At 56.4% G+C, this 271,516-nt stretch overlaps 6 protein-coding genes across 9 annotated transcripts; 3 read left to right on the top strand and 3 right to left on the bottom strand.

Annotated features, from left to right (window-relative positions):
• Positions 1-27,596: 27,596 nt before the first annotated feature.
• On the top strand, positions 27,597-29,754 carry HES4 (hes family bHLH transcription factor 4). Of its 2 annotated transcripts, none has more exons than XM_066563953.1 (4): positions 27,597-27,866; positions 28,055-28,150; positions 28,237-28,324; positions 28,743-29,754. In XM_066563953.1, exons 1-4 carry the CDS (start codon positions 27,756-27,758, stop codon positions 29,333-29,335), a joined length of 888 nt encoding a protein of 295 aa, XP_066420050.1. In that variant the 5' UTR covers positions 27,597-27,755; the 3' UTR covers positions 29,336-29,754. The 2 variants fall into 2 exon arrangements, with proteins under 2 accessions (XP_066420050.1, XP_066420049.1); XM_066563952.1 differs by having other exon boundaries at positions 27,597-27,965.
• A 59,709-nt stretch (positions 29,755-89,463) lies between these two features.
• Positions 89,464-95,653, top strand: PERM1 (PPARGC1 and ESRR induced regulator, muscle 1). Its single transcript, XM_066564239.1, has 5 exons — positions 89,464-89,685; positions 89,755-90,578; positions 91,347-91,924; positions 93,146-93,262; positions 95,562-95,653. Exons 1-5 carry the CDS (start codon positions 89,464-89,466, stop codon positions 95,639-95,641), a joined length of 1,821 nt encoding a protein of 606 aa, XP_066420336.1. The 3' UTR covers positions 95,642-95,653.
• A 6,345-nt stretch (positions 95,654-101,998) lies between these two features.
• On the bottom strand, positions 101,999-124,353 carry PLEKHN1 (pleckstrin homology domain containing N1). Its single transcript, XM_066564238.1, has 15 exons — positions 124,274-124,353; positions 122,663-122,762; positions 120,326-120,472; positions 119,839-119,919; positions 117,494-117,581; positions 115,162-115,286; positions 114,493-114,627; positions 114,018-114,098; positions 110,390-110,459; positions 109,512-109,669; positions 108,126-108,320; positions 106,648-106,878; positions 104,955-105,152; positions 104,091-104,139; positions 101,999-102,159 (listed from the first exon to the last, which is right to left on the bottom strand). Exons 1-15 carry the CDS (start codon positions 124,351-124,353, stop codon positions 101,999-102,001), a joined length of 1,899 nt encoding a protein of 632 aa, XP_066420335.1.
• Positions 124,354-127,703: 3,350 nt separating this feature from the next.
• KLHL17 (kelch like family member 17) lies at positions 127,704-151,706 on the bottom strand. Of its 2 annotated transcripts, XM_066563935.1 has the most exons (12): positions 151,611-151,706; positions 143,110-143,363; positions 142,303-142,424; positions 141,672-141,893; positions 140,096-140,212; positions 139,354-139,567; positions 136,623-136,767; positions 135,235-135,402; positions 134,365-134,453; positions 132,829-132,902; positions 131,948-132,129; positions 127,704-130,843 (listed from the first exon to the last, which is right to left on the bottom strand). In XM_066563935.1, exons 2-12 carry the CDS (start codon positions 143,318-143,320, stop codon positions 130,615-130,617), a joined length of 1,773 nt encoding a protein of 590 aa, XP_066420032.1. In that variant the 5' UTR covers positions 143,321-143,363; positions 151,611-151,706; the 3' UTR covers positions 127,704-130,614. The 2 variants fall into 2 exon arrangements, with proteins under 2 accessions (XP_066420032.1, XP_066420033.1); XM_066563936.1 differs by lacking the exon at positions 151,611-151,706 and having other exon boundaries at positions 143,156-143,259.
• Positions 151,707-152,912: 1,206 nt separating this feature from the next.
• On the top strand, positions 152,913-177,903 carry NOC2L (NOC2 like nucleolar associated transcriptional repressor). The gene is made up of 19 exons (XM_066564237.1): positions 152,913-152,932; positions 153,082-153,264; positions 153,637-153,805; positions 154,206-154,325; positions 155,054-155,171; positions 155,510-155,600; positions 155,834-155,912; positions 157,406-157,516; positions 158,434-158,547; positions 160,075-160,263; positions 162,753-162,892; positions 164,740-164,851; positions 167,038-167,151; positions 167,306-167,407; positions 170,648-170,791; positions 171,247-171,360; positions 174,238-174,373; positions 175,309-175,443; positions 176,278-177,903. Exons 1-19 carry the CDS (start codon positions 152,913-152,915, stop codon positions 176,412-176,414), a joined length of 2,328 nt encoding a protein of 775 aa, XP_066420334.1. The 3' UTR covers positions 176,415-177,903.
• SAMD11 (sterile alpha motif domain containing 11) lies at positions 177,203-258,562 on the bottom strand. 2 transcript variants are annotated; one of them, XM_066563877.1, is made up of 14 exons: positions 257,745-258,562; positions 255,843-255,934; positions 236,995-237,173; positions 233,282-233,332; positions 221,693-221,817; positions 208,108-208,200; positions 201,496-201,663; positions 196,912-197,062; positions 189,169-189,284; positions 188,783-188,861; positions 187,821-188,512; positions 181,238-181,362; positions 180,276-180,386; positions 177,203-178,697 (listed from the first exon to the last, which is right to left on the bottom strand). In XM_066563877.1, the coding sequence occupies exons 1-14, from the start codon at positions 258,523-258,525 to the stop codon at positions 178,461-178,463; spliced, it is 3,000 nt and encodes a 999-aa protein (XP_066419974.1). In that variant the 5' UTR covers positions 258,526-258,562; the 3' UTR covers positions 177,203-178,460. The 2 variants fall into 2 exon arrangements, with proteins under 2 accessions (XP_066419974.1, XP_066419975.1); XM_066563878.1 differs by lacking the exon at positions 257,745-258,562 and adding an exon at positions 256,735-256,842.
• Between the last annotated feature and the right edge of the window lie 12,954 nt (positions 258,563-271,516).

Below are 271,516 nucleotides of genomic sequence, written 5' to 3'. Positions count from 1 at the left end.
GCAGCTGAAAAGCAATGCACAAAAAAATTAAATAAATAGAGAAAATCATAAAATCATGGGGAAATTCAGGTTGGAATGGATCCTAAAGATCTCCCAGCCACCCCAGACACACCTCAGGGGTGTCAGGCAGCAGCTGCTGCTCCTGCCCTTCACTTCCCTGGCCCTCTCCAGGGATTTCTCCAGGAAATTTTCTCCCCGGAGCCCTTGGGAAAAGCTCTTTCCTTCTTTCCTTTCCACTTCACGCTCCAGCTGCCAAGGCCGGTGCTGAGCTCGTGGAATGGTGCCCCTGTAGAATACAGGGAAGGTTCTCAGAGCAAGCAAGAAATGAGAGCAAAAAATCAAATGGGACTCCCTTTCCTCGCTCTGCTTTGCCCCGACCCTGATTTGTGCTGGAATGCCTGAATTTCCTGGGATTCCTGAGCTCTGGGAACAGCTGAAACTCCGAATTTCATGCAGGGCACACGCCCTGCACCCCTCCCTCAGCCCGTGAGGGGCAGGGGCTCGTCTGGGCACAGTCTGGGCGAAACCCAGGGTTATTCTCATCCTGGAAGACAAACCCAGGGGTTGTAACCCTGGTTTGCAACCTCTGACTGGGCTGGATGGGAACAACTCCATGATTCCCTCCTAGGATGGGAATAACCCCTGGATTCCCCTCCAGCATGGGAATAACCCCTGGATTTACTCCAGGATGGGAATAACCCCTGGATTCCAGCCCTAGGATGGGAATAACCCCTGGATTCCAGCCCTAGGATGGGAATAACTCCTTGATTTCAGCCCTAGGATGGGAATAACTCCATGATTTCCCTCCTAGGATGGGAATAACCCCTGGATTTCACTCCAGGATGGGAATAACCCCCGGATTCCCCTCCTAGGATGGGAATAACCCCTGGATTCCAGCCCTAGGATGGGAATAACTCCTTGATTTCAGCCCTAGGATGGGAATAACTCCTTGATTTCCCTCCTAGGATGGGAATAACCCCCGGATTCCCCTCCTAGGATGGGAATAACCCCTGAGCATCCTCGGCTCCCTCCTCCACGCCTCCTGTCCGCACCTGGAGCACCGGGACAGGGGAGCAGCTCCTCCCCGGCTCCCCCGTCCCGCTTTTCAGCCGCCTTCAATGAGATTAAACCCGAATAAATTATGCAGAGCCCACCCCCGCCAGCCCGCGCGGCACGGCCGCTAATTAGCATGGTTAATGAGGCCGTGACAATCGGAGCTGTCAGCCGGGCGCTCGGGGATGCTGAAGGGTCCCGGGGGCTTTTTGTCCCCGAACGGAGTCCCCTTTGTGGCGGGCGGGGGCGGAAGGGGAGGCTCTGCTTTCCCTGGGGCCACCAAAGCGCCACCCAAATGCCACCAAAATGCCACCAAGAGCCTTCCCCGAGCCCGGGGTTCACCCTGGGGCGGCGCAGAGCTCCTCTCGCTCCCGAAAATCCGATTTTTCCATGGAATTCCCGGCCGGGTGCGATAATCCCGAGGCGGTGGCCGCTGCCGTGCCCTGGTGGCCGCGGGGGTGGCACCGCTGTCCCCAAGGCGGCCCCTAATGAGCCGCACGTCGGGAGCGGATGTGTTAAAGGTTTCTGGTTCAGCGGAGGGAAAAATCCCCACAAAGGAAGGTGTACAAATATTGTGGGAAATCCATCGGCCCCTTAATATTTGCTAGGGCCGGGGCCATTGAGGCGCGGAGAATTCCCCAGCAAGGTCTCATTCAGGCGGCATCAATGGGAAACTTTTAATTGAGAGGCTCCGCATTCAGGGCCCGCGGGTCATTCAGAGCCGGGGGCTTTCCGAGCTGGAATTAAAAAAAAAAGAAAATTAAAATAAAACCCCCTCTGTTTCCTGCTCTGAATGGTGAGGGGTTTAATCCCACCAGAAGGGAGAAGGGATTCCGGGTTTTAAAATTCATTTCTCGAATAACTACAAAAAAAAAAAAAAAAGGAAAAAATAAAGAGGGGGGGAAAGGATAAAAAGGGAGCAGGGAAAGGATGGGGCTGGGTTGAGCTCCAGGGGTGGCTCCATTACTGGGAAAATCCTGGAGGCGCTTCCTTGACAGCAATTCCCACTTCTTGGAAGGGGTGGGTGGGGTATTTGGTTTTTTGTTTGTTTTTGGGTTTGTTTTGTTTGTTTTTTTGGGGGGGGGGTGGGTGGGTTTTTTTGGTTTTTTTTTTTTGTGGTTTTGTTTTTTGGGTTTTTTTTGTTTTTCTTTTTGGTTGGTTGGTTTCTTTGGAAGAAGCAAGGAGGAGCAAACGGGCTGCAAGGCCTTTTCCCCACTCTGCTTTTGCCGAGGTTCCCCTTGGGGACCCGCATCGCCCTTTCCATGACCTCCGTCCCTCCCTCCCCCTCGGCTCCCCCACAGCTCCAGCAGCAGCAGCCGAGTTAAACCCGAGCTTTGCTGAGCCCTGAACCCGCGCAGGGCCGCGCTCCGGGGCCGGAGGCTCCTGGCCCCGAGCAAAGGGAGGTGAGGCAGGGATTCCAGAGCAGCCGGAGGGAGGGACAGGGACAGGACAGGGAGAGGGACAGGACAGGGAGAGAGACAGGAACAGGGAGAGGGATTCCAGAGCAGCTGGAGGGAGGGACAGGGACAGGAACAGGAACAGGACAGGACAGGGAGAGGGACAGGACAGGGAGAGAGACAGGGATTCCAGAGCAGCCGAAGGGAAGGAGGCAGGGACAGGAGAGGGAGAGGAACAGGGAGAGGGACAGGAACAGGACAGGGAGAGGGAGAGGAACAGGGAGAGGGATGAGGGACAGGGATTCCAGAGCAGCCGGAGACAGGGACAGGGATGAGGGAGGAATTCCAGAGCAGCCGAAGGGAAGGAGGCAGGGACAGGAGAGGGAGAGGAACAGGGAGAGGGACAGGAACAGGACAGGGAGAGGGAGAGGAACAGGGAGAGGGATGAGGGACAGGGATTCCAGAGCAGCCGGAGACAGGGACAGGGATGAGGGAGGAATTCCAGAGCAGCCGAAGGGAAGGAGGCAGGGACAGGATGGGACAGAGATGAGGGAGGAATTCCAGAGCAGCCAGAGGGAGGGACAGGGACGGGACAGGAACAGGTACAGGACAGGGACGGGACAGGAACAGGGATGAGGGAGAGGAACAGGGATTCCAGAGCAGCCGGGGCAGGGACAGGGACGGGGCAGGGACAGGTACAGGACAGGGACAGGACAGGGATTGCAGAGCAGCCGGGACAGGGGCAGGGACAGAGGCAGGGACAGGGACAGGGATTCCAGAGCAGCCGGGACAGGGGCAGGGACAGGGACAGGGGCAGGGACAGGGATTGCAGAGCAGCCGGGACAGGGGCAGGGGCAGGGACAGGGATTCCAGAGCAGCCGGGACAGGGACAGGGGCAGGGACAGGGATTGCAGAGCAGCCGGGACAGGGACAGGGGCAGGGGCAGGGACAGGGATTGCAGAGCAGCCGGGACAGGGACAGGGGCAGGGACAGGGACAGGGATTGCAGAGCAGCCGGGACAGGGACAGGGGCAGGGGCAGGGACAGGGATTGCAGAGCAGCCGGGACAGGGACAGGGGCAGGGACAGGGACAGGGGCAGGACAGGGATTGCAGAGCAGCCGGGACAGGGGCAGGGACAGGGATTGCAGAGCAGCCGGGACAGGGACAGGGGCAGGGCCGCGCTCTCCGCGGCTCCCACGCCGCCGTTTCCAGGGAGACGCTGCCGGGCCCGCATCCCTGTCCCGCCCCGCTGCGCCCGTGGCAGCCCCGGGGGCTGCTCCCCCTCTGCTCCCCGCCGGGGATCGGCCCGAGGCGCGCTTGGCACCGTATGGAAAAGGGGAAAAAAATAATAAATAAAAGCGGCGGTCGTGAGCTGTTTGGAGAGAGAGGATGGAGGGGTGCAATTCCGGCCTCCCACAGGAGTATTTTATCAATTCTATCAGGGATTGATTGATAAATTTTATACGAATTTTATTTGTAAATTATTTTATAAATTTTACAAGAATTTTATTTAGAAATTATGTTATAAATTCTATTTTTAAAAATTAATTTATATTTTTAAAATAAATTTTATAAAAATTTTATTTATAAACCATGTTATAAATTCTATCAGATTTTTATATATAAATTCTTTTATAAATTTTATTTTAAGAATTTTATTTATAAATTATGTTATAAATTTTATACGAATTTTTGTTTATCAATTAATTTATAAATTATATACGAGGTTTATTTATAAATTATAAATTTCATTTTAATAATTTTATTTATAAATTATTTTATAAATTTATAAGGATTTTAAATAAATTATTTTATAAATTATATCATAATTTTATTCATAAATTGTTTGCGGGACAGCCGCCACCATCCCGGGATTCCCAGCCCGTGGCAAAGCTGGAAAAGGGCCCCAACCCCCTGGAAGACACAGACGTGTTCCCAATTTCCACCTCCACAATTTCGGGTGCCTCTCCTGCAGGCAGATCCAGGGCGCTGCATGGAAACACAGGAAGCCATCAAATGCATTAATTAAACGTTAATTAAGTGTAATTTACTGAGCTTTTCCCTCCCAAGTGCCACTGAGTTGGTTTGAAGGCCTGGGTGGGTTTTTCTCAGATCCCTGAAAACAGGGGAGGCTCCAGAGGCTGTGGGTGCATCCTGAAATGAGAATTATGGATTGATTAATGAAGATTCCCACATTTCCAGCTGAGCCCTGACCTCTCCATCACAGACAGCTCAGGAATGCACCTGGAGAAGGGAATTCTTGGGAATTCCTGCTGCCAAAACCCCAAAAATGGAATTTGTGGGGAGCATCCTCAGGGGGATCCCAAACCTATCCTGGGAGGGAACCACAGCTCCCAGCAGCTCCAACTGGGCCATTCCCAGTGGGATTCGGGCCCTTCCCATCCCCACACCCCCCTGTACCCCAAAGCTCCACCCCCCGATAATTTATGCACGAGGGCCCAATTAGCACAGGCACGGCACCTGATGAGCCCCAGCAATTAATTCATGTTTGATTGCTTAATTAGGCCACACTCGAGCGCTCCTTAGGACCACCTTGGCATCGCACCTGGGTGCCCAATTAATTTATGCATGGCCGCCCAATTAATTTATGCATGGCCGCCCAATGACGTCATGCACGCGCGCCCAATTAATTTATGCATGGATGCCCAATTACATCACAACTATTCCGTGCATGGGCGCCCAATTAATTTATGCATGGGCGCAAAATTAATTTATTCATGTCAGCCAATTAATTTGTGCGTGAGAGCCCAATCAATTAATTGATTAATTAATGTATGGGCCCCCAGTTGCTTCACACATCCCCTTTTGAGACTTGGGAGTTTTGCTGAGCCCGTGGTGGCCGCCAAAGGGGTCGCTGGAAGGAGCACAGGAGGTGACAGGAAAGGAGAAAAAGGCACAGGGAAAATGGAAGTGAAGAGCACGAGGCGGGAAAATGAGGTGGAAAAATCCTAAATTAAAAACCCTAAATTAAAAATTAACATGAGAGGGTGGAGGAGGGAAATCCCAGGGAGCAGAGGATGAAATAAAGAGCAGAGAATTCCCAATATTCTCCTTTAAGGGAGGGATTTTCAGGGTGGGCACAAAGACCAAAGGGAGGAGAGAAGGGAGAAGGGGCAGGGGATGGGGATTGGGGATGGGAACAGGAATGGGGACAGGGAATAGGGGAATGGGGATTGGGAATGGGGACAGGGAATGGGGATTGGGAATGGGGACAGGGAATGGGGACAGGGGATGGGGATTGGGAATGGGGACAGGGAATGGGGACAGGGAATGGGGATTGGGAATGGGAACTGGGAATAGGGATGGGGACAGGAACGGGGACAGGGCCCGTGAAACCCCACAGAGGGGGGAAGGGGTGGGGGGCAAGCGCTGGGAATTGGCCACAAAGAGGCAGAGCCTTTTTATTCCCCTTATTTGTCAGGAATTCTGTTATTCCCGCACTTCCCAACCCCATCAGGGCTTTTCTCAGGGTCTTGGCCGTGCTCAAGCTGCCCATTTAGCAGCGGGAATGTCCAATTAAAGGAAAGACAAAGGAGGAGCCCGGCCTGGCTTAATTGAAATGGGTTTCGGGCTAATGAGGATCAGGTTCAATCCAGTCCCGGGGGTGGAGGCACGGCAGCCCCTTCACGCCGGCCCCAGCCTGCAGGATTCCCTCTGTCCCTGCTGGTCCTGGGTGGAATCCTGGCTTTGCCCGGCAGGGAAGGGGCCATGGGGCACCTCCAGCTCCCCCTGCCCTGCAGGAGCTTCTGGGATCCCCACCAGGAAGGGTTGGCTGTCACTGCAGGGGCTGGGAACAGCCTGGAGGAAGGAAGGTTGGAAAACACCTCCAAAATCATCAAATCCAAGCATTCCTCGTGCTGCGGTGGTCACCACCGAGCCACGTCCCCAAGTGCCACGTTCAGGAGGTTTTTAGCACTTCCAGGGGTGGTGATCCCACTGCTGTCCTGAGCAGTTCCGAGGCCTGGCCACCCTTGCAGTGAAAAGCTTTTTTCCCAAATATCCAAACTAAACTTCCCTTGAGGCCTCGCTCTTCCAGCTCCACATCACCTCCCAGAGCGTTTCTCCTCTTGGTCTTGTTCCCAACACTGCAGTACCAAACCTGGCTGCATCCCCATTGCATCCCCATCTCCATCCCCATCCCCATTCCTGCTCCATCCCCATCCCCAGCTCCATCCTGATCCCCAGCTCCATCCCTGGTTCCATCCATCCTCAGTTCCATCCCTAACTCCCCACTCCATCCTTCCCCAGCTGCATTCCCAGCTCCATCCCTAATTCCCGACTCCGTCCTTCCCCAGTTCCATCCCTAATCCCATCTCCACCCTTTTCCCGGCTCCATACTGAGCCCCAGTGTCATCCCTATCCCCATCTCCATCCATCCATCCATCCATCCATCCATCCATCCATCCATCCATCCATCCATCCATCCATCCATCCATCCATCATCCATCCCAGCTCCATCCCTAATCCCACCTCCACCCTTTGCCAGCTCCATCCCCTTCTCCAGCTCCATTTTTCCCCATCCCAGCTCCATCCCTCCCATCTCCGCCCCTTTCCCGGCTCCATCCCAGCCCCGGCACCGCGCGGGGGCACTCGCAGCCCGGCCGTGCCGCCGGGACGGCTCCGGGACGGCTCCGGGCCCGCTCCGGGCCATCCCCGCTCCCCTGAGCCGGCCCGGTTGGGAGCCTCCGAAGCCGCCGATGTCGCTGTGTTCCAAACGCAGCCGCGCTGGGGAGGGGGCGGCTGCAGATCCCGCCGGGAATGAGCCCATGGAGCCCCGAGGGCTGATCCCAGCGAGGCTGATCCCACCCAGGGCTGATCCCAGCGAGGCTGATCCCACCCAGGGCTGATCCCAGCGAGGCTGATCCCCCCGAGGCTGATCCCAGCGAGGGATGATCCCCCCGAGGCTGATCCCCCCGAGGCTCCCGGCTGGCCACACTGAGGAGGGCAGAAGCATTAATTGCTAATGAGAAACTTAATGCGGCTGCCGGGTCCTGCCAGGCCCAGCAAGAGCATCCCCAGAGCGCCCAGAGCTGCTCTCTGCCCATCCCTCTCCTGCCCCCCACCCTCATCCTGGGGGCTGGAAGGGGAATTCTCCAGGATCCAGCTCTCCAGAGCCTCTGGAAGCGAGGCCTTAGGGATCAGCTGGATCCAGGATGAGGTTTTAGGGATCAACTGGATCCAGGGTGAGGTTTTAAGGATCAACTGGATCCTGGCGTGCTTTGGGGGCTGGGAGGCAGCTGCGACAGGAGAGGCAGCGCAGGAGATTTTCCATTTTCTCCTGCGAATTACGATCCCCCGGAAAATCTCGGCGTGGGAGTGCAGGTACCCCATGGTTTGAGTCAGCAGAGGTGGGAGCAGGTGGCAAACCCGATTTATCATCATCATCTCCCGAGGGGGGGAATTCTGGCCCTGGCTGCCAGGCAGGGCCGCGCTGTCGCTGTCGCTGTCGCTGCCATCCCTCCCTCCCTCCCTCCCTCCCTCCCGGCTGGGGCTCTCTGCGCCTGCCCCCGCATTCATCATCCCCGGGATGTGCCCACGCCTCTGCTGGCTCCGGGTCGTGCCAGTCCCATCCCACCCGCCCTCCGCAGTCACGTCCCAGCCCCCGGCCGAGCCGGGTGGGGCTGCAGGAGCCCCGCAGCTCCTCAATCTCCGCAGCTCCTCAGTCCCCTCTGCCCCTCAATCCCCTCTGCCCCTCAATTCCCTCTGCCCCTCAATCCCCTCTGCCCCTCAATCCCCGCCGCTCCTCAGTCCCCTCTGCCCCTCAATCCCCTCTGCCCCTCAATTCCCTCTGCCCCTCAATCCCCTCTGCCCCTCAATCCCCTCTGCCCCTCAATCCCCTCTGCCCCTCAATCCCTTCTGCTCCTCAATCCCCGCCGCTCCTCAGTCCCCTCTGCCCCTCAATCCCCGCAGCTCCTCAATTCCCTCTGCCCCTCAATCCCCGCCGCTCCTCAGTCCCCTCTGCCCCTCAATCCCCTCTGCCCCTCAATCCCCTCTGCCCCTCAATCCCCGCCGCTCCTCAGTCCCCGCTGCCCCTCAATCCCCGCCGCTCCTCAATCCCCGCAGCTCCTCAATCCCCGCCGCTCCTCAATCCCCTCTGCCCCTCAATCCCCGCAGCTCCTCAATCCCCTCTGCCCCTCAATCCCCTCTGCCCCTCAATCCCCGCCGCTCCTCAGTCCCCGCCGCTCCTCAATCCCCGCCGCTCCTCAGTCCCCGCCGCTCCTCAATCCCCTCTGCCCCTCAATCCCCGCCGCTCCTCAATCCCCGCCGCTCCTCAATCCCCTCTGCCCCTCAATCCCCGCCGCTCCTCAATCCCCTCTGCCCCTCAATCCCCTCTGCCCCTCAATCCCCGCCGCTCCTCAATCCCCTCTGCCCCTCAATCCCCGCCGCTCCTCAATCCCCGCCGCTCCTCAATCCCCTCTGCCCCTCAATCCCCGCCGCTCCTCAATCCCCTCTGCCCCTCAATCCCCGCCGCTCCTCAGTCCCCTCTGCCCTTCAATCCCCTCTGCCCCTCAATCCCCGCCGCTCCTCAATCCCCTCTGCCCCTCAATCCCCTCTGCTCCTCAATCCCCGCGGCCCCCGAGCCCCGCCGGGGGTGGGTGACGGCGGTGCCGCCGCTGTGCCCGGGGCCAGCCCGGCTGGTGGCACTCACCGCCGTTATCGGCTCCGCGTGCGGCCGCAGGGCGCGCCTGGAGCTGCTGCTGCAAATCGCGGCTGCGGGAGGGGCTGCGGGGGGAGCAGAGGCGTCCCGGGCCTGGGGAGGGAGCGAGGGGGCGACTCTGGGGTCACCGGGGACAAGGACACGGGAGGGCAGAGCTGGGCAAAGGGCAGCTCCCCTTTTATCTCCCCCCCCGTCTTTCTCTTCTCCCCTTTTATCTCCCCCCCGTCTTTCTCTTCTCCCCGTTTTTCTCTTCTCCCTGTTCTGGCAATTTTGGGGATCCTGGCCCTGCAGGGATCGAGGTCAGGGGAGGGGTGGGGGATGCAGGAGCCTCTGTCGGTGCTGAAATTCAGGTTTAGCACGCACAGGTGAGAGAAAATCCACTTCACATTCCAAATCGTGGAGCCATGCAATGGTTTGGGGTGGAAAGGCCTTAAATCCCATCCATTCCATTCCCATCCCACCCATTCCCATCCCACCCATTCCCATCCCACCCATTCCCATCCCACCCATTCCCATCCCATCCCATCCCATCCCATCCCATCCCATCCCATCCATTCCATTCCCATTCCATCCCATCCCATCCCATCCCATCCATTCCATTCCCATCCCACCCATTCCCATCCCATCCCATCCCATCCATGGGCAGGGACCCCTTCCACCATCCCAGAGGAGCCCCCTGGGGCTGCTCCCCCCTTCCCTGCCCTGAGGTCACCCCGTGTCCCCAGCGTTGTCACCGTCCCCTGCCCGGCCCAACCCCACCTGTGGGATCAGCCAGGGGACACCCGAGCCCCCTCCTCACCTGGGGCTGCTCCTCCCCTCTGGGGCAGGAGCTGGAAAATGGGGTTAAAAGCAGCGATTTGCTTTGCCATGCTGAGAAGAAAACAAGGACAAGGGATTATCCCCAGCCGTGTCACACCACACCTGCTGCCCCCCAGGGCTGGGGACAGGGTCATCCCCTCGTCCCAGCCCTTCCAGCCTCGGGGATGAGCCAGCCCTGCACTCCATGGAGCTTCTGCCCCTGTGCTGGGCGCTGGATCCCAGCGTGGCCCCACCGGGAAGGGGATGTGGGGACCAGGAGTCCCAGCACAACCCCCCCAGCTCAGGATGAAGGCTGTGAGGATAAAAATGTCCTGGAAGTGGGAGAAAATCCTGATTTCCAGAGCCAGGCTCCAGTGCTTCCTCAGGGCTGGGCAGTGCCAAGGTGCAATTCCAGAAAATCTGGGTTTGCATCACAAAGGCTTTGCCGGGGACAACCTGAGGGAAGCTCTGATGGGGAAAACTCTTCAATCCCATCCCTGCTCCCAAATCCTTCTCCTGGCCTGTTCATCTGGCCGGGGGACAGGGCCAGCAGCGTTCCCAAGCCCTCAGGAAGGCCTGGAAAATGTCTCTGTGCAAAGGGAGTATCGGGCCCTGCACTAAAAGGACAATAAAAGAAGATGAACGACGTGCAGGTGCTGGCTGGGATCCCCTGGAATGAGCTGCTCCGAGTCCCCAGCCCCTCTCACCATCCTGTGTGCTGCTGCTTTTCCCACTGCTTTTTATAGCAGGGAATTTGAAATTTCTTTCTTTTTTCTTTTTTCTTTTTTTTTCTTGTGCTGGGAAATTTCCACCCTCTCTGCTCCCCCACAGCTCCAGCTGCAGAGACACTGGGAATGTTCTGTTCCAGGGGCTTTCCTGCCTGGATCTGTCTCACATCCCATTGTTAAACCCCGGGAATTGTGATGGATTGGAAAGGGAGACTCGCAGCAAAGCTCGCTGGGGAAGGGGAACCTGTGGAGGTTTGAAAGATGAGCAGGCAGGAAACGGAGCTGAGTTTGTGCTCTGCAAAAAAAAAAAAACCAAAAAAAACCCAAAAAAACCCTCTGCCTTTTCCAGAGCTGCTGCAGCTCCAAAGCACCGCGGGTTTAAATGAGAAGTGGAGCTGAAATTTGGGAACTGCAGGCCCTGGGAAAGCGGCATCCTGATCCCATCCAGCAGTGCCAGGTGGAGACAGTAAATATTGCAGGGAAATCAGTAAATATTGCAGTAAATACTGCAGGGAAATCAGACACCCCGAGCCCTTCCAGAGCATCCCCAGCCTCGCTGAGCTCCTCCAGCTCCCTCTCCCGGGTCATTCCCAGCAAAGGGAAAGCAATGGGAATAATGGGGTTCAACCGGACCGGCTCCCACTGCTCCCGGGGGAATGGGAGGGCGGCAGAAAAGAGAAATTCCCTGGGAATCGGGGGGTTCCCGGGGAACTGGGGGGTTCCAGGGGGTTCCGGGTGAATCAGGGGGTTCATGGGGAATGGGAGGATTCCCAGGGAATCGGGGGGTTCCGGGTGAACCGGGGGGTTCCTGGGGGTTCCCGGTGAACCGGGGGGTTCCCGCGGTCTGGATCAGCGGGAAGGGGCTCGGATCGCGCTCAGCAGCCCCAGCCGGGCTGGGGGCGATGCTGGCGCTGCCTCAGCAGCTGCCGCCGGAGCTGATAAGCGCCGTTATCGCTGCCCGGCTCCCCCGCAGCCCCGGCCCCGCTCCTGCCCCGCTGGAATTGGGTTTGTCCCGGGGCCGTTCCCGAACGGACGCTGACAGACCCCGGCCCGCACCGCCCAGCGCAGGGGCCGCTCCCCGCTGTCCCCCGCGCGTGTCCCCGGGTGACATTTGTGACATTTGTGACATTTGTGACATTTGCCGCCGAGGGAAGGCGCGGCAGCGCCGCGACACCTCCGGAGCTTCCCGCTGCTCCTGCACATCCCCGCTCCTCCCTGCTGCAAGCGGGGCCGTGTGTCCAGAGCTGGCTGCGCTCCAGGAAGGGCTGGCACCTTCGGCAGGGAGAGGGAAACGCGGAAACTCTGGGTATTTGAGGGCACAGAGCCACAGAAATTCTGGATATTTGAGGGCACGGAGCCACAGAAATTCTGGATATTTGCTGGGGGTACATCCTGGACTGCCAGGGAATGGGGATGGGGATGGAAATGGTGATGGGAATGGGAAAGGGAATGGGAATGGGAAAGGGAATGGGAAAGGGAATGGGGATGGGAATGGGAAAGGGAATGGGAAAGGGAAAGGGAATGGGGAAGGGAATGGGAATGGGGAAGGGAGAGGGAATGGGAATGGGAAAGGGAATGGGGATGGGAATGGGAAAGGGAATGGGAATGGGAAGGCTTTGTGGCCAAACTGGGGGACTCTGGTGCTGGTGGCTCGGCCACGCAGCGCTGCAGAATTCCCACGAGAAGGAATTTCGGTGCCGAAGCTTCTCCACCTCCCCTCCCTCGGTGCTGGAACCTCTGCTCCTCCCCTCCCCGTGTTTTGGCTCCGTGCTTGGCTCCGAGCTCTGTCCGGGCTCCCGGAGCCCCCCCGTTTGCCAGGGCAGCCGCTCCATTGTCCCCCCCGAGCACCTGGAGACCTCCTCGGAAAAACTTCATTTGCCGGGGCCCGCTTTGATGAAAGCGGCCTGGCGGGGAGGCCCGGGTCAATATTGGTTTTGGAACAGATGGGGGTGAGGACAGGAGCCGGGGGGAGCCGGGCGGCGGTGCCAGCCCCGGGCAGGGGAGGCTGTGCCTCGATGGCAGCGCCCGGGGAGGGGCAGGAGGCGCTCGGAGATCAAAGTGGGGCAGCCCCGGAGAGGTGGAGCTGCTCCCCCGTGCGCGCTGCAACAAAAGCATCAAAGGGAATCCAATGAAACTAATTGAAGGGCTGGAGCGCTAAATAGCGAGCGCCGGGGCTTTCATGGAACGCCAGCTCCTTCCCGTCAGGAACCGCGGGGATGAGCATCCAAAAAAACCCCAGGGACAGCCCCCACCATCCCAAAAACAACAACGACAGCAAAACCCCAGGGACAGACACCCCACCCCAAAAACAACAACAGCAAAACCCCAGGGACAGACACCCCATCCCAAAAACAAAACCCCAGGGACAGACACCCCCTCCCCGACAAGAACAACAGCAAAACCCCAGGGCCAGCTCCCGCTCCCCAAAACCAGCAACAACAACAACAAAACCCCAACCCCAAACTCCTCGCACAGAGGGGCAGCGGATCCCGCCTGGCGCAGCCGCTCCCGGGACACCGGGAGGGATTTGGGGGATTATTTGAGGGATTATTTGAGGGATTGTTTAAGGTCCCTTCCACCCCAAACCAGGCTGGGACTCCGGGGTTCCATGGCTTGAGCTGGATCGGTTGTGGCAAACAAGGTCCCAGTGCCCTCCTTTTTTTGGGGTGCTCAAAAAAGGCCCTCCTGATCTTTGGGGTGCCCAAACAAGACCCCAGTGCACCCCCTCGGTGCCAGCCCCGATGCCCGGGGAGGGCAGGGCAGGGCAGGGGAGGGGAGGCAGCCCGGCCCCAGGCTCGGTGTCTGCCCTGCCCCGCATCCATCACCGATCAAGGGAAGCCCCTGCAGGTTGTTTTAAACCGGGGCCAGCGGGAGCTCAGGCTAATGAGTCAAATCTGAGCATTCCTCACATTTCCCGTCCATCCCCAGCGCGGGGGATGGGGACAACATCTCCCTCTGGAGGGGGAGCTGAGCCCTGTCCTGATCCATGGGGCGGCCAAGTTCTCCTGGAGGTGAGGGCACAAACCCTTCCCTGTCCCTTCCCTCCTTCCCTATGGAATCCAGACTCCCCCGGGCACTGAAATGCAGCTGGAGGTGTCTGGGACACACCAATGCTCCGTGCCAGGTCCTTTATCCCCCTTGGAATTCCCACCCCAGCTCCAGGAGAGCAGCACCAGGGCCGGGAGAGCAGCACCAGGGACAGGAGAGCAGCACCAGAGACAGAAGAGCAGCACCAGGATCAGGAGAGCAGCACCAGGGCCAGGAGAGCAGCACCAGGGCCAGGAGAGCAGCACCAGGGCCAGGAGAGCAGCACCAAGATCAGGAGAGCAGCACCAGGGCCAGGAGAGCAGCACCAGGGACAGGAGAGCAGCACCAGGGCCAGGAGAGCAGCACCAGGGCCAGGAGAGCAGAACCAGGGCTGGGAGAGCAGAACCAGGGCTGGGAGAGCAGAACCAGGGCTGGGAGAGCAGCACCAGGGCCAGGAGAGCAGAACCAGGGCCAGGAGAGCAGCACCAGGATCAGGAGAGCAGAACCAGGATCAGGAGAGCAGAACCAGGATCAGGAGAGCAGCACCAGGGACAGGAGAGCAGCACCAGGGCCAGGAGAGCAGAACCAGGGCCAGGAGAGCAGAACAAGGGCCAGGAGAGCAGCACCAGGATCAGGAGAGCAGCACCAGGGCCAGGAGAGCAGAACCAGGGCCGGGAGAGCAGAACCAGGGCCAGGAGAGCAGAACCAGGGCCAGGAGAGCAGCACCAGGGACAGGAGAGCAGCACCAGGATCGGGAGAGCAGCACCAGGGCCAGGAGAGCAGCACCAGGATTGGGAGAGCAGCACCAGGATCGGGAGAGCAGCACCAGGGACAGGAGAGCAGCACCAGGGCCGGGAGAGCAGAACCAGGGCCGGGAGAGCAGCACCAGGGCTGGGAGAGCAGCACCAGGGCTGGGAGAGCAGAACCAGGGCTGGGAGAGCAGCACCAGGGCCAGGAGAGCAGAACCAGGGCTGGGAGAGCAGCACCAGGGCCAGGAGAGCAGAACCAGGATCCAGGAGAGCAGCACCAGGGCCAGGAGAGCAGCACCAGGATCGGGAGAGCAGCACCAGGGACAGGAGAGCAGCACCAGGATCAGGAGAGCAGCACCAGGATCGGGAGAGCAGCACCAAGATCAGGAGAGCAGCACCAGGATCGGGAGAGCATCACCATTCCCAAGTATTCCATGATTTCCCCTGGATATGCCTTCCTCCAGGAGAAACCTGTTCAGCACCAGCAAAGCCAAGAAAGACAGGAAAATATAAGAATTTATCAACAATAAGTTCCTATTTATCAAAGAATTTATCAACAATAAGTTCCTTTTTTTCCCCATTAATTAAACCAGCCCAGGTTCCTCTCCCCACACCTCCCTCGGTTCCTCTCTGCTCTCCTCCCTTCCTCCCCATCTCCCCGGCTCTCTCCCCCTGGGATTTTAATTACATTCATCAATTTCCACTCAGTGCCTCTGTCACCGGGCTGTAATTATTGCCGGAGCCGAGCGGATTAAGGCTCCTCCAGCGCCTCTTTCCCAGCCCCCGGTGCCAGCTCGGTGCCCGGGGCTGACAGATGGGCAGGGGCCGCTGATTGCCCCTAATGAGCCGCCACAAAGGGGCGGCGCCCCAAACTCCACGGGCAGGGTTGGGGTCGCTCCAAACGGCCCCGGGTTCCCAGGGAGGGAAGGTGGGGATGGGGGATCCTGGGGGGTCAGAGGAGCTGGGGATGGGGGTTTGGTCGGCTCCAGGGCTCCCCAGGCTCAGCTCAGGAGCTCTCCAGATTTAAACCCTCATGGGATGAGCTCCAGGGCTCCCCAGGCTCAGCTCAGGAGCTCTCCAGCTTTAAACCCTCATGGGATGAGCTCCAGAGTTCCCCAAGATCAGTCTGGGAACTCTCCAGCTTTAAATCCTTATGGGATGAGCTCCAGGGCTCCCCAAGATCAGTTTGGGAGCTCTCCAGCTCTAAACCCTCATGGGATGAGCTCCAGAGTTCCCCAAGCCCAGCTCAGGACCTTTCCAGCTCTAAACCCTCATGGGATGAGCTCCAGGGCTCCCCAGGCTCAGCTCAGGACCTTTCCAGCTTTAAACCCTCATGGGATGAGCTCCAGGGCTCCCCAGGCTCAGCTCAGGAGCTCTCCAGCTCTAAACCCTCATGGGATGAGCTCCAGAGTTCCCCAAGATCAGTTTGGGAGCTCTCCAGCTCTAAACCCTCATGGGATGAGCTCCAGAGTTCCCCAAGCCCAGCTCAGGACCTTTCCAGCTTTAAATCCTTATGGGATGAGCTCCAGAGTTCCCCAAGCCCAGCTCAGGACCTTTCCAGCTCTAAACCCTCATGGGATGAGCTCCAGGGCTCCCCAGGCTCAGCTCAGGACCTTTCCAGCTTTAAACCCTCATGGGATGAGCTCCAGGGCTCCCCAGGCTCAGCTCAGGAGCTCTCCAGCTTTAAACCCAGCAGATAAAACCTGGATGAGCTCCAGGTCACTTTCCCTTCCCCAGGCACGAGGCTGACCCCACAAACACCAACCCAGCCACCCCACTCAGCCCCGGGCGAGCCCTGGAGGGCACCAGGGGATGGAGGAGAGGCACAAATGCCCAACGATGCCAGGCACGGGCACACGAGGAGAGATCAGGGCATGAAAAGGGAGCGTGGGGGCTCTGGGGGATTTGTGCCAGCTCAGAGCTGAGCTCCAAAGTGGATTTGCTTTAACCCTGTGCAGAGGAGCTGGGCACTGCTCCCTCCCCCTTCGCTTGCTCCAGATGATTAAAATGTGGATTTTCCTCCAGAGCTGCGGATGGAGGGTGCCCAAACCCACCCTGTGCCCACCCTGTGCCCCCTCCCACCCCCCAGCCCAGTTCCCTCCTCCTCTGGCCTCAGCTGAAAGCCCCAAATTCTCCTTCTTTTTGCAACTCCAAGGAAAAGGCAGCTGGGTCATCCCCTGTGCTGGAGGATTTGGGTGGGGTTTTCCCCATGGGGAGGGAGGGAAACCCTTCCCGAATTCCCTTCCCCTCTGCCCCTCCCAGGGGTGGGCACAGCTTCCTCTGGGGCAGAATGAGAAAATCCTGGGGTTGAAATGGTTAAAGCCACCCATGGAAAAGCCCCCAGGCTCTCCAGGGAAGGAGCCAGTGGGGCCAGGGGGTCCCTCTGCTCCCCAGGCATTCCCTGCTTTGGGATCTGGGAATGGTCCTGATGGAATTCCAGGCTCCAGCTGCTCAGGTTTGGGAGGCTGAGCCGCGTTTTGTTCTGGCATGAGAATTCCCTGGGATCCATGGTGCCCGGGGATGCTGGGAGCTGCACTGGAGCTCCCGGGGCAGCCGGAAGGGCAGTGCCGGGACATTTGCCAGGACAATTTCCAGGACATTTCCTCCTGATTGTCACCTCCGGGGCTCGGCACAACCTGAGCCCTGCTGGGGGGATAATCCCATTTACCAAGCCCATTTTCCAATCCCATGCATTTTCCAGAGGGATCACCTGGGAAAGAGGCACGATCCAGAGCTCTGGGCTCCTCTGCCCCGGGGAACCCGAGGGCTTTGGGGATTCCACGGGAATTAAATTCCAGGAGGGGAGCCCCCAGCAGGGCCTGGCCCAAATCCACCCTGGGGGAATTTGGAATTTTATTTTCCCTCTGGAGCCCTCGGGGTCCGTGGCATCCCCGCCAGGACCTGGGCACTGCCGGGGCAGCAGGGAAAAGGTGAATTCGGGGGGATTCGGGCACAGCTCGTTAAAAGCCCACATTTGCAGGTCCCCCTGGAAGTGTTTATCCATTATTGAAAATCCCATATGTTCCACGTCCAGGAGGATCAGCTCTCAGCCGCGAGATAAGCGGCGTCCATTTATTGTTCTCTGCTCTCTCCCTCCTCCCTTTCTGCCTCCCCCGGGGCTTTTAATTACATCCATCACCTCCCGCCCGTCCGGACCAGCCGGCTCCGGGTCCCCCCAGCCCAGCACGGCCCATTTTCACCCCCTTGGAAGGAGAGCAATTGTTTCTCTCCCCTCTCCCAAGTCCTGGAGCGAGAGACAGAGACATTTAGCAGCCGCTGTGAAATTTCAGCCGGGATTGGAATTTATTTTAAGACGCCGGCCTTTAAATTTTTCATTAAAGCCTTTCTCCCCCTGCCAGGCAGCGGGGACCCGGGGAGGGGGGCCTGGGAGAGGATGGAGGGTTTCGCACAGCCTGCAGCCTCCCCCGGCTCTGTCTGCAGCTCCAAATTCCTGCCTGGAATTCCCAAACCCCGGAGCCTTCCCCATCCCTGAGCGGCCTTTCCAGGCGGTGCTGGAGCGGAATCTTGGATCGCTGCCGGCTCCGGGGAGCGCTGGGAGCATCCCGGGGAGCACCTGGGGCCTTGTGGCTGGAGCTCGGCCAGAGCTCGGCTGCCTGAGCCGGGATTTGGTTCCGTGCTGGGCGGCTCCAGGGCAGGAGGTGCCTGCGGGGAGCTCGGAGGGGATGGGAGTGCCTGGAGGAGACGTTCCGTGCTCGTTCCACATTTCCCTTCCAGTTCCTGCTGCACTTCCCGTCCATCTGCCGTATTTCCCATTGCCTGCTGCATTTCCAGTCCAGTTCCTGCTGCATTTCCAGTCCAGTTCCTGCTGCATTTCCCGTCCATCTCCTGCTGCATTTCTCCTCCATCTCCTGCTGCATTTCCCTCCCATTTCCTCCTGCATTTCCCTCCCATTTCCTCCTGCATTTCCCATCCATCTGCTGCATTTCCCGTCCATCTCCTGCTTCATTTCTCCTCCATCTCCTGCTGCATTTCCCTCCCAGCTCCCTTCCCTCTCCATGGCCATGGTTTCCATATGTCCCCATCCCACGTATCCATCCTGACCCCACTTCTGGGGTTTAATCCCAAAGCGTTCCCCAAAACTCCCGTCCCATTCCAGCTCCCATTTTTTGCCCAGCTCCCGGTTTCATTCCAGCTCCCCCATGTGCAGCACAGAGGTGTCTCATTAATTGATTAATTATTCATGGGGCGCCAGACGGGCAGGCAGAGCTGGGCCGGGAGGAGCCCAGAGCCTCCCCAGCCTCTCCTGATGTCACCGCTCCCTCCCCGTCACGACCACGTTGTCACCAGTTGTCACCGGCCACCTGCTCGGCACTGGGCAATCCTCGTTAAAATCCCAATTAGCATATAATGAGGGACAGATCCCGGCTTTCCCAAGCCCCAATTTCCTTTCTTTCCCTGTTTTTTTTAAATTTAATTTTTTTTTTTAACAAAAGGTTTCCGGTTGTTCAAACCTGGGAGCAAGAACCAGGCTGTGGATCCAGGGTCGCATCCCAGCCCAGGATTGACCAGGCAGCTGCTGGGACACCTGGGAAGAGCCTGGAAAATTGAGAAAATGAGAAAATTGAGAAAATTGAGAATTCCGTGTCCCCTGGAGCTGGCTGAATGGTCCTGGAGCTCTCCAGAGGGGCTGGTTGAGTTTTCCATGCTGGAAAAGCCCCTCCAGAGTGGGAGTAATTCCCTTTTCAGGGGGTGGGAATCACCATCCCGGCTGAGGACACGGTTTGGGGGTGCTGGGTTGATGCCACCACTCCATGGGCAGCTTTTTGGGACCTCACGGGTTAACCTGAGCCGGGATTTTGGCCGCTTCTCCCAGGATGTGCCCATTTTCCTTCCTCCCGCACTCCACACCGTCCCTTGGAGCCACCAGGCACGTTAAGCTCAGCTTAAGAGCAAACCAAAATCCAAATCCAAACCCTCCACTCGCTCATTCCCGTTTTATTTTCCAACAGCTTTCACTCATCATTTCTTCAGGAACAGAAACGGGAACAAGAATGAACATTTTCCCCTCTCAAAGGGCATTTGGGGCATTCAGGTTCCAACCCCGGAGAGCAAAAACCTCCAGGAGGAGCCGAGTGCCGCTGTCCCCAGCCAAGCCCCCGAGCCAGGGAGGGACGGCGCTGTCACCGCACGGGGAGGTGGCCCGGGCTGGGTGTCCTGTCCGTCCCTCCCAGCCCAGACAACTCTTTTTGCCATCCCATTGAATTTTTAATATAAAGCTGATACCATGAAAAATGAGCATCTTTTTGCCGGCAAGACAATGGGGGATTTTTCAGGGAGTTGTTGCGCTCTTTGTGCGCTTTGTGGGGTTTTCTTTGCCGGGTTCTGACTGGGGCAGGTTTTATCAAAGGCGCGGGGTGGCTGGGAGCCGCGGGGACAATGGCAGGGCGATGAAGTCACAACGTTAATCTGCTCTGTGCGGCTCTAAAGAGGTGGAAACTGCCCTGAATGCCATGAAATCCTCCCCACAATGAGCCCGCCCCGAGGTGCCAATCACAAAGTCACGGCGGCCGCGGAAGGGGAAATCTTGGGGGGAAAAGCCTGGAATGATGCAAAGAAGGAACTTTATTAATTTTGATTTTTTTTTTTTTTTTTTACAAGGAGGAATGGCTGTGGAGGAATGGGGAACCGAGGAAGGGAATGATTTGGGTTGGAAGGGACCTTAAAGCTCTTCCCATTCCATGTCCCATGGGCTGGGACACTTCCCACTATCCCAGGTTGTTCCAGGATCCAGCTCCAAACACTTCCCAGCAAGGAGTGGGATCCTGTCATTCCAGTGACAGGATGAGAGGAATTCCTCCGGGAAAGGCCCTGAGAGTTTGGAATGAGCCATCCAAGGAAGTCTGGAGTCCCCATCCCTGGAGGCACCCAAGGAACACCTGCCTGGGCGTGGGGACAAGGTGGGGACAAACTGGGCCCAGCTTGGACTCGGTGGCCTTGGGAGGCTTTTCCAGCCTTGGTGATTCCGGGATTCTGGATTGGATCAGGAATTCTGGATGTGGATCAGGAATTCTGGATGTGGATCAGGAATTCTGCTCTGTGAAGGTCCCAGTTGGGATTCTGGATGTGGATCAGGAATTCTTCTTTGTGAAGGTCCCAGACCGATTTTTTTCCTGGTGCCTGCCAGAAGAATAACGTCATGAAGACCCAAAATTCCCAAATCCAGGAGCTGTCGCTTTGTTTTCCTTGCTTCTCCCGAGGGTTGTTCGATGGGAAGGGGCAAAGGACAGACCCCAAAGCATGGCCCGGCCCCCAGGGACGCACCCAGGTGTGCAAACAAGCCGGGCTTTCCCCAAGATTTTCCCCAAAAATTCGATTTCGGGCCTGGAATGGAACGTCCCGGCTCCTCGGGAACTGCAGTCCCTCTTCCCGCGGGTGCTCCCGATGCCTCAGTGCGCGGCTTTAAAGGAATTTCGCCCCTCTTCTGGATTAGTGACCCATTCTAACAGCTCCTCATTGCCGGGCTCTCAAAGGCCCCATTGGATCGAGTTTACAAAGGAGCTGAGCCGGAGATGAAGAGTTTACAAAAAGTTTGTAGGAAGCCGCGGAGTCCTTTTAAAAGAGAATAAACTGCCACTGCTGTGTCTGGGTTGAGTTAATCTGATTAGGCCAAGCTCATCAACAGCCCCAGTGAAAGGAATGAGGCGGGGGAAAGCCCTGGACAGGGCCTGGAAAAAAAAAAAAACCCAAAAAAACCAACCCAGGGACCCTTTTAGCAGGGAAGTCAAACAAACCCCATTGAGGGGGAGCACGCTCGCCTGCAGATGGCAAAATGACAAATCTGCTCCAAGAAAAGCAAACAGAGGTGACGGCTTTCCCCCTCCCTCCTGTCCCCAGGTATGGGATCAGAGATGGAGGGAACTCCGAGGGAAGGGGCTGGGGGATGTGGGGATGGCAGGGCAGGGTGGGGTTACCTGCTCTGCCGGAAAACCCGAGGGGTAAAGGGATTTCTGTGAGCTTTCCATGCTGCTGTGCCCCTTAGGAGCCATCCCTGCCCTGCTCCCAGCTACACTGGGGTTTTCCAAGCTCTGGAAGCAGCAGCATCCGTCCAAGGAGGAACGAGCCGTCATGAATGAATCCCTTGGGAAGCTGTGCCAGGCGCAGAAAGGGACGGTGCCACCACCACCCCATCTCACGGGGACATTTTTATTGAGTGCCAACCAAAAATCCTCACTTGAAACCCCACCAGAACGTCCCATCCCCACCTCCTGGGAGAGATTTTCAGCTTTGCCTTGGGAGCAGCTGGAATTGTGCTGGGCCTGAGCCCCTCAGATCATTAAGAACAATATCAGTGCCAGGCGTGGCAGGAGATTTTCTGCCCCGGGCCGCCTCCCAGCGCTGTAATTGACTCTATTTTCTGCCTCCTGCACACGCAGGGCTGAGGCTCAGCCCCTTTTCTCTGTCCCCAGAGGAACAGGACCCCCTGAAAGGGACCCCGGGCTGTGGAAAATCCGGGCAGGACGCGGCTCCAATCCCTCCTTTCATCCCTGCCGCCTTTTCAAGATGTTTTCCAGGGAAGGGAAAGTCAGCAGATCCGTGCTTGGGCAGAGTTTCTGGCACTTGCAGAAGAAGGGAACATCTGTCTCAATCAGCTGGGCTATTCTGTGTGCCGGCTCCTCCTCAGCTCTCAGCACCGAGAGAGACAAAACCGGGGCAAAACCTCCCAAAAAGGGGTTTTGTCTACGCCGCCGCAATTTCCTTTTAGGAGAATTTCCAAGGGCGGGGAAGGAGGAAAGGAGGGGAGAAAAGAAATTAAAGCCCATTTGCTTCCTCGTGAAAAAGAGGGAAAAAAAAACCCCAAAAACCCAAAATCTCCATTTCTAATGGGGCGAGATTCCTTCCCCGCCCTCAACAGGAGCGGCTGGGATGAAGAGGAGTTAATTGGTGCAGACAGGAATTTTCTTGGAAATATTTCCCCTCTCAGCTGGAGGAGCCCCCAGAGCTCCTGGGCTTGCTGGGATTTGGAGCTGGGGCTGGGAGCTCCTGGAATCCAGGGAGAAACTCAGGAATGAGGGAGGCCCTTGGCACACCTTGGGGCACGGGTAAGGATCCCTGGAATCAGGGAATCCTGGAATTATAAAGGTTGGAAAAGGCCTCGAGGCCCAACCATCACCACCCTGTGATGTCCTTGAACTGCACCCACGGATTCCCGAACAATTCCAGGGATTTGGGGCTCCCCCAGTGCCCATTCCCCATGTTTACAACCCTTTCCACGACTTTTTTTACTGATATCAGATCTAAATAAAAGATGGAAGAGCCTCTGGCCCTTGAGACCCGGCCTCGACTGCGGAGCTTTGGAAATACCCAGGCTTTGGATGAGATTTTGGGAGCTGGCCGAGCTGGAGCCATCCCTGGGGATTTTCCCTGCTCTGCTGCTGTTGGGAATTATTTCAGCTGGCACTGGAGGAGCAGAGCTCAGCAGGGATGGGACAGGAGTGGGACAGAGATCAGGACACAAAAACTTCCCGGCATAATTTCCCCAAACCCCTTTCCTGGCCCTGGCCTTGTTTGGAGGGGGGATTTTGGCGGCCACATGACCCCTGCTAATTAATTTCAGCTGATTAGAGCTGGAAACTCCGCGGGGACAAAAGAGGCCACGGGAGGATGCTCGGGGCTGGAGGCTGCGCTGTAATTTGTTCCCCATTATGGGCGGCCAAAAAAAAAAAAAGGAAAAAAAAAAAAGAAAAAGCTGCTCGGGAGCTGCCAGCCCTTAATGTCTTCATTTCTGCCGCAGCATTCCCTGTGCCACATCCCGGGGTGATGGATGGGATCAAGGCCGGGAAATCCCGGAGGGATTAGAGCCCAATCCCTGCGCAAACAGCGCTGGAGAGGCTGAGCAGCCCCAGCTGTCCCCAACAATGGGCGAGCAAACAGCGCCGGGGAGGGGCTCGGGGACAGCGACACAAACCCCGCTCAGCCCCCCGGGACCTTTTATGAGCCTCTTCCCCCCGTGGGCTGCAAAGCTTTTCAGCGGCGTTTCCAGATTTCGAGCGGGCTGGATGCAATAAAATGGGGTTTAGGATCAAAGGGACGAGCGGGGACGGCCACCAGCGTTTGTCCCCTGGCCTGTCCCCTGCCTCGTGTCCTCGGCCCCAATATGGGCATGAATAACCCCTCTCACACCGTCACAACTCAAAGCTTTTAAGCTGTTTTTATTTAAAAACATGTATGAACGCCAGTGTTTTATCTTTTTTTTTCCAAGGGATCAAGATTAAAAATATAGGCCATGCCCGGAGAGGGACTTTGCACACAAAGCCCTAAGGAGGAAAATCCCATCCAGAGGTTTCCATCCAGAGGTTGTTTCAAGGCTTTCGCATCCCCGCACAAGCTGGAAAACCCGAATTGTCCCGAGCTGGGGCAGCTACCAGGGAGGAACTGCAGGAGGGGAGGGTGAAATCATCGCAATTCAGCCGCAAGGGCACAAACGCTGCGGGATCGGAGCTGCCATCCCAGGATCCGCCACTCCTGGCGTGCGTTTCCTTGGCATCTCCCGCGGACCTTGCGCGGGGGGATAAAATAGATGGAGAAGAGATGCAGGATGTGGGCTGGGCTGCAGCAAAGCGGCTCAGAGGGAGAAAAGCCTCGGGGAGGGGAGGCCGCGCTCAGCAGCGCTCCCCACCCTGCCGTCCCTGATACCCCCAAACTCCCGATTCTGGATTCGGGATCTTTTCCCCGAGTGCAAACGGGGAATTTCCCGGCCCCCTCTGGGAGTTTTCCAGGTGCAGGGGTGGGCAGGCGCAGCGGGCAGAGCTGGGAGGGTGGCAGGGGGTGCTCGTGTCCCCATCCCGTCCCCTTTGTGTGGCTTCAGTCGCCGCTAAAAGGTGAAAAACCCTGCGGGATGGGAAAAGGCCCCAGGCACATCCAAATGCGGGGTTAGGTGGGGATAAAACAACAACAAAAAACCCCAAAACCAAAACAACAAACGCAATCCCAAACGCCAGTCCTGGCGGAGGGCAGAATTGCGGCTTCATCCGGACTGGGGGAAATGAGGATTGGATCTTCCCCGGGCTCTGGGCGCTGGAGCGGGGCTGGGGGCGATGCTGGGGATGCTCCCGAGTTTCCCCTGGAATTCCCTCCGGAGAGCAGCGCAGCCAGCGAGGGCCGCTCCCAGCCTGGCAATTGCATCACTCGGTGTGGATTCTGCTGAAATCCTCCAGTCGTGACTCTGTTTTATTTTTTTTTTTTCAGTGTAATTATGTAATTAATGCGCTCAGAGCGAGCTGCCGAAGGAGGGACATAATTTTTGGGGTTTTTTTATTATTATTGTTATTATTATCATGACTTATTTCCTCCCAGGATTTTTACAGCCTCCCTTATTTTCAGGGAGATTGCACAAGGGGCTGTTGTTCTGCAGTTTATTGCTCTCAGAAGGAAACTGAGCCCTGAACCTTTGCAGTGACACTCAAAAAGCCTTTTAATAACATTTATTCCTCCCCAGGGACACAACCTGCACCCTTCCTCCAGAGGAATGGGCTCCACTTTGCTGCCACTTGGACTCCTCCAGAAAAAACAACACCTCCCACGCAGCAAAAATCATAATTCAGCCCGGAATTGCTGTTCCTGTGGTCACGTGTGCCTCGGGGAGAGAGAGGAAAAGGCTCCTGAAAGGAATGAATCCTCCTGGAGCCTTTGATGTCTGCGGGAGGACGGAGCCGCTTCCCCAGCGCTGCCGTGGGTGCTCCTGGCATGCGGCAGAGCACCTGGAACTGCTCCGACATGAAAGGGCCGGGATGTGATCAGCGCCAGAACGGGAACCCTTCCAAGCGCTCTTCTCTCCCTTTTCCCATCTTGTTTTCCCTTCTATTCTCTTCTTTTTGTTTTCTTCCTTTTCCATCTTTTCCTTCCTTCCTTCCTTCCTTCCTTCCTTCCTTCCTTCCTTCCTTCCTTCCTTCCTTCCTTCCTTCCTTCCTTCCTTCCTTCCTTCCTTCCTTCCTTCCTTCCTTCCTTCCTTCCTTCCTTCCTTCCTTCCTTCCTTCCTTCCTTCCTTCCTTCCTTCCTTCCTTCCTTCCTTCCTTCCTCCCTTCCTCCCTTCCTCCCTTCCCTTCCCTTCCCTTCCCTTCCCTTCCCTTTCCCCTTTTTCCTTTTTGTCCCTTTTCCCTTCTTTTCCCTTTTGGAATCGTTCACTGCAGTGAATTCAGAGCACACCAGGAGCTGGGCCAACGGTGAGGATTAAATTCCACGTGTGGTTCCCTTCTCCTCCCGAAGAATTCCCACAGACTCAGCCGGGTCGCCCTCAGGTTTTCAGCTGCAAAAACCGAATGTGTTTTCCTGAGAGTTTCCACACAAAAAAATCTCATTTTTACCCTTCAGAATAGGTGAGGAAAGGGGGGAAAAGGAGCAGAGCTTTTCCAGCCCAGGAACCCCACTCTGAGACATCAGCCTGTGTGGAGCTAATTCCCAATTTCTAATTTAAGGATTATTATTATTATTATTATTAAAAGATTAAAGCCTGCAGCAGCGAGATTTCACACCAGGGCTGCATTCCCAGAAAGGCCTCAAACAGGCAGGGCTTGAAATGAGCCAGAGCTTGGGGCTGTTCTGTGGTGGGGGTCCCACCTTAAAGGGATTTCTTGGGTCGTGGGAACAGGACTGAGCCCAGTGGGCACCATGACCCCTCCTCAGCCATGGCACAAACCCACAGCTTTTGGGGTTGCCAAATTCCCGCAGATTTGGGGGTTTCCTAAAGCCCCTCACCTTTTGGGGATTCCCAGATTCCCGCAGCTTTTGGGACACGCTGTTCCCATCCCAAAGAGAGCCCCAGGTTTTTTCTGGGGGGTGGCACAGAAAAAGGGGGTGAGGGGGGTTGGCACCTCCCTTGGCACGCTGTGCTGGAGGGCACAGAGCCCTGTTTGAACCAGCCTTGGTGACAAAAACCACCAGAATCGGGACAAGAGGCCAAGTGCCCCGGTAGGGGCACAGAAGGGACTCTTGGGGGGTCACTCCTGCCAAATTCACAGAGGAGGGGGGGACAAATTCCCAGGCCCCCCATTAAACCAGGGGGGTCCCGGGGCACAGCCGGGGTGGGAGGAGGCGCTGGGGGCTTCTTCCCCCGAACCCCGCACCGGGATTTGCTCCGGGAGGGGGAAAACAGGGGGTAAATAAGGGCGGGGAGGGCAGAATGGGGGTCCCTCAAGAGTTCAGGGGGGTCCTGACCCTTCCTGACCGGTGAAACCGGGGGGTCCAGGGGCACCGGGGCACCACCGGGCGTGCGGGAAGGCGCTGGGGTTGCTCACTCAGCTTCCTCCCGCTCCGCCACCGCCGGGATCGGCTTGCCGGGGCCGGGGGGAGCGGGGGGGAAGCGGGAAGCGGGCAGGGAGGCAGCGCAGGAAGGCGGCAGCCCCGCGGGCGGTGCGGCGGGGCGGCTGCCGCCGGCGGGCGGCGGCGGGGCGGGGTTTTCCCATGGAGCCGGGAGCGCTCCGGCACGTGCTCCGACGGGAGAACGGGGGGGTGGTGGTGGAGAGGAGCAATGGGAATGGGGATGGGAATGGGAACGAACGGGGGGGAGCGCGCTGGGAACGGGGGGAACCGGGGGGGGAACCGTGAGGGAGAGCGCGAGCCGCGGCCGTGATTGACAGCGGCGCCCCCGCCAGCCAATGGGAGCGCAGAGCGCCCGCGCGGCCGCCCGCACCCCCCGCCCATTGGCCGCCCGCCGGCCGCGGCCTCGCGTGCCGCGCCAGCCGCCGCCACCGCCGCCGCCCCCGGGCCGGGTGTCACAGGGCGGGCGGGCAGGGCAGGCGGCGAGCGGGGCCAGCGCGGCGGCGGCGGCGGCGGTGCCGGGGCCAGCCCCGCCCGCGCTCTGCCCTCACACTCCACCCCCCCCTCCCCTCACACACACGCAGCGCTCCCCCCGCCTTCCTCACCCCACGTGGCCGCGCTGAGGGGAGGGGGCGTTCCCCGCGCGCGTGACGGGGCGGGGCGGGGCTTCCCGCCCCGCTCGGGGCAGGGAGGGGGGCCTGGAAAACGGAGGGGGGTGAGGAGCGGACCAATAGGAGCGCGGGACGCGCGGGCGCCGGGCGCGGGCCGGGCGCTGATTGGCTGCGCGCGAGTGTGGGAACGGCGGCGGCGGCGGGTTCACACGAATGGGCGCCGCCGCCGCCGCCGCCGGGCTATAAAAGGGCGCGGGCGAGGGGCGGGGGGCGCCGCCGCCTCACGCCCCGCGCCCGCCGCACGCGCCCCGCGCCCGCCGCCGCACGCGCTCGCTTCGCCCCCTCCGGTTCCTTTTTTTCTGCCCGCCTACCGCTCCCCCGGTTCGTGCCGCTCTCCCCGCCGTTCACTTCCTTCCCGTTCGCTGCACCGTACCTCAGCCATGCCCGCCGACACGGGCATGGAGAAACCGACCGCCTCGCCCATCGCCGGCGCGCCCGCCAGCGCCAGCCACACGCCGGACAAGCCGCGGAGCGCCAGCGAGCACCGGAAGGTAAATGGAGGAGGAGGAGGAGGAGGAGGAGGGTGCCGGTCGGGGCGCAGCAACGGTGGCGGCGGAGCTGGATGGCGGCAAGCCCGCGGCCGTGCTGAGGTCGGTGATGGTCGGGGATGTCGGTCGGGGGCGGCGCGGGGGTCCCGGGGCTGTGCGGGGGGCGCTGACCGGCTCCGCTCTGCCCGCAGTCCTCCAAGCCCATCATGGAGAAGCGGCGCCGGGCGCGGATCAATGAGAGCCTGGGGCAGCTCAAGACGCTCATCCTGGACGCGCTCAAGAAGGACGTAAGTGGGGCTGCGGGGACACCGGGGGGGACAGCGGGCGGTGTCCGGGCGCGGGCAGCCCTGAGCGAGCCGCTGTTGTCCCGCAGAGCTCGCGGCACTCCAAGCTGGAGAAGGCGGACATCCTGGAGATGACCGTCAAGCACCTGCGGAACCTGCAGCGGGCGCAGATGACCGGTGAGTGCCGGCACCGGGGGCACCGGGATCCGGACCGGGCATCGGGATCGGGGTCTGCACCGGCAGCTGAGGACAAGGGATCGGGGATGGGGATCGGGAACCGGGGACACAGAATGGGGACGGGGATCCGGTCCGAAGGCAGGGCACCGGGAACGGGGTTCTGCACCAGTGCCTGGGGATTTGAGAATGAGAGAACGGGAGCTAGCGACCGGGAAGGGGCTCCTTACCGGGAACCGGGCTCCAGAACCGGGGCTGGGGACAGGGAACCGGGCTCCAGACCAGGGGTTAAGGACAGAGCGCCGAGAACCGGGCTGCACACCGGGATTAGGGACAGAGAACCGGGCGCTGGGGACAGGGTACCGGGGCCGGTTCTCTGGACCTGCCACTCACCTGCCGCCCCCTCTTCCCTCCCTGCCAGCCGCGCTCAGCGCCGACCCCACCGTCCTGGGCAAGTACCGGGCCGGCTTCAACGAGTGCATGAACGAGGTGACCCGGTTCCTGTCCACCTGCGAAGGGGTCAACGCGGACGTGCGCACGCGGCTCCTGAGCCACCTCTCGGCGTGCCTGGGCCAGATCGTGGCCATGAACTACCCCCCTCCTCCTCCTCCGCCTCCTCCGCCCGCCCAGCCCGCACATCTGGCGCAGCAGCCGCTGCACGTCCAGCTGCCCCCGGGCGCCGCCGGAGCCGTGCCCGTGCCCTGCAAGCTGAACCCCGCCGAGGCGCTGTCCCCCAAGGTCTACGGCGGTTTCCAGCTCGTTCCGGCCACCGACGGCCAGTTCGCCTTCCTCATCCCCAACCCGGCCTTCCCGCCCAGCTCCGGACCGGTTATTCCTCTCTATGCCAACGCCAACGTGCCGGTGGCGGCGGGCGGCGGCTCGGGGAACGCGGCCGCCACCCCCTCGGCGTCGCCGGTGCAAGGTTTGACATCATTTGGGGGCAGCATCGGGCCAGCGTCGCAGGCCGGGAGTCCCGTTGGAGAGCGCAGTGAATCCGTGTGGAGACCCTGGTGACTTCCTCCGAGTCATTCCCGTCTCCAGAAACAACGAAAAAATAACAACGAACTCTCGTTGGCTCCGTTGTATGGAGCCCTTGTTATGTCTTGGGGTTTTTTAAAGCAGATTTAAAGCAGAAAGGAAGAAAAGGACCTCGCTATGAACGTGCTATTTATTATTTTTAGAGGTTGGGATCTCGACTTGTATTTTTAAACTCCTTTAAAATGCCTTTATTTGAGATACTTTTTTTAAAGAAACGAACAAAAGAAAAAAATAAATGAGAAATAGTTTTGTAACGAATATTCAAAAAGTTATAATGCCAAAGTTGTTTGTATCCCGTTGGTCTGTGGGTGTGTGCGTGCCTGTGTCGAAGACTTCCAAAAACGAAAAGAGAAAAAAAATGCAGGTGTTTCAATAAAGGAACTCTTTGAAATAGATTTTTTTCCCCACCATTTCATTTTGTTTGAGAGTGGGCAAGGACAAGCTCAAAAAATTTGAATAGGACTGGACTTCATGGCTTTATTTAAGGATATTTGGAAGGGATTTGGGTAAGAAATTGGGGGGGAAAGCGATGGGGCTGAGGTGGGAATGTTAAATATCCCCTGAGTTTTGCAGCCACAAGAAGGATTCCCAAAGAAACTGCTGCTGGAAGCTGAGCAACCACCTCGAGCCCGCAACCTGCTCCCAAAATCCCCAAATCTCCGCGGCTTTTCCGCCTCTGGGGTGGGGATGGGCTGCACAGAAGTTGCTCCGGGCCCACAAAAGCGGCGAGAGAGCCCGTCCCTATTGTCAGGAGGGTAATTAGGAGGTATAAAGGGTCTCATCGAGTATGCAGCGGGCTCTTTGGCAGCTCGGGAGCCCTATTGAAGCGCCTGGGAACTCGGAGCTGAGGGTTAATGTGTGTCTTTTTTTTTCCCCGGCGCTCTCATTGACAGGGCCAGATAGACTCTGATACTCAATGCTGTTGTAAATTCAATTGCCTGGCCTCACAATGCCCACCTCATAAAAGAGAATAACTCGGGGTTGTGGCTTTTTCTTTGCCGCTGAGCAGGGGGACTGAGGAAAAGACAGTTTTGCCACCCATTCTGACTCACCCCCGGCACTTGAATCGTGGCCAAGTGGAAGCAATTGCAGCCTCTCGCACACGGAGAATGAGCCACTTCCAATTGTCACCAATTAAAAAGGGCCGCGCCGCGCAGAAAAGGCCATTAGGGGAACGCTCGGGGTGCCAGGCCGAGCTTTGTGCGCTCTGCCCCGACTTTGGGAGCGGGGGCTGTCCTGGAATCCGCGGCACAAACGCCGGGAGCTGCGGTGGGAGCGCCAGAGGCGGCATCTCCCACCTTGCCCGGGGCTCTGTGGGGTCCTCATTTCCCTGACCCCCCTTTCCCGGGGCTCTGTGGGGTCCTGATTTCCCTGATCCCCCTTTCCCGGGGCTCTATGGGATCCTCATTTCCCCGATTCCCCTTTCCCGGGGCTCTGTGGGGTCCTGATTTTGCCAATCCCCCTTTCCTGGGGGCCTGTGGGATCCTCATTTCCCCGATTCCCCTTTCCCGGGGCTCTGTGGGGGTCCTGATTTCCCCCATCCCTCTTTCCCGGGGCTCTATGGGATCCTCATTTCCCCGATTCCCCTTTCCCGGGGCTCTATGGGATCCTGATTTCCCCGATCCCCCTTTCCCGGGGCTCTATGGGATCCTCATTTCCCCGATTCCCCTTTCCCGGGGCTCTGTGGGGTCCTGATTTCCCCCCTTCCAGGACCCTGGGGATTGTCCTGGTGGGTGGGCAGCACCAGCAGCGTTTCCCGGCTCAGAGAATGAGCTGAGATTTGCAGAGCATCCAACGGCACAAACCCAGGCATTTTTTTTATTTTTTATCTTTTTTTTTTTTTTTTTAAAGAGCAGAAATGCAATTCCATCCTTCAAGGTCTGCTCCCATTAACAACCAGGGCTGCGGCTTCTGTGAGCACAGGGCCTGTGGCTGTGTGCGCCGGGGGTATAAAAAAGCAGATTATCGGCTCCTGAAGGCTTTTTACAGCTTCCTGATGGCTCAGGCGCGGCTCGATAAAGGAGCAGGGGCTGCTCGGAGCCTGGTACCGATCCAGGCCGGCAATTCCTGCGCACCAATCGATCAGTCTGAGAGCCCTCCATCAGCGGGCACAAGCAGGGATCCGTCTGAATCAGGAGGTTCCCAGGAGGTTTCGTTATGCAATCACAGACATAAAATCGTGTTACGGCAATTCTGCTCCATCCCCCACAGCCCTGCCCCTCCTCTCCCGTCTGAGGGAGGCTCGCAGGAGCAGATGAAAGCCCGGCTGTCGCCTGCCTGCAACCAAATCCCTCCCCGGGGCATCCCCGGCCCGGCTCCCGCCGCCATCCGCCAAATTCCCTTCATTGCCGGGAGGGCTGAGGAGCGCGGGCAGAGCGAATCCCGCGAATCCCGAGCGGGTTCAGAGCGAATCCCGCGAATCCCGAGTGGGTTCGGGGCAAATCCCGCGAATCCCGAGCGGGTTCGGGGCAAATCCCGCGAATCCCGAGCGGGTTCGGGGCAAATCCCGCTCATCCCGAGTGGGTTCAGGGCGAATCCCGCTCATCCCGAGTGGGTCTGGAGCAAATCCCGCTCCTCCAGAGTGGGTTCAGAGCGAACCCCGCTCCTCCCGAGTGGGTTCAGGGCGAACCCCGCTCCTCCCGAGTGGGTTCAGGGCGAACCCCGCTCATCCCGAGTGGGTTCGGAGCGGTGGCAGCAGCACAAACACGACCCGGAGCGCGGCGCTCCCCGGGGACGCGGCTCTGCCGCTGCAGTGACAGCCTGGAATTGTCACCACGGTGTCACCTCAGCCCCCAGAGAGCCACCTCTGCCACCTGCTCCGTGTGGGCGGCAGCAGCCGGGCTGTGCAGCCCCAGAAATTCCAAACCCTTCTGAGGAAAGGATTCCAAATCCACCTCGGCGTGGGTTCCCCGGTGGCTCCGGGAGATGCTCGGCTCTGCTCCATCCCTCACTGCTGCCTCTGCCTCTGGGCTGGGCTTTTTGTGGCCTCACTCTTTCCCATTGCTTTTCTTCCTTCCTTCCTTCCTTCCTTTCCACTGATTTTCTTCCTTTTTCCCCATTGCTTTTCTTCCTTCTTTACCGTTGTTTTCCTTCCCTCCTTCCCCATTGCTTTTCCTCTTTCTTCCCCATTGCTTTTCTTCCTTCTTTCCCATTGCTTTTCTTCTTCCTTTCCCATTGCTTTTCCTCAAGACAACTCTTCTGTTATCTTCCACCCTGAATATTTCCACGGCGAAGTTTTTTTGTATTTTTGATGCAGAAACTTCTGGTGCTGAGTTTTGAACTCCTGTGCCCTCACTGCCACCAGCTTCTTCCATTTCTTTACCACCTCATCCCTTCCAGATTGTTCCCCTCCAGCAGCAGCGCTGCCCAGCCCCTCCAAAGGCTCCCGAGGGCTTTTCCAGAGGCTTCTAAATTTGCTTTTACCCCTTTAAAGGTGCAGGGAAAGAGCAAAGTGCGCGGCTGCCCAGAGGTGAAAGTCCAAAGGGATGCGATAAAGGCAGCCCGGAATTCCCGGGAATCGTGGAACGATCGGGGCGTGGTGGGGGAAGGAGAGCGGGGAGGTGGAAAAATCGGGGATTCCCCCTCACCCGACCCGAGCCGGAGCAGCTGCGCCTCGTTCCATGGGAAAGGATGTGGGGAGAGGTGTTAACGAGCCCTGTCCAGCCGAACGGAGCCGGGGATGGAGCTCCAGGTGCAAAAGCCTCTGGAATGTTCGGCGGGGGCTCAGCTGCGGCTCCGCAGCGCCCGGACCCCGCGGGCATCCCGAGAAACCCTGGCCAGAGCAGGGAAATGTTCCCCCAAACTCAGGGCAGGGAAACAAAGCCCTGCCCAGCTCCTGGGCCTGCCCTGGCCACGGGGAAAAGAAAAAAACTCCTGGAAAATCGAGGTTCTGGATGAGCCTTTCCCCCTTCCCAGCTCCTGGGCCTGCCCAGGTCATCAGTAGGAAAGGAAAAACTCCTGGAAAATCGAGGTTCTGGATGAGCCTTTCCCCCTTCCCAGCTCCTGGGCCTGCCCTGGCCACGGGGAAAAGGGAAAACACCTGGAAAAGCCCTGGAAGTTCTGCATGAGACTTTCCTCCTTCCCAGCTCCCAGGCCTGCCCAGGTCACAGGGAAAAGAAAAAAACCCTGGAAAATCGAGGTTCTGGATGAGCCTTTCCCCCTTCCCAGCTCCTCTCCTGCTGCCTTTGGATTCTGCTTCCCAGTTTCCCACCGAGCAGGGGGCTGGGAGAGCTGCAAGGCTCCTTTCAGCCCGACCCCTTCCACAGTGATCCTGTGACACTTTCTGGGATTATCCTCCTGCCTCCCACCTCGGCATTTCCTCAGCCTCTGCCTCCAGCGGCCGCATCTCCATCCCTTCCCTGCCCCGAGGGAGCGGGCAGCAAGGAGGGGCTGGAAAAGGGGGCACAGCCATCCCTCCCTTCCCGCATTTCTCGTATTTCCCACATTTCCCATATTTCCTGCATTTCCCACATTTCCCTCATTTCCTTCCCGCATTTCCCATATTTCCCAATTTCCCATATTTCCCAATTTCCCACATTTCCCTTGGGAGGTGGAGAAGGCTCACAGAGGGATGGGGGGCTCTGGGGCTCTATCCCTGATATTCCAAAGGCTCCCGATGAGGGGATGAGGGCATCCCCGAGCCCCAGGGCGGTGACTCGGGCAATCCCACGAGGAGGAGGAGGAGGAGGAGCGGGAGCCCGGCTCAATGGACGCGGGCAGCTTTGCTCGGGCTGTTAAGCTGATTAATTGAAATGAAGTTCCTCCCGAGCCTCGGCGCGTTCTTTGAGGTCAGGGTCAGCGCACTGAGACGCTTAATCAGATCTTCCCATTTAGCCCCTCTTAGCCCGGCGGGGCTGGAATGCGGCCCTTTCAAAGCCGCGCTCTCGGCGCCGAATTCCTGCTCTATCTCCCTCTCCCATTCCCTGGGAGCAGCACATCCACCATCAGGAAATCAAATCCCACCCGGCTCAGGTGAGGCTTCCACTGCCAGAGCCGGCAGGGATGGAAATAAAACATCGAATCAGCAGCTTGGTGCTGGGGGTGCGGATTCTGCCATTCCAGGGCTCTTCTCCATCTGCTTTTTCCTGTGGAAAAGCAGAAACAGGGAGCAGCAGAGCTCCTCCCAGGCAAAGATTTGTAAACAGCCTGGTTTCCAGAGGAGGGGAAGATTTTTAATTTTATTTCCTTCCCTGCCAGCTCTGGCAGTGGAAACCTCACCTGAGCCGGGCGGGTGGTGCTGGATTTGATTTCTGGTGGTGGATGTGCTGCTCCATGGATTCTGCCATTCCAGGGCTCTTTTCCATCTGCTTTTTTCTGTGGAAAAGCAGAAACAGGGAGCAGCAGAGCTCCTCCCGGGCAAATATTTGTAAACAGCCTGGTTTCCAGAGGAGGGGCAGGTTCCGAGGCCGAGCACAAAAATAGAGCGGAGCAGATGGGAAAGAGCCCCAGAACCCACGGAGGCTCAGCAGAGCAGCCCGAGTGGGGTTTGGGTGCTAAAGCAGCAGCAAATCCCCAGCTCAGGGGCCCTGCTGGCATTTCCCAGATCCTCCAGGAGCACCAGGGGCAGGGGAGGGGATGCTGAGCTTGGGGGGTGAAGGCAAAACCTCCCCCAGACCCCAGAATCAACCAGCAGCAGCAGGAGCTGAACTGAGCTCTGGTTCTGGAGGCAGCCCCTGGTTTGCAGGCTGCTCATTAAAGCCCTTTCCATGTCCAGGGAGCCCGGGATAAATGAAGATAAATCCAGGCTGCTCACCCAGGGCAGCTCCCAGGCTTTCTCTGGGAAGACAAAACAGGATCAGCTGGCAGAGGGAGGCTCGGCCTGCGGCCTTGGGTTGGTGTAACTCTGTTTAAAACAGCAGGAGGCCAAAAATTGATATCAACCCCCATTTCCTCTTTGGGAATCCTAAAGCAAAGCCCTGGCCCAGTGGGATGTGCAGTGTGATCCCAGGATTTTTCATAGAGCAATGGAATAAAGGCACAGGGACGCTGATTTAATCAGAATTATTGGCATTTTTCACCCTTCCTGCTCCTGTTCCACCTCCCCTCACTGCTCCTGGTGCTCCCACGTGTGGGATGTGGGCAAACCTGAGCTCCTGGGGTCTGTAGGATCCCCCTTTTATCCTCCAGCATCCCAGGACTGGGGGGGAAAAGGAGGGAGAAGGGGGAACGAACCCAAGAAGTGCTGAGCAAAGCCAGTGCTGGGTGCTCCTGGTGGCACCCAGAGAAATCAGCACGGATTTTTTAGCATAAATTGCTTTCTTAGCAGCTCTCCCCACGACAATGCAGCTGAGAATCCTTTTCCCATCAGCGCTGAGCGTGGAAAGCTCTGTGCTTTTTTGGGGAGAGCTGCACCCAGCGCGGGGAGAGGCCCCAGGGTGCTTTATTTAACTCCAAACTCGCCCCGGCACCGCCAGTGCTGGGTATTTTTAGTGGGCACCAAAGGGCAGCGACCCGGAGGGGAGGAGGGGGAGCTGGCGCTGCTCCACGGGATGGGCAAGGGTGGAATGTGCCCCTGAGAGCCTGGCCGGGCTGGTGGCACTGCCAAGGTGACCTGGGGACAGCCCTGCAGAGCCGGGCTGCGCACGGGCCTTGAAGGGCCCTGGGGGAGCAGAGCAGAGGCTGCAGGGCCAAGGTCAGTGCAGGAACGAGGCACAGACGCCTTCCATGGCAGCCTCTTCCTTCCTTCCTTCCTTCCCACGGATTTTCTTCCTCATTTTCCATTGATTGTCTTCCCTCTTCCCCATGGATTTTCTTCCTTCTTTACCGTTGTTTTTCCTTCCTCCTTCCCATTGCTTTTCTTCCTTATTTCCCATTGCTTTTCTTCCTTCTTTCCCATTGTTTTCTTCTTTATTTCCCATTGTTTTTTCTCTTTCCCATTGCTTTTCTTCCTTATTTCCCATTGCTTTTCTTCCTTATTTCCCATTGCTTTTTCTCCTTATTTCCCATTGTTTTCTTCTTTCTTTCTCATTGCTTTTTCTCTTTCCCATTGCTTTTCTTCCTTATTTCCCATTGCTTTTCTTCCTTCTTTCCCATTGCTTTCCCCCCTTTTTTCCCAGTTATTGCTTCCCTCCTTCCCATTGCTTTTCTTCCTTCTTTACTATTGCTTTTCCTCTTTCTTTCCCATTGCTTTTCCTTTTTCTTTCCCATTCCTTTTCCTCTTTCTTTCCCATTGCTTTTCCTCTTTCTTTCCCATTGCTTTTCCTCTTTCTTTCCCATTGTTTTTCTCCCTTTTTTACCATTGTTTTCTTCTTTTTTCCCCATGTATTTTCTTCCTTCTTTACCATTGTTTTCTTCCCATTGCTTTTTGCTTCCCATTCCCTCTTTCTTTCCCATTGTTTTTCTTCCTTATTTCTCATTGTCTTTCTTCTCTCCCACCCCTGCTGAAACCCCTGTTGAAGCTCTGCTCTCAGAGCCACGGAACCCTGGAATATCCTGAGCAGCACCATCAGGATTTTCCTCCCATTCTCTTCATCCTGCCTCAGACTCCAGGGGATGGAAATTCCCAGTTTCCAGGCGCTGCCCCTGCGGGATCCCTCAGAGCCAAGCCCGCCCTGTGCCCTGTCAGATCCCATCTCCCAGGATGGGCAGGGAGGGCCGGGATGGGGCTGGTAATGAATGGATGGATGCTGGAATTCTCCAGCGCTGCCCTGTCAGGCCGGGCGGGGATGACACGTTCAGAGATAACATCAGCGATAACAACCCGGGCTGTCAGTCATGGCCAGCCTGACGTGACAGCTCTGCCTGACAACAGCCCTGACTGGCAGCTGCAGGGATTGCAGCCTCTGCCGGGGGAGCAGGGCTCCTCTCCAGCTGGACACGGCCTTTGGAGGGCTCTGAAACCCCTGGGAAAGCCAGGGCAGGTTTTTTGGACTGGTAATTCCTGCTGGGAATGTTCAGGGCTGGGCTGTGGGAGCCGTTGGGGCTTCCTGGTGGAAATCCCAAATCCTGGAGGTTCTGGTGTTGCATTTCCCTCCCAGTTCCCAGGGCAGCACCATCAGGATTTTCCTCCCATTCTCTTCATCCTGCCTCAAACTCCAGGGGATGGAAATTCCCAGTTTCCATGTGCTGCTCCTCCGGGATCCCTCAGAGCCAAACCCAGCCTGTGCCCGGCCAGATCCCATCTCCCAGGATGTGCAGGGAGGGCTGGGATGGGGCTGATAATGGATGGATGGATGGATGGATGGATGGATGGATGGATGGATGGATGGATGGATGGATGGATGGATGGATGCTGGAATTCTCCAGCGCTGCCCTGCCAGGGATCTGCAGGAAGGAGCTGCGGGGCTGGGAGCACAGGAAGAGCATCCAAGGTTCCCAAATTCCCTTTTAGGTTCCCAAATTCCAAATCAGGTTCCCAAATTCCCTTCTAGGCTGGTCCCACCTCCGTCCCCGCTCCCTCCTTTCAACCCTTCAATATCTCCTTTTTCTCTCCTTTTTCTCTCCTTTTTCTCTCCTTTTTCTCCTTTTTTTTTTTTTTTTCCTTTTTTCCCCTTTTTTTGATTTTTTTTTTTTTTGGCTTTTCCCCGCAGCCTCTTAAATCCAACCTAACCCCGGCTCCTCCAGCGGCTCCTCCAGCGAGAGCTGCCGAGGGAAATCCGGAGCTGCTCGGGGCAAAAGAGTTAAAACGTGTTAAGCACCGAGATCCAGGCCAGATGTGGAACTGGCCGGGGCCACCACGGGGCTTTGAGCCGCTTGTTTGACACCTCTGCTTTCCACATTAAAGGTCCCAGCGGGGAGGAAATCCTCCCGGCCTGAGTCATGTGCCATTTACCGAGGGGGGCAGCCCTTGAAAGGAGTCCCAGTAAAGCCTGGAATAAGAGGAAATTATTAGCATGGGCTGGGAAAAGAGGTTCATGTTTTAAGGCAGCTGGGTTTATGAATTTTTATTTTTATAATGTTTATATTATATTTTATTATATTTTATATAATATAGTTATATTATTTAATATTATATTTTTATTATATATATTATATTTATATTATTTTATATTATATTTTTATATTATATGCATTATTTTTATAATTTTTTTGGGGGGGAAGGGCCTTTTTTCTGCAGTGCTGGATAAAGATAAAACCCCTCCTGCCTCAGAGGGATAAGGGAATGCTGGAAGTGTGAGATGCAGGTTTGGAAAAGCACTCAGCAGGCAATAAACCCCTGCTCCCCCTGCTCCACTGCTGCCCTGGCACAGCAGAGGCTGCTCCCCGCCCCCAGTCAGATGTGGGGAGGGACAATCAGGAATTCCTGCCTGGATGCTCCTCATCCCCACTCGGAATCTCCCCCTCTCTCTGCTCCCCTCCGTTCCCGGGGTTTTCTGTGCTTCAGGGAAGTGCTGGAATCCCTGGGAATGTCCAAAAAATGTGTGAATGCAGCACGTGGGGACCTGGCTTCATGGTGAGCACGGTTAAAGCTCTGACTCCGTGGATTTTGGGGTTTTTCCAGCTTTATCCCAGTGCTGTGGGACAGATCCCAGCACCCCGGGATCTGTGGGGTCTGGGATCTGTGGGATCTGGGATTAAGGACCTGCTCCTGCCTTTCCCAGCTTTCCCTACAATGGATTCCATTCTTTCTGGCCCTCCTAAAATAAAAAGGAACGGCCCTTGAGTTGCAGGGAAAGGATTTCCCTGAGCCCAGAGGGCTCAGGAATTTTTCCAGGGCTCTTCACCCTCACCTGGGAATCCCACCTGGCTCAGAGAGCACCGGGCACGGACAGAGGGTGCTGGCAGGGCTGGATATTGAACCAGAACCCCCAGAACAGGTGAGCAAAGCCCTCTGTCCCCTGGCACAGAGCCTCCCCCTGTCCCTGGGGCTGGGATCCTGATGTGGTTCATGGCCCCTGTCCCTGGGGCTGGGATCCCAAACCCTGATGTGTTCATGGCCCCTCCTGGGATCCCAAACCCTGATGTGTTCATGGCCCCTGTCCCGGGGCTGGGATCCCAAACCCCGACGTGCTCATGGCTCCTGTTCCTGGGGCTGGGATCCCAAACCCCGATGTGTTCACGGCCCCTGTCCCCCAGGCTGGGGTCCTGATGTGCTCACGGCCCCTGTGCCCCAGGGTTGCCCCCCCAGAGCTGTCAGAACCCCCGAACTGAGCTGAGCCTCCCTGGGATGCTCAATCCGTGCCTGCAGAGTTTTCCTGTGCCCTGACATGCCTGCAAGTGGCAGGGCTGCTCCTGCCCATCACTGCCTGCCCTTGACTTCTCTTCCACACACGTTGCTTTTTTTATTTTTTTTTTTTCCCTCCCAGGGTTTGATTTCCTTGCTTGTTTGTTTTCCTCCCTGCTCGGTGCCAGAGCAGCTCCAGGGCTCGTTCTGAGGCTGACAGGACTTGAGGGACGGGGTTTTTCTGGTGGGGAGATGCTGCTGCAGAGAAATCCTTCTCCTTTTATCCAAGAGGACACAGCCAGGGCTGGCTGGGGATCCGGAGGAGCCAAAGGCTTGCAGGGGACAGGAGGGGCAGCTCCTCCATCCCCTGTTCTGCCTGGAGATCCCTCCCGAGGCTGCCCAGGCTACTGGGGAGGGCTCCATGGTCTGGGGGGAGCAGAGAACTCCTGAAAATACCGGGGAGGCAGATTTTATAGGGAGCTCTGCTCACAAATAAGCACAAATAAAGGGGTCCCAGGGCTGTCCTGGGGTGTCCCAGAGATTTTCCAGGGGAATTCCAGTGCTGTCCCAGGATCCTCCCAGATCTGTCCCAGGATTCTCCCAGTGCTGTCCCAGTGCTGTTCCAAGATTCTCCCGGTGCTCTACCAATGATGTCCCAGGATTCTCCCAGTTCTGTCCCAGTTCTGTCCCATGGCTGTCCCAGGATTCTCCCACTGATGTCCCAGTGCTCTCCCAGGATTCTTCCATGTCTGTCCCAGTGCTCTCCCAGGATTCTCCCAGTCATGTCCTGGGTCTGTCCTGCTCCTGAGTCACCCCATCCCTGGGCACGCTCCCATCCCATCCCATCCCATCCCATCCCATGGATCCCATCCCATCCCATCCATTCCCATTCCCATTCCCATCCCATCCCATCCCATCCCATCCCATCCCATCCCATCCCATCCCATCCCATCCATTCCCATTCCCATTCCCACCCCATCCCATCCCATCCATTCCCATTCCCATTCCCATTCCCATTCCCATTCCCATTCCCATTCCCATTCCCATTCCCATCCCATTCCCATTCCATCCCATCCCATCCCATCCCATCCCATCCCATCCATTCCCATCCCATCCCATCCATTCCCATTCCCACCCCATCCCATCCCATCCCATGGATCCCATCCCATCCCATCCATTCCCATTCCCATTCCCATTCCCATCCCATCCCATCCCATCCCATCCCATCCCATCCATTCCCATCCCATCCCATCCATTCCCATTCCCATCCCATCCCATCCCATCCCATTCCCATTCCCATTCCCATTCCCATTCCCATTCCCATTCCCATCCCATTCCCATTCCCAGCCCCTCCCAGCCCGAGGTTCCCATGGCCAGCAGCCTCCCCGTGCCCCTCCTGCCTCAGCCCGGACCTGCCGGGCCGGCCGGGCCGGTCCCTCCCGGGTGTGGCCGCGTTATTTGCTCGCTGATTACCGGAATCCAGCCATCATTACCGGCTGCTGCTGCTGCCGCCGCCCCGCCGGGCGTGCGCCTCCCGTCTGCAGCCAGCCCCGCTGCCCTCTGGGGTCACAGGGGCTCACTGGGCACCTCCCGCCCCACACTTCGCAGGTTTGTGCCCTGTCCCATTCCCGGGATGGGGAGGGAAAGCAGAGGGGGAAGGATGGGGCTTGGGGAGAGCCCAGAACTCAGCACCGGCTCCATCTCTTTGCTAGAAAAGGGGGAAAATGACACTTCAAATTACACTTCAAATTACACTTCAAATGACATTTTAAATTATATTTTAAATTATATTTCAAACCGATGTATCCCTCACAAACACAGGCTGAGCCCCCAGAGCACAGCTGGGTGTCTCAGGGCAGGCATTTGCTGGGTTTGTCCTGCACAAATGCCCCATGCCAGAGCTCAGGGCTGCCCCCAAATCCCCAGAGCCACCAGCAGTGGCACATTGTGGCACGTGCGTCCCAGCCCTCGGGGAGTCCGGCATCCTGAAAAACCCCTGGAAGCAGCTCTGGGCTGAAAGAGCTCCTTGTGCGGCTGGGACAGCAGTGCCTGACGTGTCCCCAGGGCTGGCACTGTCCCTGCTCCTCCAGCTGTGCCACACTGACCCCTGAGCTGTCCCCAAAGTTCCCTGCCCTTGACCCTGCCTGGGCTCACACCTGGCCAGGTGTGGGGGTGGCACACAGGGACCCTGCAGTGACAGGGACAGAGGTGGCAGAGGTGACAATTCCCTCACACACTGCCAGAGCCCAGGGCTATTCAGCAGGAGCCCTTCCCTCCGCCTTTGAGGGTTTAATGCATTCCAGGGCATAGAAAAACACAGAACTCCCAGAAATTACCTTGCAGCCACTCTTTAGATTTAAAAAAAAAAAAAAAAAAATCAGATTTCCCCCATTTTAAGCAGCAATTTCTTGTCATTTTTTTCCCTGTGGCACCAAAGCATCCCCTGTGACATTGCAGAGCTCTGCTGCCAGCTCCTGCTGGTGTCAGACACGTGGAGCCCCAGCTGTGGGACAGGATTGTCCAAAACCACTGAAATTCCCCAGCAGGACAGGCTGGGAATGTCCTGGAACAGCCCAGCCCTGCAGAGAGCAGCTGGCATTTCCACCTGGCTGGAGATGGGTGAAAGCAAGGAGGATTTCTGGAGGAAATTTGGTAAATTTGGGTCAGCATTGCTGTGTGCTGGGAGCAGGGCAGGAAGTGGCTGTGTTTACAGGGCTGGAGCTGTTTTTTCCTGTGGCACACACAGGGAACTCTCTGGGAGCCTGGAAACGTTTTTGTGGCAGACAGTGATTATCCTGCAGGGTGAACAAAAAATATTTTGTGTGGGAAATGAATTTGTAGAATAAAAAATATTCGGCTTCTGATTGTAACAGCGTGAATTACATCTGTATTGTCTCACCCTTCACGTAACACTGAGAATAGAATTCAAGTTTTTAAAACACCTCTCATTACCCCACCTCTAAGTCCAAAAAAATGCTTCATCCAACGATTTGGAGCAGAAAGCTTTGGGATATGGGGAGAGCAGCAGGCAGCAGCTTTGGGAAAGGATTTTCCAAGGGGTCAGGTGGCGTGGGAGGCTGGAGCAGCCACCTGGGGAGGGAAGGAGGGCAGAGAGGAGGAAAAGGCCCTTTATGGCCGGCCCAAATGTTAAAGGCTGCGAGAAACGCGGGAATGATCCCATTAAGGACCAAATGGATGCCATAAACCAGGATTTTCTCCTTTCTTTGGGGTTATTTCTATTGCTTTCATCCCAATCAAAAACATTCTCAGCCTCCTGCTTTGGCTTTGTGGACGAGGCTTCGCTAGGGAAGGAGTTCCTTATGGTAGCCTTTTCCTCCTGGTGCAAATTCCCAGATTTCCAATGGAAAACTCCCCTCTCACAGCAATCCCAAGGAAAAGCTGGGCTGTGTTTCCTCCCTCCACAGCCCCAGCCTGCCCTGCTGCCGAGGAGCAGGAGGGATGTCGGGACAATCAACAAAGAACGGGAGGCCAGGGCTCCTTCCCAAACTTGGGGGGAATGTGGGGATTGGGGCGGGATTGGCGTCACTTCCTCCCCTCCATCCTCACCCTCAGCGCCTTCCTTTCCTCCTCCCTGCTGATGAAACCATCCTGCTCAGGGCTGGGCATGTCCTGCAAGGCCCAGATCCTGTTTAGAAAAGCAAACCCGCCGGAATTCCGGGCTGGGATGGGAAAATCCGGGACAACGCCGCGGGCTCCTCCTGCAGCTGGAGGCCTCTGGCCAGGTTTTCACCTCCCCTTTTGCTTTGTGTTTTTTCTTCCCCTGCTCTCACCAGCTCAAGAAGAGCAATTTTCCTTTCAAATGCAAGGCCTGGCCATAAACTTGGCAGGAAAATCCCTCCCAAGCAAATGGCGAGGGAAGGAGAGGGAATTTTGGTGTCCTGGGGGGAGTTTTGTCTCCTGCCTGCCCTGCATGGATCCAGGTGAAGACTCCTTCAAAAACTGATTTAAAAAACCCCAAGCCACATCAAAACGGGCTGATAAATACCCCAAATAAAGAATTTCAGTGGGTGCAATATCCCAAATAAAGAATTTCAGAATTCCAAAGAGAAGAGCTGGTTTTTCCTGGGAGAAACTGGGAGATTTCAAATTCAGGTGTTAAATCTCCAGCTGAGAACAACTCTTGGATGTATTAATGAAAATATTAATGAAAATATTAATGGAAATATTGATAAAATATTAATAAAGCTTTTTTTCCCCAGACAAAGGGGATTTCACTGGTTTAATTGCCATCATTTTTAAGACCCTGCTGCAAAGGCATTTACCTGCACCTCAGGCACCTGCAGGAATCATGGCAGAGAAAAAAGATGGAATTCCTGTGTCCCAAGGAGATGTTGGAAGAGACCTCCTGGAGAGCAGCCTCTGGGATGGCTCTGTCACACTCCTGGCTGCAGGAATTCCCTCTCTGAATCCTACAACACTTGGACACAAGACAGACCCTGGAACTTTTACTCTCCCAGCACTCATTAACAAAAATTCCCTCTCCAAGTGCTGTGACACTCCTGAGGCAAGAAGGACTCCTGGATTTCACGTTTTCCCAGTTCTGGCTGCAGGAATTCCCTCTCCAAGTGCCACAAGACAAGAGGAAATCCTGGATTTTGAGACAAGAGGAATCCTGAAATTTGAGACAAGAGGGACCCTGGATTTTGAGACAAGAGGGCCCCTGGAATTTTTGCTCTCCCAGTCCTGGCTGCAGGAATTCCCTGTCCAAGTGCCACAACACCTTGGGACAGGGAGGAAACCCTGGAATTTGTGCCTGTGACCACCAAACTGCCAGGAAATAAGGGGATAACGGGCCCTGGTGGTGCAGCTGGACACCAAGTCACACCCTGAGATGAAAGGGGGAATGCAGCTGATCCCAGGCCCTTCACACCAGCTCCAGGGCTGGGGAGGGCAGCGAGGAGGGGCTGACAGCACCCCCAGCATCCTGGCTCAGCCACCCTTGGGAGAAATTCTCCTCTCCAAGCACAAAATCCGCATTTTTGCGAGCATTGCAAAGTTTGGTACATCAATTATTGAGGGGATTTTTCATTTTCCCTGCTTAAAGAAGGTTTTTTTTTTTGAAATTCCTGATTTTCTTGCCCAGTTTGTTCTCCCCGCACAACACTGGTGTGGCAGCTTCCTTCTGGTGACTTTTATGAGTCTGACTCCCAGATTAATTCACCAGAGATCCCAGCCCAGGGCTCTCCCTCAGACTTGGAGGAAGAACAGCCCAGGATTAGGTGTCCACATGCAAATCCTGTTGGCTTGTGGGGTCACTGAGCAGAGCTGGCAGGTGGGGCCTTTACCAGAAATCAGCTTTTACAGTCACGAGGTCCCTGCTGTGGTCAGGGAGGGACAAAGCCAGCTGCTCTGACACCTGAGTCACCTGGAAAAAATGGGATTTGGGCTGGGCTGGGTATCTTGCAGTCCCTTGTCCTTGTGGGATGTGTTCAGTGCTGGCTGTGGTACCGGGGGGGATCCAGGGGGGATCCAGGGGAGATCCAGGGGGGATCCAGGGGGTTCCACAGGGATCCAGGCAGGATCCAGGAAGATCCAGAGCCAGGGGGACCCTCAGCCTGATCCCCCTTCAAAAGCTGGGAATGTTCACCTGGAGAAGAAAAGGAGAGCTCAGAGCCCCTTCCAGTGCCCAAAGGGGCTCCAGGAGAGTGGAAGAGGGACAAGGAATGGAGGGAACAGAAAAGAGAGGGTGAAAATGCCAATATTCTGATTAAATCAGCATCCCTGTGGCTTTATTCTTCCCTGTGAGGGTGATGAGGGGCTGGCATGGAATTCCCAGAGCAGCCATGGCTGCCCTATCCCTGGAAGTGTCCAAGGGCGGGTTGGAGCACCCTGGGATGGTGGAAGGTGTCCCTGTCCATGGCACTGGTTGGGATTTCAGGTCCCTTGGACCCCAAACTGCTCTGGCACTCCAACACCAGGAGCTCTCCCTGCTGCGACCCACGCCCATTCAGCTTCCAATCAAGAGGAAAGCAAACATCTCTGGGACATGGAGAGCCCTTTCTTCCTGCCTTTATCTCCTTCCTCCCCTCTCCCATTCTCCCTTTAGTGCTGAGATTTCAGCGGGAGCAAAGCCCCCAAACACGCGGGGGGAGCGGCCTAGGCCCAGCCGCCTTGGCCTAGCCATGAATAGGCCCGGCCTAGGCAGGCCAAGGACCAAAAAGGAGCTGAGGGCTGCTCATTGTGGGGCTGCCTGGGGTCAGCATGGACCATATGTCACCATTCCAGTGCCAGGGTCTCCATGGAGCCCCCTCGGCCCGGCCCTTTGTCGCCGTGTCCCCCCAGATATATTCATGGCCTGGCCGGGCCGTGCCCGGGGACAGAAACAAATTGCTACAAGGCAGGCCCACCCCGTCGGGCTGCCAGCAGCAGACAATCATAAAAGGCCAGTGCAGACTGTTTAAAAGCTGGAGAAAGGGCCGGTTGCCATGGCGATGGGATGGGAGGCCTGTTGCGGCCCATTAAACTCCAATCACATGTAAATTTATCCCCAGGCCTCCAGCGAGGGGGGACCCCCAGAGCTGCAGAATAGCCCCCGACAATAAGCAGTTTGTTTATCAATTCAGGTGCCGTTTAATTGGCTCCATTCAAGCCCCTCTTTGTTTAAAGTAATAACCTTTACAAAGCCCCACTGATTTATCATTTCCAGCACTCCATTAGATGGGCTTCTTGAAATCCTTGCAACCACCTCATCTGCGGGGAGAATAAATCAAGAGGGGATGCTCCGAGGTGGGTGGAGGGCTCTGGAATCCCTGAGGAGTTTCCTGGGATCCCTTCCATGGCCTGGGCTGTGTCTGGAGCAGCTGGAATGACCTTGCTGTAAACTTTGGCTCCTCTGCAGCCTGCAGGAGTGTGAAGGTCACCCTGGAGGTTTGCAAAGAGAAAAAACATCCCCGAGCTGATGGGCAGCAAGGAGAAATTGATTTTTAGTGAGGATCTCCATGGAGGAGGAGGGTTTGCTCCTCTGGATGGTTTTTAGGGGAAGAAGTGGTGGAGAGGCTCAGGGTGATGCCACAACCAGGGACGGAGGGGCTGCCACAACCAGAGGCACAAAGAAGTTGTGGATTCCCCATCCCTGGAATTGTCCAAGCCAAGGTTGAATGGAGGAGCCTGGGCCGGTGGGACCCATGGGATGGGTGGCACTGGATGACCCTCAAGTCCCTTTCCAATCCAAAAGGGCTCAGTGGGTTCTTTTTCACTGCTCCTAAACACCAAGAAAGGCAGAGTTAGTGACAGCCAGGGATTGATGGATATCCAAGGACTGATGGACGTCCAGGGATTGATGGATATCCAAGGATTGATGGATATCCAGGGATTGATGGATATCCAGGGATTGATGGATGTCCAACAGCATAGCCAAGAGTGGCAGATGAGCCCCTGGAAAAGTCTGTGCATCCTTCACCTCCCATTCCACAAATCCCTCTGGAATTCCCTTTATTCCTCCTGTGCAGAATGGGGCAGGACCCTCTCCCAGTCTGGAGTTCCTGGGCTGCTCAATAATTTCAGCTTTGCCCACAGAAATTGCTGGGAAAAATGGAATCTCCAAGGGGACAGGAATGAGGAAAGCAAAAGGGACATCAAATGTCTGGGTTTGGTGGCAGCTTGGTTGGGCTGGCTCTTTAATCCATCAGCACCTGATTGAGGGGCTTGAACACAGAATCACAGAGTCGTTAAGTCTGGGAGAAAGTCCCAAATCTTTTGGAAAAGTTTGGCAAAAACTCCAAGATCCTGAAATCCAACCTTGGAACCAGCACCCCCAGCATTGCCACCAAACCATTTCTCCCAGTGCCACCAAAATCTTCAATTTTTGAGCTTTCCCAGAGATGGTGATTCCAGCACTTCCCAGGGGTGGGGGTGATGATATCTGCCTCATTAACAAAGCTCCATGTGGGGTTTTAGCTGCAGAGGGGACAGCAAGGAAAGCAGCCTGAGAGGGGCTGGGATCCCAGAGGATCCCCTTTGGAGAGGGATGGGAGGCAGCACGGGAGGTCAGGGGTTAAACGGCAGCACTGGAAGTTTTTTGCAAGTGAAAAGTGGGGTTTGCAAACCCGGGAATAATCCCGAGGCTTTCCAAAGCTTCCCAAGGCGCCCCCCAGCCCAGGGAAAGCTGCCCCGGGGCAGAGGGAGCAAATCCATGAATTCATTATTCCCGCACAATGAGCTCCCTCCCAAGCTCCACTTTCCAAACCAGAGTTTTAAAAACCCCCAAATCTGACACAAACCCGAAAACCCCCTCGGTTTTCCCCTCTCTTTTCCAGGCTCCAGAGGCAGAGAAGCTGCTGGGAATCACCTCCTCCCCGATAGGGAGCCACGCTCTAATTAAGAAGAAACCTCCACAAGCCCCTTACAAAGTCTGAGTGGCAGCTGATTATTGTAGCAAAGTGCAACCTCTGCCATTTTGTCAAGCAAGCCCATCAAATTAGGGCGAAATAAGATGTCCATCTGTTTCCTGAATGGCAGCGCTGCCAAAAAATCAGATTCCCACCAGTTCCTTAAGTCCCAATTATTCCCAGATTATCTTTTGAGATGGGGAGAATAAACCTCGTGGCCTCGTTACTGACAGCCCGGTGCATCCCTAAGGAGGGCAGGGGGGCTCGGGTGACAATCCCCGGGGTGACCCCGGGGCTGGGACAGCGGATAAACATTCCCGGGATAAACATTCCCGGCTCCTGCCCCGGGGCTCCGCAGGGAAACGGGGCCTTGGGAAGTTAAAGAATAACGAGGCAGCAGCAGGAGGGGTGGGAGTGGCAGAAAATCGGGGCTCCAGCCTGGTTTTGGGGGTGGCAAACTAAAGGTGAAGGGAATAATTTCTGGAGGGGGAAGGGAAAAGTCATCCCGTGGTCCTGAGTGGGGAGAAAAGCTCAGAAAGGCCTTTCAGGTCGCACAAGAATTGTAATTTAATTGTAATAATTGTAATTGTAATTTCATTGTAATTGTAATTTTAAGGCATTTCCAGCGTTTTCCTGAATGCCTCAGGTTCTGTTTCCTCCCCTGTTCCTGCTGGCCCAAAACCTGCTGGGAAAGGATTTCCTTGGGGAGCAAAACTCTTGTCCTGCTCTTCCCACCCATCCCCAGATGGATTTTCCCACTCCACATCTCCCCTCCCATTTCCCCCACAAGGCCACGGTTTTCTCCCCCCTCTCTTTCAGGACTTTTGAAAAATGAAATTCTCTTTATAGAACCGCAGAGTTTGGGGTTGGAGTCCCAGGTTTGGGGTTGGAAGGGTCCTTAAAGATCATCTCATTCCAAAGCCCTGATTCACTCACAGACTTTTGCTGTGGAATTTTTCACCCCTCAACTTCCTCAAAACCCATTCAGTTAAAAAAGAGGAATGAGATTGGGAATACAAGATAAAAGTTCCAATTTGTTCTCTTCCCTCTGCTTCACCCACCGAGTTTAATCCTGATTTTTCCACACCAAAGTTGAAACGTTTCTCTTGGAAGCCAAGCAAGGGCAACGCTGCCCAGAAAGGCAAATTTGTGTCTCACAGGTTTAAATTCCATCATCCTCTTCCCACCAAAAAGGGAGATAAGAGATTTTGGGAGACATCCCCGTTCCCATAGCCTGTAAATGAAGCAAGAAAACCCCACAGTTCTTTCCCAGACAGCCCAGAACATGGAAAAACTTTTTGATGCTTTTTTCCTTCCTTTTTCCCCCCCCTGTTCCGAGGCTTTGATTGCAAATCCTTTTGTCTCCCAGCTCCAGGGAACTCCCCCTCTTGCAGGTGGTGCTTGGCAGGCGAGGGGGAACTTCAGCGATTCCAGACTGTGCCCGGAGAGAGGCCGGGGATGAGCTGGGGATGAGCTGGGCTGGGAGGGAGGAACTTTTATTACACGGATCTAACAAGCAAAGCTTCCCAGAACGTTGCTGGGAGCATCCAGGCTCCAAATCTGCATGAATTTCCACTTCAAACGCTGCACAGAAGCATCTTTATCACTCAAACCCGACGGGCCCAGCTCCCCTGAATGAAAGATTCTCCCATCCCTCCCCAAAAGCTCTGCTGAAGTTAAAAAAAAAACAAACAAACAAACAAAACAACAAAAAACCCGAACAACACAAAACAGAGGCCAAAAAAAAAAAAAAAAAAAAAGGCCTCAGAGGTTGTTGGTGGTTTCTGTCTGGATTTGTCCCAGCTCAGGTTGGTGTGGAGATCTTAAAGCACTGCAGATCTTAAATTGGAAATGAGGAGCTCTGATCACAGCAAATCTCCACATTTCACCCACAAGATTCCCTGGAGTTTTCCAATGAATTCCCACCAGCTTTCTGCCCCAGAATAAATCCCCTTCACCTGGTGCTGCTGTGTTGGGACCCAGCAGCGACAGGACCAAGCTCCCAGGGCTTTTGGTGCCAGGGAATGAAGCTCCCAGAGGCTGTGGGTGAGCTCTGACCCCTGGGAAAGGTGCCCAGCACCCCAAAATTGAGGCAGAATGAGGGGAAAACAGGAATGGTTTGGGAGCTGCTAAGGGGAATGCAAATCCCTCCGGGAAAAGCAGCTGGAGAGAGGCAGGAGGCTGAAGGAATGCATCAATATTCCAGGGAAAACGTCCCTGGCTGCACCCTGGGGCAGGGCAGAGCTGTGGGGCTGTCCCAGATTCCCCATGGGGAAGAGTCCAGGGGTGCCTTTCTCCTCTCCAAAGGCGTTGAGAGCCCAAAAAAACCCAAAAAACCGAGGGGGAAAAGCCAACAGCTTTTCCTGTGTGACCCAAATTGTTTTTGAATGTTCCTGGGGAGGGCAAAAATAAACAAGGATCTGCTCTGTTGGAGTGGGGACAGCTCGCAGGTCAACCCCAGCATTAAATTGTGGGATGGCACCATTTCCATACAAATGCTGCAAGGGGAGAGTTGGGAAAGAGAAAAGGCAAAAAAAAAAAGGAGGGAAAAAAAAATAATAAAAGCCCTCCACAAGCCCCAGCCAGAAAACTGCAACTCTTGATTTCATTGTGCGCCGGTGACAAGAGCAAACCCAAAATCAAAGAGTTTCATGGTCATTTTTCTATCAGCAAGTGATGCCGGGTGAATAACTTATTTACATGCCAATGTGGAGGCCTGAAATGGCCCAGGATGGGAAAAAGCAGCTCCTCTGTTATCAACAATGATAGCAGCAGCTCCTGGGAGCCACCCCGGGAGGAGGGCCCTAACGAGGCCGGGCTGCAGCAGCAGAATGGCAATGGGTTTTTAATTGGTGACACATTATATTTATCAAGCTGACAGCAGAGGGGCAGAGCAGCAACCTCCTCGTTGTGTGTTTGCCTTTCTCGACTTCCTTTGAACCCATTCACGTGTGAAAAGAATTTAAAGGTTATGGGAAGGGAGGGGGGGGAAGGAGGAGGAGGAGGAGGAAGAGGAGGAGGGGGAGGACAGGAGGGAGGAAGCCTTGTAATAATCCAGCATCATCCTGAGTGATAACACTGAATTATTCAGGAGGGTCCTTAAAAGGGGGGGTAAATCAAGGCTGAAACAAAAGAGGAGTTGAGGCCATTGTGCCTGGCTCCTTCCCCTCTGGAGCTCCTGGAATCGGGGCAGGGAAAAAGGGGGGAAAAGGGGGAAAAAAGGGAAAAGTGCTGTCAGAGTCATTTAGTGGAGCAGAATGGACTCCGTGGCAGGGCAGAGTTATTGAAAGTGTTTCATGTTTGTAATGTTTGTGAGCTCAGGGGTGGAGGGAGAGCCTGGGGAGCAAAGGGAGCCCTCCCAGCCTGGGAAAGGTCATTGGGAGGTTTGGGATGGGATGGGGTCAGTGGGATGGGGTCAGTGGGATGGGATGGGATGGGATGGGATGGGATCAGTGGGATGGGATCAGTGGGATGGGATGGAACTTCTGCCTTTTCCTTCTCCACCTCCTCTTCCTGCAGCCTTCACATCTTTGGCTTCCGAGGAGGTTTGGATGGGGAATTAGGGATAAATCCTCCCCTGGGAGGGTGGTGGGGCCCTGGCACAGGTGATTCCACATCCCTGGCAGTGCCCAAGGCCAGCCTGGGGTGCTGGAGTGTCCCTGCCCATGGCAGGGCTGGAATGAGCTGAGTTTGAAGCTCTTTCCAACCCAACCATTCCATGGTTCCAGGACCTCCCTCGGGATCTCCCACCATCCAAGAGCTGGAATGCACCCACCAGGTACCCAAGAGCCTTTTCCAGACCTCCCCAGCCCCTCTGGCTGTGGCCTCTCAGTGCTGGTCTGCCTAAATAAACAAAAAAACTACTCCAAAACTTATTTAAAGTTCAGTTTAGTTTCATTTAAAACCTATTTCACCTGGCAGAGTTTCTTTTACCCTTTGTAATTCCACCCAGGACAGCAGCACGAGGAGCTTCCCCCATCCCTTCCCCTCCTTTAAACCTCTCCTTTAATCATTTGTTCACCCAGAGTTTTCATGTCCACTTTGGCTTTTTTTTTTAATTTTTTTTAAAACCCAGAGCAGGTAAAAAAAAAAAAATTAAAAAAAGGAGAAAGAAAGGCGCGAGAAGAACCTAATGAAATATTTAAGAATTTTTTTTTCCCCTCGGAGGGAAAGCCTTGGAAGTGCTGACAAAGGTTTTGTTTGTTCCCGGCTTTTGTGCGAGCGCTCGGGGATGAGCCCGGAGCAGGCTGCAGAAAGCACCGGGGTCACTCCATATTGAGGGGAGCTGTGTTGGATTGGTCACAGCTGTGCCCGCCCGGCTCCCGGCTGCGCCACCAGCCCCCCGGCCTTTGTGGGCAGGCAGAGGTGATCGCGGGGCGCCTTTGTTCCCACCCGCAGCCACACTCACCGCCCGACCCACAGAAACCAGCCCTGCTCTGACAATGGCACGGATTCCTGCACTGCTGCGCCGCATAATGAACTCAAACGCTGCTGCCCGGCCTCGGAGGAGGGGGGAAGAAACCCCAAAAAACAAAACCCAACCCCGTATCCCACTGCTTCGCTCCTTGGAACCTGATTTTTTCCCACTAACTGCTGCCTGATTTATGGAGCCTCTCCTGCGCCCGGCGTTTGTGGCTCGGGGCGTTTGGCATTCGCTGACATTTTCGCTGAAGCAACTGTGAAAGGGCAAATTCTCCTGGAGCCGGAGCTGCAGCGGGGCGAGCACCCGGAGCTGCTGGCCCTCCCTTCTCCCTGGGGCCGGGCAGGGACCTGGAGCATCCCTGGTGGAGAGGGTGGAGCGAGGAGGGCCCATCCCAGCTCCTTCTCCATCATCCCAGCTCCTTTCCCATCATCCCAGCTCCTTTCCCATCAGGAGGGCCCATCCCAGCTCCTTCTCCATCATCCCAGCTCCTTTTCCATCATCCCAGCTCCTTTCCCACCAGGACGGCCCATCCCGGCTCCTTTCCCATCATCCCAGCTCCTCTCCCATCATCCCAGCTCCTTTCCCATCAGGAGGGCCCATCCCAGCTCCTTCTCCATCATCCCAGCCCCTCTCCCATCATCCCAGCTCCTTCTCCATCATCCCAGCTCCTTTTCCATCATCCCAGCTTCTTTTCCACCAGGATGGCCCATCCCGGCTCCTTTTCCATCATCCCAGCTCCTCTCCCATTATCTCAGCTCCTTTCCCATCAGGAGGGCCCATCCCAGGTCCTCTCCCATCATCCCGGCTCCTTCTCCATCATCCCAGCTCCTCTCCCATCATCCCAGCTCCTTTTCCACCAGGAGGGCCCATCCCAGTTCCTTTTCCATAATCCCAGCTCCTCTCCCATCATCCCAGCTCCTTTCCCACCAGGAGGGCCCATCCCAGCTCTTTTTCCATCCCTGCCAGTTCTCTGAGTCCTGTCCCTGCTCTGGAGCTGTTTGGGACGGGGAGATCTGGAAGTTCTTTCTAAATGCGGGTTTCTCATCCTTCACCCCCTTCTGACAAGGAGCTCAAACGGTGCTGCAGCAATTCCTGATTTATTGGGAATTTGGAGAAGCATTCCGAGCTGGGAACAGACAGCTCTGTGTCACACTGTGCCTCCAAAGGAGAGATAATAAATGCATGAGCAGCCTATTTATAAAAATGGCATCAGCCAGGCAGGAAAATCACTGGGGAATATTTAGCAACCCCAAAAAGGGGGGAGGAGGAAGAGCCTGAGCTGATCCCAAAGCTCTGCCCACGGCTGGGGATGGGTCTGGGGGACAGGGGAGCACCCCCAGCTGCCATTCCAGTAGGAAATAATAAATAAATATTAATAAATAATAATAAACCCTGGGATAATGGCTCTGGAATTCTGGGACTCTGATCCCTGTTACTGCCACTCGTGCCTGCTCAACCTGACAGGACTCACAGGGGAAACGAACCTGCCCTGAGAATATTCTCAGGGGAAAAAATAATAAAAATATCACATTCTGCTGCTTGCTCCTCAGTGAATGCTGTGGCATTCCTGCTTCTGCTGGGCCAGATTTTCTGGGAATATTCCTGGGAATGTCTGAGCATGGAGGGGTCAAATCAGGGAAAGGTTTGTTAAAGAAAAAGGAGTTTTGTGGCAATTGCAGCATTCCCTGAGCATGGCCCCCAATCCAAGGCCTGACCAGAGGCTCTGCTCTGCTCGAGCTGAGACCTTTGGGCTAAAATATTCATGGAAAAGCCAAATTAAATGTGCTTGGAGTCCTCTGGAGCTGCTGGAACAGGGACGGGGGTGATGGAAAAGGGGGAAATATCCAGTGGAACACCCCAAAACTCGGGAAATATCCAGGAGAATACCCCAAAACTCAGGAAATACCCAGTGGAACACCCCAAAACTCAGGAGGAGGGAATATCCAGTGGAACACCCCAAAATTCGGGAAATATCCAGTGAAATACCCCAAAACTCAGGAAATATCCAGTGGAACACCCCAAAACTCGGGAAGTATCCAGTGGAATACCCCAAAACTCAGGAAATATCCAGTGGAACACCCCAAAACTCAGGAAATATCCAGTGGAACACCCCAAAACTCGGGAAGTATCCAGTGGAACACCCCAAAACTGAGGGAGAGGCGGCTGTGAGGGGGAAATCCCTCGAGCCACAGGCCAGCACCAAGCCTGAGCTCCAGGAATTCTCCAGAGTGAATTCCACCTGGGAAATGAGGAGCAAACCCAGCCCCTCACTCATAAAAGCCCAGCCAGAAATGATCTGGCTCTGACCCAGCTGATTTGTGAATTGGGAGAGAGGGAGGCTCTGATTGATTTTTTTTTCTTTTTTTTTTTTAATCTAATTTCCTTCTGGATATTTTTCCAGAAGATCTTTCCAGGGAAGCTGGCATGCAAGGCCTGGTAATAAGAATAAATGAGATGACTTTGGTGAGCTCCTTCAGAGCTGCTGGCTCCTTCCCTGGCCCTGATCTGGGGAAGATTGAGTTGAATTTCAGGGCGAGCCTGCTGCTGCTGCTGCTGAGCCTCATTTCTGCAGAGCTTTTCCCATCCTGGAGTGGTTTTCATCCAGGTCTCAGCTCCTGGAGTCAGCAGAAAAATCGGCTTGGGGTTGGAATTTATATTTTATATATATTATTTTAAAAATTATATATATTTTTTAAATTATATATATTTTTATATATAGAGAGAGTTTATATATATGTATATATATATATATATATATATATATATATATATATATATATATAGTTTATATATTTTTTTTTTATATATTTTTATTATAAAGAAAAAGCTTTTTAAGCTTTTAAGCTTTCTTCAGGTAAATGAAAAATAACCTGGTGTCCAGAGAGGATCTTCAGGGATTCCAGAGGGGGATTTTGGTAGGTCTGGCTGCTCAATCTGCAAGTGGCACCAGAGGGAAATTCCGCTGTGGAAGGAAAACCTGGATTTTCCTACTTAATTGACGCTTAAGTGCATTGATTTAGCTGTAATTAAATGATCTTTGAGGTCCCTTCCAGCCCAAGGCATTTCAGGATTCCAGGATTCCCAGTCTGCTGTGCAGGAAAACCACTTGGCACTGGATATAGGGAGGGGAGGGGAGGGGAAGGGGGAAGGGGGAAGGGAAAAAGGGAAAAGGGAAATGGGGAAGGGAAAGGGGAAAGGGAAATGGGAAGGGGAAAGGGGAAAGGGAAATGGGAAGGGGAAAGGGGAAAGGGAAATGGGAAGGGGAAAGGGGAAAGGGAAATGGGAAGGGGAAAGGGGAAAGGGAAATGGGAAGGGGAAAGCTCCTCTTGGCTGGAGGGATAGGAGGGAGGGAGGGATGGGATGGGAGCATCCTGACTTATCCATGGCTGTGAGGAGGGAGGGAGGGAAGGAATGGGATCGGGATCTGCAGGGATGGGGATGGAAGGGGATGGATGGATCCAGGCCCTGCAGGGATGGGGATGGATGGATCCAGGCCCTGCAGGGATGGAAATGGATGGATCCAGGCCCTGCAGGGATGGGGCTGGATGGATCCAGGCCCTGCAGGGATGGGAATGGATGGATCCAGGCCCTGCAGGGATGGAAATGGATGGATCCAGGCCCTGCAGGGATGGAAATGGATGGATCCAGGCCCTGCAAGGATGGAAATGGATGGATCCAGGCCCTGCAGGGACACCAGCAGAGGAGCCATCCCAGCTCGGCTCAGTGCTGCCACTGGAAAAGCAGCAGCAGGCAGAGCCAGACGTGCAGGAAGCTCCACCTGACCCTGAGGAAGGAGCTCATTGTGATCTCCGGGCCAGGCAGCCCCGGCAGGGCGTGGAGCATCCCCGGGCTGGAGCCGTTCCAGAACCTTCCGGCCACGTGCTGGGCCCGGCAGCCGGGAGCAGCGCGGCCGCCCTGGGCCCTTCCCGTGACCCCCGGGCCCCGTCCCCGCTCCAGAGCTCCCTGTTCCAGCCTTCCCCAGCCGCGGGGAGGACCCTGGCCCGCTGCCACCGCCGAGCGCCGGCCTGAAGCGCGCTGGGGCCAGCGGGGCCATGGGGCGACCTCGGCGCTGGCGGCGGCCCAGCCTTGGCAGGGAGAGCGTGAGAAAGCAGGGGGCGACACCCAAGTGTCATCACAGCTGCAAAAACTGCTGAGCAGAAAGAGCCTAATTACAAAAATATGCGCCCGGAGGCTTTTCCGTGATGAAAACAGAGCCGCGCTTCAGCCCGGCCTGGCAGGGCTTTGCAGAGCCGGGCCTTGCTGGCCAAGGGGGGTTGAACGAGCCCGGGGGGCTCGGGTGGCCGAGGCCTGTCATCACCCAGTGTGGCATATCTGCCAGATGAAGGAGGAACATAACACACCCCATTAAAATTAACAAAGCCCTTTTTCTTCCTGCTTGCCTTTTCCTCCCTCCTCTCCCCCTCCTCCTCCTCCTCCTCCTGCCCCTCACCCCGGCTCCTTGGCTGCCGCTGTTTGCAGAGTGACTTCAGGAACTGATAAAGCTCTTTAAGGGCAGCCAAACACCGTGCTGGCCTCACATGGCAACGCTGGGAGGAATGTCCCACCACCGCACAGCACGGGCGTGACATTAAAATGGAATCTGCTCGCTTGACGCAGGCAAAAAAAAAAAAAAAAAAAATTAAAATAAAAAAAAACCAACCCAGGCATGTGCCACCACGTCCCCAAGGGCTGCTTCTCTGTGCCCTTGACACGTGGCTTGCAGGCGGGCAGTGCCACCAGGGCTGCACTGCTTTAACCTCGCTGGCAGCAGGGCACAGCCAAAAGGAAAAAAAGGGAATTTCTGCGGTGCTGGTGTCCCCCGGGGAAGGGATGGAGGGTCTGTCCCCTCTGCCAAGCCCTGGGACATCAGGCTGTGGGTCTGGCTGTGGTGATCAGGCTGTGGGGACACTGCTAATTAATTAATTCATTCATTGCATGTCAGCTGGTGGGGAGGCGGAGGCTGCTGTGACCTCCCTGCGCTGGGATGTGGGTCCCAGGGAAGTGCCCTTGGCTCTGCCTGCCCCAGCTCCAGGCATGTGACATCCCACCCTTGCCCCAGCAGGCTCTGGGTGTCCTGTCCCTCTCCTGAGCCCCCGAGGAGCAGGGACAGCAGATCCCTGCAAGCCCAATGTCCCCAAATCTCTGCAATCCCAATGTCCCCAGGTCTCTGCTGTCCCAATGTCCCCAGGTCTCTGCTGTCCCAATCCCCAAATCTCTGCAATCCCAATGTCCCCAGGTCTCTGCTGTCCCAATGTCCCCAGGTCTCTGCTGTCCCAATCCCCAAATCTCTGCAATCCCAATGTCCCCAGGTCTCTGTTGTTCCTATCCCCAGATCTCTGCTGTCCCAATGTCCCCAGATGTCCCAGCTGGAGCACCCCACTCCCCTCTGCTCTCTGAGCCATCCCCACCCCAAAGACCCCCAAAGACCCCAAACAGCCCCATGAACCCTCACACAGGCAGCATCATCTGCCAGGGTTTGCTGCCCCTGCTGCAAGTGTCCCCACCTGAGCTGTCCCTGCTGCAGGACACCGTCCCCACAGCCCCGTGTGGAGGGGACATCCCACCCCAAAACCAGCTCCCAGCCCCTTCCCCTCCTGCAGAGGGACCCCAAACCCCAGGGCTGTGTCCCCAAACCCTGGGGCTGTGTCCCCACACCCTGGGGCTGTGTCCCCAAACCCGGGGCTGTGTCCCCACACCCTGGGGCTGTGTCCCCACACCCCAGAGCTGTGTCCCCACACCCTGGGGCTGTGTCCCCACATCCCAGAGCTGTGTCCCCACACCCTGGGGCTGTGTCCCCAAACCCCAGAGCTGTGTCCCCAAACCTTGGGGCTGTGTCCCCAAAGCCGGGGCTGTGTCCCCAAACCTTGGGGCTGTGTCCCCAAAGCCAGAGCTGTGTCCCCTTACCCCGGGGCTGTGTCCCCACACTCTGGGGCTGTGTCCCCAAACCCGGGGCTGTGTCCCCTTACCCTGGGGCTGTGTCCCCACACCCCATTCAGCATCAGGAGGTGTCTGGGCCTCCAGGAAATCTCTGCTGTTGCACTTGAGTGGCCTCCAGCAAGTGAGGCAAACAAAGGTTATGGTCCAGGTGTAAATAGGAGTATCTGCAGCCTTTATCTAATCAAAGTTACATTTTTATCTTTACTGCCACTGCTGTTTAAATGTTTGCACTATTTTTTAAACTGGTAAAATGTAAGGGGGGCCATAAATCTGAGGCACATTTCCACTGCAGCGGTTTCAGTGCTGCATTTGCTCTCCCAATTAATGCCAGCCTCGGTTCCTGGAGCGAACAAACAGCCCCACAACAGCCAGGGCCATCAGCAGGCTGCTGCTGAGGGGGACATGCCTCAGAAATGGTTATTTACCCATCCCAGGCACATTTAGCCCCACTGTCTCCAGTCAAATCCCATTAGCCAGCAGCAGGAGCAGAGCTCCCTGCAGGCCCCCGGCTGCTTGCCAGGCTGCAGGTCCAAAATGAGATATTTTAATCCCAGAAATGCCCTGAAGGCTGCGAGGAGAAGCAGAAAAAGCCCTGTGGGAAGGCTGGCTGAGGGCTGGGGAGCGTGTGGGGCTGCAGCAGCCACAGCCGGCACGGGAGGAGATTTCCAGCTGGGAAAGGAGGAGTCCTGGAGGAGAGGGGGATCCCAGGCTCCCAGTGCCCCTCTGCTGGGATTGTCCCTCTCAGTTACCAGCCCTAAAATGGCTTTTCTCTCTCAGGGGATGGAGCTCAGGTGTTTGCCCACGCAGCCAGACGTGGGCCAGCAGCACTCTGGGGTGAAAGTCCAGCCCAGGAGGGTGAGATTCCCAGATTCCCAGATTCCCAGATTCCCAGATTCCCAGATTCCCAGATTCCCAGTTCCCTCTGACAGGCCTCAGGTGGGTGGACCCTCCCCCTGCCCTGCTGCCCTCCTTCCCCACGTTCTGAGCACGCAGGGAAGGGCTGGCTCCCCATAAAACCCCAGGGCACGGCTGGTGTTTGTCCGTGTCAGGGTCAATGCCGCGGGGACAAATTCCAGCCATAAAAAGAAAAAAAAAAAAAAGAAAAAAAAAGAAAAAAAATTAAATTTAAAATATTTTAAATAATTTAAAAAATCTAAAAACCCATTAAAAATTAAAAAACACAAAACAAAACAAAACAAACCAACGAAAAACAACCCAAACCAACAAATAAAAAAAAAAAGAAAACCAGAGGGAGAAGAGAGAAGAGAGAGAGTGAGAGCATCGGTGCCAGCAGCGCCAAAAGGAGCCAAGGTACAGGGCATGAGTCAGCCCGGAGCTCCCCAGAGGGAGGGAACGGCTCCAGCTCCGCATTCCAACACCCAGAGCGCCGCAGACAGAGCGGGGGAAGCTCCATCGGCCCCTCCCGGAGCCGTTCTGGGGGAGGATTGAGGATTTCCACATCCCCCGAGCCGGGCAGGGGCTTGGGGGCACTGGGTGACAGAGCCCAGCTGGATTCCAGCTGTGCCCCCCTGGGAACCCCGAGCTGCTCCAGCTGTGCCCTCCTGGGAACCCCGAGCTGGATTCCAGCTGTGCCCCCCTGGGAACCCCGAGCTGCTCCAGCTGTGCCCTCCTGGGAACCCCGAGCTGGATTCCAGCTGTGCCCCCCTGGGAACCCTGAGCTGGATTCCAGCTGTGCCCCTCTGGGAACCCCTGGGGGACACACTGGAAAAGGGACAGATCCTGCAACTGTCCCCAGAAAAGTTGATTTTTTTTAAGTCCCTTTGTGTCTGCCCAAGGAGGATGTGATGTAACACATCCTAAATCTGGGTTCCCGGTGTTTTGGTCTCCAGATTCCCAGATCTGATCCTGCAGAGCACACACAGGTGGCGTTTCCAGCCTCCAGCAGCACAAAGAGGAGAATTTTTTAAAAATACCTTATTTTAAGAATCCAACTCTCTTCGTGCTGTAACTGGGATTCATATCAGGGCTCTCTAAACATTCCCTGCCCATCCAGAGCTGTGGCACCAAGAAACCCCAAGTGTTTTCCTGCTCCAGCTCCTTCCCGTTTCACCAACAGGAGCAGAGCAGGAGATAAAGGGAAATAAAAAAATATCTAGGGCAAAGCCAAGCTCCAACTCCCCCTCAGCTCAGCTTTTGTCACGCTGATTAAAGCTTCACCGAGCAGGGCTGGGGTGATTGATCCTCTGCAGAACGGCTGAGGCTGACCTAAATTGGCTGATCAATAATTGCACCAGGCTCTCTCGAGGCTGCACAGGCACCCAGAGCTCCCCAGGCCTGGACATTCCTGATTTCCATGAGGGAAAGCAGGACCTGGGGATGAAGGGGAGAAAAACATCACCCAAAGTGAGCCCACAGCTGGCAGGGCCAGGTCAGCTGAGGTTTATTTAAATCCCACACTCTGGAACAGCCAGAGAGGCTCCAACCTCCCCAAAATTCAGTGTCCTGTGTGATCCTGGCCTGGATGTCTTTTTAAAGGTTTAAAGGTTTGTCTTTCCCAGGTTTTAGGAAAGTCTTTTAATTGGGAATTAACGATGTGCCCCTTGTCCGGCTGCCTGGGCACCATGCCACCCTGTCCCAGCCATCCCAGGGGTGAACCAGGAGCTTCCAGTGCTTTGGAAAGGGATTCAGGGAGGAACTGGGGCTGGGGCAGAGGTGGGAGCAGCAGGGACAGGGCTGGGAGCAGGGACAGAGGTGGGAGCAGCAGCAGGGACAGGGCTGGGAGCAGGGACAGAGGTGGGAGCAGCAGGGACAGAGGTGGGAGCAGCAGCAGGGACAGGGTTGGGAGCAGCAGCAGCAGCAGGGACCGGGCTGGGAGCAGCAGCAGGAACAGAGGTGGGAGCAGCAGGGACAGGGCTGGGAGCAGGGACAGAGGTGGGAGCAGCAGGGACAGGGCTGGGAGCAGCAGCAGGGACCGGGCTGGGAGCAGGGACAGGGATGGGAGCAGCAGGGACAGGGCTGAGAGCAGCAGCAGGGACAGAGGTGGGAGCAGGGACAGGGACAGGGCTGGGAGCAGCAGCAGGGACAGAGGTGGGAGCAGCAGCAGGGACCGGGCTGGGAGCAGCAGCAGCAGCAGGGCCAGGGCCGGGAGCACAGCAGGCACATCCTAATGACCATTTATTTCTCCGTGCGGGGGGAGCTGCTTCGTGCCTGGGAAAGGCGAGCCAGGCACGCAGCCTGCGCTGCCACCCACGCAGCCGCCACTGGAGCTGCTGGCGTGTGTCACAGGAGCTCCTCGTCATCCTCCCCCTCCTCCTCCTCCTCTCGCTCCCCGCCGCTGTCACTCGTGCAGCCGCCTCGCCGCTGCTCATCCCCCTTCCCAAAACTGTCCGTGCTGCGTTTGCAGCGTTGGCTGAGCCGGAGCCGCTTCTCCATCCTGCCCCGCTCACCCCCGGAGCGCGGCGTGTGTTTATTTCTGTGTTTGCACACATCCCCTCCCCTTCCTTCCTCCTCTCCAGGGCTATTTTTTTCTCCTGGCCCGCGTTTCTCTCGCTGTCAGCCTCCCCTCCTGCCTGGTGAGAACAAACATTGCCCAGCCGCTAATTCCTATCTGCTCCAGCCAAAACACCGGCAGCTGCACAAGACGGATGGGCTGCTCCTGCGGGCTCTGACAGGGAGCAGCACCGACCCTGCCGAGGATGGAGAGCCCCCGAAACGCCCTTAGGGAGCAGCAGCTCCTCGGGATAACCGGGATAACCGGGATAACCTCCTGCCCTCCGCAGGCAGCGCTGGGTACATTCCCCGAGCACGGAGGGGCTGCAGCGTGACCCGGGCTGTGGCTGGGCGTTCCCTTGTTGTGCAGGCAGAGTCCTGATCCCTGCCAGATCTGATCCCTGCTCCATCTGATCCCTGCTCCATCTGATCCCTGCCAGATCTCATCCCAGCTCCTCTGATCCTAGTTCCATTTGAACCCAGCTCCATCTAATCCCAGTTCCACCTGATCCCAGCTGCTCTGATCCTAGCTCCCCTGATCCCAGCTTCAATTGAACCCAGCTCCTCTAATGCCAGCTCCTCTGAACCCAGCTCCATTTGAACCCAGCTCCATTTGAACCCAGCTCCATCTAATCCCAGCTCCCCTGAACCCAGCTCTATCTAATCCCAGCTCCCCTGATCCCAGCTCCTCTGATCCCAGCTGCTCCTGCCTGCCCCGTGCTGATGGATCCCTCACAGAGTGTTTGGGGTGGGATCTCTGAGATCAGTCAGAAATTGAGGGAAATCCTCCTGTTTCTGGGTGTCCCTGGGTTTCCAGACATTTTAGGGAGCTGGAGGCACCACACAGCCACGGAGAGCCTGGGGTTTGACACCTCCTGGAGGATCCAGGGATGCAGGATGGGGATGGGGATGGTTCAGCCAGTGATGCCATCACCAGCTCTGGGATTTTACACATCTCCCACACCCCAGGCCAGCCCAGCTGCAAAGGCTGAGAGCAGAACTGGGGGCCAAGTGCACGGATCTCAGGGGAAGGCTGGTTCTTCAGAGAGCTGGCTGCAAATTGTGCCAAAAGGAGGGAGATGCAGATCCCTGTGTGCCTCAAGGTGCTCCAGGAACCGGGAACTGAAATTCCACAGGGCTGGGCTGGCCCAGCACAAGGCTCAGCTCCGGAACGTGGCCTCAGCCCCCGGTGATTGATGGTCCCCCCGATCTCCCCCGCAGCCAGGACACTGCCCAGGGTCCCTTCTGACTGCAATCAGAGTGACAGCCAATTAACCAAAGTGCCTTCAGCCCAGCCTGGGGCAGAGGCTGCTGGAGGAAGTTAAACCCAAGGAATCCGGAGTCAGGGAGCCTTGGCAAGCCGCGCTCTCCAGGCTTTGCTTCAGTGCTGTCCCACGGGAAAAGGGAAGCCTTGGGGTTTATTTTTATCCTTTTCTATCCCTTCTTTTCTTTTCCAGGCTAAGCCCTCGGAGCGGATGCGCTATCCCAGAAATCCGATTCATTTTCCAGTGACGAATTTGCTCTTTAAACACAGCCACAAGACAGATCTCTTTTATTTTTATTTTTTCTCTCCCTCCCTCCCAAGGACAAGTGGAACATCCTTTCCTTCACTTGTACCTGGTTGTTATTGTTGGCTGGCAAAGCCTTCCCTGCCAGCAGCTCCTGGGGTTTTCCAGAGGATTCCTGGAAGTGTCCAAGGCCAGGCTGGATGCTGGGACGGTGGAACGTGTCCCTGCCCATGGAAGGGGTTGGAAAAGCAGGGTCTTCAACCAAAACCCAAACATCCCATGATTTCCCACTCCTCCTAAGGTCTTCAACCAAAACCCAAACCATCCCAAGATTTCCCACTCCTCCAAAGGTCCAACCAAAACCCAAAGCATCCCACGATTTCCTACTCCTCCTAAGGCCTTCAACCATTCCAACCCAAACCATTCCAAGATTTCCTACTCCTCCAAAGGCCTTCAACCATTCCAACCCAAACCATTCCAAGATTTCCTACTCCTCCAAAGGCCTTCAACCATTCCAACCCAAACCATTCCAAGATTTCCCACTCCTCCTCAGGACAGGGAGCCGTTCCTGTGTCCCTGGGGCCGCGCCAGGAACGCACCGGGGACAGACCTCAGAGAGGGGGAGAGGAAGAGGAAGAGGCAGCCAGGGTCTGTTCAGGTTTTTATTGTTGTGAGCTGCTCCTGTCCCGGCCACATCCGAGCTCGGGTGCCAAATTTGTCATTCCTGACATCAGCCGAGGTGCTAAAAATAAACACGGAGGGAAGAACTCACACGGCGGCTGCCGGGGGAGCCAAAATCCTCTGCTCACGTGGCACCATCCCCTGCCTGCTGAGAAACAAACCTGGGGCTGCTGCCCTGCCCCACCCGGGCCAGAACCGCGATAAATCAACCCTGAACCGGGAGAAATCAACCCTGAACCGGGATAAAGCAGCCCATACTGGGATAAAGCACCTCAAACTGGGATAAATCATCCCTGAACTGGGATAAATCACCCCAATCGGGATAAGGCACCCTGAACTGGGATAAATAAACAGCCCAAACCGGGATAAATCACCCCAAACAGGGATGAATCACCCCAAAGCGGGATAAATCATCCCAAACAGGGATAAAGCACCCTGAATCGGGATAAATCATCCCGAACTGGGATAAATCACCCCAAAACAGGATATATCACCTCAAACTGGGATAAATCACTCCAAACTGGGATAAAGCACCCCAAACAGGGATAAAGCACCCCAAACCGGGATAAATCATCTCAAACTTGGATAAATCACCCCAAAAAGGGATAAATCACCGCAGATCGGGATAAATCACCCTGAACTGGGATAAATCACCCCAAACCGGGATAAATCACCGCTCCCCTCCCCGCAGCCACCTCGGAGTGTGTGCAGCAACCTCGGCCTCCCCGGGGTGCCGTGAGCTTTAATTGCTTGCAGGCGGCCCCGAGCTCCTCCAGGATTTGCAGAGCAGCAGAGGAACACGAGCGGCCGGGCCCGGCACGCACATTTCCCATCTTTATCCATCCTTATCCATCCTTATCCATCCTGCCCGCCTGGAGCCCTTCCCAGTATTTTCCTCCGACTTTTTTTTTTTTTTTTTTTTTTTTGCCTGCTTTAATCCATTTTAATTACCTAGCACTGATTGCTTTTTGCCCTTTGTTTAAAACGTTTCGGGTTGTTAATTGCAGCCCCGGCTTCCTCCCATCAGTTGCTGTCGGGGCTGGTTCTTATCAGGCGGGCTGGGTTTGTTTTGCAGGGCTCTCCGGGAGAGGGGAGCCAGGCACTGCTGGGGTGGGAGGGAGGCACTGAAACCCCACTCGGGGTCATGTTTATTTGTTTGCTTTCCCGGTGCAGGAACCGGGCAGGTTTTTCACAGCTTCTCCAGGAAAGGGGCCACCCATTCTGTGGTCTGCGCTTTTGCTAACAGATCATTTAGGGCTTGAAAGTAAACAGGAGATTTTTGGCCGCCTCCCGTGGTAAATGAGAGGTTCCTGGGGCTTTTTTTGGGGGCGGCTGCAGCAGTGGAGCAGCCTGAGACCTCGCCTGAACCTTGCAGGGTTCAGCCTGGGGTGGGTTTTGGGAGGTTCTGAAACCCAGGGTGGTTTTTAGGATGTTCCAAAGCCCAGGGTGGGTTCAGGGATGCTCCAAAGCCCAGGGTGGGTTCAGGGATGTTGGGAAGGCCCAGGGTGGGTTCAGGGATGTTGGAAAGTCCAGAATGGTTTTTGGGATGTTCCAAGGCCCAGGTTCAGAAGGAAAGAACCCAAACTCCATCAGGAGCCCAAATTCTCCTCATCATCAGCTCCTGAAAGCTGAAGAAGGAGGTATGAACCCAGTGAGACAGGTGGACAGAACCCAAACTGGGCACACTCAGAGCCCAAACTGGGCACACCCACAACCCAAACTGGGCACACCCAGCCCAAACTGGGCACACTCAGAGCCCAAACTGGGCACACACAGAACCCAAACTGGGCACACACAGAACCCAAACTGGGCACAAACAGAACCCAAACTGGGCACACACAGAGCCCAAACTGGGCACACTCAGAGCCCAAACTGGGCACACACAGAGAACCCAAACTGGGCACAAACAGAACCCAAACTGGGCACACACAGAGCCCAAACTGTCCCGTGCCTGAGGAGCGTGGGGAACTCTGTCCCTTGTGCCATGCCATCCTCAGCCTTCCCACCTGGCTGTGCTCCAGCTCCTGCCCTTCCTCTGCTCCCTCTCCCTCCTCATCCCCTGTGCCCCAGCCCCAGCCCTGGCTGTCCCCACGTGGTGTTGTTTGTGTCACCTTTCGGGTGCCATTCCAGGCGGGGCTGGCACCTGGCACACGCCAAGGCGCTGCTTGCCATAAATCCCTGCCTTTCCCTCCCTGCCTTTCCCTCCCTGCCTTTCCCTCCCCAGCTCCCTCCCCGCGCTGCTGGCCCTGTCCCCTCCCAGGCAGGCGTGTCCCTGTCACCTCCCGGGGACCCATCGCAGTGTCATTGTCACTTGTTTGCTCCAGCAGGGTTTTCTCTCCCTGCCTGGGGATGCGTGGGGAGCACAGCGGCTCCGCCTCGCCTTTAACGATGCGCTGACAGCCAAGATCGAGTGGGCAGAAATCTCAGTCCTGGATTCTCTCCAGGCTTTTTGCTTTTTTCTATATTTTTTTTTTTTAATCCACGGGAGCCCAAAGCCTTTCAGCATTTGGGAAAGCAGCAACAGGAAATGAGGCAGGGGGAGTTTTAGGAGCTGTTGAGATGGCTGCGGTGTTTGACATTCCCAGAACGCAGCGGGCAGGCGGTGCGCGACCCATCCATGCCCCCAGCTCCCCTCCTGCCCCACAAACGCATCCCAGCCACGGCCAGGCACGATCCCACCCCGGGCTCGTGGAAAACCGGGAATCAGCGGCAGCTGGGGCCCCTCCCGGACCTGCTGTGCCCCCTGCCACCGGCTCGGCTTCAGCCCGAGCAGCCCCTGTCCTTCAGGACGGGATCCTGAAACTCCCCTTGAGAAGATCCTGAAATTCTCCTGAACAGGATCCTTGAATTCCCCCTGCAGAGGATCCCAAAATTCCCCCTTGGGATGCTCGCAGCTGCATTCCCGTGGCAGCGGCCTGGGGGGAAATCTGGGAGGAGCTGCGCGGTTCTTCCCCCAGGAAGGCTCGGGAACCCTCCCCGGATTTATCCTGCAGGAACTCGGGAACCCTCCCCGGATTTATCCCAGGAAGGCTTGGAAGTCACCCTGGTTTTTATCCCCAGGAGGGCTCTGAATCCTCCCCGGTTCATCCCCAGAAGGGCTCAGGAACCCTCCCCGGTTCATCCCCAGGAGGGCTCAGGAACCCTCCCCGGTTCATCCCCAGGGGGGCTCTGAATCCTCCCCGGTTCATCCCCAGGAGGCTCTGAACCCTCCCCGGTTCATCCCCAGAAGGGCTCAGGAACCCTCCCCGGTTCATCCCCAGGAGGCTCTGAACCCTCCCCGGTTCATCCCCAGAAGGGCTCAGGAACCCTCCCCGGTTCATCCCCAGGAGGCTCTGAGCCCTCCTCGGTTCATCCCCAGGAGGGCTCAGAATCCTCCTCGGTTCATCCCCAGGAGGCTCTGAACCCTCCCCGGTTCATCCCCAGAAGGGCTCAGGAACCCTCCCCGGTTCATCCCCAGAAGGGCTCAGGAACCCTCCCCGGTTCATCCCCAGGAGGCTCTGAGCCCTTCCCGGTTCATCCCCAGGGGGGCTCTGAATCCTCCCCGGTTCATCCCCAGAAGGGCTCAGGAACCCTCCCCGGTTCATCCCCAGGAGGCTCTGAGCCCTCCCCGGTTCATCCCCAGGGGGGCTCTGAACCCTCCCCGGTTCATCCCCAGGAGGCTCTGAGCCCTCCCGGTCGGGGCTGTGCTCAGCTGATGCTGCTCTGTCACATCTGTGTTTTTCTTCCTCCTTGGCCCAGCTGCCGGATCCGCTCTCCAGGCCCCCCCAGCAGCTCGGGGCTCTCTCCCTGCCCCTTGCTGAGCTCATCCCACGCCTCCAGGAAAGTCCTGGAGCCCGTCCCGAGGCCGTGCGGATGCGGCTCCATCCCGGTGCCCTGGGGAGCTCCTTTGGGGTCAGGGTCAGGCCCCACCAGCGGGGCTGTGTGAAGGAAGCCGCGGCATTAATTAGAGGAGCTGTGTGGCTGCCAGGAGTCACAGCCAGCCCCTGGAGCAGGAGAAAACCTTGGCATCCAGAGCTGAGCACTGGCAGCCTGGCACGGGCTCAGCAGAAACCCCCCGTACCTGCTGAAGGAAATCTGGCCGGGAGAAAAACCAAAAATAAAAACCTCCTCCCTTTTCCCATGGCGGCCCCCGGAGCGAGGCAGGGGCCGGGACTGCCAGGATTCCTCCCCCCAAAGGCAGCTGGAGCGCAGCCGAGCCCTGCACACAAAGGAAGGGGAGGATGGAGGCGGCAGGCACGCACGGGGCACGGACACACACACACACACACGGGCTGGGGGATGGAGAGGGGGGAACCGCTGGGAGGGTGCCTGGGTGGTGAGGAAAAATTTCATGCTGGCCTCTTTTAAAGGTGTGTTATTTGTTCAAGGCTGTCCAAACATTTGCGGAGCGCTGGCAGCCCCGGAATGCGAGCGGGAGCTGCGGCGGCGTGGCTGAGGCGTGGGAAAGCGCTGCTCTCCTCAACCTTTCCAGGCTCGTTCCCCCTCAGGCAGGGATTCAATAAAACCCCAGCCAGAGATTTATTGAGCTGATAATGACAGCTCCAGTCAGCAGGCAGACACCAGCAGGGCCCTCCGGAGGGGGAGAGGGACTCCCAAGTCGCTGAGGAGGGAGCGGAGAGTGCAGAGCAGGGCTGGGCTGGGAGCTGGGACAGGATGGGGTGTGGGAGGCTGCTCCTCAGGTACCCCAAATGGGTCAGGAGGGATCAGAGATCCCACAGCAGGGCTGGGCTGGGATGTGGGACAGGATGGGGTGTGGGGGGCTGCACCTTCGTTATCCCAAATGGGTGAGCAGGGATCAGAGACCCCAGATCCTTCCCAGAATAGGGCTGGGGGCTGCACCTTGATTATCCCAAATGGGTCAGGAGGGATCAGAGAGCCCAGAGCCTTCCTGGTGTGGGATATGGGACAGAACAGGGTGTGGGCTGGGCTGGGGCTGCATTTTAGCCATCCCAAAGAGCAAAGGGGGATCAGAGATCCCAGCACCTTTCTGGGGTGGGATATGGGGTGGGCTGGGGGCTGCACCTCGAGTACACCAAAAGGCATAGGAGGGATCAGAGGTCCTGGTGCTTTGCCAGGACGGGGCTGGGGGCTCCACCTCAGTTCCCAGCAAGGTCAGAGCCCGATTTCAGCCCCTGTCACCCTGCCAGGTGAGCTCCTGGCAGGTGTGCAGCACTCCCTGCTCTGGGAATCACTGCTGGCCTTGCCCTGGGGTCACAGTGTCCTGGCTGTGCCATGGGGTGAGTTTGGCACCTGTCCTGGGGTCACAGTGTCCTGGCTGTGCCATGGGACAATTTTGGCACCTGTCCTGGGGTCACAGTGTCCTGGCTGTGCCATGGGACAATTTTGGCACCTGTCCTGGGGTCACAGTGTCCTGGCTGTGCCATGGGAGAGTTTGGCACCTGTCCTGGGGTCACAGTGTCCTGGCTGTGCCATGGGACAATTTTGGCACCTCTCCTGGGGTCTCAGCTGGCTCTGGGGCTGTGCCATGGGGTGAGTTTAGCACCTCTCGTGGGGTCACAGTGTCCTGGCTGTGCCATGGGACAATTTTGGCACCTCTCCTGGGGTCTCATCTGGCTCTGGGGCTGTGCCACGCTGGCCCCAGGCCACCTGCCCGAGTTGCTTCACCTCCCGCTCTGGCACTGCCCAGCTGAGGGGGCAGGGAGGGCTCCCAGCCTGGGGTGGGGATTTTGGCTGTTTTAACGTGGAAGTTCAAGGGAAATCCTTCCCTCGGCCCTGCCAGGGACCCAGAGGCAGCTCTGAGCCTTGGCACCTCTGGCTGGTGCAGGAGGAAAGGGACCTGGCCTGGCCTCTCCCAGTTAATTATTATTGTTATTATAATTATTGCCATCTGTGCCGTGCCTTGGCCGGTTTCTCTGCAGGGAGCGCTCTGCAGCCCCACAGCCTGAGCTGCCAGGCTTTCCCAAAGCCGAGCTCAAACCCCAGCAGGAGCTGCTGGTCCTGGGGGCAGGGAGGGCGTGTGGGGCTGCAGCAGCCGGGGCAGCATTTCTACAATAAACACCCCTTTGGGATGGCTCCTCAAAAGAGCTGCTGCTGCTCCTGGGGCTGTGGCTGGCAACGGAGCGGATCCGAGTGCGGCAGCGCTGCTTCCCCTCCTGGCACTTGGCTCCAGCATTTGGGACGGGGCAGGAGCTGCTCCTGCAGCCCTGGCTGGGTGTGGGGTTCTGCCTGCTGGGAATTTCAGCAGATATAAAATACAGATTAATATTTTTTAAAAATTAATTTCATATATATTTATATATAATATATTAAAATTATATTGTTATATATCATTTATATATGTTTTATATATAATATGCAAATATATAAAAATATATGTTATATAAATAATATATAAATAAAATATATATAAGTATAATAATAAATTAAAAATATATAAATAAAATAAATAACATATATATAAATATATATGTTATATAACATATATATTTTTATATTATATATAGTATATATTTATATATTTATATATTTATATATTTATATATTTGTATATAACATGTATAAACATACATGTTATATATTTATGAATAATAGATATTTATATATTATAAATAATATCAATATATTATAAATATATCAGAATATTACCAACATAGATATTTATATGTTATTAGTATATAGCTATTTATAATATCTATATAATATTTTATAGCTTTGTATTTATAACATTTATATCTAGTTATAATAAATATAAATTTTCTAAGTATAATATTTATAATTTTATAATGCTAATATTGTATATTAATATTATAATGTTACTATTACATATTATTTTAATATTTATTTTAATATTTATTTTAATATTTATTTTACTATTTATTGTACCTGTATGCACATTCCCCCTGGCAGCAGCAGCAGCCTCCTGGCGGTTTAACCCCAGGGATTTGTCCAGGCAGGCAGGCAGGCTGGGGACAGGGCCAGCCCCGCGTGCCACAGCTGAGCGGGTGGCCCTGGCCCCGCTGGGGACAAAGCTGCCCTTGTGCCTGCCAGGGCAGGGACACACAGGGGACGCTGTGACAGGAGCCACGGAGCCTCTGGAGCACCCGGGCTTTATCCACAGGGGAAAAGTGCTGGGAAAACTCAGCTGAGAGCTCTGATTGCCCAAAAAATGCTGCAGAAAAAAATATAAATACACCTGGGATTTATCCACGGGGAAATCTGCTGGGAATCTCAGCTGAGAGCTCTGATTGCCCAAAAATGTCCCAGGTTCCCTGCTCGCCACCCCCGGCAGCTCCAGGCTGGGCAGGGCTAAAGAATAAAGCAGGGATTTATTAAAAGGATCTCCTCAACCTCGGGCAGCACCCGAGCCAGGGCTGCACCCAGGATGAACCAAAATGGTCCCAAAATGGTCCCAAAATGGTCCCAAAATGCACAACCACTCACGGGATCTCTCACTTTGATCAGTTCTGCTCCGTTTGCATCTTGGAGTGAATTGTCCCATTCCAGCTTTAGCCCCTGCAGTCCCATCCGTGTTTTTCTCTCTCCAGCCCACGCTGTTTGTGCTCCTGGGCTGAGATTTGGATCATTTGTCCTTGGTGCCCAGCTGGAGCAGGAATTGTTTTGTCTCCCTGCTCTGTGCACAGAGCTCACCATCCCCTGATATAAAGCCCAGACCCACCCACTAAAGCAGAATATGAAAAGTATAAAAGTTAAAACCTGAGGCATCAGTACAGAACCTGAAAAATAGAAACCCCAGAACTGAAAGGCAGCAGGGGCCGTTTTCATGTCAGGGAGTTCGTGATGGAGAAGGGGAAGGCCTGCAGAAGCAGATCTCCTTTCCAACACAGACCATGCAATTCCATGAAAATCCAGAGATCTCACAATTCTGAGTCCAGCTGTCCCTGCAGCCAGACCCTCTAATTTTGGCCACAATGACAATTTCAGGGTGATGAGTGGGAGGGCACAAAGAAGGTGGAGGCAGCAGTGGGGCTGCACGGGCTCCCTATGAGCCCTTCAGGTGTATTTATATTTTTTTCTGCAGCATTTTTAGGGGCAATCAGAGCTCTCAACTGAGACTCCCAGCAGATTTCCCCGTGGGTAAATCCCAGGTGTATTTATACTTTTATACATCCAGACTGGCGACTGGAGGCATCAGTCCAGAACCTGAAAACAGAACAGTAAAAACTTGAAGTATCAGTCCAGAGCCTGAAAAGGAGAAAAGCCGGAACTGAAGGGCAGCAGGGGCCGTTTCCGTGTCAGGGAGTTCACGGTGGAGACGGGGAAGCCCTGCCCTGCCCCAGCTGTGGCTCCGTGCCTGGGTGGCGCTGCCTTGGCTCCCAGGAGGGTGTTTGCCCTGTTCCATACAGGGTAACGCCGCTGGAGAGGAATCTGGCTTGGGGAAAAAAGGAAAAAAAATTAAGAAAAGAAAAAAAAAAGGAGAGGGACAGAGCAAACCCCAAACTGCAGCTGCGAAAACAGCGCGAGTTCCAGGGTGGCCAAGATCAACAGCCAGGACAGGCTGCTGCCCTGGGAGGGGACAGGGACGGGGGCTGCTGTCCCGATTCTGATTCGGGACGAGAGCAGGGCCGTGCCTGGCCCTCCCAGCCTTTCACGGCTCATTTGTGGCTCCGGGAGGGACTCCAGGGCCACCGGTGCTGCAAGAGAATTCATTTTTTTGGGCTGTCAGATCTCCTTAAGCCCCCGGGCGGTGTCATCCTGACGGAGGGAGGAATCACCGGTCCCTGCCCCTGCCCTGTCTCTGTCAATTGTCTCCAGGACTCCCCTGTCTCGCCCACCTTTCCAGTCCAGCTCTTTTTTCACTCTCAATTGCCTTATTGGCATGACACGGCCGGCGAGCATTGCCAAAGTTCATTTATCACGCGGCCCTCCCCGAGCCGCTTTTCTCGGCACAATCGCTCCCCAAAGACTCCGGGCGGGCGCTCCGGCCTCGGCCGAGCGCTGGGGTTTAATTGTGCTCGTTAAAGAGCCACGAATGACCGCCGCAGCCCGGTCCGTGTGCTGGCACAGCCCGCAGCCTCTCCCGCAGCCCCGGGCACAGCCGGGCGCTCACCCCAAGCTTCATTCGCAGCGCAGGCACCCAGCAAACCCCGCGGGACAAAGCTCGGAAGGTGCCCCGACAATTCCACCCCTCCCCTTCCCCTTCTACCTCCCAGAAAAATCCCATTTTAATCCCATTTTCCCCGTTGATTTTGGGGCTGGGCACAGCAGGTTTGTGCACACGCGGAGCCCTGCGCGTGCAGGCTGCATCCAGGTCTCCTTTCCTTGGCTGAGAGAGGATCCCAGCTGAGAGAGGGGATCCCAGCTGGGATTGCATCCCCCAGGTCTCCTTTCCATGGCTGAGAGAGGATCCCAGCTGGAATCTCATCCCCCAAATCTCCTTTCCATTGCCAAGGGAGGATCCCATCTGGGAGAGAGGATTCCAGCTGGAATCTCATCCCCCAAATCTCTTTTCCATGCCTGAGAGAGGATCCCATCTGGGGTTGCATCCCCAAATCTCCTTTCCATGGCCAAGGGAGGATCCCATCTGGGGTTGCATCCCCAAATCTCCTTTCCATGGCCAAGGGAGGATCCCAGCTGGGGTTGCATCCCCAAATCTCCTTTCCATGGCTTAAGGAGGATCCCAGCTGGAATCTCATCCCCCAGGTCTCCTTTCCATGGCCGAGGGAGGATCCCAGCTGGGATCTCATCCCCCCTGCCCCTTCCAGCCCTCGGAAGGCTTCAGATGCTCCAGCACAACAAAGCTGTGGCCTCGTGAAGCAAAACCCCCCCATGGAGGCACTTGAGGGAGGATTTCCCCATCCCTGCCCTGGGGTGGGACAATGGTGGGAAGGAAGTGGGACCCATCCTCCTCATCCTCCTCATCCTCCTCATCCTCCTCACCCTCCTCACTGTCCCCAGGTTCCCCTGGCTCCCGGGGGTCCCCACCCGGGCCAGGGGCTGGGCAGGGGCTCTGTGCCCCCTCTGGGGCTGGGCTTTGTTCTGCTGCCCTCCCAAGGGGCTCTGCTCTCCCCGGCAGCCCAAGCACACATCGTCACCGAAGGGCACACATCGTCACCGAAGGGCAATCATTGTCACCGAAGGGCAGTTATTGTCACCGAGCCCATTTCCCCTCCCTCTCAGGGAGATTTGGAGTTCAGAGCTCTCCTGTTCCTCCTGACAGTGCCCGGGAGCTGTGCCTGGCTCGCTCCCGTTGGCACTTGCTGTGAAAAAGCAGAATAAACAGGTGCTGAGCCCTGGGGCACGGGGCATTTAGGATTTCTCAGTTTTTCCAGCCCGTGGATCTCTGCTGGAAGGGACGGCTCCGGGCAGCCCGGAAAGGCTTTTGGGGGAGCTCCAGGGTTATTGGGGCAGCTCCAGGGTTTTTGGGGCAGCTCCAGGGTTTTGGGGGTGCTCCAGGGTTTTAGGGGTGCTCCAGGGTTTTTGGGGGTGCTCCAGGGTTTTTGGGGGTGCTCCAGGGTTTTGGGGGCCGCTCCAGGGCTTGGGGAGCAGCGATGCAGAGCTGCAGCCCTGCCCGTGTCAGAAGGAGCCGGCAGGAGGGTGTTTTCCCCCCGAACCTGTTTTCCAGATCCCCTGGCATCCATCCACGGCTGCCTCATCCTTTTACGAGGCTGCTGCTTCCCCGGGAGCCCCTTCCCCTCCCCTTCCCCTCCCTCCCTGTGCTGAGATTTTATTTATTTGTTTATGACACTTCTCCTGTCCCCAGGACGCCTTTCATCCTGGAAACATCGGTGACGGGAGGAGGGCCCAGCCTGGGGACCGGGGATTGCTGTCACTCCGTGCTGTCCCTCCCCCGGGGCTGCTGCAGAGGCTGATCCGGGTGGGACCGAGCTGGGCAGGGGCAGGGACAGGTCCCAAAGCCACCCTCACACCGGGGGTGCTGCCTCCAGACACCACCTGCGCCTTTGGCTCCTCTGTCAAGGGATTCTTGGTCACAAATGGAGCAATAATGGGGGGCCGTGGGCAGGGTGTGCCAGCCTTTATCCAGGCCGGTCCAAACCCTGCCCAGCGCGGCCTGGAGCAGTTGCAGGGATGGGTCAGCCCCAGGGAAGGCAGAGCACAGCCCAGGCGGGGCTCCGGGGAGCGCAGGTGTGGCTGTCACCGCCAGGGGCCAGCGCTGGCTGTCACCCTGCGCTCCGGGGCACCGGCCCTGCCAGCCCGGAGGGTGTCAGCGGCAATTAGCGCCTCACAGCCGGCCGGGATGGGCGATGAACACGGCCAGGGCCGGCCGGGGGTGCCAGACAGGAGGAGGGGACCCCGCGGGGCAGGGCCTGCGCTGCCACCGCCAATTCCCCTTTTTTTGGGTTCTTTTTGTCCGTCAGGGGAGTTCGCGGCGGGGTGGGACGGATGCTGCCCCATCCCGGACGTTTTCCTGTCTGCCCCCAGAGCGCTGCTTTGGGAGTTGGTGTTTGGTGCCCTGCAGGGATCTGGAGGGGAGGGAGCGTGGCTAAACTGAAGGACAGGGGTTGGGAAATCACAGCATTGATAAGGAAAGGACCTCTCTGATCGCCAGCCGTTCGCCAGCGCTGAAGCCCATCGGGTGGGGCGGCGCTGGGACGGTGCCCTGTGCAGAAAACACCTTCATTTCCACGCTGTGCCCACGTGGAACAACAGGCGGAGAGGAGCTGGGTGCCCACAGGGCACCAGCAGGGCACAAAGAGCCTTTGTGGGCGTGAGGAGAAGGCAGGGGAGCTCTTCAGGAGCCTGGCAGCGCTGCCTGCCCTGCTCCCCGTCCCTGCCTTGGCTCCCCAGACCTCTCCTGCCTCCCCAGCCCTGCCTGCCCTCCTCCCCTGGATCCCTACCCCTTCCTGCCTTCCTGCCCTGCTCCGCTGCTCCCCGTCCTTCCTGCCCTGCTCCTCAAACCTCCTGCCCTGCTCCTCAAACCTCCTGCCCTGCTCCCCTGCTCCCCTGCTCCCCGTCCTTCCTGCCCTGCTCCCCTGCTCCCCAAACCTCCTGCTCTGCCTCTGGGGATGGCACCGCCCGGGGATGGCACCGCCCGGGGATGGAACTGCCGGGGATGGCACTGCCGGGGCTGGCAGTGCCGGGGATGGAACTGCCGGGGATGGCACCGCCGGGGCTGGCACTGCCCGGGGATGGCACTGCCCGGGGATGGTACTGCCGGGGATGGCACCGCCCGGGGATGGCACTGCCGGGGATGGCACCGCCCGGGGATGGCACCGCCCGGGGCTGGCAGTGCCCAGGCCTCCCCGGCAGTGCCATCCCCAGGCAGGCTCCCCGGCTGATGCGTTCCCGGCAGCTCCGGGCCGTTCCCCGCAGTCACATGGATCCCATTAGCGCTGCTGCGCTTAACGCGAACCAGAAGCGGCCCCAGGCAGCAGCGCCGCCCCGGCACAGACACAAATCTCGGGATGAAATGAGGCCAGAGCTCTGCTGAGCCTGGCTCCAGGGCCCTCGCAGCCGGCAGGGCACGCAGGGGCCGCCTGGAAGACTTTTCTTGGGGAAGGGGGAACCCGCCCGGGGCAGCTCGCTGGTGTCGAGCGGCAGTGATTTAATTGAGGGATGGGAACTCCCTGTGCTCTGTAATTCCACGGGTTTCGCGTTCCGGATGGGAACTCCCTGTGCTCCACACGTCCTGGTTATTTACCCTGCGGACGGGAACAACTCCCTGATCCTTGTTTCCCACTTTATGGACAGAAGCTCCGTCCGTCCATCCCCATCCCCGTGCGAGCCCCCGGGGGTCCCGCGCAGGCACCGCTCGCTGATGGCTTTGCAAACATCCCAGGGCGTTCAAAGCGAGCCACCAAGCGCGTTCTCCCCTCCCTCTCCACCCCCTCTATTCGTGCAAATCCACACGAGCGCAAAACCCTCCGAGCTGGGGATTGCAACACCCGCGAGGTTGGGCAAGAGTCCGGCGGGCAGAGGCAGCCGGGGACACCCTCCTGCAGGGCCACCTGGGGCTGGTGACAGCTGTGACACAACCCGGCCCTCGGGGGTGGCCCTGGCACAGCCCGGGCGTGATTAACAGCACTGTCACACAATTAACTCTTCACACTTGCAGCCCCTAAACTCGCCCATAACTCACAGGCGACAGACTCGGTGTTGATTGTCCGCCTGAGGAGGAGCGGGGAGCGGCTTCCAGAGGAAAACGAGAGCAGGAACTCCCCGGATTTACAGCGGGGCAGAGCAGGGCGAGGGTGGGCACGGGTCCCGGCCTGCAGAAAGCGGCCATGGGAGGCGATTCCATCAGCACAGAGCCAGGCTGGGGTGAGTCACTGCTCCCTGAGTCACCGTGCCCGCAGAGCAGCAGGAGCCGGTGGCGCCGATGGTGGCAGCGATGGTGGCACCAAACTGTGCCAGGCTCAGGGCACGGGGGAAGCCAGGCTGGCTCTGGCTGTGCCCTGGAGCCCTGAGGAGCCCCCGGTGCTCGCCTGGCTGTGATTTTATTTCATTTGGAAGCGTTTGGGGCAGGGATCTGACCATGTCCAGTGGGAATCTGCATCCCTGCATCCCTGCCATCCCTGCCATCCCTGCCAGTGCCATCCCTGCCAGTGCCATCCCTGCATCCCTGCCATCCCTGCCATCCCTGCCATCCCTGCCATCCCTGCCAGTGCCATCCCTGCATCCCTGCCATCCCTGCCATCCCTGCATCCCTGCCATCCCTGCATCCCTGCCAGTGCCATCCCTGCATCCCTGCCATCCCTGCATCCCTGCATCCCTGCCATCCCTGCCATCCCTGCCATCCCTGCATCCCTGCCATCCCTGCCAGTGCCATCCCTGCCATCCCTGCATCCCTGCCAGTGCCATCCCTGCCATCCCTGCCATCCCTGGCAGTGCCATCCCTGCCATCCCTGCCATCCCTGCATCCCTGCCATCCCTGCCATCCCTGCATCCCTGCCATCCCTGCATCCCTGCCATCCCTGCCATCCCTGCCATCCCTGGCAGTGCCATCCCTGCCATCCCTGCATCCCTGCCATCCCTGCCATCCCTGCCATCCCTGCCAGTGCCAGCCCCTGCATCCCCGCTCGGGGTTTGGGATTTTGGCAGAGATGGGAGGTGGGGACGCTGCTGCCTGTCCCGGCTCACTGCCCCTGCCCCTGCTGCGCATGCACAGTTCTGCACAGCTGCCCCAGGCTCTGCACAGCTGGAACATTCCATCTTCCCACTGGAATATTCCCAGCAGGAAGCTCTGCCTGGCTGTGGTGGGTCTGGGTGAGGAGGAGGAGGAGGAGGAGGAGGAGGAGGAGGGCTGGGGCTGCTTTGCAGCAGGTGCTGCTCAGCTTTGCCACCCTCTGTTTATTTCTCTCTCCAAGCTGGAGATGTCTGAGTGCAGCAGGCTGCACAAAACCCGAGCTTGGGGACAGCCTGGACGTGCAGGCACCAGAAATCTGGGACCAGAACTGGGCCTGGCTCGTGACTGAGGGTCCTGAGGCTGCCACACGAGCCAAGGAATTTGCTCAGAACATCCAGATTTTGCTTGGAAGCAGCAGCAGCACCTTCCCAGCCTGCTGAAAGCACTCCAGTTGCTACACAGGGATTGTTTTTTATAGCAACATCTCCAAGGCCTCAGCCTCGTTATCCCCATTTTTAGAAATGGAGAAGCGAGCAAAGGGAGGTGCTGCTGCTCTCAGAGGGTCTCCTGAGGCACATCCCAGCCTCCCTGGAAGCCCAGGCAGGGCTGGGATCATCCTGGAGCAGCTCCCAGAGCGCCCCCAGCCCTGCCCTGCCCCGCAGCTGCTGCTCTGAAGGTTAAAAACGCTGCCCGTGGGGAGAGCAAAGCCTGCCCGGTGCCTGCAGCGAGCTCCTCGCCTGCCTGATTGCCTGGGGATTAGCAAAGGTCAGCCTTTAGTGCTCCAGCCCTTCCCAGCCTCTTCCTTTGCTGCAGGTTGGGAGATTTGTGTTGATTTAGCCTCATCCGAGAGCGCGTGGAAAAAAATCCCAGCCAGCCTGGGGGAGCAGAATCAAAATCCCAGCAGAATCAAAATCTCAGCAGAATCAAAATCTCAGCAGAGTCCCAATCCCAGCACAATGCCAATCCCAGCACAATCCCAATCCCAGCAGAGTCCCAATCCCAGCACAATGCCAATCCCAGCAGAGTCCCAATCCCAGCAGAGTCCCAATCCCAGCACAATCCCAATCCCAGCACAATCCCAATCCCAGCCAGGCTGGGGGAGCAGAGCTCCTGCAGCTGCTGTTACGGGGCTGGCACAGGGACAGCAGCGCCCACCCTTGGCTGGGAACTGGGGGCTCCTGGTGGGCACAAAGCTCCTTCCCAGCCCAGGCCGTGCCCTGCAAAGCTGGGTGCTGCTTCCCCCTCTGCTCCTGCCTTTCCAGGCTTTTCATCTCCTCCCTGCCTTGGCTTTGCCCTGACAACTCCTCCTCTGCCGTGCGGGGTGTGGGAGGGTGGGAGCTGCAGATAAAGAGCAGCCCCGGTTCTGCTCAGCCCTGAGCTTGAGATTGCTGCTGCTGCTGCAGCTCTGCCTCCCCTGCCTGTGCTCCCAGCCCACCCAGCTGTGCAGCTCTCCATCATGCCCAGGGCTGTCCCATGGTCTGGGTGCCACTGGCAGCTGCAGCTGAGGCTGTGGTGCTGATCCAGCTGCAGCCCACCCAGCTGTGCAGCCCACCCAGCTGTGCAGCTCTCCATCACTCCCAGGGCTGCTCTGAGCTGTGCTGCAGGGCTCTGCTGTCCCCCAGGTGAATGTTCCAAGCACACAAAGGAGCCTCTGGGCTCCCTGCAGGCTGGGGGATGCTGGGGCAGGGTCCCCTTTGCTTGGGAATCCCAGAGCTGGAAAAGGAGCAGCCCCTCAGCCAGGCTGGGCCCTGTGCAGGGTCTGGCTCGGGGCTGGGCTCTGGGGCTGCTGCCTTTGGCACATCCCACCTCCCCAGCTGCTTCTCCCAGCTTACTCAGCCTTTCCTCCCAGCTCCACCCCAGATGTTCTCACTGCTCCATTCTGGGTGCTTCCCTGTCCCCTTTCCTCCCCCCATTCCAAGAACTTCACCCTGTGCCTTTTTCCCCGTCTGTGGCCTGACTTTAACCCCTGGCCCTGCTCCTCCTGCATGGTGCAGGAATTGAGCATTCCAACACCTTTTCTATCTGCCCCCCAAACCAACATTGGCCCAAGACCCCTTGGAGGTGAGGAGGAGGAGGAGGAGAGGCTGTGGCTGCTCCTCAGGGGGACCATCCAGGGCCATCCCAGTGGGATTTTGTGTCCCCCAGCCCCAGGACACTCCTCCTCCTGCCCTGGGGGATGCTGAGAGAAGATCCAGTGGTTCCTGCTCCCCACCCAGCGCTGTGCCCCGGAGATCCCTGCTGGGGGAGCACAGGGAATCCTGCACCCCTGCTCGGGTGGATCCTTCCAGAGCAGGAGCAGATTCCCACCTCCCAATTAGGCTCAATTAAGGAGCGCTAATGGGGCTGGGCTCGGCCGCAGCGGGGTCAGTGCCCCACAATATCCTGTTGACATCACTGCTGAGGGGCAGCTCCAGAGGGGAAGGGGCCTTGCTGAGCTGCTCCTCGGCACAAAAACCCCAGAGAGGGCTGTGGCCTCTCCTCCTGCCTCCCTGGATCCTTTATCCGTGTCCTGAGGGAAAAGGAGCAGAGGGAAGAGTTCCCCTTTTCCCTGTGCTGCTCCCAGAGATCCTGGCAGGAGGGGCTGGGGGGTTTGGATAACCTGCCTCATTAGTGGCTGGATGACATCATTATCTCACATTAGCCACACTCTGGCAGAGGTAATTGGGAAGCCTCTGGAATGGCCCGGTGACCTTTAATTAATGCAGAGGGGCCTTTTCCCCGTGCTGCTCCTCGCTCTGCCTCCAGCAGCTGCTCCTTGTTAAGATGCCAGAGCAGGGCAGCCCCGGTGCCACGCCGGGCGTTTCTGAGCCTCTGTGCCCCGGGGGAGGAATAAAAGAGGTGCAGGAGCAGCCTCAGCTCCGGCAGCAGCCCCGCCTGGCTGCAGGCACTGCCTGGCCAATTAGCCAGCGGTGATCAGCCCGGCCAGGGCTGCTGGAGCAAGGAAAAGTGGCCATGGGGAACCGACTTGGGCTTGGAAAAGGAAGAGTTTAGGGAGAAATTTTGTTCCTGGCACGGCGCTGCCCCATCCCTGGCAGTGCCCGAGGCCAGGCTGGAGGGGCCTGGCACGGTGGAAGGTGCCCATGGGGTGGCACTGAGCTTTTTGCCAGCCCAAACCGTTCCAGGGTTTGTCCCAGCTCTGGGTTTTTGCCTTTGCTGCTCTGCCCCGGCTGCTGGGAGCGCCCTGAGGCTCTGGAACGGCCAAGCCAGAGTCGTTCCACCAGCTCTGATCTAACCCTGCCTCAAAACCCCTGCAAAAACCTCCAGGGCTGCCTGCGATGCCCTGTGGGGTTTGGATTCAAAACCCTGGCAACAAATAAAGGAGGCTCTGCTCAGGTGGGGCTTTTCACTGCCAGGTGAGTGAGGGCAGAGGATTTCGGGACCAGGGGAAAGCGTCCCCAGGTCCTTGGGAGCTGGCAGAGCTTGAGCTGCTCTGACATTGGGGCTCCTCGGGGCTCAGGGCTGAGCCTGGTGCTGCTCCTGGCACGGCTCCCTCCTGCACAGCTGGCACGGTGTCACTCACAGCTGGCACGGTGTCACTCACAGCTGGCACGGTGTCACCCGCTGCTGGCTCGGTGTCACTGTCACCCGCTGCTGGCACGTCCACGGGGGGCTTGGAAACCCTGCCCAGGCATTTGGGAAATTCCCACTTTGGAGCCTGGGGATTGAGTGGGTTCGTGAATGTCCTCTGGGAGAAATGGATTTATAAAGAACCCTTGAAGTTGTAAAGGATTCTTAAAGATGGGAAGTTTGTATGGCCCCACATTAGAACTGTGAAAGGTAGCAGGGCCACTTGGGGTAGAAATACAGGTGATTAGAAATAATAGTATTGTGTGGCAAAAACTAATGGGCTAAAAAGCATTTATAAAGTATTGAAATTAAAAGATTGAAATTTAGTATTGAAATATTTCCCTCAAGAATGTAGGGAGAAATTTTGGGTGGGCATGGCTTCTAATCAGAACAGCGTCGAGTTTTACATCTCTTCTGCCTCTCTCTCCATCGAGACTACAACAGAGTAAAATCCTTTAAAACGCCTCTGAGTTCGCCCATCTCTACAACAGCTGATGAAGGCAGCAGCGCTGGGCTGAGCTTTGACCCAGGCCGGGCTGGGGCAGCCCCAGAGCCGGGGCTGGGGCTGGGCCGGGGTGAGCAGCACGCGTGGAGCTCTGGGCTCTGCTGTGTTTGCGACCCGAGCTGGCCCCGGCTCTTTGCGGCTGCTGGCAGTGGGTGGGCCGGGATCAGGGCCGGGATCAGGGCCGGGATCAGCTCGGGATCAGGGCCGGGATCAGGGCCAGGATCGGGCCGGGATCAGGGCCGGGATCAGGGCCAGGATCGGGCCGGGATCAGGGCCGGGATCAGGGCCGGGATCAGCTCGGGATCAGGGCCGGGATCAGGGCCAGGATTGGGCCGGGATCAGGGCCGGGATCAGGGCCGGGATCAGGGCCGGGATCAGGGCCAGGATCAGGCCGGGATCAGGGCCGGGATCAGGGCCGGGATCAGGGCCGGGATCAGGGCCGGGATCAGCTCGGGATCAGGGCCGGGATCAGGGCCAGGATCGGGCCGGGATCAGGGCCGGGATCAGGGCCGGGATCAGGCTGGGATCAGGGCCGGGATCGGGCCGGGATCAGGGCCGGGATCAGGGCTGGGATCGGGCCAGGATCAGGGCCAGGATCAGGGCCGGGATCGGGCCGGGATCAGGGCCGGGATCGGGCCGGGATCAGGGCTGGGATCAGCCCGGGAGCAGCCCAGGATCAGCACAGGGAGCGAGGGATGTGCGGGAGTTCCAACAACAGAGCCCCGGGAACTGGGAATTGGGGATTGGAGCTGCTGGGATGGGGTGGGCAGTGCCGGGGGCAGGAACTGGGGACCCTGCGGATGGGGAACAGCTCGGGTTCGGGGCGGGGCTGGGAGGAGAGGCCCTTTCAACCCAAAGCATCCTTAATCAGAGCTGGGACAGCGAGCTCGGCCGCTCCTGCTACCGTTCCCTTCCCAGCCGGGGCAGGGCTTGGGCACTCCGGGAGAACTCTCGGGTCCTTCTCCCTTTCTCTGTCTCGTTCCTTGCTCCTGGTGGCCAGCACGGTGACCCTGGTGCCACCACTTCCCCCCAGGGCTCCATCCCGGATCAGCTGCTCTGGTGCTGGGTTCAGGTGAGGAAGGACACAAAGGGGTGGCCCAGGAACCCGGCTCGTGGTCCCGGGACACCTCCCTGCAGCCCGGGAGGGGCAGGAGACCAGGGCAAGGCCCCAGGCACAGGCTGGGGCTGTGCAGGGGAGGGTCGGGTTGGATTTTTGGGCAGGGTTTCCCCCAGAATGGCGACATTCCCAAGGCTGCCAGAGCTCCGTGAGCTCCCAGGGATGCCCGGGGTGACAGTGGTGCCCCCCCTGTGCATCGCTGAGCATTTCCCTGCCAGGACAGGGGTTCCCAGGCGGTGTCAGCACAGCCCTGCCCTGCCAGCCCTGTGGAGCTGGGATTCTCCCCTCTCCCACAGCATGGATGGATGCTCGGGGGATGCTGCCCCGAGCCCGCCCCTCTCCGGGCTGCTCCAGCACGGCCCCCCCGTTCTGCACACCCCACGCTCCGGTTTCAGTTTCCCACAGAATCTGAACCTCCGGAGAGGGGGTGAAAAATGCCGGGGAAGCGCGGACTTGGTGGCTGTAAGTGACATCTAGTGGAAACGGCAGGAAGGGAGCGCGCAGGTAAACCCTGATCCTGCCGGCTCCGGGGGAAAAGGATTCCTGCGAGCTGGAGCTTCCAGAGGGCTCTCTTCAGGATTTAAAAAAATAAATAAATAGAATATATAGAATAATAGTGGAATAATAATATGCATTAATTAAAAAAATAGAATAAAGAGAAAAATTAGAGTGAAGAGAATGAAGAGGATAAAGAGAATGAAGAGGATAAAGTGGACAGCATGGAAAGGGAGGTGGCTGGGCCATGGCAGAGGTCACCTGGCCCTGCAGCTGCTGTCCCCAAGGCAGGAGCAGCGCAGCCACCCGGGCCACGGTGTCACTGTGCCACCCAGAGTCACGGAGTGGTTTGGGTTGGAAGGGCTCCAAAGCCCATCCAGTGCCACCCCTGCCACAGCAGGGACCCCTTGCACTGTCCCAGGCTGCTCCCAGCCCCGTGCAGCCCGGGACACTGTCAGAGACAGCCACTGCCAGGATCCTCTCCTCCTGCTGGGATCCGTGCCCGGGGACAGCTCGGGGCCAGGGGACAGCGTCTGTCCCGGCACAGCTGGGCGCTCCAGGGCTGGCCCCAGGGCCAGCGCCTCCTGCTCCTGCATCCTGAGCCCTTCCTGCTGCCTCTGGGCATCTCCTTGCTCTGTTTCCCTCTGCTCGGGGGCGGCGGGCGCTGCCACCCCTGTCCCTGTGTCTGTCCCTGTCCCTGTGTCTGTCCCTGCCCGGGGCTGCTCCTGGGAGGGCAGAGCCGAAGGTTCTTGCTCAGAAATGTGAAACCCGGCCAGCCTTGGATTAGCAACCCGAAACTGCGGCCAGGAGCCGAGCTTTGGGAAGAGCCTGGCAGCGTTTCAGGCCAGCTCGGGCTGGGTTTCAAGCGAGCCGAGTGTGACCTTTGCATGAGCCGGCTGGGGGAGCATGGGCTGGAATTTTAACAGAGAACGGGGAGTGAGTTTCAGGCAAAAAAAAAAAAAAAAAAAAACAACCCAAAACCAAAAAGCCCCAAAATTAAAAAAAAAGTTAAAGGGTTTGGGGGAAAACAATGCGGATCTGGGGTGGTTTGGGGGTGATAATTGCTGCTCGCCTGCCCCCAAACCAGCAAAACCAGCCCGGTGGTTGCGGCTTGGCTGGCTCGGAGTTTCAGTGCAGGGTTAACCCTTTCCTGAGCACGCAGCTGCTCCTCCCGGGCTTTCCCTGGGCTGGATCCCAGTTGCTGTGATTGGGATCATCCCAGGGAGGTCTCCTGGCCCTGTGCAGGGTCGGGGCTGTGCGTGAGCAGCCCAGCATTCCCCAATCCCCCATAGCAGCTCAGCGTTCCCCAATCCCCCATAGCAGCTCAGCGTTCCCCAATCCCCCATAGCAGCTCAGCGTTCCCCAATCCCCCATAGCAGCTCAGCGTTCCCCAATCCCATGAGCTGTCCCTCGGACAGGTGGGACCCTGCAGGAATTTATGGAGAGGAAGGAATGGATCAGATCAGGGGCAGCTCAGGAGATGGAGGGGCAGGGGAGCAGCCACACATGGACACCCAAGGCCACTGCAGTCACTGCCTGAGGCTCAGGATCATCCAGCTAAAACTGCAGGGGGAATGAGAAAATAATCACAAATAAACCTCTCTGTCCCAGGGCAAGCAGCAAGGGCCAAGGCTGTCTTACCCCTGAAGCTGTGGACAGATTTCTTTTTCCATTCTGCTTTATTTTATTTTGGTTTTTTTTTTTCCCACTGCTTTTCCTGCAGTCTCTCCCTTCCTGCCCTGCTGCACAGCATGTGATGGGTGTAGATCAGGGCAGGGAGGATCCTCCTAATCAAACCCACGTTTCTCTGCATTGTCTGGGCTCTCTCACGGGGAGCTCAGCCAAGCCCCCACACTCGTGATGTTCCAGTGCTGGTTTGGAAAGCTGCACAAAGGTAGAGTTTTCCCAAACGGAGTTTCTTGGGTAGGAGGGGAATTAGCCCATATTGAGAATATTTCAGTTATTCCATGTTGAGAATATTCCAATTATTCCATAGTGAGAATATTGCAATTATTCCATATTGGGAATATTCGAGTTATTCCATATTGGGAATATTCCGATTATTCCATATTGGAAATATTCCAGTTATTCCATGTTGAGAATATTCAAATTATTCCATATTGGGAATATGCCAGTTATTCCATATTGAGAATATTCCAGTTATTCCATATTGGGAATATTGCAATGATTCCATTCCCTGGGAGCTCTTTTCCCAGACACTGAAGTTCCTTTACACTGGGATTGGTGGATGCTGAGCCTGGAGGTGTCTCTATCCCAAAGGAAGTGCCCTCCACAGCATTCCCATTTTTCCTGCCCTTCCCATGCCCGTTCCTGGCTGTCCCACCAGGCACAGGGGGGCCACATCAGCTGCTTTATTTTGGGCCCTTCTCTCGTGACAGGTTGACATTGGTTATTTATATCATGTCCTGGATCCCACAGTGTCCGTCCTGGAGGTGTTGGGTGCCGTCCACAGGATGGGGCTGGAGCAGCCCTGCAGCACCCCAGGATCATCCCAGAATCATCCCAGGATCATTCCAGCGCCATCCCAGCATCCCAGAATCATTCCAGAATCACCCCAGTATCATCCCAACACCATCCCAGCGTCCCAGATGATCTCAGAATCATCCCAGCAACCTCCCAGCACCATCCCAGAATCATCCCAAAATCATCCCAGCCCATCCCAGCCCATCCCAGCCTCCCTGTGCCTCTGGCTGCCGTCCCAGCCGTGTCCCTGCTGCTCTCAGGCACTCGTTGAAAGCTCTCCGTGCCTCGGGCCCGGCTCCAGGGGAAGGAAGCGGCTGAGCCAAGCGGAGGAAACCGCTCGGTTTCCCCTCTGGAGGGCGAGGGGAGCGGGGCGCGGGCGGGTCAGGCCGGGAGGGAGCGGCCGGGAAGGAGGGAGCGGCTCTCCCGTCCCTGCTGATGCTCCTGGGGGCAGCGCGTCCCGGGCAGGGTTTGCTCCTGGCACCGCTGGGCTGCGCTGGGCTGCGCTGGGCTGGGCTCTGCTGGCTCCGTCCCGGCCGTGCAGTGCGGGACAGCCGCCACCGCGGGGAGCCTGTGTCCCGAGGGATGGCAGGGCAGGGACACCGCTGTCCCCTCCCTGTGGGGACAGAACTGTCCCGAGGGATGGCAGGGCAGGGACACCGCTGTCCCCTCCCTGTGGGGACAGAACTGTCCCGAGGGATGGCAGGGCAGGGACACCGCTGTCCCCTCCCTGTGGGGACAGAACTGTCCCGAGGGATGGCAGGGCACGACAGGGGACATTGCTGTCACCTCCCTGTGGGGACAGAGCCCGGAGCTGTGCCCTGTCTCCCCAAGGTGGGCAGGAGGGCGTGGGCAGTGCCTGGCCCTGGGGAGGACCCCCGAGGGTTTGCAGAGCCTGTGGGACCCCCGAGGGTTTGCAGAGATTGTGGGATCCCCAAGGGTGCAGAGATTGTGGGATCCCCAAGGGTTTGCAGAGTCTGTGGGACCCCGAGGGTGCAGAGCCTGTGGGACCCCGAGGGTGCAGAGCCTGTGGGATCCCCAAGGGTTTGCAGAGATTGTGGGACCCCCGAGGGTTTGCAGAGCCTGTGGGATCCCCAAGGGTTTGCAGAGTCTGTGGGACCCCAAGGGTGCAGAGCCTGTGGGACCCCCCGAGGGGTGCAGAGCCTGTGGGATCCCCAAGGGTTTGCAGAGCCTGTGGGACCCCAAGGGTGCAGAGCCTGTGGGATCCCCAAGGGTTTGCCAGAACCCCCGAGGGGTGCAGAGCCCCTCTCAGCTCCCACAGCACCCCCAGCTCAGGCCTCTCCCACCGCGGGCTCCTGCGGGCTGAGGGGGTGCCTGGAGCCTTGGGGCAGGGCTGGGGTCACTCCCTCACCCCCTGTCCTGCAGGCAGGACAGGAAGGAAGGTGGGAGGAAGGCTGCTGGGAGCTGAGGGTTATTTCTGGCTCGGCTCCGTGGCCTGCCAGGCCATCCTTGGGCGCGGTGCCAGGCTGCCCTGAGCCCTGCCCGCAGCACGTGGCCCAGGTGGCCCTGGCTGCTGCCACCCGCCCTGCGGGGTTTGTCACAAGACTCTGGAGCTGGCTGTGACCTCCTGGTGTCACCCTGCCCTGGGAGTGCCCTAAATAGGTGAACCCTGCCCCTGAGGTGGTTTTGTGTCACCCTGGAGAGCGTGACTAAGGCAGAGTGGCTCTGTGGGCAAAAGGGCAGTCACTGCCACCCAGGTGTGCCAAAGGCTGGCAGCTCCTTGGGCTGTCCCCCTTCCCCATGGAGTGACCCCAGGAGGGAGCAGGGGGCACCGGGAGTGTCCCCAGATGTGGCTGTGGCACTGTCACACATTGGCTGCCACCTGTCGCCAACATCTTCTATGGAAAATCCTTTCCTTGGGATTTTTCCTCCTGAGGAGCTGAGAGGCCTCAGGAACAAAATGCAAACAATGGTTATCTGCTGCTGTGGAATGCAACAGGTGCATCTGGGATTGGGCTCATGTGGATGTTTCTAATCAATGGCCAATCACAGCCCAGCTGGCTCGGACAGAGAGCAGAGCCACAAACCTTTGTTATCATTTCTTATTCTATTCTTAGCCAGACTTCTGATGAAATCCTTTCTTCTATTACTTAGTATAGTTTTAATGTAATATATATCATAAAATAATAAATCAGCCTTGTGAGCCATGGAGTCAGATCCTCGTCTGTCCCCTCAGCCTGAGCCCCCTGTGAGCGCGGTCACAGCCACCCTGGCATGTCCCCCAGCAGTTCTATATATGGGCCGGTGGCACTGAGCTCTCAAGTGACACCGGGGAGGGACTGAGGGTTTATTTTTAGTCCCTGAATGGATCTGAGCTGCAGCCGGGCCCTGTGCCCCCGGCCAGGGCACCATGTGCTGCTGGGGGGGCTCTGCTGTGGCTGTCGCATGGCTCCGTCCCCGCCCGGGGCTGGGGGACAGGTAGGGCGGCCCTTGTCCCCTCCCTGCGTGTCCGGCTGTGCCTGTCCTGCTGTGCCTGTCCTGCTGTCCTGCTGTGCTGTCCTGCTGTGCTGTCCTGCTGTCCAGCTGTGCTGTCCTGTCCAGCTGTGCCTGTTCTGCTGTCCAGCTGTGCTGTCCAGCTGTGCTGTCCTGCTGTCCAGCTGTGCTGTCCAGCTGTGCCTGTTCTGCTGTCCTGTCCAGCTGTGCTGCTCCTCCCTGCCCAAGGCCCCTGCAAGGCCGGGGCTGCTGCCCTGGCTGTGGGGGATGTCCTGGCTGCTCTGGGCTTTGGGAATGCTCAGGAACATCAGTGCCAGGTTTAAGGTGGATTGGAGGCAAAATGGGTGGGAAAGGGGGGTGTGGGGTGTGATGCTGCTGTGGGGAGAACCCCAAACCTTTGCAGCAGTGGGGAGCATCCCAAAGCCCCAGTGCAGCTCTGGGGAGCATCCCAAAGCCCCAGTGCAGCTCTGGGGAGCATCCCAAAGCCCCAGTGCAGCCATGCTGGGGTTCAGAGGCAGCGGGGAGCAGAGGGGGTGGCAGTGACCTCTCCCATTGCTGGCTCTCCTGTGGCCAGCACAGCCATCCCCGTCCTGCTGAGGTTGCCAGGGGCTGGAATTTCCAGCCAGGTTTGGGCTGGAAGAGGGTGAGGATGAGCAGATGGCCAGGGAGGAGCTGGGAGGAAGGGCTGGGGGCACACAGCTGGGCTTTGGGGGCACACAGCTGGATTTGGGGGCACACAGCTGGGCTTTGGGGGCACACAGCTGGATTTGGGGGCACACAGCTGGCTTTGGGGCACACAGCTGGCTTTGGGGGCACACAGCTGGATTTGGGGGCACACAGACAGGCTTTGGGGCACACAGCCGGGCTTTGGGGCACACAGCTGCACTTTAGGGGCACACAGCTGGATTTGGGGGCACACAGCTGCACTTTAGGGGCACACAGCTGGATTTTGGGGCACACAGCTGGATTTGGGGGCACACAGCGGTGCCACCCGGTCCTGCCTGACGTGTCGCCGCTCCCCTGCCGCAGGCATGGATAACTTCGAGTACAGCATCCAGCTGAACGACCGCGAGTGGGCCGAGTTCCTGCGGGCCGCCGAGGAGTGCAGCCTGGCGCCGGCCTCGCTGGCCACGGCCGAGGAGCAGAGCCTCAGTGACATTGAGCAAGGGGACACGGCGGGACGCGGCAGGGCGAGCCCAGCCAGGCCGGGCAGCGAGCCAGCACCGCCGGGCACTGCCAGCCCTGCCCCACGTGCTGACGGCGCCGGTGCCACCCGCCCGGAGCGCTGCGTGCCGGGGCTGCCGTCGGGCAGCGAGGACGAGGCGGAGCTGGGCGCTGCGGGCGCGCTCCCGGCTGACAGCCACCGCCGGCCCAGCTGCCCCGCACTCGCGGCCATGCCCAGCGCCCAGAGGCGGCAGCCACCGCGGGCACCCGGCGGCGCCGCGCAGGACACGGCGGTGGCGGCGCCCGCAGGCGGCCAGGCCACGGAGCAGGGCGGGGATGCAGGAGGGGGACGAGCCCCGCTGGCAGCGCCAGAAGCTCCAGCAGCCCCTGTGCCCTCGGAGCCCGCGGGGGACCCCCCGAGCCCGGGGATGGTGCCCAGGGCGGCAGCGCAGGCGGAGCAGGCGGCGGGCACGGAGCCGAGCTCGCCGGGAGCGGCGTCCCCCAGCGTGGTGCGGCCCAAGGTGCCGGCACAGCCCAGGAAGGGCCGCAAGCAGCGCGGAGCCGGCGGCACCGAGGGCGACAGGGACCCCCTGAGCGCGGCACCCGCCGGGAAGGCTCCGCCGGGCTCCCCGGTGTCCCCTCGGAAGGGCAGAGCCAAGGACAAGGCGGCCAAGGGAGCGCTGGTGAGGCTGGGCAGCGAGGAGGCTGCGGACAGCAAGCGGGCGGACGGCGGCGATGCCGCCCCAAAGCCCCGGGGCAAGGAGCCGCAGCCCCCGGGCAGGACAAAGGGCACCAAGCCCCCAAAGGCAGGGCAGGCCGGGGCTTCGGGCGGACGTGACAGTGTCCCCGCGGTCCCTGGAGACGGAGCCGCGGCTCTGCCAGGGGAGGAGAGCCAGGAGATGCCAGGGAAGCCTCTGGGGAGCGCGGCAGCGTTGGGAGGGAATGCTGCTGAGGGGGCTGGAGGGAATTCTGCTGCCGAGACACCTGGAGGGAATGCTGCTGAGATCCCTGGAATTCCTGTTCCTGAGACCCCTGGAATTCCTGCTGCTGCTCAGATCCCTGGAATTCCTGCTGCTGAGACACCTGGAGGGAATTCTGCTGCCGAGACACCTGGAGTTCCTGCTGCTGAGACACCTGGAGTTCCTGTTCCTGAGACCCCTGGAATTCCTGTTCCTGAGACCCCTGGAATTCCTGCTGCTGCTCAGATCCCTGGAATTCCTGCTGCTGAACTTCCCAGAAAGCCCTCAGAAATCCCTGGAATTCCTGCAGCTGAGATTCCCAGGAAGACCTCAGATATCCCTGGAGTTCCTGCGGCTGAGATCCCTGGAATTCCTGCAGCTGAGATTCCCAGGAAGACCTCAGAGATCCCTGCAGTTCCTGCAGCTGGGATCCCCTGGGAGCCTGCAGCTGCGATTCCCAGGAAACCTGCACCTGAAACCCCTTGGGAGCCTGCAGCTGGGATCCCCAGGAGTCCTGCCATTGAGATCCCCAGGATCCCTGCAGCTGAGCTCCCCAGGATCCCTGCTATTGAGATCCCATGTGATCCTGCAGCTGGGCTCCCCAGGATCCCTGCAGCTGAGCTCCCCAGGATCCCTGCCATCGAGATCCCCAGGATCCCTGCCATCGAGATCCCGTGTGATCCTGCAGCTGAGCTCCCCAGGATCCCTGCCATCGAGCTCCCCAGGATCCCTGCTATTGAGATCCCGTGTGATCCTGCAGCTGGGCTCCCCTGGGAAGCTGCAGCTGAGCTCCCCAGGGCCGTGAGCCCCCTGTGCTTTGCTGAGGGAGCCTCTGGCAAGCCCAACTCTCTGGATGTGACCTGGCCCGAGATGTACGAGTACCTGTTCTGCGATTCCCAGGAGGAGGAGGAGCTGGGCAGCTCCCTGGAGGGGCGGAAATCGCCCTTGCAGAGGGAAATCTCCTGGCCTGAACTGTACGAGTATTTTTTCACCGAGCCAGAAGGAAGCAGGAAAAAAGGCAAAGCTAAAGACAGGAAAAGAAAGAAGTTCAGAGGCTTGCACAAGGAGGCTCCCAGCTCTGCTCCAGACAAGGACACCGTGGTTATCTCAGTCCCTGATGTGCATGAACACTTGTTCCCAGAGCCAGCCCCCAAAAGGATGGGCTGGAGAGGGATTTTCTCCATGGCCCCGGCCTCGGAGGTGAAGAAAGCTGTGAGGGCTTTGGGGTCCCTGCTGCAGAGGCAGGGGCAGCTGGGAGGAGGCCAAGCCCCAGGCTCCCAGGCCCTGGTGCCCAGAAGATCCGGAGAGGAGCTCGCCCTGGTCCCGCTGCAGTGGCCGGAAGATGAGGACAGGGCCCTGGCACTGAGAGGTAAATCCTGTTGTCCCCTGCAGGGACCCTTCCCAGGCTGGGTCACCCTGGCTCTCCCTCGGGATGTTCCTCTCTCTCTGTCCCCTGTGCCAAGCCAGTGCTCCTGGCCAGGTCCTGCAGCATGGATGGGGAATGTGGGACCGTAAAACCCACCCTGAGCAGAGAAACACCCTCTGGAGACCTCAGAGGTCACCTGAACATTGCCTGTTCCTGGGAGCAGGTGAGAGAGATGGGAATAAAGGGAGAAATCTGATCCACCAGGACAGGCAGGGGTTTGTCTTTGAGCTTAAATGATGCTCAGAGTTAATCCTAAACCCAAACACTGAGGGAGCCATCCCAAAGGGAGCCTCAACGTGGAGCTTCCAGTCTGAAAAAATCCCCTTTGAGGTGGTCACAGCTAATTAATAAGCCAGCTTTAATTAAGAGCCTGATCAAATGAATAGGAGCAGAAAGAACCTGATCTGAAGCTGTTGCAGGCCGGATCAGGGCGTGTGGAGCACTCAGGGATGTCTCCATCCCTGGAGGAGGCAGGAGTGGGGTGGGATGCCCAGAGGGGCTCTGAGCACTCCCAGATGTTGTCCTGGAGCTGGGTGTGCCTGGGGACACTGGGGACAGGAAGGGGACCTTGCCTGTGTCCCCAGGAGTTGCTGTGTCCCCAGGAGTTGCTGTGTCCCCCGGAATTGCTGTGTCCCCAGGAGTTGCTGTGTCCCCCGGAATTGCTGTGTCCCCCGGAATTGCTGTGTCCCCAGGAGTTGCTGTGTCCCCAGGAGTTGCTCTGTCCCCAGGAGTTGCTGTGTCCCCAGGCTGCTCCCCAGACCCAGCTGCAGCCACCACAGGGAGCGGGGCAGAGCTGCAGGGAGGCGCTGAGGCAGCCGGGGGTGGCTTCAGCAAACGTTTCCTCGGGGTTTTTAGCAAAGTGAAGGACTGAGGAGAGGGGTTATAAACCCCATTTCCTCGGGGTTTTTAGCAAAGTGAAGGACTGAGGGGAGGGGTTATAAACCCCATTTCCTCGGGGTTTTTAGCAAAGTGAAGGACTGAGGGGAGGGGTGACAAATGCGCCGCTGTCCTTTGGGAACGCACAGAGCTCTCTGATTCCACTCCTGCTGCCCAAAGCCCTCCAGGGATGGTTTCCCAGGGATTTGCTGGGGCAGAGGGAGGGCAGGGGGGGCAGAGGGGGCGGCTCAGAGCCCCCAGGACCTCGTGCTCCTCTCGTGGCAGGAGCAGCAGCGGAGGAGCCCCGCGTGCTGAGCCACAAGGACATGTGCCTGGTGTTCTGTGCCTTTGCCTCCTGGGCTGTGAAGACATCTGACCTGCAGGCTCCGGATGCCTGGAAGACCAGTACGTACAGTGCCCGCTTGGAGAGGGGTGGGAAGGGCTCTGGGGCACGTTGGCAGGGAGGAAAATCAGGATATTTATACCTGCAGCTGCCTCTGGGGAAGCGCAGCCTTTTCCTGTTGACCCAGAGTCGTTTCCATGCCTTTTCTCTCCCCTCTGATCCTGATTGCTGCTCGTGTCTCTTGTGCTTCCCCCCAAAGCAGCTGCTGGCTCCACAGCCTTGGTTCTGCTCCATCCAGGATCCCTGACAGGGCTCAGTTGGGCAGGACTTCCTTAAGACCTCCTTAGGTTCCCTCATCCCAGCAGGAACAAAATTCCCAACACAACTGGCCTCGCAGCAAGGCCGAGCCTGCCTGGGGTGTTTGGTCCATGGCCAAAGTTGAGGTTTTAAACCTTCATCCAGCACCAAAATTCCTGTGTTTTTCTGAGGTGCTTGGAAGGTTTAATCTTCCCCCCAAAGAGGAAGAGGAAGTTTTATCTTCTCCCCATCATCCTCCTGCACTGAGTCCTGCAATTCCCTGGAGATCTGTGGGATCCTCTCCTCTCCAAGCCCAGCTCTTGGAAGCTGGTGAGGAAAGAGGAAGCTGAGGAGACAGAAATTCCCTACAGGAGTGGGAATGGCTGGGTGAGCAGGGCTCAGGGAAAGCAGCATTCCCAATCCCTGTCCTGGAGCCCTTGGAGAGCCCTTCCAGAGCAGCATTCCCAATTCCTGCCCTGGAATCCTTGGAGAGCCCTTCCAGAGCAGCATTCCCAATCCCTGCCCTGGATGAGCCTGGAGAGCCCTTCCAGAGCAGCATTCCTGGTTCCTGCCCTGGATGAGCCTGGAGAGCCCTTCCAGAGCAGCATTCCTGGTTCCTGCCCTGGTATCCTTGGAGAGCCCTTCCAGAGCAGCATTCCTGGTTCCTGCCCTGGTATCCTTGGAGAGCCCTTCCAGAGCAGCATTCCTGATTCCTGCCCTGGATGAGCCTGGAGAGCCCTTCCAGAGCAGCATTCCCAATCCCTGCCCTGGATGCAGCCTGGAGAGCCCTTCCAGAGCAGCATTCCTGGTTCCTGCCCTGGATGCAGCCTGGAGAGCCCTTCCAGAGCAGCATTCCTGGTTCCTGCCCTGGATGAGCCTGGAGAGCCCTTCCAGAGCAGCATTCCTGGTTCCTGCCCCACAGAGCCCCTTCCATGGGAAGCAATGCCAGGATTGAGGCTTCCTGCTGCTCTTGCAGGCGAGGAATGTTCCCTGCTAAGGTCAGCAGGCAGCTGACACTGCGGGCTGGGAATAGCTCCTGAGCTAAGGCTGCTCCCTGCCATCATCCCCAGCAGCTCTTGGCCTGCTCCCCCTCCTGCTGAGGGTTTGGGATGGAGGAAATGTCCCCAGGAAAGGGGTGGAAAGGGGGATAAGCTCCTGGTGCCCCAGGTGGAATAACCTGGAGAGGAGGGAGGCAGGAGCGGCTCCAGAGCCCGGAGCAGCCTCTCTCTCTCTGGGCATTTGGGCTTCCAGCAAGCTGAGTTTGTGTTCCTCTAGCTCATCAATCAAAATCCACTCTGAATTTAAAGTGTGGGGTCTAAAAACGTGGTTTGGATTCCTGGTTTTGCTCAAGGGAACTTAATGTCCCTTATAAACCAAATGAAGAACTTTGGGTGCAGGGACAGAGCAGAGCTTGGTTTGGGTTTCACCCCCCTTAGTTATTTCTTGTGTCCCTACATCTTTGATTTGGAGCTTTGGATATTTTCTGCTTTTGGCTGGGGCCAGAAAATCCCCAGAAAATCCCCAAAATGGGATTTTTCTTGGCGTCCTCCTGGTGCAAACAGAAGCAGGAAATGAAGGGGCTGTCCTGAAGCCCTGGTGGGGTTTTCCTTGTGTGTCTTTCTCTCATCCAAGATCAAATCTCCACCTGAACCTGTGACTCCAGCCAATCCATGAAATCCCCACCTGGACCTGGGTGTCCCCCCCATCCATAAACCTCCCTCTGGATCTCAGCATCCAACCAGTGCCCACCACCGAGGGTCCCTACTGAGCATTTCCCCTAAACCCGTCCTTTTCATGGCATGGGGGTGTCCCCATGCACCCCAAACTCCCACCCTGGATGTGCCCGGTCAGGCTGTGAGCATCTGGGAACGCTCTGGGAGCAAATTCCGTGTGCTGGGAATGCAAACCCCGGGCAGGGGAAGGGAGAGGAGCAAATTCCGTGTGCTGGGAATGCAAAGCCCGGGCAGGAGAGGGGACCGGGGAAGGGACAGGAGCGACCCCCGCGTGTCCCCCGAGCACTTCGGGACCGGAGTGACGGTGGGAATGCCCTGGGCTCTTTTCCAGTGTTCCTGGCAAGCTTTGGCACCCTCTCGGCCATCCGCTACTTCCGAAGGACGGTCAGGGAAGGGCACCCCCGGACTTAACCCCTGCCGCGCCGGAGCCGCCGCCCGGGGCCGGGGCTTTGTTCTGGACACTGGGAGAAGCCTGGAGCCAGCCCCGAGAGCTTCCCCGGCCCCATCCCCGACCGGACAGGAGCGGGAGCCTCCCGGGGACGGGAACTGACGGTAGGACAGGACAGGACAGGGGCTGGCAGTGCCCTGCTGGTCCCTCCTCCCCGCTGGAGTCACCTGGAGGTGGCACAGGGATGCTCGGAGGTGGCACAGGGATGCACAGAGGAAGCAGGCAAGTGCTTCATGCCGACAAAGGATCCGGGATGTCTCTGAAGGAGCTTTGGGAAGAGCTTGGCAGAGCCTGGGCTGGGCAGCAGCTCCCGGAGGGATGCAGGGGTCGCTGCCAAGCGCTCCCATGATCGCTCCGGGAGGATCAAATCCCTCTTGGGTTTCACTCCCAAGAAGCCCCAGCTCGGGGATGGGGTTTCTGCCGCCGCGGCTCTGTCCCTGGGGACAGCTGGGACAGGGACACGTCCCCATCCCGCAGCAAGGACGGGCAGGGGTCACTCGGGGGAAGGGACCGAGGGACTGAACAGCCCGGGAAGGGCAGCGGGGACAGGGGCTGGGCTCGGGGAGGCTCAGGAAAGGGGACAGGAGGATGTTGGGCCGGAGGGAGGAGGAGGAGGAGGAGGTGGGCAGGTTTGGCTGTGCCAAGCAGCAGGGAAAGGCTCTGGGTGTTTGATTTATTTCCTTTCGTGCCTCCCGTCCTAGAGAGGCAAAGGGAGACCTGGGGTGAGGGGAGCATGGAACGGAAAGTGGAAAATGAAATGGTTCAGTTCCCCCTGTCCCCAGTGCCTCCCTCAGCACCCAGGGCATTATCAGGAGGAATTTCCTCCCCTCACCTGCCTGGTGGCAGCACCAGGGAGGGGTTGGGGTTGAGATCCACGGTGTTTGTGGGGGGACAGCAGAGAGGGGAGGTTCCTTTCCTTGTGCTGAGAGGCTCTGGGGGCTGCAGGGGTGGGCTGGAGGCTGTGGGCTGGTACAGAGAGATCTGGGCCTGGGATTTAGGGCTGGACAGGCTCTGCGTGGCCTGGAGCAGCTGCACACCCACCGAGAGGGCTTCTGTGCAGGGGGAGAGCTGATGGAACGTGCTGGAAGCTTCCAATAAAGTTCTGTCTCATTTACTACGCCTGTGTCCGTCCCTGTGTCTGTGCGGAGCCGTCGAGGGAGCGCCGGGCCCTGCAGGAGGATGAATCAATGTGTGAGTGTGTGTGTGTTTGTGTGTTTGTGTGTGTGTTTGTGTGTTTGTGTGTGTGTTTGTGTGTTTGTGTGTGTGTTTGTGTGTGTGTCTGTCTCTGTCTGTGTGTGTATTTGTGTGTGTCTGTGTGTGTGTGTGTGTGAGGGCAGCAGAGCTGCAGGAGCTGAGGGGTTTGGGCACAGAGCAGGCAGGGCCATGGGCCAGCATCCCCTGGGTCCCTGTCCTGTCCCTCTGAGGCACAGCCTGGCACCAGCAGCCCCTTCCACGGGCCCCTCCTGGCTCAGGGGCTCTGGGCAGCCCTGAACAGAGCAGGGGGCACCGCCTGCATCCCCTCCCCGCTCCCCATCCCTCTGCATCCCCTCCCCGCTCCCCATCCCTCTGCATCCCCTCCCTGCTGCCCATCCCTCTGCATCCCCTCCCTGCTCCCCATCCCTCTGCATCCCCTCCCCGCTCCCCATCCCTCTGCATCCCCTCCCCGCTCCCCATCCCTCTGCATCCCCTCCCTGCTGCCCATCCCTCTGCATCCCCTCCCCGCTCCCCATCCCTCTGCATCCCCTCCCCGCTCCCCATCCCTCTGCATCCCCTCCCCGCTCCCCATCCCTCTGCATCCCCTCCCTGCTGCCCATCCCTCTGCATCCCCTCCCTGCTGCCCATCCCTCTGTGCCCAGGCACTCCCGGAGCTGCATCCCCTGTCCGGGGCACAGGCATGTGTTAGGAAAAACCCCTTGGCCAGGATCTTTTCCTCCTGAGAAGCTGAGAGGCCTCAGAAAGGAAATGCAAGCAATGGTTATCTGCTGCTGAGGAATCAACAGGTGCATCTGGGATTGGGCTCATGGGGTTGTTTCTAATTAATGGCCAATCACAGTCCAGCTGGCTCGGACTCTGGTTAATAACAAGATTTTATTCTCATTCCTTTCTATTCCTTTCAAGCCTTCTGATGAAATCCTTTTTTCTATTCTTTTGGTATAGTTATATATTTATATATATAGTATTATACATATAAATAATATAAAACTATACTAAAAGAAGATATATTATATTATATTATATTATATTATATTATATTATATTATATTATATTATATTATATTATATTATATTATATTATATTATATTATATTATATTATATTATATTATATTATATTATATTTTTAATATTATATATATAATAAAATAATAAATCAGCCTTCTGAAACATGGAGTCAAGATTCTCATCTCTTCCCTCATCCTGGGAGCCCTGTGAACACCAACACCCCACTGGGTTTAGCCCTGGCCCAAGTGATTTACCCCAGAGCTGATCCCAGGAGTGCTCTGGGGGTGGCAGGAGGTGCCTCTCACCCTTTGCTGTCGGTGACATTTGCTGTGTGACCCTTCAGAGCAGAGCTCTCAGGTCACAGGTGCCCTCCACACTCCTCTGGGGCCAGAAAATTCCCAGAAAATCCCCAGTGAAGAAAAAAAAAAATCAGAGTGAAAAAAATCTGAGGGGGAAAAAAAATCAGAATTAAAAAAGAAAAAAAAAAAAAAGAAAAAAAGGGAAGGAAGATTCAGAGTGAAGGAAAAATCAGAGTTAAAAAAAAAATCCGAGGGAAGGAAAATTCAGAGTGAAGGAAAATTCAGAGGGAAGGAAAAATGTGAGGGAAGGAAAAATCAGAGGGAAGGAAAAATCCGAAGGAAGGAAAATTCAGAGTGAAAAGTATTTTTCTTGGCGTCCTCTTGGTGCAAACAGAAGCAGGAAATGAAGGTGCTGTCCTGAAGCCTCTCCTGGAAGGGTGTGATGAATATTTCAGGAGCTGGAGGCCTCAGCTGGCTGCAGCCTGGAAGGAATTACTGAAAGGTCCTGCTGGTCCCAGGGGATTTGGGAGCCTCTGCCACAGCTCCGCCAGGGAGCAGAGCAGCTGAAATTTTAATGCTTGGTTTATTCTCTGACCTTTCCAGCTCTCTCCCCTCTGCCTCGCAGCAAGGCCAGGCGTGCCTGGGGTTTCTATCCACGGCCAAAATGGAGATTAAACCTCGCAGGTTCAATGTGCCCAAGGGTTCCTCCCAGACCGAGGCCGGCAGGAGGGAGGGACGGAGGCGCAGGCAGGACCTCGCACTCGCCCGGCGCAAGCGGAGCGACCTTGGTGAGCATCCCGGGCCCTGCTGCGCCCCTGCCTGCACGTAGCCCCCTCAGCTGACGCTCGGCAGTGCCAGCCACATGAAAAAGTCAGGCAGGTGCTGCCCGAGAGCTGCCCCGTATTTCATCCTGCCCGAGAGCTGCCCCGTATTTCATCCTGCCGGACACCCAGGGTGCCTCTCCCCCTTCTCCTGGGAAGGGCCTTGGCTGCAGCACCTCCTTCACTCGGAATTTCCCTTCCCTCTGATTTTTCCTTCACTCGGAATTTCCCTTCCCTCTGATTTTTCCTTCACTCGGAATTTCCCTTCACTCTGATTTTCCCTTCACTCTGATTTTCCCTTCACTCTGAATTTCCCTTCACTCTGAATTTCCCTTCACTCTGATTTTCCCTTCACTCTGATTTTTCCTTCCCTCGGACTTTTCTTTAATTCTGATTTTTCCTTCCCTCGGATTTTTCCTTCCCTCAGATTCTTTCTTCCCTCTGACTTTTCATTATGATTTTTTCTTCACTCTGAATTTTCCTTCCCTTGGATTTTTCCTTCCCTTGGATTTTTAACTCTGATTTTTCCTTCCCTCTGAATTTACCTTCCCTCTGATTTTTCCTTCCCTCTGATTTTTCCTTCCCTCAGATTTTTAACTCTGAATTTTCCTTCACTCTGAATCTTCCTTCCCTCGGATTTTTTTTCCATTCAGATTTTTTTTCACTCAGATTTTTCCTTCCCTCTGATTTTTCCTTCTCTCGGATTTTTCTTTAACTCTGATTTTTCCTTCCCTCTGATTTTTCCTTCCCTCGGATGTTTTCTCATTCAGATTTTTTTTTTTCACTCTGATTTTTTCTGATTTTTTTTCGCTCCGATTTTTCCTTCCCTCTTTTTTCTTTCCCTCCCTCTTTTCCAGCCCTGGCAGAGCAGAGGCACAAGGGGCAGAAGCTCCCATTGCTCCGGCCCTTGCACATTTTGCTGGATTCTCCCTCCCAGAGGATGGCAAAGAGAGGGAGATGATCCCAAGGGATGCACACTGGGACTGTCCAATCTCAGAAATCCACAGGGAACTTTAATATCAGCAGGAGGGGATGTCCCCCTTTGATCATTGCAGGTTTTGCTGTTGTGAATCAGTTAAAATATGACGGTGACCCTCAGAGTGTTCACTCCCAGTACATTTGGGATGTCCCCTCGCACATGTGGTTCAGAATAAATCGACCTTTTGGGGCTCATCAGACACAAATCCTCCCCAAAACAGAGCAAACCTGAGAGAAAACCACAACAGCTCCAAGACCTGAACCCACCCACTCCTGAAGGTGTTTTACAGAACTGAGCACCAGCCAGAAAATTCAACAACTCTTCAACCACCAACATTTACATTTAAATACAAGAACCCACTCAGCCTTTACATGTAAACTTTGTTGGGAACCTCCCGAAAAACCCCAAGAAACAACCAGAGATATTCAAGTACACATGGTTGTGGGAAGAACCAAAGCAGAGGTTTTGCTGCTGTGTTTGAGCTGCAGCCTCTGCAGGGAACGAAGGCCAAGAATTCAGAGCCTCAGGTGGAGACATTTGGGTTTGCTGCTGACCCTCCAAAAGGATCTGGCCTAAGAGGCTGGAAAATAACAGCCCTGAGCCTCTGTCCCTTGTTGGTGTCCTGTCCTGGCTCTGGGGGGACGTCAGGGACACCCCAGCCCTGCTGGCACTGCCCTGGAGCTTCTGCTGGGGGGGATTTTCTCCCCTCCTTGCCTGGACAGCCACAGGCAGCACTTGGGGTGAGCCCAGGGCAGGGAGGAAAGGAGGGATTCCCACATTTGGGGGAATTTGGGGTTTCCTCTGCAGGGGAGACCTCAGGGAGCGCAGATCACCGGGCACCTTCATTGGCACCAGGCTGGGAGGCAGCAGTGGCAGGAAGGAGGTGGAAAGCAAACCCCGCCGGGCTCAGACCTGGCTGGCTTTTGGGGGTTTGGGGTTTTTTCCCCTCCATCTCCTGTCTGCTGCCTCTGCTCTGGCAGGAGGACAAGGATGGGCAATGCCCTGGGCATCCTGGCAGCCTCCAGGGCTGGGGGAAGCTGTGGCTGTTCCAGGGCATCCCCACAGGGACCAGCTGAGGGCTCTGGCGGGAAGGAATCCAACTACCCCAGGCACCTTTGGGTTCTGCCTCTGAACACCGAGTCCCCTTCACCCGGTGCAGCCTGACCCTTGTGCTCTGGGATTTTCAGGGCAGAGCTCTGGGATTTTCAGGGGGCAGAGCTCTGGGATTTTCAGGGCAGAGCTCTGGGATTTTCAGGGGGCAGAGCTCTGGGATTTTCAGGGCAGAGCTCTGGGATTTTCAGGGGGCAGAGCTCTGGGATTTTCAGGGGGCAGAGCTCTGGGATTTTCAGGGCAGAGCTCTGGGATTTTCAGGGGGCAGAGCTCTGGGATTTTCAGGGCAGAGCTGGTTTTTTGAGCAGCCTCCTGCCCACAGGGACGCGCTGAGGGCTCTGATGTGAAGGAATCCAACTAACCCAGGCACCTTTTGGGTTCTCCCCTTCACCCAAGGCAGCCTTGAGCATAATCCCTTTTTGCTCTGGGATTTTCAGGGGGCACAGCTGGATCTTTAGAGCAGCCTCCTGGGCACAGCTGGATTTTTTGAGCAGCCTCCTGGGCACAGCTGCTTTTCTGGAGCAGCCTGCTGGGCACAGCTGGTTTTTTGGAGCAGCCTGCTGGGCACAGCTGGATCTTTGGAGCAGCCTCCTGGGCACAGCTGGATTTTTGGAGCAGCCTCCTGGGCACAGCTGGATGTTTTGAGCAGCCTGCTGGGCACAGCTGGATTTTTTTGGAGCAGCCTCCTGGGCACAGCTGGATTTTTTGAGCAGCCTCCTGGGCACAGCTGGATTTTCAGAGCAGCCTCCTGGGCACAGCTGCTCCTGCAGCCCCACGGTGCCCGGGGCTGCTCTGCTGAGCCCCACGCTGGGGTTTGGGGCAGGGAATGAGCCCTGCACTGCCAGCAGCGGGGCAGAGCTCGGGGCTTTTCCCGCCTCGGGGAGCAGCCTCAGACCTGGAACACGCGCGGGCTGCCCGGCTCCCGCTCCTCCGCCTCCCACAGGTTGTCGTAGCTGCGGTCGCTCTGGAAGCTCTGCAGCTCCGCGTAGTCGTGGTAGGACGTGGAGTCCCGGCAGGGGCAGCTGCCATCGGCCAGGTCATAGGTGCCATCTGATACAGAAATATAGAAATATAGAAATAAATATATAAATAAATAAATAGAGAATATAATTATAACCATTGTGGTAGGACGTGGAGTCCCGGCAGGGGCAGCTGCCATCGGCCAGGTCATAGGTGCCATCTGATACATAAATATAGAAATATAGAAATATAGAAATATAGAAATATAGAAATATAGAAATATAGAAATATAGAAATAAATATATAAATAAATAAATATAGAATATAATTATAACTATTGTGGTAGGACGTGGAGTCCTGGCAGGGGCAGCTGGCATCAGCAAGGTCATAGGTGCCATCTGATATAGAAATATAGAAATATAGAAATATAGAAATATAGAAATATAGAAATATAGAAAATAATTATAACTATTGTGGTAGGACGTGGAGTCCCGACAGGGGCAGCTGCCATCGGCCAGGTCATAGGTGCCATCTGATACAGAAATATAGAAATATAGAAATAAATATATAAATAAATAAATAGAGAATATAATTATAACCATTGTGGTAGGACGTGGAGTCCCGACAGGGGCAGCTGCCATCGGCCAGGTCATAGGTGCCATCTGATACATAAATATAGAAATATAGAAATATAGAAATATAGAAATATAGAAATATAGAAATATAGAAATATAGAAATATAGAAATATAGAAATATAGAAATAACTATTGTGGTAGGACGTGGAGTCCTGGCAGGGGCAGCTGGCATCAGCCAGGTCATAGGTGCCATCTGCAGGGAGATGGGGAGGAATAGCTACAATTGTGTGTTTATAGGTAATAGTTCATTTATATATTTATATTTTATAAAAATATATATTATAATAGTAAATAGATATATAAAATATAAATATATAATTCCTACTAGTATAAATATATATTTATGTGTAATAGACAACATATAATTTATATATATATATAAATATATAATATAATTATAACTATTGTGGTAGGACGTGGAGTCCTAGCAGGGACAGGTGGCATCTGCCGGGTCATAGGTGCCATCTGCAGGGAAATGGGATTGCATGTTTACAATTGTGTGTCTATATGTAATTTTTTGTTGTATATTACATATAAATATATATATTTATAATTGTAGGAATCATATATTTATTTATGTATTTATATATATATAAATAAATATATGATTCCTACTATTATAAATATATATATTTATATGTAATATACAACATATAATTTATATATATATACATTCAAAAAATATATAATATAATTATAATTATTGCGGAAGGATGTGGAGTCTTGGCAGGGGCAGGTGCCATCTGCAGGGGAAAAGGATTGTATATTTATAATTGTGTGTTTATATATAATTACATATATAATTTTATATATATATAAAAATAATATATTATATATAAATATATGACTTCTACTATTATAAATATATATATGCAATATATAACCTATAACATATAATATATAATTATATATATACAAACAAACATTCAAATAAAAATATAATTATAATTATTGTGGTGGGATGCAGAGTCCTGGCAGGGGCAGGTGTCATCTGCAGGGAAATGGGGAGGAATATTTATATTTCTAATTCTTTTATATATGTTAAAATAATATTTATATATTTGAGATAGATAATATTTACATATTTTATGTATATGAATATATAATTATATCTAAAGATATAATATATAAATTATGTAATTTATATATAATAAATCTAGATAATTATATAGGTTTATAATAATATTTAATATCTTAGTTTTGTTATTTAATTTTAAACGTTTTCTCTACGGCCTCGTGTCAAAGGTGGTGTTCTCTGTTAAAAGTAAGTGTCTTTTACAGAGAAATTCCAAAATTCTCATGCAGGTGCCAGCTCTGGGGGTGCCAGGGGAGGCAGGGCAGGTGCCAGGTGCCAAAGGCAGGGCAGAGCAGGATGGGGGCCTCACCTGGGGGACGCAGCTCAGGGCCCAGGTGTTCCTGCGGCAGGGAGCAGACCTGGGGACAGAGGGACAGCCTGGTGAGGGTGGCACGGCTGCGCCAGCCCGGGACCCTGCCCGCCGGGCATCGGCCTCATCCCTGCTGAGCGGAGGGCCCAGAGCCCTGCAGGGCCCCCCCGGGCAGGATGGGACCCCAGCTTTGTTCCCCTGCACCCCCCGGGATCCCCTGCACCCCCTGAGTGTCCCCAGCACCCCCTGAATGTCCCCGAATCCTCTGAGTGTCCCCTGAACCCTCTGAGTGTCCCCCTGCACCTCCAGTGTCCCCCCTGCACCCCCCGAGTGTCCCCTGAATCCTCTGAGTGTCCCCTGCACCCCTCAAGTGTCCCCTGCACCCCTCAAGTGTCCCCTGAACCCTCTGAGTGTCCCCAGCACCATCTGAGTGTCCCCAGCACCCCCTGAATGTCCCCGAACCCTCTGAGTGTCCCCGAACCCTCTGAGTGTCCCCAGCACCCCCTGAATGTCCCCAAACCCTCTGAGTGCCCCCCTGCACCTCCAGTGTCCCCCCTGCACCCCCCGAGTGTCCCCTGAATCCTCTGAGTGTCCCCTGCACCCCTCAAGTGTCCCCTGCACCCCCTGAGTGTCCCCTGAACCCTCTGAGTGTTCCCCAGCACCCCCTGACTGTCCCCGAATCCTCTGAGTGCCCCCCTGCACCTCCAGTGTCCCCTGAACCCTCTGAGTGTCCCCTGCACTCCCTGAGTGCCCCCTGAATCCTCTGAGTGTCCCCTGCATTCTCTGAATGTCCCCCAGCACCTCAAGTGTTCCCCTGCCCCCCCCGAGTGTCCCCATTGCCCCCCAGGGCCGTTCCCAGCTCACCTCCCCCAGGTGGGAGCCCTGGGCAGGTGCCCGCAGCTGCGGCCGGCGCGAGGTGCCCGGGGTGCTGTAGGTGGGGACCGTGGGCGCCTCCCTGCAGTGCCCAGGCAGGGGCTGGCAGTGCCACTGCTCCAGGGACAGCTGCTGGGCCCCTGGCACTGTCCCCTGGGCTGCTCCTGGCTGCCCGTGGCACTGCAGGAACTGCAACAAACCCAGAAACAGGCTGGGCCCCGGCTGTGCAGAGCCCACCTGGTGCCCACCTGGGGCTACCTGCCCCAAATCCAGCCCCAGGATGGATCCCGGCTGTGCTGAGTTGGGAAATGCCCACCTGGGGCTGCCTCCAATGCCCACCTGGTGCTGCCCACCCCAGATCCAGCCCTGCTGGCAGCACACTCAGGCCAAGCAAGGGTTGCTGGTTCTGCCCTCCCCACCGGCTCTGCCCAGGTGGGCACAGAGCTCAGGGCTCATCCCCGTGAGCCACAGCCGTGCTGGGAGCGGCTCAGGGGGTGCCGAAGGGCAGGGGGGAGCCAGGAAGGACCCTGGAGGGAAGGGGGGTCACCCCAGCGTGGGGATGGCTCAGGAAGCCTTCCTCTATCAGATGCTCAGGAGCACAAAAGTGGCCTTCGCCAGGCACTGCCTTATCTCAGCTGGGATTTTTGAGAGGGCTCTGGCTCTGACTCATCTCCAGTTTCGGGAGCCTGGCTCACATCTCTGTCCCTGCCTTTGTCTGGTGGGGGATCAGGCAGGGCAAACCTGCTCCCCTCTGCCCTGCCCTGCCTGGAGGGAACGGGGAGCTCTGCTGGGCCCTGCCCCACCCCGAAAAACGCAGCTCTGGAGTTTCCATCCCTGCTCAGATGGCAGGGAGAGGAACAGCCCCGGGCACAGCTCCTGGGGCAGGAGCCTGGCTGCTGAGTCAGGGCCAGCTGGGGCTGCTGCAGGAGGCCCCACTGGGAGCACTGGGAGCACTGGGAGTGCAGGGATCAGGGCAAAGGGGAGCAGCTGGGAGCTGCTGAGGGCTGAGCTCCTGCCCGGCTCTGTCTGTTCAGCCCCAAGGCAGGATGGAAACGGGGACAGGGCACTCACAGCTCATCCCCAGGAGGGGTTGGAGTGGGGAATGGGCCTGCAAATAAAGTCCCAAATGCTGCTCATCCGCGTGGGAGGACAGGGATGACTCCTGGCTGGGCCAAGGAGGGGAATTCCTAAAGGAACAGTCACCGAGGGCTTGGGAAAGTGGCAGCACACTAAAAACCCTTGGGAGAGGAGGCTGTGTCCCATGAGGCAATAACCTCCCACTCATGGGTTGCCTCAGGAGCTGGTGCCCACATCCATCCCAGGGCTCGGGGAGGCATTGCTCCATCTGCCATTGCAAGCTCCCTCCCACGGCCCCTTTTCCTATGGTGATGCTTTCACACCTGCTCTGAAGCACCTGCCAGGCCCCTGTCCCTGCCAGCAGCACCAGCAGGGAAAGGTCAGCCTCGCTTTTCCCAGGCAGGAGGATCCAGCCCCATCCTGCATCCATCCTGATCCCACATCCATCCTGATCCTACCTCCATCCCCATCCTGCATCCAGCCCCATCCCACACCCAGCCCCATCCCACATCCATCCTGATCCCACCTCCATCCTGATCCTGCATCCATCCCCATCCCACACCCATCCTGACCCCGCATCCATCCCGATCCCATGCCCATCCCTTACCCTGCCCATCTCCAGCGGTGCCAGGGGGTGCTGCTGGGCTCCCTGTGCCGAGTAGGGTTCCTGGTACACCGGGGACTGCATCTCTGCCGTGGGGTGCTCGGGGATGAGGCCACAGACGCTCCTCTCCTGCTCCTGCCCGCCGCTCCTGCCCTTGGGTTTCCTGGCGCTGCTCCCCCTGCGCAGCTCCTGCCTGGGCAGCCCTGGGCTGGGCCAGCCGGGCTGGGCCAGGCTCTGCAAGGACAGGGCAGGGCTGGAGCTGCCTCTGCTGGGCTGGGGCTGCCCAGGGACATCGTTCCAGGCTTGGGAATTGCCCAGGTCCTGCCCTGGGCCCTGCCCCACACCCTCTGCCATCCCTGGGCTGGGACTGGGGTTCCTGCCCTGGGGCACAGCAAAAACCCTGCCTGGCCATCACCTCCACCCCCCTGCAGCTTTTATTTTGGGGTTTCACAGCCTTGGAACCTCCTCCTTGCCCTTTTGTAATCCCCAAAAGCTCCAGTACAGGGCAGAGGACTGGGATGGGACTGGGACTGGAAATGGGACTGGAAATGGGACTGGAACTGGGATGGGACTGGAAATGGGACTGGAAATGGGACTGGGATGGGACTGGGACTGGGATGGGACTGGGACTGGAAATGAAACTGGAATGGGACTGGAAATGGGACTGGAAATGGGACTGGAACTGGAAATGGGACTGGAAATGGGACTGGAATGGGACTGGAACTGGGATGGGACTGGAAATGGGACTGGAAATGGGACTGGAAATGGGACTGGGATGGGACTGGGATGGGACTGGGACTGGAACTAGGACAGGACTGGAAATGGGACTGGAACTAGGACTGGGATGGGACTGGAACTACAAATGGGATGGGATTGGAACTAGGACTGGGCTGTGACTATGACTGGGGCTGGATGTGGGATCCCTCAGCAGCCTTTCCCCTGACCCAGCTGAGCCAGGACAAGCCCAGGCTGCAGGCAGGGATTTGCTCCAACCCCACAACAAACACTGCCAGCACCACAGGCAGCACCCAGCCCCAGCCCAGGGGATCCCAGGGGCACACCAGGCTGGCTCTGGGGCTCAGGGGATCCCAGGGGCACCCCAGGCTGGTTCTGGGGCTCAGGGGATCCCCAGGGTCACCCCAGGCTGGTTCTGGGGCTCAGGGGATCCCCAGGGGCACCCCAGGCTGGTTCTGGGGCTCAGGGGATCCCAGGGGCACCCCAGGCTGGTTCTGGGGCTCAGGGGATCCCAGGGGCACCCCAGGCTGGTTCTGGGGCTCAGGGGATCCCCAGGGTCACCCCAGGCTGGTTCTGGGGCTCAGGGGATCCCAGGGGCACCCCAGGCTGGTTCTGGGGCTCAGGGGATCCCCAGGGTCACCCCAGGCTGGTTCTGGGGCTCAGGGGATCCCCAGGGGCACCCCAGGCTGGCTCTGGGGCTCAGGGGATCCCAGGGGCACCCCAGGCTGGTTCTGGGGCTCACTCACATGGAGAGGCTGGGAGTAGCCGGGGGACAGGGGCTCCTGGAGCAGGCAGCCCTCGGGGCTCAGCAGGAAGGAGGGGGCGTCGGGCAGGGAGCCGCTGGTCTGGGACAGCTGGGTCAGCGTGGTCACTCTGCCCCCGGACGCCCAGGAGTTGGTCCGGCCGTCAGAGCTGAGGGATCCCCTGGCACTGCTGGGGAACTGCAGGGGACAAGGACAGCCCTGGGGACACAGCCCTTGTCGTGTCCCATGGGGCTGTGTCCCCATGGCCAGCAGCGGGGTGTGGGATGTGCTGGTTTTGGGGTGAGTGAGGGCAATGGGGGTGCCCAGCAGGAAAGGGGTGCCAGGCAGCCCCACCCCGGCTTGGCTCCCATTCCTGGCAGGAAAAACAGAATATCCCAACTTGGAAGGGACCCACAGGGACCAAGGAGTCCAAACCCCATCCCTGTCCTTGGGCCAGTCACAGGCCGTGTGCAGCTGTCACAGACATCTTTTATGGAAAATCCTTTCCTTAGGATTGTTCCTCCTGAGAAGCTGAGAGGCCTCAGGAACAAAATGCAAACAATGGTTATCTGCTGCTGTGGGATGCAACAGGTGCATCTGGGATTGGGCTCATGTGGATGTTTCTAATTCATGGCCAATCACAGCCCAGCTGGCTCGGACAGAGAGCTGAGCCATAAAACTTTGTTATCATTCTTTCCTATTCTATTCTTAGCTAGATGAAATCCTTTTCTTCTATTATTTTAGCATAGTTTTAATGTAATATATATAATAAAATAATAAATCAGCCTTCTGAACCATGGAGTCAGATCCTCGTCTCTTCCCACACCCTCAGACCCCTGTGAACACCATCACATCCAGCCTCTGCTTTTGAAAGAATTCAAGGTCATTTTTTGCCTGTATAATGCCCTGTATTAACAATTTAAATAATTTAAAATAACATAAAACAAATATTTTATAATGATCTCAAATAAATATAAAGTAAATAATAAAAATAATATAAAAACATGAAAATGAAAATAATAATAATAAAATAAATGAAAATAATATTACAAATAATTAAAAATAAAATTAAAATAACAATAAAACAAATGAAAATAATAATAAAAATAATTTAAAATAAAATGAAAATAACAATAAAATAAATGAAAATAATCATTAAAATAATTAAAAATAAAATGAAAATAATAATAAAATAAATGAAAATAATAATAATAAAATAATTTAAAATAAAATGACAATAATAACAAAATAACTGAAAATAATCATAAAAATTAATTATTTAAGTACTCCCCAAGGATCAGCAGCTTGCTGGCAGCTTGGAGCACAGCGTGCTGTGTCACCCGAGTGTCACACGGATGGGCTCCCACCCAAACCTGCAGCCTCCCGTACCTGGCTGGGGTGTGGCGGCTTTGGTCCCACCGAGAAGCTCTCGGAGCCCGACAGGGAGGAGTCGGCGTTTCGGAACTGCGCGGTTTTGAGGCAGTAGAGCCACTCCTGGTAGTCCTGGTAGCTGGCACAGGTCACCCGGATGGAGTTTATCAACCGGCCTGGGAAAAGATCCCCCGCTGCTGATTCCCCCCTCAAAACCCCTGCTCCAGCCCGCCCTGCGCTCCGCAGGCTCTGCAGGGGCTGGGAATGCTCTGCCCTCGGTGCTGCCCTCCTGGCAGGACACAGAGCATCCCAAATTCGCCTGGCTGCCCAGCAGGAGGGGGGGCACAGCCCCGAGCCCCCCGTGGCTGTGCCCCCCTGCACATCCCAGTGGGATTCCTGCACATCCCAGTGGGATTCATGCACACCCCAGTGGGATTCCTGCACACCCCAGTGGGATTCCTGCACATCCCAGTGGGATTCCTGCACATCCCGGTGGGATCCCTGCACACCCCAGTGAGATTCCCTCACCTCCTGCACATCCCAGTGAGATTCCCTCACCCCCTGCACATCCCAGTGGGATTTCCTCATCCCCTGCACACCCCAGTGAGATTCCTGCACATCCCAGTGGGATTCCTGCACATCCCGGTGGGATCCCTGCACACCCCAGTGGGATTTCCTCACCCCCTGCACATCCCAGTGAGATTCCTTCACCTCCTGCACATCCCAGTGAGATTCCTGCACATCCCAGTGAGATTCCCTCACCCCCTGCACATCCCAGTGGGATTCATGCACATCCCAGTGAGATTCCCTCACCCCCTGCACATCCCAGTGGGATTCCTGCACATCCCAGTGGGATTCCTGCTGTCCTCCCTCCCCGCCCCGTGCCGGACACCCACCTTCGATCAGGAAGGAGCTTTTGTCGTTCTCCTCAAAGAGCACCTGGATGGCGTTGAGGGGGAGCTCTCCCTGCGGAGAGAGGGGCAGGGCTGGGATCGCGGGGCCGGCAGAGCTCCTGTGGTGCCAGGGGGCACAGCTGGGGGCACCTGGGCAGCCAAACTCTGCTCCCACAGGGGCAATTCCAGCGGGAATCCTGCTGCATCCTGCCCATGCCAGCGGGAATCCTGAACGTCCCAGTGGGAATCCTGCACATCCCAGCGGGAATCCTGCTGCATCCTGCACATCCCACTGAGATTCCTGCACATCCCAGCGGGATTCCTGCACATCCCAGCGGGAATCCTGCACATCCCAGCAGGAATCCTGCACATCCCAGCGGGAATCCTGCTGCATCCTGCACATCCCAGTGAGATTCCTGCACATCCCAGCGGGATTCCTGCACATCCCAGCGGGAATCCTGCACATCCCAGCAGGAATCCTGCACATCCCAGCGGGAATCCTGCTGCATCCTGCACATCCCAGTGAGATTCCTGCACATCCCAGCGGGATTCCTGCACATCCCAGCGGGAATCCTGCACATCCCAGTGGGAACCCTGCACATCCCAGCGGGAATCCTGCACATCCCAGCGGGAATCCTGCTGCATCCTGCACATCCCAGCGGGATTTCCTCACCTCCTGCACATCCTAGCCGGAATCCTGCTGCATCCTGAACATCCCAGTGGGAATCCTGCACATCCCAGTGAGATTCCTGCACATCCCAGCGGGAATCCTGCTGCTTCCTGAACATCCCAGCGGGATTTCCTCACCTCCTGCACATCCCAGTGAGATTTCTGCTGCTTCCTGAACATCCCAGCAGGATTTCTGCACATCCCAGTGAGATTCCTGCACATCCCAGCAGAATTCCTGCTGCTTCCTGCACATCCCAGTGAGAGTCCTGCCTCCTGCTCATTCCAGTGGGATTCCTGCACATCCCAGCAGGTTTCCTGCTGCCTCCTGCACATCCCAGCAGATTTCCTCACCTCCTGCACATCCCAGTGAGATTCCTGCTGCCTCCTGCTCATCCCAGGGGGATTCCTGCTGCCTCCTGCTCATCCCAGGGGGATTCCTGCTGCCTCCTGGTGCTGAGCCACCCTCTGGATAAGTTGCCACCTCGGGAAGCTCACCAACACCCCACAGATGACTCCAGCAGCTCCCCTCGCTGGTTCCCACCTCTCCCAGGGCCTTTTCCCATCAGAGCACTGGGGTGAGCCCCATGCCAGCCCCTTCCCTGCCCCACAGCCCTGGCAGGGGCAGCTCCTGCGGTGCCTGTGCAGCTGCAGGGCTGCGGGCAGGGCAAGTGCAGCAGCCCCGTGCCCTGACACGCCTCTGGAAAAGCAGGTTCCTGTCACAGGCTGGTGAATCAGCACCGTGGGAAGGGAGCATCCCTGGGAAGGGAACAGCGGCAGGTTTAGGGTTTCAAAAGAGATGAGCTCATGGGAGAGCCCAGCCCAGGCCCCCTCGCGGGGTGCCCCATTCCCAGGAGCTGCAAACAGCACATTCCCAAAGCCAGGCTGGGCCTGGGTGTGTCCAGAGCTGCTGTGGGATGGGGAGAGCTCTGCCTGCTCATGGCCCTGCTCTCCCGGGGATGCTCTTCCCAGGGATGACGATTGTTCTCAATTAATCGCAACCACCTTTGTGATTAGTTGAGAATAATCATGGGTTAATGAATGAATAAAAATAAAAAATGAACGTCACAGGTGAGATGGCTGAGTGTGTAAGCGTTAGGCTGCAGTCCTTTGTACAGAGGTTCAATTCCTCTCCTTATCAGCTCTCTGGTGAAGTTCACAGTGAGTTGCAAGCTCATTGATGTGCATGGGTTATGTACCTGAGCCTTAGGCAGAGCCTGTTGGTTAGGGCATATAGCTGTAAACTGCAGTATCATGGCATCAAAGCCCATCCGTGAGTAAATTGGAAGGTCCTGGCTTAATTAAAGCACATGAGTTGCATTTAGGGGATGCAGAGGAACAGCCTGTGGGCTTCAGCAGAAACTAAGAGGGTTTAACTGTTGCTTAAGGCCTTGAAGGCCTTGGGTTCAGGTGATCCTAAGTTTCTTAGACAATGGTAAGGATTATAGGGGAGATAGGAAGGAGTGTGACGGACATGGTGGTTAAGATAGCAACTGTGATGCTGCTTGGTTTGCCAGTACATCACTGTTTTCTATGGTTTGTGGTGTCTGGGGGGAGTGCAATTCTGCAGGACGTGGGGCAGGGCCCCGGGGGGTTCACGGTGCATTTCACAGCCCTGCAGGGCTGTTTGTGCCCAGGGGGGTTCATGGTGCATTTCACAGCCCTGCAGGGCTGTTTGTGCCCAGGGGTTCACGGTGCATTTCACAGCCCTGCAGGGCTGTTTGTGCCCAGGGTTCATGGTGCATTTCACAGCCCTGCAGGGCTGTTTGTGCCCAGGGGGGTTCATGGTGCATTTCACAGCCCTGCAGGGTTGTTTGTCCCCGGGGGGGTTCACGGTGCATTTCACAGCCCTGCAGGGTTGTTTGTGCCCAGGGTTCATGGTGCATTTCACAGCCCTGCAGGGTTGTTTGTGCCCAGGGGGGTTCATGGTGCATTTCACAGCCCTGCAGGGTTGTTTGTGCCCAGGGGGGTTCATGGTGCATTTCACAGCCCTGCAGGGTTGTTTGTGCCCAGGGGTTCACGGTGCATTTCACAGCCCTGCAGGGTTGTTTGTGCCCAGGGGTTCATGGTGCATTTCACAGCCCTGCAGGGTTGTTTGTGCCCAGGGGTTCATGGTGCATTTCACAGCCCTGCAGGGCTGCAGGGCTGTTTGTCCCCGGCTCGGTGACTCAGGGATGCAGCAGAGCAGCAGCTCCGGGGTCACAGACAGGTCACTGCTCCTTCTGGCGCATTTGTTCCAGCGCAGGAGGAGCAGAGAGCTCTGAGTGAGCCATCAAACGATGCTGGAGATCACAGAATCACGGGGAGGAAAGGGCAGAGAGGCCCTCGAGCACCAGCCATTAACCAGCACAGCCCTGCTCCCACTCAGCTGTGTCCCCAAGTGCCACCGGGGCTGTCACTGGCTGATTTCAGGGCCATTCTGAATGCTCGGTGCCTCTGCCTGCCTGCGCTGAGGCACCGGCGCTGCTCCCACGGGCAGGCAGAGCAGAGAAGCTGCTCTGGCATCCCTTGGGATGCTCCCTGTCCCTGCTGTCCCTTCTGCTCCTGCAGAGGGAGAACGGTGCCAGCGCTGCACCAGCAGCAGCCAGCCCTCCCCTCCTGCGCCCTTCCCCACAGCATCAGCTCTGCTGCCAGGCTGCTCCCAGCTCCAAATGCTCCCTTGGCACAGAGCCTGGGGGGAAAAGCCCCCCGAGGGGCTCTCTGGGGCCATGCCAGCTCCTGCCTGCAGCAGCTGCCTGCCAGCACAGCCTCCCTCCTCCTCCTCCTCCTCCTCCTCCTCCTCCTCCCAGAGACTCCTTGGCAGGCAGCTCCTTCCCCCTGGGCTGCTGGAGCAGAGCAAGATGTTTCTCGTGGGAAGGGATCTTGCACCATCGCTGCGCCTGCTCCCTGCCAGCTGGCACGGGAGGGATGCCAGGGGCACAGGAATGCAGGTGGGGAGCAGCAGGATGCTCTGAGGGGAGCTCACCTTGAAGCAAAGGCCGCCGGGCTCCTCGGACACGATCACCAGCGTGGAGGGGTACAGCACCAGCAGCCGCTCGTGCTGCTCCTGGGGAGGCACAACGGGAGAGGGCTGGAGCCCTGGGAACAGCCCGGGCTCAGAGCTGAGAGCCCTGGCCTTGGTTCTCCTGGCAGCAGCCTGGGGCAAGGGCTCTGGGAACACCTGAGCTGAGCTGGGAGATGGATTTGGGAAGGGCCAGGCTGCTCCCTGTGCTGGGAGATGGAGCCTGCACCAGTAACTCCATCCATGGCTCCCTCCATCCATAGCTCCATCCGTGGATCCATCCATGGATCCATCCATGGATCCATCCATCCATCCATCCATCCATGGATCCATCCATCCATCCCTCCCCATCCATCCCCATCCCTCCATCCCTCCCTCCATCCATCCTCCATCCACGGTTCCCTCCATCCGTCCCTCCCTCCCCGGAGCCGTGTCCTACCTGGAAGGGCAGGTGCTGGAGCTTCACCTTGGACAGGCAGAGGATTTCTCCCAGGGATTCCCGCTGGGTTCCCCTCCAGTCCTGCACGGGCAGGTTCTGCACGGACCAGCGCAGCTCCTCCTTGTCCCCGGGGCTCTAGGGACAGACACACTGACCACCCCTGCCCTCAGCCAGGCCTGCCCCACCTGGGGATGCCTTTTTGGTGTGGCAGGAGCAGGAAAGGTCAGATAAATATGGGCAGGAGGCAGTTTTGCAGCTGGCAGTGGATTGTCACCCTCCACACCGAGCATCCCTGGAAATGCCTTTCCAAGGGGGATATTTGTGTTTGACAAGTGGGGAGGGCATTGAAACCCCCTCAGAGACTGGGAGAGACAATTCCTCTCTGTTGTCTAGGCTTCAGCCTCCTCCTGCTGGTGTTTTGCAAGCTCTGGGTGGTTGCACAAGCACCCAAAAGCACGAGAGCTTCTCTGAGGCTGACCCAAGCTGTGACCCCATGGAGGTTGTGCTGCTGGTGCCACCCGTGGGTGGCAGCTCTCCCCCCCAGCACAGTGGCTCTCAGACCCCTCCTGCAAGCTCTCTCTGCACCCTTTTTTCCCCCAGGAAAGCCCCAAGAAGGGAATCCACCCCAGTGTCCCAGCTGGGAGCCAGCAGTGGGACAAGCACACCCACCTGGGACAGCAGGGGCAGGGCCAGGCTCCCTCCACAGAGCTGGATCTGCTTCTCCAGGTGGTACAGCCACTGCTTCAGCTCGGCTTCAGACTGGCAGAACACCACCAGGGGGTTCAGCAGGGGCCCTGGGGGCGGGAGAGCCGGGGTGAGCAGAGCAGAGCTGGGCAGGGGCAGCAGCATCCATCGGGAGCCAGCTGGCACAGCTGGCACAGCTGGCACAGTGCTCAGCCCTCCTTGGGTTTGGGGACACCACGGCTCTGCTGCCACCCCCCGCCAGCCCTCAGGGCACAGCTGGGATGCTGGGGGATGGAGCCTGCACCAGTCACTCCATCCACGGCTCCCTCCATCCATCCATCCATCCATCCATGGATCCATCCATCATCCATCCATCCATGGATCCATCCCTCCATCCATCCCTCCATCCATGGATCCATCCATCCATCCATCCATCCATCCATCCATGGATCCATCCATCATCCATCCATCCATGGATCCATGGATCCATCCATCCATCCATCCATCCATGGATCCATCCCTCCATCCATCCCTCCATCCATGGATCCATGGATCCATCCATCCATCCATCCATCATCCATCCATCCATGGATCCATCCATCCATCCATCATCCATCCATCCATGGATCCATCCATCCATCCATCCATCCATGGATCCATCCATGGATCCATCCATCCATCCATCCATCCCTCCATCATCCATCCATTCATGGATCCATCCCTCCATCCATCCCTCCATCCATGGATCCATGGATCCATCCATCCATCCATCCATCCATCCATCATCCATCCATCCATCATCCATCCTTTCACCCATCCATCCATCCATCCATCCATCCATCCATCCATCCATCCATCCATCCATCCATCCATGGATCCATCCCTCCATCCATCCATCATCCATCCATTCATGGATCCATCCATCCATGGATCCATCCATCCATCCATCCATGGATCCATCCATCCATCTGTCCATCCATCATCCATCCACCCATCATCCATCCCTCCCTCCATCCATCATCCAAGGGCTGTGGGGACACCAGGCTCTGCTGCCACCCCCTCCAGCCCTCCTTGCCACCCTTTTGTCACATCACCTTACACACACCAAGCCCTGACCACCAGACACTTTTTACCCCAAACCAGGCCAAGAAGAAACCCCAAAGTCAGCCCAAAAGCCCAGCCTGGCCTGCAGAGGTGGATTTCAGCTTTCCACCCCCCAGCAGTTTGTGGGAAGGTTCTGTGTGGGCAGGGGCTGTCCCAAGGTGCTGCCACCCCCTGTGTTATCTCCCAGTTTCACCCTGGCTCTCCAGATGTGGAACACCGGCAGCTTTCTGGCACTGTTTGTTTATTTATTGCCTCACCCCTCTAACCCGTGCCAGCCAAGCTGAGGATGACTCCAGACATCCCCTGGCAGGGAGGGACAGCCCTGCAGATGTTGATTTTAGAGTTTGCAGCTCTCACTGATCTCAGGGCATGAGCACAGCCTCCCACACCCTGTGCTCCCAGCACAGCCTGCTGAGGGCAATAACCATCCTGGCAGGATGCAGGGTGGATGTTGTGATTAATAATTTACCTCTGAGCCCATATCAAACCCTGCTTGCTGCAGGCTCAGAAGGATCTGCCTCTGTGGGGCCTGGAGGTACCCAGATAAGCCTGGATAAACGGGGGGGACTTTGCCCTTCTGTGGTATCTTTAGTGCCCCAATTCCTGCATTATTTATAAACAAGGTTTCACTGAGCCTTTGAAGTGTGTCTGTGTTGCAGGAAGTGCAGGGTAAACAAAGCTGAGGTGGGGAATGGGGGCACTGAGTGACTCCAAACCCATGACAGCAATTTGGTGTGGAGCATGTTCTGGCCATCCACGTGGCTCTGGAGCTCTCCTGTTTCCTCCTCCCTTGGCTTCCCTGGTGCTGCTGCTCTCGGGGCATTCCCTGGGCATCCAGCTCCTCACACCAATGGTAAATGCAGATTAAAGCCAGCAGGGATCCTGCTGCCAGGGCATGACCCCCACCCCCGGGCACACCCCGGGGGCATCACCCATTGCCACATCTAAAAACGGGCCCAGGAGGAAGAGAAAATGAGGAAGGGAGCTCAGGACACGCCTGGCGCTGCTGCAGTGGGCGCCCTGTGTGTGCCCAGGGGCTGGCACAGGGACAGACCCACCCCTGTCCCCTCCCCAGGTTCCCTGAGCCCAGCAGCCCCCCAGACCCACCTGAGATGGGCAGAGCCTGGTCCTGGACCCACCTGAGATGGGCAGAGCCCGGTCCTGCTGCCCCCCAGACCCACCTGAGACGTACAAAGCGTGGTCCTGGACCCACCTGAGATGTGCAGAGCGTGGTCCTGCTGCCCCGGGCTCTGGCCAGGCCCCAGCTCCTGCACCTGCAGCTCCTTCAGAGGCAGCAGCCCCTGGGGAAGGAGAGCAGGGGTTACCTGGGGCTCCATCCTGCAGAAATCCTCTGCCACGCTGAGAAATACCCAAATATTCCACAGGATTTTCCCTCTTTCCATACTAAACCTCAGCAAAACAATGGTGATTTTACAGGAGAAAGGCTGAGGAGGACCTTTATATTTTTCTATATTTTCCATATAGAAAAAATATATTTTTATATTTTTCTATATTTTACATATATAAAAAAAATTATATTTATCTATATTTTATATTACAGGAGAAAGGCTGAGGAGGATCTTTATATTTTTCTCTTTCCATTCTAAACCTCAGCAAAACAATGATGATTTTACAGGAGAAAGGCTGAGGAGGACCTTTATATTTTTCTATATTTTGTATATAGAAAAAAAATTTATATTTCCTATATTTTATATATAGAAAATAATATATATATTTATATTTTCCTGTATTATATATATAGAAAAGAATATATATATTTATATTTTTCTATATTTTATATGTAGAAAAAATATATATTTATATTTTTCTATATTTTATATTACAGGAGAAAGGCTGAGGAGGATCTTTATATTTTTCTCTTTCCATTCTAAACCTCAGCAAAGCAATGGTGATTTTACAGGAGAAAGGCAGAAATGGGATTGGCCCTAGAGGAAGGCGGAGCTGTCCAGTTCCCAGACCCTGCACATTGAGATTCCCACTCTGCCAAAGCCCAGGAGCAGGGGGCAGCTTTGTCCTGCCTCTTCTGGGCTCCCCAAACAGCCTCCACAAAAGATGCTAATGGCTCTAATGCCTTGGGGCACATTAATTCCTCGTTAATTCCTCCACAATTAATAAACTCAGGAGCTGTCTCTGAAGGAGTCAGGAGAGTTTGAGACGTTGTTTTTCTCCTGACGTGGGAATTTCCAGTTGAAGGCGGCCTTGGGGGGGACTGGAGAGGTTTTCCTGGTGTTTTACATCAACCTCCAGTCACCTAAAGGCTAATTAATCCTTTCTGAGAGGAACTGATTTGACAGTCGCCTCCCAAACGTGCTCAGTTTTGGTTCCTCAGTTGTGTGGAGGAAGAGAACACTCAGGGGCTGCTGTTTCACAGCTGTGGATGCTTGGCTGTGCTGCACAACGCTTCATTCATTATTTGCAGCTCCCCAGCACCACCAGGTTAAAAGATTCATGAGTGCTTTGCCAGCAGAGCTCCCTGAGGCTCAGCTTTCTCTTCCCCCCTTTTCCCACAGGATAATTAATGCTGGAAAAGCCCATCCTGCAGATGGAGACGACCCCAATGGGCCCCAAGGCCAGGGGATGTGGTGTTTCCCAAGGCCCAGCTCCCCGTACCTGTGCTCAGCACAAAGGTGGCTCCAGGTCACCTCCCACCTGCCCTGGGCTGCTTCTCTGTTGGCCCAGGTGACCCTGAGCTGCTCTGGGGACAGGCTCTGGGACAAAACAGCCTTTTGGGGTCTGGCATCCCTGGGAAGGGACTCGGGGACACCTCCATGGCTGCAGGCTCAGAAGGATCTGCCTCTGTGGGGCCTGGAGGTACCCAGATAAGCCCGGATATACGGGGGGGACTTTGCCCTTCTGTGGTATCTTTAGTGCCCCAATTCCTGCATTATTTATAAACAAGGTTTCACTGAGCCTTTGAAGTGTGTCTGTGTTGCAGGAAGTGCAGGGTGAACAAAGCTGAGGTGGGGTGTCACAGACACATTTTATGGAAAATCCTTTCCTCAGGATTTTTCCTCCTGAGAAGCTGAGAGGCCTCAGGAACAAAATGCAAACAATGGTTATCTGCTGCTGTGGGATGCAACAGGTGCATCTGGGATTGGGCTCATGTGGATGTTTCTAATCAATGGCCAATCACAGCCCAGCTGGTTCGGACAGAGAGCAGAGCCACAAGCCTTTGTTATCATTTCTTATTCTATTCTTAGCCAGACTTCTGATGAAATCTTTTTCTTCTATTATTTAGTATAGTTTTAATGGGCTATATATCATAAAATAATAAATCAGCCTTGTGAGCCATGGAGTCAGATCCTCGTCTGTTCCCTCATCCAGGAACCCCTGTGAGCACCATCACCGTGGGGAATGGGGGCACAGGCTCCTGAGGGACACCAAACCCTTGACAGCAATTTGATGCTGAGCATTTTCTGGCCATCCACGTGTCTGTGGCCCTGGGGCTCTCCTGTTTCCTCCTCCCTTGGTTTGTCTGCCCAGCTCCCCCAGTGTGGCCACAGAGCCCAGAGCCCAGCTCGGCCAGGTGAGCCCTACCTGGTAGGTGAGGCCGTTGGGACCCGAGGACTGGAAGTACAGGTAGGACTGGAACAGCTCCAGGAAGCAGCTGTGGACCTCCTGCACAAGGGACATGGTTGGGTCAGCTCAGGACACGGTTGGGTCAGCTCAGGACACCTCTGGGGTTATCTCAGGACAACTTTGGGTCAGCTCAGGACACCTCTGGGTTATCTCAGGACACCTTTGGGGCCATCTCAGGACACCTCTGGGTTATCTCAGGACACCTTTGGGGCCATCTCAGGACACCTCCCAACCTCCCTCTGTATCCCAAGCACGGAAAAGCGTTTCCAAGGGTCACAGCTGTGCTGATGGAAGTGCCCCAGGTTCCATCAGCACAGATGTGGCAGTGCCCAGAGCAGCCCAGGGAATACTCCATGACCCCATTTCCCAGAATTTCCCCTCCCTTCCCAGTTTCTCCCCCATCCCTGGGCGCAGAAACCTCCACCAAGAGGTGCCTCAGGTTTACCTGGCAGTGCTGGAACTTAAACTTGACCTTGGAGTAATAAATCATTTTGCCCAAATTCCTGACAACCGTTTTCCTTCGGCCCTTCTTGAACAGGCTGGGGAACCTCTGGTCCAAGTTCTCCTTCTGGTTTTCCTGCTTCTGAATAATCTGTGCCGAGGATACAGGGAAAAGCAGATCAGGGCAGGTGGAAGGGACATTCCCAGAACATCTTCCCAGCAGGATTCCTGGGAAAGGAGCCCAGGATGGGCTGTTTGTTGTTGGGTCTCCTTGCCAACGTGCTGGGAGCCTCTGAGGAGATCCTGACCTAAAGCTGGGGCTCCTGGCCTGGAAAAGAGGGGGGGCACAGGCACATTTCACTTCCAGGGCCTCGCTGAATTTGGGTTGCTGTTTTTAGGACATGAGTTAAACCTTCCCTGCTGAAACCCTCCCTCCAGTTTTCCAGCTATGGAACAGAATTTAGGGAACACAGTAAAGGCCTCAGTGGGGCAGCTCAGCATAGGAAAAACAGCATTTGTGTCACAAATGCAAAGAAAAATGGTATTTGTGTCACAAATGCAGAGCAAAGAGCAGCTGGTCACGGGTGCAGCAATAACAAAACACAGGATAAGGGCACCAGCAGCACCTGGGAGTGGGGAGAGGGTGAAGTGATAAAATCATGGGCACAGAGATAAGGAACAGCACAAGCCACGGCTGCTGGGGCACTGCTGCTGCTGCTGGGGATGTGGCAGCCAAACTTGCCAGCAATGAGCAAGGCACCGAGGGGAAAGAGCAGCGCGGGAGCTGGGAGAGCAGCAGGACATTGGAAAGAGCTTCCAGAGGGATCCTCCCGCAGGCAGGGGGAGAGGCAGGGCCTCCACAGCCCCTGCTGTGGCAAGGAGCAAATGGAACATTTCCCTCACCCCACAGGCCTGGGAGGGCTGGAGGGGATGGAGGGAATGGCTGAGCACGGGAGCTGTGGAAAAACGGGATCAGCCCTGAAATCTGCTGCCCTCCAGCTCCCAAACACGGGGATGCCGAAGCTGGAGGGGCCTGGCGCTGTCCGTCCCTCTGGGAGCCTCCCCAGCCCCGTCCCAGCCATTCCCGTTATCCCAGTGATCCCTGCAGGCCTGGTTCCTCCCCAGCCGCCAGTGCCCCGACACGTTCTACCTCATCCTACAGGTAGAACCAGTTACTCATTAACTGCTCTGGCCCTGCAGCCCCCGTGAATCAGCAGCAGCAGGAAGAGCTCGGCTGGCAGCAGGAGCCCCGGGGCTGCTGTTCCATGGGAAAAACAGCAAATGAGCGGCTCCTGGGGCACCGGGAGCTCTGGGAATCGGGGCAGGGGGTGCAGGGATGTCACCTGTCCCAGGTGGGCAGGAGTGCTGATGCCATCTCCTGTGAGGTTGCCCTGTGCTGGCAGCTTTGCTCTGAGCCCTGCAGCCGCTGCTGCTGCCAGAAATGCAGCAGGGGAGAGGGGCAGAGCCCAGGAGCCCCCCAGGCCGCCCAGGATGCTCGTGGCTGAGCCCAGGGTTTGCATCCCCTGTGCCCCAGGCGAGGGTAAAGGCTGGAAGCTGCTGCACCCTCCTTCCCTCCATCCCTGGAGAGGTCACTGGGCTTCCCAGATGGGCATTCCCAGTGACCTCTGCCAGGGTCCCTTCCCCGGGATCCACTGGCTCTGACAGCTCCTCCTGCTTCCCCAGGGGGGAATCCAGGATGGTTTGTGCTGCCTGATCCCTCTGGACCCGGCTGATTCCCTCCCTGCAATCCCCTCTGCCTGGCGCTGCGGCTGGGCCTCGGTTTCCCCTTCCCCACAAGAGCACCCAGCACATCCCAAACGCTCCCAAAACTCCACCCACACCCCCAGCCCACCCAGCAGGAGCCACCACACCCTCGGGGGCTGCTGGCTCCCCTGTGCTTCCCCCATCAGGGCTGGGAACGGGGCCATGTGGCCACAAGGCTGGGCCGTGCCCGGGGCAGCCCTGCCCTTCCTGATTCCCTTCCCAGGCTCCTTTAATCTGCTCCTGCTCCGTGGGAATGAATCATCCCACCTGCCAAAGCCCGCTCCCAGCCTGCTCCCTGCCCTCCCAGGCGCCCCAGAAACCAAAGAACCCAGAGCAAAGCTGTGGGGGAGATGTCCCCACGTCCCTGCTGGGCGCCCCTGGCTCAGCCAGGTCCCCTCCACACCTGCACGGGGACGCGGCTGAGAGGGGCTCATCCCTTCCTGGGATCTCAATGGGACAGAGCTGCTGCAGCCCCCAGACCCAAACCCAACGTCCTTCCCAAATTCTGTGCTTGGGGAGGGTGGGAATGAACCCCTGGAGCAGCGGGGAGGGGGTTGGAGGTGTTGGGAATTCTTGCCTTGGCTGGGATGTACTGCAGGATTTTGTCCGTGGTCGTGTCCCTCTCCTGGTTTCCATCTATCCCAAAGAAGCTGGGCAGCTTTTTCTTGCCATTTTGTCTACAGGGAAAAAGGGAAAAAAAACCCAAACCACACATGGAAACACAGATCCAGGCTGAGGCATGGTGAGTCCTGCCCTGAAATAAGGAAGCCAGGACACCAAGCAAGCAATGTGTCACGGGCTTTCGAGTCATCCCAGCCCAGCCAGGGATGACAAAGCCTGGGAGAACTGAAAGGGGACTTTGCTACAGTTGTTGAGGTGTCTCTGCTTCTTTCCAGCTCTTTGCTCAGCCAAATGATCAGCTTGGCTCATCTGTGCCCCCAGATCCCCACAGGGCCTGGATGTTCCATGCAGGACACAGAGACCAAACCCAGTGGGGATGGATCCTCAGGGCAGAGATTCACAGGGAGGGTTCATTTCTGCCTTGGTGGCTTCCCCCCCCTCCCACTCCCAGTTTCTCCCTGCGTGCACACCAGTCCCAGGCAGCCACTGGTGCTGCTGGGGAGTGCTGGGGCTTCCTCAGATTGCAGCAGAAACCCGGGACAATCCCCACTAGCGTGGGAAGCTGGGAGGCAGCGGCACAGGAGGAGCTCTGGGGCTTGGCTGCTCCACCACAGGGCCCTGGTGTGAGACCCCCAGAGCCCAAATGCCCCAAGAGATCCCCTCTGGTTTTTTACCTCATATTCCCTGAGGGGTCCCCTCTCTTTCACCCCAACCTCCCCGAGGGATCCCCTCTCTTTCACCCCAAACTCCCTGAGGGATCCCCTCTCTTTAACCCCAAATTCCCCAAGGGATCCCCTCTCTTTTACCCCACAGGAGCTCCTCAGGCCCCTACAGGTTTGTCCCTGATTTCTGGCAGCACGGGGGACAGTTCAGGGTCTCCCTTCCATCAGAAACCCCTCAGCCTGGCAGAGTTTAGGGGGTTTTTGGCACAGCCCTGCCCCTGAACCCAGCACAGACAGGTTCATGAGGATTCCCCTGGTTCCCTCCCGAGCTCTGTCCCAGCTCTGGCCGTGCTGATGGGAGCAGTGGAAAGCTGGGAAGCTGCAGAGCATTCCCTGCCTGTCCCTATTTTGGGACAGCCACCCACGGCCACGGCACCTGAGTGTGGCCAGACAAATCCCCAGAGCATTTCACAAACATTTTCTGCACCCAAATCCCTAAAGGATTTCAGACATCTTCTGCTGCTCCTCCCTTGGGTTTACAAACACAAATCCCACAGCGGGGTGCTGGGATTTGGGGCTTTCTCCCTAAAGCCCGAGGAGTGGGAATGTTGTTCTCCCACAACCGTGAATGAGAGCGCTCCCAAGGGAAAACGGGGAATATCAGGTGTTCTGCAGCCTGTCCCGCCGGGGGAAGCTTAATCACCCAAACTAAAATTAACCCAGCGGCGCTTCCCCCGCTCGCTGCCGGCTGAGAATTCCATCCCAGGCGCTCGGGGCGAGCTGATCCCGGCGTCTGGCAGTGCCCAGCGCCCCAAACCCCCGGGAACGGGAAATCCCCGCCGGCAGGGACCCCGCAGGAGACCCAGCCCCGCTCCCACGTCCCGGAGCCGGCTGGGGTTACTCACTCCTTCTTCAGCGAGGGTTTCCTTCGGAAGGAGCTCCTGAAGCCGCCGGGAGCCTGCGGGACACAGGCGATGTTCCCCATGCCGGGATCGCTGTGGGATCGCTGTGGGATCGGTGCGGGATCGGTGCGGGATCAGTGCGGGATCGGTGCGGGATCAGTGCGGGATCGGTGCGGGATCGGTGCGGGATCGGTGCGGGATCAGTGCGGGATCGGTGCGGGATCAGTGCGGGATCGGTGCGGGATCGGTGCGGGATCGGTGCGGGATCGGTGCGGGATCGGTGCGGGATCGGTGCGGGGTCCCTGCGGGGTCGCTGCGGGATCGGTGCGAGGTCCCTACGGGATCGGTGCGGGGTCGCTGCGGGATCCGTGCGGGATCAGTGCGGGATCGGTGCGGGATCGGTGCGAGGTCCCTGCGGGGTCGCTGCGGGATCGGTGCGAGGTCCCTACGGGATCGGTGCGGGGTCGCTGCGGGATCAGTGCGGGATCGGTGCGGGATCGGTGCGGGATCGGTGCGAGGTCCCTGCGGAGTCGCTGCTCCGCGCCCGCCGGTGCTCGAGTGCGTGTGAGCGGAGCCCGGAGCCGATCCTGCCCCTCGATCCTGCCCTCGCTCCCGCCCCGGGGCTGGGAGGGGCGGGCCAGGTACCTGTGCCTGGGAATCCACCCCGAGCACCGGCGGAACGGGGCTGCGGCCGCCCGGAAACCCAGCCCGGAGCGCCGAGGGGAATGCGGCCCAGAAACCCAGCCCGGAGCGGCTTCCCAAAAGGAATTCGGCCCAGAAACCCATCCCGGAGCACTCTCCCAAGTGGAATTTGGCTGATAATCCCATCCCGGAGTGTTCTCCCAAAAGGAATTCTGCCTATAAATCCATCCCGGAGTGCCAAAAGGAATTTGTTCCAGAAACCCACCCCAGAACTTTTTCCCAAAAGGAATTCAGCTCAGAAGCCCATCTCGGAGCATTTTCCCAAAAGGAATTCGGCCTGTAATCCCATCCTGGAACTTTTTCCCAACTGGAATTCGGCCCAGAGACCCATCCTGGAGCGTTCTCCCAGCAGGAACCCGGCCCAGAAACCCCATCCCAGAGCTTTTTCCCAAAAGGAATTTGGCCGATAAATCCATCCCGGAGCATTTTCCCAAAAGGAATTCAGCTCAGAAACCCATCCCAGAGCTTTTTCCCAAATGGAACTCGGCCCAGAAACCCCATCCCGGAGCATTTTCCCAAAAGGAATTGGGCCAATTAACCCATCCCAGAGCGTTCTCCCAATTTTTCCCAAATGGAATTCGGCCGCCGCACCGGCAGAGATAAGGATGCAGTGAGATAAAGTTGGTGGTTGCTGTTTAAGCATTAACAAAAATCCCCAGGGTTGAAAGGTTCCAAAGGGTTCCCCCCTTCCCGGCTGGGTTAAAGATATAAAAATAAATGGGAAAAAAATATCAAATGGGACACAACCCAAAATCTAGGAGTGGTGGGAAATGGATCAAGGGAGCAAAGAGCAAAAGGAGATGTGCACGAGCAGCAAAAAAAAAGAAGAAATGCTTTAAAAGGAAGCAAACTGAAGATTTCTGACTGTGCTGTGAGTGCCTCACTGCATGGAAATATAAACAATAAAAAGGAGAAGTTAATGACAGAAGGTAAATGCAGACTCAGTATTTCTGTGCTGGAAAAACCCCCAGGAATTACAGCCATAGCAAACGAGAAACCCTTTTTATTTTCAGGTGGCTGCTAAGAAGTAAACACAAAATGAATGCTCTGGTTCAAAATATAGAGAGAATTCACATTAGAAAGTTTGAAAGAGCTGAACACAAAGGGCTTGAGTCACTGTTGCAATTCAGTCTTGCAGGACCACGGAATTTGCAAAGAAATTGCATAATTTAACAGGGATATCAGTGTTTCCATGGGTAAAAAACCACCCTGGTAATTATGGGGTTGCCAGTTGACAGTAATTCCTGGGAAAATGATGTAACAGCTGTGAGGGAGTTGGATTAACTTTGAGAATTACAGGAGGAGAATATAATTAATACAAATGAACACGGGGCTGTGGAAATCAGATCTTGTCAAAACGAATTGAATTGAATTGGCATGTTTGAAAAAAAATCAGCTTTAGTGAGCACAAATAACAGTGATGTAAGAAACACCACAGAGGACGTGTTGTGACAAATGTACAGGTTATTTCAGGAGGTTTTCCTGGGGAATCTCTTGGGATCAAGCTGGGGTTGATGGACACACTCCCATTTGTGTTTTACCCCAGCAGTTACAAAATATTCCCCAAAAAGGGATTCCATGCTCAGGCCACACTGGCCAGGAGAGAGCAGCTGAGAACGGATGTGCCATAAAATTTCTCCCCATTTTTGACCTCTCAAAGCAGCTCCTTTACCCCCCCCTCCCTTGTGCCCAGAACCCATTAACCCTTCCTGGCCCGGCACAGCACCAGCACCCCCCTCTGGAGGGCCCCCACCACAAATTCCATGATTTTCACGGCAGGGGCTGCTCTCTGCTCTCTGCACAGCTGGGAGAGAGCCCAGCAGCAGCCCAGCAGCTCCTGTCTGAGATCAGCAAACAGCCCCAGCTGCGTCCTCTGCAGAAAAGGGGGATTGCTCCCAGATCCGTGGCTAACACGGTCAGGCCGTGACCACAAACGCGCTGCTCCTGCAGCTGGAGCTCAATAAAACCTCCCCGCTCAGAGCAGGGGCACAAGTGCAGCTCCTGCTGCTGTCACAGGGACAGCAGTGACACCAGCAGGGCTGGCAGGGACAGGGGGCACCGGAGCCATGAGAGGCTGCCCTGGGACAGGGGCTGGGCAGAGTTCAAGGAATAAAGTGGGGTTTAAAATAAATGAAGGAAGTTAAAGGCTGGGCAGAGTTAAAGGAATAAAGTGGGGATTTATTAAAAGCCCTTCAAAGGATACACCTTGGGCAGAACAAGAACCTGGCCAGGGCTCTGCCCAAGATGGACTCAGAGGCAGGAGTTTTCACCCTTTATCAGTTTTGGTCCGTTTCTATATTGGGGTTCATTGCCCAGTTCCAGCTCCAGGTGATGCAGTCCCACCCTCCCAGTTTGCTCTCCTCAATTCCCTGTTGTTTGCACTTTTGGGGCCTTTTGGGCCTTTTTGTTGTTTGCACTTTTTTGGGTCTGAAGCTGCAGCGGTGTCCTTCGTTCTGGGGCTGGAAAAGGTTTTGTGGGACTGAGCTGTGAGGAGAACTGCTGACACTTTATATGAAGCTGACACTTTATATGAAGCCCAGGGTTGCCCAACAGCCTCTGGGGAAGAACCTTTCCCCGATCCCCATCCCAAACCCTCCCCTGACACAGCCTGAACCTGCCCTGGATGCTCAAGCAGAGGCAGAGCTCTGCTCAGGGAGCCCTGCCCTGGCTGGGGAGGAGGGAGCAGCCCCAGGAGCCAGGGAAGGGGCAGTGAAGGATGCACGAGGCAGGAGCCGCTCTCCAAGAAAATGTCTTTATTGTACACGTTGGCTTCTATTGCTTGTATCCCCTCCCCAGCCCCGTGTAGTGCAAAAAATTCAGAGAAAACAGAGTTCCACATAAATAAAGTCGGATAAAGTTACAGAGAAATCAAAGTGACGACGCTTGGACATGGATCTGGACCAGGTGTGCCCAGCAGGGAGGCCAAGGGAGCCTCTGCCCCCAAACCAGGGCAGGGGGTTCCAGCCTGGCCCTGCTGGGAAAGACCCCAGAGCCCGGAGCCCCCGGCCTGGGGACGCTCCTCTGCTGGGAATCCAGACAAGGAACATCTTGGGCGGGACAGCACGGACTGAAACTGGCAGGGAAGCCACACAGAGTTGTTCTCCTCCCCTCAGACAGCACAGACAGACAGACAGACACAGACAGGCGTCCCCTCCGAGCTCTCCTCCTCCTCCTCCTCCTCGGCAGGGGACGAGCAGCACCAGGAGCAATCCCACCCTGGCACGTCCCAGGGCAGGGGCTGACACCTCGTGTCCACACAGTGTGGGTCGGGGGGCTGGGGACCCCCAGGAGATGCTGGGGGGTTCTTTTGCCCTTTCCTGCATAGTTTGGGCAGCACAGACAGGAGGCTCCCTCCTTGTGGCGCAGGCTCAGTGGGTATTGCTCAGGAGCCAGCCAGGGGACACAGGAGCCACTCTGCCCTTGTCCCTGCTCCTCAGGAAGCAGGAGAGCACCACACAGGATTTGCAGTGGCACCAAAATTCTGCTGCATTTCCCACTTCCCTCAGGATTTGCAGTGGCACCGAAATTCTGCTGCATTTCCCACTTCCCTCAGGATTTGCAGTGGCACCGAAATTCTGCTGCATTTCCCACTTCCCTCAGGTTCTGCTCCCAAGGCACAGCTCCCTCCCCACTCTGCAGCAGCCCCAGCTGGAGCAGAGGCTCTGAGCCACTGCCCCATCTCGCTCCTTGTTTGAATCCAGCCCCGTTTCCCTCTCTGCAGCTCCTGCACTGCAGCTCCTGGCTGGGCTCCCCTCTCCCTTCACTCCTGACCCCTCCTGAGCTCCTCAGCACCTCCAGCCCAGCACCAGCCCCTTCCTCCTCTCCGTGGGGCTTTTGGGCTGATCCTCCTGCAAAGGGGGCCCTGGAGCCAGGGACACCTGGATGAGAGCCCAGCAGGAGAGGGAAATCCCTTCGTTGGTTGCAGGAGCAGGATGGAAAGGGCTGAGAGCTCACTTGGGTGGAGGCACGTGCACCAAAGAGAGCAGATTTCACTGGTTTCATCAGGTTTTGAACAAAGCAGATTGCTCTGACCTTGCTGGGAGACACCTGCAGAGCCTGGGCACTCACAGGGGGCTCTGCAGGACAGGGAAATAGGGAACTGCTGAGCTGTGACAGGGAGAAGGGGACAAAAAGAGCATTTGGAGCCTGTTCCAAAAGCCAAAAAGGCCTCCCCAGCCTGAGAAGCTCAGACTGTCCTTGGGGAGAGGCTGGAGGGGGAAGCAGCCCTGGTTTGCAGAAGCTGCTGGGAATTCCAGGGGTACAACGTGAGGCACTGTGAGTGGGCTTGGGAAACCTGCAGGCACCTGTCCAGGGGAAACCAGACTGCCAAGAAAAGGATCTGAACCTGGGGAGTCCCTGTCTCGTTTTAAACTCCTCTTTCAGAAGAGTTTAAGGAGCAGAAATCTCTTGCTACTTGAAAATTCAGGCCCACAGGTACCACAGGAGTGAAATCTGAGCTCTGTGAGTGAGAACTGGGCAGTAGGGGGGGGGGAAAAGGAGGAAGGAATGAGTTCCAAACAGCTGGACCATATTTCCAATGCTACATTTGAACATTTGAACACATTGAGGTACCAGTGGTTGAGTCGTTCCTCTGTGGTGTGGGGAGCACCTGAGCTGTGCCTCAGCTCACGGCTCACACCCAGAGCACACCCTGAAAACACCACAGCACGGGGGCCCTGGCTCTAGGACAGGCCTCACAGTGCTAATTTATCCAAGCTTTAGCTCATTAGAGTGGTTGTTTAATTGCCAGGGAGTCGCTAATGGGAAAGGGTCCCTCCCATGCTGCTTTTGGCCTCTCACACGTGCACACACCCCACGCATCCAGAGAGAGCTTCCAGGGCACAGGAATCACCTCCTCAACAAATGAAAAAAGGAACTGCATCCCTTCTGCTGCCTGGAGAGCAGAGGGGATGGGGAATACCAGGGCAGTGTAAAAAAGAAAGGGATATGGAGTCATATTAGCATTCAAATAAAAAAATTAATACCCAAAAAAGTAATGCCAGGCAATCGTCCTCGTTCGGAAGGCTGGACTGTTCTTCTTGCAAGAACTGATTCCTTTCCACAAACCCAGAGTCTGCTTTGCAGAGAGGGGAACAGCAAACAGGCCAGGCCATTCCCAGAGAGTCCCAGTCCCGGCGCCTGGGCCAGCAGCGATGGCAGCGGTGCCACCAAGGCCCCTGCAGCCACCAGCCTGGCCAGAGCCGCGCTCAGCTGGGCCCCAGAGGGACCCTCCCCATCCTGCAGGGCTGTGCCTGGGCTGGGCCTCTTCTCTTGCTGTGGTTAAGGCATCAGAGAGACGCCCTCGGAGCAGGGCACACACCTCGGGCTGGGCTTGGCTGCAGTGACATTCGGAGTGCGGGTCACACACTGTCCCCTCGCCCCCGCAGGGCTGGCAGCGCCCGGTGGCACGGCTGGAGCATGGCAGTCCCAGAAGCAGCAATGGTTCGGGCTCCCCCTTGCCCAGAGGGGCTTTGGGGGGCGCTGGACGAGCCTGGCCCCTCCGCTCGCCCTCCAGAGGGGAAGCCCTGCTGGAAGCACATCTGGCGGCCCTGCGGGTGTGCCCAGAGCGGGCAGAGCCCCGCGGCACGGCCGGGCTGGCTCAGGTGCTGTCCCCGGGGGCCGAGGCACGGCCGGGCTCGGTGTCAAAGGCTCGTGGAGGACACCGAGAGCGTGGGCGAGGAGGGTGGCGGGAAGTTGAGGAGCTCCAGCACGGCCACCCCCACGCTGCTGCGGCGGGTGAACATGCACGAGGCGGCCACCCACTTGTTGGTGCGCGGGTTGTACTTCTCGATGGAGTTCAGGCTGGAGCTGCCGTCGTTGCCGCCCACGGCGTAGAGCCACCCGTCCATGGCCACCAGGTCGTGGGTGCTCCTGCATGGGGAGAGCGCGGGGTGAGCTGGGAGGGGTTGGGGGCAGCTCAGCACGGCAGGGACCTGCCCGGAGCTGTGGCACCCCACAAACAGCCTGGGGAAATGGACTGCTGGGGCACCAACAGGCAGAGCACAGCACAGAGCCACAGAGCCCCCCTTCACTCTGACCCTCTCACCCCAACCCCATCAAACACCAAACCCCATCAAACACCAAACCCCATCAGACACCAAACCCCATCAAACACCAAACCCCATCAGACACCAAACCCCATCAAACACCAAACCCCATCAGACACCAAACCCCATCAAACACCAAACCCCATCAGACACCAAACCCCATCAGATACCAAACCCCATCAGATACCAAACCCCGTCAAACACCAAACCCCATCAGATACCAAACCCCATCAGACACCAAACCCCATCAAACACCAAACCCCATCAGACACCAAACCCCATCAAACACCAAACCCCATCAGACACCAAACCCCATCAAACACCAAACCCCATCAGATACCAAACCTCACCAAATACCAAACCCCATCAAACACCAAACCCTCTGAGTTCCCCCTTCACTCTGACCCTCTCACCCCAACCCCATCAAACACCAAACCCCATCAGATACCAAACCCCATCAAACACCAAACCCCATCAAATACCAAACCTCACCAAATACCAAACCCCATCAAACACCAAACCCTCTGAGTTCCCCCTTCACTCTGACCCTCTCACCCCAACCCCATCAGATACCAAGCCCCATCAGATACCAAACCATCAAATACCAAACCCCATCAACTACCAAACCCTCTGAGCCCAAAATCCTCGGCCTTGCAAGCCTTAATTCCTCCCAGAGCCCAGCAGCATCTCGGTGGGCTCAGCCAGCTCAAGCCCTGGTTCTTTATGGCCACACAAAGTGCTGAGGGTAAATCCCTGTGCACAACATCCCTGCTGTGCCCTGCTGGCTCTCCCTCCAATCCCTCTGAGCACGGCAGGAGCGTGCTGAGCCAGCCACAAAGCCCCAAACCCCGTGGTGTGCCTGTTTCGTGGCACAGCAAGGCCAGATCCCCGCTCCTGAGGCTCCAGAGGGGCAGAGCCCCTTCCTTACCTGCGGATGTTCATGGGGGCCACGCTCTCCCAGGTGTTGGATTTGGGGTTGTAGCGCTCCACAGAGTTAAGGCAGCTGGTGCCATCATTGCCACCAGCCACGTAGAGCATCCCCTCGAGCACGGCCACGCCCGCGCTGCTCCTGCGGCTCAGCATGTTGGCAATGGGGCTCCAGGTGTTCACCTGGGCACAGGGACCCCATCAGCCACCCCACAGGGCATTTCCCACACACCCCTGACAGGTCAGTCCTGCTCTGGCCATGCAGCCCCTGCCATGAAAAGCCTTTTGGGGGGATCACTTTGTTCTCCCCGCTGTCCTGCAGTTGGCAGGAGGAATTAGAGAGCACAGAGAGCAGCAGCTCTCAGAGAGCACAGCAGCAGCAGCTGGCAGGAGCCATCCCAGGGGCACAGAGGTGCCTGTGCCAGGCCACCAGTTGTGCCCCAGCTGAATGCCAGCCCAGCCCTGGGGGTTGAGCTGTATCTGTTTCCAATCTGTTTCCAATCTGAGTGAGTGCAGCTGGGGCTTTGCAGCTCAGGAAAAGCCTCCAGGACCTTCTCTTTGATCTCTCTGCAGTGACCGACCCTGCTGGAGCAGAGCTGTGTCCCCAGCCTGCCACCAGCTGGGAGCTGGGAGCAGCTCAGGGCACAGACAGGATCCCTGCTGCCCTCAGAACCACGGGCAGTGGGGCCTGGGGCTGTTCTGGTGGCCAAACCTCACAGGGAGCTCTCACAGAGCAGCTTTGGGTCACTCTGCTCAGGATTGCACCCTGGATGCAGCGGCCCTGCTGATCCCCCTTCATCCCCCAGCCATGCACGGTGCCTTGAGGCCTTCCTGAAGAGGGGAGAAGCACGAGAGTCACCCCAATCTCCCTCCCACACGTACCTGGGGCTCGTACTTCTCCACCGTGGCCAGGTGGGACGAGCTGTCGTAGCCCCCCACTGCATAGAGGTTTCCTTCTGCAAAGACAGAGGCACAGGCATGAGCTGAGGACACCTCCCTGTCCCACCACAGCCACTCACAAGGTCACAGGTGCCACTCTGGAGGTGCCCACACGGGTCCAGGCTGAGCCTCAGCGCAGGTGCCACTGTGCTGAGTCACTTGTGTGCCAGGTCACATCTGTGGGGCCAGTCCTGCTCTGGCCACACAGATCCTGCCCTGAAAACCCTTTGGTGGGAACCTCCCTGTGCTGCTCTTTGGGAGTTTTGTGCTGTTTTAGGCTCTTTCTGCTTTGCATGAACAGATGTGTGACATTCACATTGGGCTGTGGGTCCAAATACCTCCACTGTTACAGAGCACAGGGAGAAATAATAATGGTTGTGGCACTGTGTTAGAGTTCTCCAGTGCTGAAAAAGGCTTTGCCAGTGAGCTGGTCTCCTCCTCAGCCCATGGCCAAGGACTTCTGTTTGTCCTGGGAGGAGTGATTGGAAAGGCCTTAGGAAATGGCATGTGAGCCATGGAGCAAATTTTTATATGAAGACTTGCAAGCCACGAAAGTCTTAAGTAGAGTGACAGTGAATTCACACGGGGTGAAAAAATAGATTTTTGGGGTTTTTAGAATGGGGGTTCAGGGGGCAAGATGGAGAACTCTTTTAATACTAAAAACTACCTGTACAATATTTACAATTACCTATCACCTATGTTAGACAGTGAGCTTCAACTCTAAACCAGTCTAAAAATGCCAACATCACCCAGAAGATGGAGGCCAAGAAGAAGAAGAAGGAGAAAGGCTGGACAGGCCCAGATCCCTCCATCCACTGGCAGCCCCTTGCTCCAAACTAGAGAGGAACAATTTATGGATCCCTGCAGGAGCCGCCTCCAGAGCGTGCTGAATCCCAGGTGTCAGGGAGGAGGGCAGAGCAGGGAGCACACCAATATTATTGTAGTAAAAATTATTGTAATTTTTATAAAAGATATTGTGAATTGGGTAAAATTAGGGAAGTTACATTTCGATAACTAGCAGGGACTAAGTTATAAGAATTAAAAATACTTTTTAACACATTATTAAAATAAAAGAAGAGAATTTACTTTCTTTTAAAGCTTGATGCAGTTCTTTTATGTCATGGTGAGAAAGACTTTCAAATCGTGGATTTACATTATTACGATTGTATTTTACAGGTAATGCAAAGAGTTGTTTCTTTGAATTTAAATCTTGATTTAAATTTTGATTAATATCAGACTAATTAGGTAATCGTAATGGAGGGCCAACCTTTAATTTAGATTGTTTTTACTTTTTTTCCTCAGTACTGTTGTGTCTGAATTAGAGGAGCAGGTAGCGTTGCTATTAGCTGTTTCGGGAGTTTTGCTGAGTTTCAAGCTCTTGGCAGAGGCGCTGCAGAGGGGGCAGGAGCTGGAGCAGAGCGGCACCAGGAGCCCTCGGGAGCCTGCCCAGGACCCCCCCAGCCCCCTGGCAGCACCCACCTAGCGTGGCCACGCGCACGTAGCGCCTGCGGGTGCTCATGGCAGCGATGGACGTCCAGGTGCCCGTCAGGGGGTCGTACCTCTCCGCACTGCAGGGACACAGCGACACAGGTGGGACACGGGAAAAGCTCAGGGCAAAGCTCTGGGATGAGGGGAGCTCCCAGGGACTGGGGGCAGACGGAGGGGAGCTGGCACAGGCTGGGTTCTGTTGGGGCAGAGGGCTACAAAGTGGGGTCTTCCCCACTGGGAGAAGGAGGTGTCTCGCAGACACCTTTGCATTGAAAATCCTTTCCTTAAGATTTTTTCCTCCTGAGAGGCCGAGAGGCTTCAGGAACAAAATGCAAACAATGGTTATCTGCTGCTGTGGAATGCAACAGGTGCATCTGGGATTGGGCTCGTGTGGTTGTTTCTAATTAATGGCCAATCACAGCAGAGCTGACTCAGACAGAGAGCCTGAGACAGCTGCCTTTGTTATCATTCTTTTCTTTTCTTTTCTTTTCTTTTCTTTTCTTTTCTTTTCTTTTCTTTTCTTTTCTTTTCTTTTCTTTTCTTTTCTTTTCTTTTCTTTTCTTTTCTTTTCTTTTCTTTTCTTTTCTTTTCTTTTCTTTTCTTTTCTTTGCCAGCCTTCTGAGATGAAACCTTTCCTTCTATTCTTTAGTATAGTTTTAATGTAATATATATAATAAAATAATAAATCAAGCCTTCTGAACCATTGGAGTCAAATCCTCGTCTCTTCCCTCACCCTCAGACCCCTGTGAGCAGCGTCACAGAGCTGAGCTGTAAAACATCTGCTCAAGGGCCAGGAGCAGGGTTCCCAGCTCCAAGGGACTGCGTGCAGGGGCAGGGAGGATGGAGCAAGGCAATCCCTACCTGTTGAGGCACGAGGCCCCATCGTACCCCCCGGCAGCGTAGAGGAGCCCGTGCAGGGCTGCCACCCCCAGGCAGCTCCTCCTGGTGCCCATGGACACCTCGGGCTGCCAGGAGTTGGTGACAGGGTCGTAGGACTCCACTGTGGCCAGGTCAGAGGTCCCATCGTAGCTGCAGAAGGGGAGGAGAGGCTGCTCAGGGAAGCTGTGCCTGCCCCTGGATCCCTGGAAGTGCCCAAGCTGGGTGGGGTTTGGAGAAAGCTGGGATGGTGGAAGGCGTGATGGGTGGGATGAGATGAGCTTTAAATTCCAACCCAAACCAGTCTGGCATTCTGAGGGAAATGGGCAGTTCAGGAGGGGGCATTGCCCATGAGGAATGCCCATGGGGCAGGTCACTTCTGTGGGGTCAGCCCTGCTCCTGCCATGAAAACCCTTTTGGGGGGACCTCCCTTCTTTCCTCCCCTCTCTCCCACAGTTCCCAGGAGGAATCTCAGCTGCCTGCCTCAGAGACCCAGCACGAGCTGGAGGAGCCATCCCAGTGTCACAGGGATCTTTTATGGAAAATCCTTTCCTTAGGATTGTTCCTCCTGAGAAGCTGAGAGGCCTCAGGAACAAAATGCAAACAATGGTTATCTGCTGCTGTGGGATGCAACAGGGGCATCTGGGATTGGGCTCATGTGGTTGTTTCTAATTAATGGCCAATCACAGCCCAGCTGTCCGGACTGTCTCAGTCAGTCACAAGCCTTTGTTATCATTCTTTTTCTATTCTTAGTCAGCCTTCTGATGAAATCCTTTCTTCTATTTTTTGTATAGTTTTAATATAACATATATATCATAAAATAAAAATCAAGCCTTCTGAAACATGGAGTCAGATCCTCGTCTGTTCCCTCATCCTCAGACCTCTGCGAACACCATCACATCCCAGGGGCACAGAGATCCTTGTGAGCAGGGAAGTGGCTTTTCCATGGCCACCTCATAGATCCTGGATCACTCTGCCCATCCGTGCCACCCTCCCTGTGCCCCCTTACCCTCCCATGGTGCAGAGCTCGTTCCTGATGGCCGTGATGCCATCAAGAGGCCAGCAGCAGCTGGCAGGAGCCATCCCAGGGGCACAGAGATCCTTGTGAGCAGGGAAGGGGCTTTTCCATGGCCACCCCATAGATCCTGGATCACTCTGCCCATCTCTGCCCCCCTGCCCATGTCCCCTTACCCACATATGGTGCAGAGCTCGTTCCTGATGGCCGCGATGCCATCGGGAGGCCAGCAGCAGCTGGCAGAAGCCATCCCAGGGGCACAGAGATCCCCGTGCACAGGGAAGGGGCTTTTCCAGAGCCACCCCAGGCATCCAGGACCATGCTGCCCATCTGTGCCGCCCTCCCTGTGCCCCCTTACCCTCCCACGGCGTAGAGCTTGTTCCCGATGGCGGCGACGCCGACGCGGGCGCGGCGCGTGGACATGGAGGCCACCATGTGCCAGCGGTCCGTGCGTGTGTCGTAGGCCTCGCAGTCCCCGTGGATGGCAAACAGGCTCCCTCCACCTGCTCGGGAGGGCCAGTGTTGGAGTTCAGGACATCCCTCTTGTCGGGGGCTCTCGCTGGTCAGAGCGACCCCGAGGAAAGTTGGGAAGTCTCTTTTCGCAGCCTGGCGGTCAAAGAAGGAGTCAGAGCTCTTCATTTCTCAGCCTCAAGGTTGTTTATTGCATCTGATCTATAAAATTCTTTCTCCTTTCCCCACTCAGCAAGACAGTCAGAGGCACTGTGCCTACCCCAGGGGTGGTGTTATGTCTTTATACTAAAAACTACCTGTACAATATTTACAATTACTTCCCAATACCCATCACCCATGTTAGACATGAGCTCCTACTCTAAACCAATCCAGCAGTGCCACCATCACAGCAGAAGATGGAGGCCAAGAAGAAGAAGGACAAAGGCTGGACACGCCCAGATCCCTCCATCTTGCCCCCCACCTGAATCCCCATTCTAAAAACTCCAAAATCTACTTTTTCACCTTGTGATAAATTAGCTATCATTCTACTTAATTTGTCGTCCCTCTGGGTGTTCTGAGCAGCCAAGACCCCTGCCAGGGGGCTCAGAGACCCAGAAACACCTGTGGTTTTGATTATGAGCCATGGAGCAAGTTACCAACCTTAGATGAAGACCTGCAAGCCACAACAGTTTAAGTAGAATTATAGTGAATTTATCACAGGGTGAAAAAGCAGATTTTGGGGTTTTTAGAATGGGGGTTCAGGGGGGCAAGATGGAGGGATCTGGGCGTGTCCAGCCTTTCTCCTTCTTCTTCTTCTTGGCCTCCATGTTCTGCTGTGATGGTGGCACTTTTGGATTGGTTTAGAGTAGGAGCTGACTGTCTAACATAGGTGATGGGTATTGGGAAGTAATTGTAAATATTGTACACGTAGTTTTTAGTATAAAAAGATAACACAGCCCTGGGGCAGGCAGAGTGCCTCGGACTGTCCTGCTGAGCAGACCTTGGTAGGACAGGAGAAAGAATTTTATAGATAAGATACAATAAACAACCTTGAGACCGAGAAATGAAGAGCTCTGACTCTTTCTTCAACCGCCAGGCTGCGAAAAGAGACTTTCTACCACATCTTGGGGCCACTCTGAGCAGCTAGAGACCCGAGAGCTGAGGGGAGCAAACACAGCCCAAAGCCACCGGGATGGGGCAGGGATGTGGGGCAGGGATTGGGGTGGCAGGGATGTGGGGCAGGGAGTGGGGCAGGGATTGGGGCAGGGATTGGGGCAGGGATTGGGGCAGGGAGTGGGGCAGGGATTGGGGCAGGGATTGGGGCAGGGATTGGGGCAAGGATTGGGGCAGGGATTGGGGTGGCAGGGTTTGGGGTGGCAGGGATTGGCGCAGGGATTGGGGCAAGGATTGGGGGTGGCAGGGATGTGGGGCAGGGAGTGGGGCAGGGATTGGGGCAGGGATTGGGGGTGGCAGGGATGTGGGGCAGGGAGTGGGGCAGGGATTGGGGCAGGGATTGGCGCAGGGATTGGGGCAAGGATTGGGGCAGGGATTGGGGTGGCAGGGATGTGGGGCAGGGATTGGGGCAGGGATGGGCGCAGCAGGGCCTCACCCACAGCGAAGAGCACGGTGCTGGCGCCCTCGCAGCGGGCAGGGATGTGGGGCAGGGATTGGGGCAGGGATTGGGGCGGCAGGGATGTGGGGCAGGGATTGGGGGTGGCAGGGATGTGGGGCAGGGATTGGCGCAGGGATTGGCGCAGGGATGGGCGCAGGGATGGGCGCAGCAGGGCCTCACCCACAGCGAAGAGCACGGTGCTGGCGCCCTCGCAGCGGGCAGGGGATTGGGGCAGGGATGTGGGGTGGCAGGGATGTGGGGCAGGGATGGGCGCAGGGATGGGCGCAGCAGGGCCTCACCCACAGCGAAGAGCACGGTGCTGGCGCCCTCGCAGCGGGCAGGGATGTGGGGCAGGGATTGGGGTGGCAGGGATTGGGGTGGCAGGGATGTGGGGCAGGGATTGGCGCAGGGATGGGCGCAGGGATGGGCGCAGCAGGGCCTCACCCACAGCGAAGAGCACGGTGCTGGCGCCCTCGCAGCGGGCAGGGGATTGGGGCAGGGATGTGGGGCAGGGATTGGGGCAGGGATTGGGGGTGGCAGGGATGTGGGGCAGGGAGTGGGGCAGGGATTGGGGCAGGGATTGGGGTGGCAGGGATGTGGGGCAGGGATTGGGGGTGGCAGGGATTGGGGCAGGGATTGGGGCAGGGATTGGGGCAGGGATTGGGGTGGCAGGGATTGGGGCAGGGTTTGGGGTGGCAGGGATTGGGGTGGCAGGGATGTGGGGCAGGGATGTGGGGCAGGGATTGGGGCAGGGATTGGGGTGGCAGGGATTGGGGTGGCAGGGATTGGGGCAGGGATTGGGGCAGGGATTGGGGCAGGGTTTGGGGTGGCAGGGATTGGGGTGGCAGGGATGTGGGGCAGGGATGCGGGGCAGGGATTGGGGCAGGGATTGGGGTGGCAGGGATTGGGGTGGCAGGGATTGGTGCAGGGATTGGGGCAGGGATTGGGGCAAGGATTGGCGCAGGGATTGGGGTGGCAGGGATGTGGGGCAGGGATTGGCGCAGGGATGGGCGCAGCAGGGCCTCACCCACAGCGAAGAGCACGGTGCTGGCGCCCTCGCAGCGGCGCGGCCGCGTGCGGCTGTTGCCCAGCACCCCTCTCTGCTCGGGCATCAGGTGGTACTTGAGCGCCTCGATCAGCAGGTCCTTGCACTCCGAGTGGTGCCGCACCAGCAGCTCCGTGTCCACGTGGCTCATCAGGAAATCCCGGCTCAGCAGGGGCAGCCGCACGCACTTCATCAGCTGGGGGGGGACACAGAGCAGGGCATGGGACAGGGGCACTGAGAGGGGACAGCCTGAGATCAGGGAGAAACTCCTGGGGCTGCCCCATCCCTGGAACTGTTAAAGGACAGCTTGGAGCAGCCTGGGATAGCAGAAGGTGTCCCAGGGGGATGGGGGAACTGAAAGGGGAGAAAGGTTGAGATCAGGGAGAAACTCTACTCAGAGCATTGCCCTGGGGCTGCCCCATCCCTGGAAGCGTTCAAGCACAGCTTGGAGCAGCCTGGGACAGTGGAAGGTGTCCCTGTCCATGGCAGGGGGTGGAATGGGATGGGATTTCAGGTCCCCTCCAGGCTGGACTGGAAGTGGTAGGACAGGGACCTGCTGCTCCTGCCCTGCCCTGCAGCTTCCTCCAGCCCAGGCACTCAGAGATGGTGAGCACAACCAGGCCCCTTCCCAGCACTCTCCCCTTTTCCCAGCCCACTTTGAGCCCTTCCCAGCCCACTCTCAGCCCTTCCCAGCCCACTCTGAGCCCGTTCCCAGCGTGCTCACCCTGGGCACGTGCTGTCTCCTGCTGTCCACGTCGTGTTTGACCCAGCTGAGCACAGCCCTGTACACCTCCTCCTCCGAGGGCACGTTGAGGCTGTCGCTGGAGATGAGGTCCAGCACCTGCAGGCAGGGTGGGGAGGGCAGTGCTGCTTGGGGTGGAGGCATTCCCAGCTCCCAGCACAGTGAACAGCAGTGCCAGAGGCACAGCTCTGCCTCCTGGACATGCTGGGGGCTCCAAACAGCAGCTGGGTGCAGGTGCAGCTTTGTGGGGACATCTCTGATCATCCTCCCTGGCTCTTCCCTTCCCCTCACTGTGGCTGAGGCTGCTGCAATGCCTGACAATTCTCCCTGATGTCGCTGGCAGGGGCAGCAGGGGGATGACTCTGCTGGCATTTGTCCCTTCCATATCTCCTGGGACAGACCCAGCAGCCCTGGCTGCTCCCAGAACTGTCCCTTCACCTGCCAAGGGCTGCAGAGCTGCAGCAGGGGGAGATGTGACCCTCCCCTCATTGTCCCCTGCCCCGGGGATGGGTGAGGGGAGGTGTCTGGTCCTGATCCACACAGAGCAAGGACCGGGAATTGCTCCTGCCCAGAGAGATGAGCCAGGGCCACACTGGCACCACAGGATGAGCAGCAAGAAACATCAGCTGAGCTGATTGAAACATCCCAGCCACGAGCCCAGGGCAGCCAGCACCCACTCCCTGCTCCCAGAGCCAGGGCAGTGTGCTCAGAGATCACCTGGCAAGCACCAGTGACCAAAACGACCCCTGTCCTCCCCTCCTGTCCCTATTTCCCGTGGGATTCAGCCTGATGGCAGAGCTCTTCCCACAGCCTGAACAGAGTGGGGCCAAAGCCCAGAACCTGGCTGCAGCTCCTCTGCCAAACCCCATCCCCACAGTGCACACCCCTCAGGCTTTATCCTGACACACAGAGCAGGGCAAGCTTTGCTGCACCCTGAGCTGCACGCTGCCAGCGGGGCCTCTGGCACAAACGTGTTTTATGGAAAAGCCTTTCCTTAGGATTTTCCCTCCTGAGAAGCTGAGAGGCCTCAGGAACAAAATGCAAACAATGGTTATCTGCTGCTGTGGGATGCAACAGGTGCATCTGGGATTGGTCTCGTGTGGTTGTTTCTAATTAATGGCCAATCACAGCCCAGCTATCCAGACTGTCTCAGTCATACACAAACCTTTGTTATACTTTCTTTTTCTATTCTGAGCTAGCCCTCTGATGAAATCCTTTCTTCTATTCTCTTAGTATAGTTTTAATGTAATATATATCATAAAATAGAAATCAAGCCTTCTGAACGAGGCGGGTTCACTCAATAACAGCTGCTGTAAGGCGCTCCCTTGGGTTTCGGGATGGCAAACTTAAATTCATTTTGCTTGGTTTTTCTTGCTAGACCATGATGCAAAAGGCACAGGGCTTGATCTTTGCTGTTTATAGCTTAGTTTTCATTATTATTTCATCTTTCCCTTACAGTTTGCACTCTCCATCGCGCCAATGGTTTCTTTTCATGGAATCAACATTCTCATCTCTCCCCTCATCCTGGGACCCCTGTGAGCACCACCACAGGCCTCACCTGCTTTAGGGGCAGCAGCATGAACTCCTCTGTCTTGGACACCTCCACGAAGTGCTGGAGGACGTACTTGTGGGCAGACTTGAGCAGGTCGCTGCAGGAGTGGGTGTCAGCAAAGCCCCGGATGCCCAGGCAGTTGGAGGGGTCCAGCTGGCTGAGCAGGAACTTGCAGCAAGCGTCCCTCACACCATTGAGCTGAAGCAGGCTGGCAGCAGGGAGAAGGGTCTGGCAGAGTGGAAAAGAATGGGGCAAAAGGGAGTTCCCAGGGCAAGGAAATGAATTTCACCCTCGTCCCACTGCAAGGCACGAGCAGAGCAGGTTTAGTGAGCACCTCCAGGCACAGAAAGGACAGAGCACTCCTGGTTTCTAAGGTGAAGAACAGCTGGGAAGGACACCTGTAACTGCCCCCAGGGTCAGGAGAATGGCAGGTGCTCAGGAACGGGGCTGGGAACTGCACAGAGCTTCGAGGAGCCACCTCTGGGAAGGGAAGCAGCTCAGCTCCCTGAGCACTGCCAGCCCCGGCTGCCACCACAGGCACAGCTGGCACTGCTGAGCAGGAGACAGGAGTCCCCAGGAGGCAAATGTGGAACAGAAGAGCTTTGTGGAGAAGGGGGATGTGGGGAACAGCTCCTACCTGCACATTCCCCTCTCCCACCACGATCTCAGCCGTGTAGGCGTACTGCACCAGCTGCTCCAGAGCCTGCGGGTCGATGTCGTGCAGTGTCACGTGGGTCTGGCGGCTCTCACTCATCTCATCTGGGCCAAAGGACACCCAAAATGAACAAAAACCCCCCAGCAGGGCTGTTCCCCGACAGGAGGATGCGTGGAACCAGCTGCATCCACCTCTGCATCCCAGCCCAGGGAGGGTTTCTGTCCAGCTCTGGGGAATGGGGACCGGGACTGGAGGGGGACACCAGGATCCTGGGCAGGGAGGGACACCAGGATCCTGGGCAGGGGGCTGAGGGCAAAAGGAATCAGGGAAGGGAGTAGGATTTAACCATGCATGGAATGAGCTGCATCCACCTCCACACCGCAGCCCAGGGAGGTTTTCTGCCCAGCTCTAGGGAATGGGGGTCAGGACAGGAGAAAGGGCACCAGGATCCCTGTGCAGGGAGCCGTGGGCAAAGGGAATCGGGGAAGGGAGGGAAATGGAGGATTAAACCATGCATGGAACAAGTGGTTTGTTTCTGGAAGGTTTCCTGCCCAGCTCTAGGGACTGGGGACCAGGCCTGCAGGACAGGAGACAGGATCCTGTACAGGAGGGGGACACCAGGATCCTGCACACGGGCAAAGGGACTCAGGGAAGGCAGTGAAATGAGGAACATTCCTGTTCTTGCTCACAGAAGTGACACAGGAAAGGGCAGGGCAGTGAGAACAGGGAGGGGATGCGGAGAGGGGAGAGCTGCCAGCCTGTCCCTGGGGAAGAGAGGACTCTACTTGCTTGTGAACATGGCGTGGAAGTAGGGGCTGCACGACGCCAGCACCACCTTGTGGGCCTTGATCTCCTTGGTGGCCACGTGCAGGACGATGTCGCAGAGCAGCCCCCGCTGCCTCATGCGGTTCATGCACACGAAGGCGTCGTGGTAGTGGCGTTTGGAGTTGTGGGAGATGCTGTGCCCGTCGCGGTTCAGCAGCTGCACCGCCCCCTCCATGGCTGCGGCGGGCACCGAGGGCGGCAGCGCCCTCCCGCCGCCTCTGCCAAAGGGGCAAACAAAGGGTTAACATGGGCAGGGGAGCTGGAGGACAGACAGGGCTACAGGGGAAACGGGGCTTTTGTTAAAGGGGCTTCAAAGGAGTCACCTTGGGCAGGGAAAGAGGCTGGATGGGGCTACAGCCAAGGTGGATCCAAGGTGGAACAAAGGTGGATCCAAAATGGACACAAGATGGACCCAAGGTGGATCCAAGATGAGCCCAAGGTGGATCCAAGATGGACCCAAGGTAGATCCAAGGTGGATCCAAGATGGATCCATAATGGACCCAAGACAGACCCAAGGTGGACCCAAGACGGACCCAAGGTAGATCCAAGGTGGATCCAAGATGGATCCAAGATGGACAGTGTGTCACGAGTTTTCACACTTTTATAAGTTTTGGTCCATTTCCATACTGGGGTTCATTGTCCAATTCCAGCTCCATGTTCTGCAGTCCCACCCTCCCAGTTTGCTCTCCTCAATTCCCTGTTTGCACTTTTTGGGCCCGGAGCTGCAGTTCCAGGGATTCTGGGGCTGAATTGTTCTGTGTGCCTGAGCTGTGAGGAGAACTGCTGACACTTTATATGGAGCTCAGAGTTACAAACCAATGCAGTACAGAATGTGGAAAATATGAAAGCTGAATTTAAGGCATCAATCCAGGCTTTAGCCCTGGGTGATCCCTGTGGGAGCCACCACAGCTCAAGCAGCGTGTGCTGACAGTGACCCTGACAGCTCTGACCAGGCCCTGCTGGGGAAATGTCATCTGCTTCAAACAAAGAGGGGAAATTCAGGTTCAATATGGGGAAGGAATTCTTCCCCGTGAGGGCGGGGAGGCCCTGCAATGGATTTCCCAGAGAAGCTGTGGCTGCCCCTGCATCCCAGGCCGGGCTGGACGGAGCTCAGAGCCCCCTGGGATAGTGAAAGGTGTCCCTGCCCATGGAACCAGATGATTTTTCACACTGCCTTCCAACCCAAACCATTCAGTGCTTCTAGGAAAACACAGCCCTGCCTGATCAAGGAACGTTTATTCACGCAGAGATTTCCTCCCCCTGCTGCTGCTTGCATCCAGAAGGCCTTTGGCTGCCTCTGTGCCAGAGCTGGGGGGGCGAGCAGGGGATGACTGAGCAGCAGGAGGAAGGAGGGGGAGGCAGCAGCAGGGAAAAAACAGCTTGAACCCATCCCGAGGCTGCCAGCTGCCCCCGCATCCCTGCGGCGAGAGGATCCCCTCGGCCCCCGCTCCTGCACACCTCCACCACCACCCTGCTGAGCCTAAAAATAGCAAACCAGCATCCTGAGCCTGCTCAGCCACGGCTGCAGCCTGCTCCTGCCTTTTTATGGAGCAGTTGTAGCACGCACAGAGTCTGGGGGAGGATGAAAAGATGAATAAACACGTTTCCTGCGTGGGGACAGAAGCCTGCAATGCCCTTTGCTGCTGGCATCACCCGGGTGCCACGAGGTCCCTGCTGCCCCTGGCACAGGCAGGGCATGCTGGTGCCCTCAGCAGGGACAGCAGGGTGGCACCGTGCCCTGGGCACCAGGGAGGAGCCCAGGAGGGTGGTCCTGTGCTCCCACATCCCATTTTGGGAAGCTGCAGCATCCCCGGGACACCCCATCTCTTCATTCCCATCTGCTGGCTGAGATGCCCACAGAAAACAGAGTTTTTGTTATTTACATCCCTGCCTGGGCTCCAGAGGGGCAGGCAGAGAGCACAAAACATCTGTGGTTTTGATTATAACCCATGGAGCAAGTTACCGACCTTAGATGAAGACCTGCAAGCCACAACAGTTTAAGTAGAATTATAGTGAAGTTATCACGGGGTGAAAAAGCAGATTTTGGGGTTTTTAGAATGGCAGTTCAGGGGGGCAAGATGGAGGGATCTGGGCGTGTCCAGCCTTTGTCCTTCTTCTTCTTGGCCTCCATGTTCTGCTGTGATGGTGGCACTTTTGGATTGGTTTAGAGTAGGAGCTCATGTCTAACATGGGTGATGGGTATTGGGAAGTAATTGTAAATATTGTACAGATAGTTTTTAGTATAAAGACATAACCCTGCCCTGGGGACAGGCAGTTCTTTACATTGGTCTAGAGTAGGAGCTCACTGTCTAACACGGGTGATAGGTATTGGGAAGTTATTGTAAATATTGTACAGATAGTTTTTAGTATAAAGACATAACACTGCCCTGGGGCAGGCACAGTGCCTGGAACTGTCCTGCTGGATGGACCTCGGCTGGGCAGGAGAAAAATGTTTTATAGATAAGAAACAATAAACAACCTTGAGAATGAGAACTGAAGAGCTCCAACTCGTTCTTCAAGCGCTCAGGGTGGGAAAAGAAACTTTTAACAATTCTCGGGGTGATTCTGACAAGCTAGAGAGCCTGAGACTGCTCCCTGTGCCCTGTGCCACCTCGCTGGCAGCACTAACCACCCCTCGTTTCCCTGGTAAAACCCCATTCCCAGGAAATGAGGGTCTGTGGGGTGTCACTAACGGGGAACACCACGGGAGCCAGAGCAGCAGGGTCAGGGCTGCACGGGGGGAAGGCAGCACAAACCCCTTCTGTGGGCAGCAGCAGCACTGCACGTGTCCCCACGGGCTGGGACGGATGTGCTGCCTCCCCTGCAATAACTCTGAGCTTGTGGCACAAAAAAACCACCAAAAAACCAAAAAAAGGAGGCGTTTGTTTGGCTCCTCTGCGCCAGAGCATGGCCGTGCATAACAGCTCTGTTAATTAATGCAAATGATCCCTGCCCAAAGGGAGGCCTGTTCTCTGCACACAAAAACACCATATTTTGCTGGGAGTGAAAAGAAGTGTGCTGAGCAATTAACAGAGCATCCTCCAGGGAGAGGTCCCGAGGCTGCCCTTTCCCCAGGAAGGCCCTGCAGAATGGCTTTTTGTTGGCAGCCTGGAGGGGGATTCTGTGTCTGGCAGCGGGGCCGGGAGGCAGCAGGGCCACATCCTGTGCAGCTGCTGCCATGGCAGGCCCGGGGATCAGGGCACAGCCCCCTGCCCTCGGGCCTGACGCGCAGCCAGGCCCCGATCCAGCCCCTCCGTGTGCCCCATCCCTTTGTGCCTCATCCCTGCTGGAAAATCGGCTGCTTGTGCCCAGCTCCCACACAAGGGCTGCCTCTGGGGAAGGCCGAAGCCCTCGGTGGCCTCGGTGGCCTCGGTGGCCCTCAGCTGGAGCCCAGCGTGGCACAAACAGCTCTGCAAGGTGGCACCGTGGGGCCAGGCCCCCCTCCAGGGCTGGAGCCAGGGCAGGGCCCTCCAAAATGGCACAGCCAAAGCCCCCTGGGATGGAGCAGAAGCTTGGATCCCTGGGGAGGGAGAGGAGCACAGCGCAGCAGCATTCTTTCATCAATAGTCAGGAGCCAGGGCTGTTTGCACAGCTACAGCAGATCTGCACTGCCCTCACCCCTCAAGCTGGGATATCCTAAATTATTCCTTCTTCCAGAGGGAAATAAAAATAATTTCTATTTTGCAATTATAAAAATAATTTCTGTTTTGCAATTATAAAAATAATTTCTGTTTTGCAATTTATGACAAAATAAATGTATCATTTTGTAATAACTTTATTACAAAATAATAAATTATTTATTACAAAATAAATTCATTATAAAATTGCATTGCCACCTTTCCTGCTCCCTTCCCCACAATCAGCCCAAGCAGAGGGGATGGGAACCATTCAGCTGTGCCTGCCCAGGAGCCAGATGCAAAGCAGGCACTAAATGCAGGCAGCTGTCCCCACCAGGATGTGTCACACCAGCGCCACTGACACAGAGAACAAAACGCTCTGGGGCCCAGTCCTTCCTCAGCCTGCACCCAGGGAGCTCCCACGGGCACTGACAGCATCAGCAGCCCCAGCTCGTGTGAGCTGAGCCTGGGAGAGGCAGGGCTGGCAGGGGGCAAAGGGGGGAGCTGCTCTTGCAGCAGGGGGATGCTCTGAGCTGCAGATCCTCAGCACTCCCCAGGGCAGAGTTTGGCACCTGTGCAGAGGCCAGGGCTGAGATTTCGGATGGAAGAACGGCAGCAAGGGAGCTGTCCCTCCTGGAACCAGCCCTGCCCTCGGGAGGGAGCAGGAACTGGGGAGCTGTCAGCGCCAGGGAAGCTGGAAGCCCTCGGTGGGGACACGAGAACACACAAATGGGGTGGGCAGCAGGGACAAGGAGCACAGCCCGGCCCTAGAAACCCCTCCAAACGCCCTCTCCTGCATCCCCTGCTGCTCCTGCAGCTCCCTGGCACGGATGTGCTGCCTCAAGGCAGGGCAGGGCAGCTCAGACAGCGCTGAGTCTGCAGGACTGAGAGTCCCCAGCTCCCGGGAGGGCTGGGGCTTTTTTATTTATTTATTTCTTTTTTTTTTTTTTAATGAATTAGGCATAACTGACACACACTGAATCCTCCTGTCTAGACATCTGCAGAGAAGTGACAAGCTGCCAGGGAGGATGTGGAGCCTCAGCAAGGGGGTGGGGAGGACAGGGAAAAGCTGCACTCAGCCGCCAGCTCCAGGCACAGAGGCACTGCTGGCTCCAGGCAAGAAGGGCTCTCAGCACACTGACCTGGGCCTGGTGCAATCACCACTCTCTCCTAATTAGAGCCTGGCTCCTCCGTATTCCCTGGGGAGTTTTGCTGGGAAGCTCCAAGCTGCTCTCAGTCACCCCAAAAAGTGACAGGAGGGAGCAGGAGGCAGAGGCTCGATGCCCTGGGACATTCTCATATCTCAGGGGGACGAAGGGCATCCTCACCATCCTCATCTCAGTGCCCACAGCCTTGTCCTCACCTCCCCCAGGCAGCAGCTCTTTCTTCAGTCACCTCCAAACTCAGCTTTTGTCTCGCAGCTCCAAGCAAGGCTCCATGCTTGAGGGATTCTGAGGCATCTGCACCAATATTTGGGTCATTTTCAAGTAATTGGTGGTGAGGGTCAGGACTGGAGGAGGTTTGGGACGGCTGAACTCCCGGGTTAGGGAGGAACAAGGCATGGAAGTGGATTCCTGCCAGAAGGTGCAGGTCCCCAGCTGCACTGGGTTAGACTGCAGCTCCCAGAGTCCAGCACAAAGCACACCAAAAGCTGAGCAGAGGGAGCCCTGTGGCTCTGAGAGGAGCTGGAAATGTGGGTCATGTCCTGATTCCCCTGCCCAGCGTCCCCAGCACCAGAGCAGCCTGTGTCTCATGCCCTGCTGGGTCATGGCACAGGCAGTGCCAACCTGGGCACACACAGCAAGAGCCCTGCCCAGGCAGCAGGGCCAGGCCCAGCTCGTGTGCACTGGGACACGATCTCCGTGCCCAGCTCGATTTTCAGACAGGTGAACACGAGGGCAGAGTGCTCAGGGAGCCTGAGCTGGGCACAGCCACACTCCTGGCTCCCAGACCTGCCCTGGATCTCCCTCTCTGCAGCATCCTCGCTCCCTGCAGGGACTGTGCCCTCTGCTGTGACACTGGGCCAGCTCAGAGCAGGCCCCAGCACTGCCCTGCTGTCACAGGACAGGGGTGAATTTGGGCAGGCTCAGCAGGAGACACCACTTGGCTGCTAAGGGGAAGGATAACTCTGTGGCATGAGGCAGCAGCAGCAGGGAAAGCAGCAAAAAGCTCTCGGATCTGCTGGCTGCAAACAGGCAGGGAGATCTTTTACAGAATGAAATAATTCTGAATTTTACAGACATGAAATAATTCTGCTGCCTCTCCAAGCCAGGAGGTCACCAGTGGGCATTGCTGGCTCAGCCCTCTCACACCACGGGCAGGGATGGTTCCCAAAGCCTCCCCCAGCCCCTCTCTGCCAACACAGTCCAGCCCAGCTCTGCACCTCCTGCTCTGAACGAGCTCTGAGCTTCTCTAGAGCTCTGGGAAAGTCTTTCCAAGCCAGGAAACAAAAGGATTCCCTCCCATCTCCAGCACAGGCCACATCCCCAAACACTGAGCTATGTGACACCATGGCCTTGAGCTCACTGGCACAACTGCCAAGGCCAGCAGGTCCCAGACCTTGGGAACTGCAGCTGGAGGAGCTCAGATTCCTGTCCCTGAGGAGCCACATCCTTCAGGGATGGTTTGCAGCAGCCCAGGCAGAGCAGATGGAGCCTCTCAGGCCTCCCAAGCCGAGCCAGCCCAGGCTGTGCCCAGATCCAGGAGGCAGCACTGGGACTTCAGTGGGGCTGCTCGAGTTCTGGAGCTGCTGCTCCTGAAATGCAGCAGAGCAGGGGCCCAGAGCAGCTCCCCAGCAGGTCTGCACATGGCTGTTCCTGAAATGGAGCACAGAATGGGCCCAGAGCAGCTCCCCAGCAGGTCTGCACATGGCTGTTCCTGAAATGCAGCAGAGCAGGGGCCCAGAGCAGCTCCCCAGCAGGTCTGCAGCCCTCTCTGATTTCCAGGCCGATTCCAGAGAGCCAGGCTGGCACAAGGGAGCAGGGCAGATGGTCACTGTCTGTGCTGGCAGAACAAAGCCCTCCCAGTGCCACCCCCAGCGAGCTGCCCCGGGCTGGCAGCAGGCACAGGGACCACCCCAGCCCCCCGAGATGCTCGGGAGCTGCTCCCCTTGGATGCTGGGCTCCCAAGCCAAGAGAGCAGGTGCCTGATCCGCCTGCCAGTTCCTGGTGTGCTCTGAATTAGCTGCTCTCTGCTGTGATTCATTAATCACTCAGTGCTCAGGAAGGAAACTCAGATCTCTACACCCAACATCTCCCCGGGTCTTACTCACTGCTCTGCTGAATAAAGGATTTCCAGCAGATGTTCACGGGCCGGGGGAGAAACTCGGGGTGCAGAGGGAAGGGGCTTGCTTTGGCTGAAAACCAAAAGGTTTTCATCCCTGAGGGGTCAGTGAGCCCCAAAACACCAAACCTGTAACAAAACCACCACCAGTGAACCCCAGAACACCAAACCTGTAACAAAACCAGCACCAGTGAGCCCTGAAACACCAAACCTGTAACAAACCAGCACCGGTGAACCCCAAAACACCAAACCTGTAACAAAACCAGCACCAAACACTAAAGGCACCCAGAAACATCCACGTGCTGCTGAATCACCCCAGAATCACCTCCAGCAATGCAGAGCCCCCCGGAATAATGCTGTGGGACAGCAGGAAGCCACAGCAGAGCTGGCACCCTGCACAGAGAGCCACCAAAGCAAGGCCACAGCTCCTGCGGGCTGGCACGGCACAGGGACGGCACAGGGACAGCACAGGGACAGCGCAGGGACAGCCACCCTGTCCTTCCTTGCTGAGTGCAGGGCTCTGCTCCCCGGAGAGGGAGGTTTTGGTTTTGCTCAGGCAGCAGAACCAGCCCAGCTGCCAGCCTGGCCTGCGCTGCCGGGACCAGCTCCAGCTCCAGCTCCAGCTCCAGCAGCAATGCTGAGGCTCAAGGAGAGCCCTCTGCCCTGGCAGCCACTGCAGAGGCCACCAAAAAGCTGCGTCCCACAAGTTTCCAGGAAGGAAAACGCCTCTCCCCGTGCCCTTCAGCTGCCGGCGCCGAGCCCCCAGGGCAGGGGACACGGCTGGGCCAGCCCCGGAGCTGCGGCTTTTCCAATTTCAATGGGATCCGGCAGCACTCGCAGAGGACAGGGGAGGAGGGCACAGGGATGCTGCCGGCCCCGGGGCTGATGCCGCGGCGCAGGGAGAGCGGCCACACGGGCTGGGGAGGGCATCGGCCGCTCCAAACCCCTGCAGATATTTGGGAACCACACCAATTGTGCCAAAGCCTTCGGAAGCGGCGCCGCTGCTCCCCCCGGCCGTGCGGCGGGGTACCCCGAGAGCAAACTTGCTCTCCGAGGAGGGATGCGCGGGGCCAGCGCCGGCAGTGATGGAGCGGCGGCTCCTCCGGGGGTCCCCTCAGCATCCCCGGGGACCCCTCCGGTGTGTCCCATCCCGTTACCCCTCCGGTGTGCCCCCATCCCCGGTAACCCCTCCGGTGTACCCACATCCCGTTACCGCTCTGGTGTGCCCCATCCGCGGTGTGCCCCATCATTCCCGGTGACCCCATCCGCGGTGTGCCCCATCATTCCCGGTGACCCCTCCGGTGTGCCCCGTCCCGTTACCCCTCCGGTGTGCACCATCCCCGGTGTTCCCCCATCCCGTTACCCCTCCGGTGTGCCCCGTCCCGTTACCCCTCCGGTGTGCCCCATCCCGTTACCCCTCCGCTCCCGCTCCTCCCACGGCCCGGCCCTGCGGGAAGAGGGACAGCGGGAGAGAGAGAGAGAGGAAGAAGAGGGAGAGGAAGAGGCAGACGGAGAGGAAGAGAAGCGGAGGCGCGGGCGGCAGGGCCGTGCCCCGGCGGTACTCACGGCTCCGGGGCGGCCACGGCCCAAGCCGGGGGATGCTGCGGGTCCCGCTACACCCGCAGCGGCCCCGCGCCGGGGATTCGGGGCGGGCCGGGGGCGGGCAGGTGCGGCGGCGGCCCCGGGGCTGCGGCTTCCTCCGTCACCCGGAATAACCCCGCGGCGGCCCGGCCCCGCACGTGTGCCTGTGTGCGGGCCCAGCGCTCCGAACCGAGCGGCACCGGCCCCGCTGCGGGCCCGGCACCGGCACCGGCACCGGGGGCGGGGCCAGCGGGCGGGGGCGGGGCTAAACGGGGAATGAGGCGGGGCGATGAGGAGAGGCCACGCCCCCGCTGCCGAGCGCCACACAAAGGGTGAGGGGCGGGGTTAATGAGGGGGCGCGGTTAGTGCTGGTGGGCGTGGCCTGGAGGGGTGTCCCAAAATAATTTATGCAGGAAAAGAGTTTTGGGGTCGTGGGGGCCACCCTGGGGCCCATCAGCACCTTGTCACCCCCCAGAGCACCGAGTGCCACCTCCAGGCATGGGGACTCCAACCCCTCGCTGTGCAGTCTCTGCCAAGGCCTGGTCAGCCTTTCCATGGAGAAATTCCTGCTGATGTCCAACCTCAAACCAGCCCTGGTGCGGCTTAACACGTCCTCGTGTCCTGTCACTTGTTACGTGGACAAAGAGAGTGACCACTACCTGGCTACAGCCTCCTGTCAGCTTGGTGTGGAGGGTGAGAAGGTCCCATCTGAGCCTCCTTTCCTCCAGGCTCAGCTCCTTCATAGAACATGTGGTGCAGACCCTTCCCCAGCTCCATTCCCCTTCCTTGGACACACTGCAGTCCATCAATGCCCTTCCAGTGGACACCTCCAGCCCATCAATGCCCTTCCAGTGGACACACAGCACCCCAATACCCTTCCAGTGGACACACTGAACCCCGATACCCTTCCAGTGGGCACACTACAGCACCCCAATACCCTTCCAGTGGGCACACTACAGCACTCCCAATGTCCCTCCCGATCTGAGGGGCCCAGAACTGGTCGGAGCACTCGAGGCACGGGCTCTGCAGAGCGGGGAAGGGAGACAATCCCATCCTTTCCCTTCCCTTCCCTTCCTTCGCTGGCCCCGATCCTGCCCGGGAATGCCCAGGACAGAGGGATCGGCGTGGGGGCGGGCCAACTAAGAGGGGCGGAGCCAGTAATGTTATGGGGAGCGGCTAAGCATGAAAATAAGGTAAATTTACATATTTGTGGGCGTGGTCTTATCGCTCCGCCCCGGCCGCGCTACACGCCGGGACCGGAAGCGGCGGCCGCGTGGCGGAGGCAACATGGCGGCCCCCGGGAGGAGGTGAGCGCCGCACCGGAGGGGAGCCAGGAGCGTCCCGGAGGGGAGCCAGGAGGGTCCCGGACACGCCGGGATGAGCCTTCCCCTCACACGCTCCTTTCCCCCCTCACACGCTCCTTTCTCCCCCTCACACGCTCCTTTCTCCCCCACAGAAAACTGGAGGAGCTGAGCCTGGACGAGTTCTTCGCTGCCGGCTCGGACTCGGAGCATGACGGAGGCTGGGAGGAGGAGGAGGAGGAGGAGGAGGAGGAAGGCGGCCGGGCCCTTAACGGCGCTGCGAGGCGGAGGCGGCCGAGCGGGAAGGCGGCCCAGGGGCTGCAGGCGCGGCCGGGCAGGTGAGAGGAGCTCAGCCGGGAGAAAAGGAGATTTTTTTGCTTTCCACAAGTCTCTGACAGGAGGGGACAGCCCCAGGTGGGGCTCTGCTCCCAGGGAACGGCCTCAGTGTCCCCAGGGCAGGCTCAGAGGGGCATCAGGAGGAATTTCTCCATGGAAAGGGTGGCCAGGCATTGCTAGGGAGATGATGCAGTCTCTGGAGCAGTTCTGAGGAACTGAGAAACAGATTTGTGATAATTTTTCCCTGTGTTTCCATCTATCCCAGTGCAATCTGGTATCTTGCTATCAAGATTTCTTAATCCTTAACGAAATGTTTTTGTCACAGCCTCAGCAGAGCTCTGAGCAGTGAATGAACAATTCATTCTGTCCCACAGGAAGAAGGGAAAGGCATCAGAGCACAAAGATCAGCTCTCCAGGCTGAAGGACAGAGACCCCGAGTTTTACAAGTTTCTGCAGGAGAATGATCACAAGCTGCTGGATTTTGATGCCTCAGACAGCTCAGAGGAGGAAGAGGCTCTGCACAGACCCCCTGACACCCTGGAGGTACCTGATGGGATCAGAGACCTCAATTCCATGGGCAGTGGTTGTGTTCCAGTGCCTGCCCTGAATGATTTGGGATGGAAAGGGCCTTAAAACTCATCCAGCTCCAACTCCAGGCTGCTCCAAGCCCTGTCCAGCCTGGCCTTGGACACTTCCAGGGGTGGAGCAGCCCCAGCTTCCCTGTGGCAGCCTCACAGGGAGGATTTATTCCCAATATCCTGGGCTGTCACTCCATCAGGTGTTTATTCCCATCTGAACCGTTCCTGCTTTGCACAGAGTGCTGGGAGCAGCCCTCACAAATCAGCCCTGCCTGCCTCCCTCCTCACCAATGCTCAGTAAAAGAGCTGGGGCCAGCCAGGGCTTGTAGAAACCTTTCCTCAGTCCCTCCTGCTGGTCTCTCTAGGTAGCCAGTGATGAGGATGAAGATGATGAAGACGAAGAGCAAGAAAAAGTCAAAAAGAAGAAAGTTTCCCTCATCCACGTGAGCTTGAAGATGGTGGAGGAGTGGAAGAAAGCTGCCCAGGTGAGCAGGGATTTGGAGCACACAGCCCTGCCTGCAAAAGGGTCAGCTTGGGATTTGTTCATCTGGCACAAAATTTATTTATTTATTTGTTCATCAGGCACAAAAATCTATTAATTTATTTATTTGTTTGTTCATCTGGCACAAAATTTATTTATTTATTTGTTCATCAGGCACAAAATCTATTAATTTATTTACTTGTCCATCTGGCATAAAATTTATTTATTTATTTGTTTGTTTGTTCATCTGGCACAAAATTTGTTTATTTATTTATTTGTTCATCTGGTACAAAATTTATGTCCCAAGCCCCCAGAGCTCTTGTGCCTTCAGCTTGGCCTTGGGCTGTAAAATTCAACTACTGCCATCCTGTATGAGAGAGCAGCTGCAGAAATGTGGCTCAGAGGAGGCCAGAATGATCAAATTTGGGTTTTTTACCCTCTGGCAGCTCCAGGAGCTTTCTCAGTCCCATATTGAGCAGTGGTGGAATAGCTGAGGGGGATGAAGCTCAAACTGGAAGCTGCTTGCTGTTGATTAATTCCTTCTCAAGCCTCAGCAATTAAAAGCCAGTTTCAGGGGAGGTCACTGCGTTTGTTAACCCTGCCCTGATGCCTGAGGATGGAGCCCTTCTTGCCATCAAATTCCCAGGGAATTCCAGGCCCCCTGTCCCAGTCAGGAGCTCCAGGAGCTCCCTTGCTTCTCCTCCTCAACACCCCCTTTTCTTCTTTCCCCAGAGGAATCTCACCCCAAAACTCTTCCATGAGATCACCCAGGGCTACAAGGCAGCTGTGGCCACCACCAAAGGGGACAGTGGTGGTGACCCCAGCAAGTTCCAGGTGACTGACACTGCAGGTGAGGGAAGGGAAATCATCTGGGGGCAGGGGGGTGAGCCCTGGCAGGAGTTAATTCACCCTTTCCCTGCATTGAGGAGCTGGTCTTGCTCTGCTGCTCTGGGAGCTTTTCCTTCAAGGCTGGGGTTTGGTGCTGTTTCCTTGGGGAGGTGGCCCCTGTGCCTTCTGATCTTTGATAAAAAATGGAACATCAGGCAGACTGGGGGTTCTAGAAGGAAGTGCAGGAGCTCTGCCATGGAAATCACTGGCTCCAGTTCCTCAGGGACCTCTTTTCCCATGAGGAAAACCAGGAGTGCATGGAAAATCCCTTAAAATGCTTTCCTGGCTTGTTTCACGCAGTGTTCAACGCCCTGGTGTCCTTCTGTATCCGGGACCTGTTCCACCACCTGCACAAGCTGCTGCTCCCCAAAGCCCCCAAGAACAAGCTCAAGTAAGCCTGGGCGGTTTGGGATGTTCAGGAAGGCTGGGGGGATTTCCAGAGCTGCCTTTGGCCCTGGGAGAGGGGTGCCAGCTCTTCCCAAGCACTGAGTGCTCACAGGGCTCTTCTTTTCTTCCCCCCAAGGAAGAAGGAAGCAAGAAATTGATCCCACTGCTCATTTTGTTGCTGAAATCTGATTTATTTAGGGTTTTTTAAAGCTAAACCCAACTCTTGCCCCTTTCCAGAATGGTTCTCCCTTCCACCAGCCCCCTCTGGGGAAAGCTACGACTGGACATCAAAGTTTATCTTGGCTGTACCATACAAGTAAGAAACATCATCATTTTCTGTTTGTGGGTCACTCTGTGCCTTGCTGGGCTATTTTGGGGTGAGGCAGGTGGGGTTTGCCCCTCTGAGATTTGTGTTCATTGTTTCCCTGGCTTGTTTTGGAATGATTTGGTCCAATTAACAATTTGGAGCTTCAGAGGATGCTTGGGTCAGAATAGGTAAGGCAGTAAAGAAGGGTTGAATTAACATTCTGGCAGCTCTCTCTGTTTTAATTTGTCTGGCAGATTAATATTTAATAGGCTTTAAAGGAGTTTGCAGTCTGTGTTCCTGCATTCTGCATCATTAATTCAGTTTTTGGTGCTGTGATCTCTGCACTTGAGGCAAACACTGAGATGTTCTCTTGGTGACCTCACATGAGGAATCTCTGACTATGAGAATGTTCCATCCCACCCATGCAAAATTTCTGGTGTTTCAGAGATGATTTGTGGATTATTTCTGGAGGAAACTCCTGCCCCCACTTAATTTTTTTTTTTTTTGAGATTGCTTTGTTAGCATCCCCAAATTGGAATATTAAAACCAAACCAACACTGATTCTTCAGCAGCTGAGGGAAGGGATGCCAGCAGTGACAGCCCAGGAGCTGCTGTGCCTCAGCTGGGAGCTGGCACAATGACTTAGCAGAAAGAGCAATTGGATCAGGGGAGCTTTTTGCTTTCTTTTTTTTTTAGCAGCAGAGCATTGCAGACAAGGAAAAGCTGGGAATGCAGTCCCTGGGAGCAATCCCTGCTCCTGGGCTGCCTCCTGAGAGCCCTCAGCCCCAGCCTTCACCACTGTGGGTTTTCTGGCACTATTTCTGAACAAAATCTTCTCCTTTTGGTGTCCTTGGCCGAGTCTGCTCAGTCCAGAATCCTTGCAGAGTGAGGAGGAGGGTGAGGAGGCAAATGAAATGTGGACAAAATGCCTGTGCAGCTTCCAGCAGCTGGGACTGCATCAGGCAGAGGCTCTCAGAGTCACCTGGAGCTCACCTTGACTTCAGGTTGGAGCCTGGGCTTGTCTGCAGTGAGCTGAGCTGGACAAGCTGCACACACAGAGATTTGGTTCTTCACATTTTGTCCAAGCCTTTCCTTGAGGGAGGCTTGACCCAAATACCCAAAGAATTCCAGCTTCCCACCCAGAAATCGTGGAGAAAGCCAGTGTGCTGTCAGGCAGCTCAGGTGGTGTTTCCTTGTGCAGACTGAGGGGGAGTTGGGCTGTTTTGGGGTCCTGCACTGCAGATAAACTGAGACTGTGCAGTGTCCACAAGGGAGGTGCTGTGTGGTGAGCTCAGGGGCCATCACCATGCAGGGCCAGCGGCCTGAGCTCCCATTCCCAGGCTGAGGGACCTGCAGGGCAGCTCTTACCCTCTGCCCCTGCCCTGGTCCAGGTTTGTGTGAGCTCCTTCCTGCCCCAGCAGCGGTGGGAACCAGCAGAATGGGGAGGGAGGGAGGGTGACAGCCCTGCCTGCCAACTGGGGGTGCTTTTCTCTCCTCCACAGCTGCTGTCCTGCCTGACAGAGGCCTCAGTGGGTGCAGCAGTTCTGCAGCACGTGAACTCCACAGTTCCCTATTACCTGTCCTTCCCCAAGCAGTGCCGGGCCCTGCTCAAGGTAAGGGCACAGCTGGGGTGTGCCACTGGCATCTGAGGTGCTTTCCCCCCCCTTTCAGCTGAGCATTTGTGGTGTTTGGGCTGCATCCCCTGGCAGGCAGTCCCTTGTAGGGTTCCCTTGCTTTGCTGCTGTTCCTGGAGAGGATTCCTGCCTCTCTCCAGGTGCCACCAGGTGATGCCAGGCTGAGGTGAGTGTGGGGGTGGCTCTGTTTGTAGCTGCTGCTCCCCAGGGAGGTGTTTTGGGAAGCTGCTTCCTCCTCCCAGATGGAGGAATTGCTGCCAGGCCCTGGGAATGCCTGTGCTGCCTCTCCACCCGGGGAGCTGGGGGTGGAATATTTCTGTGGCAGCTCAGTCACAACTGCTGAGCGTGAGCAACAACACAGGAGGTGTGGGGAGACACCCAGGGCAGCATTGGCTGCAAACTGCAGCTCTGCAAGGAGCCAGGGAAGCCTTTGGTGGTGGGGGTGACTGCAGTCGTGCAGGGCTGGAGGCTGGCACACCTCACAGCTGCTGCAGGCGTTCCTGAGGGGGCTTTTCCAGCCCTGCAGGGAGCTGTGCTGGGCTCTTCACTGGTGCAGCTGGGCTGACTGGTTGTGGGGGGCACCAGGTGCTCCTGGGGCAGATGGAGTCACTCAGGAGAGTTCAAATGGGTATTTAACCACACCAATAAAAGTTGTGTACTTTTTAGAGGTGCTGGTTTTGGACAGGTTCCTTTATTGATCGTGGGAACATCAGCTGGGGCTGTTGTGTGGTGTCCCAGTGAGAGTGTGAGGACAGAAGGGCTGCCAGTGACTGACTGACAGCACACTGTGTCACCTCTGTGTCACCTCTGCTGGGAAGGAGGGAGGTGCAGGTCTGTGTGTGGCCAGCCAGGAGCTCTTTGTGCCTTCACTCACCTGTCTCTGTGGTCTGTCCCAGCAAACCATCACCCTGTGGAGCACAGGGGAGGAGACAGTCAGGGTCCTGGCCTTCCTGGTGCTGAACAAGATCTGCAGGTACAAGAAGGAGCTTTACCTCAGCCCCCTGCTCAAGGTAAGCCTGGCTTTGCTGAGCCCTGCACCTTTTCTTCCTCAGGTTGTGTGCAAATACCTCAGAGCTTTGAGCTGCAGCTGAGCAGGTGCTGGAGGTGATGCTGGCAGCCTCCAGAAAACCAAACAGGGCAGAAATTCTGTCAGGTCAGGGTGATTGCTGCTTCCCACTGCTGCCCTTCCTGCTGGGGGCACAGAGACTGAGCAGGGAGGTCTCTGAGGAATCTTCATCCCCAGGTCCCTGGGTGCTGACATCCTCCTGAGCTGCTCTCACCTTTCAGCTGGGTCCCCAGGTGTATTTTCCTGCCTGCCACAGTGGCACCTGGGCAGGAGAGCTGTGCCCAGCCATCCCCAGGTGTTCAGCCCCTCCTGCAGCCCTGTCCCCTTGCTGCCAAGCAGTGCTGGGCACGTGTCCCAGCCAAACACACTCCTGTCTCCCCTGGGGAAGGGACAGGCTGGGTTATTCCTTTCTGTCATCAGAGCAACGCTTCAGCCCTGCTTTGGTGTGAAATATAAGCAAAACCTTACAGAGGAAAGGCTTTGTAAAGCATAGTTTAGGCCTTAGTAAGAGAGTCTGAGTATTCTGATGGGAACTTACCTAGCTAAGCTAGCCTGACGAGTTCCCATAAGAATAAAATCCTATAACAGTGAAAATCTGCTTATTCTGCTGAGAAAGAATTCCCAGGCTGTAACTGTTAACAGCACCTGTAAAAACTGTCCTGAATCGTTAAAAGAAAAATGCAAACAATATCTAGAAAGAGATACAAGCATGTAACCACCTCTAGTGAAGTAACCAATCAAACAAGGTAACAACCAATTAGTTACCAACCAATTAGAATGAGGAACAATACTTAGAGAGAACTATAAATTCAGGCTATGCTTTATATTTATATCAAATATTATTTATACATATTATCTATATTAAATTATTTATATTTATTATTTATATTAAATATTATCTATACATATTATATTAAATTATTTATATTTATTATTTATATTAAATAATAATATCTATATTATTTATGTAATTATATATTAAATATGTGTAATTAATTTACTTCTTAGTTTATAATTAGTTCATTTCTTTCACTGCTTGAAGAAGAGTGTGCCTCATCAGTCTCTAAGCTGAGCTCACAGTGACAGTTTGGTCACACTGGGAGGGGCAGAGGAGTCCCAGAATGCTTTTTACTCTTACTTTACACGCTGCTTTCTCATCTGTCACTATAGGACACAAAAGAACACAAGCTTACCACTGTTCTCAAGGTGAAGGAAAAAAGGGACAGTTTATTTTCTGACTCTAACATTTATAGTTTTCTAAAAGTGACAGTAGATTAGAAAATGACAGTGGCACCTCTCTAATGCCACCAGTTGAACCAACAGTCTATCAACTCTCTCCTCCATAAAAGAATGAAAACCAATGAGTTATTTACAGAAAGTGTGTGAGAAAGTTCACTACATGAATGTCAACATCAGAAAACGTAGAAAATCTTAAAAACCCAAGGTGACACTCATCCTCTTCCCCTCCCAGCAAATGTACATTGCCTTTGTGAAGAACTCCAGGTTCACCTCTCCCAACGTGCTGCCCATGATCAACTTCATGCAGAGAACACTGACGGAGATGCTGGCCCTGGACAGCCCCAGCTCGTACCAGCACAGCTTCATCTACATCCGCCAGCTGGCCATCCACCTGCGCAGCGCCATCACCCTCAGGAGGAAGGTGGGCACCCTCCTCATCCTCCCGGGGCGCCCTGCAGCGGGGCTGGCCCCAGCCACGGGCATGAAGAGGGGATTTGTTACATGGCCTTGGCAGGACACACCTTGGGCAGGGCAGGAGCCTGAGGGGGGCTCTGCTAGTGCTGAGGAACAAATGGCACATGTCAATCATGTTAATAATAATCAATTAATAATGTACACCAGCCTCTGGTACAAAACAAGCAGGTAAAGCACCTCTGGTTAGGGATCTGAAAACCACAAAGCCCCGAGCTCCAGGCACACTGCAAAAGGCATCCCAAGGGGAACACAAAACTGCCACAACAGGGCTGCCTCCATGGCTTTTTCCTTGGGACCATCCCCAACCATCTCTAGGCTGATTTCCCTGCCTAGGGTTAGGATTATTAAAGCAGAAAGCCCTGAGCTCCAGGCACACTGCAAAAGGCATCCCAAGGGGAACACAAAACTGCCACAACAGGGCTGCCTCCATGGCTTTTTCCTTGGGACCATCCCCAACCATCTCTAGGCTGATTTCCCTGCCTAGGGTTAGGATTATTAAAGCAGAAAGCCCTGAGCTCCAGGCACACTGCAAAAGGCATCCCAAGGGGAACACAAGACTGCCACAACAGGGCTGCCTCCATGGCTTTTTCCTTGGGACCATCTCTAACCCTAAGATGATTTACCTGCCTATGGTTAGGGTTAGGATTTTTAAAGCAGAAAGCCCAGAGCTCCAGGCACACTGTAGCTGTGAAAGGCATCCCAAGGGAAACACAAAACTGCCACAACAGGGCTGCCTCCATGGCTTTTTCCTTGGGACCATCTCTAACCATCTCTAGGCTGATTTCCCTGCCTAGGGTTAGGATTATTAAAGCAGAAAGCCCTGAGCTCCAGGCACACTGCAGCTGCAAAAGGCATCCCAGGGGAACACAAAACTGCCACAACAGGGCTGCCTCCATGGCTTTTTCCTTGGAACAGCCTTCGCCCTAGGCTGGTTTTACTGCTCTGCCAAGGCCACCCTGGGGTGTTGCAGCTGCCTGGCAAATTCTGGGGCATTTAATGGACTTAGCAAAGCAGCTCAGAGCTTGGGGTTTCAGCCACCTCCAGTGTGACCTGGGAAATCTGAGTCAGATTGCTAATCCTGGATTTTGTCCTGTTTAGCAAAACAGACCCCACAGATTAATTGTTGAGCTGCCCCCAAACAGGGCAGGGTTGGTGCCCAGCTAAATCTCCTGGCCCGTCAGACATGGGGATAAATAAGCAGAGATAAATGAAGTCTGGGCTGCAGATCCCCTAATTGGATTGCACTGGCTCCTTGCACCCTTAGTTGTGGCCCAGACAAGGAGTAAATCCATTTGATTTCACAGCTGGGGGGGCTCGTGGCCCTTCAGATGGGAATGGCACCACCAAAATGTCCAAATGCAAGCACTAAGCCTGTCTGAATGGGCAGGGATGGTGCTGGAAGGTGATTACCAGAGCAGATTGCTCGTCTGCTCTGAGCAGGAGAAGCTGAGAAAATCTTCCTGGTGCATCTCAGTGACCTGGGGAGAGCTGGCACAGCCCTGCCAGGGCCAGCTGTGCCTTGGCTCAGGGCCCTGCTGCAAGGTTTGGCCCAGTGGCTGCAGTTGAACATTCTGTGCCTGTCTCAGGACTGTGCATCCTGCTGCAGGAGAGATGAGCTGGGCCTTGGAAATCTGGAAAAAGCCACGAGTGGGGGCTGAGGCACCTTGTGGGTGCAGTTGGGCAATACCTGCAGAGCTGCAGGACTGAGGGAGTGGTTTCCTTCAGGGACTCCTGCTCCAGCTGGGCTTTCATATTTTTATTATTATTCAGGATTCCCCAGAAGTTCTGTGCTTATCCTTTCCACAGCGCTCAGCTCAGGGTTCCCCAGAAGTTCTGAGCTGATCCTTTCTCCATGCTCAGCTCAGGGTTCCCCAGAAGTTCTGAGCTCATCCTTTCTCCATGCTCAGCTCAGGGTTCCCAGAAGTTCTGAGCTCATCCTTTCTCCATGCTCAGCTCAGGGTTCCCCAGAAGTTCTGAGCTGATCCTTTCCACAGTGTTCAGCTCAGGCTTCCCCAGAAGTTCTGAGCTGATCCTTTCCACAGTGCTCAGCTCAGGGTTCCCCAGAAGTTCTGAGCTGATCCTTTCTCCATGCTCAGCTCAGGGTTCCCCAGAAGTTCTGAGCTGATCCTTTCTCCAGTGCTCAGCTCAGGGCTCCCTGGCCACATCCCAGTGCCTGCTGTGAGCCTGGGCACTCTTTTCCTTCTCAAAGCAGCCCCACTTAGCACAGCAGCCTGGTTTTATTCCCTTTATTTCCTTGAGGCACTGGCTGGTACCAGTGAACTTGCTGCCCTGGCAATGGCAGCTCCAGTGTTGTTTTTCCTCCCTGGGCTTTGCAGTGTGCTGGATAAAATGAGCCTGGACAGAGAGCAGAGTGAGCACCTATCAAATGCCACATTTTCACATTTCTGCCTTTAATTTTCCCCCCCTTTCCTGCAGGAGAACTTCCAGTCAGTCTACAACTGGCAGTACATCCACTGCCTGTACTTCTGGTGTCGAGTTCTCAGCACCATCCACCCCAGTGAGGTCATGGAGCCCCTCATCTACCCCTTGACACAGGTCATCATTGGCTGTATCAAGTGAGTGGAATTCCTCATTCTTTTTGCTCTGCTTTGGTGTGTTATTTTACAGTTCTGTGATTTGGATTTAGCCATGAATGATCTCAAAGCTGCTTTTAATTGAAGTTTTTCAGCCCAAGATATGTGTGAGCAGCTGTTTGGGGGGTGACAGAGCTGTGGTGTGGGTTATTCTTTCCTCTTTGTATAAGAAAAGTCTCAGCCTGAATAACCTGGGCAGATTATCCTTGTAACTGCAAGGAAAATGATCCAGAAAATCCTCATCTGCAGCTCTGTAAATGCATTTAGAAGCTGCATTTTTGGTGCCTGTTTGTTGGGACTGGAAGAAGTGGGACACAGTTGTTATTTCCAGGATGTCTGTTGAGAATTCCCTCCTCACATCAGCTGAGATGGATGAAATGTTTGTGCTCTGAGGTGCCTGTTAACATCAGCATTGAGGGAATTTGGGGATCTCTGGTGATCTCCCAAATCCTGTTAGCTCTGCTAACCAGATTCTCAGCTTTAAACCCAGCTCTGGAGGAGCTCCCCACGGTGATGGAGATAAGCAGATTTAAACGATCAGATAAGAGGATGCAAACATCCCCCCTGGCACCCCCCTGCTCTGGGATGGATCCAGGCACCTTCCTCTCAGTCAGGGGCAGGGGGCAGGGAATGGGGTGAGGCTCAGCAGGGTTTTAGCAGCTTGCCAGGAGCTGCAGGTACTGCCTGGCGAGGCTCTGGAGGTTCGGGGACCCCCCTAGGTGGGCTTGGGGTGACCTCACTGTGGCCTTCCAGGAGCTGAAGGAGCTACGAGGAAGACGGAGAGAGGATTTCCAAAGGATGGAGGGACAGGACACAGGGAATGGCTTCAAACTGAGAGAGGGTGGCTTCAGATGAGACAGCAGGAAAAAATTCCTCCTCCTAAGGGTGGGGAGGCCCTGCAATGGATGTCCCAGAGCAGCTGTGGTGTCCCACCCCTGGCAGTGCCCAAGGCCAGGCTGGACAGGACTTGGAGCAGCCTGGGACAGTGCAAGGTGTCCCTGCCATGGCACTGGATGAGCTTTAAGTCCCTTCCAACCCAAACCATTCCCTGATTCTGTGATTCCAGCGTTGGAAAAACAGAGTCAGATCCCACCTGCATCCCCTTGGAGCCAGGCTGGGCTGTGGAGGAGGCAGAGTGGCAGCTCTGGGGGCTGTGGCTCCATGGGACAGCCACTGTGTTTATTTCATATTTTTATTGTTTTTATTTTAATTTTTTTTTATTTAACATATTTATTTCAAAATTTCTTTTTATTTACTATTTCTTTTTGTTTAATATTTTAAAATTTCTTTTTATTTAAAATTTTTTTTATTTAATATTTTTATTTGATTTTTTAATGTGTTTTTATTTCTTTTTATTTACTATTTTAAAATTTATTTTATTTAATGTTTTTATTATTTTATTTATTATTTTTATTTGATATTTTTATTTTAATTTGGTTTTATTTCTTTTTAATATTTTTATTCTTTTTATTTACTATTTTCTTTTTCTATTTAATATATTTATTTTTATTTCTTTTTATTTAATATTTTAAAACTTTTTATTTACTATTTTTATTATTTTATTTAATATTTTTATTTGATATTTTTATTTTAATTTCTTTTATTTCTTTTTATTTAACATTTTTATTCTTTTTATTTACTATTTTCTTTTTCTATTTAATATATTTATTTTTATTTCTTTTTATTTAATATTTTAAAACTTTTTATTTACTATTTTATCTTTCTATTTAATATATTTATTTTTATTTCTTTTTATTTAATATTTTAAAAATTATTTTAATTTAATATTTAATATTTTAATTTATTTTTTGTCTGTTTGTCCTGCCCAGGCTGGTGCCAACGCCTCGGTTCTACCCCCTGCGCATGCACTGCATCCGTGCCCTCACGCTGCTGTCCCAGAGCACCAGGACCTTCATCCCCGTGCTGCCCTTCATCCTGGAGGTGGGTTGGTCCCTGCCCCAACCCTCACCAGCAGCTCCTGGGGTCCCACTTTGCTCATTCCCTGAAATCCCTGGCAGGCAGCGCCAGAATTGCTGAGAAAACAGAAAATGGAATTCGGCGTTTGTTGTGTGGGAGCTGTGCCTGCCGCAGCCGGGTGCAGGACGCGCTGCCCGGGGCTGAGCTGGAGCAGGCACAGGGGAATTCAGAGCTGCAGGAACTCCCCAGCCCCATCTGCTGCTGTGCTCACCTCGTGCTGAGGGCAGAGAGGTTTGTGACTGCAGACAGCAGGAAATGGAAGAAAAAAACACTTCAAGAATTAAAAAAACTTCTTTAGGAAGATATGTGTGAGGGCTTGAGCTTGGCATGGGGCTGGCACTGAGGAGGAGGAGGAGGAAGGACACACTCTGCTGGCACAAGGGCCTGACTCAGCCAGCCTCACTCCTCATCAGGTTCTCTTGAAGCAAAGGCTTTTGTGGTTTGGGGTTGTTGGAAAGGTCCCTTGCAAACCACATCCTCAGCCCGTGGAATGTTTGTAATGCTCCTGCTCCCCGGCCTGGCTGGCTCTGCCATTCCCCTGCTTCCTTCCTCCTGCTCCTGCCTGGCTGAAACCCTGCCAGCCACGGTTTGGGGCAGAGGCATCTCCCCTCTGGGGCCATGCTGCTCAGGGGAGGATTCCTTTTGCTTTTCAGTGCTGTCAGAGACAAAACTCAGAGCCTTCCCCCCTCTTTGCATTCTGGCCCTGCCACCTTGTCCCCAGTGTGGGTGCAGGCCCAGCCAGGTGGTGCCATTCTGCACCCTGATGGAAAAGCTTGGGAAGTGAGGGCTCCTGGGCCCAGGCATGGCAGTGCTGGGGTGCTCAGCTGCTCTGCCCCTGGGAGCTGAGAGCATGGAACTGCTGCATCCCAGCTCCCTTCCCACTCCCCACGTGGCAACCGGGAGCTTGGGAGTGCCAGAAATCCCCAAACCCCTCTCCTTCCTGCCTGTCCCTCCCTCTGTCTGCCTGTGGTTTTGCTGGTGAGGTTTTGTGGCCCCCTGGTCCCTCATTATCCCCTCCCAGCCTGCCCCAGGCATTCCTGGACATGAGTGAGGCCGTGCCCAGCCTGGCTCCAGCCCTCAGCGTGGGAGCCACACTTCCTCCCTTCCCTGCCGCCTCCTGGGCCCCTGCCAGAGCCTCTGGCTGCCCTTCCCTGCCTGCCTGGAGGCCTGGGAGGGTGCCAGGGAGCCCCAGAGTCTGCCCTGGGGGATCAATAGCTCTGTTTGGGCCACAGAAATAGCTGTGCATAACGAGGTTTGTGGCATCGATCCCCCAGGCGAGGGCTCTTTGTTTGCACTCTTGTCCCTCCCTTCCAAAGAACCTGGATTGACAAATAAAATGTCAGAAATCAATAGCAGCCTCCTGCTCCTGTGGCCTGAGGGCACTGCTGTGATCTGAGCAGCCTCTCCCTCCTCTCCAGCCTCCCCTGGGCTGCATCCCCGCCACAGGGGCTGCTGATGGATGTGCTGCTGCTGCACACAGGGAAGAGAAATGATGTCCTGCCCTGGAGGGCAATCCCAAAGTGTTTGGGCACTGGAGAGAGGAGCTGGGGCTGCTGCAGGGCCTGGGTGAGCAGGAGGTGCTGCTCACCCCTCTCTGGGTGCCATCAGGTGCCATCAGTTGGTGGCTTTGTAATGTTTAAATGACATTGAAGCCTCCCTTGATGGCCACAGGGGACCTGCCTCAGACCCAGTGGTTGGATCAGGTGTCCCTGGGACAGTGATTGCCGTGACAATAGTGACAATAGTGAATAGTGAATTTGGTGTGAACATCACTTTGGAACTCCTCTCACCTCAGGGACGGCTCCAGACCCCACTCCAGCTCTGGGGTGCAGCCTCTGACCGTGAGAAAGCTGGGGCTGAGGAGCAAAGCTCAGCTTCCTGTGCCCTTGCTTGTGTTGGCTTCCTGTTCACAGCTCAGCACCTTGCACACCCAGGGCTCCACAGCCTCAGGGGGGCTTTGTTTGCTCCCTCCCTGTCCCTGCCTGGGCTGTTTGGGAGAGCTGTGATTTGGGGCAGTGATCAGAATTGGGGTTCCTGGGTTGTTTTCTTGGCTCTGCCACCACCTGCCTGCCCTTGGCTCAGTCGTGTGCTGGTTGCTTTGTGCTGTGATCACCTTGAAACTCTTTTTTTTTTTCTTTTTTCTCTTCCAGGTTTTCCAACAAGTGGATTTCAACAAGAAGCCGGGACGGATGAGTTCCAAGCCCATCAACTTTGCTGTGATCCTGAAGCTCTCCAATGCCAACCTGCAGGAAAAGGCCTTCAGGGTGAGTGGGAGCTGGGCTCCCTGTGACAGGGACTGTGCTCCATGTCCCTGTCCCCAGGGCTGCACAGCCTCTCCCAGGCTGGCTTTGGGTGCTGTAGGAGTTCTGTGGGGTTTGGGTCGTACCCAGTCCCTTGATTTGTGTTTCTCCTGCTCAGGATGGGCTCATTGACCAGCTCTATGACCTGTTGCTGGAGTATCTCCATGGCCAAGCCCACAGCATTGGCTTCCCAGAGCTGGTTCTGCCCACTGTCATCCAGGTAAGGGGGCAGGCACTTCTGGGGGTGCTGTGAATGTGCCCAGGGTGGGATGAAGTAATTTAAACTAACAGTGACCTCAGGAGGGCCCTCAGGATGAGGGGAGACCCATTTACCTCTGCTTAATTTGAATTTGAATTTGTGTTTTGGGGAGGGACAGAGGCACCACATCCAGTTAGGCTGGAGGGGAGGGGAAGGTGCTCTGGAGTTTGCATCTGCTGGGAGCCAAAGTGCAGCAGAGGCTGCAGAACTGCCCTGGGGTGGGGCTGGCAAGGTGAACTCAGCCGAGTTCTTGGGCATTCACAGCTGTGGGCTCTGGGAGCAGAACCTGTGCTTGAGCCCCAGCTTTTCCTTGTGCTCAGCCTCCCTGAGGTGCTGTCCACAAGATGGCAATCTTCCTTCCCAATCTTCCCTCCCAATCTTCCCTTCCCAATCTTCCCTTCCCAATCTTCCCTGCCAATCTTCCTTCCCAATCTTCCCTGCCAGTCTTCCCTTCCCAATCTTCCTTCCCAATCTTCCTTCCCAATCTTCCCTCCCAATCTTCCCTCCCAATCTTCCCTTCCCAGTCTTTCCTCCCAGTCTTTCCTTCCTTTGGGGTGTCCCTGGAGCCCTGGCTGTGCCCCACAGGCTCTTTGGGGTGTTCATAGAGCCCTGGCTGTGCCCCACAGGCTCTTTGGGGTGTTCATAGAGCCCTGGCTGTGCCCCACAGGCTCTTTGGGGTGTCCATGGAGCCCTGGCTGTGCCCCACAGGCTGTTTGGGTGTCCCTGGAGCCCTGGCTGTGCCCCACAGGCTCTTTGGGGTGTCCATGGAGCCCTGGCTGTGCCCCACAGGCTCTTTGGGTGTCCCTGGAGCCCTGGCTGTGCCCCACAGGCTCTTTGGGGTGTTCATAGTGCCCTGGCTGTGCCCCACAGGCTCTTTGGGGTGTCCCTGGAGCCCTGGCTGTGCCCCACAGGCTCTTTGGGGTGTCCATGGAGCCCTGGCTGTGCCCCACAGGCTCTTTGGGGTGTCCGTGGAGCCCTGGCTGTGCCCCACAGGCTCTTTGGGGTGTCCGTGGAGCCCTGGCTGTGCCCCACAGGCTGTTTGGGTGTCCCTGGAGCCCTGGCTGTGCCCCACAGGCTCTTTGGGGTGTCCATGGAGCCCTGGCTGTGCCCCACAGGCTCTTTGGGGTGTCCCTGGAGCCCTGGCTGTGCCCCACAGGCTCTTTGGGGTGTCCATGGAGCCCTGGCTGTGCCCCACAGGCTCTTTGGGGTGTCCATGGAGCCCTGGCTGTGCCCAACAGGCTCTTTGGGGTGTCCATGGAGCCCTGGCTGTGCCCCACAGGCTCTTTGGGTGTCCATGGAGCCCTGGCTGTGCCCAACAGGCTCTTTGGGAAGCCGAGCTCCGTGTCCCTGCCAGGGGCTGGCATCTGCCAGGCTCTTGGCTGCGTGCCCCGGGCTGGCACAGGGGCTGCCTTGGCTGCTGGGAGCTGGCAGCCCCTGTGTGAGCAGCCAGAGCAGCTCCTGAGCCTGTGGCTGTCCCTGTCCCCCATGCTGGCAGCTCCCTCTGGGAGCTGGGTTTGGCTGCAGCAAGAGCTGTGCAGGCCATGGCTGCGTTGCTGCATTCCTGCATGGCTGCATTGCTGCCAGGAGCTGTGCAGGCCATGGCTGCATTGCTGCATTGCTGCCAGGAGCTGTGCAGGCCATGGCTGCATTGCTGCATTGCTGCCAGGAGCTGTGCAGGCCATGGCTGCATGGCTGCATTGCTGCATTCCTGCCTGGCTGCTCTGCCCACAGCCCCGAGGTCTCTGCCAGGCTGGGGCTGCCCTTGGCTCCCAAAAGCTGCCTGGGGAGGGGATTTTCTCCTGGAGAGCTTCCAGCCCTGCCCTGCTTCCATCCATGTGTGCCCAGCCTCCCTCCCTCCCTCCCTGCTGGGCCGCTCCAGCTGGCAGGGGCTGTGTCCCTCCTCCTCCTCTTCCTCCTCCTCCTGCTCTGGGGGAAGCTGGGCTGAGCTTCCCAGCCTCAGCTTCCCAAATTCTCTGCCTGCAAGGCAGGAAGCCCTGGCAGATGAAAGGAGAGCCAGTGGGGATGGGAGGCATTTCAGAGCTGCTGCTGCTGCTGCCCCAGGGCTGACCTGTGGTGGGCTCTGCCTGCAGGGGCTGGGGGGAAGAGCCCCTTCCCTCCCCAGAGCCCTGGCAGGCAGCACAGAGCAGCAGTGGGAGCTTGGAGGGGCAAAGCTGGCGCTGAGGGAGGAGCTGGCAGGAGCCAGAAGGGCAGGAGGTGCTGCCCTTCCCTTCCCTTCCCTTCCCTTCCCTTCCCTTCCCTTCCCTTCCCTTCCCTTCCCTTCCCTTCCCTTCCCTTCCCTTCCCTTCCCTTCCCTTCCCTTCCCTTCCCTTCCCTTCCCTTCCCTTCCCTTCCCTTCCCTCCCCTGTCCCCAGGGAATGTCCCTGCTGTGAGCAGGGAGCTGGGCAGGGTTTGGCTGCCCTGCAGCATTTCCAGTAAGAGCAGCTGGGGTTTTGCTCTGTGCTGTTTCAGGCTGGCAGTGGGACAGGAGCAGCCCCAGTAATGACAGGGCTGGGGTGGGAGCCCTCCCTGCATTTCCACAGGCACACGTTGGTGTTCTGGGTGCTCTCACTCTGCTGGGATCCCATTGTTCCAATTGCCAGAGCAGGGAAAAGCACACACAGACCCTGATTCTCCCCTCTCTGTCCTTTACCCTCTTTTAGTCCCCTGGCTGTGTCCCTGCCTCTCCACCCAGGGCTGAGATCTCATCAGGTTTCATTCATTTCAGTGGCAGCCAGGGGTGGGACTGTGAGGGGAGCAGGGATGGAGCAGGGGCTGTGTTTGGAGCACCCAGCTCCAGCCTGCACTGCCCGAGCCCAGGATGCTGCAGGATCTCTGGTGACACTCATGCAAGGCAAGAAAAATGATAATGGAGGTGGCAGGGGATGGAATGGATCTGGGGCTGCAGCTGGGGGATCAAGTGAGATAAAGCCAGTGACAAATGCACCTCTCAGTGGAGATAAATATGCAGCACCTATGAAAAATAAATATTTTAGAAGGGGGGGCGAGGGCAGGACAGGCTTCAGCAGCAGAGGAATTGTTGTGCTGGTGGTTTCTTTGTGCTTTGGGGGAGGCAGGGAAGCTCTGGGTCTGAATTCCCATTTTTTTGAGCTGGTGCTGTGATGGCAGCTGGGATGTGCTGGAGGGAGAGGGACCAGGCTCCCTCCCAGGGCTTTTGCTCTTCCCCTCCCTTTCCTCTTGCAGCTGAAATCCTTCCTGAAGGAGTGCAAGGTGGCCAACTACTGCAGGCCCATGAGGCAGCTGCTGGAGAAGCTGCAGGAGAACTCAGCCCACATCTGCAGCAGGAGGCAGAGAGTGACCTTTGGTGTGGCCAGCACGGCTGCTGTGGTGAGCATGGGGACAGATGTGGGGACACGGGGACAGACATGGGGACAGCCTGGGGACACGGGGACAGACATGGGGACATGGGGATGGCCTGGGGACAATGGGCCACAGGGACAGCCTGGGGACATGGGGACAGACATGGGGCAGACATGGGGACATGGGGACAGCCTGGGGACACAGCACAGACACTTTTCCACTTCAGCTTTGGCTCCCTCTGTGTCCCTGCGGTGCCCAGGCTCTGCCTGGCCTGGGGACAGTTCCCAGTGCCACACTCCTGACCCAGCAGCTGTTCAATAACTGAGGCAGAATTCACAGATCCACTGGGTCCTGCTGGCCCCCACATGGCCCAGGAGCTGGGAACAGGGGTTTGGGAAAGGGTCCTCACCTTGTGCCTTGGCTGCCTGTGCTGGTGGGAAAGCGCCTGGAAACCCTTGGAATGTGTGTCCCTTTCTCCACAGGAGCAGTGGGAGAAGCAGCTGCAGGAGGAGGGGACACCCCTGAGCAGGTATTACAGGCAGTGGAAGAAGCTGAGGGAGAAGGAGATCCAGCTGGAGATCAGTGGCAAGGAAAGGGTGAGCAGCAAAGCCTGGGTGTGAGCCCTGGGGACAGCAGAGCCACGGCCTGGGGACAGCCAGGGGCTGCTGGGGCTGAGGGACAGCAGAGGGGACAGGCAGGGACAGGGGACAGGGACAGCCAGGGAATGGGGACAGGGACAGCCTGTAATGGGGAATGGGGACAGCAGGGAATGGGGACAGGGACAGCCAGGGGCTGCTGGGGCTGAGGGACAGCAGAGGGGACAGCCAGGGACAGGGGACAGGAACAGCCAGAGCATGGGGACAGGGAACAGCCAGAGCATGGGGACAGGGACAGCCCAGAGTGGGGCCAAGCTCCTGCCCCACACTGGCCCTGCTGCTGTGGTGGGACATTGCCCTGCTGCTGGAGCAGCTCTCTGCAGATTTGGGGTTTTTCTCTGTACAGAGAGAGGCAGATTTGGGGTTTGGTATATTCAGAGAGGCAGATTTGGGGTTTGCTGTCCTGCAGGCTGCCCTGCAGCTCTGCTGGTGAATGGGGCTGTTGTGTGGGGCTGTTGTGTGGCTCGGTGGGGACTGGTGGCTTTAATGATGCAGCTTTGTGAGCCCCAGCAGGAGAGGGAACACCATGAGGCCCATTAGGGCTGGGAAAATCCATGTCCCATTAGCAGCCATTGGGGGAAAAAGGCAATAACAGGGGAAGAAAGAAAGCCAGCCTGGCTGGGAGCTGCAGCTTGCCTCAGACAACAGCTCTGACCCTTCCTGCCCATTCCATTTGCTTTTCCCAATGGTTTTTAATGGCATGGGGACTAATCAGCTTGGTGAGACCCTGCAGATAGGAGCCCTCTGGCTGGGGATTAACAGGCTGGCCCCCAAATTAGCAAATTAGTGCTTGTGTGTGATGGGCACAGGGGCTGTGGCTGTGCCAGTGCAAATCTCAGTCCTTGGGGGCCACTCCACAGCACGTTGGGGTTTATTTCATTTTGAGGGGTCTCAGAGGGGGGAGGTGGCACAGCTCAGCCAGCACCAGGTCCTGCTTGATGTGCTCAGCTTGTGCTGGTGTCACCCAGAGCTGCCTTTGGAAATGGGGATTTTTCCCTGTGGGAATGTGGGAGCCCAGCTACCAAACCCCTGCTGCCAGGACAGGAGCCTCCCTTGTGCCCTGGGAATGCTGGAAATGATGGGAATGATGGGAATGATGGGAATGCTGGAAAATGCTTTAACCCCAGGTGGGGCTGGAGCATACCCGGGCTGGGGCTGCCCCATCCCTGCGAGTGCCCAGGGCCAGGCTGGCAGGGGCTCTGGGCAGTGGGAGGGGTCCCTGGCAGGGGCTCTGGGCAGTGGGAGGGGTCCCTGGCAGGGGCTCTGGGCAGTGGGAGGGGTCCCTGGAAGGGGCTCTGGGCAGTGGGAGGGGTCCCTGGCAGGGGCTCTGGGCAGTGGGAGGGGTCCCTGGAAGGGGCTCTGGGCAGAGGGAGGGGTCCCTGGAAGGGGCTCTGGGCAGTGGGAGGGGTCCCTGGCAGGGGCTCTGGGCAGAGGGAGGGGTCCCTGGAAGGGGCTCTGGGCAGTGGGAGGGGTCCCTGGCAGGGGCTCTGGGCAGTGGGAGGGGTCCCTGGCAGGGGCTCTGGGCAGTGGGAGGGGTCCCTGGCAGGGCTCTGGGCAGTGGGAGGGGTCCCTGCCCATGGGATCCTTTCCCACCCAAACCATTCTGGGACCCTCTGCCCAGCCCGGGGTGGGTGCCAGCCATGGGGGCAGCAGCTTGGCAGTGCCCCTGTCCATTTTGCTTCCCAAATCTCTTCCCTGGCAGCTCTGGGCTGGGTTTTAAAGCCAGCCCTGAGCTGCTCCCCAGCACAGACAGGGAGGAGCAGAGGCCTCTCCCCCTGAGGCAGGAAGAGCAGTGGGAAGATGATGATGATGATGATGATTTAAAATGAGGCCCCTGCAATGGTGGAGGGTGATTTGTTCCCTTCCCTGCCCATCCCTGCTGGGCAGTGCTCAGCTCCAGGATCAATATGGCCCAGCTGGGGACCATAACCCTGGAACAGGCTGGGGGAAATTGCTGGAATTGGCTGCAGGAGCAAACCCACATCTCCATCTCCTGCTCCCCAGTCCCATCCTGCCCGTGTGTCCCTGCCTTCCCACTCAGGCTGTTCCTGGCTGCTGGGAGGGGGCTGTGCTCAGGCTGGAGGGGCTTTTGGGGTGCTCTGAGGGGTGGCAGGGCAGCAGACGAGTGCTGGGCGTTTCCAAGCAGGGCCTGATGTGTGCTGAGCCCGAGTGCTCCCAGGCAGGGCAGGGGCAGCTGAGCTCAGAGAGCGCTTGGGATTTCATTTGCATTCTGATTATCTCTGCCCTGCTGGCCTGAGCCCTGGCGAGTAAATCCTCCCCCTAATCCCCCTCGGGAGAGGTGTGAAGAGCACTGAGGTGGTGTCAATTGAGGGCACTTTAATGGCATCGATATTGGCTGCCTGCTCCGGGGGCTCTTGGCCCATTGATCTCCATCAGGGCAGGGGCTGCCTGCAGCCCTTGAGCATCCTCAGCACCTGAAACGCTGAAATCTGCCCCAAAACCAGGGAGTGGCTCAGGATCTGCTGCTCCAGAGGTGCCCAGCCCAGCTGCAGAGCTCCCCCGTGGATATCCTCATCCTCATCCTCATCCTCATCCTCATCCTCATCCCTGCTGGGCTGCCAGCCCTGCATGTTCCATGAGCAAAAGCAGTTTATTAGGGCAGGATCAATGCAGCAGCAGAGCTCTGCGTGCCTCCCTCACCCCTGGGAGCCCTCACAAATCTGTGGCTGGCAGCAGACAGCCCCAGCTGCTCTGGGCAGGCTGGGCAGAGCCAAGTTCCTGCCTTTAAACACAGCCTTTGGCATTCAGAAGCACAAATGAGGGCTGCTCTTACTCTGGGGTTTGTTTTCTTTCCAGCTTGAAGACTTGAACTTCCCAGAAATCAAACGCAGGAGGCCAGATGAGAGGAAGGAGGAGGATAAGAAGGAATTCAAGGATCTCTTTGAGCTGGACAGTGACTCTGAGGAGGAGAATGGTGGATTCTCTGTGAAAGGTACAGGGCTGGGGCTGGGCTTGCCTTCTCCTTGTCCACAGTCCCCTTTTCCCTGTCCACAATTCCTTTTTCCCTGTCCACAGCTCCTTTTTCCTTGTCCACAGTCCCATTTTCCTTGTCCACATTCCCTGAGCAGGTTCTGTGCATGGCAGGGCCTCCCACCAGCACGGGGACCTTTGGTCCTGTCCTTGCTGCACTTGTGATTTATTGATTTTATTTTATTATTCATTTGATCCTGACTGATGCCCCCAGGAAGCCCAGAAATCCCGGAGAGCAGGGCCTGATGTCACCTGGGCTGTGACCACGAGAGGGCCACAGTAAATTGTGCAGCCTGCCTGGGAAGTTGAGCACAGAGCTTGGGATAAATCTGGGAGTTCCTCTGGGGTTTGGGATGTTTGGGATGTCCTGGGTGGGTGAGGCAGGAAGGGAGGGGAATCTGCAGCCCCCTGTTGGTGCTGTGGATCCAGGGGAGATGCTGCTGCTGGGCAGGAATTCCAGCAGGATCACACCCCCAGAGTCCCCCCAGGGCACAGGAAAGGTCCTGGATGCTGGGAATCCCAGCAGATCAGGGTGGGCTTCCCCTGGAATGGGAAATGTTTGTCAGGCAGCAAAGGATCCCAGGCTGGGGTCTCTGCAAGGGCTTGAAAAAGGGAGAAAATCCAGTCTGGGAATCTCTGAGCAGGAAAGAAGCAGCAGCTGGGGAGGCTCCTGCTCTCCTGTGTTTTCCAGCTGGATTTCTGGCAGAAAGGGAAAGCTGGGAATTAGGAATGGCTCAGGAAGAGGTGCTGGGCCCCTGCAGCAAAGGGAAGTGGCTTTGGGGGGATATCAGTGAGAAATGAGGAGAAATCTCCCCTGGAGTGAGTCTGGCACTGCTGAGCTCCCTCCCCTCACGTGTGCTGTGCTCATGTTCCACTCACACCCTGACACCCCTGCAGGGAAGGGCAGAGCCTCAGATGACAGCTCAGAAGCCAGCAGCAAGGAGTTTGGGGAGGAGGATGATGATGAAGAAGGAAATTATGAAGTGGAGGAGGACGAGGAGGAAGAACTGGAAGAGGACAGCGAGTCAGAGGGTGAGTGGGCAATTCCTGACAGCACCAGGGCAGTGGTGGAGCACTGGGGCTCCTGTTCCTGCCCCAGGGGGACACTTTGGGCTCCTTTTCCTGAGGCACTTTGGGGTCCTGTTCCTGGGGCACTTTGGGCCCCTGTTCCTGGGGCACTTTGGGCCCCTGTTCCAGCCCCAATGGGGGCACTTTGGGCCCCTGTTCCAGCCCCAATGGGGGCACTTTGGGCCCCTGTTCCAGCCCCAATGGGGGCACTTTGGGCTCCTGTTCCTGCCCCAGGGGGACACTTTGGGCTCCTGTTCCAGCCCCAATGGGGGCACTTTGGGCCCCTGTTCCAGCCCCAATGGGGGCACTCTGGGCCCCTGTTCCAGTCCCAATGGGGGCACTTTGGGCTCCTGTTCCTGCCCCAGGGGGACACTTTGGGCTCCTGTTCCAGCCCCAATGGGGGCACTTTGGGCCCCTGTTCCAGCCCCAATGGGGGCACTCTGGGCCCCTGTTCCAGTCCCAATGGGGGCACTTTGGGCTCCTGTTCCTGCCCCAGGGGGACACTTTGGGCTCCTTTTCCTGAGGCACTTTGGGCCCCTGTTCCTGGGGCACTTTGGGCTCCTGTTCCTGTCCCAGGGGGGCACTTTGGGCTCCTGTTCCTGTCCCAGGGGGGCACTTTGGGCCCCTGTTCCTGTACTGGGGGACACTTTGGGCTCCTGTGCCCCCTCTGGCGTTGCTGCTGTGCCCAGCCCTGCAGGGCTGTCCGGGATGCATTAATGAGTGCCTGCCCTGGCAGTGATCAGTGCCTGCTCAGTACCTGGCAGGCAGGATTGCTGACCCTGTCCCTCTCCCCAGCAGAGGAAGGCAGGGAAGGAGCCCAGGATGCCCAGCAGAGCAGGAGCTGCCCCCGGGGCCTGTCCCGCTCGGACCTGCAGCAGCTGGCACAGGGAGGGGACGACCTCGTGCAGGACCTGGAGTTTTCTGATGAGGACTGAGCACCCCAGCCCTGCCCATGAGCCCTGCAGCACCTGGAGCTGCTGTCAGAGCCAGGAGCACAGCTGGGACAGGCCCCAGATCCACAACTTGGACTTTGCAACTCAACTTGGACTTCTCCAGCTTTTTCTACCAGTTCTGCTTTAGGTACCAATAAAACCCGAGGCCAAGTCAAGGCCAGTACAAACTGCTCAGCAGAGGGAATAAAAACCCATTAAAATCTGCTAATTTCAATAGCACAGGGTTCACTTCCAGCTCCTGCTGAGTGGGCTGAGCAAGGGCAGGGCGAGGGTTTTGTCCAAGGCTCCCCCTCTCTGCCCCAGCAGCCGCCCCAGATTCAGCTCTGGGGCCATCACCAAACCCTCCCTGGTGCCCAGAGTGCCTTAAGGACTGCAGAGACTCTGCCAGAGCTTTGCAGCTTCCCTGGAAGCCTTGATCAGCTCAAGCTGCCCCAAGTGTGCTGCAGAAGGAAACTTTAAATTAATGTTTGGGTTAGGGACGTGCAGCCATGAAGGAATACGGAAAGGCAAAATTGATAATGTAGGAAACACTGCCCAGGTGAGAACTGCACCACCTAAACTATAAAGAAAAAATGTTCACTTTGGAAAAGATTTTAACTTACCTGTTCTTCCCAAAGAGGAGGGAATTCCCTTTTTGTCCTGGCTCTAACTTGGCTGCCTTCTGCCAGCTGGGAACCAAGCCTGGGTGGGATTCCAGGCAGGAATGTGGCAGCTCTGCGGCACCTGGCCCAGGTGGGCACCCAGGAAAGGAAGGACAGAGACTGCTTGGGTAAAGCCAGGTACCATCTGTAAATTAAGGGTTTTTCTTTTTTATTTAAATTGATTGCTGGAAAGCATTTTTATTGTGATGTGATGGATAATGAATTTTTTTTCCTTTTTTTACAATATAAAGAAGCTAAAGTACCACCAAAGCTATTCTGTAAGAAAAACGGCAGCACGTGCAACGTTTAAACAAAAAACAAACCCAAAAATAAAAAGGGGATGGGGGGGGGGAGGAGAGAGAGACAGAAAAGTACCACATGTGATTGTTGCTCACAACTGTACAAGTCACAGGAGGTCACCCCCAGGAGTTCCCAGCTCATTCACAGTAGTAAAAACTCTGCCCATTGCTTCAGCCTGGCCCCCTCCCCTGCAGCCAGGGCTGGGGGGCCCAGGGCTCTGTCTGGTGGTGCTCAGCAGCCAGATGTGCACTCACTCATCCACCTCTGGAGCAAGCAGCCAGATGTGCACTCACTCATCCACCTCTGGAGCAAGGCTGCAAACAAACCCCCCTGAGCTGCAGGAGGAGCCTGGGGCAGCCTCCTCCCCCAGAGCAGCTGCTGCTCTTGGAACCACACATCCCACGGCGCAATAAATGCAGCCCTGCAGGGCTGGGCACGGGCACAGCCCCTCTGGGGCACTGCCAGGCCCCCGTGCCAGGGCAGGCTGGCTCTGTACCATCCGCACAAAGTAAACATGGACGGGAACTTGCCTTGTGTCTTTTTTTTTTTTTGTCCTTTTTTTTTTTTGTCTTTTTATCCTTTTTGTCTGTCTTTGGTATTGTTTTCAAAGTTGCTAGAGATGCATAGAACACCTGAATGAGGAAGTGAGCCCAGTTTGCAGGGAGGAGGAGGAGAGCTTGGCTGGGGTGCCTGGGATGGGATTTTTGCTCGAGGTACCGGCGGGAGCAGCAGAGCCCCTTCCCCTCCCTGTGGAGGCACAGCCCGCAGGTCCTGAAGGCAGAGAGCAGCCTGGCCATGCTTCCTGTGCAGGGCTCTCCAGCTCCACTGAGCACTGGGAGGGAACAGGAATGCTGCCTCCATCCTCCAGCATCCTTCTCTTCACTTGGCGTCGTCCCACGCCAACATCTTTGGATCATTTTCCTTCCTTCCCTTTCAATTTTTTTTTATTTTTTTTTTGACAGTTCAGAAATCTCTGTGGTTCTTCTTTTATTTTCCCCAAACAAATTAAAAAAAGCAAACGCATCCAAAATAAAAAAAAAAAAAAAACCAACCCAAAACGAGAACCTTCCTGTGGCGCGGGGCCCCGTTAGGACGGGGGTTTGGTGGTGTCGCCGAGCAGGGCGGGGTTCCCGTTCTCCTGCTTCGGGGAGCCCCGGCTGGGCGGGACGGCGCTGCCGAAGGGCGAGGCCACGCTGCCGGTGGAGGCCGGGCGGAGCTCGCCCGGGGCCGCCTCTCGCTCCGGGGGCCGCAGCCCCGGCGGCTGCAGCGGCAGCGCCAGCGGGAACCCGGCCATGTACAGCACCCGGCCCAGCCGCTTGGCCACCTGCGGGAAAAACGGGGAAAACACAGCTGAGGGACGGCCGAGGGATGGCCGAGGGCAGCACGGGGGAATGGGGGCCAGGGATAGCCCAGGGGTTGTGCAGAACGCCAGCTCTGGGCTCCGTCCCCAGGGCTGCTGCCAGAGACGTTCTCCCATCCCTGGATGTGTTCAAAGCCAGCCTGGACAGGGCTTGGAGCGCCCTGGGACAGTGGAAAGTGTCCCTGCCCATGGCAGGGGTGGCACTGGATGGGACTGGTGTTCTATGAACATCACTGGAATGGAGCAATCCCATTCCCAGAGCACCTGAAAAGCAGGGCAGGGAAGGTTTCCTCCTCTCCTTTCCTCAAGGATTTTGTCCTGCAGTCCTGCCCCCTTCCCCATGGGCACTTCAACAGGGCCCTGCTCTTCAAAGGGCCAAGGCAGGGAGGGAAAATAAAACTGCTGAACCTCTCCCTCTGCAGCAGCTCCTGCCTCCCTCCCAGCACCTCCACAGCTGCTTCCCATTTGAGCTTAAACAAAACCAGGGGCTGCTGCTGGACCCAGACAAGTGGGACATTATTCAGGGAGCAGCATCAGGGCTCTGCTCCCCCCCAGCCCTGCCTGGTTACACAACTTTAAACACTATTGATCAAATTGAAGGCATTTTTCAAGCTCGTATCTCACATTCCCCCCGCCCCAAGCCCCATCTCTGAGCTGTTCAGGGCTCTCTTGTTTTTTAAGGAACATAAGAGTTTTATTTCCTCCTGAATTGACCCACGGGGAACAATTGCCCACAGACCCTTTTTACGAGCCCCCTCATAAACAGGGAGGGCTGCAGGGAAAGCAGTAAAGCCTCTCATTGTTCCAAGGCAGCAGGAGCAGCGTGGGCCTGGGGAGCTGTGCCAGGGCTGGACACAGCTCCCAGGGGACACAGCACGGGCAGGAGGGATCTTCCCAGCACTCAGAGGGAAAGGACCCAGCTGAGATGCTCTGGGTTGGAGTCCCACTGAGGGGAGGAGCAATGGAACTGCTGTGGCTGGAACCAGCCCACTCAGAGCTTCCCACTGCTGCATCCCTGGCATTGCCTCACTGCACCCCTGGCATTGCCTCACTGCACCCCTGGTATTGCCTCACTGCATCCCTTTTAATCCCTCACTGCATCCCTTTTAATCCCTCACTGCATCCCTTTTAATCCCTCACTGCACCCCTGTAATTCCCTCACTGCATCCCTGTTAATCCCTCACTGCACCCCTGTAATTCCCTCACTGCATCCCTGTTAATCCCTCACTGCATCCCTGTTAATCCCTCACTGCACCCCTGTAATTCCCTCACTGCATCCCTGGTATTCCCTGCCACCACTCATCCTGGACTATTTATTTCTGCCCCTGGGCAAGGAATTCTGTTAGTGGTTTCTCCCTGAAACAGCTGTGACAGCTTTCAGGTGAGGCCATGGAACATTTTCAAGGACAAGTAAAGCGTTCTTGAAACAGAATTGCAACTGAATTATTGCTTAATAAATGATATTCCATAAAGCACGTTTGTGGACAGCCCAGGGACAGCTTCAGATGGTGTCACCTGTTCTGGGAGAGGAGATTTTCCTACCTGTGACCTGATCTTCAGGGCAGGTCCCAGCTTGAGCCCCATGTTGTTCAGTAAGTGCTCTTCTGTCAGGAGGGGCAGGGTCTCCCCATCGATGGCCTGCTCTCGGAATACCTGAGGGGACACACAAGGGACACGCCTGAGCCACCCGTGCTGCCCTGGCACCGTGGAAAGGGTGAACCCAAAACCCCTCAGCCTGGATTTATCCCCCAGGGGTGCTTCCAGCCCTGGAGCCATCCCTCTGGAGCCAAGGGGATTTTTACTGCAAAGAGCTGCTGCTCTTGGACCCAGCACAGCTCACTGCAGCCATTCCCCTCCCTTCCCCTCCCCTGCAGGAGCCAAAACCCTCCCTGAAACACTCCCCAAAAAGCCTGGACTTGGGAAAAGCATCCCCTGGGGTGTCCCCAGCTCCAGTGCAGAGACAAAGCTGAACCCCAGCCAGGCCAGGGCAACTCTGAGTTGTGCTGAAGTTCCCTGAGATGTGATTCTGCAATCACAGCACTCCAGGGAATCCTGCAGGAATCTCCTGGTTCTGCAATCACAGCATTCCAGGGAATCCTGCAGGGCTCTCCTGGTTCTGGAATCACAGCATTCCAGGGAATCCTGCAGGAATCTCCTGGTTCTGGAATCACAGCATTCCAGGGAATCCTGCAGGAATCTCCTGGTTCTGGAATCACAGCATTCCAGGGAATCCTGCAGGGCTCTCCTGATTCTGCAATCACAGCATTCCAGGGAATCCTGCAGGGCTCTCCTGGTTCTGGAATCACAGCATTCCAGGGAATGCTCACATCAGGAAGGCCCCATCCCACCCCTTGGCTGGCAGCAAGTTCAGCAATCCATGAGGATAAAAGGCAGGAAAGCCCCACAGGGCCCTGAGATGCAGCTCCAGGAGGGCCCAGCCCAGCTGGGGGGGAACAGGACCCCCAGGGAACGAGGATGCTCCTGCCAGGACCTCCTGGATGTACCTGAGTGTACTCAGTGCAGCCGGACAGGCTGGACACGAAGCTGCACACGTCCTCCACCGTCCATTTGCTGATGTCCTCCAGCGCTGGGCTCTCCTCCCCATCCAGAAACAGACCTCCCATGGTGCCTGCGTTGTGGGAAGGAGGGGAGGAGAAGGGAACATAAATCATTAAAATCCCACACGGACAACAAGCAGCCTGCAATCTGAATATTTGTCTCTAGCCACACATTCATCTTTAATGACCTGTCAATTAAAGCACTGGGCAGGGTCAATTCATGGGCCTCTTCCTCCTGGAGGTCCCTGGCTGGGGGAGGGAAGGAAAAATCCCAGCTAATGCATTTCATGTGTTCAATGCTCCTCAGCTGCGGGGGAAGCAGGGAGGGCAGGGCAGCACGGAGCCTGCAGCAGTTTGTGCACACAGAGCACAGAGCCCTGCCTGCCCCGGGGCTCCTGCAACGTGCCAGGAATGACAACAGGAGCCAGGAATGACAACAGGGAGCTCCTGCCCCTTGCCAGGGTGGAATGGCACCAGGGATCAGCCAAGAGAGATCACTGGGGAGCTCCTGCTCCTCCCCAGGGCTGGAATGGCTCAAATGGCACCAGGAATCAGCCAACAGGGATCACTGGGGAGCTCCTGCCCCTTGCCAGGGTGGAATGGCACCAGGGATCACTGGGGAGCTCCTGCTCCTCCCCAGGGCTGGAATGGCACCAGGGATCACTGGGGAGCTCCTGCTCCTCCCCAAGGCTGGAATGGCACCAGGGATCACTGGGGAGCTCCTGCTCCTCCCCAAGGCTGGAATGGCACCAGGGATCACTGGGGAGCTCCTGCTCCTCCCCAGAGCTCGAGTTCCACCCTGCCCAGCCTGAGCTGTGCCCTGGCTGGGGCTGTGCTGTCCCTGGCACACCAAGGGTGTCACACAGAGGGTGTGACAGTGGCTGGGGCAGCCCCCCTGGCCCTGCAGCCTGACAGAACACACAGAGAAATCCCAAAGGGAGCCAGGGACAGGCACAGGGGGTGGAAATGGTGACAGGAACACTCGGAGCTGCTGTGGGGGAAAGGTGAGGACACGGAACAAACCAAATCCCACAAAATGCCTCTTGAGGGTGGGGGAAAGCCAACACCAACCCCTGGAACTGGCTGCTGGGGGCTGTTTGGACCAGCAGAGCATGAGGACATTTATAGGGATGAGAACATCCAGGATTTTCAGGCAGGGAAAGAGTTTATGAGGGGTATGAGCTGCTCTGCTCAGCGCATGGAGAATGGAATTGCCAGGAGAAAAATATTGCTCCCAGGAGCCTGTCATGACAAAATTATCTGTCCTGTGGGCCTGGGGCTTCTCCCTGGTGGATTAGATGGATGTAACCCTTGCTCCTGCCCACAGCTGTGGCACAGCACAAGGGAAAAACAGATAAAATAAAGCCATGGAGAGGAGCACAGGCCAGGGAGCAGCCAATTCCCTGGGGAATACCCCAGGGCTGAGGGAACAGGCAGGGGAAGGAGCAGGGCCACACAACAGGGCCCCACACGCTCCCTACAGAGCCTCCAGCAGATGCAGGGAAGCAGGAGAAGCTCGGGGTCTGCAGGGGCAGTTACGGTGCCAGGGAGATGCTTTAAAGCAGCAGAGCCTGCCCGGGGAGCAGGCAGAGCCTCTGCAACCATTCCCACACATTTCCCTCCCCACTGCCTGCTCCCCTGGCTGCCCTGCAGCTGCACCCCTCAGCCTGGGCAGGGCACAGCTCTGGGGGCTCACCCAGAGCCACAGCGCCCTGTGATCCCCGTCACAGCCACAGTCACAGCGCCCTGTGATCCCCATCACAGCCACAGTCACAGCCACAGCCACAGCACCCTGTGATCTGTGTCACAGGTACAGCCACAGCCACAGCGCCCTGTGATCCCCATCACAGCCACAGTCACAGCCACAGCACCCTGTGATCTGTGATCCCTGCCACAGGCACAGCCACAGCCACAGCCACAGCGCCCTGTGATCTGTGTCACAGGTACAGCCACAGCCACAGCGCCCTGTGATCCCCATCACAGCCACAGTCACAGCGCCCTGTGATCCCTGCCACAGGCACAGCGCCCTGTGATCTGTGGTCCCTGTCACCCACAGCACCCTGTGATCCCTGCCACACCCAGAGCCACAGCGCCCTGTGATCTGTGATCCCTGTCACAGGCACAGCCACAGCACCCTGTGATCCCTGTCACAGCCACAGCAAACACAGGAGGGGCAGCCCCAGAGCCCCTGGAGCTCTCCAAGGCTCCCCACAACCCGGAGGGGGCTCTCAGGAGACCCTGCAAGAGGGCTTGGACCAGAGGAGCTCCAGTGGTCCCTCCAAGCCAGCCCTTCCTGGGGTTCTGTGGTGGCTGCTGCCCCTGCCAGCTGTGCCCGTGCCTCTGGAGCAGGGACAGGGCTGCTGCTGTCTCCTCATCTCTTTGTGAGCCTCCTTGCCAGCACTTTGATCCCCCCCAGACCCCTCAGGATGCTCCCCAGCCCTGTCCAGCTGCAGCCTGGGTTCCTCAGTCAGGGTCAGTGTCCAGCTGTGCCCCTGCCCTCCCTCAGCAGTGACCCTGCCAGGGTTTCTGGAGCTGCTCACTGTGCCCAGCCCTGATCCCCCTGGGGCAGAGGGGCTCCTGCCCTCCCTCCTGTGCCCCCTGGCAGGACAATGCTCGCTCTGTGTCCCCCCTCGCTGCTCTGGCAGCCCAGACAATGAGAACAAATGGGTGCCACGGGCTGCAGGGCCACACCTTCCATCCCAGCAATGACCTGTCAGCTCTCAGGAGCCACCAAGGGCAGCAGCCAGAGCCAGGCCTGCTCTGCCTGGCTGCCTGATAAATGATGCTCAGGGGGCTGCAATGGGCTGGGGAGTGCTCCAGCAGCTGGGGCCTGGGAGGAATCCATGGTGCCAGGAATCCATCCTGCCAGGAATCCATGGTGCCAGGAATCCATCCTGCCAGGAATCCATGGTGCCAGGAATCCATCCTGCCAGGAATCCATTGTGCCAGGAATCCATCCTGCCAGGAATCCATGGTGCCAGGAATCCATCCTGCCAGGAATCCATCCTGCCAGGAATCCATGGTGCCAGGAATCCCTTGTGCCAGGAATCCATTGTGCCAGGAATCCATCCTGCCAGGAATCCATCCTGCCAGGAATCCATGGTGCCAGGAATCCATCCTGCCAGGAATCCATCCTGCCAGGAATCCATGGTGCCAGGAATCCATCCTGCCAGGAATCCATGGTGCCAGGAATCCATGGTGCCAGGAATCCATCCTGCCAGGAATCCATGGTGCCAGGAACCCATCCTGCCAGGAACCCATCCTGCCAGGAATCCATCCTGCCAGGAATCCATGGTACCAGGAATCCATCCTGCCAGGAATCCATCCTGCCAGGAATCCATGGTGCCAGGAATCCATCCTGCCAGGAATCCATGGTGCCAGGAATCCATGGTGCCAGGAATCCATCCTGCCAGGAATCCATCCTGCCAGGAATCCATCCTGCCAGGAATCCATGGTGCCAGGAATCCATCCTGCCAGGAATCCATCCTGCCAGGTGTCCCCAGCACAGCCCAGGCACAGGCACGGCCCATTCACAACCCCCTCCCTCCTCCTGAGCTGCTCCAGAAACAGAAGCCAGGGGCTGGAGGGGCCATGGAGAGCAGAGCTGGAGTGGGCCCGCACCACAGGGCACAGCAGAGCCTGCGCTCCTGGCACCACGGGGCACAGCCTGGGCACACAGTGCCAGCCTGGCTGCCAGCCCACCTCTGGGCTCCATCAGCCTTGTCCCCAGCCCCTGAGCATCCCCTGAGCACCCCCTGGGTCCCCCAGCGAGGGCTGGGGTCAGGGGCAGCACAAGGCTGCGTTAATTGCTCTCCAGACTGCAATCAATAGAAGGATTTTAGCCTCCTGCACACTCCATCCTTCACCTCTTCCAGAGGACGGGGCTGCAGAGGGCCCTGGGAGGAGGAGGAGGAGGAGGAGGAGGAGGAGGCTGCTAAAACCTTGAGGAGATGAGGTCATCGAGCCACAGCCCCAGAAAGCAGCTCTGGGAATGGAGCTGGCACGGCAGGGACAGGGCAGGGACAGGGCAGGGACAGAGCAGGGACAGAGCAGGGACAGGGCAGGGACAGGGCAGGGACAGGGCAGGGACAGAGCAGGGACAGAGCAGGGACAGGGCAGGGACAGGGCAGGGACAGGGCAGGGACAGGGCAGGGACAGGGCAGGGACAGGGCAGGGACAGGGCAGGGACAGGGCAGGGACAGAGCAGCTCCTCCTCCTCCACCTGCCTCAGACTCCACGTCCTCCTCAGCTGGATGCTTCTCCCCTCTCCTCTCCTCCCTCCAGCTCTCCCTGCCTTGGCTGGGTGGTGATTCTATAATTCCAGTCTCCAGGTTAGGGTACAACCTCCCATCCCTCCTGAGGGAGCGGCCCCTGTGCAAAAAGGGGTTCAGGAGTTGTGTGGCACGGGGGGAGAGGTGGGTGCAGCCCTGCCTGCCTGCCCCGGGGTGCTTTGTGCTCCCCCAGAGCCACAGAACACATCTGTCACCCATCCCAGGATGGCTGCAGCCCCTGGATCAATACAACCCTCGATATTTCAGCTGCTGAACTCGCACCTCAAGCCCTGGTGCTGCATCCTCCACACCCCCCTGTCCTCCCAGGGCTTTGCAGGTGGGAGAGTTTGCTCTGGAGCAGCACAAACCCTCAGGGAGAGCAGCCCCATGCTGTGTTAAACCAGCCAGAAGCCAAAGAGCCCTCAGGAAAAGACCCCCAGCCCTGGCACAGGCTGCACAAGCCAGGGGAGGAGAGCAGGGAAACCCAGCCCGGAGCTGTGCTGGTGATATAAATCCAAAGTGATGATAATAAATGGGCTATTACAGCATCTCACACACTGCTCGGGGAGGGAGGGAGGGCAGCCAGCCCCAGCCCAAGCTCCCCACAGAGCCAGGAGCACCAGGAGCTGAGCCCAGCCCTCTCTAATGGCCGGGAGGAAAAGGCTCCTGCGAGCAAGGCTGGGCAGCCCGAGGCAGCAGGAATATTCATCATCCTGGCCACCTGCCTGGCGCTGAAAAATCGCTTCCTCCTTGCTGGCTGGGAGGCAGCTCTAATGAGGGATGGGCAGCCTGCTCACAGGCACAGCACGGCACAGCACGGCATGGCACAGCACGGCACAGCATGGCACAGCATGGCATGGCACAGCATGGCACAGCACGGCATGGCACGGCACGGCATGGCACAGCATGGCACGGCACAGCATGGCATGGCACAGCATGGCACAGCATGGCATGGCATGGCACAGCATGGCACAGCATGGCACAGCATGGCATGGCACAGCATGGCACAGCACGGCATGGCACGGCACGGCATGGCACAGCATGGCACGGCACAGCATGGCATGGCACAGCATGGCATGGCACAGCATGGCACAGCATGGCATGGCATGGCACAGCATGGCACAGCATGGCACGGCATGGCATGGCACAGCATGGCACAGCATGGCATGGCATGGCACGGCACAGCACGGCATGGCACAGCACGGCACAGCATGGCACAGCATGGCATGGCACAGCATGGCACAGCACGGCATGGCACAGCACAGCATGGCATGGCACAGCACGGCACGGCACAGCATGGCACAGCATGGCACGGCACGGCATGGCACGGCATGGCACAACACGGCATGGCACAGCACAGCATGGCATGGCACAGCACGGCACAGCATGGCACAGCATGGCACGGCACAGCATGGCACAGCATGGCACGGCATGGCACGGCACGGCATGGCACGGCATGGCACAGCATGGCACAGCACGGCACAGCACGGCACGGCACGGCACAGCACGGCACAGCACGGCACGGCACAGCACGGCACAGCACGGCACAGCATGGCACAGCATGGCACAGCATGGCACAGCATGGCACGGCATGGCATGGCACAGCACGGCACAGCATGGCACAGCACGGCACGGCACGGCACAGCATGGCACAGCATGGCACAGCATGGCACGGCATGGCACAGCATGGCACGGCATGGCACAGCATGGCACAGCACGGCACGGGCCCCCTCTCCCTCCCCGTGTGCCCTGCCTCCTGCTAATTGCTCTGCCAGGTAATTAGCTGGGACAGGTTTGGGTTCTTGGCTGGGCTGGCGGGGCCTCCTGGGTGTGAGACCCCATTTGTGCCACCCCCTGCTCAGCAGAGGGCGGGCAGGGACCTCCCTGTCTGTCTGTCTGTCTGTCCCATCCAGCGCAGCTCCCCAGTGCCTGTGACACCGCAAGGCACACAAAGAGTCCCTGCCCTGGAAAAGAGCACCTGGGAACCAAGGCCATCAAAGCCAACCTTTGCCCACCTTGTCCCCAGCTCAAAGCACCACATCCATCCTTCTTTGGACACTTCCAGGGATGGTGACACCACCACTACCCTGGGCAGCCTTTCCAGTGCCCAACCACCCTTTCCATGCACAAAAAAAGCCAAGAGAACCACCTTTAAAGCCAAGAGTACCTCACAAAGCAACCATGACCAAAGGGCAGAGCCCCCATTCCAGCCCTGCCAAACCCATCCCTGCCCCAGCCCAGCGCCTCCCCAGCCTCACCTGCATGGAAGTAGGGGCTCATGGTGTAGGGGAAGCCGAAGGGCAGCGGCTGCGGCGCGGGCAGGGAGGTCGGGGGCAGGTATTTCACCTCGGCCTTGCCCATGGCGGGCCCCAGCAGGTGGCTGGGGGACTCTGCGCTGGAGGAGCTGCAGGGCACCGTGCCGGGCGCCGTGCCCGCCTCGCCCGCCTCCTTGGCCGCCTCGCCCGCCTTGGCCGCGCCGCCGTCCTTGCCCTCCTTCAGCTCCGCCGCCGCGCCGCCCTCGCCCTTCAGCCCCTCGGCCTTGTCCTCGCCGTCGCTCTCCGAGTCCTTCATCTCCTCATCGTTACAGTCCTGGGCGCCGTCGCGGCCCGGCCGCGCGTCCCGCGGCTCGCCGGGGCCCTGCGGCTCGGCGCGGGGCTGCGAGGGGCCCTTGCGGCCCGCCCGCCGCGGCTGCTCCTTGGGCGGGGTGGCGGCGCCGCCGGCGCTCAGGGACAGCAGCGGGGCGTTGTTGTGGCGCAGCACCAGCATGGCGTTGCGGCGGGACAGCTCGTCCCGCAGCGCCTGGCCCTCGGGGACATCGTGCACGCTGCGCAGCGCGGGGTGGTCCGGGGGCAGCCCCGGGTGCAGGCTCAGCGGGTCCGCGGCCAGCAGCCTCTGCCGGTGAAGGTTCTCCAGCTCCTTCTGGCGGATCAGCTCGGCCGACATCTCCAGCCTGCGTGGGGAGAGGGGATTGTGGTGAGGGGTTGGGGAATGTGGTCCCAACCCAGCCCTGCAGGAGCCAGGTGGCACCTCCACACCTGACATCTCCAGCCTGCGTGGGGAGAGGGGATTGTGGTGAGGGATTGGGGGAATGTGGTCCCACCCAGCCCTGCAGGAGCCAGGTGTCACCTCCACACCTGCACAGGCCTCACTGGGACCCTGCTGTGCCATCTCCACCCAGCTCAGCCCACAGCAGGACATACCCAGCCCTTTCCACTCCTACCTGGCCAGGTTTTGTTTCCGTAGCATCTCCTGCTGCCGTGCAAACATCTCTGCCTGTGCCGGCTGGAGGAAGCCGTAACCTGGGCAGGGAGAACACTGTGGGTCACTCCTGTCAGCACTGACCCTTGGCTGCCCCAGGGCCAGCTCCCCAGGGGGAAAAAGGACACCTGAGTGCTGCTTTTTGTTCCAGAGCCCATCTGTCCCCCTCACTGCCACGGCAGGAACACAGGGCCAGGAAGAGCAGCCAAGGAATCTGCTCCTCTGGCTGCAGAACCAGGGGGATGTTGGCACAGCAGCCATGGGGAGACACAGAGAATGTGTGTGGCTGCAGGACACACTGCCCCAGGCTGCCCCTCTGCCCCGCCCTGGTGTCACCTGAGCGCTCACCTGGCGTCTGGCACAGTGCTGAAGGCACCCCGAGGAAGGGAGGTCTCAAGTGGGGCCCCAGGGCGATGTGGGGAGCGTTCTGGGGCGACAGCAGAGGCGGTGGGTGGGAGATCTCCCTGCAGGAATCACAAAATAAAGCCCTGTTGGAAACCTGGAGGCTCCGAAGGGCTCAGGAGGAACATCTTGGCTGCAGATGAGCTGCATCCTGCCCCACAGGCTCTCTCTGCCTCCTCACCCTCATGCAGAGCTTCTAAAGTGGAGAGAAAAAAGCAAAAAGAGCAGAACCAAAAGGGGAAGAAAGCAGCCAGGACTCCACAGGTCCCACAACTTTCCCACCTTTGCTCCTGTGGCCTTTCAGCCAGGCTGTCCAAAGGATTTTCCCTGGCAGCTCAAAGGGGAGGGCTGAGGATGCTCCATCTGCCCCTCCCTCATCACATTTGGGTTTCTGCCTCCACTACTTCACACCTGAGAAGGAATTCTGTGCTTGGGGAGTAGGTTTGGGAAGATCTGGAGGTATCGCTGGCCTGCCTTGCAAACAACCCCTGTCCTGTCCTGGCTGGGCTAAGGGATGACCTTAAATTGTGGAGAGGAAAGCTGAAGTGAGGAGAGGGAAATACAGACAGGAGAGGGATGTGAGCAGGAAGGGCAGTGGGGAAGGAATCCTGGTGGGTAAAACCAGGCAGAATGGGCAGAGCAGATGCCAGGGGCTGGGAAAACTCAGAGAGGCAGGACTGGGTGGTGGGAAGGGGACAGTCCTGGAGAGAGGCAGGGAGCACTTGCAGCAGCAGGGAAAGCAGGAAAAAAAAAAAGGCAGGAAGGGAATAAGAGCCAAGGTCTCTTCCATTAGTCAAATCTGCCCTGGGAGCCTGCAAGCAAATCTGCTTTCCGGCTGCACGTCTCTTAATTCCTTTTGATGGCCACTTACAACATTATTACCTTCAGCAGGGCATCCAGAGGCACAGCCAAGTGCCGGGCCGTTTATTTTCATTTTACAGTATCTCCCTGGAAAAATCTGCTCTGGGAGAGGCTGGAGGCCAAGGCACAGGGAGGCAGAAGGTGCCTGTGACTTTGCAACAAACACAGCACGTGCAGAGGCGCTGCTGTGAGGGGATAACAACGGGAGCATCCTGGCCATCCATGGATCAGCCTGTGGGCATGGATCAGATTGTGGGCATGGATCAGGTCATGGGCATGGATCAGATTGTGGGAATGGATCAGGTCATGGGCATGGATCAGATTGTGGGAGTGGATCAGATCATGGGCATGGATCACGTCATGGGCATGGATCAGATCATGGGCATGGACAGCTCATGGAAACGGATCAGCTCATGGAAATGGATCAGGTCGTGGACATGGATCAGATCATGGGCATGGACAGCTCATAGGAATGGATCAGCTCATGGAAATGGATCAGGTCATGAGAATGGATCAGCTCATGGAAATGGATCAGCTTGTGGGCATGGACAGCTCATAGGAATGGATCAGATCATGGGCATGGATCAGCTCGTGGGCATGGACAGCTCATGGACAGCCAACCAAGGGCTCCTGGGCATGAAGCGAGCGAGGAGAGCCCTTCCCAGCTCCGCTTTACCCCATTCCACGCATCCACTGCACTCCCCCTCCCCAGTCCCTCTACTCCCGGTGCCCATGGCCCCCTCCCTCCCCGCCCGCCGTCCCCGTGGCCTCTCCCGGCTCCGTCCCCCTCCTCCCTGGCTCTGCCCTAACCTAATTGCGGCCCCGGCGGTGTCTGGAGGCGCGGCGCGGATCGATCGCGGCTGCTGCAATGTTAATGCCGCCCGCGCGCCGCTGGCAGCTCCAATTAATCTCAGGTAACGCCGCGCTCGACCTTCGCCTCCGAGCCGGGGCAGCAGCCAAGCGATGCTTATGTAATTACACCGTGAAGTGTGTAATCACCTGCCCTAATCCCCGAGGCCTCGCAATTAGCCGGGGCCCGCGGTCGCCGGGCTGCCAAGTGCTGCTGCCACCCGGGCCGGCCCCGCGGATGAATGAGGGACAATTAAAGCGGCGTGACGGGGGCTCCGAGGTGTCCGCTCGATCGTAATTAGCTGTAATCACGGCGAGACGAGCCTGGCAGACGTGCTGGTCGTTTTATAAGAAGCAATTTAGGAAATCAAGTCGCTGTTAACCATCGCGTGGCCGCGCCCTCCTTCCCCCGCCTGCCCTGGGGATGTGCAGGATGCTGTGGGACACCCAGGCTGCCCGGGGGAGCTCCAGAACAAAGGAGCTCCTTGGTTGGTGCCAGTCTGTGCCCAGGAAGCAGGGGGTGGGATGGGATCAGGGCTGGTACTGGAAAAGGAGAGGCTCTCCCGTGGTGGGAGCCCAGTGCTTCCTCCCAGGTTGTTTTGATGCTTTCACGTTGTGCTACAGGGCATGACTTTGATCCCTGAGGAACTCACATCTGCTCCAGACTCTGCAGTTCAGAGCTGCCCTGCCTTCCTGGGCCAGGCAGAGCCCCGGGGAGCCCCTCAGCTGTGGGACACGAGGGACAGACCCTCTGTGCCACCCCACAGAGCCACCCACAGGCACAGAACCTGCTGGAGCCTGCCCTGCTCCCTGCCAGCCCCTCTGCCCAGCCCTGGCATGGGGAGCTGGCACAGGAGGGAGGCAGCAGCACCAGGTCGTGCCCTGGCACGGGGCTGGGCACCCTCCCAGCCAGCCTGAAAAAGAACTGGCAAGGCCAGAGCACAAAGCCCCCGAGACCTCAACAAAGGCTGCTGTGCCTTCAGCCAGGTGTGCAGCAAACACTGATCCTGCGTCCTCTCCCGGTACCTGCCAGCCTCAGATCCCCCATCAAATTCCCAAATTCCTTCCTCCTCTTCCTCCACGGCTCAGAGTCAGAATTGCAGTGCCCAGCTCTGAGGAGGTGAATTTAGCCCCAGGCAATTACATCTGATAAGCCTTGTCCTTCCCTGGAAGAGAGCAATTCTGTGCTGCTCACATTCCTCCCCCTGCCCCCTTTTCCTTTCCCCCCCTGAAATGCCAGCTGGAGGCTTGTGAGCAGGGTATTAGGGGATTTGCACTGCACGCTGCTAAATTTGATATGTCCTTTAACAGGAGACAAATGGTTCGCAAGGCTTAAAAAGTATCGACTTTTCTTTAACAATAAGCACTAATGGCCTTCAAATAATCAATATTTAAAGTCATTATGGGGTTACACATTATACTGTTAAAACCAAGCCTTTCACTTTAACCCCATCATATCCTCCCCAGGCTGGAGCAGAGCTCCCCCCTGGCTCGAGCCAGGCTCTGGGGGAAGGCTGGGAGCACAGGCTGTGACTGGAGATGTGAGAGGGTCAGGAAATGCAGATTGAAACCGGCAAGGCATGGAAATAAATTTAGAACGGATGGAAGAAGAGGGAAGGGAGGGGGGGAAAGAATGCATGAAGGCTCTGCTTTCTTCTGCTCTGCATTTGATAGGAAGAGACACTTTAAACCCGAGGTAACAGGCAGGAGGCACAGAGCTCCCGGCTGCTCTGCCATCCCCAGACACTGCCAGCAAGGGAGAATAAATAAAATCAAAGGCCTTGCTAGAAATGCTGCTTGGGATTTCCAGGCAGGAAAAGAACATGTGCTGGCACTGGAGAGGGGCTGGTTTGTCCTGCCCCCTCAAAATCCAAACTGCTGCTGAAACCAAACTGCTTAAACCAGGGCAAGCTCTGCTTTGGCCTTTGCTCTGCAGCACCTTCAGCCAGGTGGGAACCAGGGAGGAGGGATCCTGGCAGGGCAAAAATCAGAACATCAGAGCCTTCAGAGAGGAGAGGGGGACACAGGGCTGGGGTGGGTGAGAGCAGGAGAGAGATGGTGCCCACAGAGGGCAGGAGCTGTGCCCACAGAGGGCAGGAGATGGTGCCCAGAGAGGGCAGGAGCTGTGCCCACAGAGGGCAGGAGATGGTGCCCACAGAGGGCAGGAGCTGTGCCCAGAGAGGGCAGGAGCTGTGCCCACAGAGGGCAGGAGATTGTGCCCAGAGAGGGCAGGAGCTGTGCCCACAGAGGGCAGGAGATGGTGCCCACAGAGGGCAGGAGATGGTGCCCAGAGAGGGCAGGAGATGGTGCCCAGAGAGGGCAGGAGCTGTGCCCAGAGAGGGCAGGAGCTGTGCCCAGAGAGGGCAGGAGATTGTGCCCAGAGAGGGCAGGAGCTGTGCCCACAGAGGGCAGGAGATGGTGCCCACAGAGGGCAGGAGATGGTGCCCAGAGAGGGCAGGAGCTGAGCCCAGAGAGGGCAGGAGATGGTGCCCACAGAGGGCAGGAGATGGTGCCCAGAGAGGGCAGGAGCTGAGCCCACAGAGGGCAGGAGATGGTGCCCACAGAGGGGCAGGAGCTGAGCCCACAGAGGGCAGGAGCTGTGCCCACAGAGGGCAGGAGCTGTGCCCACAGAGGGCAGGAGATGGTGCCCAGAGAGGGCAGGAGATGGTGCCCAGAGAGGGCAGGAGCTGTGCCCACAGAGGGCAGGAGATGGTGCCCAGAGAGGGCAGGAGATGGTGCCCACAGAGGGCAGGAGCTGTGCCCACAGAGGGCAGGAGATGGTGCCCAGAGAGGGCAGGAGATGGTGCCCACAGAGGGCAGGAGATGGTGCCCACAGAGGGCAGGAGCTGTGCCCACAGAGGGCAGGAGATGGTGCCCACAGAGGGCAGGAGATGGTGCCCAGAGAGGGCAGGAGCTGTGCCCACAGAGGGCAGGAGATTGTGCCCACAGAGGGCAGGAGATGGTGCCCAGAGAGGGCAGGAGCTGTGCCCACAGAGGGCAGGAGCTGTGCCCACAGAGGGCAGGAGATGGTGCCCACAGAGGGCAGGAGATGGTGCCCAGAGAGGGCAGGAGCTGTGCCCACAGAGGGCAGGAGATGGTGCCCACAGAGGGCAGGAGATGGTGCCCAGAGAGGGCAGGAGCTGTGCCCACAGAGGGCAGGAGATGGTGCCCACAGAGGGCAGGAGATGGTGCCCAGAGAGGGCAGGAGATGGTGCCCAGAGAGGGGCAGGAGCTGTGCCCACAGAGGGCAGGAGATGGTGCCCAGAGAGGGCAGGAGATGGTGCCCAGAGAGGGGCAGGAGATGGTGCCCAGAGAGGGCAGGAGCTGTGCCCACAGAGGGCAGGAGATGGTGCCCACAGAGGGCAGGAGATGGTGCCCACAGAGGGCAGGAGCCGAGCCCAAGGAGGCAGCAGGAAAAAGGAAAACCTCCTCAGAGCAGGGGGAAGGGATGAGGCGGTGGAAGAACAAACCACAGCAACAGCAGATGGGAGGAAGGGAATCCAAGAAGCCAGGCTGGGTATTTTGGGCACATCTCTGCTCAGAGGAAGCCTCTGGCTGGTGCAGGGTCTGTCAGCCCCTGCAGGGGAGGCAGGGGTGCCTCTCTCGGGCTCCCACCCCCAGCTCAGCCCTGCCAAGGGGCTGGGCCTCCCAGGAGCCCGGGCTTGGGGTGCTGCTGGCACCTCAGCCTGGCACATTCCGTGCTCCTGGCATTCCTGCTGCCTCCCCCGGCTCCTGGGGGATGAGCTGCGCTCCCCCTGCCTGCTCAGAGCCCTCTGCTTGTGCCAACACCTGCCTCAGCACCTGCCTGGCTCTGCCCTCTTCTCCCCTGAGAGGGGCAGGCACAAAAACCAACTCCCAACAGCTGCCAGCACAGAAAAGTGCACCAAACACGGCCAAGGAGCTTCACATCAGTGAGCAGAGAGTCCAGCACAAAAACCCAGCCCTGCCCCAGCTCGTCTGCAGCCCCAGTGAGCAGAGAATCTAACATCTCACCCAGCCCTGCCCCAGCTCCTTCTCTGTGCAGGGCATGAGAGATTTTCCCCTCAAGAGGAATTTTTCCCCAGGCTCCCCTCAGAGAGAAGCAGGGATGAGCTCCTCGGGGAGGAATACTCCAGGCTGAAGGAGCCCAGCAGAACTTGGCCAACAAATCCTGGAGGCAGCAGCCAAGGAGCAGCATCCCAGCAGCTCTGCAGGGTACAGCCACCTGCCAGCCCTGCAGGAGAGGCAGCAGCGTGCAGATGGAAGAGCTCCAGGCTGGAGTGGTTACAGTGGCACCTTTCGGTTGTACCCTCTCCTCTTCCAAGTCTTTTTATAACACTGAACTCAAGCGTTTTCCCAAACAGACCACCAGGCCCTGGCATCCCAGCTGAACCCATCTCCAGAGGATCCAGGAAACCAAAACCACGAAACCAAATGAATTCTCCAGACTGTGCCTTGGGTCTGATTTTGGCAAGATGTCTCAGTTTCACTGACTCCAGGGAGCAAAGAGACGAAGGGATCACTGCCACAACCACGACCTTGGCCCAAGAAAATCCACAGCCGTGTGTTTGTGTGCCTCATCCCCACAAACCCAACCTCCCAGCCCCTTTCTGACCAGCAAAGATGCAGTAATTAATTAATTAACGGCACCCCTGGACCTCCCCACGCTCAGCCCACCCCTCCTACAGCAGCACCTCCCCGTGAGCAGCCTCTAATTAATTAATAATTAATTAATTAATGGCACCCCTGGGTTTATCTGGACATCCCCGTGAGCAGCCTCCAATTAATTAATAGTTAATTAATTAATGGCACCCCTGGGTTCATCTGGACCTCCCCAGGAGCAGCCTCCACCCTCCCGTGGATGCTTTTGCAGGCAGCCCTGGGGCCGGGCTGGCTCCTCTCCAGCCCACACAGCGCTGGGGAAACGCGGCTGCAGGAGGCTCCTCCATCCCTGCATTCCTCCCAGGTCTGCTCAGGAGCTGGGATTTATGGGCTGGGTTAGCCAAAGTACACGCTGTGGGAGAGAGAGAGGCTTCCAGGGCTGCCCGGCCCCTCCACAGTGCAAAGGTGTTGCTGGGAGAGCAGGAAAACCAGACAGGATCTCCAAGGCTCTGAATGGGGGGAAATTCTGGGCTCAGCACATCCACGCACACACTGCAGAGCTGATAGTGCAGCCTGCTCTGCCCCCAGCCCCACACCAAAGCCGAGAGAAGTGGAAATGCCAGAGCCTTTCAGTGCTCATCCCATGACATCCACAGCCCCTGCATCCCCACAGCCCCCTCCTGTCCCTCCATCCCTGTCAGGAACGCACACAGCTTTAATTTAATTTCCCTCTGAAGTTCTTGATTGCAGAGGGAATGGCTCGTGGCACAGAGCAAGATAAATGAGCTACAATTTCCTGGGGGTGGGGGATATCAGCTTTCCAGCACTCCTAGCAGTGGGAGAGGCAAGCTGAGGCTCTTTTCCCTAACAAAGAAAACTTCTCCTCTTTCTGTTCCACCTCAGAGCATTTCTCCTGTCTCATTATCTGGGGATGCTACGAAATGCAAACTTCAACACCTCAACTTGCTCTGTGCCTACAAACAGGGGAGAGTGGCACCTCCAGCACAGGTTTGGGATCATCCCAGCCTGGCACTCGCTCCTCTGGATGTGGATGCAGATCAGCACAGGCAGAGATTCCCCTCTTTCCATAGAGATACCCCAGAGTGGGGCAGGAGCATCCCCAGCACCTGCACAGCCCCCAGAGGAGACGGCCACACCTTGCCCAGGCAAATCAGCTCTGCCCAGCTCAGAATTACACAGCCCCAAATTCTGGAAAAGCCCTCAGAAATCACCGAGTCCAGCCACCATGGACACCACCATGGTCACCACCAAACCACGTCCCCAGTGCCACATCCACACGCTTTTTGAACACTTCCAGGGACGGTGACTCCCAAACTGCCGATCCCACCCCATCCCACTCCATCCCAGCAAACCCCGCCCCGGGGCCGTGCCCGGTACCTGTCGGGGAAGTGGCTGTCCCTGTGCTGGGGCAGGCCCTGCTTCCTGCGCTGGCTGGACGAGTTGCTGGCCGAGGGGATGTGCGCTTCCATCGCGCCCGGGGTCCGCGCCGCCGCCGCCGCCGCCACCTCCTGCCGCGCCCGGAGCAGATCTGGGGACAGCGGGGAACGGTCAGGAGCTGCTGGAGCTGCTGGAGGAGCTGCTGGAGCTGCTGCCGGCCGGCCCCGAGCCCGCTCCCCAGCCCCGGCCCCGCCGGACACACGGACACACACACGGACACACAGACGGACACACAGACGGACCCGCTGTGCCCCAAGCCCGCTACCCCAGCCCCGGCGGACACACGGACACGCACACGGACACGCACACGGACACACGGACCCGCTGTGCCCCAAGCCCGCTCCCCAGCCCCGGCCCCGCCGGACACACGGACACGCACGCGGACACACACACGGACAGACGCACGGACACGCACACACGGACACACACACACGGACACACACACACGGACACGCACGCGGACCCGCTGTGCCCCGGGGCCGCTCCCGGCCGTGCCCGCAGCCCCCGGCGGCTCCGCTGTCCCCCCCTTTGCCGGGGCCGTCCCCCCCTTTGCCGGGGCCGTCCCCCCTTCCCCGGGGCCAGCCCGCGGCTCGGGGCGGCTCTCGGGCGCCGGGGCGGCGGCGGAGCCCGGCGGGGAGCGGCGGCCCCGGCTCCGAGCGGCTCCGGGCGCGATCCGCCCCCGCCGCCCTGGGAGTTCGGCGGCGGAGGAAATTGTGCAACTACGGCAGGGGGGTGGATTTGCGGCTTAATTGCCTTCCTGCCGGAGGGAGGGAGGCAGGGAAGGAGCGGAAAAAAGGGAGGGAAGGATGGAAGGAGGGATGGATGGAAGCGAGCAGAGCGGGAGGAGAGCGAGGCATTCCCCGCACTCCCTCTCCCGGCCGGTCCCGAGCGGAGCCGCGCTCGCACCTGCCCCGCTCCCGCCGGGGCTACCGGGGCTCTCTGTGCCCGGGACCCCCGTGGGGCTCTGCAGCGCTGAACCCGCCCAGGACGGGGAAGGGCTGGGCCCCGAGCAGCTGAGCATGGGGTACAGAACGGGACCCCCCTCCCAGCCCGAGCAGTGCCTGGGGCCAGCTGCAGGTGAGAAGGAAACGCAGCCCTTGTTCAGCCTGCACTGCCCTGGGACCATGGCAGGACTGTCACATGTGTCACCCTGCCTGTGACACCTGTGTCACCCTGCCTGTGTCACCCTGCTCGGGACACCTGTGACACCCAGCCTGTGACAGCCAGGTCACCCTGCCTGTGACACCCAGCCTGTGATAACTGTGTCACCCTGCCTGTGACACCTGTGTCACCCTGTCTGTGACACCTGTGCAGTGACACCCCTTGAGGGCTCAGTGCAGGCCACACGGTGCCCTGGGATGGACAGAGCAGGCAAGGCCACAATCACACGTGCACACGGCCAAGGAGCCCCAGGGAGGGGCAGGTGATGCAGGGACAGCCCAGGTGCCCTGCCCTGGCCTCAGGGAACAACGAGTGACATGGACACCTGGGCCAGGCACACTGAGGCTTTCCCAGGGGGCTGCTCTCTCCCAGGGAGCACCAGGAGTCCCTCAGTGCTGATATCTGTGTGAAATCCCCCCGCACACAGCTCACATCCCACCCCAGAGCCTCTGCTGCCCTTTCCTGGTGCACAGGAAACATCCTCGCAGAGGAAACCTCCCTCACACCCTCACCCTGCCACAGGAAACCACAGCTGGGGAGAGGAGCAGGGGCAGATTCACCTCGCCAAGCACACCCTGGGCAGGATCACCTCCAGCACTGACCCTCAAAGCCCTCATACCCAGCAGCACACCCACCTCTTCCCACAGCTGGTCTGTCAAGCTGCAGGAGCACTGCAAACCCGGGTAATGCCACACTTCCCATCTCTGTGTCTCCTTTTTCCCCACCAGGCTCTTCTCCCTCAGTTCTGCTCATCCCAGCCACCTCTCCTGGCACCACGATGTGCCCAGCCCAGCCTGAGCTCCATCAATCACAGATCAAACACCAGGGTGATGCTCAGGGCTGGAGCCCCGTGCTGGGCTGAGAGCGTTCCCACAGCTGCTGTTTGTGCTGGCAGCAAGGGGGACAGCAGTGCCCCCATTCCTGCCCACATTCCTGCCCTGACAGGGGGAGAGCAGTGCCCCCATTCCTGCCCTGACAGGGGGACAGCAGTGCCCCCATTCCTGCCCCCATTCCTGCCCTGACAGGGGGACAGCAGTGCCCCCATTCCTGCCCTGACAGGGGGACAGCAGTGCCCCCATTCCTGCCCTGACAGGGGGACAGCAGTGCCCCCATTCCTGCCCTGGACAGGGGGACAGCAGTGCCCCCATTCCTGCCCACATTCCTGCCCTGACAGGGGGACAGCAGTGCCCCCATTCCTGCCCACATTCCTGCCCTGACAGGGGGACAACAGTGCCCCCATTCCTGCCCTGACAGGGGGACAGCAGTGCCCCAATTCCTGCCCACATTCCTGCCCTGGACAGGGGGACAGCAGTGCCCCAATTCCTGCCCTGACAGGGGGACAGCAATGTCCCAGTTTCTGCCCACATTCCTGCCCCAGCTGAGGGGACAAACACTGAAACCATTCTGAACTGCACGAGCATGCAGGGAACAGCCAAACACCATCAGATCACAGGAAAAAAAAAAACCCCGAGAATTCGCCGAGCCAGGCAGACCGTGCAACCTTGCAATGTTTATAAATTAATTATCTGAAAAGCCCAGGTCACTCCTGATTGCCACGGCGGCTGTAATTTAGAGGGCTGGCGTGCAGCCAGCTCCAGGAGCTGCATTGATCCTGAGTGACCGCAACAACCCCCGCTCACACCCCCTCTCCCCTGCCTGCCCCCTCCCTGCTGCCCAGGCCCCCCCGAGGATCTGTTATTTACAATCCCACTCTGACAGTTGGGAAATCAGATTGATTGACAGAGGGACGCTGGCGGATGGAGGTTCCAGGCACGGAGACAGACTGAATTCAGAATGTGGGATGAATGCCACTGGGAGAACGGGGGCGGAGGAGGGGAGGGGAGGGGGGGGCTGGAAAGCAATTAAAAAAAAAAAAAAAAAGATTTCTAAATTATTAACATTTTTTAAATTATTAATGTTATTGGTGCCTCCGTGTGAGCCCGCAGATAAACTGCGCTTTGTACCGGCACTAATAATTTATAGCCCAAGCAGAGCCCTGTGGTGTGGAGACAATCCAAAAATACACCAAGTTTTGTCTTGTCAGTGCTCCCCGAGCCAGTCTGCCTGTGCAGGCTCCTTGTCCCCCCTGCCCACCCCAAACCCCAGCGTGACCCCCCTGACAAATGCTGATGAGGGAATTCAATCATCCCCATCAAAAGACGCCAGGCTCTCAAGGTAATGAGCTCCTCTCGTTATTCTGGGGGCAGGGGGTGACCCAGCTGTCCCCCAGCGCACACTGGAGGGATGGACACGTCCCCATGGCCAGCAGCCACCCAGGGCCAGTCTGTCCCAGCCCTGGTGCCACCCCTCGCTCTGTGCTGTGCCCAAGCCTTGCCAGGCTCCAGTCAGGGCTGAATATTCAGTGCCCCTCTTTTGCCACCCCCTGTCCCTCCCTCTGTGCGTGTTCCCACGTGCCATCCCAGCCCTGTGGCACACAGCTCTGCCCCTCTGCCACCAGAGCTGAGCTTGCAGGGGCTCTGCAGTGCCTGGCACAGCCCGGCCCAGCCCCAGCTGCTGCCCCCTCCCCACGGGGCCGGGGCAGGTTTGTGTTTGTGCCTTTGCTGATAAGCAAATCCTTCCTCCACAGCAATCCCTTCCTGCCCCCAGAGAAGCCAATCAAATCAAACAGAGTGGAAAAGAAGACAGCCTCTTCATTAACCTAACAAGGAGCCCTGGGGATTCACACTGGGAGCAGAGATCCTCCTGCAGCTCCAGGGATGCTCTGCTGGGGCTGCTGCTGCTCCTGAGGCAGGCAGGATGTGCCAGCCCTGCTCTCTACCTGGGCAGGGATGTTTTACCTGGGCAGGGATGTTTTACCTCTGGAGAGATGCTCTACCTGTGCAGGGATGTGCTCTACCTGGGCAGGGATGCTCGTGATCCTGCAACCTCCTGGTGCCCCCTTTAGGCACAGCCCAGGACGTGCTGGATGCAGCTAGCTCCCTCCAAAACATCTCCCAGACCCATCCCAAAGGAGTCCAGAGCTCAGGAACATCTCCCAGACCCATCTCAGACAACTCCAGGGCTCAGGAACATCTCCCAGACCCATCCCAGACCACTCCAGAGCTCAGGAACATCTCCCAGACCCATCTCAGACCCATCCAGGGCTCAGGAACATCTCCCAGACCCATCTCAGACCACTCCAGGGCTCAGGAACATCTCCCAAACCCATCCCTGACAACTCCAGGGCTCACGAACATCTCCCAGGCCCATCCAGGGCTCAGGAACATCCCCCAGACCCATCCCAGACCCATCCAGGGCTCAGGAACATCCCCCAGACCCATCCCAACAGAACGCCGGGGCTCGGCCCAGCCCCATCCCACCCCCATGGCAGCAGAGCCCGGTGCCCCTGCTGTCCGTCCCTACCCCCGTGGCTGGGCACTGCCATGCTGTTGGCCAGCTGGAAGAGGCGCTGCTGCTGCTGCTGCTGCTCCTCGAAGGAGCCGTGCTCGTTGAGGGCAGACATCATGCGCCTGTAGTGCTCCTCGGGGGTCATCTGCGCCACCTCCTCCAGCGCCGGCGTCTGCGACGTCTCTGGGGACAGACAGACACACAGACACGCTCAGCCTGGGGAAGCAGGGCAGCTGGGAGCCAGGGTCTGGCTGCAGGAAAGCTGGGGGTCACATACTGGTATTGATGGGAAATACCAGAGGGGATGTGTTGGGCTGCAGCAAGGGGAATTCAGGTGGGATGTTGGGAAGAAGGTTTGTACAGAAAGGGTGATAAGGTTCTGGAATGAGACCAGGGCTCAGGAGCATCTTCCAGATCCATCCCAAAGGAGTCCAGGGCTCAGGGACATCTCCCAGATCCATCCCAAAGGAGTCCAGGGCTCAGGGACATCTCCCAGATCCATCCCAAAGGAGTCCAGGGCTCAGGGACATCTCCCAAACCCATCCCAAAGGAGTCCGGGGTGCCAAGGTTTAGTTGAAGTGTTGGGGCTGAGCTGGCCTCAATAGTCTTGAAGATCTCTCCCAACCTGGGGATTCTGAGAATTTGGGGGGATTCTGAGAATTTGGGGGAATTCTTTCCTTGTAAGACCTTGAAAGCCTGTTGGTAATTGAGAATTCAGCAGAGCAAGGCCTGGCAGTGCTGCCCCAGTCCCAGGGGACAGTGCTGCCATCCCCCTGCCCAGCCCTCAGGGGGACACCTCAGAGCAGGCTGTGTCCCCTCTGCACCCTGGGGGCTCCCAAAGCCCCTCCCTGCCCATGGAATGCCCGAGGGATCCCAGCCTGGCAGCCAGGCAGGGAAAACCACAGGGGTTTTGTGTTTACTGTAAGCACAGCTCTCAGTAATTACTGCTCTCTGCCTTGGCTGCTCCAACACTATTTTATCTTGGATCTTTCCCACAGGCAAAGCCTTTTCATTACTCAGAGAGGAACTCCCAGGCACGGGGAAGGGGGGTGGCAGGGCTGGCACTCACAGGAGCACTGAGGGGCTGGGGGGTGACAGGGCCACCCTCCTGTGTGCCCCAATCCCTGCTGCAGGGCTCACAGGGGTGGCACTTGTCCCAGCATGGCACTGGAAATGCTGCTGGGGGGCTGAGAGAGGGGCTCCCATCAGGAGAGGTGAGAGTGGGCAGCCAGAACCAGCCCAGGACACACAGGGGCTGAGAAATGAGGCAGCCCAGGGACTGCTGTGCCTTGGTCTGACACCCAACCCACGGGGCTCGGCCTCTGGGGCAGAAACCTTGCACAGGTTGGAATGAAACCACCACCCCCTCCCCAGAATATGGGGGGAAACATCATCATCATCATCTCATCATCATCATCATATCACCATCATAATATCATCATCATCATCATCTCATCTTCATCATCGTCATCATCATCATCATATCATCATCATCTCATCATTGTCATCATCATATCATCATCATAAAATCAATCACCATCTCATCATCATCCCAATAATAATAATGAATTATAACAACAATAAAACAGAAAAATAAATAACAATGAGTAACGATAATAACAATAATGATGACAGTAATTATAGTGATTGAAATAATAATAATAATAATAATAATAATAATAATAATAATAATAATAATAATAATAATAATAATAATAATAATAATAATAATAATAATAATAATAATAATCTGAGCTGCACAACATCTCAACACTAAAGGGCTGCATCCCTGGCTGCCAAGAGCAGAGAGCAAATGACTCCAATGACTCCAGCTCAGCTCAGCCCTCCAGCAGGGCCAGGCTCTCCTCACACAGCACTGTGGGTGCCCTGCAGCCTCAGCCTGTGCCCCAGTGACCCACATCTGCACCCTGCTGCCTCCCTGGGCAGCTCCCAGCCCTGCTGGGATCAGGAGCTGCGCCCCCACCCTGCCCTGGGTCCCCCAGCCCCAAAACCCAGAGCCCAAGGGAAGGGCAGGGGCTGCTCTGGGAACAGCCCTGCTCCCTTAACCCCATCCCAGACCTGCAGGACACCCCTGGAAGCAGCAGGGGAAGGAGGAAAGGGCAGAATTCCCGTCCAGGTCTCCTTCCCAGCAGGGAGGATTCCCTCCTCGTCCTCCTCCTCCCCCAGGGATGCAGGAGCTCCCTGTTTCAGCTCCCTCCTGATGCTCTTACCCAAAGGTCTCAGGAGCAAAGCCACAGACCTGATTTAGAAAAACACTGAAATTTTTTTTCTTCTCCCCCCACAGCTGTGTCATTAGAGCAAAGAAAAGGGAGGGGGGAGGGGATTTAATAACACTTAATTACCATAAACTCCATCGGATCAGCCGCAGAGCAGATTTCAGGTGCAGGGAGGGGAGGGACAATGGGGGTGGCTAAGAGGAAGGAGGAATCCAGGGAAAGGCTGGATTTCCACGCTTAAAACTTGGGAGATTTCACATGACTCAGCCAGCAGTAATTCCAGCTTTGCTGGAGCTTTGCTGTCTGCTTTTGTCATTACCGGGGTAATGCTGGAGACTGATCTGCCAAAGCTCCCGCGGCCGCCAGGTGTGAAATGGACTCTGGCACAGCCCCGGGGGGGCCGGGAGAGCCAGGCCAGGATCTGCTGGGCCCTCTGCAGCCCCAGCACATCCCCCTGAGCAGCCCAGGCCAGCCTCCCATCTCTGGCACGGCCAGGGCAGCTCCTGGGCACGCAGCTCCTGCACAGCCAAGGACACTGCCCTGCACAGCCCCATCCTGCCCAGGTATTCCCAAACAAGGCAGGAGCACCCAGCCTGTCCATCCTCCCCTCCTGGCCTGCCACAAACCATGACAGGCCAAGGTTCCCTTTATTCATCCCCAAGGACCTGCAGCAAACCCAGCTCAGCCCAGAGCCCAGGGCTGGGTCAGCAGCCTCAGGGGTTTTTCCTGCTGTGCCCACCCCAGCCGGGCTCTGGGGGCAGCGATGCTGCCAGCAAGAACAAGGCCAAAACCTCATTTCTTCCCCTGGCCTAACTGGAGAGCTGCCAAAGCCACCAGCACATGGATGTCCCCCCCAAGGAGAGGGACAAACAGACAGAGGCTGGGTCTGAGCTGCTCAGCTGCAGTCCAGCTCTGGTCCTGGGCTCCTCTGTTAAGCAGAGATCTTATTTTGGTTTAAATGGTCCCCAGCAGCACAGAGAGGAGGATGGCAGCAGCAGCAGCCTGTGAGCTCATCCCCATCCAGGGTGAGAGCCCCAGAGCCTTCCCTAGGTGTGTTTTCCAGCCCTCCATCCATCCTGCTCTCCCACCAGAGGGATTTCCCAGCTGCTCCAGCAGCAGGAACTGAACGCTCTTCCCAATTTTCCCTTCTCCAGCTGAGTTCCAGCCTCGAGGCGCTGGGGAAGGAGCTCTGCAGCCAGGCAGGGGAGCTTCCATTCACTGGGGAACCATTTCCCCCTGCCCTGCCCTGCCCTGCCAGCCCAGCCCTGGCTCCAGAACGTTCTGCTCTGCTGGGCAGGGCCCCGTTTCCCCAGCCAGGGCTCCCCTTTGATCTCCGGAGCGGGCTCTGGGGAGGGGCCAGGGCAGCCATGGAGGCTGCTTCCCCCTCTGGGAGGCTTTCCAGCCCCACAGGTGTTTTCTCACTCAGCCAGGGAGCAGCAGGGATGGCCTTGGCTGCCTCTGCTCCCCTCGGCACGCCAGGAGCGGCCACGGCAGCGCCAGCGGAGCCACGGGGTCACTGCTCCTGCTCCAGAGCTCCTCTCCACAGGCTCCTCCTGCACAGGCTCCTCTTCCAGAGGTTCCTCCTGCACAGGCTCCTCTTCCACAGGCTCCTCCTGCACAGGCTCCCCTTCCAAAGGCTCCTCCTGCACAGGCTCCCCTTCCAAAGGCTCCTCCTGCACAGGCTCCCCTTCCAAAGGCTCCCCTTCCCCAGGCTCCTCTTCCAGAGCATCCCCTTCCAAAGGCTCCTCCTGCACAGGCTCCTCTCCCAAAGGCTCCCCTTCCAAAGGCTCATTTTCCAAAGGCTCATTTTCCAAAGGCTCCCCTTCCAAAGGCTCCCCTTCCAAAGGCTCCCCTTCCAAAGGCTCCCCTTGCACAGGCTCCCCTTCCAAAGGCTCCTCTTCCAAGGGCTCCTCTTCCAAAGGCTCTTCCAGATCCAGTCCAGCTGTGCCTGAGCCAGAGCTGCTCCCAGGGCCAGTGTGGGATGGAGAGGGGCAGGTCCTGCTGGGATCACTGGGATGGAGAGGGGCAGGTCCTGACAGGGGAGATGCTCCCAGTGTGGGATGGAGAGGGCAGATCCTGCCTGGAGCCCATCCCCACCCCAGGGATGCAGGAGGTGCAGCAGCAGCAGCACCTCCAGGAGGCCCAGGACCACCAGGCTGCAGGAGAAGGGGTCCCAGGAGATGCTGCAGCCCTGGCTCCTCCAGCAGGACACACGGGGCTGGTGGGATCCTGAATTCCGGGCAGCCCTGGCCTCCCTTCCCACTCCCAAATCCCAAAGTGCCCTCTGGGCCCCAGCCAAAGCCCCCCAGTGCCCAGCACCACCCAGAGCAGCAGCTCCCAAATCCCATGAGGGCCCATCCCATGTGGGAATGGTTCCCACACGAGCTGGAGCAGAGCTGGGAACACAGGGACTGTGTTTTCCCCATGGCATCCATGGCACACTCATTTACTCGTTCTGGAGCCACAGGAGGATGGGAGCTGCCACTGCTGGGGGTTAGGACACAAACCCTGGGGGCACAGCCCCTCCTGTCGCCCCCTTTTCACAGCACAGAGCACAGAAACCTCAGCTCCTCACCATTCCAATGAACTCCAGCATCAGCACAGACTGGCCTAAAATTCCTGCACAGCTCTGGGAGCTCCCCAAGGATTTAATAAAAAATTGGGAGATCAGCAAAAGGCCCAGCTCCGAATTTCCATTCTGTCTCACCTCAGAGTGGGAGTAGAAAACAAAACTTGGCTTTATTTAGGGCTTCCTGGGAACCCCTCTGTTAAAAAGCTGGGGGAATCCCTGAAGGCAGGATTCAGATCCTGAGTGCTTCCTGCAAAGCCAGGGCTCCTCAGCCCACAAAAATCAAGGTGGGAAGGCCAAAGGAAAGGAACAGAATGACATCCCTTGACCCCATGCCAAAAACATCCACCTGAGCCAGCTCAGGCGCCTTTTCAGGATGAATCCAAAGCAATCCCTTGGTTTGGGTGAAGTTCAGCCCATTCCCAGCCAGGCCCCACAGGTTCTGTTCCCTGCACTCAGCTCTCAACCACAAACTTGGAATTACCAGGGGCACAACCTCAGCAAAATAGAAATATAATACATAAATATATAATATAAAATGTAATATAGGGGCCTCGTGCCTGATGGAACAAATCTGTTCATGAACCTGTGGAAGCATCACCTGGAACTCACCTGCACAGCCACCAGAAACATTTCAGGGATAACAGGAATAGAGCAGATGGGAAAAAAATCAAAGAAAACCGAAGGAGGAGCCGTTTGAAGGGTTCCCAGCACAATCTGAGGCATTTCTGCTGCTATGAAAGAGTTGATGGGCAGGAGAGGGTTACACCAGAGAGAGGATTTAGTATTTTCTATAGTGAAACCAGCACTCAACGTCCTCTCAGAGGATTCTGCCTCCAGAGCACGCTCTGGGCACCAGGAGGGCAGGACCAGGAACACTGTGTGCAGTCAGGAGGCAGGACAGGCCCCCACAAAGGATCCCTGCAAAGCAGAATGTGAGGAGTGTGGCTGGAGGGGGCTCCAGGACAAAGTGCTGCCCTTGGAGATTCCCTGCAGGGTCAGGGGGAAGCCAGCCCTGGCAGAGGCTCAGCTGGGCTGGTGCTTGGAGCAGGATCAGCCTCACAGAGCTGCTCTGGCTGCGCAGGGAGAGCAGGTTTAGGATGGAGCTGGGTATTACTGACAGCTAATTAGCCCGATATTAACAACAAAGCCTTTAAGTAAACGGCCTGCAAAACCTCATTTACTCAACCTGGAGACAAACTCATTAACTGCAGGCTCCATTAGCCAGCCCACTTTGCCACTCGTAAAGAAAGTTTAAAAATCCTGTTTATAGGAAAGAACTGGAAGCCAAATCAAGAGATTAAAAAAAAAAAAAAAAAAAAGACAACAAACCAAACCCTAAATAGAGAAACCTTCTGCAGATTCCATCTCTATAGGAACGGTGCCATAAATGCATAAGAGAAAACTCAGCAGCCCCATTCTCCCTGCCAGGCTCCTTTTTTCCCTTTAAAGGAGCAGATGCCAGCACGATAAGCCCGTGTGTACCTTTCATATTAAACATGTCACCGAGACATTTCTGCCTGAAGAAGTAGGAACACCCCTGAAATCCACCTGGAAGGCTGCAGCCTGCTTGTTTTTGTTGGGTTTTTTTGGTTTTTTTTTTTTGATCAGCAAGCAATTACAGTAATTAAGAGGCAATCCCCGTGTCGCCCTGCAAGGCTCCCTCCGAGGAGATAAAGGAAAAGCAGAGCCTCCTCCTGCAGCCCCGGTGCCAGACACAGCTCCCACCCCACAGCCCTCCCTCCTTAATTTCAATTAAGTTCCACTCCGGGGAAAGGAGAAGAAAGGGGAAGGGGATGGGGGAGGAGAGGCAGCACTTACCCTTTGGGGACTCACTCCGGGCTTTCTTGCTCTCCAAAGGACACTCACTGCTGCTGTTGGGGGAACATACTCTTCTCTTGCCTAAAATTTCATCTGGGAGAGAGAGCAGAGAGCCGGGAGTCAGAGGAGGCTGCACTTTCCCCCGTGCAGGAGAGACCAGAGACACTTTGGTATTTTGCTGCTCTCTCTCACACAGGCACACACACACACACACACACACACACACACACACACTCTGATATTACGAGCAGAGAGAGAAAAAAATGAAAGTAAGAAAAATCATCATCTTGAGAGCCTCGATCTGCTTTCCTAATCACGCAGCCCAAAAGCACATAATGACTATTCATACTCTGATCAATGCAACGCTTTCCAGCCATAAATTCTGAATCCAGTTGATTTCCTTACTGAGTTTCATCATTTGCTCTGGTGCCTTTTGTCCCCCCGGTGTTTCCACTCCTTTCATGCCCTGATGCAAAGCAACTGGGGGAGAGGAAGGGGAGGAAAAAAACAACACAGGGAAGGGAAAAAAAAAAGAAAGAAAAAAAAAGAAAAAAGCACAACAGATCTCTGAATCTTCCTACCACAGTATCTGTGTCTCTCTCTGTCTCTCTCTCTCTCAGTCTCTCCCCCTCCCTCTCCCCCCTCCTCCTTCAAAACCTCAAGGTCCTCAGCAATCTTCCCCCTCTGGATTGCACGGAAACACTCGAGCCTTGTGCATTACTGCAGCCCTCCGGAGCAGCACCGAATCTCTGAGACACAATTACAGCGTCCCCGAGCAGGTTTGGAATCAATATCCTCCCCTAATAACGCCGGGGAAACTGAAAGCATGATGGTGCATATGGGCAGGAAGGAAGAGCCTGTTTGTCACTGCAAGCACCAAACCCTCATCTATCAAGGGCTTGTTAAAGATGCAGCATCTTAAAAGAGAGAAAATAATAATAATTATAATGAAAACCTCCCAAACAAGCAGCACATTTGAGTGAGAAAGGGTTGGATGTGCCCATGAGCCCAAGCACTGCCAGGCTGCTGCAATGAGGGGGTTAAGGGAGGTTACAAACCCCCTGCTCCTATTTATAACAACAACAACAACATCCTCCTGTTCCAGGGACATTGCCAGCCAAGGAACTGTCCCCAGCACTCAGCATCACTCCCCATCACCAGGGATGCAGCTCAGCAGCCCAGGTGCTGCCGTGGCTGGCATTTACTGGGGATCAGAGCACGGCAGCCCCAGCAGGTGCCTCTGCCCAAGGAGCTCCAAGGGCCTTTCAAGGCTTTGAAGAGCACAGGCTGCCTCCAAACCCACCCTGCCAGGACCCTGCCACCAAATCCCTGGACAGAACTGGCCCTGGGGATGGTGCAGAACCAAAGGGAAGGAAGCACAGCAGAGCAGAGGGGCTGGGGAGAGCCAGGGAAGGACAGAAGCCTCCTGACAGCGCTCTCGGCACTCGCATCCCAGCTGCCTGTCCACACAACTGGCATTTGCTCACTCCTCCTGCCTCAGTTTACCCTCACTCAACCCCTGCACTCCCCCAGCTCAGGGCTCACAGGGAGCACACCCAGAGCCTGTCCACACAATTGGAATTTTCACTCTCACTCCTCCTGCCTTATTTACTCCTCAAAAAACTCCTGCACTTCCCGAGCTCACCCAGAGCCAGTCCACACAATCAGAATTTTCTGACTCCTCCTGCCTCAGTTTACCCTCACTCAACCCCTGCACTCCCCCAGCTCAGGGCTCACAGGGAGCACACCCAGAGCCTGTCCACACAATTGGAATTTTCTCTTCCTGTCCATACAATTGGAATTTTCTCCTCCTGCCTCAGTTTACCCTCACTCACCCCTGCACTCCCCACGCTCAGGGCTCACAGGGAGCACACCCAGAGCCCACCCAGAGCCCCCAGCTCCCTCCCCCTGCAATGCTCCATCCCTCGATGCTGCTTTTCCTGGAAGCTTCCCCCCGATGCTGCAATCCCCCCGTGCTGGAGGCCACGATCACACATCCTGCCCCTCCCCAGGACTGCTCCCAGCCAGCATTTGTGGCTTTGGAACAAACTCCAGCGGCTCTGCTCTCCCCTCCCGGGCGGAGGCAGAGGAGCCTCCATGGGAAGGAGCCGGTGACAGCAGCACGGGCTCCATGTGACAGCCCTGGAATGTGAGCAGTGAAGATTCCTCGCCTTCACAGCTCTGCCAAGGCACCTCGCTCCCCCCGTCCCTGCCTCCCTCCCGCTGCTCCTCTCCCACCCCCGGGCCCATCTGCCGGCAGGCGCTGCTCCCTCCGGGGCTGCTATTCACAGAGAGGCACGGATAGGCACGGATATGCACAGATAGGCACGGATATTCATGGATATGCACAGATATGCACAGATATTCACAGATAGGCACAGATATTCACAGATATGCACGGATATGCACAGATAGGCACGGATATTCCCAGATATTCACAGATATTCACAGATAGGCACAGATATTCACAGATATTCACAGATATGCACGGATATTCACAGATATGCACGGATATTCACAGATATGCACAGATATTCCCAGATATTCACGGATATTCACAGATATTCACAGATATTCACAGATAGGCATGGATATGCACGGGTATGCACAGATATGCACGGATATGCACGGATATTCACAGATATGCACAGATATTCACAGATATGCACAGATATGCACAGATAGGCACGGATATTCACAGATATGCACAGATAGGCACGGATATGCACAGATAGGCACAGATATTCCCAGATATTCCCAGATATTCACAGATATGCACGGATATGCACAGATACGCACGGATATGCACAGATATTCACAGATAGGCACAGATATTGACAGATATTCACAGATAGGCACAGATATTCCCAGATATTCCCAGATATTCACAGATATGCACGGATATGCACAGATACGCACGGATATGCACAGATATTCACAGATAGGCACAGATATTGACAGATATTCACAGATAGGCACAGATATTCACAGATATCCACAGATATTCCCACATTATTCACAGCCATTCCCAGATATTCCCAGATATGCACAGATATTCCCAGATATTCACAGATATTCACAGCCATTCCCAGATATTCCCAGCTATTCACAGCCATTCCCAGATATTCCCAGATATGCACAGATATGCACAGATATTCCCAGCTTTCCCAGCCATCCCAGCTATTCACAGCCATTCCCAGCTTTTCCAGATATCCCCAGCCATTCCCAGTTTTCCCAGCCCATTCCCTGCCATTCTCAGCCATTCCCTGCACATTCCCAGCCATACACATATATTCCCTTATATTCCCATATATTCCCATATATTCCCAGCCCATTCCCTGATATTCCCTGCACATTCCCAGCCATTCCCAGCCCATTCCCTGCCACTCCCAGCCATTCCCTGACAGTCCCTACCATTCCCAGCCATTCCCAACCACCTCAGCCCCATCTCCCTCACAGCCAGGGGCAGGGCAGGACCAGGATCCCGCAGAGCTCTGCCCTGGCACCAGGTTATTGCCCGGCCTGGCTTCAGAACTCTGCAGTTCCACTGATAATGTCTTTCATTTTCAGCTGTAATATTAAAAACTGCCCTGATTTGGCTCCCGTTCAGCTGCAGTGCTCTGCAGGGAGGCAGGGAGAGGAGGCAAAGCAGGGACTGGGGAACAGAACCCCAGATGCCTGCCCATCCTCTCAGGTGGATGTTCTGCACCGCCTGCAGGTGCACGGGCTGGGCAGAGCCTGCCCTGGGCCCTGTGCTGGGTGAGCAGCACGGCACTAAAAGCACAGCCTGGCTCTGGGAGGCTGCTGAGACATCCAGGAGCTGCTCTGCCAGCTCATTTGCAAAGCAGATTTGGGTTTGCTGCTGCTGCTGCTGCAAAGTCAGGGGAGATGGGCACTGCCTGCTCCCACCTGGGGGCCCTGGCTCTGTGTGAGGGCACAGGGGGCCTGGGGGGCTGCCAGGGGCAGGGGCAGGGCTGGGGGGAAGTGCAGGGTCCTGGGGAGGGGCTGGGCAGGTGGAGGTGAGTTCAGCCCCCCTGTGCCCTGCCCAGGGCTCTGCAGCCCCTCTGTGCCCAGCTCAGCCCCTCTGTGCCAGTTCAAGCCCCCCTGTGCCAGTTCAAGCCCCTCTGTGCCAGCTCAGCCCCTCTGTGCCCTGCCCTGTGCCCAGCTCAGCCCCTCTGTGCCAGCACAGCCCCTCTGTGCCCTGCCCTGTGCCCAGCCAGGCTCTCAGCAGCAGCAGCAGCAGGGGCAGGGGCAGGAGCTGGGCACTGCCCCAGCATCAAGCTGGCACAGCAGCCAGCTGGCACAGCAGCCAGCCCGGGGGATGTTTTGTCTCCTGCCCTGCTCTAATCCTCAGCCTCCCCACCCTCAGCAGCCCAGCTAAGCAGCCCAAGCCTCTGATCAGCTTTCAGCAGAGCACTCGGGAGCCTAAGGCTGGGGGGATTAGGAACCCTATCCCCAGGATCCCCAAAGGCACGGGGGGGCTGGATCCCACCCTGCACGGGGAATCTGCACCCAGGACACCCCTGGGACAGCTGGGCAGGGGGGGTCACCCGGGCAAGGGAAATCAGGGAGGATTTTGCTGAGGGGGCTGCAAAGGGTCCCAGTTTCAGCCCAAGCTGCTCTGCCCTGTGCTCCTGCTGCAGCACAGTGGGGAGGGATGGGGACCTATCCCACGCTCCCCACCCCAGCTCTGGGGCTGCTCTGAAAGATTCTTGGAGCACAAAGTCCTGAGCAAACAGAGAGTGGGGCCAAGTTCCACGGGAAAGCACCCAGGCCGGGCCAGCCAACATCCACGAGAGCACAGCCCCTCTCCCACCTCCTCCTCATGGCTGCAGGAGAGGGGGAAAAGGGAAAACCATCGTGCCTGGCTCTCAGCTCAGCCCCGAGGAGGCCAATCCCCACTGGCCAGCCTGGGATGCCTTGGCAGCCTCTCCCTGCTCTCCTTTGGCAGGGACAGCTCCCGAGAGGAGCAGCTGAGCCCTGTCCCAGCCACTGCTGCTGTCCCTGTGCCCAACCCACAGCTCTGGGGACACCCTGGGGCTGCTGTGAGGAGCTGTCCCAGCTTGCTGGGGCTCAGCAGCCCCAGAGCTGCTCCCAGCAAAAGCTGGGACAGGGGGATCCATCCATGGGCAGCAGGAACCCCCAGAGCAAAGGCAGGGGAAGCACAAGGTCATGGGAAGAACCAGAACCAGGGCCATGATTTAACTGGGGGCAACAAGAATGGGGGGAAAAATACTGGGGAAGCTGGGAGGGGCAGGGAGGCAGTGAGCTGCTGGGATTTGGGATCCTGAGCAGTCCCAGAGCCTGGAATGGGGGCAGGGAGGCAGGGAGGCAGCCAGCTTCTGGGATTTGGGATCCCCCTCCCAGCTCCCTGCCCCAGGAGACTCCTGGAAATGGAAAGGAAAGCAGGGAACAGAGGGGAGGGAGGGATGGGACAAAGGAATGGCTCTGACAAAGCCAGGACACACTGTTGGGTGACCCAAGGGAGGGATGGGACAGGGGAATGGCTCTGACAAAGCCAGGACACACTGCTGGGTGACCCAGGGGAGGGATGGGACACAGGAATGGCTCTGACAAAGCCAGGACACACTGCTGGGTGACCCAGGGGAGGGATGGGACACAGGAATGGCTCTGACAAAGCCAGGACACACTGCTGGGTGACCCAGGGGAGGGATGGGACACAGGAATGGCTCTTTACAAATCTGCCTCTCCTCCCACCATGCCCAGGCTCCTGCTGCCTCCCACCTCCTCCCAGTCCACCTCCCCAGCTGCAGCAGAGCACCTGAAGGGAATGTCCAGCACCTCAGGCCCCAGGAGTGGCCCAGAGGGAGGTGCAGGTGATGCTGGAGCCCATCCTGCTGCCTGCTCATCCATCAGGGAAGGTGCTCCAGCATCCCCCTGGATCCCAGGCTCTCCCAAAATTCATTTTTACAGCGCGCACCGAAGGCACAGAAAGGTGGTAAATATTCATAGTGTGAGAAAGGCTTGTGGAAAGGATATACTGCACTTAAGAGAGAGATGTGAATTAATTTTATATGCTGCAGAGAGGCTTTTTAGCAATCACAAACTTGTGAATCTCAACTTTCTTTTAGAAAAGCTCTAAAGGACGCAGCTGGGAGGGTGGGCTGGAAGTCCAGGCTCCTTCTCCTGCCTGGAAAGGAGCAGCTCCAGTGGGAAGTTTGCTAAACCAGAGGCACAGGCACAGACAGGTTGTGAATTCCCCATCCCTGGCAGTGCCCAGGCCAGGCTGGACAGGGCTGGGAGCAGCCTGGGGCAGTGCAAGGTGTCCCTGCCATGGCAGGGGAGGCCCTGGCTGCTCCCTTTTAATTTAATTTTAATTTAAATAAAATTAATTTATTTGTTAATAAAGAAATAATTTTATTTATTATAAATAAATTTATAATAAAGTTATTTTTATTTTTATTTATTTAATTCCCTTCCCATCACTCTGGGGTCCTGTGAGCACAAACCTCTTGGGCAAAGCCTGTTTGGCCCCATGTCCCTCAGCCCTGGGGATGTCACCTGGCCCAGGGACAGCAGCCCTGTCCCCCTGCAGGCTCAGGAGGCAGCAGAGCTGCCCCAGCTCCCTGGCTGCCCCTTCCAGAGCGTTCCCTCAGCACAGGCTGAGCCCAGCACAGCTGCTGGACCCCCTTAGCACCATTTAAATGTCCAATTGCACTCATTCAGCCCCTGAAAAAAAAAAAAAAAACCACTGCTCCTGCAGCCCGTGACAGCTTTGACAGCCAGACTCCTTAATTCCTTTTTCTTATTCCCTTAATCTGTCATCTTTATCAGGCTGGGGAAGTGCCAGGCTGCAAGCAGGAGCCCCGGCCCCGATCAATCTCCACATTACAGCTGACAGAATGGTGCTAATAACTTATTGATCTCATGTTTGCCAGGCCCCAGTGGGGCTGGAAGGCTCCCATTGATTGGCTTGGGGGAAGGAGGCTCTCAGCTCAGAGCAGAGCGGAAAACCTTCAAATTGTCTCCTTCCCCAGGAGCTGGGGAGGGCAGGGACCTGCACAGGGAACCCAGGAGGAGGAGGAGGGCAGAGGAAGAAGGATGTGTGTGTGAGAGATGGGGATTAAGAATGGAAAAGGAATTGGGGGAGAAAAGGGGCTTGAGAAGAAAGAAACGCGAGGAGGAGGGGGAAGAGCAGGGAAGGGGAGAGAAGCAAAAGAGAAAAGGAACTGGGAACAAAAAGATTGTGCAGAGCTGAGAAATGAATGAAACAGGCAGCTGAGCCTCTTCTTGCTCACAGCAAGTCATTAATAAAACCCTTCCCATGCCCAGCCCTCCAGCCCTAAATAACTCTTCCCAATCTGCTCGTGGCTGGCACAAAGCAATGCTCACTGCCTGGGCAGGGTGGGAGCAGAGCTTTACTGGGGACAGGGCAGCAGCAGCACAGTCCCCACGGTGGCAGAGCCACAATTCCACCCTGGAAAATCCCAACGCAGCTCCCTGACCTGCACTGAAGAGGCCAAGAGCCACCAGGAGCCACCAGGGATGCTGGGCCCTGCCCAGGCTGCCCTTGATGATCCCAGAGGTCTTTTCCAACCTTAACTGAACTCCAACAACAGGCCCTGGCCTGCCTCAGCTCCTCCTGCTCCAGCAGGGGCAAAGCCAAGGGTAAAACCTGAGCAAAAAACCAGCAAAATCCTGCACTGACCTGTGCTGGCACAGCCAAAGGAAACACTTCTTCCACCTTGGCTTTTCCCACTCTGCCCTCGCCTCCCAACTCCTCTGCTGCTATTACAAAGGCTCTGGGTAACCTCCCACTCCTGCAAGGCCTCAGGAGGTGCAAAACCAAAGTTAAAGAGAGCCCAGAGAGGGGAGCAGAGCCCACAGAGGGGACAGAGCCCAGAGAGGGGAGCAGAGCCCAGAGAGGGGAACAGAGCCCACAGAGGGGACAGAGCCCAGAGAGGGGAGCAGAGCCCACAGAGGGGAGCAGAGCCCACAGAGGGGAGCAGAGCCCACAGAGGGGAGCAGAGCCCACAGAGGGGAGCAGAGCCCAGAGAAGGGAGCAGAGCCCAGAGAGGGAACAGAGCCCACAGAGGGGAGCAGAGCCCAGAGAGGGAACAGAGCCCAGAGAAGGGAGCAGAGCCCACAGAGGGGAGCAGAGCCCACAGAGGGGAGCAGAGCCCAGAGAGGGGAACAGAGCCCACAGAGGGGACAGAGCCCAGAGAGGGGAGCAGAGCCCACAGAGGGGAGCAGAGCCCACAGAGGGGAGCAGAGCCCACAGAGGGGAGCAGAGCCCACAGAGGGGAGCAGAGCCCAGAGAAGGGAGCAGAGCCCACAGAGGGGAACAGAGCCCACAGAGGGGAACAGAGCCCACAGAGGGGAACAGAGCCCACAGAGGGGTAGCAGAGCCCACAGAGGGGAACAGAGCCCACAGAGGGGAACAGAGCCCACAGAGGGGACAGAGCCCAGAGAGGGGAGCAGAGCCCACAGAGGGGAGCAGAACCCACAGAGGGGACAGAGCCCACAGAGGGGTAGCAGAGCCCACAGAGGGGAGCAGAGCCCACAGAGGGGAGCAGAGCCCACAGAGGGGAGCAGAGCCCACAGAGGGGAGCAGAGCCCACAGAGGGGAGCAGAGCCCACAGAGGGGAGCAGAGCCCACAGAGGGGAGCAGAGCCCACAGAGGGGAGCAGAGCCCAGAGAGGGGAACAGAGCCCACAGAGGGGAGCAGAGCCCACAGAGGGAACAGAGCCCACAGAGAGGGGGAGCAGAGCCCACAGAGGGAACAGAGCCCACAGAGGGGACAGAGCCCACAGAGGAGAGCAGAGCCCACAGAGGGGACAGTGCTCCAGCTCCAAGGGCAGGGGATGCAGAGCAGGGGCAGAGCCTGGGCCCTCAGGCTGCCAAGGTGAACAATTGTCCTTCAGGGGAAAACATGTCAACAACAGGGCCTGGCCTTCCAGCTCCTGGCTGCCCATTTGGTGCTGATTTTCTGCTCAATTTAAGGCAGCAGTCCAATAAAGGCTGCTGCTTTTTTCCCCCGTTGTTTGGCACAGCTAAATGAAAACATGTCTGCAGCCCAGCTCATTACCCCAGCCCTGTGCTGGGATCCTGTCTCCAACCATTAGCAGCAACATCCCTGATCCCAATTCCTTTTCATCCCCAATATTAACTCCTCCTTAGCATATGAAAGCTCTGGGGCTCAGTGCAGAGGCAAACCAGGTCACTGCAAGGCCATGGCAGGGACACAGAGCCCAGGGTTAGGCCTGAGCAGCCAGCTTCGCATCCACACTGCGAATAAAGACCCCAAATTCTCACTTCTGAATCTCTTTACAGCCCAAAGTTCCTCCTCCTCCCTTGCTTGGCCAACAGGGAAAGATGGGGCAAGAGGGTGAGCACAGAATAAATCCTCTCACAGGGACATAGCTTAGCTCTGTGGTGTGTTTGAGACTTGGGGGCGAACTCTGCTCCTCCAGGGCTGCAAAAGCACCAGGAACACAGGAGCACCTGGAAAAGCCTCTCTGGAGCTCTGCAAGGCTCTCAGGCTTGTCAGTCCCATGGCACTGACCAAAAACCCCTGGAAAAACCTCTCAGGGTTTGTCACTCCCATCACAGTGACCAAAAACTCCTGGAAAAGCCTCTCTGGGAGCTCTCAGGTTTGTCACTCCCATCACATTGACCAAAAACCCCTGGAAAAGCCTCTCAGGGTTTGTTACTTCCATCACACTGACCAAAAACCCCTGGAAAAGCTTTTCTGGAGCTCTCAGGTTTGTCACTCCCATCATACTGACCAAAACCCCCTGCAAAGCCTCTCTGGAGCTCTCAGGTTTGTCACTCCCATCACAGTGAGCAAAACCCCTGGAAAAGCCTCTCAGGGTTTGTCACTCCCATCACAGTGACCAAAACCCCTGGAAAAGCCTCTCAGGGTTTGTCACTCCCATCACAGTGACCAAAACCCCTGCAAAGCCTCTCTGGAGCTGCGCCCCACAGCAGCTACCCTGCTGCTGCTGCTGCTCCCCCCCTCAGCCAGGGCAGGCTCAGCCCCAGGCGCTTTCTGCAGTGAATTTCTCCCTGCCTGGGGCAGGACTGAGGCTCTGTCTCCCCTCTGTGCCCTCTCAGAGCACCTCCAGCCAGCACAGCAGGTCCCTGAGGCACGAGGGGCAGAAGGAGGAGAGGGAAGAGCTACCCACCTTCCTCTAGCATGAGGGAGCCTGAATCCTCCACTTCTATCCATGCAAATAGTCCTACTGCCACTGGAAACCCATGAAATCTGGCACTGCAGAACAGAGGGTGTTTGAGGAGAGAAAGAGGAGAAATTAACAGGATTTTTGTGCAGGACAGGGGTGAATTAGAGCCTGGGGAGCAGGTGCCAAGCGCTGGCTCAGGCCCTAAAGCAGCGTGCAGAGCACTGGGGGAGGCACTTGGAGACCCTCAGGGAAGCACAGAGCCCATTCCATGCACCTTTCCTCTCCTCCTTCCCTCCCATCCCCACTGCAGTGCAATTAGCACCAAGGAGAGCACTCCCCACTGCAGAACCAGCAGGGCAGGAGGGACAGCAGGGAACCCTCTGCAGGGTGGGCCAAGGAGAGATCAGCCCTGGTTTGTAGGGAAACTGCTCTGGGGGCTTGGGGAATCACCAAGTCTGCTTTTCTGCCTGCCCCCTGTGCAGGCTGGCAGTGCCAAGGGGAACCAACCTCACCCCTGCCCCAGGCAGCTCTGCCCTGAGCCCTTTCCTGCCTTCCCGAAGTCAGAAAAGCCCCAGAACCACACACAATTATTTTTCACTCATTCCAGCCCCTTTCTGCATTTCAAAGACCATTCAGATCCAGCGATATTGCTGATTTCCCAGCCCATGCTGTCTGAACTACAGCACTGCCTCTAATCCTGGTTGTAACAACAAGAGAAGGAATTCCCTCCCAGAATTAATCACAAACCAGCCAGCCCTGCCAGCTTCAGCCTTTCTGCTGCCCCCACGGGCTGGCAATGAGCAAATCTGTGCCATTTGTGCTCTCCTTGTTCCCAATCCTGCCCTGGGGCTGAGTCCTGTTCCAGCAGCACTTTGAGCACACAGGAGCCCCCAGAGAGCCCCCCCTGCCCTCCCTGGCACCAAATCCCACCCATAAACCAGCACAGGAACATTTCAGAGCAGAGCCCTGCAGCTCCCAGCCAGGACTTTTTGAACCTGGTGGCCCCAGCATCATTTATTCAGCATTGTTTGTGTGCAGGTGCCTTCAGGAGGGGGAGATTCTCATAACCCAACGCACAGGGCAGGCAGCTGGGGGCAAAGTTCCTCTCCCCTTCTTGCTGGAACAAAACGGTTTCAACAACAGCAAGTGGTGCTTCACCACCTCTGAAAATTCTGTATAAATTCATGACTGCCCAGCTCCCCTCCCAGCAAAACCAGCCCCAGCAGTGCTGGGCCCAAAGCCCAGAGGAAACCTGGGCAGAGGTGACAAAGTGACAAAGCCACCCCTGTCCCCTCAGACACCTCCTGTGCCCTCCTGACTCTGCTAAACACCCCAAACCTGTCATTCCTTGTCACTGGCTTGGTGGCCTCCTGTGTGCCTCGGCCTCTTCTTTTTCTCTCATGAATATTTCACAGGATCAGAAAGGTTGGAAAAGATCTCCAGGACCACCCAGGCCAAGCATTAATCCAGCCTTAACCAACCATCCTTAACCATTAACCAACCCATATCCCCAGGTGACCTGGACACCTCCAGGGCGGTGACCACCACTGCCCTGGGCAGCCTCTTCCCCCAGGAATTGTTCCTAATATTGATCATATTGTTCCTAATATTGATCATATTGTTCCTAATACTGATAATATTGTTCCTAATAATTGTTCCTAATATTGATCATATTGTTCCTAATAGTTGCTCCCAATATTGATCATATTGTTCCTAATAGTTGCTCCTAATATTGATAATATTGTTCCTAATAATTGCTCCTAATATCGTGCCTCTGCTGGCACAACTTGAGGCCATTTCTTACAGTTTCCTAATTTAAGAAACGAACCAGAGCAGCTCAAACACCAATTAAGAAAGAGGAATCAGAGCTCCTACACCTCATCTTTTCTCCTGGTGGGAATGAGAAGAACCCTTTGCATTTCTGGAATGCCACAGGTCCCAGAGAATTCCAGCAATGCTGATCAAGCCCAGCAGTTTCTCTGCAAAGCAAACAAGACTGAAACCCATTCTGACACCCAGGGTCAGCTGAGCCACGCAGACTCCAGCAGGGTCACAGGGAAAAATGGATTTATGGCCAGGCTGGCTTTTGGAGCTGTGCAGGGAAAGGGGCTTAGGGAAATTGTTAATGATGAGGTTGGAGATTCAGCTGTGAAAGCAAAGTCTGGGAGCTGCCATGGCTGATTTACACACACACACCACAAACCCCTCCTGAGTCCATCCTGAAGATGTGATTGAAGTTTTCACCCCCCAAAGACATTCAGGTGTGGGGCTCCCTCTGCATTTGGGGTTCACTCACACACTCAGCAGAATGACTGACAAAACACATGAACACAACCAGACAGATTTTCTGAGAAGGCCTAAAACAGCACACAGAGAGATCCAGCTCTGATTTGAAAGGGCAGGGTATTAAACTGAATAAAACACTATAAAAACTGACAGAAACCCCAATTTTTCCTCAACTTCCATTTCCAACTGACGGCTCCTGCAATCAACAAGCAGATGTTGGTTTATTTATCCCAGACTCTCACCTGTGGACTTCTGCACCACCAGACCACCCTTCCCCAGACCCCCTCCCTGAGCCCAGGGCAGGATCCCCCAGGAGCTGAAACCAGGGGAACAGCCCAAAACCTGCCCAGAAACCCAAACCACCCTGCTCCCAGAGAGCTGGCAGGCCCTGCAGCAGCGTGGGGAACCTCAGATTAATGAAATTACAAATCCAATCATGCTCTGTGCGAGGCCTTTCTGCCTCACTTGGCAGCAGCCCTGGGGATGCTGCAGTGCTGTGCTGCCACAAGCTCCTTTAACACAGCCCACTGGGTTTGGGGACCTCCAGAGGGCTTCACCAGCACCACAAAATCCTTCCCACCTTCTTTAGCCACCCTTCCCACCTCCATCTTTAGCCACAGCACCGCAGGATTTCCTCCAGCTGAAATGCAACACAGAAAAATCCAACAGGACAGCAAAGGGACCAGGGAACGAGTGCAGCCATGATATTTTATGAAAAACCCTTTTGCTAGGATTTTTCTCCTGAGAAGCTGAGAGGCCTCAGGAACAAAATGCAAACAATGGTTATCTGCTGCTGTGGAATGCAACAGGTGGATCTGGGATTGGGCTCATGTGGTTGTTTCTAATTAATGGCCAATCACAGCCCAGCTGTCTCGGACTCTCTGAGAGTCACGAGCTTTTGTTATCATTCCACTTCTTTCCTTCTGATGAAATCCTTTCTTCTATTCTTTTAGTACAGTTTTAATATATCATTTTCTTTTAATATAATATATACCATAAAATATAAATAATAAAATAATAAATCAGCCTTCTGAAACACGGAGTCAGGATCTCTTCCCTCATCCTGAGACCCCTGCGAACACCACCACAGGCGAGAGGGAGAGGAGGGGAGGGAAACCACGAGCCCAGGGCAGCAGAGGTGCCCCAGCCCTCACCTGCTGCTGCCAGCCCCACGTCCAGGGGGTTCCTCTTGAGCTCACAGCGGCTCTGGCTCTCTGGCATGCCGAGCTGGCGGCCCTGCTGCAGGCTGGAGATGATGCTGGACAGGTCGGTGTCGCGGCTGCGGCAGAGCACAGAAACCCCACGTTAAGGAAATCCCACCACTCAAAGTACCTGAAGTACCTGTCCCCCAGAATTGCTTTCTTTCCCCCATGTGAGCACAGCTGGGAGAGGTTTTTGTGTGCTCCAGCACTGCTGGATTGCAGGATTGCCCCTTCCCTCCCTCCCTGTCTCTCCTTTCCTCCCTCTCTCCTTCCCTCTCTCCCTCCCTAACCTCTCCTGGATTTTTGGGGATTTCAAAGCCCTTCCCAAACTCCCCTCTCATTTCCCATCAAGGGCCCTGCAGCTGCCAGAGCTGCTGATTTCTGATCCCAGCCCTGCCAGATAGAACTTGCGTGGGCCAGGACTCACATCGAGGATGGAAAAACTGAAAGCGGAGGAATTGGCAGAGCTGCTCCAGAATGAATAGGAAACTTGAACTGAAATAACTGATAGTTTTCTATCAGCTGCCACCCTTCTATTCTTAAAAACCTAAGTTTTTCCATTCCATCAGTGCTGGGACAAAAGGCAGTTTGGTTTGGTTGAATGATGGTTTCTCTCCTCAGACAGAAACCCACCACAAGCCCGGGCAGCAGCGTTCCCCAGAGCTGAGGGGACAGATCTATTTACAAAACCCATTTTCAACTCCCCCTCCAACAGATCCTGAAACAATGCTCTTCCTTCAGGGAAAAGAGACTGTGTTAAAGCAATGCAGCATTATTTTGCCTGCTCTCCTTGCATCACACTCCTGCTAACTAGGCTGGGTTAGTCCTTTTTTTTCTATTTTTTTTTTCCTTCTATGGAAAGGAAGAACACAACAACCAATTCGCTGTAGCAGACACTGCAGCTCAGTGGTGAATTCTTTTGCTGGCAAACCACTCTCCAGTTGCAAAATATTCCTGAGTAAAGGATCTACAAGGAGTGAGGAGGAAGAAGAAGGTGGCAGGAGCTGGAACATCTCCCTTTGGTTTGTTTGCAGGAGATGCTGAGCTCCCCATCCGGCCAGCACCAGGGGCTCACCCTCAGCTGAACAGGACAACTTCTCCTGCCCTGTCTCTGAAGGGAAGATGACAGCCAGGAGAGCCAGAGACACTTGGCAGAAACGACAGAAACGAGGAATAAATGAAGAACAAATGAGGAACAAATGAGGAACACGGCCCTCCCTGCCCAGCCACAGCTCCCTCCCTGCTCCCACCCGGGGGTGTCCTCACCTGGGCCCGGCAGAGCAGCCCGGAGGGTGCATTATCTGCAGAATTACCCAGCACTGATCTGCCTTAAATATCCCCCCGGTGCAGCTCCCGGGGCTCCCAGCCCAGCCCGGGCTGCAGCAGGGATGGAGCTAATCCGTGTCTAGCTGCTGCTAAGCTGATCAGCCCAGGACAGAAAGTCTTTAGGTACTTTCAGCGGGCGTCTGGCTGCAGATTTCCAGGGGAGGCTGCAGACACAAACAGCCCCTGATTCCCTCCAGGATCCCCCGTCCCTCGGGGGGATCAGCAGGAGAAGGGATGCTGGGCTCCCAAATCCCCTGAGCACCCTCCCACCTCCCCCCAGAGCAGTTCAGAGTGCTCCTTATGCAAGCACGAGGCTCATTACTTAAGCAAGCCCACAGGTGAGTGGGAAGCCCATTTCTCCTGTGCCAAGCAGTTTTGGGTCTTATCCTCTTTTAGCTGCCACCTTTAAGATGCATTATGCAAATATTTTGGTGTCTTAAGTCATTTATGGGATTAATGTGAAGTGATTATCAGTTCTTTTTAATCATGCCAATCAATAAGTGGCTGTCAGGGACAGAGGACAAATGCAGATAAACGCTGCCATCAGCACAAGGCCCGGAAAGGGCGGAGGAGAGGAGCCAGGAGAGCAGGGAGTGGGAAGAGAAAAATGGGATAATTACATCTTTGCATTTGCACACTGCCTCGCATCCCAGCGGAGCCCGGAGCGGGCTGGTGGGTAAACACCTCCAGCTGCTGGGAGGGATTGTTTTACCCAGCAGGAAAATGCAGCCCCCTCTCTCTGGAGCAGCTCCTCAGAACCCAGAGAGGGCAGGACACCGGGATGGATCCAGGGAAAACAGAACCCGGGACAGGGAGGGAATCATCCCCACCAGCACCAGCAGTGCTGCTCTCCTTGCCCCAGAACCTCCTGCTGTCAGGAGATTGTCCATGGTTTGAAATAAAAACCATCGGGGTGTGCACAGATGCACCAGCAAATCCAGGCTCAGGGGGCCACAGGCACAGTCCAGCCTCAGTTTACCCATGGAGCCAGGCCAAACTCAGTCCCATTCTCCATCCCAGCCCCACCCCAGCCTCAGTTTACCCATGGAACCAGGTAGAACCCAGTCCTATTCTCCACCCCAGCCCCTTCCAGCCTCGGTTTACCCATGGAACCAGGCCAAACCCAGTCCCATTCTCCATCCCAGTCCCTCCCAGCCCAATAAAAACCTCAATGGTGTCTAAAGGTGCATTAGCAAGGAGCCACAGGCACAGTCCAGCCTCAGTTTACCCCTGGAACCAGGCAGAACCCAGTGCCACTGTCCACCCCAGCCCCTTGGCTGCTGGCCTGTGAGCCCCAGTGGGCACAGAGGTGCTGCCAGATGTCCCCGAGGGTCACAGCCACCCCAGAGCCTGCCCAGCCAGACCCAGGCTGGCAGCAACGCCTCCCAAATGTGCTTCATCTGCAGCCATTAGCAGCGAGTGCATGTCTAAGGAGGAGAGGGATGAGCAGACTAATGGCTGGAGACAATTAAGCAGAGGATAAATCAGTGTCAGGGCTCTGCAGAGCACAGGCAGCCAGGCGCCCGCAGGCTCTGCTCACAGACTGCACGGGGGAAGGAGACAGCTCGGGCAGGATGGAAATCACTCCCACCAGGGGCTGCCCTTCCCTTCCTGCTGCTCCCTCTGCCCAGAGAGAGGAGGTGATGGGGCAGGGGCTGCCCCCAGTGCCCCATCCTCCTCACGGGTGAGGCTGAAGGAGCCTGGCAGGGTCTGCTGGCACTGCCAGCTGTGCCCTGCCCGAGCCCCAGGGTCACTGCAGAGAGATGCCAGCCAGGAGAAGGGCAGTGCCCTGCACAGGAGCAGTTCCAGCCAGCTGCAGCTCCCAAGGGCTGCTCCAGAGTGAGCTGTTGGTGTGAATGTGGAGCTCAGGCTGTCCCTGCCCTGCTCCAGAGTGAGGTGCTGGTGTGAATGTGGAGCTCCAGAGTGAGCTGTTGGTGTGAATGTGGAACTCCAGAGTGAGCTGTTGGTGTGAATGTGGAACTCCAGAGTGAGCTGTTGGTGTGAATGTGGAGCTCAGGCTGTCCCTGCCCTGCTCCAGATTGAGCTGTTGGTGTGAATGTGGAGCTCCAGAGTGAGCTGTTGGTGTGAATGTGGAGCTCCAGAGTGAGCTGTTGGTGTGAATGTGGAGCTCCAGAGTGAGATGTTGGTGTGAATGTGGAGCTCAGGCTGTCCCTGCCCTGCTCCAGAGTGAGATGTTGGTGTGAATGCGGAGCTCCAGAGTGAGCTGTTGGTGTGAATGTGGAGCTCAGGCTGTCCCTGCCCTGCTCCAGAGTGAGGTGCTGGTGTGAATATGGAGCTCAGGCCATCCTTGCTCTGCTCCAGATTGAGCTGTTGGTGTAAATGTGGAGCTCAAGCCATCCTTGCTCTGCTCCAGATTGAGCTGTTGGTGTAAATGTGGAGCTCAGGCTGTCCCTGCCCTGCTCCAGAGTGAGCTGTTGGTGTGAATGTGGAGCTCCAGAGTGAGCTGTTGGTGTGAATGTGGAGCTCCAGAGTGAGATGTTGGTGTGAATGTGGAGCTCCAGATTGAGCTGTTGGTGCAATTTTGGAGCTCAGGCTCCCCTTGCCCTACTCCAGGCCTCACTGTGCTGGCAGCTCTGGGCTGCCCAGGAATGGAGCAGACAGCAGAGCCCACCTGGCCCTGCAGCCTCAGGAGCTCCAGAGAGAGCTGGGACAGAACCTCAGGGAGCCCCAAACCAGCAGGGACAAAATTCCAAGGTCCAGAAAGTGCAGGAGAGCTGAGGGAATGGGGAACAGACCCAGCACCACACCAGAGTGGGGAACTTTGCCTAATACTCCATCAAATCAAAGCAAAGCTGGGAAAACACACTCAAAAAATCTCTGCAGGAATGCAAAGTAGGGGACTGGAAGAGAAGAGAGACTCAGAAAGTGAAATAGGAAGGAAATAAAATGGAAAAACATTTCTTTTAGAACACATTCCACCAGCTCTCCATCCCCTTAACGATCAGGCAGTAAGTGCAGGGATTATATTAAATTTTACTGATCAATACAGCAGCCATAAAACTGTCCCGACCCTCTGCCCCTCCCTCCAATAAAGAAAGGGAAAATCCAATATGCAAAGGGAGCAGTGTCAGACCTGCAGGGAAAGGAGACACCGGGGCAGTGAGCAGGGCAGGGCAGGGGCAGCTGCACCCAGGGCTGTTCCATGGCTCAGGGGCAGGCTCAGATCCTCCCCTCTGCAGTGATTCCCTCCTGACCCTGCCTGGCAGGGCAGAGAAGCTCCAGTGGATGAGAAAATCCCCAGAAGCTGCAGAAACACGAGGGGTTTTTCCTTTTCTGCTCTCAGCAGCACAAAACCCAAGTTTTGCTGTCAGGAGCAGCATCCCAGGCTGCTGGAGGAAACAACCTCGAGTTTCAGCAGGGGAGGTTTGGATGGGATCTCAGGGAACATTTCCCACCCAAAAACAAGGGAACAGAGCCCTGGCCAGGCTGCCCAGGGCACAGCTGAAGTGCCCAGCCCTGCAGGGCTCAGGAACCATGGGGAGGTGGCCTTGGGGACACACAGGACACTGCTGGCCCTGGGGACACACAGGACACTGCTGGCCCTGGAAGGGCTCAGGAGGTGGCCCTGGTGACCCTGGAGGGCTCAGGAGGTGACCCTGGGGACACAGGACACTGCTGGCCCTGGTGACCCTGGAGGGTTCAGGAGCTGGCCCTGGTGACCCTGGAGGGCTCAGGAGATGACCCTGGGGACAGCCTGGGCACTGCTGGCCCTGGTGACCCTGGAGGGCTCAGGAGGTGACCCTGGGGACACAGGACACTGCTGGCCCTGGTGACCCTGGAGGGTTCAGGAGGTGGCCCTGGGGACTCTGGAGGGCTCAGGAGGTGGCCCTGGGGACAGCCTGGGCACTGCTGGCCCTGGCATTGCTGGAGCTGGCCCTGGCAGGGTTAGGCTGGCCCTGGTGACCCTGGAGGGCTCAGGAGGTGACCCTGGGGACTCTGGAGGGCTCAGGAGGTGGCCCTGGGGATGCCCTGGGCACTGCTGGCCCTGGTGACCCTGGAGGGTTCAGGAGGTGACCCTGGGGACTCTGGAGGGCTCAGGAGGTGGCCCTGGGGACAGCCTGGGCACTGCTGGCCCTGGCATTGCTGGAGCTGGCCCTGGTGACCCGCAGGGAGCCAGGATCCTGCAGAGCACTCTGTGCCTCAGGGCTGCCCCCAGCCCGGGGTGGGAGGGATGTGAATCAGGCCTGGGGAGGGAATAATGAGCTTTTTGTGGGAGCCATGAAGGGAGAGCCCAGGCTGGTCCATAAATGCTGTGGCACCATCCCAGCCCTGGGAAACACCTGATGGAACAGCACAGCTGGGGCATGGCAGGGCTGGGCCAGCTCCCAAGGGCACTCAGATTTCCTAGCATTTAAAAACTAAGCATTTGTTTAAAAAATTGTTAGCATTTGTTAAAAAAAATCAAACTAATAACTGATTTCCAAAGAAACATCAGCACTCCAGTCCAGCCCCTGGAAAAAAAAAAAAAAACTCAATTTGGTGAATCTGGGGGTTGTACAGGACCTGGAGGAGCTGCAGGAGCAATTCCTGCTGCAGCCCCCACATGAAACTCCAGCAGGGCCATTGCCTTTCCCTGCAGTGTCCAGCCTCCCCGGGCCATTTAATCACACTCTCATTGATTTTCAGGCCCCAGAAGGGACTGCTCTGCCTGCCTGCCCTGACCTCCTGCTCAGAACCTGTCACAAAATCAGCCCCTGGTGCTCCCAGTTAATGCTGGCAGCTCAGAGGGGAAAAAATGTGTGAGTTGTGTCTCTGCTGTGCATGAACATAGAGCTCCCCACCCCAACCCTGACCACGCCAAATCCAGTGTCTGGGAATAAAATCAGGTTTAAAATCAGGAAATAAATCAAGAACTGATGAATCCCCTCAGCTTCTTCCTTACTAGAACACAAAGCTTCCGAAACAAATAATTTTTTAAAAAATTATTTGTTAATTAATTTTTAAAAATAGAATTAATTTAAAATTAATTTAAAATTAATTTTAAAATAATTTTTAAATAATTTAAAAATAATTTTTAAATAATTTTAAATTAATGAAAAATTAATGAAAATTAAAATTTTAATTTAATAGAAAATGAATTTAAATTAAAATTCATTTAATGATAATTTAAATTCAATTTTAAATTTAATTTTTTTAAAATCCTAAACATAAAAAAAAAAAAAATTCACAAGCTCTGAGTCCCCCCACACACAGGGCACCACAGCAGCGAAGGATTGGCCACCCTGCAGCCCAGCAGAGCCAGGAGCCACCCTGGACAGGGAATTCTGAGGGAATTCTGAGCAATCACTGCCTGCCAGCAATGCAGCAACTCCCTGGCTGTGCCCTGGCGTGGCCCCTGAGGCAAGGTCAGCGCCCCAGGCCAGCCTTAAGCCGGGCTCCTGAGTCAGCAGAGGCAGGGCTGGGATCAGGGAAAGCCTCAGCTCAGCCCCACCGTCCCCTCCCGGCCCCAAAGCCACCCCAGGGGCAGCCAGGGCAGGGATTGGGGTCAAGGGGACAGGGCAGGGTGGGGCAGCAGCCTGAGCCCTCCTGCGGCGCTGGCACCTCCTGGCTGGGCTGGCACCTGTCCTGCAGGGCTGGCACCTCCTGGCACAGCCAAGGCAGCTCCTGGGAATGCCCCTGCCACAGGAGCAGGACGCTCCCCACGGGAATTCACTCTGTGCCCTGGACAGAAGCCAGCATGCAAAGCTCAAGGAAAGCCACCACTTATTATTACTGTGATTTGTAAAATGTATTTTCATATATTTATCATATAAATATATTGTATTATTGTATTATTTATATTGTATATTACATTCTATATAATTATATATTATATTGTGTTATTATATAGTATTATACTGTATTATATATTTTATATTATACTTATATATTATGTTATATTGTTGTATGTATTATGTATTGTATTATTATACTGTATTATATATTATAGTGTTATATGTACTATGTATTGTATTATTATACTGTATTATATATTATATTGTTATATGTATTTTGTATTGTGTTGTATTATATTTATTTTCTAATTGTATATATTAAATTATTAAATATAAGTATATAATATAAATAGATTATTTCTTGTGTATTGTTATTATATTATGTATATGTATTATCTATATGAATAGTATGTTTTATGTGTTATATTGTATATTGTGCACTATTATATATTATATTATTAAATATTTGTATTATATTATTATTATTGTTATTGTTATTATTGTTATTATTGTTATTATTGTTATTATTGTTATTATTGTTGCTATTGAATTTTTATTGTATTTTCATTGCTCAGCCTTTTGTGTAACTTTTCAAACTTCCCCACTGGTCCAGACCCCTGTGTGTCACTCTGTCCTTGTCACACACGGGTCTGACAGAACAATCCCCAGCCTCCCCCTCTGCCTGCCAGGGACCTGAGCTTCACCCAGGGAGAGAAGGGGGACATGAGGAGAGGAAAAGAGGAGGAGAAAGAGAAATTTCAACTTTGTTTAATAAACAAAGTTTTCCCAACTGGAGGGAGAGGCCTGAAAATCCCAACCCTCCCCATGGGCAGCACAGCCCTAAATCTCCCTGCAGCCTGAGCCTGGAAAAACAAATTAATCATCCTGCAATGTCCCCAGCAAAATGCCCATAAAATTTCATTAATGCTCATGACAGTTCATAAAAATGATCAGTAGGGCTGGCAACTCCAAAATAAGGTGGAAATAAGTATGAAGATGTTTTTGCTGTAAGCCTGCTTTGTCATTCAGCTCCCTGCAAGCTCATAAATAAAAAGCAGCTGGAATTACAGCACCCTGAGAGAGGGGGAGGAGAGGGATCCCTGAGTGGGGACCTGGCAGGAGATTTCTGCTCAGCAGGGACAGGGATGTGGGGCTGGCACAGCTGCTGGGGCTCCTCCAACACCCCAAATCCTCCCTCACCAAGTGCAGCTGATGAATATTAAAATAATATTAAAATAACATTAAAATAATGCAATGCGTGGAATAAAATAATGGGGGAAATGGAAAATAAAATAAGCAGCTTTGATTGGTGCTGGGCAGGAGGGGAGGGAGGATCCAGAGGAATCCCTCACAGCACCCAGGACACTCCAAACCACCCCAACCCCACGGGGCTGTGAGCACAGAAAATCTCCAGTTCCAGCCCTGCAAGTCTGGACCCAACAGCAGCAGGTTGGTTCTTTTTTGGGGATTGGCTCTTCCTTTGAGGATTATGTGAGCTGAAAGGCATCAGGAATTCTTCCCAAGGCTGTCTGTGGCCTTCAGATCTCAGTTTATCCCAAATCCTTTAGGATTCCCTATAAAAATTCCATTACCCCCTCCCATGTACCGAAGATTTCAGCACACTGGGGATAAACATGGCCAGAATTACTCTTAATAAAATTTTCCCTTTTCTTGTAGGAATCTACAGCTTTTCCCACCTTTATCTGAAATGCAATTTTAGCTTTAAATGCAAGCTAGGACTGGTTTATCAGCTCCCATTCCCCTTTAGCACCTGACTCTCTGCTAGTCCATAAATGCTCCCCCTTCCCTACCCCATCCCTGCAGCCAGATAAATCTGCCTGGGAATGAGTGCGGGAGCACAAAGCGCTGCTAATGAAATGATGAGGACATCATTAACTCACATTAAGTCATACTTTTCAGCACTCCAAGCTTTCCCCTTGTTTGGCCTTATCATCCCTGTAGGAAAGGGAAAAGCCACTCAGGTACCTCTGCTGTGCCTGACTGCCAAAATCCCAGGATGGGGATTGAAGAATTCCCCTGAGCAGCCACTGCCCAAACCCAGGGCAGGAAGGAGCTGGATGGGCTGAATTCACCTGATGTTAAATGCTAAATTCATGCCTGATGTTATTTAGGATATTTATTTAACAGGATAGTTAAAGTCCTTTTCCTGCCATGGCTGACACATCTGTGGTGTCTCACTGGGGACTTCTGAGGTCTTCCACAGAGTCAAGAATGAAATTGTCCCCAGAGCTGTGGGAACAGCTCTGCAGAGCTGGGATCTTCTCTCCCCTGACTTCATCTGATGGGCAAAAGTGAACTCGTTCAGCTTTCCCAGCCGGGAGCAGCCAGGGAGTGCCAGAGGGGCCAGGCAGGTCCCTGTGTGGGGCCCTGCTCCTGTGCCCTGCCTGGCCCCAGGGCTCAGCCTCAGCCTCCAGCTGCTGAAAACTCCCCCTGACCTTTCAGTCCCCCTCTCAGGTCTCAGAGATTAGAAAGGAAAAGCTGACAAAAAAAAATAATAAATGACAGCAGGCAGCCCCGGAGGGATGCTGTGTCAGTGCTGGGAGGGCAGGGCACAGCATCAGCGCTGTGCCACTGATAACTGTGTCACCTGTGTCACCTGTGTCACCTGTGTGCCCCAGCAGAGCTCTGCTGAGTCAGGAGCAGCCTTGACACCTCCACCAGCAGCTGCTTTTCAATCCTCCCCTGCTCTCCTTGCCAAAGCACGGAGCTAAATCACTGCAGTTCCCATTTTCTTTGCTTCTCCCATCTCCTTTCCCAGGTGTTTCTCACCTCCTCCTTCCCCCCAGCCTGATTTATGTCCCTTTTCCTCCTGCCTGCCCTGTTCCATTCCCCTTTGGCAGCTGCACACCCAGCAGGGCAGGTCTCTGGTAACACCTGAGCCTCCCTGCCAGCCCTGCTGAACTGAAATCTGCTTTACAGGGCTGGGAGCTGCCAACCTGGGCTGCTCGAACACAGAAAACCCCAAATCCTTCCTCTGCCACACAGCATAACCAGGTTTTTGCCCTTTTCTATGGGCAGCTTTTGGCAGCTGGACTCCTCAGGAAAAGCAAAACTTCTGTTCCCAGGGGAATTACTGAGGTTTCTCCCAGGACAGAGCTAAACTGAAGGGAACAGTCAAGCTGAGGAAGACCAGGAAATGCATTTGACATAAAAATCAGAGCATTATTTTATTCCACGCATTGCAAGCTCAGAATAATTTTTTTAAGACAGGGATTCTAATTTCCAAAGGTGTTGGCACCCTCAGCTGCCATTGTGCAGAATCATTGCTCACAGGGCCATTAATTAAGGCACTGTCAGCACTTCCATCCCAAACCTCTGCCTTTTAGGAGTTTATAACAGCCATAAAATTCTGCTCTGGGCTGAAATTTAGCATGGAAGGAATCCATCCCTTTGTATTTGAGAGTCCCAGCAGCTTGGAGCAGCCAGCCAGGGCTTGCACTCTGAGGGCTGCCTTTCAAAAATCTGTTTTTATGGGTGCTGAGCTGCTGCACTGGCTCCTTGTGCTCACTGTGGGATGGGGCTTGTGCTCTTCACGCTGGAAAATTTGGGAATTGTGGGGGTTTGTGGTTCAGAGGCACAGCCTGAAACACCAGTTAAAAACCAGAGAATTGCTCTGCCCTCACTGCTCCCTGCTGGAGGATGAGTCCACGTGGATTTCCCACCTTCACTCCCATGGCCAAGGCTGAATCCCTCTCCAGTTAAAGACACGGACACTGCTCCATCAGCGGCAATAATTTCCCTTTTTTCCATCTCTAACTGAACAGGCTCACACAAAACATCAAAAATTCCCTTTCAGCAAAACTCCAGTTTCCCCCAGGCAGATCCCAGGGAGCAGATCCTGATTTGCCCAGCACCCAGGAGTGGAGGGAGCATCCCCAGACCCCCACCCTGCCTCCTCCTGCTGTTTTCTCCTCCCTGAGAAGTTTCCCAGCTGCTCAGATTTATTGTTCTCATTCCACAGACCAAGCAGTTTTCTACAACTCAAGGGCTGCATCCTGATCTGGAAATGCAGAATAAAAGAGACCTTTCAAAATGCCAGGTTTTAGTGCAAATTTCTGGATTTTTAAAGGATGAGAAGAGTTTGTGACTGCTGGCAGCACATGAAGATAATGCACCATGCCCAGGAGATCAGGGGTCACAGAGGAATATTCAGTTTGCAACTGGAGAGCTTCAATTCATGAATTTCCACCTTCTTGGGGCCAGAGAAAGCACAGCAAAATTGGGCTTTCTTTAGAAATCTCATCAATTCTCTCTTCCAATGTAAAAGGGACCATTTGCCCCAAAACTTTCCCCAAAATAACAACAAAATAGAGGGTGTGTGGGAAGGGGAGGGTGAGGAACAAAGGGAGGGAGAAATAAACCCCAGAAGTGCCAGAAATGTTCATTTACATCCATCAGCACCCAGGAACAAATGAGAAACTCTCAGCCCCCCACACAGAGAGGTGCCCCAAACCGGTACCTGCAGGAGCTCTCTCGGAAGGAGATGTTCAGATCCCAGTGGGTGTGAACCCTGCAACAAACAAACAAACAAACCAAAACCAGGGCTCAGAGGCGGGGGCCGAGCACTCCTGTCCTGCCCCTGAACCTGCTCCACCCTGGGGACCCCCAGAGCCCCTCAGCCCCAATTCCTGCCCCAATTCCAGCCCCAATTCCTGCCCTGTCCAGCCCCAATTCCTGCCCCAATTCCAGACCCAATTCCTGCCCCAATTCCAGACCCAATTCCTGCCCCAATTCCAGACCCAATTCCTGCCCCAATTCCTGCCCCAATTCCTGCCCTGTCCAGCCCCAATTCCAGCCCCAATTCCTGCCTTGTCCAGCCCCAATTCCTGCCCCAATTCCAGACCCAATTCCAGCCCCAATTCCTGCCCTGTCCAGCCCCAATTCCAGCCCCAATTCCTGCCCTGTCCAGCCCCAATTCCAGCCCCAATTCCTGCCTTGTCCAGCCCCAATTCCTGCCCCAATTCCAGACCCAATTCCAGCCCCAATTCCTGCCCTGTCCAGCCCCAATTCCAGCCCCAATTCCTGCCTTGTCCAGCCCCAATTCCTGCCCCAATTCCAGACCCAATTCCAGCCCCAATTCCTGCCCTGTCCAGCCCCAATTCCTGCCCCAATTCCTGCCCTGTCCAGCCCCAATTCCAGACCCAATTCCTGCCTTGTCCAGCCCCAATTCCTGCCCCAATTCCAGCCCCAGTTCCAGACCCAATTCCTGCCTTGTCCAGCCCCAATTCCAGCCCCAATTCCAGTTTAACCCAGGTTTGCTGAGGCCTGGCCCAGTTCCCCATCCCAGTTTAACCCAGGCCTGGTCCAGTTCCCCATCCCAGTTTAACCCAGGCCTGGCCCAGTTCCCCATCCCAGTTTAACCCAGGCCTGGCCCAGTTCCCCATCCCAGTTTAACCCAGTTCTGCTCTCAGTGGGGGCCAGCAACGCCCCCCCAGCCTGGGGGGGAGGACACAGCAGGTGAATTAAGGCAGGAGCAGATGGGGCACAGCCCCTGCAGGGCCCAGCTGTCGTGTCTGGGCTCTGGAGCCTTTGTGCTGCTCCTGCTGTCCCCAGGGCCACCCCCAGAGCCACCCAGGGGTCAGAGGCTGCTCCTGATGTCCCCAGAGCCACCCAGGGCCAGCAGGAGGGGGTGACACTGCTCCTGATGTCCCCAGAGCCACCCAGGGGCCAGAGGCTGCTCCTGATGTCCCCAGAGCCATCCCAGGCCAGCAGGAGGAGGGTCAGAGGCTGCTCCTGCTGTCCCCAGGGCCACCCTGGCCACCCCAGGCCACCAGGAGGGGTCACTGGTCCCCACTGGAGGCCCTGGAGCAGCTGAGGAGTGCAGTCTCCCCCCATTGGGACAGAGACCCCTGGGCTCCCCTTTATGAGGGATGAACGCTCAGGGATGCTGGGGCTGGCAGCAGGAGATGCTCCCTGGGCACTGAGCACTGAATTCCTGGCTTTCCCCCCTGTTCCTGCCCTCACAGGGATTCCACCTGCCCCACCTGCCCCCCACACTGCAGCACAGCTCCCAGGAAAGGGAAAGAACAAATGCACAAAAGCAGGGAAGGAAAAGAGCAAGGGCACAAAATCAGAAAAAAGGAAAAGAGCAAGGGCACAAAATCAGGGAGAGCTGAACGCAGCTGGGAGAATCCTGCTCCCTCCAAGGAAACAGAATTAACCAAGAGGCACAAACTGCAGGAGAGCACAGCCCTGGCAGGCTGGGGATCACTGCCTGGGAGCTGCCACACATTCCTCCTTCATTTCCCAGCAAACCAGGCACAGCAATTACAGTAATTAAAGATTTAAGATAAGGGCACTTTGTGTTTGGGGGGCCCAGCATTATCAATTGCAGTTATCACGCTGTTCTCCCCCCTAATGAGACAATCCAGCACTAATTCTGCTGCATTAAAAGCACAATTAAAGGGGCAGGAGGGGCAGGGCAGCTCACCAGAGCTCCCTGGGAGGGTTCCCTGAGCAGCCCAGGTGCATCCCAAAACCCCTTTCCAAAAGCCCTTCGCATTTCCAGCAGCACCACTGGACAGCTGCAATGATAAAATTAATTACAGGAGGCTTTATGGGCTTTATGGGCTGCTCCTCTGCCTCCCTGCTCCTTCCCTCAGCTGCTGAGGGTGCCAGCATCTGTCTGAGCAAGGGGGAACAGCTCTGCACTGCCAGCCCAGGAGCACATAAACCACCAGAAAAGCAATTACAGCCTCAGCTCCCTCTGCTCTGCTTTTCCAGGCTTGTCTCAGGAGCTGGGCCCCGCTGTGCATCACGGGGAGGTGACAGCCCTTGGGGCTGTGCTCTCTGGGCTCACAGACCCTCTGAAACTCCTGCTTTTTCAGAGGCCTGGGAGCACCTGGAATTTTGGAGCTGAATACTGAGGGCACCAGGAGAGCCCAGGTGAGGGTCACCAGTCAAGGCCATCCCTCCTCCTCCTCCTCTAGGACTGCACAGCCCAGGAGGAACGGCCATGGCACCGAGAAGGGCAGGACCAAAATCCAGCAATTCCATCAGTGCTGCCCTGCTCCTGGAGGCTCTCAGGGTGCTCTGAGACTTGGAACCAGACATAAAACCCCACAACACCTTGCAATCGAACACAGAACCCCACACCTTGCAATCGAACACAGAACCCCACACCTTGCATTAAAACACAGAACCCCACACCTTGCATTAAAACACAGAACCCCACACCTTGCAATCAAACACAGAACCCCACACCTTGTGCTCTGTAACCAAACACAAAACCCCACACCTTGCATTAAAACACAGAACCCCACATCTTACAATCAAACCCAGAACCCCACATCTTACAATCAAACACAGAACCCCACATCTTACAATCAAACACAGAACCCCACATCTTACAATCAAACACAAAACCCCACATCTTACAATCAAACACAAAACCCCACATCTTACAATCAAACACAAAACCCCACACCTTGCATTAGAACACAGAACCCCACACCTTGCTGCTCCCCAAACTCTGCTCCCCAGCACTGACCCCCCCTTCAGCCTCAATTCCATCACAATTTGAGCACAGCTGAGAGCAGGACACAGCATTTGGGGTCCCCACAGCTCTGTATTTCACCCAGCTGGAGCCCACAGATGATTTCCTGGCCATGCAACTCCCAGAGGAACAGAGCCCCAGCCAGAGAGTGATACCCAGCCTGCAAACCCAGAGTGCAAACTCCTCTCCAGGCAGGAGCAAGGGAAAAACCCCAGCAGTGCCCTCTGTGAGCTGGAATGTGCCCCTGGCAGTGGATTCCAGCCCTGGAGGTGACCCCAGTGCCCCTGACATTGGGATTCCAGCCCTGGAGGTGCCCCTGGCACTGGGATTCCAGCCCTGCAGGTGCCCCTGACATTGGGATTCCAGCCCTGCAGGTGCCCCTGGCACTGGATTCCAGCATTCCAGCCCTGGAGGTGCCCCTGACATTGGGATTCCAGCCCTGGAGGTGCCCCTGGCAGTGGGATTCCAGCATTCCAGCCCTGGAGGTGCCCCTGGCAGTGGCATTCCAGCATTCCAGCCCTGGAGGTGACCCTGACATTGGGATTCCAGCATTCCAGCCCTGCAGGTGCCCCTGGCACTGGATTCCAGCATTCCAGCCCTGGAGGGGACTCTCTGGGGCAGAGCTGCCTCTGCCCAGGCTCCCGTGCCCGTTTCCCCCCCAGCCCTGCCTCAGGTACCTTCTTTTCATGATACTGATGTGCAGGTCCTCCTCCTGCTTCACGTGGGGCTGCTGCCCATTGCCCCTGTCGCTGTCCTGGCTGTCCTCGCTGGGGGACAGGAGGGAGCCCAGCTCCTTCTTGGGGACCCTGCTGGGGGGCAGGGGGATGCTCCTCTTCTCTGCCAGGCGGCCCCGGTTCTGCCACGGGAGAGACAAAACCGCCAAGATCTGGTGAGAAACCTCAGTATTTCCACAAGCACCGAGCAAAAACTCGCTCACCTCCGTCGGAAAGCTCTTTTTGACAAGCCAGAGCTGTCACACATGGCTCACAGAGCACACGTGGCTCACACTTTGTCACTGTGGTCACTTTTTAAAGGATTCTGCAGCACAGGCACTTCTCTGTTTGTGATTTCCCCCGTCCTGACCAAGCCCTGCCCTTCCAGCCTCTCCCAGCCCTTCGTCCCCAGTCTGCACCTCATCCTCAGTGAGAGGAAAGGAAGGAGGCAGCACGATCAGGCACCAACCTCTGCCTCCAGAGCATTTCCCACCAAATAATTCCAGCTCACCACTCAATGAAAGCTTTGCCAGCAGCGCAGGAATTCCTGACCCAGGCTGGAAAGGGACAGCAGCAGGGAGCACCCAGCAAAGCAGGGAGCTGCCCCTGCCCCACAGAATCTGTCAGTTCAGCCAATAAAATGGAACTGGATCTTATTTTTAATCCAAGTCCCAGTGGAATTGGGACAGGAACCCCAGAGAGGCCAAGAATTTGAAAATATCAGAGCTGTTTGCAAGGTGATCCACGTGCCTGTGATTCAACCCTCAGAAATAATTACTGCTGCATAAAAACCTGCAGGAGAAAGCAGCCCCTGCTCACAGGTAAGGCTGGGAAACACAGGGAGCAGCCAGGGAATGCTGGGGGAGCTCTGGGAGCCAGAGAATTCTAAATCTCTTCCATATGTGAAGGAAATCCTCAAGCCCAGACAGCATTTTCCCCCTCCTTTTATTGATAATAAAGATAGGGGAGAGGAAAGGGGGAGGTTCAGAGAGCCTGGGATATTTTCCTTTGCTTTTCCCAATAACAAACCTGGGGGAATGGCTTTAATTAGGGGCATTGCAGAGCCGTGGGGACACATCCCCTGCAGGACTGGCAGAGTCTGCCCTGCCCTTCAGCTGAGATTAGCGTCAACACCTCACAGAGGGCCAGGATAATCCTGCCCTGTCCCCTGGGCCTTCATTAGCCCACAGTGCTGCCAGCCCTGTGCTCCAGGGGCAAACCCAGCCTGGGCTCTGCAGGAGCTGCATCCCACAGAGCCCATGGGCAGGAGGGGCTGGCCAGGCTCTCATGCCCTGGGCACACGGATGAACAGCTCCCAGGGCATCCCTGCAGCCATGCCCAGCCCTGAGCCCTGGCACTGCCAGGTTTGTCCTCCCAGGGTCACCTGGAACTGCTCCAGCACAGCAGGGACGGCGCAGGCCAAGAGGGAGCAGGGGGGAACAGCCAGCAATTGTTAAATAGCAACATAAATAATATCAATAAATTATAAATACAAATATAAAGATAACTGTAAATAATAATTACAGATAATAGATATATAATTTAGATTTAAATATCTGAATAATACATATAAATATTAAATATAATTAATAAATCTAAATAATAAATATAAATAATAAATCTAAATAATAAATGAAATTTTTTTCTCTGAAAAAAAAAAAAACCTCTGATTTCGGCTTTCCAAATAAAGCTGGCAAAAGGCAGAATAATTCCTGGGCAAGCCAGCCAGGTTCTCTGCAGGGGAGAGCTGATGGAGGAGCCAGGACAGAGCAGGAGAACCCCCCCAGCTTTTGGGGACTGTCACATCCCTCATGGGAGGGCTCTGCAGGCTCTGGCAGCGACTCCAGGAGGACAAAAGGACAGAAATGGGCTCAGCCACACAGGTGGCACAGCTGGAACCAGGGGACAGCAGAGCCCAGCTCGTGGTTGGGCCGTTTTCCCCTCAAGAGAAAAGAAAATCCCCCTTGAGCACAACTTCCCCGAGAAATCCCAGCAGCCCCCTCGACCTCCTGGTGCTCAGGCTGCTCTCCAAAGGCACCACCAGCACATTCCCTGCCTGGTCCCTGCCCTCATCCTCCTCCTGGGGTTTATCCTGGTTATCTGGGGCACAGAAACTGGGTCCTGCTGGAACTGAAGAGAATGTGGAAGTTTTAACCCAAAAGGGAGCTGCCCAGGAGGGAAGGTGCAGCTCTTCCCATCAGCATGAACAAGGTGGTTTTGTGAAGCCCTAAAGAGAGAGATGAACAGGAGCTGGGAACAGAAAATATGAACAAGATCTGGGAGCCAAGGGGAGCATTTCCCACTCAGAATCTCTCAGTGAGTTATAAACCCAAAGGGTCATTTGTCAACAGAGCAAGAGCCACAATTTCTGGACAAAGCCAACCGGAATTTCCAGGCTTTGAAGGGAAGCAGGTCCAAGGTGGGAAATCTCTCAGGCCTTTGGAGGCACCTGTTTTCCAGCCCTCTTAGGAAGGGGCTGCAGAGTGTCCTTTGCTCCGTGTTTGCTGTGTCTGCTCCCACAGCAAATGGCTCTGTCCCCTCAGCCCGGGGTGCCCAGGAGGAAGCAGAGAGGTGGCCCCAGCTCCTCAGGCAGTGTGGGTCCCTCCTGACGGAGCCAAAGCCACCCCACACCGGCTGAGAGCGAACACTGATGATGCTGTCTCCTAAATAACGGCAAAACTTCCGGATTTTCCCTTTTTTCTCTCTCCTTGCCTGCTGCCCCTCTCAGGTGCAGAGACAGGGAGCAGAGGGTGGCGATGCTTTCAGACATTTCCCCCTGTCCCCAGCCCCGCTGTGGCGCCTGTGGAGCAGCAGCACAACAGGGGAGCCGCTCCCAGGGCTGTCCCTGTCCCCAGCAGCTTCCTTGGCAGCACACACAGAACGCTGCAGAACCACCAGGAGAGGCCCATTCCCCTCTCCCCGATGGGCTGTGCCCTTTCCTGCACCTTCACTCCTGTTCTCAGCCTCCTGTCCCTCCCAGCCCACGCTCCCCACACAAACCCAGCCTGCAGCCCTGCTCTGCCTTCCCCTGCCACACCTGGGGGATTTCCCAGCAAATTGTATTACTTTATTTGGTCAATTGGCCTACAAATTGATTTTCCTGTACAAATAATGAACATTTATGGTTATTTTCCCCATAGACTGCTTTATTTCACGTGTAACAAAGACTGATTTCCTGCAGGTTTCAGACCTGAGCTGCAGTTCCTGTGACCCCTGGCTGATGGAGAGCAAAGGGCTCCAAGCACAACTGGAGGGTTTGGGGCTTTTGTTTTTACCCCGAGGTGGCTGCTGGAGGCAAATGTGGGTACCAGACCAAGGCATTCTACAGAATAATGGGAATAAATTGTTTTAGAAGAGATTCAGTGCCGGGATCAGGCCAAGGAAATGCAGGGGAAGGAGCTGGGGACAAAGGGCAGAGCTGGAGTGGCCAAATCCCTGCTCAGCACAGCCTCTGGGGACTGGGCACATCAAAAATCACCAGAACACTCACCCAGCTTCACAGAATAAACCCTGCACCCCAAAAATCACCAGGAACACTCACACAGCTTCACAGAATAAACCCTGCACCCCAAAAATCACCAGGAACACTCACCCAGCTTCACAGAATAAACCCTGCACCCCAAAAATCACCAGAACACTCACCCAGCTGCCAAGGATAAACCCTGCACCCCAAAAATCACCAGGAACACTCACCCAGCTGGCTCAGCACGCTGGGAGCCCCAGCAGGTGACACCACACGATTTTACAACATTTGTGTTTATAAATAACACTGGGAAATGAATGACCAACAAATGCAGTGGCTTCCCAAGGAGCAGGGGAGGATGCAGGGAGTGTTGGGAGTTGTGTGTTTTGAAGGTAAACACAAAGAGAATATTAAAAAAAATACTAGAGAGGTAAATAATTCATCAAAAGAGTGGAAAACAAGAAGCTGGAAGGGAAGAAAGCAAAAGGAGCAATGCCAGAGGGAAGAGTTTTCTGAGAAGGTGAAAAAACCCCAATCTCACGTGGCAGTGGAACCAGAACCAAAGTCAACTGGAGTGAAACAGAGGGGAGGTTTGGAAGGTGGAACATTTAATGTGGAAATGGCCTCTCCCCTCTGGGCCCTGACACCATGGACAGAGCCCTGCAGCAGTGACAGCACAGCAGGGCTGGGGATGCCTGAGGGAACCCCAGAATTCCAGCAGCAAATCCCACCCAGAGCCCCCAGCTGCACACAAACCCACATTAACACACTGTGCCCACGGCCTGGAGGTTTCCTTAATTTTTGAGCCAAAACCTGCTGCAGAATTGGGTTTTGCTGCTGGCCACTCTGCAGCTGCCTTAAACCCCAGCCCATGTGCAGAAAGCCAAGGGAAACCCCACAATGTCAGCGTGAACACCCTGGGTCTGTCCCGCCCCAGTCAGGCTCCCCAGGCTGGGGTGATGTTTGGGAAGGCCCTGGAGGGAGCTGTGCCCGGGTGGACTCAGGTAGAACACACCTGAGCAGAGCAGGGGAGCTGGGAGGCCACCCCCTCCCCTCCACGGCTGCACAGCAACCTCAGAGCCCCAGTTTAACGTTTACCTGCTCATTTCCCAGGCCTCTTAAAACAAAACAGCCCAGCCAAACAGGAGCTGCACCAGTGGCACTCTGGCCATCCTAATTCCCCCTGAGCTGCAGCAGCCCCGGGCTCCTCCTGATCCTCTTGGGCTCTGCTAAGCGGCTCTGGGTCACCCCTGAGCACTGCAGGAGGCTGGCAGAGGGAAAGGGAAATCCCACCCACCTGGGCCTGTTTTCCATCAATCCTGCAAAGGATAAACCCCCGGACCCCCAAAAAACCCCAAAACCACACACCCCAGCTGCCAAGGATAAACACCTGCACCCCAAAAATCACCAGAACACTCACCCAGCTGCAAAGAATAAATCCCTATACTCCAAAAATCACCAGGAACACTCACCCAGCTGCCAAGAATAAATCCCTATACTCCAAAAATCACCAGAACACTCACCCAACTGCAAAGAATAAAAACCTGCACCCCAAAAACCACCAGGAACACTCACCCAGCTGCAAAGAATAAAAACCTGCACCCCAAAAACCACCAGGAACACTCACCCAGCTGCAAAGAATAAAAACCTGCACCCCAAAAATCACCAGAACACTCACCCAGCTGGCTCAGCACGCTGGGAGCCCCAGCAGGTGACACCACACGATTTTACAACATTTGTGTTTATAAATAACACTGGGAAATGAGTGAGCAGCAAATGCAGTGGCTTCCCAAGGAGCAGGGGAGGATGAGGGGAGCGTTGAGAAGCACCTGCACTGCAGGAGGGAGGCACAGGGAAAGGGAAATCCCTTTCCTGGGCCTGTTTTCCATCACATCTTCCTCCTGCAGGAGCCACCACCTGCAACTCACAGCTTTGGGCTCACCCCTGCAGACACCCAGGGTGGCACCTGCTGCAAAGGTCAAGGGGGAATCCTGCTCCAGGGATTTGGGCCATGGACAGATCCTGCTCCAGAGACTCCTGCCATGGATAAATCCTGCTCCAGGGACTCCTGCCATGGACAGATCCTGCCCCAGGAATTCCTACCATGGACAGATCCTGCTCCAGGAATTCTTGTCATGGAGAAATCCTGCTCCAGGGACTCCTGCCATGGACAGATCCTGCCCCAGGAATTCCTACCATGGACAGATCCTGCTCCAGGGATTTGGGCCACGGATGAATCCTGCTCCAGGAATTCTTGTCATGGACAGATCCTGCTCCAGGAATTCTTGTCATGGAGAAATCCTGCTCCAGGAATTCTTGTCATGGACAGATCCTGCTCCAGGAATTCTTGTCATGGAGAAATCCTGCTCCAGGAATTCTTGTCATGGAGAAATCCTGCTCCAGGGACTCCTGCCATGGACAAATCCTGGTCCAAGAATTCCTACCATGGGCAGATCCTGCTCCAGGGATCCCTGTCCCCAGCTCAGGACGGCCCTGCCATGGACAGATCCTGCTCCAGGAATGTTTCTCTGGATTTCCCTCACTCCAGCTCAAAGCAAGAGTAAATCACCAATGTCAGAGCACAGCACAACGTGCCCTGAACTGCACAGGGTATGGAGTACCTTACCAATAATAATTACTGTTACTTATTTAACAGGGTCATCTCTGCACAGGCAAAATCCAACTCAAACCCAGCACAAACCCAAATTCCCATGGAGAAACAGCCAAAATAAGGGTTAAATCAAATCAGGGTCAAACTCTTACATCCCTTATTTCTGGAGGCACCAGCTCAGGTCTGAGGCAGCTCCTGAGGAGTGAATGCCCCATTAAAATAAACAGGATGAGAAGGACAAATCCCTGCAGAGCCTCCAGAGGCTCAGCTGGATCTGCTCTCCCTGAGCTGCTGAGGCAGGTGAGCCCTGCCCAAACACAGCAGGAGCAAAGCAGCACCAGGCACACGACTCCCTTTGTTTGGACACTGGGTGCCAGCTGGAGCTGCAGGAAAATCCCCCCTGAAATCACATCTGGGGTCAGCAAGGTAAACAAAAGACAGGAGCAGGGTTGTAAAAACACGAGGGAAAGGAATAATAACTGCAGGTTCTTCCAGCCAGCCAAAGGTGGGACTGGGGAAGGAAATGCAGCCCTTGGGAGGGGCTGGCTGGACCCTGGGTGTTCTTTACCCAGCCCAGGAGGGCAGCTGGGACAGGACAGGGCCCCAGGACTGGGTTTGTGGGGAGCCTCATGGCAGGGAGGAATGATGCACCTGACCCCATGCTCTCAGAAGGCCAATTTATTATTTTGTGATACTGTATTATATTAAAGAATACTATAGAAGAATACTATAAAGAATATTATATTAAAGAATACTATAGAAGAATACTAAAAATAATATTATATTAAAATATTAAGAATATTATATTAAAATATTAAAGAATATTATATTAAAAATATTAAAGAATATTATATTTTAAAATATTAAAGAATAATATATTAAAGAATTAAAGAATAATATATTAAAGAATTAAAGAATACTATACTATACTAAAGAATACAGAAAGGATACTTAGAGAATGCTAAAAAAATAATAAAGAAAACTCTTTCATTGTTAGCTAATAATATAATAAATCAGCTAATAATGACTCTAGAAAGAGTCCCCACAGAGTTTGGCACTGATTGGCCAAAGAGTGGAAACAACTCCCAGCAGAATCCAAAGGAACAATCACCTGTGGGTAAACAATCTCCAAACCCATTCCAGAGCAGCAAAACACAGGAGAAGCAAATGAGACAAGACTTGTTTTCATTTTCTCTGAGGCTTCTCAGCTTCCCAGGAGAAAAACCCCTGCCCTTCCCACCTGGGAATGCCCCTTGGCACCAGGAATGTGCACTGGGAGCCCCTGAGCTGCTGCCCCTGAGCTGCTGCCCCCTCCCCAGAGCCAACCCCTGGATTTCATCCCCCTGCCTCACCTGCAGGCCCAGCACAGAGAGGGAGAGCCCTGCAGGAAAATTCTGGGGCCACCTGAGCTGCTGACTCCCCCTGTCCCTCACCCCTTTCCCTCCTTCCTCTTCCCACACAAACCTGGCACAGTTTTGGTTTGGCACAAACCTGGCACAGTTTTGTTTTGGTACAAACCTGGCACAGTTTTGGTTTGGTACAATTGGTTCAAACCTGGCACAGTTTTGTTGGGCACAAACCTGGCACAGTTTTGTCGGGCACAAACCTGGCACAGCTTTGTTTCTGCTCTGTGAGGAAAAGCCAGCTCTGACCCAGCATGGACATGAAATATTTCTCATTCCAGCAGTGATTTAGGACGTGTCCAAACAGAAACTTCCAGAATTATTCGGGTTTAAATCAGCGGACTTGGGTACTTTGCTCTCAAAGACTTGCAGAATTCCTATCCAGGGAAGTTCTTGTGACACTTCAGGTTTTTTATGAGCCTCAGAACAATGAGGAAATACAAGGTGAATGGGAAAACACAGCATTGTGACTGTATTTTAAAAAGCTTAAGCAGAATAATCCCAGTAATTTTATAACCCCCAGGAGAAATAATGAAATAGAGGAAACCGAAGAAGTAATAATAAATTAACAGAGGGTGATATAATTTATGCAAATTAAAGCTGGTTAATGGAAAATATGTTAAACCAATATATCTTATTTTTGCTGGGACAATAGTGCCAACATAACGTGCTCGGATTTCTGCTCTGAGGTGTTTGCTCTGACAGCACAGAACTTTCTGAATGTGGCACCAGAGCCCTGCAGGGAGAACTGTGCCTGCCCGAACCCCCAAACGGCCTGGGCTGGGCAGGTGTCCCTGCCCTGGGGCTGCAATGAGATTTCAGGGCTTTAAGGTCCCTTCCAACCCAACCCAAAGCATTCCAGGACCCTAAAAATGAGCAGCTGGTCCCGTTCTGCTGGTGAGGGTGGGGCTGTCCCCAGTGCAGATCAATTTGCTCCGCACGCCCATTTCTCAGCCTCTTCTGTCCTCCCCTCTCTCTCTTTGCTCCACGTCAGAATTTCCTTAAGATATGGGGGAAAAAATGAGTTTTACTCCTGCTGCCAGAGCCTGCCATGGGGAGCAGCGCAGGGCCGGGGGTCCCAGCACACCAGAACGACTGCCAGGATGGAAGTTCTGCAGCTCAAGGGGAAGCACAGCAGCTTGGAGCCCATCACTCCCAATACCCTTTAAACACACTTCCTGCAGTGATTTACAGACAACAGCAGACACATCAAAGGCGGGACTAAATCCTCCCAAAGCAAGGATGATTTCTGCCCTCTGCACACACCGGGGGACAGAAATGCTCCCCAGCCTCATGGAATTACTCTGAACTGAACCTCTGCCTGAGAAATCCATCACAGCAAGGTGAGACTCCAAAAAGCAAAGCCCAGACCCACAGTGCTGATACAAACCAGCCCAGGTCCAGAGCTGCACCAGCAGCTCACGAATTTCAAGCCAGAGATGTTGCAAGAAATCACAGTGCTAATGCAGGAATTAGAGAATGAATTGGGTTTTAATTCAGGATTAAAAGCATTCTGCAGAGGAGCTGTGAGAGCTGAACTGTGCACTGTGCCTGCAACACCCCCAGCAACAAAAAACCCAAATCCCTCTGAATAAATCAAGGCCTGCTCTGGAAGGGCCAGCACAGCCCAAATTCTCCCTGCTCTGCTGGGTGCCCTGTGGTGCACAGAGGGTTCTGGTGCCAGCCTGAGGATGAGGAGGAGCCCGGAGCTGGGCTGATGGAAATGCTGCTGCTGTGACCAGAGGGCAGCTCTCAGGCTTAGCCCAGGTTTGACTGGAGATGTGAGCACGATGTCATCAGTGCCTGTGCAGCCAGGCAGGGCTCAGGTGCCAAGAGTCTGAACCCACAAAGAGCAAAAAACTGCCCAGGTTTTTTTGTATTTTCATGTATTTTTGTATTTCCGTATTTCCATGGAATTTGCCATGGAATTTGCCATGGAATTTGCCATGGAATTTGCCATGGAATTTGCCATGAATTTGCCATGAATTTTCCATGAATTTTCCATGAATTTTCCATGTAATTTGCCATGAATTTGCCATGAATTTGCCATGAATTTGCCATGAATTTGCCATGAATTTTGCCATGAATTTTGCCATGAATTTTGCCATGAATTTTGCCATGAATTTTGCCATGAATTTTGTATTTTCAGCTCCTTCCTTTAACTCTAGAACACTGTAATAGCTAAGAGTGATGGTGGGCAGTGTTTAAGTAACCCCAGAGCTGTAAATTCCAGGGCACTGAATCATCCCTGAAGAACCCTGCAGTGCCTTCCTCTGCAAGGGCACCTTAGGGTTAAGTGGGTGAATCACAAGGGGGAAATAAAAGAGGAATTGATATTATTTGTCCCCTCTGGGAGAGGAGAAAAAAAAATAATTTAAAAAAAGGCAGGTTTGTGTGGCTCACCCCCTGCCACAGAAAAAAAGAGATCTCAAGAATCACAGCTGTGACGAGCAGCAGGGAAAGTTATTGATCTGAAAGAATTCATTTTTATTATAAGGGCTGGTACTTTTACTTATTTAATAAAGGCCTGGCGCCAAATCACTGAGAATTCCAGGATTATCTAATTCCATCTAATCTCATTCAATCACTGATGCTCCCGCTGCAGCAGAAAGGAATGTTTGCCCTTTCCTGTCTTCAGGGGCCAGCTCTGGTTGCCCTGGCAACCCAGCAGCAGCAGCAGCTCCATCCCCAGTCCCCAGCCACGGCACCTGGGATAAAGGGGGACAAAGGCAGGGCTGGGCTCCCAGGGCAGCTCTGAGATGGGCAGGGCAGGAGCAGGAGCTCTGCCACACACAGACCCAGGCAGGGAACAGCCCAGTGTCCCACCCAGGAGCTGTGCTGCTTCGCAGGTCCTTTAAAGTCCTTTAGAAAAGTCCTTTAGAGGTCCTGGAGTCCTTTAAACTCCCAGAGCTGCTGCTGAAACCAATCCCAGCACTGAACTGGGCACCAGCTCCAAGCAAACACAACTTTTCTGTCACCAGGACCCTTCCAGGTTCTGCATTTTCTGCATTTCCTGCCTTTAGAAAAGTCCCTTAGAGGTCCTGGAGTCCTTTAAAACCCCAGAGCTGCTGCTGAAACCAATCCCATTGCTGAACTGGGCATCAGCTCCAAGCAAACACAACTTTTCTGTCACCAGGACCCTTCCAGGTTCTGCATTTTCTGCATTTCCTGCCCCGTGGCTCTGCCATGCCCAGAAGCTCTCAGGGTTTCCCATTTCTCTGGAATCCCCATTCCCAGCCCTGCTGGTGCCTGTGCTGTCACCCCAAGGTGACGCTGCCTCCTGGCAGCGAGTTCCTCCCAGCTGGAGATGCACAAGATCAAAGCACCTGCTCTGCTCAGGGCCTGAAGCTCTCCTGACGTCTGAAAATGAGGGGTTTGATGTGCAGCAGTGTTTCTGTGCAGCTCATCCAAAACCAGGGCAAATCTGGGCTCGGTGGGGCTTTGTGGCCACATTGTGCAAAATGAGGCAAAAGCCACAATTTCCCCGTGGGCTGGAGGCAGAATGAACGAGCAGGAGCCTTTCAGCACTTGGGAATTCCCTCCGCTCGTCCCTCCTCGCCCTCGGACACTGGCACGAGAAAAGCCCTTCCCAGGCTCCATTTCTCTGTATTTCTGCATGTCTGGCCCAGGGCAATGTGGAATTTCCTCCCTGTCCTCACCGCCTTGGCCAAGCCAGCAGACACCTGCAGTGCCCAGCAGAGCTGCTCTGGATTATTCCCAGACTCAGGAACCCTCCCAGAGGCTTTCCCTGCCTGTTCCCTTCCCTTTCCAGCTGGAAACACAACTTTGGCACACGGGGGCTGTCATGAGCTCCCGGTGACACCTGCCAGGGGAGGCAGGGAGGGAGGGGAGGGGTCCTAGCAGGGAGAAGCAGCACAGAAATGGGGAGAACGGTGAATTCTCCAGCTGGGGAGGTGAAAATGAAGCATTTCAGTACAGGGAGAAGGGAGGGGAGGTGCCAAACGAGACTCCTGAGGAGCAAAACGTTTTCCAGAGAAAGGAAACACAGGAGAAACGGGGCAGGACAATGCACAGTGGGGAGGGGGCAAGGAAAACAAACAAACAAACAAACAAACCCCACTAAAGCAAACAAACGAGGCAGTAGAACATAGAGAGCAAACCAAGTGATCTTTTAAGTGCAGTGTTTTGGGTCAAGGAATAATTAAGTAAGAACAGAGGGGATTTCTTTCCCAAAGCCCAGGACCAATCACAAAACCCCAGGCTTGGAAGGAACTCTAAATTCCACCCCATGGCAATGGCAAATTCCAGCCCTGAGATCCCCTGCCCACGGTGGCAAGGGTCCCATGGCAGGGACAGCTCTGAGCCCTGCCCAGCCTGACCCGGACACCTCCAGCAGGAAACGCCTCCCTGCCCTCCCTGCCCCAGAGCTGAGCCAGAGGGGGCTCCCTGCAGAGCTCTCCAGCCCTGAGACCCCACCTGATGGAGAATTCTGAATTAATGAAGTTCCTGAGGGAGCTCTTGGGCACCCTTTGCCTTCCAGCTCCCGCCAGACTCCCTTTGAGCCAGGCCAGCGAGCCCGGACACACAGCAGAGCAAATTAACACCAGGTGCCTGTGCCCTGAAGCACCACAGACAGCCCTAAGCATTTAATGACATCTCTAAATAATTTTGACAGCAAAATTACTCCTCCTGTGTCACCTTTCCGCTGCCCTTGACACAGCACTAACGAGATGATGCTGCTTCCCCTGCTGCCCCACATTTATTTGTCTGTCTTTCTCCCCAGCCTTCACTTTCTTTCCCTCAGAGCAGAATTGCAGCAGCAGCTGCCAGAACCCTGGGTCAGGCTGAGGGCTCAGGAATTGCCTTTTCCTGCAGCAGAGCCCAGGGCACTGCAGGGGATGCTCAAGTGCAGGCTGTGGGCATCCCAAGGAGAAGATGCTGCGCTCCCTCCATAGGAACCCTCCCACACCAAGCTCAGCGGGGATTTTCCTTCCCCCTCTGCCCTGGCCTGCTCTCCACAAGCCCTGACCTCGCACGGGGCTCCTGCTCTGCCCCTTCCACCCCACCAGACCTTTCAGCCCCATTGTCTCCTGTGTCAGAGCAGGGATCCTCACCCAGCTCCTGCTCCAGGGCAAGCCTCACCCCCCTGGAGCTCCTCAAAGCCCCTGCAAGATAAAATTATTTTCTTAAACCACAGCTGCTCCTACATCTCTGCTGCTCCCTCCCAAGCCCGCAATCCAATTAATATTTTCCTTTCCAGAGGGTATTTAATAATCCACAGAATTAAATCCTTCAGCATTGTGCTGGCACCGTCAGTGCCATTGATCTGGGCTGGCTGTGCCTCTGCACAGAACAGTAACTGCTCCTTCTCCTGCTGCAGCCCCAGCAGGGGCAGCTGCTGCTTGTCCGGCCCAGGAGCAGAGCTGGGACCACCAGCAGCAACTTCCACACCCCCAAAGAGCCTTTCAGAGCCACCCTGATTCCATTTCCAGCCGTTTGCAACGGGAAAGAGGATGAGGAGCAGAGCTGGGACCATCAGCAGCAACTTCCACCCCCCAGAGCCTTTCAGGGCTCCTCTCCAGCCAGCTGATCCCCATTTCCAGCTGTTTGCCCCCAAAATCCCCTTCTGGGATGCTCTCTGGCCCCTCAGCAGTGGATTTGAGGGATTTTCTGTGGCAGCAGCAGCACAGAGGTTCCCACTGTCCCCAGAGCAGGAGCCCTGGGAGCTGGGCCCAAGCCCAGCACCCCAAACTCAGCCCTGGGTGGGCTCTGGGGTCCCTCAGCCCATCTCAGAGCAGGAGCCACCTCATCTCCAGTTCCTCCATAAAGCTCAAATCTGACAGAGATCGAATCAACTTCTGTCAAGAATTCAACCTGCAAGTCTGCAGTGCAACAGGGGTTAAAATCCACCTGGGCCAAGCCCTTTAACAAAACAAAACAGAACCAAAACAACCCCTGCAAACAAACAAAAAGAGCCCATCTATCTCCAAAACCTCCGACAAACACTAACCTGAACTAAGATGTGCTGGATTAAAAGCAACAAGCCAAATCAGCATGAAACCACAAATAAAAATCAACAGACTGTGCCAAAGTCCTTGGGGGGATTTGGAGGTTTGGAAGTCTGCTTTACAGAGGGGCTTTTTCCACATTCATGAGGCAGCCCCGAGGGCCACAAAGGCAGAGTTATGAAAACAGCTCCTGCACACAAACCCCAGCGTTCTCCAGCTCCCACCCCTAAGCCCAGAGCAGCTCAGAAAGGAACCCAAATCTGATCCATTCAGTTGACAGTGAAATTTCAGATTTAATCCTGCCAAGGAAATTCTCCAGCAGGCGAAGTTCCCTTACCATAGGAAAGTTCTCCTGCAAGACTTGTGCCTGGTGTGGGAGATTCCCCTTCCGGTGAAAGCCTCTGAATTTGGATGCCACCACACTCAGGAGCCCCAGGATGTCCCTTCCTTGCCCTGCTCTGCTCCTGTGGAGCAGCAGGGAAGGACAGAAAGGAGCCCAGCACCAGCAGTGACACAAAGCCACTCTCTGGGGACACACAGAGCTGCCTTCCACCCAAAACAGGGCCCAGGAGGAGCCTCAGCAACCTCAGATTTGCTCCTCGCTGGCATTTTTGAAGTTAGCAGCAGAGAGTTCCTCCCTCCATCCCTGACAAAGTCTTGGACTGAGGCCTGAACCTCAGGGCAGCAAAGGAAAACAACAACCACGATGAGGAAAGCAAAAAGTAGCAGAGAAAGGAATCCCACATAAATCAAACCAAGAGCAAAACACAGCCCAGCAAACGAATCCCCACTGCAGTGCCCCAGCCCTGCACAGCCACCCCCTGCCTCTGCATGGGATGGACAGAGGGCAAACCCCAAACATCCTTTATTGCTCTGCTTGTTTGTTTGTTTGGATGTGGCCGTGCCACAACAGCTCTGGGGAAATGGGCCTTCTCTACCTGAACCCCATAAGGGCCACCTTTCAAACAGAAACCCTGTCCCAGAAACCAAATATCCATGGGAAACAGAAAAAGAGGATGAGGAGCAGCCAGGCTCCAGCCCTAACTCCCCTTCAGAGAATGGAACACACAGCAAGGGCCACACTGTGTCTGTAAGGGAAACAATGCAGTGCCTAGGTTTGTGCTTCCACTGTTATCCTGGACACGAGATGCTGGAGCTCCCAGATCTCAGGCATTCTGGTTCTCAATAAGGATTTCAGAGCTGCTCTCCCCTCCCTGTGGCTCGGGGAGCCCACTGCCCCTTCCAGCCCTGGCTGAGGGCTGGAGCAGAGATGCAGAGAATGCAGGGGTGGGTTTGGAGCAGAGGGAGCCCTGCAGGGAATGGGGTTCACCAGAACACACTGGAACCCATCCAGGGCTCCACACAACACAAACTGTGCCTGCCCAAAACTGGCAGGGAGAGCCCTGCTCACACTGGCAGCTCACTCTGGGAAGGTTTGGCAGCCTGTGCCTCCCCAGAAGTGAAGGGACCTGTGCCGTTCTCCCATCCAGAAACCTCTGAGAGAGCACAAAGCCCAGGGGCAGCCCCTGCTTCCCCACGGCTGTGCCTGCACCTCGGCCCTGGGACGGGCACTCAGACCTGCCTGCATGGCAGGGGCAGGGATGGACGGACAGATGGACGGACAGAGGGATGGAGGCAGGGATGAATGGAGGGATGGAGAGATGGAGGGACAGAAGGATGGATGGAGAGAAGGATGAAGGGATGCAAAGAAGGATGGAAGGATGGATGGATGATGGATGGATGCAAGAATGGATGGATGGATGGATGCAAGAATGGATGGATGGATGGATGGATGGATGGATGGATGGATGGATGAATGGATGGATGGATGGATGCAAGAATGGATAGACGGACGGACGGATGGATGGATGGATGGACAGATGCAAGGATGGACGGATGATGGATGGATGGATGGATGGATGGAGGGAAGAATGGATGGATGCAAGGATGCCTGGCTGGCTGCCGGGCGGCAGCGCGGGGGCGGCCCGGGGGAGGAGGCGCCGGCGGGGCCGCTCCCCCCAGGCGAGGCTGGCAGCGCAGGAAACCGGCGGTCGGTGGCGGAGCGGCCCCGGCGCCGGCCCCGTCTGCAGCTGCAGCAGCGAGCGGCGCGGGCGGCGGGGGGCGGGCGCCGGCACCGCCGGGTCACGGGCGGGGAACGCGGCGCCAGCGGCGGCCGGGGGGCACCGGGGGGAGCAGGGGGGAACCGGGGGGGCCGGGGCTCGGAGCCCGGCCCGGGGGCGCTGCCAGCCCGGGGCTGCGGCTCGCTGCAATTTCCTCCCCAGACCGAGCGCTCCTCTCTCCCCCCGAGCGCGGCCGGACCCGGGCAGGGGCTCGGAGCCACCAGCGCTGCCAGGGGACACACACAGGGGGGACACACACAGGGGACAGGCTCAGGACTGGCAGGGGACACACACACAGGGGACACATACACAGGGGACACACACACAGGGGACACGCTCGGGGCACACACAGGGGGGACACACACAGGGGACAGGCTCAGGACTGGCAGGGGACACACACACAGGGGACACACACACAGGGGACACGCTCGGGGCACGCACACGGGGCACGCACACGGGGGACACACACACAGGGGACACACACACAGGGGACACACACACAGGGGACACACACACAGGGGACACACACACAGGGGACACACACGGGGGACACACACACAGGGGACACGCTCGGGGCACACACACGGGGGACACACACACAGGACTGGCAGGGGACACACACACAGGGGACACATACACAGGAGACACGCTCGGGGCACGCACACGGGACACACACGCAGGGGACACACACACAGGGGACACGCTCAGGGCACACACAGGGGACACACAAGGGGCACAGGGGACACGCTCGGGGCACGCTCGGGACTGGCAGGGGACACACACACAGGGGACACATACACAGGAGACACGCTCGGGACACGCACACGGGACACACACACAGGGGACACACACACAGGGGACACACACACAGGGGACACACACACAGGGGACACACACACAGGGGACACGCTCGGGCCACGCTCGGGACTGGCAGGGGACACACGCACACCCAGGGGACACTGTCGCCGCTCCCGCAGGGACAGCCGGGCTCAGCCCCGGAGCACAGTGCTGCCTTTGCTGCCTGATGGATGAGGCAGAGGAGCAGCCCCTGCCTTGCTCCCTGCCACGGGCACTGCCCGAGTTGTGCTGGCCCAATCCCGCTGTCCAAGCACTGATTTCAGAGCCATGGAAGCAGCTGCAGACAGGACGAGCTCCCCATCCCCACACCCCCACCGGATCACACCAGGACCAGGCACTGCAAGTCTCTGTCATCTGCACTATAAAATACAAAGCATTTCTACTTTCGAGCAGAATCTGCCCCTGGATCTCAGCGGCGCTTGAATGGGCAATCACTAAAAGGGGAACATAAACCATGCCCAATTCCTAATCCTCCTCCTTGTGTGACTGCTCTGGATGTGCAGTGGATGCAGCTACCAAAAGAATTCAGGATCAAAATGTGGAACTGTCCTTTGGTCAGGGACACGAGCTCAGTACAGCACAGAAAGTGCAGGGAGCACTGAGAAACAGCTCTGACAGAACTCCTCAGTGGGCTCTGGCCTTGCTGTGCAAATCCTGACATCCAAAACCCCTTTCCCAGCTGGGGAAGCAGTGGCAGGCAAGTCCAGGAAGATTTATTTCTCCTTGCCCAAAGCTGCACCAACCTCATTTTCCCCTCTATCCGTAATTTCCCAACCCAGCTCTCAAACGCTGTGCCACACACTGGCTTCATGCAGAGCTATCTTCCCATCTGGAAATGCACCTGAAAATCCTGAAAATGCTGCTGCTAGGAAAGTGCATCACGACCTTTTGGCTACTGCTACAGCCCAGAAAATGCCCAGCAGCCAGCATCCCCTGGCCAGGCACTGCCCAGCATCCCCACACCAGCAGCACAGCATCACCTGGCCAGGCACTGCTCAGCATCCCCACAGCATCACCTGGCCAGGACTGCTCAGCATCCCCACAGCATCACCTGGCCAGGCACTGCCCAGCATCCCCACAGCAGCAGCACATCCCTGGCACCAGCAGATTTCTGGCTCTGAGCCCCACAAGTGACAGGACAGACAGAGCTCCCAGCTGGAGGGAGCTGCTCACGCCACTTCCCACGTTGTGCCACCCACTCCAGGAGCTGGGGAGAGCCAGGTTCCAGCACAGCTGGGGTCAAACTCCAGGCAGGGCTGGGGGGGGGCTGCTGCCACACCACCCAGGCAGGACAAATCTCCCCATTCATTTCTGAACTGTTGGTTCCGGCTCCGAGCCCCTTCCGTGGGTGTTTGTAACACACAGAGGCACCAGGCAGGAAGGACTGGAACTCCCAGCTCTGTCCTTTCCAATCACAGAAACTGCATCTGAGCACAGACTGCCCACACCAGCCCAAGCAAGCAACAAAACCAAAAACGGTTGATTTCCAGTGGATAAAATCACATAAATTTCCACCTGTATTTGTTTCCACAGTGCTACTGGCAATGCTTTAAGTCATTATTGTTCTTTCAGACCAAGAGCTGCTTCAGTTCCCCACACCAACAGCTCTGCCCTCCCAGTTAGATGTTACTGTACTTTATTTTTACACACCATGAGCTGTTTTAAGGCCTTACTTTACTACGATTCCAGTCACCTTTTATTTACGCCATCAACATTTTTCCAACGAAAATGCTGATGAGAGATTTTGGAAGTCTCAGGATAAAATCAAGAATACACACGGAACCCAAAAGCTGGGAAGGAAAAATCCATAAGAGCCATAACTGAGCTATGTCCTGAACGATGCTCAAGCTGTCAGCATTTGAGTTGTTCCTCATGCAGTTCACCTGACCCACGGTTTGTACAACGCCTGCTCTCTCTCTAACACGTGGGCACAATTACATTTCCCTTCTGCTTTATTTAGCCACTTTCACACCTGTGCACGATGCACAGAAACCAAGGGGTGGGAACACCAAAGAGGCTCCTCAATGATTTGCCTCTGCACACACACACAGCTCCCCCTGAAAACCAAACAATCCCACCGAGTGCTGCTTCCTTCAGCTCAAACGCTGCTCAAAAAATCCCACCGAGTGCTGCTTCCTTCAGCTCAAACGCTGCTCTCTCTTGCCGTCTGCTCTGCTTCCAAGCTCCTCTCTAACACTGCTGGAACCCTCCCAGGGCAGGCAGGGCTCTGGCAGCCTCCACAACCCTCACAGATCACGGTTCCACCAGCACAGAAGCAAAGGGAAATTTTCTATTTTCTTTTTTTTTTTTTTTTTTTTTTTTAAGGGAAGGAGGCAGAGGAGAGGGAAGATGTCTTAACTAAAGCACATAGTTTAACAATAATCTTACCACTGGAGACGAAATTCGACACCCAGGGCAATCACAGATTGGAGGATGTACCTGTAAGATTCCTTTGGACATAAGAGTCTTCAAACTTTTCCCTATATGCAGAAGAGGAGAAAAAGCAGAAGAAGAAAAAGAAATCAACACGTTTATAAAAGGAAAGCATTTAGGGAAGGAGGGAGGGGGGGAGGCACGCGTCCGCTTCCATATAAACACAGCCCTCCCCTTGCCTGCCTAGGGCACCATCCCCGACTGCCCCGCAGCCAAGTTTGTGCCCCGAGGGTCCCGGCAAGGGGAGCCCGGCAGGAACCGAGAGGAGCCCGGCACAGCCCCCGCGGAGGGGAACGGGCACAGCCCAGCACGGCCCGGCAGGAACCGGGGACAGGAGCCCGGCACGGCCCGGCAGGAACCGGGGACAGGAGCCCGGCACGGCCCGGTACAGTCCCCGCGGGTCCCGGGGAAGGGAGCCCGGCACAGCCCGGCACAATCCCCGCACAGCCCGGTACAATCCCGGCACAGCCCGGTACAGCCCGGTACAGTCCCGGTACAATCCCGGTACAATCCCGGCACAGCCCGGTACAGTCCCCGCACAGCCCGGCACAATCCCGGTACAATCCCCTCGGGTCCCGGGGAAGGGAGCCCCGCACAGCCCGGTACAATCCCCGCACAGCCCGGTACAATCCCGGCACAGCCCGGTACAGTCCCCGCACAGCCCGGCACAATCCCGGTACAGTCCCCGCGGGTCCCGGGGAAGGGAGCCCCGCACAGCCCCCGCAGCCCCGCCGGGCTCGGTGCCGGCGCTGCCGCAGCCCCGGGGAAGCGGAGGCGCTCCCGCAGCCCCCGCAGCGGGCACGGCGCCGGGCACCTCCCGCTGCTCCTCCGCCCGCTCCTGACTCACCCCAGAGCGACTGAGGCTTCCCGAAGGCAGCGGGAGCGCAGCCATCAAAGAGCCGGGCGGCGGCAATTAGCGCGGCCCCGGAGCGCTGCCCCCGCTCTCCGGCGATCAATACCCGCGCCGAGGTGTCAGTCACCTCCTAATCGCTCCTCAGCCCCCCGGGCTGCCACCTCCAGCTCTCGCCTCATTAGGAGCCGCCCGGGCTGTGCCCGCCCGCCCCCGCCGCTCCCCCCGGCCCCGCTCTCCACCTGCCGCCCGCAGCAGCAGCAGCAGCTCCGCCGCGGAGCCGCGACTGCGGCGCCGGCTCGGGCGGGGAGGGGAGGGAGGCAGGGCAGGCGCCCGTCAGCAGCCGCCGGCGCCGCGGAGGTCCCGCACCACCCAGCTGCGAGGGGAACACCCCCGAGCCCCGCCCGCCGCCCCGCCGGTGCCGGCCCGGGCCGCGCTGCCGCTCCCCGCGGCGCCAACGCCGCCACCGACACCGCCGGCGGCTCGAGGGGCGGCGGGAGGGGGGGCGACCGACCCAGCACCCCGAGCCCCAACCTACCGAGCACCCCGAACCCCCGGGCACCGACCGCACCGAGCACCCCGAACCCCCGGGCACCGACCGCACCGAGCACCCCGAGCCCCAACCTACCAACCAACCCGTACCCCGGGCACCGACCAACCCAGCACCCCGAGCCCCCGGGCACTGACCACCCCGAGCACCCCGAGTCCCGGGGCCCGCACCCCGCCACCCGCCCGCTGTTCAAATCTCCGCCCGCGCCACACCAAACTTCTCCCCGGCGGAGAGGAGCCCCCCAAATCCCCCCCGCCTTCCCAAAAACCCAACCCCACCCCAAAGGGAACCGTTCCCAAACGGCTCGGAAAAGTTCGGCGGTACCGGGGCGCGGGGATCCGGCAGAGAGGGGCCGGGGGAGCGGGGAGGGGGCTCGGTTCTCGCCGAGAGCGCTGCCCGAGCACGGGGGCGAGAGGGAGGATGCGAGGAGGAGCGGGGACCCCGGCGCTGCCTTTACCTTTGTGCCTGATGCTGCGCTTCCAGTCCTTGGCCGTCTCCCTGCCGCTGACGAACTGGAACTCGTTGGGGGTGAGCCACTCTCCCCGGTACCGGATGGAGGGTCCTTTGCTGCCTTGGCACAACTTATTGATGTAGAGCAGCGCCTTGTTCTCCCCGCACTCCACCTCGATGCAGGGCTCTCCGTTGTCAAAGAAGGGCTGGAAATCCGGGATGGAGGAAAACCTCTCCAGCATCAGGTCCTCGGGGAGGGGGTGGGGGTGGTGCGGGTGGTGGGGCTCGTGGAAGCCCAGGTACGCGCGGTGGGCAAAGATCTGCTCGTAAGCCGGCGGGTGCGGGGCGACCACGGGCATGGCAGCGGCGGCCAGAGGCGCGAGGTAGTCAGGTAAGGTTTCCATGGGCTGGTTAAAAGCTGCCAGGGCCATCTCCTCCCTGTCAAGTCGCTCCTTCTTGATAGCAGGCATGGTGCCGCCGCGCTCCCCGTGCGCCCTGGCGTCTCCGAAGCACAGCGGCTCCAATGTCTCCGGTTCAACTTGCCCTCGCTCCGGCTGGAGTTTGGCTGAAATGCGCCAGCAGCAGCAGCAGCAGCAGCACAAGCACCTTTGGCGCTCGGGTGCCGGAGGTGGCTGGTATCCCCCGGAGCAGCCCGCTAACAAATCTCCTGGGCTGGCTCCCCAGCAGAGATGCCTGGGATCCCTCTCCCACGGAGAGCCTAATGTACCGTAGACCCGGGAGCTGCCGTGTGCCTCGCAGATCTGCCCCTCCAGACTAATACCTGACATCTCGGAGAGGTCTCTGCTGCCATAGACATTATTTTGGTTTAAGGAGGAGGAAAAAAAAAAAAAAAAAAAAAAAGCTTATTGATTCCCCTAGATCAACCCACCTTCTCGCCAGGCTGGAGGGTTCCCCGCCGCCCAGCCAGCCAGCCAGCCAGCCCCCTTCTTTCACCCTGCCCCCCTGCTTCCTTTAAACTGACACCTGGTTTATTTATTTATATGCAATAATTAAAATTAAACGCTGCGCCCCCGCCGCCGCTCCGCGACCCCTCCCCGCCCCGCCGGCGCCCGGCGGGAGGACGGAGCCCCGGCCGGTGCCGGCTCTGCCCGCGGGGCTCCAGACACCCGGGCGGCGGCGAACTTTCCCCGGGGCCGCCCACCTTCACCTGCGCGCTGCAGCCTCGCCCCGCTCCCAGCGGAGCCGCTCTGATCCCCGCCAGCCGCGTTTGAATGCCCGCTCCTCCCGCAGGAAACGCTCAGAAACGCGGCGTTACGCTCCTTATCCCTCTGTGTACGCACACATAGAAATATATCGCTATAAATACGAGCACAGCTACACACGCACAGCCGCACGGACATCTACAGAGCCATCCCCGCCAGCCCTGCGCTCCCCGCAGCCCCCGGGCCGGGCCGGGCCCCCGAGCCGGGACAGACACGCATTGATCGGTGCTCAGAAGTCACCGCACAGTTCGGAGACTCCGACCAAACAAGATTTCCCTCCGCCGCCGCCGCCGCCGCCGCTTCTCTAACTTGGCCCATTTAAACAGCGGAGGCGCTGGGAAGCGCCGCGCCGGCGAGGGGGTGAGCGACGGACGGCGGGGCCAGCGCCGGCTGCCGCCAGCCCGGGGCCACCGGGGGGGACACGGCCCGAGCCTGCCGTGCCACCCCTCGGCACCCCCGGGCACGGGGCTGGCAATGCCCGGAGGATGGGAGCTGCTCCGGCATGGAGGCAGGGAGGGAGGGATGTGGATAGATCCGTGGAGGGATGGATGGATCCATAGAGGGATGGATGGATGGATGGATCCATGGATGGATCCATGGCTGGAGGGATGGATGGATCCATAGAGGGAGGGATGGATGGATCCATGGAGGGAGGGATGGATCCATGGAGGGAGGGATGGATGGATGAAGGGATGGATGGAGAGATCGAGGGATGGATGGATCCATGGATGGAGGGATGATGGATGAAGGGGTGGATGAATCCATGGATGGAGGGATGAATCCATGAATGGAGGGATGAATCCATGGAGGGAGGGATGAATCCATGGATGGAGGGATGAATCCATGAATGGAGGGATGAATCCATGGAGGGAGGGATGGATCCATGAATGGAGGGATGAATCCATGGAGGGAGGGATGGACACACGGGGTGAATTTGGTTTCTGTCACAAGCCGTGGCAGACACGGCACAGGGCCCGTGTGGAACTGCCCTGAGAGGACAAGGTGGCCCCAAATGAAGCTGTGTGGTTGTGGCAGGGATGTGTCACCTCAACGAGATGGAGTTCCCGGCTTTTGGATGCCAAAGTGGGATCCACTGGGCAGGAAGAATCCTACCCAGCATGGGAACAAAAATTAATTATCCCCCCTAACCACGGGACAAGAAATGTGGCCCACAAGTCTCTGGCAGTGGCAGAACAGGGGGAGCTCTGTGTGAGCTCTGCCTCAGAGCTCCCAGAGCCACACCAAGTTCCCAGCTCTGTCCCAGGCCGTGTCCCCTGACTCTCCTTCATGCAGGGTGGGCTGGGGGCAGATTGACCTTGCCTTGCAGCCAGTGAGAAGTGGCTTTGCTGTGTGACCTCAGCCCCTGGCAGAGCTGGCAGGGTCATTGCTGAGCCACCTGACACAGTCCTTGTTTTGTGCCATTTTATTCTCAAGGAGCTCCAGCTCTGGGATCTGTCTTTGCTTCTGGCTCTAATGAAGGAGGCAGATCCACAGACCCATCAAACCCTCTCATTGAGGCTTTCAGGCTTAGGCTCTTATTCTTAATGCTCCTGATTGCTCGAGATGACAGGGGGAAAATCACTTTCTATTATCACCTAATGATCCAAGGAGAATGCTTGGAAGAGGCTGTGGGAGACGCAGACATTTCTGTGGCAGGCAGAGGATCCTGGATGGAGGGCAGAGGGGCTGTGTGCTGAGAGGGGCTCACTCTTAGCTCCCAGAAACCTTCATTCTTGCACATCCAACTGCACTGGGCTCTTGAGAGCTTTGGGTTCTTCTCCAGCCTTCCCTTGACTCCATCTCCTTTGGAACTTGGCTTCCTGGGCCTGACTTCCTTGCACTTTTTTAAGGGAGTGGGGATTTTTTTCTCAAAGCTTCTTTCCTTTCCAGCCATCAGGGCTGTTACTCTTCCACCTCCATTCCAGAGGGCAGGGACAGCTCGGCCACAGCCTCCTCCAAGGGAAGGCCCCGTGTTTGCTCCAGGAGAGGTCACAGGAGAGCAGGACAGGAGTGGCCTCCGGCCTCCAGGAGCCTTTCCCACATGAGGAAGATGCTCTGGGAAGTTTGGGAGGTGCAAGAGGCGCAGGCTGAGACTGATCCCGTCCCTGTCCCAAGCATTGGGGTCACTGAGGGGTCCTGCCTGCAGAGCAGAGAGAGCTCTGGCTCTTGAGCTCACAGCAAAGCCTGGAGCTGTTCAGCTCCAGCCTCTAATAGCAGAGCTTTTGGGATTAGCGTAAACAGATTCACCACTGGAGAGCAGATCAGGGAGCAGCAGGCAAATCCACGCACATGTGGAGAGAGGGGAGCCAGGTTTGCTCTGCACACTCCCCAAACTGGAACAGGTTTCCCAGTCTGGGGCAGGAATCTCTCTCTGAGGCTTTTTGCTGTGTGTGTTTCCCGGGCGCCAGCCAAAGTGAAAGCATGAGTCTTGATTTGCTCACAGAGCGCTGCAAACAGAGTAAATGGTGATCATTCCTCAGCTTTCAGTTCCCCACCTCTGGGATGCATCACCTGGGAGTGAAACAAAACCATTCTCTCTCAGGTCAAATGTGTCAACAACTGCCAGGAGTTACCTGTGCCAGAAAGTGCTTTCTAAGTGGAGATAATGCTCCAAGCACAGCTCTTAAACTTAAGGAAGAAAGATTTTCCTCCACATCCTATCACCAGTTTCAGGGACAAATTCCTTATCCTGGACATTCCTCCACTATTCAACCAATAAAAGAAGGGAAAACTTCCTAGATGTGATTTATTTACATGTGTTTCAGCAAACCTCCGAGTTTCTAACTCACATCAAAGGTCCTTTGAGCTGTTTTAAAACCTGATTGCAGATGCAGGCCCTCATTGAAGATACAGGAAAGACAGGTTGAGGCTGGGAGGAGAGAGAAACCCAGCTACCTGTCAGATGAGCAACCTGAGCCCAGAAAGGGACCCAGAGCGCCTGTTGGTGCAGGATCCAGCACAGATTCCATCCAGAGCTCCTGTTGGTGCAGGATCCAGCACAGATTCCATCCAGAGCTCCTGTTGGTGCAGGATCCAGCACAGATTCCATCCAGAGCTCCCTGGATCCATCCATAAACCAATCCACAAACAGATCCCATCCATAAACCCATCCATAAACAGATCCCATCCACAAACAGATCCCATCTGTACCCCAATCCTCTCCCTACCAAAGGACAGGGAGGAGAGCAAGGAGCCACCCCAGCACCTTGTGAGGCAGCCAGAGCCATCCCTCAGGCTGTCCCCAGCCTCGGGGACACCGGGGCTGTGCCACAGCCAGGATTCCCTGGATTTTGTCCTGCCAGGGATGGGGATGGCAGCAGGAGCAGCCCCAGGCCAGAGTGCTGCATTAGCAGAGCTGTTCTGACAGCCCAGCGCTGGGGAGGGCACAGGTGGCTCTTCAGCGCAGGGAGGGCACTGGGAAGGGCTTTGCTATAACAAATGGAGAGCTGGGCCGTTCCCCTTTAATCCTGCTGCTGCAGAACGCTGCCTTTTGTTGGGGTGGAAGTGGAGCACCGTGGTCCCTTCTGCACATTTGTTATGTTGGAACAAAACCCACCACAACCATCCCCACAAACACAATTCCAGAACTTTGTACTCAGCCCTCGCTCACAGCTCGTCACTGAGGAGCTCCTGGGGCAGGACCACACCAGGGCTCCTCTTGTTTGGCTCCATTTTCTTTTAAACCCTGCAATCCAATAAAAACAGGCTGCTGGGTACAAACCTCTTGCCATGACTACGCTGCAACAGAGGGCTTCAATCAAACAGAAACTTAGATAAGAGATAAGGAAGGGGCAACCAAAACAAAACAAAGGGAATTTCAAAAAACATGTAAATAGGCATTTGCATATTTGGATCTTCTCGTGGAGATTTGAGTTTCTCAGAAGAGGAGCAACTTCTCTGCTCCCTCACAGCCAGTGCAGGGAAAAGCTGCTGCTGCAGCTGCTTACCACTGAGTTTTATTTGTTGTCAGACTTCCAGAAGGGATCTTTTCTACGTGGGGAGTCAGGCATTCCAACCTCTGCCTGTTCTGCTTCACTGTGGGACTGCAGCAGCACCTGGGACTCCAGACTCAGGTGCTTCACTCCCCAGCCTGGGAGCAAAGATCTCTGTAAAACTCCTGAGGCGTTTCCAGCCCATCCTGGGGATTTGCAGAGCTCTGTTTCTCCTAAGTTCAATAACTCAACCACCGAGCAAAACCAGGGAATTGTGAGCAGTAACACGGCACACGTGGCGAAGGCAGAAATGTCAGAGCAAGCTGCTTACAGATCATTTTAATGCCTGATGCCCAAAATTATTATCTAAGCTCTCTGGCAAACACAAATCACTGTTTTGTCCTCAGCAGGAGCGAAGGGTTTTGTTTGTCACACGTCCTCCTTTAGCCAAAACTGCTGCACTCCAGCCATGGCCCCCCTGGGCTCCAGCTCACGTTTCCTGCCTGATTACCTGGAAAGGCTGGGGACGAAGGTGAGGCCAATCCCTGAGGATGAGGAGCAGAGGAAGGAGACCTTTAGGAGTTCCTATTGTCCCGTTTCAGTCCAGCAAGCAGCAGCCACTTCTCTGCAGCCATCAGCCATAAACCACTGCTCAGGGGTTAAAGCTGCACTGACCCCAAAATAAAAGAGCCTGAAGCACTGTAAATATCCAGGAGACCCTCAAGCCTATTACAGCCTAGTTTTTCAGGAGTCTGTCTCTCTGCTATGGTCTGTACTCACAATTTACAGCAAAACACTGATTAGGGTGCACATGGGAGCAGCACAGGAAGCAGATATAAAATTGTCCTAAGCAAGTAACTGCATTTGTAAGGATGGGATTGCTTTTAATTAGCCTTAATTTCCAAAGAATTATTGCTTGCTCAAAAAAAAATATAAAATCTTTATGGATCCATGAATTATTGAGTACAGGATTCTCCCCCTGCCTCCTGCTGATAGCTGGGAGAGCAGCCCCAGCACAACTCACCAGGGAATTCTCTGTGTTTGACTGCAGGAATGCCTGGTGCTCCAACCCATCCAGTATTTCTGTCAGAACCCCAAGGACTGGATCAGCTCTGGCTGAGTGAAAATGGAAATCGAGTCCCAGTCTGGATTAACCAGATCCAGAGCAGCACCAGTGTGCTGTGTTTGTTGGGAGAGATCTGTGTTTGCACACAAGCAAAGGGAAACTGTAAGGATGTACGTGACAAAGAAGAGGCCATTCAAGAGAAAACAGGAATGAATCTCGGCAGTACCTCAGCAGGGACTGGGAGGTGAGTGGGGTCCCAAGCCTTCCTTCAGCAGAGCACGGGAAACACCTCTGGGATTGCCCCTTGATCCAGAACTCCTCCTTCCCTCAGCTCCCAAACGCCCAGCAGCAACCTCTGGAGCCCCCATCCAATTACCAGATGGAGGATCAAAGGGAGAGCTCCCTGCTCTCCCGAGGATGAGCACGAGTGGGGGGTAATTGGTGATTAGCAGTGGTAATTAGCAGCCCTGAGTGCCGCTGAGCACCTTTCCCTCGTTAGCAATTCCCAGCTCCAGGTCCCCTCCTCTGCCCTGCCCCAGCGTGACCCCTGAGTATTTTGGGACTTGGTTTCACTGCCTGGGAGTGGGGACAGGAGGGAGAGAGACAAGAGTTCAGGAGCCCTGGGGAGCCTGGACATGGCAACAATCAGGGGACACCAGGACAGAAATAAATAATAAACAATATACAGCTAAACAACAGCAAAGTAGCGTTTCCATTGCTGCCTGCTTTCCCTTGTGTCCCAGGAGCTCTGGTCAGGATGGGAGAGGTGTTCCCCCTCTTTTTCACCTGGGTAATGCCCTGCAAGCAGCACAGGAGTGTCGAGTCTGAAAGGCACCTTACTGATCACGGGGATCAGCTGTCAGGAGCGAGGCTGAATTATGAGCTCCTTGTCCTTGCAGAGGAAATGGGGTGGGCTCTCTGTCACCTGTGGGGACCCCGGAGCTGTCTCAGAGGACCAGGGTTAAGTGCCTGTGCTTTCCCAGGAACTCTCCTCCATCCAAGGGACAGACCAGGCCAGAAGGTGCAGAAGGGAAACCTCAGCCTGGAATCCCCATCACAAACAGAAGCATTTCCCCCAAAAAATGGGGGAATTTCCAGCCAACAAATCAGGCCTTACCCTGATGTCCCTGTCCCAACACCTGGAGCAGGCTCGTGCCCCAGTCCCAGGGACAAAATCCAGGGGAGGACACACTGGCTACTGCCAGGGGAACCAAACTGATGGGGCTCACAAGGAATTTGCATGCAAGGAATCAGGCGGGCTGAAATGAGGCTGAAATGTTAATGAACGTCTGGAAAGCACTGGGAAATCCTTGGATTAGAGGTATCCTAGGAACACAACACAGCCTGTGACAGCAGATAAGGTCAGCCTGGGGACTGCATCCAGTTTTATCTAAAAATCCAACTTTGCATACGGTGACTCAACAAAAACGCCATAAATGTAAATCGTGTAACAGTGCTGCCCTGTGGATTTTGAGTCGTTTTTCATCAGGCCTGGCAGGCAGGATGCCACAGCTCTGACCCCGCTGCCCAGAGCCCAAGCAGGCAAGCAGAGCCCCCAGAGCTGTCCCAGGCAAAGCAGTGCCTCACTTTTACCATCTGATCTGGGGTATGAGCAAGAGCCAGAGCGAGCTACAGCCCCTGCCCTGCAGCCCAGCTTCCAGAGCTGGAAACCCACGGAGCGCAGGCTCTGCCAGCCTGGCCCGGCTGCACTCCCTGTGAGCCTGCAAACCCACATTTCTGGTGATTAACTGGACTGGCAGAGTGCGTTTGGGGAGCCGGGAGTCCCAGCCCAGCGAGCCCCTGGGATGCTCTGCTGGAACTCTGTCTGCAGCAGCACCGACCCAAACCACGGGCACGGAGGCACCAAACTCCCCTTGCCCTAACTCAGAGCTTTTCAACATCAGCCTGCAGAAAAGCCTTTCCCTGCTGCCTGTCCCTTTCTGAGCGGCGCCGGGAGCGCTCCGGGAATGCCCCGGGACAGGGGGGGAACCAGGGGCTGGGAATGCTCCGGGAATGCTCCGGGACAGCGAGAGCGCCACGGGCCGGGAATGTCCCGGGACAGGGGGGAACCGGAGGCCGAGAATGCTCCGGGACAGCGAGAGCGCCACGGGCCGGTGCCGAGCGGGGACAGGGACGGGGCACGGCCGGGCTCGGAACGGCTCGGCTGGGCTCGGAAGGGCACGGCCGGGCTCGGAGCAGCCCTGCCAGGCTCGGAGCGGCGCTGCCCGCCCGTCGCTGCTCGGGAACCCCCCGGCCGGTCCCCGGAGCCGCCGCGGGTTGCTGGCAGCGGCCCCGGAGCCGCAGCGCTGCCGCCGGGGAGAGAGGTAATAAATAACCCGGGGAGCGCGGCGCGGAGCCCGGCGGGCGGCGCAGACTCTGACCTGACAAATACCCACTGGAAAATCATCACCTCCCGCCCCCGGGAGCCTGGAGCCAGCCCCGGGCCGGCCCCAGGCGGGGGGCGGCGGAGCCAGCCGGGCCCGTCCGGCCGCGCCGCCGGGGGTGGCGGCAGCGGGGGCGGCCGCGGGGCCGGGCGGGGCCGCGATGGGGATCCGGGAGGGGATGGGGATGCAGCACACACAGACAGACAGACAGACACACAGACACACAGAGCGGGATCCTGCCTCGCCTCCGCCGGGCCGCGGGGAGCGGGCGGGACCGTCCCGCACAGCGGCGGGGACGGATGGGGATGTTCCTGCTGAGAATGGGGACATTCCTGCTAGAAATGGTTCTGTTCCTGCCAGGAACGGGGACATTCCTGCTAGAAATGGTTCTGTTCCTGCTGGGAATGGGGACATTCCTGCTAGAAATGGTTCTGTTCCTGCCAGGAACGGGGATGTCCCTGCGGGGAATGGTGCTGTTCTTGCTGGGAATGGGGATATTCCTGTTGGAAACGGTGCTGGTTTAGCTGGGAAAGGGGATATTCCTGTTGGGAATGTTCCTGCTGTCCCTATTGGGAACGGTGCTGTCCCCGCTGGGAACGGGGATGTTCCTGCTGGGAATGGGGACATTCCTGCTAGAAATGGTTCTGTTCCTGCCGGGAATGGGGATGTCCCTGCTGGGAATGGTGCTGTTTTTGCTGGGAATGGGGATATTCCTGTTGGGAATGGGGTTGTTCCTGTTGGGAATGTTCCTGCTGTCCCTATTGGGAATGGTGCTGTCTCCGCTGGGAATGGGGATATTCCTGCTGGGAACAGTGCTGTCCCTATTGGGAATGGGGACATTCCTGTTGGGAACAGTGCTGTCCCTATTGGGAATGGGGACATTCCTGCTGGGAACAGTGCTGTCCCTATTGGGAATGGGGACATTCCTGTTGGGAACGGTGCTGTCCCTATTGGGAATGGCAACATTCCTGCTGGGAATGTTCCTGCTGTTCCCCCATCGCCTGGTGTGTGCTCAGCCCTGGAGCCTCCTCACCTGCCCCAGGAGAAGGCAGCACCCAATTTCCCAGGGGTGGCGAGGAGGGAAAGGGGAGGGATGGAGAGAGAGATGCTTTATTTTCCGCCCCATGCAATAAAGTGTGATTATAAAGAATATAACAGGGAGCACAGCTTGAATTCCAATCGGTGGAGGGCCCGTTGTTAACCATCAGGGAACTATTTATTCTCCAGCCTTACTGGTGCTCCTTGGTCAATAATGATAAAGGGGGGAAAGGAGAAGAAGTTGAAGCCATTATAAAGCAGCAATCCCATTACAGAGGAGCAGCAGCAACAGCCCCCCCAGAATCTATGATTCCCTCAGGTCATGTCTCAAGTGCTCAGACCACTGGCCACTGTCAGGATTTAGCCTGCATCATTAACCCACCAAAGAGGGGTTTTTTCCTTGCCAGAAATGACTGATTTCTCCAGCCTGATGGCAGTCATCGTTTGGGAGACAGAGCAGCACTCCCCTGCTGCTGAACCATCTCCAGTGATATTTAATAAATAAATAAAATAGCTGGATGCTCGAGCAGCTCCTCGGGAAAGGGAAGACAATGTGGCTGTTTATTGTGATTAAATACTTGCTGCTCCCTAATTCTGACACTTACTCACACACACAGACAGGCAGCACCCGTGTGTGCTTGATCAACTCCTAAACATTATTTATCATTTGCATTTCTCTTCCACCCAGGGCCAGGCTGTCCCAGGCTGTGCAAGGAGCAGGAGCAGCCCCTGTCCCACCCAGCTGCTCTGCTCCTCCTTTGCCTCGCTGGATTCCACGTGAGCTGTGCCAAGGTTTCCAGCAGGATCAGATCCACCCGGGCCAGCTTTAGAAACTCCTGGCATCCAAACTGGATGCCAGATCAAAAACCCCAACCTCAGCACAGAAACCGAAGCCCAGAGTTTGTCTCCTTTGCTCTGCCCCAGGGGAAGGGGCTGCCTTGGGAGGTTTTGGCTCCCTGGGGGCTCCATGAGCCCCTCTGGCTGCACGGCCAGGGCTGAACACCCAGCAAAGGGGCCTGGGGCCTCCTCACACTGCCCAGCCCACGGAAACTGAGCTGCCCTGGCCTCAGCCACACCTCTCCCCCTCACTGCTGCATTCCCAGCCCCAGGAAGGGTCTCAGCCCCTTTTCCCCAGTGCAGATTGTCCCTGGCTGTGTCCACCACCATGCCCACGAGGGAGTGGAGCCTGGGGTGGGGCTGTTTTCATGGTTGTCACGGCTTTGCCATAACTCACAAACCCTGAGCCTCCCTGCCATGAACAGCTCTGGGAAATCCCTGGTTCCTGGCAGCTCTGCCTCTGCCCCTGTGCCTCCAGGAAAAGTCCTCAAAGCACAGCAGTGGATGGGGGGGAGAGAGGAGGAGGCTGAGGGAGTGTGGCTCTGGCAGAGGATGGAATCTGGGGGGAAGGAGCTTCAGCCTCCTTTACATTTCTTTAAATATTCTGCCTCCTTTACATTTCTTTAAATATTCTGCCCTTACCTTCAGAGCAAGCTCCCTCTTCCAGCTGAGTTACCCTGTTACCCAAACAGGACCTTTTGGCTCAAAACCTGTCACTTACAGGCTGAGGTTCCTCCAGGCAAACACTGAAACGTTTCTGGCAACTCAGAAAGCATTTTGCACTTGATCACTGTTATTTACACACCAGGACCCAGGTGGAAAGCTCCCACTCTTGTTTTGAGCCTTGCAAATGTCCCTCAGCTGTGACTGATTCTCAGAGTGGCACTGGGTGAAGCTGCCCTAAAGCAGCCAAGGAAGTTCCTCCCCAAACACAACAAAGATTGCTTCAAGGGCAATCATTAAAATAATCTTTTAATAGGCAAGATGAAAATGAAGACCTGCAAGAAGCAGGAGAAGGAAGGACAGCAGCAGAGGAACTGGAGACCACGAGTTTAGATAAAAGCTTGACTTGAAGCCTTGGTACAGCTACACCCAAATCCTTTTGTGGGAGCCCAGGAATGAGGTTCCTAATGGCTGAGGAGGAGCCTTGGAGCTGCTGCTGGGGGACCAAGCCATGTTTCTTCCCCTGACCAGGGCTGCTGTCTTCTTGCTGTGTGATGCCTTCCATAAGCTCTTCTGGGGATGGGGGTATAAATCATAATAAAGCCATGGCACGGCATATAAATCATAATAAAGAATAATGATACGTAATAAGGATGAATAATATTAAGGGGAGAATTGTGTGAGAGCCCTGCACACACACACACACACAGAGCTGTGCAAACACAGGCAGCAGCAGAGGTGCCTGTTCCTGTTCCTGTTCCTGCCAGCACCTGCACCCCTTCCTGCCCTGTGCAGGGGTTTCAGTGCTCACGGGGTGCCAGGAGCAATCACAGAGCATTTAAACCCCCCAGCCCCTGGGCTGCCTGCACACAAAGCTTCCCCTCTGCCAAACTGCAAATGAGCCCCCCCTGTCCTGCCTGTCCCAGCGATGGGACAGGGACCCTGCTCCTGCCAGCCTCTGCAGCCCTCCGAGGAGCAGGCATGGAGGGCAAGGTCTAATTCCCAATTCTGCTGATTGCAGCCCTGGATCAGCACCCCAGGTTCCCCCTGTGTTTGTCGATGTGCAGCAAGGGAGGGAAATAAATCCTGGCTTGAGATCTTCAGGGCTGGATGCAAAGAGCAGCTGAAGTCAGTCCCCAGTGCTCGGAGAGCACAGGAATCCAAGTTCCACATCCTCCTCCTCCTCCTCCTCCCAGGGAGAGCTGGCCTGCTCAGCTCCCCACACCAATTGATTCATCCCTGCCTGCAGATCAGCCACATTTGGGGGGTTTTGTGTGTTTGGGTCAACAGCGTCTCCACAAGAGCCTGCCTGGAAGAGCTCGGGGCTCACGAGATTCCAGGATCCCTGATTAGCCAAGCAGCAGGGCTGGTGTAACTTACAGTATTCAGTTACACTGAACTGACTAAATTTGGGCTACTGGTCAAGAGCCCATCCAGAACTATCTGCTGGCTGAGCAGGGCAGTTCCATTCTGGGCAGGAGGAAACGGCTTCCCAAGCACTGAACCTCAGCAGCAGAAGCAGCACCAGGGGAAGATTGCCTCTCTGGTTAAATGTGTATTTAAAATGCTGATAGCCCACACCGAGACCCCAGAAAAAATGTATTTATCATTGTTATTAACAGTAATAGAAATAAAACCAGTTCTAATAGCATGCAGGGTTTGATGCATTTCCCAAATAAAAGGATTTATTAGTTTAGAGCCTGGGTATTTATTTGTTTCTCTCTCCCCAGTCCTGGCCCCCCCTCCCAACCCTGCTGAATTTTTAATGGCCCTTGTTTCTAATGTCAGCCGTTTTTCTTGTAAAGGTTTTTTGACATAACTTTATACTGCTGCATCCTTTTGTTGTTGCCATTCCCCATCCTTGGTAGAGACTCCACTTCCCTAATGAAGCTCAGCTCCTGCCAGGATAATAAAAGGAAATAGATCCAGGGCTGAGGAGAGCCAGGGAGAGGGGAGTGCCTGTGAGAGCTCAGGAATGAGGGTGACACAACACAAATGCAAGGAAAGCGTCCTCTGGGGACCCCCAAGGCTGTCCCTGGGACTGAGAGTGTGTGAAAGGCACAGACACACAAATACACAAAGTTTGTGTGGGTCTGTGTGCACACTGATGTCATTTTCTACACACACACTGATGGGCTGGGAGGAGACGTTGGGAAAATGTGCCCTGCAGAAGTTGGGGACTAATTCTGCCAAATTAAAAAAAAAAATAGGATTCAAAATATCCCCCTTGTACTTTGGAGGGGCAACTCACAATCCTACTGTAAGTTATGAAAAAAAAAAAAAAATTACCAAAGTCTACAAAGCTTCTTTCTTTTGTGTCCATTCAGGATGAGAAACTCCTCCACTTTCTGTGACTCTCCTCCAGTGACTGCCAGGTCTGGTGCTTCAGCAAGAACAGAAATCCAGGGCCAGCCAAGCATTTGCAGCAGGCAGGAGCCCTTGAGGGCTGGTTTGGACCCTGTGCAGCAGCACAGGCCCTGCTGGGGCTGCCTGGGGCTGCAGCAATGCCTGGAGCGCCTCTGGTCCTTCCCCAAAGCCGGGCAGGGAAAGCAGCACCAGGCGAGCCCTGGCCCCTCTGCAGGAAATGTCTCCAAAACCATGAGCAGAAAGGGTTGAGAAGGGCCCAGCAATGCACA

This window comes from Molothrus aeneus, chromosome 21, assembly GCF_037042795.1.
Source record: "Molothrus aeneus isolate 106 chromosome 21, BPBGC_Maene_1.0, whole genome shotgun sequence".
Classification (NCBI taxonomy): Eukaryota; Metazoa; Chordata; class Aves; order Passeriformes; family Icteridae; genus Molothrus; species Molothrus aeneus.
The sequence above is the reverse complement of the archived record's forward strand: the minus strand, read 5'-3'. Positions and strand labels throughout refer to the sequence as shown.

Coding starts and splice junctions, on each gene's coding strand:
- NOC2L (XM_066564237.1), top strand. CDS start 152,913: ATGGCGGCCCCCGGGAGGAG. Junction 154,326..155,053: donor AGTGGAAGAAAGCTGCCCAG/GTGAGCAGGGAT, acceptor TTCTTTCCCCAG/AGGAATCTCACCCCAAAACT. Junction 157,517..158,433: donor AGTGCCGGGCCCTGCTCAAG/GTAAGGGCACAG, acceptor GGTCTGTCCCAG/CAAACCATCACCCTGTGGAG.
- KLHL17 (XM_066563935.1), bottom strand. CDS start 143,320: ATGGAGGGGGCGGTGCAGCTGCTGAACCGCGACGGGCACAGCATCTCC. Junction 134,454..135,234: donor GGGGCCTCGTGCCTCAACAG/GTAGGGATTGCC, acceptor GTGTCCCTGCAG/TGCGGAGAGGTACGACCCCC. Junction 132,130..132,828: donor TGGAGAAGTACGAGCCCCAG/GTACGTGTGGGA, acceptor CCCTGTGCCCAG/GTGAACACCTGGAGCCCCAT.
- PLEKHN1 (XM_066564238.1), bottom strand. CDS start 124,353: ATGGGGAACATCGCCTGTGTCCCGCAGGCTCCCGGCGGCTTCAGGAGC. Junction 114,628..115,161: donor CCCTGCCCCTGCTGTCCCAG/GTGGGTGTGCTT, acceptor GTCTGTCCCTAG/AGCCCCGGGGACAAGGAGGA. Junction 104,140..104,954: donor AGGGCTCCCACCTGGGGGAG/GTGAGCTGGGAA, acceptor CTCTGTCCCCAG/GTCTGCTCCCTGCCGCAGGA.
- PERM1 (XM_066564239.1), top strand. CDS start 89,464: ATGGATAACTTCGAGTACAGCATCCAGCTGAACGACCGCGAGTGGGCC. Junction 90,579..91,346: donor GGGAATTCTGCTGCCGAGAC/ACCTGGAGGGAA, acceptor TGCAGCTGAGCT/CCCCAGGGCCGTGAGCCCCC. Junction 91,925..93,145: donor CAGGGCCCTGGCACTGAGAG/GTAAATCCTGTT, acceptor TCGTGGCAGGAG/CAGCAGCGGAGGAGCCCCGC.
- SAMD11 (XM_066563877.1), bottom strand. CDS start 258,525: ATGTCAGGTATTAGTCTGGAGGGGCAGATCTGCGAGGCACACGGCAGC. Junction 233,333..236,994: donor ATCAGTATCATGAAAAGAAG/GTACCTGAGGCA, acceptor TGTTTGTTGCAG/GGTTCACACCCACTGGGATC. Junction 188,862..189,168: donor AGCACTGTGCCAGACGCCAG/GTGAGCGCTCAG, acceptor CTCCCTGCCCAG/GTTACGGCTTCCTCCAGCCG.
- HES4 (XM_066563952.1), top strand. CDS start 27,756: ATGCCCGCCGACACGGGCATGGAGAAACCGACCGCCTCGCCCATCGCC. Junction 27,966..28,054: donor AAGCCCGCGGCCGTGCTGAG/GTCGGTGATGGT, acceptor CTCTGCCCGCAG/TCCTCCAAGCCCATCATGGA. Junction 28,151..28,236: donor TGGACGCGCTCAAGAAGGAC/GTAAGTGGGGCT, acceptor GTTGTCCCGCAG/AGCTCGCGGCACTCCAAGCT.